Source organism: Bubalus kerabau, chromosome 21, assembly GCF_029407905.1.
Source record: "Bubalus kerabau isolate K-KA32 ecotype Philippines breed swamp buffalo chromosome 21, PCC_UOA_SB_1v2, whole genome shotgun sequence".
Classification (NCBI taxonomy): domain Eukaryota; kingdom Metazoa; phylum Chordata; class Mammalia; order Artiodactyla; family Bovidae; genus Bubalus; species Bubalus kerabau.
This window is the reverse complement of record NC_073644.1, coordinates 62,001,685-62,290,042: the sequence shown is the minus strand read 5'-3', so window position 1 is coordinate 62,290,042 and position 288,358 is coordinate 62,001,685. Positions and strand designations below refer to the sequence as shown.

General features: G+C 41.8%; 1 protein-coding gene and 1 long non-coding RNA gene across 32 annotated transcripts; one reads left to right on the top strand and one right to left on the bottom strand.

Moving 5' to 3' along the window:
* Positions 1 to 89,255: 89,255 nt before the first annotated feature.
* On the bottom strand, positions 89,256 to 99,163 carry LOC129636046 (AFG3-like protein 1; the record flags this gene model as incomplete). Its single annotated transcript, XM_055559315.1, has 4 exons — positions 99,124 to 99,163; positions 94,920 to 95,327; positions 92,878 to 93,634; positions 89,256 to 89,277 (listed from the first exon to the last, which is right to left on the bottom strand). Coding segments are annotated over exons 1-4 (1,227 nt in total), but the record flags the coding sequence as incomplete, so codon positions are not given.
* Positions 99,164 to 106,049: 6,886 nt separating this feature from the next.
* On the top strand, positions 106,050 to 275,355 carry LOC129636186 (uncharacterized). 31 transcript variants are annotated; one of them, XR_008706749.1, is made up of 14 exons: positions 106,050 to 106,209; positions 110,284 to 110,404; positions 110,610 to 110,762; positions 123,844 to 123,934; positions 124,429 to 124,483; positions 124,573 to 124,682; positions 124,918 to 125,665; positions 136,451 to 136,562; positions 156,574 to 156,701; positions 212,446 to 212,845; positions 217,830 to 218,004; positions 238,163 to 238,283; positions 238,444 to 238,528; positions 239,343 to 239,818. It is a non-coding gene; the product is annotated as an uncharacterized LOC129636186 (long non-coding RNA). The 31 variants fall into 31 exon arrangements; XR_008706751.1 differs by lacking the exon at positions 156,574 to 156,701 and having other exon boundaries at positions 106,051 to 106,209; positions 239,343 to 239,817; XR_008706748.1 differs by lacking the exon at positions 212,446 to 212,845 and having other exon boundaries at positions 106,052 to 106,209; positions 239,343 to 239,814.
* The last annotated feature ends 13,003 nt before the right edge of the window (positions 275,356 to 288,358 follow it).

Here is a 288,358-nt window from a genome sequence, read left to right as displayed (position 1 = left end):
ACGTACCGCTACCACGGATACCACGCATCCACTTTACTGGCTGGAAAGCAGACGCTAGTGGGGAGCTGCTGTGCGGAAAAGGAAGACTGGGGCGCGTCGCCATTTCCTTCTGCAGTGATGACTAGACGGGTGGGATGGGGGAAGGGAGGTTCAAGAGGGAGGGATATACGTGTACATGTGCTCATATTGGCGTATTCATGTTGCTGAACAGCAGAAACTAACACACCATTGTAAAGCAATTATCCTCCAACAACAACAATAAAACAATCCACACTCATTTCCTATCATACCATTCTGGAGGTCAGGGCACACTGTGGCTCAAGTCCGTGCTCAGGGTCTCACTGAGCTAAAATCAGCCAGGACCATAATTCTGGGTCCTGGGACTATAGCTGGGATTTTTGAAGTTATTTCCAAGCTAATTAAAAGTTTATGCCATCACATGCTCTAATAGTTTGAAAACGTAGAGAGGAATATCAGCATACAAGTCAACATAAGAAAGAAGGGACTGAGGAATTACAAAAAGTGAAAGAAGGAAGAAGAAAAGCAAAGAGGAAAAGGAGAGAAGATAAAAAAGAAAGAATATAACAAAAAGTGGTGTCCCAGGGTGGTTGATGACAAAATGCCACACATTAGATTTCCTTAACAGCCATTTAGTAACGCTACTGGCTACCCCTATTAAGGGCTTCCCTGGTGGCTCAGAGGTTAAAGCGTCTGCCTGCAATGCGGGAGACCTGGGTTCAATCCCTGGGTCGAGAAGATTCCCCTGGAGAAGGAAATGGCAACCCACTCCAGTATTGCCTGGAGAATCCCATGGACGGAGGAACCTGGTGGGCTATAGTCCACGGGGTCGCAAAGAGTTGGACACGACTGAGAGACTTCACTTTCACTTTCACGCCTATTAAGCCTGGAGATGGGCACGGCTGCTGTAACTCAGACACATTAGATTTTCTGTCCTGGAAACTGAAAATGCTGCTGCTGCTGCTAAGTTGCTTCAGTCGTGTCCGACTCTGTGTGACCCCATAGACGGCAGCCCACCAGGCTCCCCCGTCCCTGGGATTCTCCAGGCAAGAACACTGGAGTGGGTTGCCATTTCCTTCTCCAATGCATGAAAGTGAAAAGTGAAAGTGAAGTCGCTCAGTTGTGTCCGACTCTTAGCGGCCCCATGGACTGCAGCCGACCAGGTTCCTCCGCCCATGGGATTCTCCAGGCAAGAGTACTGGAGTGGGGTGCCATTGCCTTCTCCAAACCTGAAAATGGACTCGGCCATACAGGACCAGAAGTCATGAAGCCTGATTACCTTAATAATGGCCCTGGGGCAGAAGTCTATGCTTTTCTGTCTCCTTGGGGCCAATTATTTATCTCTTCCTTTGAACTTGTGACCAATGGTCTTAATAAATCCAAATTTTTATTCAGTTGACCAAATTCTTTCCCTATTCATTACCACTCTCAAAATCATTTTTTTTTCTTTTTTTTTATACGGCAGCTTTAGGAACTGAAGACAGAACACTGGGAACCAACTTACAAAATGTATTTTGCCTGGAGGAATAGAAACTATAGGAAAGGAAACACTTGAAGATAATAAGAAAATATGGTCAGCATCTTGGGGAAATTAAAGTGTGATAGTCCCACTGGGCTGCTATTCCTGGAGAGAACAGGTTGTGTGCTTCCGTGTTTCACAGGCACAGTACCTGCCCAGACTTCTCTTCATTGTAGGAAGTCCAAGAAAGTTCTATAATTTTTCCCATGAAGTTTCAAATGAGGTCATTGGTTTAATTTAAAGGCAGTTGGAATTCAACCGTAGTCAGTCTAATTTTCTTTTCTACCACACATAGATGTGAATGTTCTAACTCCAAGGAAGAAGCTAATATTACAGAATCCAGGTTTTCTGAGTTTAACTGTGTTGTAAAAATGTCTGTATATTGAATTTGGTGCAAGTTGCATCTTTATTCATCTTCACGAGTCACACAGTCTGAAATTTCAAATGATCCACTAACTGCCGTACACCGAAATGAAGATTCCTCATTACGGCACTTCTAAATTAGTTTGTTACAGGAAGATGACTAAGCTATGGGAGCAGCAGACTATCAGCTGGGTTTAGTGTAGTGCAACATATACTTGATCTCAACACAATGTGATCTAAGTTTTTATAATACACACAATATGTATGTTGCATGGCAATTACACAATTAACAGAATGCAATTCAAATAAACCCTTATACATAGCAATTGTTAAACAAAACTAAGTTTAGTAAGAGCCTCAAGGTAAAATGAAATCAAAATTTGCTGAAAGTAGGCTTGAAGTTCTCTAAATATTCTGAATTTATAACCAAGAGGTTGTAGATTTCTGCCTTTCCCACAGTGATTTCCCACTATTTGGAAATCTTATCCTGAGAGCTTACAATGGAAGATTGTACGGTTATCATAGTAATTCATTCCCCAACATCCATTTCATTCCAAAATATCGGTCTAAGCAAGTTACAGGAATTGCATTCTCTCATCAAAGACTAATAGAGACAAATGATCCTGTCCTGATGAACAGGAATCTCCTCACTATTAAAATGACAGGCACAAAGTCACAAGGGTCCTTCATTTTACTGTTGATGTATTTTTGTCTGAACATATGCCTTGAACAGTTAGACTCATTTTGCAATAACTAGGTTAGTCAGTGTGAGAGAAACCACTGATACCTTAAAGATGACAGATCCTAGAGATGGAAAGAAACAGGTCCTTGGTGACACCCCTGGACCACAGAACTAACTTGTCTGGAGGCTGAACAACCCACTGCTCTCCTTGTAAAATGGAGAAAATTATAATGCTTGCCTTAATCTTATCAAGAATGAGTCAGAATATGTAAAGTATTTAGAATACTATCTGGCATACAACATGAACTCAATAAAGAATACCTATTACTATCACCCTAATTATATAACAACAGTTCTGTGAGATAATGTTGCTGTTCCCTTGTTCAGTCACTCAGTCATGTCAGACTCTTCGTAAGCCCATGGACAGCAGCACGCCAGGCTTCCCTGTCCTTCACCATCTCCCAGAGCTGCTCACACTCATGTGCACCGAGTCAGGGATGCCATCCAACCCCTTCTCTTCCTGCCCTCAATCTTTCCCAGCATCAGGGTCTTTTCAAATGAGTCGGCTCTTTGCATCAGGTGGCCAGAGTACTGGAGCTTCAGCTTCAGCATCAGTCCTTCCAATGAATATTCAGGACTGATTTCCTTTAGGATGGGCTGGTTGGATCTCCTTGCTGTCCAAGGGACTCTCAAGAGTCTTCTCCAACACCACAGTTCAAAAGCATCAGTTCTTCGGCACTCATCAATTCTTCGGTGTGAGATAGTATGTTCATCACTTAATAAGCATTAGCAGTCAGGACTTTTTAGTAGTCAGGACTTTTCTTTTAACCAAAGAAAGTCCTGTTGGTTACAGCAGAGAGTGTCTTACCTATACGGTATATTTATTCCCAAGTAAACAAGGCTGAAAAAGAGAATAAACTTCCAAGTCATACTTATTTTCCTCTGGACAGCTCTTAGGCTCTTCCGCTTTAATTAGCATCTGAGAAAGGCTAAGGCAGCCTTGAGGAGACGGGGAAGTAAGGACAGCGCTTTCCGAAGATTGCCATCGTGACTTGGCGCTCTCAGTGTCAACGCCAAATATTAGCTGAAAACTAAGCAGTGTCACTTAAAGGCTTCCATCCCAAGCTTTCTCTCTACCCAAAATTCTGTTTATAATTATATTTTATTGGAGATAAACCTTTTGAAGACAGAACATCTAAGTAAATGATGTGCCATTCACATTTCATTTTAAAATTAATTTAATAAGAACAATTTTCTAATATCTAGCTTAAGAACAATTTTCTAATATCTAGCTTACTCACAGCTCAGAAAGAAAGAAAGAGAGAAAAGGAGAATAAGAGAGGGAGAGGGAGGGAAGGAAGGAAGGAAGGAAAGAAAACACTGCTTTGAAAGGAAAGTGAGATGCAGGTTTGAATAAGAGCATTTTAAGGGATGACCTATCCAACCAAAAGGCATTCCAGGTTAAGGATGACAGACTCCTGGACAAAGCAGAATGAAAAAACAAAAAGTATGCAAGTAGTATAAGTGATAAGTGGATTTTGCAGTCATAGGAGAGAATTAAGAATCAATGCCTGAAAGTTGATGTTAATACTGCAGAGGCAAATATATTGGAACTGTGTTCGGACTCAATGTTACTGGATGGGTCTCTTCTCATTCTATGATATCCTAAATAGAATGAGAAGAGAGTTAACATTTTATGTTTATAATTCTTTTTAGTATTTTAAGCACAGATGACAGAAGCTTTAGAAATTCTTATTCAGTCAGAGTGATAAAAGCCATTCAAATATATGTACTCTAGTTGAAAGCCATATCCTATTTTTTCTATACTCTTTTTCCTGATGCAGCTTTCACAAATAATGAAACGATCTTTAAAATATGATGTTTGCTTTTCACTTCACATTTTGTTTCAACCCAGCTGAGGTCGTGTTTTAGGAGTATGCATTCCATTTTTGATCACTAAAATAAACTATGTAGGTCAGAGCACTACCTACCCCGAAAACGTAGTTATTTCATTCATTTTTTATTTTACTTATGATAAACCACTTATACATGAGAAAACAAATTCACTTTATGAGCTTGAACTGGAATTCCTAAGATCTTTTCCAGCTTTAAGTACACTGACAAATCATTTATCTACTTTCTTTTCATCAAGTCTATAATACTGGACTTTCTCATTTTTTCCTCAAAGAGATTAGGGGCAGATTTAGAAATCTAAGCTTTAGGAAGTCAAAGAAAAAATGAATTCTATAATTGTAACCAACTGAACTTTCATTCAAGCCTAAATGTGTCAAACTGGAATGCTCTGGCATCTGAAAGAAAACAAATTGCTGAAAAGTTCTTAGGCTCTGGGTTCTAGCAAAACTCTTGTCATCAGAAGAAATGTTATCAGGGTTAACCACTAAAATTGTTTTAACAATACCTTTATCAGGCTTTGACAGCATAACCCTAACAAAGGAAACAGGGAAACAGAGGAAAGAAGTTTTAAGCTACAAAGTACAGTCTCGAAATTGGAACTACCTTGGAAAATCCATCATGTGTGGTAGTCAAACAACCCAAGGTCTGTAGCGATGACTGACTTTTTCTTGAAAATTCTGAGTACTGGGTTTTAAGCTCTTTAAACTTTCAAGTTGCTCTTTCCTGCTAGCACCTCCAAGGGCTAAGCCCAAGAGGCCAAACTAGAATCTTTGGCTTAAGATGAACTTGGAAAAGCAGTGATGAGATAAAAGTGAAGAAAAAGAAATTTTGTACTCACAGAGTTCTGAAGTTGAGGTTGATAAAAAGGTAGTTTCCAAGGAAAATGAAAATCAGTGAACTAAAATTCTGTAGAAGTCCTTGAAATCCCCAGGTCCTATTATTTAATTTTGACTTTTCTTGGCTTTTATATAATTAGTACTTGTTGGATTTACCTAAATTTGCATATGTAAATATTGAGGGTCTTCTCAATGTGTTCTTTTAGAAGAGAATATTATGTCCACAGTTCTGTTGAGTAAGGTATAGGGATACAAATGCTCTGAGACCCTAGTTAAATAAAAGCCAGTGTTTGCTCACTCTACCTTTGGTTATAGTGAAGCACTCAAAGGTAATTTTCTACCTATAAATCCAGAATGCTTCTATCAGGTATGGGATAAGCCTTGGCGGTACAAATTTGAGTTTACCTAGAGTCCCACAAACAATACAAAGATGTTATTATATTTTATATGTTGGAGAGTCCATCCTACCAACAAAAACTTCTGGAGACTTAAAAATTGGTTCCTCCAATGCCAGTGGTTACCAAATTATGAGCTGCCTTAGTCAGCTCAGGATGCCATAACAAAACACCAAAAGCTATGTAATTTATGAACAACAACAACTTATTCCTCACAAACATTCAATCCACAATAAAGTCAGTTTAGGGAAAGTTACTATACTGAATCTGATACTTTAACCTTGTAGGAGCACCTAGAATTCGAGACTCTTGGCTACTGCCCTAAGGCTATTTTGTGCCTCTCTATTTATGTCAGCACATTGCTTACTGATTATGCATTCATTTGATTAAAATGGTGGTTCAAATGTGCATGAAAAATGTGCATGACCTTTGAAAAATTTTGTTATGGTATTTTTCTTCACAGACATTGTCTTATATGCCCCCTCTGCTGGAGAAAAAAATTAAGCCATCTTAGCTTGCATACATATTTTAAGGTCAAAATACCTTTTGAGCAATAGTTTACAATTTGAGTTAACTTACTGAAATTTAAAAGTTGTTACTATGCCAAAGCCTTTGACTGTGTGGATCACAATAAACTGGAAAATTCTGAAAGAGATGGGAATACCAGACCACCTGACCTGCCTCTGAGAAACCTATATGCAGGTCAGGAAGCAACAGTTAGAACTGGACATGGAACAACAGACTGGTTCCAAATAGGAAAAGGAGTACGTCAAGGCTGTATATTGTCAGCCTGCTTATTTAACTTATACACAGAATACATCATGAGAAACACTGGGCTGGAAGAAGCACAAGCTGGAATCAAGATTGCCAGGAGAAATAACAATAACCTCAGATATGCAGATGACACCACCCTTATGGCAGAAAATGAAGAAGAACTCAAAAGCTTCTTGATGAAAGTGAAAGTGGAGAGTGAAAAAGTTGGCTTAAAGCCCAACATTCAGAAAACAAAGATCATGGCATCTGGTCCAATTACTTCATGGGAAATAGATGGGGAAACAGTGGAAACAGTGTCAGACTTTATTTTGGGAGCTCCAAAATCACTGCAGATGGTGATTGCAGCCATGAAATTAAAAGACACTTACTCCTTGGAAGAAAAGTTATGACCAACCTAGATAGCATATTCAAAAGCAGAGACATTACTTTGCCAACAAAGCTCCGTTTGGTCAAGGCTATGGTTTTTCCTGTGGTCATGTATGGATGTGAGAGTTGGACTGTGAAGAAAGCTGAGCACCAAAGAATTGATGCTTTTGAAATGTGGAGTTGGAGAAGACTCTTGTGAGTCTCTTGGACTGCAAGGAGATCCAACCAGTCCATTCTGAAGGAGATCAGCCCTGGGATTTCTTTGGAAGGAATGATGCTAAAGCTGAAACTCCATACTTTGGCCACCTCATGTGAGGAGTTGACTCATTGGAAAAGACTCTGATGCTGGGAGGGATTGGGGGCAGGAGGAGAAGGGGACGACAGAGGATGAGATGGCTGGATGGCATCACTGACTCGATGGACGTGAGTCTGGGTGAACTCCGGGAGGTGGTGATGGACAGGGACCTGGCATGCTGCGATTCATGGGGTCGCAAAGAGTCGGACATGACTGAGCGACTGAACTGAACTGAACTTAGTAAAAAACAAAAGTGTCTTACACACAAGACAGGACAGCACGAATATTTGTTTTCAGTGGTAATTATGATTGTAAGATTCAGACATTGAATTTATATGATAATTGATTCCACTTCTATTCAGTAACAGAATTGTATGTTGGTTCTTCCAAATCAAGGAAAACAAATAAATGTGAAATAATCAAAGACATCACAGGATAGGACCCAGAGGAGCAAAGCATTGTCCTCATCAGTAGCATCACTGAGTGTGATCTATAACGTTTAGTGTCAAGAGATCCAAAGAATATGCCTTCATTAAGCTTATGGTCTACTTCCATATACAGTTCATACCTTTTTAAATTTTTAATTGTTTTGCTTTCCTTTGGAGAGCTAAAAGTTCCAAAGAAATGACAAAGTCATAAATTTTACATCCCAGAAAATGAGAGCCTAGAATGGAAGAGGTACTTGAATGCGGTCATAAACACATCATTATCGCTCGGTTTTCATGGGGAATTGGTTCCAGGACCCAAGTGAAAGTTGCTCCGTCATGTCCGACTCTTTGCGACCCCATGGACTATACAGTCCATGGAATTCTCTAGGCCAGAATACTGGTGTGGGTAGCCTTTCCCTTCTCTGGGAGATCTTTCCAACCCAGGAATTGAACCGAGGTCCCCTGTATTGCCAGCAGATTCTTTACCAACTGCACTATCAATACCAAAATCCACTGGTGCTCAAGTCCCTTATATAAAATGGCGGAGTACAATTCATTTGCAATTGGTTGAATATGCGGATGTGGAAACCAGGGGATATGATGGCCTGATTGTACGCATGACTTTAATGATGATTACAGTAATAATTTTGAAAATGCCAAAAATCTGCTGAGCACTTCTGGTGACTTTAAGACAGCATAAAGCACTCAATGATTGAGCTAATAGAATCCTCATACTTTCCCTGAGATAAATATTTTCTCCAAACATTTTCCAAAGGATGAACATTGGCAATAAGGAGTGTGGATAGCCTAGTTTACATAGCTGGAAAAAGGTAGATAGAGCCCAACAGTATGAAAATCTCTAAAATATCTTGCCTCAACAAAAGTGATGTTAGAAACCCCAGATTATTTCCATTATCAAATTTATAAGTTTCTCAGTTTGCATGGTGGCCTCCAAAAAACAAAGAAATTACTGGTGGCAGAATTGGTGTTTTCTTTCTTTCCAAAGAGCAAAATGGATTAACTCACCCTAACACTTCTGCCTTCCAGGAAATATGCCTTCCTTAGTTGAGGTTGGTAATTGTATCTCTTCCTGGAGTTCCAGGATATCTTTCCTTGAGTGCGTGTTAAGTCACTTCAGTCGTGTCTGACACTTTGCAACCCTAACTGTAGCCCACCAGGCTCCTCTGTCCATGGGATTCTCCAGGCAAGAATACTGGAGTGGGTTCCCATGCCCTCCTCCAGGGGATCTTCCCAACCCAGAGGTCAAACCCATGTCTCCTGCACTGCAGGAGGATTCTTTACCACTGAGCCACCAGGGAAGCCCCAATCTTTCCTTAGGCATCATAAATACAATCATTAATCCCTCTGCCTGGTTTGCCATGAAACATTCATCATAAGCAACCCATTATCCTGTCTGTGTGATGTTTAAATTATAATTAAATAAGGAACATTCAAAGGTCATTTGGGGTGTTAAAGTTCTTCACAAGCATATTGGGGTATACAATTCAGAAAGTAAATAATATGAAAATGTTAAAAATTCATAATGTTTTATTCTGTTCAGCTGAACAAAGCAATGCCAGACATGACACATTAAGCATAGAACATATTGTCAGCAGGAAAAAAAGAAAGTGATGATTCAGTTTGGTGTAAGTGGATGGTGTAACAATGGTATAACAATGTTTTGGCACCTACTGGATAGGTTTTAAACATCCACGGCATGTGGGTTTTAATTATATTTGTAGTGTTCAGGCTGTCTAACTTTTACCAAGCTGTGATTTCAGTGTAAAATTTCCCTGTCTACCCCCTTGATGCTCTTTCTGAATTGCAAACAGGTGCGGACAACTACAGCCTGCAGTGCTTTTGGTTTTAGTCTTTTTATACAAATTTAACCATCCATTTTGTTTAATCTACCTCTTCTCTAATGCTTAAATCCACCATCAAGCATGTACGTGATTAGGTTTAGTTTTCCTACATATTCATAAAACAAGTGAGATGCATTGTCACAATTCCCTTGGAAAGGGGAGTCAAGAATCTTCTGATCTTTTGCTTGGGCTCCAAAAGCACATACCAAGGTGTCTGCTGCTGCTGCTGCTAAGTCGCTTCAGTCATGTCCGATTCTGTGCGACCCCATGGACTGCAGCCTACCAGGCTCCTCCATCCGTGGGATTCTCCAGGCAAGAACACTGGAGTGGGTTGCCATTTCCTTCTCCAATGCATGAACGTGGGAAGTGAAATTGAAGTCACTCAGTCATGTCCGACTCTTAGCGACCCCATGGACTGCAGCCTACCAGGCTCCCCCATCCATGGGATTTTCCAGGCAAGAGTACTGGAGTGGGGTGCCATTGCCTTCTCCGACCGAGGTGTCTGAGTAGATGCTAAATTTTCCTTGGAAACAGTGCAGGCCAAATTTGCTTCAGTGTTGGCCTCTCCACATCTTCTGAACAGATAACTAACTGAGTTGCAAGGCAGTGTTTAAAAGCTATTTCTATTCAGTGCTGACTTTCTCTTCACTCATGCGCCAGGGTCTAGCGTCCTGATTCATGTAGCTCCCTCCTTCTGCCATCCCTTTCACATGCTTGTACAGCCCACATGTAGAACCAGCTGCATCCCAGGTTTGCGGACAAGCCTCAGCTCAGGCAAGAGGGCTTCAGAAAGCCATTCTGAAACCCTCTGTCAAATCGCTGTTGTTGATGAGCGACTCTTTTTTTGCATCCCAGTTCTCAGCACTGATAACTCAACTTCTGGCTTGCCTCCTGCCCTTTTTATCTGCCATGTGAGCCTTCAGGATTTAGGGCAACAGTCCAACTGTCATCTGATGGCACAGCATGCTGCCTACTCACAGACCGCCCTGAAATTCCTCCCTGTCTCAGAGAAACCGCAAGACAGTGTGAGCATCCCCGATTCTATGCTCGCCATCGAGGAAGGGAAGGTCCTAACACCCTTCCGTCGAGCTGGCTCTACTGGTCACCTGCCTTGTGACGTGGTCCACACCCTGGGCCCAACTCAAACTGATTATTCTGGCCTCCCATTTTAGTGTTCTTCTGCCGGCTGAATCACACCTCTTCCTGGCCCTGCCCCCCTGTGTGTTGACCCTAGCAGCGGCCCCAGCCTCTCAGTGACAGGATTCTGGGTTCTGGCCTCTACCATCCGCACTGTCCCGATGCAGTCATCAGATCATATCTAATTGACTCAGGCTCTCTTAGAAAAATCCTCACTTTTTTTGCTCACAGGCTCTGTGGCCCTAAGTAAGTTACTTTAGCTCTTAAAGCCTCAGTTTCCTTATCTATAAAGGGGAAATAATAAACTTTAGTCACTGGTTTACATTTATACAACTCAGTTATTCAATTATACAATTATTCAATTGTATAACTGTACAATTATAATAATTATACAATTATACAATTCATACAAAAAATTAAAACAGTTTTTGGCAAATAATATATACCCTCAAATATTACTTTTCTACTCATCTTGGGTATGACATTGTTGAAATGTTATGGAAGCTAAATTGAAACCAAAAGAAGGCAAAGTAAAATTCTACTTAAGCCATTTTTTTTCTTTCCCCTCCAGATAGACATCCTAAAACCCACTCAGTGCAAAATGAAAACAAAATCAAAGAAGGGGGGCCCAGGAAACTCAGCAGGTATGATTGGAACTGTGGCTCCTTATTATAAAGGAAACAAACAAATAAAAATTACTTAGTAGTTAGCATTGTGTGTGTTAGTCACTCAGTTGCGTCCAAATTTTTGTGACCCCAGAGACTGTAGCCCACCAGGCTCCTCCATTCATGGGATTCTCCAGCAAGAATACTGGAGTGGATTACCATTTCCTTCTCCAGGGAAGCTTCCCGACCCAGGGATCAAACCAGGGTCTCCTGCACTACAGGCAGATGCTTTCATATCCGAGCCACCAGGGCCCTAGTAGTTTCGGTTACAGCAAACAAATCATTATAATTACTGCTATCACTCAAAATTATAATATGGTAACTTAATTTATACAGAAATCTATGTAGCTTTGGTTCAGTTCAGTTCAGTCACTCAGTTCATGTCCGACTCTTTGTGACCCCATGAACCGAAGCATGCCAGGCCTCCCTGTCCATCACCAACTCCAGGGTCCACCCAAACCCATGTCCATAGAGTTGGTGATGCCATCCAACCATCTCATCCTCTGTCATCCCCTTCTCCTCCTGCCCTCAATCTTTCCCAGCATCAGGGTCTTTTCAAATGAGTCAGCTCTTCACATCAGGTGACCAAAGTACTGGAGCTTCAGTTTCAGCATCAGTCCTTCTACTGAATATTCAGGGTGGATTTCCTTTAAGATGGACCAGTTGGATCTCCTTGCAGTCCAAGGGTAGTTTTTTTTTTTAATTTTACATGGATTTAAATACTACTGGTTCTATTACTGGGAATGATCTGGCTAAAAGTTCACTTTGTTTTCGAGATTTTTTTTTTTTTTTAATGTGTACCAACCAGTCCATCCTAAAGGAGATCAGTCCTGGGTGTTCACTGGAAAGACTGATGCTGAAGCTGAAACTCCAATACTTTGGCCACCTCAAGCGAAGAGTTGACTCATTGGAAAAGACCCTGATGCTGGGAGGGATTGGGGGCAGGAGGAGAAGGGGACGACAGAGGATGAGATGGCTGGATGGCATCACTGACTCGATGGACATGAGTTTGAGTGAACTCCAGGAGATAGTGATGGACAGGGAGGCCTGGCGTGCTGTGATTCATGGGGTCACAAAGAGTCGGACACAACTGTGCGATTGAACTGAACTGAGCTGAATCTTTTAAGTCTTTATTGACTTTGCTACAATATTGCTTCTGTTTTATGTTTTGGTTTTTTGGCCTTGAGGTATGTGAAATCATAGCTCCCAACCAGGGACCGAACCTGCAGCCCCTTAACCGCTGGATGCCAGGGAAGGCCCTGCACCTCCTTAACCGCTGGATGCCAGGGAAGGCCCTGCACTCCCTTAACCGCTAGACACCAAGGAAGTTCCAAATTTTACTTTCTCAATGACCAGAGAGAATCATAATCTGAACTAACAAGGCTAGGAAATCTTAAAATGGGTTGAATTTAGGAGCTTTCCCACCCCTGCTTTGGTCAAGATTGAAACACTCTTGTCTTTGTGAAACATACTGGGGAGGCTAAGTCATCCCACGGCAAGGCCAAGTTTATAAGCCCAAGAGATTTTCCAAGATGAAGGAAGCAGAGAGTTGGGCTGAGTAACAATTTCCCTTAGATTTAAGGAAGTAGATACTCTGTTGGAAATGGGAGGCAAACCTCGGTTGGGGGGGCGGGGCAGGGTGGGGTGAGGCAGGGGTGGGTGGTGGTTTATATTCTATGGTGTCTGAATGAGAAATTTTCCTCTTAACTCTTGAGATCTCATCTGAAGTGTACTATTTGAAGCTCTCATATCCTCACAGCTTGAATCAAAGTGAGTGAAATGTGATACTCTCCAAACCTAGCATTTCTAATGTTTGAGGTGGAAAACAGGATTAAAGCTGAGAGGATAAATCTTTCTTCAAAAAAAAAATTTTTTTTTTTTCCAAAAGAGGTGAATAAAATATTGTACTTGAACAGTCACAAATTCCAGAAAATGTTGACTTATTTTATTACTATAAATAAAAATGCCCATTAAAAGCCAAAAATAATTATATTTTGGATTATCCACATCATTACTTCCCTCTACAGGGAAAAGTAACTAAGAACTGACTATATGGCACAAATGTCAGCTTAAAACAAGTCAACAACACCATTAAATGCCAAGCATATACCCTCCCCATCTGCATACACTATTTCAGGCTCTAATTTTCAAGTCAACAGAATCTGCATCTGGAACATGTTGAAGCCACACCATGTGAATATTATACTTGATTCCAGGATATATAACTGATAACCTCGCATTCCCTTTAAAGTTTACCTGACCCCCTCCTTCTCAATCTTGGCAAGTTTCCCTCCATTTTACACTCTTAGTTTCTTAGCTTCTAAATCATCTTGACTATTTGAAGTCTTCTCTCTTTTTTTTTTTTCTTTTTTCCTCAGACACTTAAAAGAAGTGATAATATTCATATTACCAGATGAATAGGGAAAACATGCTCTAGGTTTCTAACTAGAAATGAGTTGGTCCCACACTTTCTTGATTATAGCTCTGAAGTAAAAGCAGTGAATGTTCCACAGATTAAACAGGGAATTCTGCTAACTATGATAAATGAAAGGTCTAAGCAGATACTTCGAATGTATGAAGTTTTAGCTTATTTGCTTTGATAGAAAGTGGCATTGTGTAACTTTCCTACTGAATGAGCTTACATAAGGCAATCCTGAGATTAAATGCTTAACTGTGATAAAATTCACATTTAAAAGTGAGATCTGTGACAACAGAGTCCTATGAGAAAAGAATAAACACAGTAGCCAAAGCATCTCATCTGAAAATCAAGACTTGGGTCCTGTAAGCCTCCAGCAAGTGAAACACAATGGAAGGACATTTTTCCTTTTATGTTAGGCAGTGTGAGAAGCTGTATAATTAAAGTCAGGCAAAAATGTATGAGTTGAGTTAGAGAAAAATGAAATAGGCAATGAAATAATGGAAATAATGGGATGCTATACTTCCAAAATAGGCTTGACAGGTATGGATATCAGACATGAAGAGTGATCTCCAACTAAAGAAAAACTTGGTCTTCTTTTATAAATTATACATATAAAATAAAAGCATGTATTGCCATTGATTCTTAGTATCGTTTCAATTATGTGTCCGAAAGAAAAGGCATATAGTAATAAAAAGAAAATCCTCCTAATGAAAGATAATATTGATTTGAAGGGAAAATCTCCTTTAGGAAATGTGTGACTGATTGCATTTACTTTCCTAACAGAATATCTTTACAAAATAGGGAAATTTTGCAGCATTTACTACAGATCCATTCATGCTTTAACAAATGCCTCATCCCTTTAACATACGAAAGAAGCCATCAGTTCACATATATTATCTATTGATGTTTAATGTTTATGTGTATAGAGTTTTTCATGAGTTTCAAAATATGTCCCTAGATGCTAACTTCCAGATATTTAGCAGTGACATCAATCCCGAAACTAGCTCCCCCAAATCAGAACAATTTCGTGTTCTTGCCTATGATTTCATGATTTTTCCATTCTGAAAAATCTGAAATTGTGGTCAATCATGTCCTGTTCTTAATAAATGACTTACAAAGACTGATTAATACATTATTTGAAGTGTAACTCATCACTCATCATTATTTGCCATCCTAATTGTCATTAGTAATTTGGCCCAGTGGTAAAGAATCTAACTGCCAATGTCTGCAATGTAGGAGATGTGGGTTCGCTCCCTGGGTCAGGAATATCTCTCAGAGAAGGGAATGGCAACCCACTCCAGTATTCTTGCCTGGAGGATCCCAAGGACAGAGCAACCTGGCGGGCTACAGTCCATGGGGTCGCAAAGAGGCGGACGTGACTTAACAACTAAACAACAATGACAATACTCAGAATGAGGTAAGTAATAGCAGTTAGAGGACTTGTGCGGGTTCAGTATCTGAAATGAGTACTGCGAACGTTCTCTAGGTCAATGGATTTCATGACCAAAATGGCGGGGAGAGTTAGGAAGAGAGCACATTGACCAGAGAAGTCATTTTGTTACAGTGAGTGAAGATAATTGCTTCAGTCTCAGAAACAGCATAAACTTCCTGGAGGAAAAATTAGTAAACAGTCAGGGTGCTTCCAACCTTAAAATCTAAAGATTCTGCGAATAATCGAAAAGCAGGGGTTTGTGTTTTGTTTTGTTTTGCTCGGTCTGTAGTTCTGAGTTTGCCTTTAGCTTACTTGAATTATCTCACTGATTTTGGATATAAGAAATTGTAGACTTTTGAAAGTTAAAGACAATACACAATCATGAAAATTAATGGTTGAAAAACCACAAGAGTTCCAGTGCATTTTCTTGCTCAGTTCAGGCAGAGATTTTGATAAACTTTGTTCAAATTTTGGTTATTTACCTCTGATTAATTAGTCTTTCAATTGTTTTCTTTTTATTCTTTGTTTATCAGCTGCTGAGCAGACTGAGAACAACTTAGATTCAAGATATTGCTTTCATCAGAAAGGGAAAATGAAATGAGAATAATCTCAGCAAGCTGGAAAATTTTACAATCACACAGCAACAATGACTTTTTTTTACTATTTTTTTTTTCAATTGGAAAGAATGCCACAACGTTGGCTTAGAAATTATAAATGAACTTATTTCTTTGCATATCTGTGAAAGACTCAACTGTCAAAAAAAAAATCCTTTTTAAAAAAAATTCTCACACTTATTTAGGAAGAAGAGGAGATTTCCAGCCTGAATCTACCGTCATTTGTAATATGACATCTTGGCCAATGGTCGCTTCTCCACAGTGTGGTCTTTCTCTCTTCTCCCTCCTCCACCTTTTATTATTCTCCTAATTTCTTCTTTAATTAACATTATTTCCTTACTCTTTTGCCCTCTCTATATTCCTTTTTTATGTTTAAGATTAAGAACTACATCACTTTGCTGAGAAAGTTCCAAATAGTCAAAGCAATGGTTTTAAAGAAGGTTGAGGGCCAAAGAACTGATGCTTTCGAATTGTGACACTGGATAAGATTCTTGAGAGTCCCTTGGACTGCAAGGAGATCCAACCAGTCCATCCTAAAGGAAATCAACCCTGAATATTCATTAGGAGGATGGATGCTGAAGCTCCAATAGTTTGGCCACCTGATATGAAGAGCTGACTCTTTGGAAAAGACCCTGATGCTGGGAAAGATTGAGGGCAGGAGGAGAAAGGGATGACAGAGGATGAGATGGTTGGATGGCATCACTGACTCGATGAACATGAGTTTAAATAAACTCTGGGAGATAGTGAAGGACAAGGAAGCCTGATGTGCTGCAGTCCATGGGGTCACGAAGAGTTGGATATGACTTAGAGATTGAACAACAATAAAGAACTACCAGCAGTTTCATTTCACTGGTGGCAAAAAAGATTTTCATTTTCTGAATGGACTGATTCAAGAAGGTCCCTCAAACTTAGCTGAAGAGCACAGAGTGTATGAAGGAGTGCCCAGGAAGAAACGTCTCCAAGCTCAGCTTAGAACAAAGCTCTCACCCAAGTGGCTGTAGCTGAGAATCTGTTCCCACAGCTTCCCATGGTGGTTCTTTCTCATCATTCAGCTCTCAGCTCAAATGTCACATCCTCAGAGAGACTGTCCTGTACTGTAAAGAAGATCAGAGTTCTAAAATAAGAAGAAGCAAGCTTGAGTGTGGAGCTTGGAAGAGGGTTCCCCAGACACAGACACACCACAAGCATAAATAAAATTGAAAGACAGGTGGGCAGGCAGCTGGGGGCTGAAGCCATGGGCCTTAGGCTCCTAGGCATCCTGGCTCACCTGAGTGAGCAGACATCTCCCAGCCACGATGGAGCCTTCTTGCCCACTTCTGCCCACAAGCCAATGATGCGTGGTGATATGGATCATAAATGAAACAGAAGGTCCCCAGGAGGAAGTAGGAGTCAAAAGAATATGGTGTGCTAACATAATGAAGAGGAAAAACACGGGCATCTCAACTAATGCAGGAAAAGCATTTCACAAAATCCAACAACTCTTGTAAGCATTCAACAAACTAGTGATAGAACAAAAGCTCCTCAGTTGGATTAAGGGCCATTGAGCAGGGCCCAAACTAGCATGGGTGGGGAAGTGTAGTTCACACATGTAAACAACTCTACTGAGAGATCTTGCTGTGTGTGCCTGCTAAGTCACTTAAGTTACGTCTGACTCTTTGCAACCCTATGGACTGCAGCCCGCCAGGCTCCTCTGTCCATGGGGTTCTGCAGGCAAGAATACTGGCGTGGGTTGCCATGCCCTCCTCCAGGGGATCTTCCCAACCCAGGGATCTAACCTGTGTCTCGTGTCTCCTGCATTGATAGGCAGGCTGTTTACCACTAGCAGCCATGTCTGCAAGTAGACCTGGGGTGAATGCAGATATGCTTGTAGATATTTTCTTTGTTTAAGCAGGAGAGATTTTAGAGAGTATTTTCATGCTGAGTCCAGCATGTAACCCTGGTCCTGCAGGAGAAAAAGGAGAGAGTATAGGGGCAAAAGGCCTTGAGAAGATGAGGGGAGGTGAGTTTCAGAACATACATTTAAAGACTGGCCTTTGAAACAAGAGGGTCAATTCCTCAGTTGTATCAGAAGATAAAGAAGGAACATAGTTGTAAATACAAATAATTTTGAAGATAAGTGGGAAAATAGAGGAGATTTCATATGATGATGAATCACCTTTTCGTTAGTACATGAGTAAACCATAAGTATGAGTATGACAGTGTCCCGGTAGATGGCAATAGGAGGTTAAGGAGAGAGGAGAATGCTTGCAATACTTGGCTTGGGATGTGAGAAAACTTAGCTTATAAGGGACAGAATATTGGATTATCTGACAGTGCTGAGAGTCCAACTAATACTTCACTTCCAACACTTGAAATTAAACCAGTGAATGCCACTGAACAAGCATGGGCATAAAAATATCATGTGACTGAGTTCATCTACGGAGGGGTGTTCCAAGGCAAATATGACCGTCAGAATTCCGGAGGAGTGAATTGTGAGTTTTCTCAAGGGAAGGATTATAGTGATGGATCAACATATGGAGTGGTACCCAAAACAGAAATACAAAACAAACAACAACAACAACAAAAACTAAAAAGGTAAAGGGCTATAAAAATTGAGAGTGAAAAAGTCTGAAGAATCACAGAATTGTAGGTCAGGTTGTAGTTTGAGTTAATGATTGCGTACGTGGGCTGGAAATGTGAGAATTTGGAGTCAAAGAGAAAAAGAAAGCTTGCATTTGAGATTTGAGAGGTGTAAATTTTTTATTAAAAAGAAAAAGCCCAGTGCATGACCATGAGAAAGGGTGGGTGATATAATATGCACAGAAATTCACTGGAGTTGAGGTTAACAAACTGGATGAACAAAAATGTAAGATTGGCATCATCATGGATGTTGACAGGAAATAGGTTGGAGGTGCAGACAGAACCAACCGCCAAAGTCTTCAATGAATGAATAGAGATACCCAGAGGGTCACAGGATGACCAAAGTGAGAAGGTGGGCACTGGGATGTGTGGGGAAGGCATGACCTGTGAATGTATGAGCAAGGGTGTGTGAAATAGGTTGAAATAGCAATGACCTGGAGATGATGATGGATGACAGTGGGAGATGAAGAGAGAAAAAAGACCATCCACCAGTTTCTGGACCTAAAGAACATAAAATAGAAGAGAAAGAAGATCAGGACTTCCCTGGCAGTTGAGTGATTAAGATTCCATGCTTCCTTTGCAGAGGGTGCAGGTCTGATTCCGGGTCAAGAAACTAAGATCCCACATGCTGTGTGATGTGCAAAAAAAGAAAAAGATCATCAACTTGATTTGTCTGAAAAGGGACCAGTGAGTCTAGGGAACAATCAAATCTAATTAAAGTGAAGAGGTTAAGAGATCAAGATTCAGGGAAATCTGCTGTTCAGATACCAGTTTCATCCCTTTTGTGTTCCTCCAGCTACAATGACTGGTTCTTTTCCCCTCATATTTATTTACAGCAGAAAAGTACATGGGAGGATAGAACAACCAAAGCAAAAGGCAAAGAAAGCTAGATTATAGAAACAAAATCCAAGCCAGAAAGTTTACTTCAGCCAACAAAGGAACTCATGACTCAAGCATCCTGGAAACCAGTCCTTCTTTGTCAGATAAATTGTCACACAAGGTGAATCACTTGTGTGAAAGTCTAATCCCAGGAAAAAATATGTGTGAGGAGCCAGGACAAATGTATTCTTGTTGTCTGTGAATTAAATGAGGCCACTATCATTTAATGGCCCTGTTAACATTTCACAGAGGAAAACAACCACAAATCACACACCTCTCCACTGTGTAATCTCATGCCATTGCTCACAAGGTAGGAGAGGTGAGAGGAGAGATGGATCAAGGCAAACTGTATCACTTATGATGGAGAAGCTATTTAGAGCTCATGACGTAATCAGAAATTTTTGGCAACCATTTCATATCCCCAGTGACGCTCCCAGCCAAGGCTTTGCTATAAATTTAAACCTAGCATTTATAAAATCGTGGATGCAACAGAGCTTCATCCTGCATTTAGTGCAGTAGATTTAACAATGAAAATAACATGGGATGGGATTATTATGTAGGGTTGATCTCTCTATATCTTATCTATAGAGATCAAAACTCCTCTATCAGTAACAATGATTTTTTTTCACTCCCTTCCCGATCTACTGAGGATTTCTGAACCAATACCAGAATGAAATAACTTTGTACATAGGCATATGATCAGATCAGATCAGATTCAGATCAGTCACTCAGTCGTGTCCAATTCTTTGCAACGCCATGAATCGCAGCACGCCAGGCCTCCCTGTCCATCACCAGCTCCCGGAGTTCACCCAGACTCACGTCCATCGAGTCAGTGATGCCATCCAGCCATCTCATCCTCTGGCATCCCCTTCTCCTCCTGCCCCCAATCCCTCCCAGCATCAGAGTCTTTTCCAATAAGTCAACTCTTTGCATGAGGTGGCCAAAGTACTGGAGTTTCAGCTTTAGCATCATTCCTTCCAAAAAAATCCCAGGGCTGATCTCCTTCAGAATGGACTGGTTGCATCTCCTTGCAGTCCAAGGGACTCTCAAGAGTCTTCTCCAATACACAGTCCAAAAGCATCAATTCTTAGGTGCCCAGCCTTCTTCACAGTCCAACTCTCTCATCCATACATGACCACAGGAAAAGCCATAGCCTTGACTAGACGAAACTTTGTTGGCAAAGTAATGTCTCTGCTTTTGAATATGCTATCTAGGTTGGTCATAACTTTCCTTCCAAGGAGTAAGCGTCTTTTAATTTCATGGCTGCAGTCACCATCTGCAGTGATTTTGGAGCCCAGAAAAATAAAGTCTGACACTGTTTCCACTGTTTCCCCATCTATTTGCCATGAAGTGATGGGACCAGATGCCATGATGTTCATTTTCTGAATGTTGAGCTTTAAGCCAACTTTTTCACTCTCCACTTTCACTTTCATCAAGAGGCTCTTTAGTTCTTCTTCACTTTCTGCCATAAGGGTGGTGTCATCTGCATATCTGAGGTGATTGATATTTCTCCCAGCAATCTTGATTCCAGCTTGTGTTTCTTCCAGTCCAGCGTTTCTCATGATGTACTCTGCATAGAAGTTAAATAAACAGGGTGACAATATACAGCCTTGACGAGCTCCTTTTCCTATTTGGAACCAGTCTGTCGTTCCATGTCCAATTCCAACTGTTGCTTCCTGACCTGCATACAAATTTCTCAAGAGGCAGGTCAGGTGGTCTGGTATTCCCATCTCTTTCAGAATTTTCCACAGTTTATTGTGATCCACACAGTCAAAGGCTTTGGCATAGTCAATAAGGCATAAATAGATGTTTTTCTGGAATTCTCTTACTTTTCCCATGATCCAGCGGATGCTGGCAATTTGATCTCTGGTTCCTCTGCCTTTTCTAAAACCAGCTTGAACATCAGGAAGTTCACAGTTCACATATTGCTGAAGCCTGGCTTGGAGAATTTTGAGCATGACTTTACTAGCGTGTGAGATGAGTGCAATTGTGCGGTAGTTTGAGAATTCTTTGGCATTGCCTTTCTTTGGGATTGGAATGAAAACTGACCTTTCCCAGGCCTGTGGCCACTGCTGAGTTTTCCACATTTGCTGGCATATTGAATGCAGCACTTTCACAGCATCATCTTTCAGGATTTGGAATAGCTCCACTGGAATTCTATCACCTCCACTAGCTTTGTTCGTAGTGATGCTTTCTAAGGCCCACTTGACTTCACATTCCAGGATGTCTGGCTCTAGGTCAGTGATCACACCATTGTGATTATCTGGGTCGTGAAGATCTTTTTTGTACAGTTCTTCTGTGTATTCTTGCCATCTCTTCTTAATATCTTCTGCTTCTGTTAGGTCCACGCCATTTCTGTCCTTTATCGAGCTCATCTTTGCATGAAATGTTCCTTTGGTATCTCTGATTTTCTTTAAGAAATCTCTAGTCTTTCCCATTCTGTTGTTTTCCTCTATTTCTTTGCATTGATCACTGAAGAAGGCTTTCTTATCTCTTCTTGCTATTCTTTGGAACTCTGCATTCAGATGTTTATATCTTTCCTTTTCTCCTTTGCTTTCCACTTCTCTTCTTTTCACAGCTATTTGTAAGGCCTCCCCAGACAGCCATTTTGCTTTTTTGCATTTCTTTTCCATGGGGATGATCTTGATCCCTGTCTCCTATACAATGTCACGAACCTCATTCCATGGTTCATCAGGCACTCTATCTATCAGATCTAGGCCCTTAAATATATTTCTCACTTCCACTGTATAATCATAAGGGATTTGATTTAGGTCATACCTGAATGGTCTAGTGGGTTTCCCTACTTTCTTCAATTTAAGTCTGAATTTGGCAATAAGGAGTTCGTGATCTGAGCCACAGTCAGCTCCTGGTCTTGTTTTTGCTGACTGTATAGAGCTTCTCCATTTGGCTGCAAAGAATATAATCAATCTGATTTTGGTGTTGACCATCTGGTGATGTCCATGTGTAGAGTCTTCTCTTGTGTTGTTGGAAGAGGGTGTTTGTTATGACCAGTGCATTTTCTTGGCAAAACTCTTTGCCCTGCTTCATTCCGTATTCCAAGGCCAAATTTGCCTGTTACTCCAGGTGTTTCTTGACTTCCTACTTTTGCATTCCAGTCCCCTATAATGAAAAGGACATCTTTTTTGGGTGTTAGTTCTAAAAGGTCTTGTAGGTCTTCATAGAACCGTTCAACTTCAGCGTCTTCAGCGTTACTGGTTGGTGCATAGACTTGGATTACTGTGATATTGAATGGTTTGCCTTGGAAACGAACAGAGATCATTCTGTCATTTTTAAGATTGCATCCAAGTACTGCATTTCGGACTCTTTTGTTGACCATTATGGCTACTCCATTTCTTCTGAGGGATTCCTGCCCGTAGTAGTAGATATAATGGTCATCTGAGTTAAATTCACCCATTCCGGTCCATTTTAGTTCACTGATTCCTAGAATGTCGACATTCACTCTTGCCATCTCTTGTTTGACCACTTCCCATTTGCCTTGATTCATGGACCTGACATTCCAGGTTCCTATGCAATATTTCTCTTTACAGCATTGGACCTTGCTTCTATCACCAGTCACATCCACAGCTGGGTATTGTTTTTGCTTTGGCTCCATCCCTTCATTCTTTCTGGAGTTATTTCTCCACTGATCTCCAGTAGCATATTGGGCACCTACTGACCTGGGGAGTTTCTCTTTCAGTATCCTATCATTTTGTCTTTTCATGCTGTTCATGGGGTTCTCAAGGCAAGAATACTGAAGTGGTTTGCCATTCCCTTCTCCAGTGGACCGCATTCTGTCAGATCTCTCCACCATGACCCACCCATCTTGGGTTGCCCCATGGGCATGGCTTAGTTTCATTGAGTTAGACAAGGCCGTGGTCCTAGTGTGATTAGATTGACTAGTTTTCTGTGAGTATGGTTTCAGTGTGTCTGCCCTCTGATGCCCTCTTGCAACGATAGTTAATAATAATTGAATACTTAACAGTGTGTCTATTACTATGCTAAGTGCTTTACATGAACTGTCTCAAGTCACACTTCCAGCAACATTAGGATGGATGAGCTTTCTACTATCCTTAATTTGTCATTGTTCGGTCCCTAAGTTGGGTCCGACTCTTGGCGATCCCATGAACTGCAGCACGCGAGGCCTCCCTGTCCTTCACTATCTCCCAGTTTGTCTCACTATCTCCCAAACTCATGTCCATTGAGTAGGTGATGCCATCCAAGCATCTCAGGTCACCTTGTGAAACTCAATGAAGCCACAAGCCATGGTGTGCAGGGCCACCCAAGACAGATGGGTCATGGTGGAGAGTTCTGACAAAACGTGGTCCCCTGGAGAAGGGAATGGCAAACCACCTCAGATATTCTTGCCTTGAGAATCACATGAACAGTATCCTTACTTTGCCATTACAGAAAATAGATGAATTAATAAAATCAGAATACGAGAACCTGAAAAATAAAATCTCTCAAGTATGCCTCTTTGAGTCAGGAGAAAATGTGTCGGTTCCTGGTGGCAAGATAATGCTTTTGTGCACTTACTCTAAAATGCTTTCTCAAGTTGTCTTTCACAAAGAGAATGGTTAGTAGCTTCAGCAATCCCCCCAGAGTAAATCCATCAGCAGGTTTTGTGAAGCTATTTCTTGTAGGATTCTTTAATGCATGTTTAGGAGTAAAATACAAAAGCTCAACTTTTGTGAGATGACAAAGAAACTCCCTTAATTGAAGCCACCTGGGGAAGTATACTCATCGAATTGGTGAATCCACTGACTCTATTTCCATTCTTGGTGCACTGGACCCTCGGTAACATAATCATTCTTTATCACTCCCTTTCTATTAAGTCTTAAATCCTCCACAACTTTAGCATCTGTGTGTGGCTTCGTAGCCCTTCCACATTTGTGTTCTCCAGGGTCCTGGATCGGACTTTTCTCATTCTCCGCACTCTCCTTGCATGTCTGCCTAGGCCGTCTTGTTCACTGCCAACCACAGGCTCACAATATCTGGTTCTGCACCCCTAAACCACCAGCTGCCCTCTCTCTCCACACATGTACACACAGCAGTCCCCTCTTCTCAGATCCCTGGGCTAACTCCATCCCTGCTTCTTCTAGAATTCACACTCTCATTGGAGCTTAGAGACTCTTCCATTCATTCTCTGAACAAGGCTGAGTGAGTGGGAACATACGTGATGCTCATGTGCGTGATTCCAGGTCCTGCCCCAGCTAGTCTTCCATTTCCAGACAACACAGAACACCATAATGAGCATGGAGCCGTATGAAACACGGGACTTCTCTAGGAAGTCATACCCCGAGAAATTGTTCACCAACAGCAATGCCATGTATTTCTCATATCCAATCTGGATGCTTCTTTTCCACTTCTCCCCTAGAAGTTTTGATTCTTGAGTAAGAATTGGGATACCTTTAGGTGATTTATGACCCCTTGTTTGTTCAATTTATCTTTCAGGCTATTCCTTCCTGGACAGGAAAACTTTCTTTTCCGGTGCAGCAAAAACTTCTCTCATGTAACATCCTCATCTTATCTACTCCATAGTTTTCTCTATGCTTATTTATTTGAATTGACATATGAAAATCAATTAAGAGAAATCTTTTTTCCCCTCTTGTAATCTAGGCTGTCAAGGTGACTGCCCTACTATAGACTTTACAAAATTGCTTTTAAACTCAACACTGAGCAGCTATTTCCATGTCCTAGACAGTTTGTGCTGTTCCTTTCTTGAGGCAATAAATTTGGACCTAATGGCAAAAGAGCTACAAGTGATGAAAAAAAAAATCCTCCATCCATGGAGAATCTTCATGGTTTATCAGGACAATTTGTTGATATCCACAGAACTGGCTCAGTGGTAAAGAATCCATCTACAATGCAGGAGCTGCAGGAGACACGAGGTTGATCCCTGGGTCAGAAAGATCCCCTGGATTAGGGCATGGCAACCCACTCCAGTATTCCTGCTGGGATAATCCCATGGACAGAGAAGCCTGGTGGGCTATAGTCCATAGGGTAACAAAGAGTCAGACATGACTAAAGCAACTTAGCATATGCACATGCAGACCTAGTAAATCTACTAAACCTACAGGAATAAACGAACAATATTCCCTTCATCCAAGTCTCCTTACATATAACTCCTTTCAACTGTTTTTTTTTTTTTTAGAATATAATATAATTTTAATTAACCACTTCATTTGTAGCTACAACTTCTACTTCTGTTAAAAGTGGTTGAAATTGGTTAGAAGAAGGTAAAACAATGGTAACCTGAGCTAGGCCATGGTCTCCTAATAAGAGCATGGGCTTCCCAAGTGGCTCAGCGGTAAAGAATCCACCTGCCAATGCAGAAGACGCAGGAGACACAGATCCAATCCCTGGGTCAGGAAGATTCTCTGGAGGAGGAAATGGCAACCCACCCCAGTATTCTTGCCTGGATAAGCCCATGGACAGAGGAGCCTGGCGGGTGACAGTCCATGGGGTGGCAAAAGACTCAGACACAAGTGAGCACGCATGCACTGCTAATGAGAGCTTGGTCCTGTTTAAAATTTTTTATTCTTTTTAAAAAGCTTTTCCCATTTAGATTATTACCAAACATTGAGGACAGGTCCCTCTGCTATACAGTAGGTCCTCGTTGGTTACCTATTTTAAACACACCAATGAGTACATGTCATCCCCAACTCCCAACCTATCCCTCCCCAACTTTCCCACCAGTTAACAATAACTTCATTTCTTTCAACTATTTTTTTATAGCTTTGCTGCAAGCAATGTAAGGTTGTTTTTTCTTTTTTTTTTTTTAATTTAAGCAATTTTCTAGCCAGGTTCTCATGCGCATGTCTTTTATGTAAGGAATAGGTTATTTGATCAACTACATTTGTGATCAGGTGAGCATTTCCCCAAGCAAACAAGTCTGGAATACTGCCAGAATGTCTAACCAAAGCAGAAATGGGGTTCTGTGAATTTCCAAACTACACATTTGTAGGACCACTCATGGTCTACAAAGTTCCTGTAAATATATCAGCACCACATGTAACACAAGCTTCCTTCCTCAGAAAACAAGAAGGGACACCCATTCCACCATCCCCGTATTTCCATTATTAATATGATATAACCATGACTCTATTAAGAAACAGTGGTTGAACATTTCTTATGTATAAGCCACTGAAATGAGTGCTGTGTGTTAAACACTGGAATCAACCTTCCCAGTTACCCCGTTGGGATGCTGGCTGTCTCTGGAAACATGAAAAGCCTGAAGCCTTAACAGATCAAATGTCATGCCCAGGGTCACTGAGGGTTGACCCTGTATCTGAATCCAGACCCACCTCCAGAGGTCTCACTCTGAGCAATATGACTATAGTTTTCCTGTCTGGAGAATCTCAGGGATAGGGGAGCCTCGCAGGCTACAGTCCACAGGGTCACAGCGAGTCGGACACGACCGAGGTGACCACGGCAGACCGTGAAAGATTGTGCCCGATTCCTTACTTGAGACAGTTTACACATTAATTTATTTCAGATTATAATATATTGTACTCCACTTATACACGCCTGTAGGGATTCATTTTACCACTTGAAATGTATTTGATACTCCCAGGTTGCTGTGTTATCACCTTCCCTGACTCTGAAAACAAAGCCAAGTATTGGAGTCGGGGGGGAGATGTGTTTTGTGTGTTTGTGTACAGTATAGCTAAGTGTATTTTTTTCTGTCATTTGCAATTCATATAGAGACAATTTGTAGAGACAATCTTACCTTCAGTTCAGTCACTCAGTTGGGTTCAACACTTTGTGAGCCCACGGACTGAAGCATGCCAGGCTTCCCTGTCCATCACCAACTCCCGGAGCTTGCTCAAACTCATGTCCATTGAGTCGGTGATGCCATCTAGCCATCTCATCCTCTGTCACCCCCTTCTCCTCCCGCCCTCAATCTTTCCCGTCATGAGGGTCTTTTCAAATGAGTCAGCTCTCTGCATCAGGTGGCCAAAGTATTGGAGTTTCAGCTTCAGCATCAGTCCTTCCAATGAATATTCAAGACTGATTTCCTTTGGGATGGACTGATTTGATCTCATTGCAGTAGAAGGGACTCTCAAGAGTCTTATCTTATTTTGCAGCTATTTTTAGCTTTTGGTAAATCTTTTTTTTAAAAATCTTAGTCCTTTAACATGACTTTAATTCACTTTGATTTCATATTGACTTAATTAGATTGAATTTCCCTTTAAGAAGCTTCCCTCATGGCTCACATGGTAAAGAATCCACCTGCAATTCAGGAAACCTAGGTTCGATCCCTGGGTTGGGAAGATCCTCTAGAGGAGGGCATGGCAACCCACTCCAGTATTCTTGCCTGGAGAGTCCCATGGACAGAGGAGTCTGACAGGCTATGGTCCATGAGGGTCACAAAGAGTCAAACAGGACTGAGTGACTAAGACTTTCAGTTTCATCTAAAACTGAAGAATTCCACTGGCAACTGAATTGCCCTAGACAACATCTACCTTCTTACTTATTTTAGAATTATCAAAAAATTATTTGCCATGTCTTAAGCATAATAGTCAGAGAAGGCGATGGCACCCCACTCCAGTACTCTTGCCTGGAAAATCCTATGGATGGAGGAGCCTGGTGGGCTGCAGTCCATGGGGTTGTGAAGAGTCAGACACGACTGAGCAACTTCACTTTCACTTTTCACTTTCATGCATTGGAGAAGGAAATGGCAACCCACTCCAGTGTTCTTGCCTGGAGAATCCCAGGGATTGGGGAGCCTGATGGGCTGCCATCTATGGGGTCGCACAGAGTCGGACACGACTGAAGCGACTTAGCAGCAGCAGCAGCAAGCATAATAGTATTGATAAAAATTAACTCCGTTTAAAAAAATTTCACCACTTTTCTTAAATATTTGTGGGGAAAAAAATCTTGTAATAATGCCTGCTTCTTAAATATGCATTAATGTCTGATTCTATGGGATGAAAAGAATGTACAGGAAAGTTAGAAGTAAAAAAGAAAAACAATGAAAAGAAAAAGAAAAGAAGAAGGAAGGAAGGAAAAGGTTTATACCCTTGAGTGTGAAGAGGAACAACTGAACATTTCTATTAGCTACAAATTAATTGGTTGGCTTTTGTACTTTCCATAACGAGATCAATTTTTCATACTAAGAAGGATGGCACCAAGCGTCAGTACAAAGGGATACTCTAAAAGAAATATAAAGTAGTAAGACAAGGATTAGAAGATGTTCATTGTCCCTGATGGAGGATGAGTATTTTTCCTAATAAAATGGTAAATTGGAGCCACTTTTCTAGAAGCAATTTGAAGGCATGCATATAGAAGCATTCTCATTGCTGAATCACTTCTGGAAGGAAAGATTGAAAAGTTCCTCAGTATTTAATAATAGAGAAAGTAGGCTACAAATAAATTTCTATATACACATAAATTTATATATATATAAATACACACAAATTTATATATATAAATTTATATATACAAATAAATATATATATATAGGCTATAAATTTATATATACACCATGAATATTAATAATTACTAATCTTGCCAATATTTTGATTATGTATATTTCTTCAAATATTTACAGTGGTTACCATATTTAGTCAACTCTGAGATAACGTCTTTTTATAATTTAATATAACTGAAATCCAGAAACAGTTTATAACCACCGCCAGCCAGGGCCACCCTGTATGTATGTATGTATGTATATATATATGTTTACATTGTCTGCCTACAATGTGAAAGACCCGGGTTCAATCCCTGGGTTGGGAAGATCTCCTGGAGAAGGAAATGGCAACCCACTCCAGTATTCTAGACTGGAAAATCCCATGGATGGAGGAGCCTGGTAGGCTATACAGTCCATGGGGTTGCAAAGAGTCAGATACGACTGAGCAACTTCCCTTTCAATGACACAGTTTTATTGCCTGTGCAGGCCTATCAAAAGTCAAAGTCTTAGAAATATGTTTCATCACCAATGTCCTCAACTGCACAAAGAATGCATTATATGAAAAAAATAAAGCTATTTTAAACATGGGACTAGGCATTTGAAGACGTTTTAAAACTGTTTTACCAAATTTATTTCTCTTATATTTTCCGTATTGTAAAAGCACAAAAAGGTTAAATCATAAAATGATATCTACTAGTTGTGTCCAACTAATAAGCTCTTTCAATAAAGGTATAAAATAAAACATTTAAGTGATTTTAAAAGCGCTGTAAAATAGTTTAATGGTAATGTTTTCTTTCTCTGTAGTACATGAAAAAGTGTGTATCTAATATTTGATCATGTCTTGAATTCAATGGTTTAAAAGAATCTTATTTTTTCTCTAAAAATAAATTATGTAGGTATCTTTAAGAAAGGATTGCAAATAAAAGGGCAAAACAAGGCGAGAAATGATCCTCTCTGGACCATATGACCATCGGCGATTTTTAGTTTCCTGATTTATGTTTCTATAAAGAAGTATGTCTATTCTCGTATTAAAAAAGAACCCAATGTACTTTGATAAGGTAGACACTAGTTACTTTAAATGAATTCAAGCTTTTATGAACAAACTACTTCCCAGAGTGTAAAAGAATTAGGGAAATACTCTGCAATTTGTTGCCAAAATAAGATGACCAGTTTAGACATAGATTTTGATAAAGGTTTGAAATGGCGACATATAGAAAGACTACAGAAAGATAGCAGGCCAAAGGTATTACAGAACGGGCTATTAGAGCTAAAGATTGAGTCCTAGGAACTTTGTTTAAATGTTTATTTCCTTATTTGACTGAGCTGGGTCCTTGCAGCCCATGGGACCCCTGCTGTGGCATCCAGGACCCAGCTCCCCGATCAGGGGTTGAACCCGAGCCCCTTCACTGGGGGCACAGAGCCCCAGCCATGGGACCGCCAGCAAAATCCCAATTTCTAGGAACTTTTGAGGGCAAAGGAATACAGGGATGGAAGTATTATTTATAGTATTCCTTTCTATAAAAATAAAGAGTGATCTATGAATGCTAAAATGTCAACATCCATATGTAAATATTTCCATTATTTATCAATAATTGTTAAAGTTGAATAGCTCATTTAAATGTTGGATTAAAACAAGTTTAAATAAGTTGCTGACTAGTCGCCTAGACTTTTTTTTTTTTTAAAGAAAATGCATTCCATATGCCAGATAGCCACTGAAGAGCTGTTTGACAGCATCCAGTTTACAGGAGAGGTGTTTTCTAAGGAAGAATAATCCTGCTCCCCGTTAAGTTGCCAAGAATTTCTCTTGTGGAGCAACAAAAAGACTCTGAGGGCATCTTCTCCAACTACTTTCTGTAAATAAAGGAAATAAGCAAATATGTTTCATGACATTCTAATTTAATTTAACATAAACAATATTGCTAGCATCAGCTATCGTGATGGATATTTCTATTAAATAAATGCATCATTAAAATATTGCTGCCAATAACTTGCTCTGGTCTTATTTTTTACAGTATTTATTTTATGCATTAAATATGAAGTGTTTCATAGTGTTTTCATTTGTTCTCCTTTTAAAATATATTCCTCCCAATATTTTACTACGTGAGGTTTCTGAGGATAACTTGTAGAAGGAAAGATAATAAACTGTGGAATACACGGCTCAGTCATCTGATGGCAAATTGGTACATTATTATAGCATCTCTGACAGAGGTGGCTGGGGTTCACCCTTAATCTCAAAGAAAGAGACGTAATATTTTCTTAAAGACCACGTTACATTTGTTTTACAAAAATTAATATATTTAATGGCACAGTTTCAAAGTCCTCAGCTGATGGATTTGAGGCTGTTAGATCCGACACATCTGCAGTATGAATGTTTCTACCAGAAAAACAAATAGCTCTTGGAAAAACTTACCGATTGACTAATCTGAGGTAATCAGTGATTCATGTAAAAGCAAGTGGAACGGACTGAGTCAAATTTCAGTGACTTCTGAAAGTCATCCCCAAAGAAGCAAAAGGGAAGGAACAAACCGGGTCAAAGCATTAGTAAAGGCCGCTTGAGAGACTGACGCAAGCATTGGAGCTGTTCATCTCAACGCGCACACACAGACAACAACTATTTCTGTCAGACGTGTCATTCCACAGAAGGGAGACGGTATTTGCCAAACTGATGCTTCTCTCAGCTTTCATTTTCATGATAAAACAAGCCATTTTTTGTAACAGAAAGAGAAAAAAATCCAAATTAGAACAAAACTTTAATTCTGAAAGGTCAAGTTCTAAATGAAGGTTGCTATGACTTTGGATTGAGTAAAAACTCAAAACTATACAGGTAACTGTGATGTGGCACATATATGACATATTAAAGAAAAAAAATAATTGATAGCAGCTTGTTTTGTTAACATGGCATGTATGCTATCTTAAGTCACTTCAGCCGTGTTCGGCTCTTTGGGACTCTACAGCCTGTCGGTCTCCTCTGTCCATGGGATTCTCCAGGCAAGAATACATGGCCCACAAGGAAGCCCAATGTGATTCAGAATATTTCAAGTTGAAAATACATTACATCACTTCCTTTGTTTTCATGGCAATAAAGTCATCTCTGACTAAGATCTTTATCATTAATGTGAAAGAGAGAAAGAGAGAGAAAGGAAGAAAGAAACGAAGGAAAGAGATACACAGCTTAATTGAACAATAGGACCTCCAAATAAATGTTTTAAATACTTTTCAGACTTATCCCTGCAGTGAAACTAAAATTTTAATACTCAAAAAGCTTCATCATGTTGAAAAGTTTTTATACATACTTTCTTGCTAATCTCCTCAAGAACAATGGCATCTTAGCTAAAATAGCAGTTTTTCAAGAGAATTTATAAGGAGATTGTAGGACCTTGAACTATTGCTATTGTTTTTTCCTGCAAACATATGGCATTCGGCCAAATCATCACCTGAAAATGGTTCTGAGCAGGCTCTATTTTTCTCTTTAAAAAATTACAAAAAAAGAAATCCCCTCTGACAGAAACGTGGTACTTCTTTTTCTGGGAAAGCTAGAACATTTGTACCACAAATGTAAACAGATTTCATATTTTGCTCTCATTTCTTCACAAAACTTCTCAAATATGGGCAACTCAAATCCTGTTTCTGATAAAATGCCACTTTCTTAGCAGCACACAGATATTTAAGGACTGAGGACAAGGGGTTAACCGCATCCAAGCCAGAGTAGGAGGAAGAGTGTCAGAGACCAGGGAACATTTTCCTTTACAAAGCACAAAAACCAAGAGTGTTTCAAACCTACGAAATTACCACCTGTTAAAGTACTAAATTTTTCTTTCAGGTGAAACTCTAGTTGGAAGAGACACATTTTTACCATTACAGAGTAGTCTATGCACTTGTATTAGCTATCTACTGTTACGTAACAAATTACCCAAGGAGTAGTAGCTTTAAAACAACAATCATTTATCACCTCAAAGCATTTGCTGATGGGGAGTTTGGGAGCACTTTAGCTGAGCGGCTCAGTATCTGCTGAGGTCACTGTCAGGACATAAATCAAATTAGTAATCATCTGGAGACTGGACTGGAGTTGAAGGGTCTACTTGCTATGGCTCAATCACATGGCTATAGGCAGGAGGCCTCAGCTTCTTGCTGGATGTTGGCTAAAGCCTTCAGTTTCTCACCGCATGAGCCTGCCTAAGGCCACCTGAGACACGGCACCTGGCTTCTCCCAAAGCAAGTGATATGAAAGAAGGCCAGGACAAAGCCCAATGCCTTTGATGACCTAGTCTCAGAATTCACACACCATCACTTCTGCTTTAGTTTACTTGTTATAAGCAAGTCAATGGGCTTCCCTGGTGGCTCAAATGGTAAAGAATCTGCCTGCAATGAAAGAGACCAGGGTTCGGTCCCTGGGTCGGGAAGATTCCCGACCAGGAGGAGGGCATAGCAGCCCACTTCAGTATTCTTGCCTGGAGAATTCCATGGACAGAGGAGCCTGGCGGGCTACAGTCCATGGGGTCGCAAAGAGTTGGACACGACTGGGAGACTTTTCACTTCACTATTTCACTTCAAGCAAGTCATTAATTCTAGTGATACTTAAGAGAGAGGAATTAGGTTCCATTTCTTGTGTGAGGAGTATCAGTACCTTTATGGATATATTTTTAAGCATCACTGGCTTTGCAGTTTCCTAAAGGACCACTAAATTATGCAGTCTTTTAAGAATAACAGTGTGTAAACAGCTTATGAAAACTAGGAATAAATTGCACAGCGGCTGCTGCTGCTAAGTCACTTCAGTCGTGTCCGACTCTGTGCGACCCCATAGATGGCAGCCCACCAGGCTCCCCCGTCCCTGGGATTCTCCAGGCAAGAACACTGGAGTGGGTTGCCATTTCCTTCTCCAATGCATGAACGTGAAAAGTGCAAGTGAAGTCGATCAGTCATGTCCGACTCTTCGCGACCCCATGGACTGCAGCCTACCAGGCTCCTCCATCCATGGGATTTTCCAGGCAGGAGTACTGGAGTGGGGTGCCATTGCCTTCTCCGATAAATTGCACTAGAAAATATCAATTATTTCATCCTGCCACTTGCTGAAGAGAAATTAGATAACTCAGTTCTTCCAAGAGGATCTTAAAATTTTTAAAGAAAATATCTAAAATACATTTTAGAGCGGATAAAATCATTTGATACAGATGTTGCTACTGTTTTCTGTTCCATGGCCCTACATTTTAATTTGAACTCATAGTAATTTAAGAATTTCTCCTCACTGTGTTATGTGGAGATGTTAGATTTCCAGTCTAGCACTGACCGTGCAAACTGTTACAAGAAAGAGCTTCTATGAAAGAGTGTCTGAACTGACCACTTCCAAAGCACTCAGAACCAAGAAACGGCAGTATTCAAGCCTACAGCTGAGCCGTCTAAATTTTTTGAAGCCAAATAAATGGCCAAAGATATCTGAGGGATGAAAGCAGAAATGATTGCTTCACCTAGTATAAACCAGAAGCTTGGTCTATTATGATCAGTTGAAGAACTGAAGAGAATCAACATCAAAGAAAACCTAAGAAACCAAAAGAATATTCCAGAGGTCTCCCAGGTTCTATAACAACTGTGGGCTACTTCTTTAGAGCCTTATGCCTAAATTCAAAATAATTCTTCCTTTTCCTCTTTTACTAAAATTACTACTGTTCATTGTGTGATACTGTTAGCTCTGTAATTATCTGTAGCTTAGCCAACTTCAGTTCACAGTGCTTCACTTTATTCTGACTTAAATAAGTGCACCATAAACTTACAATCAATTTCCAATACGAATACTGAATTTGGATCCTAAGGAAGGCAAACACTAATATAAATCACTGAAAGGAACTTCCCTGGTAGTCCAGTAGCTAAGACACCGTGCTCCCCAGGCAAGGGGGCCAGGTTCAATCTCTGGCCAGGGAGCCCGAGGCCACACACCACACCTAAAGTCTCATGTGCCATAACTAAAGATCCCACGTGCACAGCTGAGACCTAGAACAGCCAAGTACACAATTTAGAAAAAAAACCAGAAGGTTTTCAAATCAGAAGTGGGTTTCTACTTCATTTTAACATGAAGAGACCATATTTGCAGATTTACCTTGCCAACTATGGAATTGGGGTTTTTAATCTGGTTTGGTTTACATATCCCAATACACAAAATTTGAATGAAGAAAAGCATTAAAAAGCACCTCTCTTGGAAAAAGATATAAATTGCTGATTTAACATTTCTGATAGCTATCCATATAGAACATAATTAATACTTTATTCAGTTCAGTTCAGTTCAGTCACTCAGTCATGTCCGACTCTTTGCGACCCCATGAATCACAGCACGCCAGGCCTCCCTGTCCATCACCAACTCCTGGAGTTCACCCAGACTCACATCCATCGAGTCAGTGATGCCATCCAGCCATCTCATCCTCTGTCGTCCCCTTCTCCTCCTGCCCCCAATCCCTCCCAGCATCAGAGTCTTTTCCAGTGAGTCAACTCTTCGCATGAGGTGGCCAAAGTACTGGAGTTTCAGCTTTAGCATCATTCCTTCCAAAGAAATCCCAGGGCTGATCTCCTTCAGAATGGACTGGTTGGATCTCCTTGCAGTCCAAGGGACTCTCAAGAGTCTTCTCCAACACCAATTGTCCACTGTTAACTACCTAGGCTTAAGGCATACGAATCATGGGTTTAAGGTATACGAATCATGGGTTAACTTTGATTGTATCTTTCTTTTCCTTTGTTCAGACTAGTTTCAGAGAATTTGGGGAGGTGGATTTAAGCACATACACTTAGGGTATATAAGATTTTCACAAAAACTGATCAGGGTCCTTGGCTAAGAGGAGACTGTGCCCTGGGCCTGCCGGTGTAATAAACTGCACTCCACTCTCAAAAAAAAAAAAAAAAAAAAGCTCAATTCTTCAGCACTCAGCTTTCTTCACAGTCCAACTCTCATATCCGTACATGACCACTGGAAAAACCATAGCCTTGACTAGACAGACCTCTGTTGGCAAAGTAATGTCTCTGCTTTTTTTTTTTTTAATTAATTTTATTTTATTTTTAAACCTGAAACACTGTATTAGTTTTGCCAAACATCAAAACGAATCCACCACAGGTATACATACGCTCCCCATCCTGAACCCTCCTCCCTCCTCCCTCCCCATACCATCCCTCTGGGCCATCCCAGTGCACTAGCCCCAAGCATCCAGTATCATGCATCGAACCTGGACTGGCAACTCGTTTCATACATGATATTACACATGTTTCAATGCCATTCTCCCAAATCATCCCACCCTCTCCCTCTCCAACAGAGTCCATAAGACTGTTCTATACATCAGTGTCTCTTTTGCTGTCTCGTACACAGGGTTATTGTTACCATCTTTCTAAATTCCATATATATGCGTTAGTATACTGTATTGGTGTTTTTCTTTCTGGCTTACTTCACTCTGTATAATAGGCTTCAGTTTCATCCACCTCATCAGAACTCAAATGTATTCTTTTTAATGGCTGAGTAATACTCCACTGTGTATATGTACCACAGCTTTCTTATCCATTCATCTGCTGATGGACATCTAGGTTGCTTCCATGTCCTGGCTATTATAAACAGTGCTGCGATGAACATTGGGGTACACGTGTCTCTTTCCCTTCTGGTTTCCTCAGTGTGTATGCCCAGCAGTGGGATTGCTGGATCATAAGGCAGTTCTATTTCCAGTTTTTTAAGGAATCTCCACAATGCTCTCCATAGTGGCTGTACTAGTTTGCATTCCCACCAACAGTGTAAGAGGGTTCCCTTTTCTCCACACCCTCTCCAGCATTTATTACTTGTAGACTTTTGGATCGCAGCCATTCTGACTGGTGTGAAATGGTACCTCATAGGGGTTTTGATTTGCATTTCTCTGATAATGAGTGATGTTGAGCATCTTTTCATGTGTTTGTTAGCCATCTGTATGTCTTCTTTGGAGAAATGTCTATTTAGTTCTTTGGCCCATTTTTTGATTGGGTCATTTATTTTTCTGGAGTTGAGCTGTAGGAGTTGCTTGTATATTTTTGAGATTAGTTGTTTGTCAGTTGCTATTATTTTCTCCCATTCTGAAGGCTGTCGTTTCACCTTGCTAATAGTTTCCTTTGATGTGCAGAAGCTTTTAAGGTTAATTAGGTCCCATTTGTTTATTTTTGCTTTTATTTCCAATATTCTGGGAGGTGGGTCATAGAGGATCCTGCTGCGATGTATGTCAGAGAGTGTTTTGCCTATGTTCTCCTCTAGGAGTTTTATAGTTTCTGGTCTTACGTTTAGATCTTTAATCCATTTTGAGTTTATTTTTGTGTATGGTGTTAGAAAGTGTTCTAGTTTCATTCTTTTACAAGTGGTTGACCAGATTTCCCAGCACCACTTGTTAAAGAGATTGTCTTTAATCCATTGTATATTCTTGCCTCCTTTGTCAAAGATAAGGTGTCCATATGTGCATGGATTTATCTCTGAGCTTTCTATTTTGTTCCATTGATCTGTATTTCTGTCTTTGTGCCAGTACCATACTGTCCTGATAACTGTGGCTTTGTAGTACAGCCTGAAGTCAGGTAGGTTGATTCCTCCAGTTCCATTCTTCTTTCTCAAGATCGCTTTGGCTATTCAAGGTTTTTTGTATTTCCATACAAATTGTGAAATTATTTGTTCGAGCTCTGTGAAGAATGCTGTTGGTAGCTTGATAGGGATTGCATTGAATCTATAAATTGCTTTGGGTAGTATACTCATTTTCACTATATTGATTCTTCCAATCCATGAACATGGTATATTTCTCCATCTGTTAGTGTCCTCTTTGATTTCTTTCACCAGTGTTTTATAGTTTTCTATATATAGGTCTTTAGTTTCTTTAGGTAGATATATTCCTAAGTATTTTATTCTTTCCGTTGCAATGGTGAATGGAATTGTTTCCTTAATTTCTCTTTCTGTTTTCTCATTATTAGTGTATAAGAATGCAAGGGATTTCTGGGTGTTGATTTTATATCCTGCAACTTTACTATAGTCATTGATTAGTTCTAGTAATTTTCTGGTGGAGTCTTTAGGGTTTTCAATGTAGAGGATCATGTCATCTGCAAATAGTGAGAGTTTTACTTCTTCTTTTCCAATTTGGATTCCTTTTATTTCTTTTTCTGCTCTGATTGCTGTGGCTAAAACTTCCAAAACTATGTTGAATAGTAATGGTGAAAGTGGGCACCCTTGTCTTGTTCCTGACTTTAGAGGAAATGCTTTCAATTTTTCACCATTGAGGATAATGTTTGCTGTGGGTTTGTCATATATAGCTTTTATTATGTTGAGGTATGTTCCTTCTATTCCTGCTTTCTGGAGAGTTTTTATCATAAATGGATGTTGAATTTTGTCAAAGGCTTTCTCTGCACATAACTTTTCTTCCAAGGAGTAAGCGTCTTTTAATTTCATGGCTGCAGTCACCATCTGCAGTGATTTTGGAGCCCAAAAAAATAAAGTCTGACAATGTTTCCACTGTTTCCCCATCTATTTCCCATGAAGTGATGGGACCAGATGCAATATTCATTTTATAAACCTTTAGTTCTGAGTAAGTGGGTATGCTTGGAATAGTCTGGCCTTAAATGCTCTGGTTGTATGTATATGGTGGGAGAAATGTATCATAAGAAATATGGTAAGGAAAGACACATACACACAGCCCCAAGCATTTCAATGTATTTGGAATTTAAATGGTGCTTTGCATCTAAGAATGTAGTGGAAGAGGCAGTGGCTAAGAGACACCAAGATGTCAGTTCCAGTTCTCTTAGTGTAGCTTTTTATGAAAGCAACCATGGATAAGTATTTTACTCAAACTTGTGTTTCTTAAGGAACAAAAGTAAAGAGTTGTAATTATACCAGCTTTATAGGATTCAAAGGGTTTCCCCCATAGCTCAGTTGGTAAAGAGTCTGCCTACAGTGCAGGAGACCTAGGTTCGATTCCTGGGTTGGGAAGATCCCCTGGAGAAGGAAATGGCAACCCATTCCAGTATTCTTTCCTGGAGAATCCCATGGACAGAAGGGCCTGGTGGGCTACAGTCCATGGGGTTGCAAGAGTCGGACATGACTTACTGACTAAACTACCACCACATAGATATCCATACAAGAATAACTGCTGCTGCTGCTGCTAAGTCGCTTCAGTCGTGTCCGACTCTGTGCGACCCCATAGACGGCAGCCCACCAGGTTCCCCCATCCCTGGGATTCTCCAGGCAAGAACACTGGAGTGGGTTGCCATTTCCTTCTCCAATGCATGAAAGTGAAAAGTGAAAGTGAAGTCGCTCAGTCGTGTCTGACTCTTAGCGACCCCATGGACTGCAGCCCACCAGGCTCCTCTGTCCATGGGATCTTCCAGGCAAGAGTACTGGAGTGGGATGCCAAAGAATAACTGAGGTACTATATAAATCAAACTCTATTATTAATATTTTTATCTGTGAATGACAGAAAAAGTTTGCTCAACTTCAAAATATCAGCTTTGTAAGCAGTCTTTTTGTTTAAGGGCAAATACATACCAGTTCAGACTTAGATGGCTTTCCAGGAGGCTCAGTGGTAAAGAATCTGCCTGTGAATGCAGGAGACACAGGCTCGAACCCTGGCCTGGGAAGATCCCCTAGAGAAGGGAATGGCAATCCACTCCAGTACTCTTGCCTGGGAAATTCCAAGGACAGAGGAACCTGGCGGACTATAGTCCATGGGGTTGCAAAGAGTCAGACTCGACTTAATAACAACAGACTTAGAAAACTGCCCTGAAAAGTTACCAAAATATTTTTTTTTTAATCCTGAATTTAACACTGCATATATTTGCTTCTAAACAAAGTGGATTCCTAGGCATAATGAAATTTATTTCACTGCAGTAGGAAAGATAAGAGGTGTGGCTGATAACCAAAAAGTCTACCTGGGAATGTGTGCTTCAGATCTGAGTACTAGGCAGTGCTATTGGTAAAGTCTTCATAGAAAAGAAGTAAAAGAAACTCTGAAATAATAGCACATGGAAAAGCCATCAATCACACTCAGTTATCAGAAGGTACTGAACTGCCCACGGATTTACTTTGAGTAAAGTAAGCCAAAAAGTTCTTTAATTCAAGTCAAACTCTCTACACGGTGTCATGCTTCAGTACGAGGCATGAATAAGAATATTGCAGGGTCCTCAAACCTTACTGAACAACTGTCTGTAGTACAGAGCTCTTAGCCACTATAGCGATATGCAAGAAAAAGGAACACAGTCTCTCTTGAGAAAACCAACTCTCAGGGATTAGTAAATGTCAGTAGAGTGATTGTTTAAAATGAAATCAGTTCCAGTGAAACTGCTCATTGCTACCTGAAAAGCAAACCTTCCTTTCCTCATTTTTTCCCACACCCTTCATCAAGTCAACAAGGCTGAATGTCAACTCAGCAGGATTGAAGAGTCGACTCAGTAGAACTGTCACTGACTACTATTCCTCCGTGCTGCCTTTGCTGAGGCCCGACCCCCAGTCACTCCTCCCTGAGAACTGCCATCAAATGATGATGCAGCAGTCATCCAAAGTGAGGCACCTGCAGGAACCTGCCAGGAACTCAAGCGAGGAAAGTCAGTTAGATGGATAAACAATCATGAATGGTGGGCATGCGTGCTTGCTCAGTCATGTCTGACTTCTTGCAAACTCACAGGTTCGCACCATAAACCCCGCCAGGCTCTTCTGTCCATGGGGTTTCCCAGGCAAGAATACTGGAGTGGGTTCCCATTTCCTTCTCCAGGGGATCTTCCAACCCAGGGATCGAACCCTGGGTTCAATCTGGGTCTTCTGCATGGCAGGCGGATTCTTTACCACTGAGCCACCTGGGATGCCATTGGAGAGGTGGCACTCAAATTGTCCTGAGTAGGCACAGGAACATGAGATCCAGATAAAACGTGAAGGGATTGACTCTTGGAGTAGAACAAAATGCCTCTGGTTTGCACTTGGGGCTTAACTGATAACGGTGACCTAGAGATGACTCCGAGAGGTCAACACTATTGAAATGAAAGATTAATGTTGCAATTCCCCTAGGACCAGAGGCACAACTTACCACGCCAGGCCACAGGAAGAACATCAGGTTTTGGTCAGGAGGCAAAAGACGGGAGTGTGGGTAGCACTTTGGTCAGGACCTTTATTGGGGTTTCTGAAAAAAAGGCAAGGGAGAGCGGAGTAAATGGTTTAGGACTGGCTGGCTGGAATAATTTCAGTGGGCTTTGGGCCATGAGGGTGGTGTCAAGTTGCTTGGTACCTGACCCTGGGCTGAGTAAGGCAGAATATCTGTCTCTGGGGTGTACCAGCCAGGCAGAGGACACACGGCCCTGCCCTGGTTCACTTGCGGATCAAAAGCATGCTCAGAGCAGAGTCCTTTGCCTGGTCCAAGAATTGGCTAGCTCTACCAGGGGCAGGCTGCCCCAGCCAGAAAAGCTTTTTGAGGATGTTAAAACACCATTTTTAAATTTATTTTATTTTTTTAATTTAATTTTATTTTATTTTTAAACCTGAAACACTGTATTAGTTTTGCCAAACATCAAAACGAATCCACCACAGGTATACATACGCTCCCCATCCTGAACCCTCCTCCCTCCTCCCTCCCCACACCATCTCTCTGGGTCGTCCCAGTGCACCAGCCCCAAGCATCCAGTATCGTGCATCGAACCTGGACTGGCAACTCGTTTCATACATGATATTACACATGTTTCAATGCCATTTTCCCAAATCTTCCCACCCTCTCCCTCTCCCACAGAGTCCATAAGACTGTTCTATACATCAGTGTCTCTTTTGCTGTCTCGTATACAGGGTTATTGTTACCATTTTTCTAAATTCCATATATATGCGTTAGTATACTGTATTGGTGTTTTTCTTTCTGGCTTACTTCACTCTGTATAATAGGCTCCAGTTTCATCCACCTCATTAGAACTGATTCAAATGTATTCTTTTTAATGGCTGAGTAGTACTCCATTGTGTATATGTACCACAGCTTTCTTATCTGTTCATCTGTTGATGGACATCTAGGTGGCTTCCATGTCCTTGCTATTATAAACAGTGCTGCGATGAACATTGGGGTACACGTGTCTCTTTCCCTTCTGGTTTCCTCAGTGTGTATGCCCAGCAGTGGGATTGCTGGATCATAAGGCAGTTCTATTTTCAGTTTTTTAAGGAATCTCCACACTGTTCTCCATAGTGGCTGTACTAGTTTGCATTCCCACCAACAGTGAAATTTTTTTTATTTCTTTATTTTTGGGGCGCTCCAAAATCACTGCAAATGGTGACTGCAGCCATGAAATTAAAAGACGCTTGCTCCTTGGAAGAAAAGCTATGACCAACCTAGACAGCATATTAAAAAGCAGAGACATTACTTTGCCAACAAAGGTCCATCTAGTCAAGCTATGGTTTTTCCAGTAGTCCTGTATGGATGTGAGAGTTGGACCATAAAGAAAGCTGAGTGCCGAAGAATTGATTCTTTTGAACTGTAGTGTTGGAGAAGACTCTTGAGAGTCCCTTGGACTGCAAGGAGATCCAACCAGTCCATCCGAAAGGAAATCAGTCCTGAATATTCACTGGAAAGACTGATGCTGAAGCTGAAACTCCAGTACTTTGGCCACCTGATGTGAAGAGCTGACTCATTTGAAAAGACCCTGATGCTGGGAAAGATTGAAGAAGGCAGGAGGAGAAGGAGATGGCAGAGGATGAGATGGTTGGATGGCATCACCGACTCAATGGACATGAGTTTGATTAAGCTCCTGGAGTTGATGAAGGACAGGGAAGCCTGGAGTGCTGCAGTCCATGGGGTCGCAAAGAGTCGGACACAACTGAAAGACTGAACTGAACTGCAAATACCATAATATACAGAAAATTAAAAATGCAATTACTACACTCTTAAATTATATCATGGGAAAGAGGAAAAGAGCAAGTGGGAAGAATCAAGTTCTAATGTCTAGAAGGAAATCTGAGTAGCTCAATGTTTGGGGCTCTATAATCTCTATAAAGTTGGAAAGCAAGTCAGCCGCTGAGAGACAGCTTGACTGCCCCTCAAGGAGATTTGGCAGTAGCGAAGATTGTTTTGAAAAGGAGCTCTGGAGATTAGGGGAAAGAGCTGTTGGTAAGAGAAATGTAGTAGGGTTGCTGGGCGATCGGTGACAAACTTTCTGCTCCCTGGTTATTTACTTTCTCCACGTCTCGCAAAGAGCAGGGAGTTTTGTAGGTCACAGCAAGTGTTTTCAACTTGTTTGTGTGGGCATGTGTTCCCCATCCCTCACCCCATGATTATTTTAATACATGAACATGAAACAACACTCCAAGGCAAATCTGCCTCATGAAATCTGAAAGGAAATTTAAGTTTAAGAAACGGGTTTATAATGTTGCTTGAGTTCACAGAATTACAGTTGCAGCAAGGGACAGTGGAGCTTGGCCAATTCAATTGTCCTTCCATTGCCATCTCAAAGAGATGGTCATCAATATAAGGTGCCTCATAAAGTGCATCCAAGAGGCTGAATTTCTGAAAGACCAAAATGTCTTACCAAAGGAGAGTTCAATATAAATGTCCCATGGCAAAAAAAAAAAAATCTCATGAGAGTTTCTTCATAAAGTGAAGAGTTTTTACTTAGTAAATCAACACCAATTCTAGTAGACAGTATAATTTCAAACTTCTCAACTATGTCTTTCACCAAAATGATGCCATGTACAAGTGGAATTATAAATAAATGAATCAAGGAATATAACTATCTATGTCTCATGAAAAACTATTATCGAAAAAAATCTGAATTTGTAAAACAAATGACTTAGAAGATCATTATTTATCCTCTGAAATGAAAGCTTGCCTTTTTACAGATCTCCCACAGGAGCATATTCTTTTAGTAAAAATGTGAACAGCTTGGATCTAATAGAATCTCTTGAGGGAAATTTTAGCCTCAAGCAGCCCTTCTCTTGCATCTTTCACTCCTCTTGCTCTTGCCCTGATCTGGCTGTGTTCCTTTCTATAAAAAATTCACACACACAGACAGTTCAATTATGACCCTTATTAAAGTAAAACCAACAAACAAAAATGTTTGACTTCTAAAAATTTGACTTCTATGTAGATGGATAGAGAGGTAGGTAGGTAGGTAGAGGGGGCTTTCCAGGTGGCGCAGTGATAAATAATCCACCTGCCAATGCAGGAGATTTAGGAGACATGGGTTTGAGCCCTGGGTTGGGAAGATCCCGTGGAATAGGAAATGGCAACCCACTCCAGTATTTTCTCCTGGAAAATCCCATAAACAGAGGAGCCTGGGGAGCTATAGTCCATGGAGTCGCGAAGAATCATATACATCTGAGCAACTGAGCATGGGTAGGTAGAGAGATGAAAGGATAAGCAGAATGAGGGATAGATAGACAGACAAACAGATTTTCATACTGCCTTTCATTTACTCACAAGCTACTTTAAAAAAATTTTTTCTGCCAATTTCCTACTGCCCACCAAATTTCCTCTCTAGATTGTTACTGGCCTCCAGGTTGTCAAATCTAATACTTTCCCATCTTTATCCTCAACTGACAAAGTTTATTATCATTTCAACAGCCTTTCTTCCCACTTTCAAGACTTTTTTCAGAGATCAGGGGACCAGATGCTTCTTGATGGCCTCACCCTGTTTCGAAAATCCCATTTCCCCCAACAGTGAGTACTCTAGACATGGGTATCTGATGCACTTCTGGCAAATGAAATGTGTGCTAATTTTCTATGGTTACTTGAACACATTATCACAAACTTGGTGGCTTAACACAGTACAAACATTATCTTGTAGTCTGGAAAGTCACAAGTTCAAAATGGGTCTCCCTGGGCTAAAATAAAGATATCAACAGGGCTCTATTCTTCCCAGAGGCTGCAGAGGAAGAGTCTGCCTCCTGGCCTTTCCAGCACTGAGGTGCTACCTGCATTTTTTGGCTCACGCCCCAATCCTCCGTCTTCAAAGCCAGCAGCACTGGTCCAGGGCTCTCACATGCCCATCTCTCTGCTTCTCCCAATTCTTTCTCCCATGTCCACAAGTAAGGTTCTCTGTGAGTAAGCTGGGTCCACCCGGATAATGTAGGATAATATTTACATCTCAAGATCAGCTGATTAGCAACCTTAATTCTATCCACAACTTTAGTTCCCCTTTGCTCAAAACCAACTCATTTACGTGGTCTGGGGAGTAAGACGTGGACATCTCAGGGGGCCATTATTCTTCCTACAACAAAACGTGGAAGCTGTTGGATGCTTTCTATAAAGATTTCTTTTCCTGATGTAAGAAACATAGGGGAAGAAACACTCCTTCTTCTACCACTGAAAGTTGATGTTTGCATGGTCTATCTAGAATTGTGGACATCATTTTAGGAATATAAGATGACCTGGTCTATATGATAAACATTTACCATGACAATAGCATATGACACATAGATAGATTCAGTGGTTCGTTCATTTCATGAACACATGAATATTTATGAAATGGATGAACACAGTAAATCAACCCAAGGGCAATTCTAACTCTATTTCTTGTTCAGTTCAATTCAGTAGCTCAGTCATGTCCAACTCTTTGCGACCCCATGGACTGCAGCACACCAGGCCTCCCTGTCCATCACCAACTCCCAGAGCTTACTCAAACTCATGTCCATTGAGTCAGTGATGCCATCCAACCATCTCATCCTCTGTCATCCCCTTCTCCTCCTGCCTTCAATCTTTCCCAGCATCAGGGTCTTTTCCAGTGAGTCAGTTCTTCTCATCAGGTGGCCAAAGTATTGGAGTTTCAGCTTCAGCATCAATCCTTCCAATGAATATTCAGGACTGATTTCCTGTAAGATGGACTGGTTGGATCTCCTTGCAGTCCAAGGGATTCTCAAGAGTCTTCTCCATGAAATTTGATTTTGCAAACTTATTTTGACTTGTGTTTTCTGTTTATTGTACCCCAAACATCTTAAGTAGCTGATATTTTACCTTACTACACTCTGTTGAGTATCTGACAGGCCTCCTTTCTCCTTTTGGAAGTGGTTGCCACACTTCGGTGGGATTGCTGGCTTCTGGCTTCCTCCTACGTCTACAGCCTTTTCTTCTCCGTTTCATTCAAAGAATCTTCTTTGCTTACACTTTTGAAAGTTGGTTTCACACATGGCTCCATCTCCAGATCTTTTCATTGCTCTAAACTCCATAAGGGAACACATTCTCTTCCATGCTTTAATTATCCTTTCCACCTGTATTCATATTTCTTATATATATTCTAGAAACTTCTGCTGACTCAGAGTTGTGTTTCCAACTATCTGTGGCACATATCTGCATGAATATCCCATGGCCTCCCCTAAACTCACAGCGTGTCTCTATCTTTCGTTCCCCCTTGAACTTTCTGATGTGAAGTGAAAAGTGCTCAGCCCGACTCTTTGTGACCCCATGGACGGTATCCCACCAGGCTCCTCTGCCCATGGAATTTTCCAGGCAAGAGTACTGGAGTGGGTTGCCATTTCCTTCTCCAAGAGATCTTCCTGACCCAGGGATTGAACCTGCATCTCTGGTGTCTCCTGCACTGACAGTCAGATTCTTTATCACTAGCACCACGTTCTGGTGGACCCCCACATTAATGAATGATTTTAAACTTAATTAAGTCAACAAAGTCAAACGCACAGAAGATCGTTTCCACTCCTCTTTCTCACCCAGGCACTCTCCATATTACATTAATTATTAAAACTGTTCTTAAAATCCCTTTATCCTTCCCTTCCTTTCCTTATCTAGAGTCAAGAGTCTGATCCGATATTTCTTACCCTCCAAAAATCATCTCACCAGTTCTCCCTGTATTCAAACTCTGCAACCCCTTCCCCAAAGCCCCGTATCTGTACTGGTCATCCAGTGACTCTTCCATGGTTGAGGAAGAGTCACAACCCCCTCAGTTTAATATCCTTCCATGGAGTCCTATCATTTTTTTGTTTTGTTGTTGTTGTTCAGTCGCTAAGTTGTGTCCAAACATTTTGGCTGATATAGACATGCAACAAATGATAGCAACAGTCATGTAATGTTGACTGGTCATACCACTTATCTCATTTGCCTTTCCAACCACCCTGTGACTGAAATAGTATTATTATCCTTATTTAACTACAATTTAGAGAGTGTTTTATAACTTCCAAATGTCTTGCTGGGATGTGTGAGAGCTGGATTTCATTCTAATCATTCTAACTCCAAAACCTGTGTTTACATGCTGCTTCTATCAAGATTTGTTTTTCCTTTTCATTTTCTTAATTGATACAGAAGTCTTCCACACTCAAGTATTTTCTCTTCCTTAAAGGTTTCCATGGTCTCCCTCTAATTTACAAGTTTCCCTCTTCAGTGTGGCATCCTGTACACACCACCAAAAATAATAATGACGACTATCATTTCTTACCAATCTTGCTATGTACAAATATAACAAAATGCTTTAGATTCATAAATCTACTCAATTCCCATGGAAAGCTATTAAGATATTTGCAACTTACAGATGGAAGGAAAAAAAAAATGCCCGAGGTTAGATACTGCCATCGACACTCTGCTCTGTAGTCTGTGTTTGCCATGAACTGAATGTTTGTGTCTCCCCAGAGTTCATATGTTGACACCCCAGTGTGATGGTACTTAAAGAAGGTGTCCTTGGGAGGTGACTAGGTCATGAAGGCATAGTCCTCGTGAATGGGATGAATGTCTTTTAAAAAGTCCCCATTCAGCACCCTCTCCCTTTCTTCCATGTGAGGACACAAAGAAGAGACATGTATCCATCAGCCGGGAAGCAGGTTTCCAAGAGACACCTGAGAGGGTAACAGGCAGGAAGGCCAGGGGTCTCCAAATGGAAGAAATAGCCTGCAAGTGTCAGACATTTTTATCTCTCTTAAGCGGCAGGAGGAAACAAACTAGCAATATTTTTTTCCTTCTCCATACAAATTTAAAGAGAGGTTTCTCTTAAAATGCTGTGTTGCCATAATGACACCTGGTTTCACCTAAAGTTAGCTATTCTTGAGCCTAGAGATAACCAATGCCTTTTTCTTATGAAAATGTTTGACTTAAGCTATGCTGATGTACTACGCCTTTACCCCAAACTGTCTCCAAGTCGGTTCCGCCTCTTGGCCCAAAACCTACTTGACAAACCAGTATGTTATACTCAGATATTGTTCCCCTAATCTATGTAAATGAAACTATTTGTATGGTGGTCTGCCCTTCTTTAAGATTCAAGTTAATTATTTTATGGCCCAGGATAAACCATTTGGTGCCATTCTGAATTATAAGACATTCCTTTCTTTCATTAACAGACTGCTAGTGACTATATAACATCCAGCTGAAGACTAGCAGGGGGGTACTCTTTCTGCCCCCTTCTGATGCCTATGTCAGAAGCTTTCTCTATCTCCTTTATACTTTAATAAAACTTTATTACACAAAAGCTCTGAGCGATCAAGCCTTGTCTCTGGCCCCGGATTGAATTCTTCTCCTCCAGGGGCCAAAAATCCCGGTGTATTCGAGTGATTCAACAACAACCTTTCACACCTAACCTGTCAGTGTCTTTACCTTGGACTTCCAGCCTCAAGAACTATGAGAAATCAATTTCTGTTATTTATAAATTATTCAGTCTATGATATTTTTCATAGCCCAAATAGACTAGGGCAATATTCTACTTGCTTTTTTCCTTTGGAATATTTCGAGCAAAGGAATCCTGCCTTATATGATTTTGAATACCAGGACCTAGACAAAAGCAAGCTTATTTCCTCAATGTTTGATAACTGAATGGACCACCTATTAAGTGATCTGTGACAGTACAGAAGTATATAAATATAACAAATATGATTTTGATATTTTATGCTCTGTTTTGGAAGACAGAATGAAAATTTGATACAATGATATAGTCATTCCCACTCTCCACTTTTCTGTGAACTCCCTAGTGCCATGAACCATGCCATAGGCACCCTGGATTCCATGCATCTAGCGAAGGTACTCAACAAACAAACTCAAAATTTAAGTGACTCAGCAGAAATCACAGTTGATTTTCCTTCTCCAGTTCAGTTCAGGTCAGTTCAGTTGCTCAGTCGTGTCTGACTCTTTCTGACCCCATGGATTGCAGCACACCAGGCTTCCCTGTCCATCACCAACTCCCAGAGTTTACCCAAACTCATGTCCATTGAGTCGGTGATGCCATCCAACCATCTCATCCTCTGTCGTCCCCTTCTCCTGCCTTCTTCAATCTTTCCCAGCATCAGGGTCTTTTCAAATGAGTCAGCTCTTCACATCAGGTGACCAAAGTACTGGAGTTTCAGCTTCAGCATCAGTCTTTCCAGTGAATATTCAGGACTGATTTCCTTTCGGATGGACTGGTTGGATCTCCTTGCAGTCCATGGGACTCTCAAGAGTCTTCTCCAACACCACAGTTCAAAAGCATCAATTCTTTGGCGCTCAGCTTTATTTACAGTCCAACTCTCACATCCATACATTACTACTGGAAAAACTATAGCTTTGAGTAGACAGATCTTAGTTGGCAAACTAATGTCTCTTCTTTTTAATATGCTGTCTAGGTTGGTCATAACTTTTCTTCCAAGGAGCAAGCGTCTTTTAATTTCATGGCTGCAGTCACCATCTGCAGTGATTTTGGAGCCCAAAAAATTAAAGTCTGTCACTGTTTCCACTGTTTCCCCATCTATTTCCCATGAAATGATGGGACCAGATGCCATGATCTTAGTCTTCTGAATGCTGAGTTTTAAGCCTACTTTTTCACTCTCCTCTTTCACTTTCATGAAGAGGCTCTTTAGTTCTTCTTTGCTTTCTGCTATAAGAGTGGTGTCATCTGCATATCTGAGGTTATTGATATTTCTCTCAGCAATCTTGATTCCAGCTTGTGCTTCATCCAGCCCAGTGTTTCTCATAATGTACTCTGCATATAAGTTAAATAAGCAGGGTGAAAAAATACAGCCCTGATGTACTCCTTTCCTGATTTGGAACCAGTCTGCTATTCCATGTCCAGTTCTAACTGTTGTTTCCTGACCATATACAGATTTCTCAGGAGGCAGGTCAGGTGGGCTGGTATTCCCATCTCTTGAAGAATTTTCCACAGTTTGTTGTGATCCACACAGTCAAAGACTTTGGTATACTCAATAAAGCAGATGTAGATGTTTTTCTGGAACTCTCTTTTTCAATGATCCAATGGATGTTGGCAATTTTATCTCTGGTTCCTCAACCTTTTCTAAATCCAGCTTGAACATCTGGAAGTTCACAGTTCACATACTGTTGAAGCCTGGCTTGGAGCATTTTGAGCATAACTTTGCTAGCATGTGAGATGAGTGAAATTGTGTGGTAGTTTGAGCATCTTTGGCATTGCCTTTCTTTGGGATTGGAGTTAAAACTGACCTTTTCCAGTCCTGTGGCCACTGCTGAGTTTTCCAAATTTTCTGGCATATTAAGTGCAGCACTTTCACAGCATCATCTTCCAGGATTTGAAATAGCTCAACAGGAATTCGATCACTTCCACTAGCTTTGCTCATAGTGATGTTTCCTAAAGCCCACTTGACTTCGCATTCCAGGATGTTTGGTTCTGGGTGACTGATCACACCATCGTGGTTATCTGGGTCATGAAGATATTTTTTGTACAGTTCTTCTGTGTATTCTTGCCACCTCTTCTTAATATCTTCTGCTTCTGTTAGGTCAATACCATTTCTGTCCTTTATCGTGCCCATCTTTGCATGAAATGTTCCCCTGGTATCTCTAATTTTCTTGAAGAGACCTCTAGTCTTTCCCATTCTATCGTTCTCCTCTATTTCTTTGCACTGATCCCTGAGGAAGGCTTTCTTGTCTCTCCTTACTATTCTTTGGAACTCTGCATTCAAATGGGTATATCTTTCCTTTTCTCTTTTGCCTTTCACGTCTCTTCTTTTCTCAGGTATTTGTAAGGCCTCCTCAGACAACCATTTTGCCTTTTTACATTTCTTTCTCTTGGGGATGGTCTTGATCACTGCCTCCTGTACAATGTCACAAACCTCCATCCATAGTTCTTCAGGCACTCTATCAGATCTAATCCCTTAAATCTGTTTGTTACTTTCATTCTATAATCATAAGGGATTTGATTTAGGTCATACTTGAATGGTCTAGTGGTTTTCCCTACTTTCTTCAATTTAAGTCTGAATTTGGCAATAAGGAATTCATGATCTGAGCCACAGTCAGCTCTCAGTCTTGCTTTTGCTGACTGTATAGAGCTTCTCCACCTTTGGCTGCAAAAAATATAATCAATCTGAGTTCGGTATTGACTTTCTGGTGATGTCCATGTGTAGAGTCTTCTCTTATGTTGTTGGAAGAGGGTGTTTGCTATGACCAGTACCTTCTCTTGGCAAAACTCTGTCAGCCTTTGCCCTGCTTCATTCTGTACTCCAAGGCCAAATTTGCCTGTTACTCCAGGTATTTCTTGACTTCCCACTCTTGCATTCCAGTCCTGTGGCTCAGCTGGTAAAGAATCCACCTGCAATGTGGGATACCTGGGTTTGATCCCTGGGTTGGGAAGATCCCCTGGAGAAGGGAAAGGCTACCCACTCCAGTATTCTGGCCTAGAGAATTCCATGGACTGTATAGTCCATGAGATCATAAAGAGTCGGACATGACTGAGCAACTTTCACTTTCAATTATACCCCTATAAGGAAAAGGACATCTTTTGGGGGTGTTAGTTCTAGAAGGTCTTGTAGGTCTTCACAGAACCTACAAGTTCAACTTCAACTTCTTCAGCATTACTGGTCAGAGCATAGACTTGGATTCCTGTGATAGTGTCCATTTTGGTTCGCTGATTCCTATAATGTCAATGTTCACTCTTGCCATCTCATATTTACCACTTCCAATTTGCCTTGATTCATGGGTGTAACATTCCAGGTTCCTATGCATATTGCTCTTTACAGCATCGGACTTTACTTCCATCACCAGTCACATCCACAACTGGGTGTTGTTTTTGCTTTGGCTCCGTCTCTTCATTCTTTCTGGAGTTATTTCTCCACTAATCTCCAGTAGCATATTGGACACCTACTGACCTGGGAGTTCATCTTTCAGAGTCCTATCTTTTTGCCTTTTCATCCTGTTCATCGGGTTCTCAAGGCAAGAATAGTGAAGTGGTTTGCCATTCCCTTCTCCAGTGGGCCACATTTTGTCAGAACTCTCCACCATGACCCATCTGTCTTGGGTGGCCGTACATGGCATGGTTCATAGATACATTGAGTTAGACAAGGCTGTGGGGCATGTGATCAGATTGGTTAGTTTTCTGTGATTGTGGTTTTCAGTCTGTCTTCACTCTGATGGAGAAGGATAAGAGGCTTATGGAAGCTTCCTGATGGGAGAGACTGACTGATGGGGAAACTGGGTCTTGCTCTGATAAGCGAGGCCATGCTCAGTAAATCTTTAGTCCTATTTTCTGTTGATGGGCAGGGCTGTGTTCCCTCCCTGTTATCTGACCTGGGGCCAAACTATGGTGGAGGTAATGAAGATAATGGCGACCTCCTTCTAAAGGTCCCATGCAGGCACCGCTACACTCAGTGCCCCCAGCCCTGCAGCAGGCCACCACCGACCCACGCCTCCGCCAGAGACTCCTGGACATTCCTGGGCAAGTCTGGCTCAGTCTCCTGTGGGGTTGCTGCTCCTTTCTCCTGGGTCCTGGTGCACAAGGTTCTGTTGTGCCCTCCAAGAGTCTATTTCCCACTCCTGTGCAAGTTCTGGCGGCTCTATGGTGGGTTAATGGTGACCTTCTCCAAGAGGGCTTATGCCATGCCCGGGTCTGCTGCACCCAGAGCCCCTGCCCCTGCGGGAGGCCACTGCCGGCCCAGACCTCCACAGGAGACGCTCACACACAGTTCTGTCTCAGTCTCTGTGGGGTCCCTGGGTCCTGGTGCCCTTGTTTGAGCACTCTGAGCATCTCTGGCAGGAATGGGGTTTGATTCTAAAAGTGAATTCACCCCCCTACCATCTTGCTGGTGCTTCTCCTTTGCCCTTGGACATGGGGTATCTTCTCACAGTCACTCCAGTGCCATGCAGCCACCACATAAATGCCCAAGACAGTAAGAAATCTTCATTAAATCTCCAGTACAGGCAGCACAACAGAAACTGGAATTACTACTTGGCTAAGTTTGTTGTAATTCATTACCACCCACCACAGTTCATCTGGTTTTTCAGCGGCAATACAAGTGAATTGAATGAAGATATGAAGTAAGCGTCACTCAGTTATCCCAAGTCAAATAAAATGACAATATCAGCACCTTTGCTCCAGTTTGAAAAAGCAAGATAAGAGTTCCACTTTAAAAACTATATTTCAGGATGGGGAACACATGTATACCTGTGGTGGATTCATTTTGATATTTGGCAAAACTAAGACAATTATGTAAAGTTTAAAAATAAAATAAAATTTAAAAAAAAATAAATAAAAACTATATTTCCCATAATGCTATTCTGCAGCATTTATTTTTTTCTTATACTGGCATGCCATTATGATATTGATTTGTAAATTTAAATATCATACTTTACCAAAAAGGTTATCAATTCTTTGACAAAGATTACATCTCATTATGAATTCTTTGTACATAGAAATGCTGTAAAATTTTTACAGAATCTCTGAGATATTCTAAATGTATTTTGGAAACTGGGATTGCCTCTTCAAGTGGAATCTCTAAAAGGCATCCAAGCTAGAGACATTCTGGGCATTTCAAAACTAATAAATATTAATTGGGTATCTGGGTATTGTATACTGCTGCTGCTGCTGCAAAGTCACTTCAGTCATGTCCGACTCTGTGCTACCCCATAGACGGCAGCCCACCAGGCTCTCCCGTCCCTGGGATTCTCCAGGCAAGAACACTGGAGTAGGTTGCCATTTCCTTCTCCAATGCATGAAAGTGAAAAGTGAAAGTGAAGTTGCTCAGTTGTGTCCGACCCTCAGCAACCCCATGGACTGCAGCCTTCCAGGCTCCTCTGTCCATGGGATTCTCCAGGCAAGAGTACTGGAGTGGGCTGCCATTGCCTTCTCCAATTGTATACTAAGCAGCTCTTAAGAATCCAGTCCCTAAGGTAGCAGAGTTGGGAAGCAAAACTAACAGCCCTTGAAGAAAAAAAAAAAAACACTGCTAAGAAAAGAGGCACCAGTTACTGATTTACAGTTAACTAAATTTTCCCTTTACTCCAAAGGAGGCCACAAGAGTAACAGAGACAGAGAATGACTCTGTTCCCAAAATCATGCTGGAGAAACCATCCAAGAAATAATGTGATTAGACCTGAAGTCCAGCGTCTAGAAAGGTTGAAAGCTTTGACACTGAGGAAGTGTGCATTATCACCTGGAGGTGCAAGGTTACACAGGAGCAAGTTCCAAGGGAGCTTAACAGAGAAAAGTGGCTGTAACCTCTAAGGTCAACAAACTGGTCCCAAGAAATATCTGTCAACTGAAATAGCATGAATTGAGGAAACGACACAGGTTTGGCACTTGATGGCTTTTTGCTCTAGTTTTTCCTTACGGGGAAAGGTCTCTTCTTCTTCCTTCTGATCTCTGCTCTTTTTCTTTGCTTCTCTGTTGTTTTCTGCCTCTCCCATTCTGCCTTCTCTCTCTCCCTTGTCTGTCACTCTCCATCTCTTTTCCAATCGCCATCCTTTTATCTGAACAGTCACAATACACAACTTTAATGATTTTTAAATAAATTAGTAGTTAAGTTAAAAAGTTATACATACATAAAACAGAGCTGTAATTAAATGAAGAATTGCAAATAACCAAAGTTGCACTCATTTAAGTTTTTTAACTTTTTATATAAGGAGCAGGTGAAATTAATATATATTAATTATTAATACATTTTCTACCACTGTAAAAAAATCTACAGCAATTTTCAAGTAAAGAATAATCCTTGTCTACTTCAATTTAGGTACGAAGGCTCTTTTTTTCTTTGACAGATCTAAGAAAATTGATTTTTCTGCTTGCAGACCTTCAGGGGAAATTGCTGTGAATTATTCTGTGTTTTAGTACATCTTCTATAACAAAGATGACCATTAATCAACACTGTTTCTGTCTTTCTTTGCTCTTTATTTCCAACATGATTGTCCTGTTTTCAGTTTGCATTTTCTCCTTCAACAGAGGGAACTAAGTTTTGAGTTATTAATCAATCAAAATTTTTAATTTATTTAAAATATATTAAGTTGAGCTGTTAGAGAGTTGATTCAAATTCAACTTAGGCATTGACTAAACTTGAAAAACAGCCAAAAAATTGCATAAAATATACGTAACATTTGGCCTAACTTTTTCGTGCAGTGCGTGAAGTTCAAAACCTAACTGCCATTCTTCATATATGTGTGTTTGTCAATGAGCCCACTCATTCAGAGTTACTATTTGCTGAACTGTTTAATAGGCACAAACACGAGCTTTCTGCTCCTTACTGCCGCTCCTAGTCTGTAAGGTATTCTGACGTGATGGCAATCCTGAAAATACACAATTCCATCCCCAAATTGGGAGAAAAGAAAATTATACACTTTCTCTATCAATTTTTCCCCTTCAGCCTGGGGAATAGTGTAAATGGTGGTGAGAGAGGAAAGTGAGAATGTCAGAAAGTAAAAGATGAGGTGACTTTCTCTGAAGGAAACAACAGCTTAGGTCATCTATGCTGTATGCGTGGTACATCTATCATAGAAATGGGGCACACTTCATACCTGAAAGTGTGAATTCTGGTATCCAAAATTTTTAAAGATTCAGAAAAGAGCATCGCTAGAGCTCCTAAAATATAAATAAAATGAAAGCAAGTGGCATGGCAATTATGAAAACATACCAAAACAATAAGAAAAAAAAAAACAAAAGAGATTTTAAAAAATAAAATAACTAGAAGAAAACTGAATGATATGCAAGACTGACTCCCAAAAGAAGAAAGAAAAAAAGAAAAAAATATTTGGAAACTTGATTTCCTTAAAATAGACAATTCAACAAATGTAAAAGAATGTACATATATTTGAGAACATGATACAAGAAGATATATCTGAAATAAAATAAAATCTGCATTTAAAAATTAAAAGAGGGCTTTGTGACCTACAAGGTTTAGTACAAAATGCTCCACGTAACACATGTCCTACTTGTACTGACAAACTTGGAAGAGGAACAAAACATGCTTTAGGTACAAATATCAAACCTATATGAGGAAAAAAATCTTCCTTCTTGGGGAGACTGCTTTTCTAAACACTACCTGCTGAAGACGATGGAAAGTAAATGTAGCTGTGGGCATGCAGAGAAATGGTTCAATAATTCATCTTGATTTTACAGTTAGAGAAAATAATATGAAACAAAGTTTTGAAAATTTTTGATCTTTCACTAACATAATTTAAACTGGCATGAAAGCACAAATTGGGAGTCAATCCAGAATAATCCAAGCAATAGACTTATAACTAAAAGGTTTTTGGTTTTTTTTCCCACACTAAAAATAGAGTTGCCATATGCTTCAGCAATCCCACTCTTGGGCATATATCCAGCAAAACTATAATTCAAAAAGATACATTTACCGCTGTGCTCATAGCTGCATTATTGACAATAGCCAAGACAGGGAAACAACCTAAATGTCCATCAGTTGGTGAGTGGTTAAAGATGTGGTCCACATATACAATGAAGTATTACTCAGCCTTTAAAAAAAAATGAAATAGTGCCATTTGCAGCAATATGGATGGACCTAGAGATGATCGTATTAAGTGAAGTTGGGGCTTCCGAGGTGGCGTTAGTGGGGAAGAATCCACCTGCCATTGCAGAGGACACAAGAGACGTGGGAGGGCTTGACCCCTGGGTCAGGAAGAGTCCCTGGAGTAGGAAACCACAACCCGCTCCAGTATTCTTTCCTGGAAAATTGCATGGACTGAGGAGTCTGGCAAGGGCTACAGTCCATGGGGTTGCAAAGAGTCGGACACGACTAAGACACACGCACACACAAGTGAAGATAAGTCATAAAAAGAAGCAAATACCGTGTGATGTCACTTATATGTGGAATCTAAAATATGACGCAACTGAGCTCACCTACAAAATAGAAGCAGACTCAGACACAGAGAACAGAGCTGTCGTTGCCAAGGGCGAGGGCACTGGGGGAAGGATGGAGTCAGAGTTTGGGACTGGAGAGGCAAACTACTGTGTAAGGAACAGATAAACAGCAAGGTCCTCCTGCCCAGCACAGGGAGCTACACGCAGTGCCCTGTGTAAACCGTAATGGAAGAGAACACGAACAAGAATGTGCGTGTGTGTGTGTGTGTGTGTGTGTATTGTTGTTCAGTTGCTAAGTCATGTCTGACTCTTTGTGACGCCATGACCTGCAGCACGCCAGGCTTCCCTGTCCTTCACCATCTCCGGCCGCTTGCTCAAACTCATGTCCATTGAGTCTGTAATGCTGTCCAACCATCTCATCTTCTGTCACCCCCTTCTCCTCCTGCCCTCAATTTTTCCCAGCATCAAAGTCTTTTCTAATGAGTTGGCTCTTTGGATCAGGTGGCCAAATTATTGGAGCTTTAGCTCCAGCATCAGTCCTTCCAATAAATATTCAGGGTTGATTTCCTTTAGGATTGACTCGTTTGATCTCCTTGCAGTCCAAGGGACTCTCAAGCGTCTTCTCCTGATATATATATATATATATATATATATATATATATATATACACACACACACACATATACACACACACACACACACATATATACATGTGCGGGTGTATGAATCATTTTGCTATACAGCATAAATTAATACAGCATTGTAAATCAACTATACTTCAAAAAATAAAAAAATTTAAAAAGGCTTTTTAAAAGAATTTTTTAATTACACCATTATATTATAAAGAAGGCTTTGCTTTCAGGGGTAACACATGAGGGTGATGTGATCTGACCGATTGCACATAGCTAGCTGCTAATGTCAACAGCAGCCTGATTCATGAGCTATTCAGCACTAAAAATAATAGATGGGTCTTCCAGCCACATTTAAAAATTTAATATTCTTATAAAGTCTGTGCTACTAACCTCACTCCCAAGTAGAACATATTTCAGATATACAGTCAGAAATGGAAATTGGAGAGAAAAAGTCATCAAAAGCAAACACATATCAGTGTTGGATCTTTACACAAATGAGCTATTACATCAACATTTACTTCATTTTCTAAAGATGCTGTCCCGAAAATTCTTTTGATAAATGACTTAGCAATCATTCTGTCTGTAAAACAAGATAGAATTATCAGTATATAAAAGGGCAATATATTAATATTAGCAAAACTCTTCACCATTTTTAAAGAAACTAGTATGCTTTTTACCTTGTCATTTTTCTTAAAAAAAAATCAGTAAGTAAAATACCTTTGTTTCCTGAAATATGTAAAGATTTATATAATTATTTTCCATTTCATGTAAACTCAGGTATTCTTAGCTGACAGCCAAGGAGGGTATATTTACATTCTATAATTGACATCTAGGATGTGTACAGTAATTTGATTGAGCAAGCATGATCATGGAATAACTGACAATGAAACTTTCTTTTCATCTCTCATTGTCTCTTAAGATTAATTTCATGCAGGTAGATTTTTCATGCTATCTCATTGAAATTTAACACAGGGTCCATGAATTCATTACTTTTAAGAAAAGTGGTACATTTGCTTCTACTCTAAAAAGAGTTTAGTTCAATAATTTTTGCATCCAGTATAGTGCAAGAGTCAAAATATTCCAAATTCATTTAAGTGAGGCATCTCCCTTCTGATTCCAGCCCGCCTGCTGTAAATAAGGAGGACGGGGTCGGTTTCTCTTGTCTCTTTCCCCTGGTAATTTTTCTCTCCTTTTCCATTTGCTGTTGCATTGTCTGCTACCTGTAGGGTCAGAGAAGGCAAGGGAAGGAAAAGAAGCAGAACAGTTGCTGCTTATAAACGTGGCTGTGAAATGAAGCGAGTCCACGTCAGTCTTCACTAGAGTTTGTGTGCGAAGTCGCTTCAGTCATGTCTGACGCTTTTCGACCCCATGGCCAGTAGCCCACCGGCCCCTCTGTCCACGGGATTTTCAGGCAAGAATACTGGAGCGGGTTGTCATTCTCTGTTCCAGGGGATCCTCCCAACCCAGGGATCGAACACACGCCTCTTCTGTTTCCTGCATTGTCAGAAAAATTCTTGAGCCACCTGGTTAGTCTCTCAAATCTCATGCTCTATCTATCGCCTGAGCTAGCCGGGCCTGGGTTAGAACTTAAAGTAGTCTAATACGGCACTGTTTTAAGGTTTTCCCTCCCTTCCTGCTTTGCTATGGTTCCTTTATGTCCAGTTTCTCAATGCAAGAAATTACCCCTTTCAAAATTCTGGTGAATTTTGCCTCTTATATCAACCATGGTAACCCTCTCCATGTATAGATAAAATTTATAACTGGAGAAAAATACTATGGGGCTTTTGACATGGTGGTGTTGAAAAATCTGCAGTTTATTTACACACATCTACTCTCCTGATATAATAGATCATCAAAAGCATGGAATTATCCCAATTATCTTTTCATTTATAATCTCAAGAAAACATAAGATTGAATTATTTATGTGGTAAAGAATTTGCCTGCCTATTCTGGAGATGCAGGATAGATCCCTGGCTCTGGAAGTTCCTCTGGAGTGGGAAATGAAAACCCAGTAATCTTGCCTAGAGAATCCCATGGACAGAGGAGCCAGGCAAGCAATAGCCCATGGGGTTTCAAGAGTAAGACATGCTTAGTGACTAAACAACAACAACAGCAATGATCAAAATAAAAGAGGCAGAATAAAATGTACTGACAATGAGCTGGTTTCCTGGAAAACTGACTTATAACATTTACTTCACAAGAAATCCTCACTCTTCCCAGGAGTTCCCAAGAGAATAAAGACATCAAATTCTTAGGCCTGTGCTCTTCAAGTTGACTTCAAAAACTGGAACTCTTACTAGCTTCCAGTTTGTAAAGTCATATTCTAATAGACGCTTACTTATTCTAAGAAACACATGGAATTCTCCATCTATTGCTCTGTCTATGCATTGCTGGTGGGGTACAAAATGGTATAGCCATTTTGGAAGACTGTTTATTATAAAACTGAACATGCTCTTAACATACAGTCCTGCAATCTGGCTTCTTGGTATTTATCCAAGAAGACAAAAACTTGTGTCTGTACAAAAACTGGTACATGGATATTTCTGAGTACTCAGTTGTGTCCAACTCTTCTGTGACCCCATGGACTACAGCCCATCAGGCTCCTCTGTCCATGGGATTTTCTAGGCAAGAATACTGGAGTGGGTTGCCATTTCCTTCTCTAGGGGATCTTCCTGACTCAGGGATCAAACCCAGGTCCTGAATCTCCTGCATTAGCACACAGAATCCTTACCACTGAGCCACTTAGGAAGCCCACACGGATATTTATAGCAGCTTTATTCACAAACGTCAAAAGTTGGAAGCAGTCACAGTGTAACTGGGTTGTTTTGTTCAGTCGCTCAGTCGTGTCCAACTCTTTGGGACCCCATGGACTGCTGCACACCAGGCTTCCTTGTCCATCACCATCTCCCGGAGATTGCTCAGACTCATGTCCATTGAGTTGGTGATGCCATCCAACCATCTCATCTGCTGTCATCCACTTCTCCTCCCACCTTCAAACTTTCCCAGCATCAGGGTCTTTTCAAATGAGTTGGCTCATCAGGTGGCCAAAGTATTGGAGTTTCAGCTTCAGCATCAGTCCTTCCAATGAATATTCAGGACTGATTTCCTGTAGGATGGACTGGTTGGATCTCCTTGCAGTCCAAGGGACTCTCAAGCGTCTTCTGCAACACTACAGTTCAAAAGCATCAATTCTTTGGTGCTCAGCTTTCTTTATAATCCAAGTCTCACAGCCATACATGACTACTGGAAAAACCATAGCTTTGACTAGATGGACTTTTGTTGGCAAAGTAATGTCTCTGCTTTTTAATGTGCTGTCTAGGTTGGTCATAGCTTTTCTTCCAAGGAGCAAGCGTCTTTTAATTTCATGGCTGCAGTCACCATCTTCAGTGATTTTAGAGCCCAAGAAAATTTAATCTGTCACTGTTTCCTAGGTTTCCCCATCTATTTTCCATGAAGTGATGGGACCAGATGCCATGATCTTAGTTTTTTGAATGTTGAGTTTTAAGCCAACTTTTTCACTCTCCTCTTTCCCTTTCATGAAGAGGCGCTTTAGTTCTTCTTTGCTTTCTGCCATAAGAGTGGCATCATCTGCATATCTGAGGTTGCTGACGTTTCTCCCACCTCTGTTGATTCCAGTCTGTAACTCATCCAGCCCAGCATTTCTCACGATGTGCTCAGCAAACAGGTTAGACAAACAGTGGCAGCACACAGCCCTGCCATACTCCTTGCTCAATCTTGAACCAATCAGTTGTTCCGGGTTCTAACTCTTGCTTCATGACCCACATACAGCTCTTTCAGGAGACAGGTAAGATGGTCTGGGATTCCCATCTCTTTAACAGCTTTCCACAGTCTGTTATGATCCACACCATCAAAGGCTTTAGCGCAGTCGATGAAACAGAGGTAGATGTTTTTCTGGAATTCCCTTGCTTTCTCTACAACCCAGCAAATGTTGGCAATTTGATCTCTGGTTCCTCTGCCTTTTCTAAACCCAGCTTGGACATTTGAAAGTTCTTGTTTCACATGCTGTGAAGCCTAGCATGCAAGATTTTAACCAGGACCTTCCTAACGTGGGAGGTGAGTGCAGTTGGCCAGTGGTTAGCACACTCTGCAGTGCTATACTTCTTGGGAATTGGGATGAGGATTTTCCTTTTCCAGATGAATATTATTCAGCACTGAAATAGAGCTACTGAACCATAAAAGACACAGAGGAAACCTAAATGCATACTTCTAATTGAAAGAAGCCAATCTGAAAAGGCTTTGTGCTGTATGAGTACTATTACATGACATTCTGGATAAAGCAAAACTACAGAGAGAGTGAAAAACAAAAAAAAGAAATCGGTGGTCCGGCAGGAGGTGAGGATGGGAGCAGGAGAGGATGAACAGGCTGAGCACAGAGGATTCTTAGGATAGTGAAGACACTGTATGATTCTGTGAGGAGTATATGCCATTACGCATTTGTTCAAACCCATGGAGAAGGCGATGGCACCCCACTCCAGTACTCTTGCCTGGAGAATCCCATGGATGGGGGAGCCTGGTGGGCTGCAGTCTGTGGGGTTGCAAAGAGTTGAACACAACTGAGCGACTTCACTTTCACTTTTCACTCTCATGCACTGGAGAAGGAAATGGCAACCCACTCCAATGTTCTTGCCTGGAGAATCCCAGGGACCTCGGAGCCTGGTGGGCTGCCGTCTTCAGGGTCGCACAGAGTCAGACACAACTGAAGTGACTTAGCAGCAGTATAAAATGGACAACACTGAGAATGAGCTCTAAGGTGAAGTATGGACTTTGTGTGGTTTGGATGTGTCAGTGCAGGCTCATCACTTGGAACAAAGGTGCCGCTGTGTTAGGGGAGGCTGATGGGCAAGGCTGTGCGTGCGTGGGGGCGAGGCTGTGTGTGGATGGGGGCGAGGCTGTGCGTGAGTGGGGGCGAGGCTGTGCGTGGGTGGGGGCAAGGCTGTGTGTGGGTGAGGGTGAGGCTGTGCGTGGGTGGGGGCGAGGGACAGGAAGGAAACAAGAAACCTCTGTGCTTCCTCTCAGTTTTACTGTGAATCTAAAACTTCTCTAAAAAAAAAGTCTTTACAAATAGCTTGTCAGTTATAACACATAGAAATAAAAATGATAATAACTTTAGAGTAAAAGCTATAAAAACATTTGCTTATGTTTACTTATAAAGTTGAATAGCATTATTTACAAAATGATACTGATTGTACCCCGAGACTTTTATGATGATGCTTGAATTCAAAGTGACAACTTTATTTTTGCTAATAATCACAAACTTGTAAAGTTTTATTTGATGTAGGTAGGCAGGTTAATTTATTCATGAAAATTGTAAGGTGAAAAATCTTAGATGATGTAATGTATGTAATATTATAGCTGATATTTTCAGGCTGTGGAAAGCTACATCTACAAATAAAACCATTAATCAAGCTGTCCTTGAAAATGTCAACTTTCATAGCTATAACAAGATTTTCACTCTATTAAATCAGTCAAATGTGATCTTTCTTAAAACTATCAAAATACATTGCAAGGAATACAGTTGATTTAGTAACTGCTTTGTATCATTTTTCTGTTACCATTTTAGTAAGCCTATTTACCACAACATTTTAAAAGTTAACTTGAGTGAACAACACACTGGACCCAAAAGAAAAAAAAAATTTTTTTTAATGGTAGGGTTTGTAATTTACATGTCATCTTTGAAGAAGGATCCATTAGGCTACAGTCTTTCCAAAAAACAAAGGAAAAGAAGGAAGGATGAAAGGGAAGAAGGGAAAGGGAAGAGGAAAGAAGGGAGGAAGGGAGGGGAGGAAGGGGTAAAGGGAAGGAGAGAGGGAGGAAAATGTAATAATCCCATGAAATAATCTCCATATGATCATGTCCACATCACAAAGTACAAGGAAAGTCAGGCATGACCTGAAGACTCCCATCATTTTTTTGTCTGTGGGGAAATGCACTCAGTGATTTAATTTACAGAATATCTCAGTAACTAAAATGTTATTAAAATAAAAACCTTAACCTGAGAATTCACAAAGAGAAAAGGCAGTCACAAAGAGCTCCACAGTTGTCTCTTAGACAGCAGAGCTTTTCCAGTTGTATCAGTACCCTTGCTGAATATTTGTATGCCACCCTCTACTCCTCCCCGACGAGAACTAAAAGCACTCGGGAAAATAGAAGAAAGAAAAGAGGGAGAAAGCAGAAGGGATCTGGGACCTCCCTGGTGGCCCAGTGGCCAAGACTCTGCACTCCCAAGGAACAAGATGGATTCATTGAACCCAATGAATGGGTGCGATCCCTGGTCAGGAAACTAAATCCCACCTGCTGCAACAACAAGCCCCGGGCAACCTAAATAAATAAGAAAGTAGGAGGGATTTAAATGAAGAAGGTAGAGGGAGAATCTTAGGATAGGAAAGGAGAAAAGGAGGAAGGAAACAAAGAAGGGAGAGAGGAAGGAAATGACTCTCAAGAAGGAAAGAAGAGGCATCCTTCTGGTGTATTCTTTATAACTCAGAACTTAGCGAAAAACTTCATGGATTGCAAGAAAGGGAGAGAGGAAGGAAAGAAGGAAATACTAGAAAATCTCTCTATCTGGCAAGTTATGTCTTACAGAGAATTTAAAACATAGCTAAAACTTTATGAAATATTTGAAAGGTCTTAGATTAAAACTAAAATAAAGTGGTAGCACAAGGGTTATAAATCAGAATTTTAAATCAATAGAAATTGCTCTTGGGAATGTTATCTGTTGCTCTAGAAAGTAATTATAGCTCTGCATCATCTTGTTTTATGAAGTACCTTGGAGGATGGAGTCTAAATAAACTATTGTGGTTTTTTTTTAATAAAATATACTTAAAGGAAAATTTTATAAAATATGCTTAAAGGAAAATTTTAAAGTAAAGTAAATTTTTACTTTATTCTAGAGCTCTTAGAAAAATTTTTATTCCCACAGCCAATATGCAATCAGCAAATACAAATGCAAACATGTACATAATTATTGACAATTCATTTCCTACCCATCTTCCCAGCTTTCGAGCCATTCAAACACATTAAGAGAGCTCAGATCCTTTGCAGTTAAGCCAGACCATGGCTTATGCTGCAAAATATCTATCTTCCCAACCCCAACAGCATAGACACTTAGAATTTAATTTCAGAAACTTAGTAAAAGAGAAATTAACCTAAATGTTTGAGAGATAAGACACTGGTATTGATTGTGCGAGCAGGCTTGGAGTTATGTCTGACTCTTTGTGACCCCATGGACTGTAGCCCGCCAGGCTCATCTGTCCATGGGATTCTCCAGGCAAGAATACTGGAGTGCGTTGCCATGAGCTCCTTCAGGAGATCTTCCCAACCCAGGGATCGAACCCACATCTCTTATGTCTCCTGCAATCGTAGGGAGGTTCTTTCCAAATAACTTAGTAGTTACTCAGAAAGTCCTATTTTAATCCAATTCTGTAATTGAAAATCTTCCAAATGTGATGCAATATCAGGGAAGCACACTGCAAGATTTTGCTGTGGAAGTTAAGAGTGTTAGAAAATTTTATGAATTCTATTTAGGACACATTTGCTTTTATTCCCATCTCTATTAGTTCTTTACATTCTTTGCCCTGTCTATGCCATTGAGTCTAAGGGTAACTGAACCTTTACTCAATGAGTGGAAAGAAAGTACTCTACAGAAGGGATTCAGATCAGTTCAGTTCAGTTCAAGTCGCTCAGTCGTGTCCGACTCTTTGCGACCCCATGAATCGCAGCACAACAGGCCTCCCTGTCCATCACCAAACTCCCGGAGTTCACTCAGACTCACGTCCATCAAGTCAGTAATGCCATCCAGCCATCTCATCCTCTGTCGTCCCCTTCTCCTCTTGCCCCCAATCCTTCCCAGCATCAGAGTCTTTTCCAATGAGTCAACTCTTCGCATGAGGTACCCAAAGTACTGGAGTTTCAGCTTTAGCATCATTCCTTCCAAAGAAATCCCAGGGCTGATCTCCTTCAGAATGGACTGGTTGGATCTCCTTGCAGTCCAAGGGACTCTCAAGAGTCTTCTCCAACACCACAGTTCAAAAGCATCAATTCTTTGGTGCTCAGCTTTCTTCACAGTCCAACTCTCACATCCATACATGACCACAGGAAAAACCATAGCCTTGACTAGATGGACCTTTGTTGGCAAAGTAATGTCTCTGCTTTTCAATATGTTATCTAGGTTGGTCATAACTTTTCTTCCAAGGAGTAAGCATCTTTTAATTTCATGGCTGCAGTCACCATCTGCAGTGATTTTGGAGCCCCCCAAAATAAAGTCTGACACTGTTTCCACTGTTTCCCCATCTATTTTCCATGAAGTGATGGGACCAGATGCCACGATCTTCGTCTTCTGAATGTTGAGCTTTAAGCCAATTTTTTCACTCTCCACTTTCACTTTCATCAAGAGGCTTTTGAGTTCCTCCTCACTTTCTGCCATAAGGGTGGTGTCATCTGCATATCTGAAGTTATTGATCTTTCTCCCGGCAATCTTGATTCCAGCTTGTGCTTCTTCCAGCCCAGCGTTTCTCATGATGTACTCTGCATATAAGTTAAATAAACAGGGTGATAATATACAGCCTTGACGTACTCCTTTTCCTATTTGGAACCAGTCTGTTGTTCCATGTCCAGAAGAGGTTAGCAGAGTACAAAAAAGGGGGGCTAGGACTGCATTTGCTTGCGATTAAAGAGAATTGAATTGCTCCCATTTATCAGATGTTATAATATAGTATGCATATAATACAGCCCTCTTCTCAAAAATGAAGAAATTGAGGAGCAAAGAGGAAGATGACTTTTCCAGGTCACTGCTAATGAAGAGCTCGGGGCTTTCCTTCCTGTTCTTTCTGCACTCACGTGCATCAGTCACGTTCACCTCTTTGCAGCCCCGTGGACGGCAGCCCACCAGGGACCCTCTATGGAATTCCCCAGGCAAGAATACTGGAGGAGGTTGCCATTTCCTTCTCCAGGGGATCTTCCCAATCTAGGGACTGAACCTGCATCTCTTGCATCTCCTGCATTTGCAGGCAAGGTCTTTGCCTCTGCACCACTTAGGAAGCCCTCCCTGTTCTTTCTACGTGTTCAAAAAGTAAGCACTTTAGCCACAATTGAAATCAAAGTCATAGCCTTTCAAAAAGTTTTTTAATAGTAATGTTAATACCTCAAATTGTGTCTGTATTCATTAAATTTATTCATCATTTTTAATTTTCATTATTTGCATAAAATATAGTTCCTGGATTTAAACTGTGTGAAGGGAAAGGTTTCCACCAGCAACAACAAGCAATGCTGTATAATCTAGTCTGTAGGCATCCTACAACTAGGTGTCCTACAACTCAGTTCAACTCTTTCTGACACTGTCCACCCAGAGAAAATATCAGATCTCACAATTTAAGGGTTCAACCCTACAAGGCTGCATGCCTCACTCAGGTGCCAACTGCAAGCTCAGATTATTGCCTGTGCTTCTGACCAACTACTCATCAGAGGTTCCTACTACCTGTTCCTGTTCTTCAGACACAAGTCGCCAAATTCAGGTTACCTGTACTTCTGGTCAACTGGCTATAAACCAAGGGCTCCCTTGAGCTCTCCTTGGGTTTGATTAAGTTTCTCACAGAACTCAGAGAAACATTAAATTTTGCTAACTACATCCCTGGTTTATTATAAAGGTATATAACTGAAGTGATAACTTTGGTAATGGACAGGGAAGCCTGGTATGCTGCAGTCCATGGGGTTGCAAAGAGTCTGACATGACTGAGTGACTGAACTGAACAACTGATGTGACTCAAGAACAGACAGATAGAAAAGATGCATGGACCAAACTACGGGGAACGGGGCATGGAGCTTCTCCGCACGTAGGAGCTCCTTCCTATACCACTTTCCCAGGACTTCTGTGTGAACACCAGTCCAGAGGCTGGCCAAGCTCCATCCTTTGGGGCTCTTGTGGAGGCATAATTGACTAAATCACTGGCCGTCTGCAATTGCTGCAACCTCAGCCTCTCCCCTCCTGGGATGTCATGGGGTGAGTCTAAAAGTTCCAGTCTAATTAGGAGATTAGTTCTAAAGGTAACCAATCCCTTCCTTAGGTAGGATCCAAAAGTGACCTCTTTAACATAACCAACTATGATGCTCTCTTCTGAAATTCTAAAGGTTTCTGTAGCTCTGTGCCAGAAATGGGGGCAAAAACCAAATACATATTTCTTATAAATGACAATATCACAATGGTGAATATCGTATCTTTTTTTCAGCAAGCACACCATAAACAATTAAAGAATTCAGAAGTAAAGTTTTTTCTTTTCTTGAAAGTTTCAAAAGTGTATAAATGATTACAAGTTTACTCGCTTTCATACAAGTTATTTAATTTGATCCATTGATATTGTGGTAAAGTAGGCAGGGTACTCAGAGAGGGCAATGGCACCCCACTCCAGTACTCTTGCCTGGAAAATCCCATGGATGGAGGAGCCTGGTGGGCTGCAGTCCATGGGGTCGCTAAGAGTCGGACACGACTGAGCGACTTCACTGTCACTTTTCACTTTCATGCATTGGAGAAGGAAATGGCAACCTACTCCAGTGTTCTTGCCTGGAGAATCCCAGGGACGGGGGAGCCTGGTGGGCTGCCGTCTATGGGGTCGCACAGAGTCAGACATGACTGAAGCAACTTAGCAGTGGCAGCAGGCAGGGTACTGTTACTATTTTGTTTTACAGATAATGAGACTAAGGGTCATAGGGTTTCCATTTACTTCCCAAAGTCTCAGAAAATTAGGTCATGAAACCAAGACATAAAACCAGTCCTTCTGACTCCACATTCAGTGCTCATTCTAATCAATCTGATTCCCATGTAATTAATGTGACACTCATTTCCATGAGAATGAACACTGAAACATTTTAAAAATATTTTAAATGCTTCAGAAACAAGGTAGAGCACAAAAGTTTCCCTAAGAAACTTTTCTTAAGATTTTATGCACAATTTATTTCAGTTTTAAGAGGCTAAATTTGAGGTTTAAGAGACTAGTTTTCTCCAAATATTTGCAAGTAGTATCAATTTATTGGAAAAGATCAATAAACATACTGGGGCAAAAAGATCAACAAAAGTATAACCTTCAACATTTATTCTTTTCAAAGTATTTGATTTGCTACTTGCCAATCCTTGTTAAGTGAACAGTTCCTTTGAGTTAAGTGAGGTTTTATGATAGAAATGCACACAAATCTGTCTGAAGTCAAAAGTCAAGCTCAATACCAAAGAAAAGTAGGTACTTTCACTCTGCAAAACTGTGGTGAGAGATGTAAATCTAGCGATAAGCAGTCCAAAGCTATCAAATTCTGTAAATCCTATTGAAAAGATGCAACACCTGGCATTAGAAATCTGGCAAAGCTTCAAAGAGAAAGAAATAGTAAAAACTCGATCTGCATTCATGCTCCAGTGGAATCCACCTCAGACTAACTTAACTTCAACACTCTTCATTGAGATCCAGAATTCCTCAAATCAGCTGAGGGCAGAGTAGAATGGCCTGAGCTCACCTCCCAGCATGACCACACCAAAATCACAACTATCTGCAGAACAACCGTGGAAGGAAAAAAAAAAAACAAAAACTGACACCCCCCCCCCCCGGAAAAGATCTTGTACAACTAAAGACCTAAAGAAAGAACCAGGAGGTGGGGAGGAGGGGCGCATGTGTTTGCCTGCTAAGTTGCTTAGTCGTGTCCGATTCTTTGTGGCCCCGTGGACTGTAGCCCCCCAGGCTCCTCTGTCCATGGGATTCTCCAGGCAAGAAGACTGGGGTGGGTTGCTATGCCCTCACTCTCCATTAAATCAAATCCCATAACTCCAGGGTGGGCGACCCACACACCGGAGAATAATTATAGTGCAAAGTTTCTCCTGTAGAAGTGGGAGTTCCGAGCCCCAAGTTAGGTTTCCCAGCCCAGGGGTCCGGCACCAGGAAGACCAGCCCTCTGACCCTTTGGTTTTGAAGGCCAGCGGTGCCTTTCTGCAGGAGCCCAGGGGACAGGGGAAATAGGGGCTTCACTCTTAAAGGGCGCCCTCAGAATCTCAGGCACGCCCAAGACCAAAGGCAAGAGCAGTGATTTGATGCAAGACCTACCTGCTGGTCTTGGGGTGTCTCCTGGGAAGGTGGGAACGGCGAAAGGGTGAGGAGGAACGCATGCTGCTGCTGCTCACCCTGGGGATGGAGACGCGGGAGTAGACATACTGAGGAAGATTCACCAAAAACACTCCTGGCCGCTGAGCGATTGCCTCATTAGCATCAAGATCCGGCTCCACCAACAGCCTGCGAGCTGCGACGCGTGAGCTCCGACACAGGAAGGTGTGCGAGCGTGCTGACTTGCTCGGTCCTGTGCAACTCTTTGCAACCCATGGACTGACCGAACCCCACCAGGCTCCTCTGTCCACGGGATTCTCCAGGCAAGAATACTGGAGTGGGCTGCCATGCCTTCCTCCGGGGGATCTTCCCGACCCAGGAATCGAAGCTGTGTCTCCTGCATTGGCAGGTAGGTTCTTCACCACTAAGCCACCTGGGAAGCTTGCTGGGATGCCTCAGGACAAACACCTAACTGGGAGGGGACACAGCCCCACCCATCAGGACACAGGCTGTCTATAGACTAGGACATGCCACCTCCGGACACTCCCCTAGACAGGGCCTGGGGCCAAGACCCAGCTCCACCTATGAGTGGACGGGCACAGGCCCCTCCCGCCAGGAGGACTGCACCAGCGTCTAGCAGAGCCGCACACACCAGGAGGTGCCACCAGAGTCATGGAATCAACAGGGCCCCGTCCCCACCCACTAGCAGACCAATGTCAGGACACACCAGACCCCATACCCAAGAGTGTAGGAACCTGCCCCCACCATCAGCAATCTGAAACAGGCTCAGGGATCCCTGAACCCTGAAAATCAGCCTCCAGGACCCAGCTCTGCCTACCAGTTTTGTTGTTGCTTTTTAGTTGCTCAGTCGTGTCCAACTCTTTGGGACCCCATGGACTGTAGCCCACCAGGCTCCTCTGTCCATGGGATTTGGCAGGCAAGAATACTGGAGTGAGTAGCCATTTCCTCCTCCCGGGGATCTTCCTGACCCAGGAATCAAACCTGTGTCTACTGCATTGCAGGGGAATTCTTTACCACCGAGCCACCTGGGAAGCACCCTGCCTGCCAGTAGCCAGCACTAATTCCAGGATCTGGTTTCACCTGCCAGCGAGTGGGCAACAGAGTCTTCAGGACAGTAACTCTGCCCTCCAGTGAGCTGGTGCTGGTCCCTGGGTCCCCTAGGATTCTGCAGCCAGCCACCTGTGACCAGGTCCCGCCAAACAGCAGCCTCCACACAAGGCAGAGTCTGCAAACCACCTAACTAGGGGCCAACCAGCTCACCCACATAGTCAACCCGCCTGCCACAAAAGAAGGACCTCACATAAACTACATTTTAGTGTTACAAAGGCCAGAGATTTAGCAAGGGGCAGATGAGACGTTCATGAAGTGCTCGCCTCTTCAAAAAAGAACAAGAACGCTCTGTCACAAATGATTGAAACCTGTAACAAAAGAGGTCAGTGCATTAGAAAGAACCCAGAATGTCTGTTTAGTTATACTAGGTGTGTGGATGCCCATCAGACTTTCATTCATAATATAATGCTGCTACTGCTAAGTGGCTTCAGTCGTGTCCGACTCTGTGCGACCCCATAGGTGGCAGCCCATCAGGCTCCCCTGGCCCTGGGATTCTCCAGGCAAGGACACTGGAGTGGGTTGCCATTTCCTTCTCCAATATCATAATATAATATAGTGCCACAAATAACTTTGTGGACCTACTCTAAATATGCGTGCTGACAACAGTCATACAATGAAAATTATGAGGCAAAAACAATATTTGTCGTCATCTAGCTCATTTTCTAACGTTTTACGTTCCACAACTAACCCCCATCTTACAATTTAATATATAAGGAATTGTGAACCAGTAAATATTCTCTTAAAAATAGCATTGTTCACTATATTTCTTTAATCAAAGTAAATTTTATTTTCAATGCTTTAAAATTTAGATAAACCTAAGAAAACGTACATATCGTTAAATAAGCTTAAAATAAAGAATGCTTTCTCAACAGAAAAGCTAAGTGATGTTTTAAGAAATAAAAAGTTATTAAATTTGCTTTGAATAAATTCTTGATTTATATTTGTATCTCTGTTTGGACATTTTTCAAAACTTTGGTTAACTTTTGAGCATAATTCGTATTTAGCAACTATCCCAGATAAAACTTTATATTCTGTAGAGTAGGCATTCTTATTAATCTGAGGATTCATAGACATAAAATACATACATATTTGTGTATGTTCACCTGTTCTTGCGACCAAATATATTTTTCTGGCAAAAAAGACTGCAGAGAGTTTAATAGACTTTTAAGAATTAACAAGTGTTAAAAACTCCAGGTGAAAATATTGGTATTTTGAAAATTTACTTTTGTCTCTAATGTAGGAGACCCTGGTTCGATTCTTGGATCATGAAGATCCCCTGGAGAAGGGATAGGCTACCCATTCCAGTGTTCTTGAGCTTCCCTTGTGGCTCAGCTGGTAAAGAATCTGCCTGCAATGAAGGAGACCTGGGTTCAATCCCTGGGTTTGGAAGATCTCCTGGAGAAGGGAAAGGCTACCCACTCCAGTATTCTGGCCTGGAGAGTTCCATGGACAGAACACGACTGAGCAACTTTCACTTTCACTTTCTCTTTCTTTCACTAGACGTCTGTCTTCAAGAGTGCCTTTAAACTATAAAAATAAATTGGAATATGCTCCAATTTGAAGTAAAATGTAAAATATTTAAGTGCAATTGCCTGATAAATTTCTTTATGACAATGAATAATACCTAATATAAGCTAACGTGTGGCTAGATTTTATGGCTTTGCCAAAATAAACAGGAGATAATGGCTTCCTATTTTTTTTAAATTGCAGATACTCTAACAAATCACATTTTAACTATCCCTTTAGTCTAATTGCTGATAATGATAAATACAAATTAAACTCATACATTCCAACTACATGGTATTATTACCTTATGTTGTATGTTAATAACATGTTGTATGTTAATTTGGGTAAAATTCCAATGGTGGAGTCAATGACATTTTTAATTAAAATGCCCCATCAACAAATAAAAGTGCTGCATGCCTTTCACAGTAATATATATGCTGAAAAATCCATTTTCACTAATTGGAGATGATTTTAAATGGATTAAAATGGTTTCCTTTAGTAATTCTTTGGGGCATTTGAATTTTTTTCTTTTCAAAACTATCTTGCATTGATTGAGATGATGTGGCAGACAAATAATTTAGTTCCAAATGACACCATTTAAAACAGTAATATAACAAATCCTGGCTTATGAAAATTGCAGCCTAAACCACCACAACAGAAAGGTGAGAAGAATCAGACATTGTAACTTCAAGTAACTCTTCTGTCTCAGAGCCGTTCTTGGCCACGGCTTATCTTAATTTTATTTTGTTATTGTAAAAATGTGGCATTAAGTGGTTTTCAAATTATTCTGGAGACTGAATCAATCTCAAGTGTTACTGACTGGTTAGTAAGACAGAAAACCTCTTATTCCAATTATCTGCAGATTCTAGCTAAAAGACATTGCTAATGAAATGCAATTGGAAATTTCTGAAAACCACTTGTGTGTAGAGAAAGAACAGGGAAGGAAAGAGGATGCTGGAATGATCCTATTGAGCAAAAGGAACCGCATCCCAAACAGCACGACACGGGAGGCCAGAGGGAGAGCAATGAGGAGGCTCTGAAAACGTCAGACTTCAGCGCCCCCTGTCCCTTCAGCTGGGGGTGTTCACAGAGGCAAGGAGACATAAGCAGCAGACACAGGTGAAATGCCAAGTGCATCAGCTGAATAAGATGCAAGCAATCTGGCATGATTGATACCAACCAGGGTAAAGCACAACCTTCAAAAGGAACTTCGTTTCTGGAAAAGCAGGTAGAAAAATCGAACTTGATTTTGAACACATAAGAATCCTTACTCCATCCAGAAAGCATAAAACATACTTGCTCCGGGACTGGACCATTCATTTGAGCAGTTCATCTTTTCTGGTTTTGTTTGTTTGTTTGTTTGTAAGTGGGGATATAAGCACCAACCTAATTCAGATTTACTGTAGACAAAAATACATACAGATACAGTGGTAAAACGTTTTGAAAATAGGGGGAATATTCATGTCCTTTTCTGTATTTTCTAAGTGTTAATAATCAAAAGCTTTCCTTCTTCAAATATTTCCAATAAATATTAATCAGCCAGCATTGGTAGTACATCTTATAGGTTTTATGTTACGCTTGGTGAATGCTAAGGCACGGAAGTTGGAAAACATAAAAATGTCCCTCTCTTTCTTTAAGGCTTGAAGTACATGGCAAAGTCCCTTGCACGGGTTAGTTACTCCATAAATATTTGCTGAATTTCTTCAATTTTAGTAGGAGAAGATTAAAGGGCAACTATAAGGCATCCTATTCAGAGAAGGCAATGGCACCCCACTCCAGTACTCTTGCCTGGAAAATCCCAGGGCGGAGGAGCCTGGTGGGCTGCGGTCCATGGGGTCGCACAGAGTAGGACACGACTGAAGCGACTTAGCAGCAGCAGCAGCATAAGGCACCCTATTAAGAAATAAAGGCAAAATCATGTATTTCAAACTGAAAGCAAGGAAGCACTTCATTGATTTTTCCACATAGAAGGTACAATAAAATAAAAGAAAGATTCAAAGAGTGTTTTTCCTATACCCCAAGGAGCAAGATACTGACCAGGATAAAGCACAACCTTCAAAAGGAACTTTGTTTCTGGAAAAGTAGGCAGAAAAATCAAACTTGATTTTCAACACCAAAAAGAATCACAAAATTACAAATGAAATTGACCTTCAAGAGGAAAATATTTCCTATAAGAAATATTCCAGCAGGAATTAGAATCCAACTCTGCATGATTAAACAAACAAAATTATATAGATTCTCCTTTGAAAATTAAATGTGCTTTATCATTTGGGAGCTATGACGCCCCACTTCTTCATTCAACTTGATAAATTGCCGATTAAAAAGTAATCACATAATGGGTCATAATTGAAGCCCCACGAGGTGATTTTTCATATTTATTACCATAGTACTGAGCGCATTCTTCTATAGGGAGCTAATTAACCATAAACTGCCTGAGCAGTAGGAGTAGTTGTCGCTCAGTTGTGTCCACATAGGATCTTTGTGACCCCATGGACTGTAGCCCGCCAGGCTCCTCTGTCTATGGGACTCTCCAGGCAAGAAGACTGGAGTGGGGTGCCATTGCTTTCTCCAAGGGATCTTCCCGACACAGGGATTGAACCTGAGTCTCCCCCATCTTGCAGGCAGATTCTTTACTGTCTGAGTCACCAGGGAAGCCCAATAAACTACCTAAAGGGCTAGGGCTATTATAAAGATGAAGTTCCCACAATAGTTGACTGTTTGTTGTCGGGGCCTGGGTGTGTTGCTCTGTGCTGGGGTTGAGAGCATCCGGAGTATGTCAAAGAGTTAGTTGTACAGCAAGTTGCTTGAGTGACTGGAGTATGACCTTTTTATAGAGCCTGACAACATAACTGTGAGCTGAGATGCAGATAATAAATGGAGTCAAAGCCAGGTTATCGGTGAGAGAGGGTAAGCCTTGCCTGACCAGAAGGTGTCACAGGACAAGCTAGGAAAAACAGCAACCAAAAAAAAAGCTGGCCCTAGCATTTAATAATCTAGGATAGTTTAGATAGCCCCAAGTCAGCTACTGATGAAGCAATCTATCAACTGCTTTAAGTGGAAGCAAGACTCTGTCAGGCGGGGAGAAGGCAATGGCACCCCACTCCAGTACTCTTGCCTGGAAAATCCCATGGATGGAGGAGCCTGGTAGGCTGCAGTCCATGGGGTCGCTGAGGGTCAGACGTGACTGAGCGACTTCACTTTCACTTTTCACTTTCATGCATTGGAGAAGGAAATGGCAACCCACTCCAGTGTTCTTGCCTGGAGAATCCCAGGGACGGGGGAGTCTGGTGGGCTGCCATCTATGGGGTCGAACAGAGTTGGACACGACTGAAGCGACTTAGCAGCAGCAGCAGCAGCAGACTCTGTCAGGACCCATGGGCCTTGTCCCCGGCTGTGACTGGGAGCTCGGCCACATGGTGAGAAGGTGTAATTCTCCACATGGTCTGGGTGTATTGTTTCAACTCTTGGCATCTTATTTGCTCATCAGAAGCCCTGACAGACCCAAGGACTACTGTCAGGACTTGAAAGACCCTGAAAGCTGGATATCTCCCCAGGAAATTGAATCTTTGCTTCTCACATCCCCTCACACTCCCAACAGACATCCCCATATGCCATCAAAGCAGGTTGACAACCCTATTATGTGTGGGTCTCAATCAATCCAATCAGTTGTAGACCTGAATAGAACAACAGCAACAACAACAACAGCAACAAATGCCAAGTAAGGGGGAGCTCTTCTTGCCTGAGCTGGTGGCGTTAGCTTTTGCTGCCTTTGAACTTGAGTTGAAACATCAGCCCTTCTTGGGTTTGGAGTCTTTGGGCTTTCAGGCTAGAATTTACACCATCTGTTTGTTGGAGAAGGTAGACAAGAGAATGTGACCACCGACTGCCTCTCAAGCTGATCTCGGGCCGCTGAAGGCACTTCACCCCGTCCTGTACTTGGAATGGCTGAATGGAAAGAGTTCAGCTTTGGATGGAATTTCAAGTTCAAAGTTTATCACTGATAAGCCTTCTGACATCGGGTAATTTGTTTTTTGTGTGTTTTTAATTGAGGTGTAGTCGACTGACAGTACTGTGTTAATGTCTGCTGTGCGGCAAAATGACTGAATCGTATGTGCTGCCACTGCTCAGACCCTCAGTCGTGTCCAACTCTGTGACTCTATGGATTGTAGCCCACCAAGCTCCTCTGTCCCTGGGGTTCTCTTGGAAAGAATGCTGGAGTGGGGTGCCATTTCCTGGGTGCATGTCAGGATTGAATGTCTCCTGCACTGGGTACTGCCACCTGGGAAGCACTCAGTTAACATCTATGTAAACTGATCACTTCAGGTCTTTACTTGTTTTCACTTGGAAAACTGTGATGATGATGATGCAATAATTCTTGCTCCAAATATCACACTAGGCTCTTACAGAAATTAAATGGAACAAAGAATGTGAAATTGGATAGGCATTCTTGAAAGTTTAGCTCAGCTGCCATTTTCCACAATAAAACCTTTCTGATCCCTTTGTTTCCTTTTCCTGTCCCCCTTCTTGCTCTCGCTTTTCTGATCCCTGAGTTGTTGTTGTTGTTGTTTCTATCACTACTTCCTAATGGCAACTTTATTCCTTCCTGTTAAAATAATTAGATTGTAAATTTCTGAAGATAGAATTCCATGTGTAAGTCATCCTTTGGCAGTGCAAGATATTTCTAGAAAATTTCTTATGTGTCATAAATGTTCACAAAGACCAACTGAGGGATTAAGCAAACCTGATTCCTGATGAATTTAACAAACAAGCAATTCATTGATTCATTAGATGTTTATTTCTTAATCAGTAATAACCTATTTATAAAAAATTTTTGGATGAGATGATTTCCACATTCTTTTTTGAAAAAGTGTGGACTTGGATAATGTGCATTTGGAGTTATCTGATATTGTCAATGAAAAGACAAACGGTAGCCTCTAAGGCTAGTTTGCTTTTTGAAGGAATCCTTGGAAATTTGGGCAATGTTGTGCATTGTGTTAGCTACTCAGTCATGTCCAACTCTTTACAACTCCATGGACTGTAGCTTGCCAGACTCCTCTGTCCATGGGCTGTGCAATGTTGGGGTCTAGGGAAAGGATCCCTTGAAAGACTGAAATGGTGTTTCTCTACCTAAAGAAGTTGAAGCACTGGAGAGAATCCTAATTTTTTTTTAAAGAAACTAAAGTTATAAGTGGTCTACTGGAGAAGAGAATGCCAAACCACTTCAGTATTCTTGCCTTGAGAACCCCATGAACAGTATGAAAAGGCAAAAAGACAGGACACTGAAAGATTAACTTCCCAGTTTGGTAGGTGCCCAATATGCTACTGGAGATCAGTGGAGAAATAACTCCATAAAGAATGAAGGGATGGAGCTAAAGCAAAAACAACACCCAGTTGTGGGTGTGACTGGTGATGGAAGTAAAGTCCGATGCTATAAAGAGCAATGTTGCATAGCAATGTGGAATGTTAGGTCCATGAATCAAGGCAAATTGGAAGTGGTAAACAGGAGATGGCAAGAGTGAATATAGAAATTTTAGGAGTCAGGGAACTAAAATGGACTGGGATGGGTGAATTTAACTCAGATGACCATTATATCTACTACTGTGGGCAAGAATCCCTTAGAAGAAGAGAAGTAATCATCATAGTCAACAAAAGAGTCTGAAATGCAGTACTTGAATGCAATCTCAAAAACAACAGAATGATCTCTGTTCATTTCCAAGGCAAACCATTCAATATCACAGCAATCCAAGTCCATGCCCCAACCAGTAATGCTGAAGAAGCTGAAGTTGAATGGTTCTACGAAGACCTTCTAGAACTAACACCCAAAAAAGATGTCCTTTTCATTATAGGGGACTGGAATGCAAATGTAGGAAGGCAAGAAATACCTGGACTAACAGGCAGATTTGGTCTTGGAACAAAATGAAGCAGGTCAAAGGCTGACAGAGTTTTTCCAAGAGAATGCACTGGTCATAGCAAATACCCTCTTCCAACAACACAAGAGAAGACTCTACACATGGACATCACCAGATGGTCAACACCGAAATCAGGTTGATTATATTCTTTGCAGCCAAAAATGGAGAAGCTCTATACAGTCAGCAAAAAACAAGACTGGGAGCTGACTGTGGCTCAGATCATGAACTCCTTATTGCCAAATTCAGACTTAAATTGAAGAAAGTAGGGAAAACCACTAGACCATTCAAGTATGACCTAAATTAAATCCCTTATGATTATACAATGGAAGAAATAAACAGATTCAAGGGACTAGATCTGATAGACAGAGTGCCTAAATAACTATGGACAGAGGTTTGTGACATTGTACAGGAGGCAGGGATCAAGACCATCCCCAAGAAAAAGAAATGCAAAAAGGCAAAATGGTTGTCTGAGGAGGCCTTACAAATAGCTGAGAAAAGAAGAGAAACTAAAGGTAAAGGAGAAAAGGAAAGATATACCCATTTGAAAGCAGAGTTCCAAAGAATAGTAAGGAGAGATAAGAAAGCCTTCCTCGGTGATCAAGGCAAAGAAATAGAGGAAAACAGTAGAATGGGAAAGACTAGAGATCTCTTCAAGAAAACTAGAGATACCAAGGGAACATCTCATCAAAGATGGGCTCAATAAAGGACAGAAATGGAAATGTATAGAAGAACTACACAAAAAAGATCTTCATGACCCAGATAATCATGATAGTGTGATCACTCACCTAGAGCCAGACATCCTGAAATGTGAAGTCAAGTGGGCCTTAGGAAGCATCACTATGAACAAAGCTAGTGGAGGTGATGGAATCCCAGTTGAGGTATTTCAATCCTAAAAGATGATGTTGTGAAAGTGCTGCACTCAATATGCCAGCAAATTTGGAAAACTCAGCAGTGGCCACAGGACTGGAAAAGATCAGTTTTCATTCCAATCCCAAAGAAAGGCAATGCCAAAGAATGCTCAAATACTTGCGCTCATCTCACATGCTAGCAAAGTAATGCTCAAAATGCTCCAAGCCAGGCTTCAACAGTATGTGAACCTTGAACTTCCAGATGTTCAAGCTGGATTTAGAAAAGGGAGAGGAACCAGAGATCAAATTTCCAACATTCACTGGATCATTGAAAAAGCAAGAGAATACCAGAAAAACATGTACTTCTGCTTTACTGACTATGCCAAAGCCTTGGACTGTGTGGATCACAATAAACCATGGAAAATTCTTCAAGAGATGGAAATAACAGACCACCTGACCTGCCTCCTGAGAAATCTGTATGCAGGTCAAGAAGCAACAGTTAAAACTGGACATATAACAACAGACTGGTTCCAAATCAGGAAAGGAGTATGCTAAGGCTGTATATTGTCACCCTGCTTATTTAACTTCTATGCAGTGTATGTCATGAGAAACGCTGGACTGGATAAAGCACAAGCTGGAATCAAATTGCCAGGAGAAATACCAATAACCTCAAATATGCAGATGACACCACCCTTGTGGCAGAAAACAAAGAACTAAAGAGCCTGTTGATGAAAGTGAAAGAGAAGAGTGAAAAAGCTGGCTTAAAACTCAACATTCAGAAAACTAAGATCATGGCATCCAGTCCCATCACTTTATAGCAAATGGATGGGAAAACAGTGACAGACTTTATTTTGGGGGGCTCCAAACTGTGGAAAATTCTTCAAGAGATGGGAATACCAGACCACCTGACCTGCCTCTTGAGAAACCTATATGCAGGTCAGAAAGCAACAGTTAGAACTGGACATGGAACAACAGACTGGTTCCAAATTGGAAAAGGAGTATGTCAAGGCTGTATATTGTCACCCTGCTTATTTAACTTATATGCAGAGTACATCATGAGACACGCTGGGCTGGAGGAAGCACAAGCTGGAATCAAGATTGCCGGGAGAAATATCAATAACCTCAGATATGCAGATGACACCACCCTTATGGCAGAAAGTGAAGAGGAACTAAAAAGCCTCTTGATGAAAGTGAAAGTGGAGAGTGAAAAAGTTGGCTTAAAGCTCAACACTCAGAAGACGAAGATCATGGCATCTGGTCCCATCACTTCATGGCAAATAGATGGGGAAACAGTGGAAACAGTGGCTGACTTTATTTTTGGGGGCTCCACACTGCAGATGGTGACTGCAGCCATGAAATTAAAAGACGCTTACTCCTTAGAAGGAACGTTCTGACCAACCTAGATAGCATATTGAAAAGCAGAGACATTACTTTGCCAACAAAGGTCCATCTAGTCAAAGGTATGGTTTTTCCTGTGGTCATGTATGGATTTGAGAGTTGAACTATAAAGAACCCTGAGCACTGAAGAATTGATGCCTTTGAATTATGGTGTTAGAGGAGACTCTTGAGAGTCCCTTGGACTGCAAGGAGATCCAACCAGTCAATCCTAAAGGAAATGAGTCCTGAATATTCCTTGGAAGGACTGATGTTGTTGCTGAAACTACAATAGTTTGGCCAACTCATGAGAAGGACTGACTCATTGGAAAAGACCCTGATGCTGGGTAAAGGTAGAAGGCAGGAGGAGAAGGGGATGACAGAGGATGAAATGGTTGGATGGCATCACTGACTCTATGGACATGAGTTTGAGTAAACTCTGGGAGTTGGCGTGGCATGCTGCAGTCCATGGGGTCCCAAACTGAACTGAACTGAACTGAAAGTAATGAGATGTTTCTTGTTCTCATAAATTTCTTGGACGCTGGAGTTGTCAATTCAGAGCTGCTGCTTATGGCGTTTAAGCCTTGGTAATCAAAGGACTGTGAACCTGTCCACCAAGCTGAGGTAGGGCCGCCCTGTAAGCTCAGCCGCAGCACGGCTGTCCCAAACAAGATGGTCACCTAGCCACTTGGACAACCCGTTCCAGGCTGCCTGACCGCAGAGGACACTGAACAGCCTGCAGGGGCAATGGATTCCTGAAACAGCCAGAGCTGTGCTTTTGAAATTTTATGGCACATTAAAATGGCCGGGGGGACTTAAAAACTCTGGAGGCCCTTGGGATCACCACATACCAGTGAGATCGGAATGCTTGGGGGCATAGGAGCCAGGTGATTCCAATGTCCAGCAAAGCCTGGGGACTATCCGTTGCCTTTGATCACGCCCCTGTTTCTGAGCCTCATTCCACTTTGTATGGTTTTTGTGTTCTTCCTCCAGTTACTGTGCATAGACCTCGTTTCAGCTTCTGGAATTGCTTGCTCTATAATCCCTCCTGCCAACTCTATTTCTTAATACCTATTTTCCTTGATAGCTGATGAGCCAACCTAATGTCAATTCCTCCTGTAAATGGTAACCTCCTTCCCTGAGGAGTGAAGGTTGCCGACAAGCCCTGCCTGCTGCCATCAGCTAGACAAGGTGAAGTGTTGCTCCCGGACAGGATATTTTGCTGCAGAACTGTAAGACCCCTGCCCAATAAACCCCTGATGTCTCTAAATAATAATAATAATAATTTCAGACCATGCTTCTTCTTGGGCTTCCCTGGTGGCTCACACCATAAAGAATCTGCTTGCAATGCAGAAGACCTGGGTTCAGTCCCTGGGTTGAACAGATCTCCTAGGGAAGAAAATGGCAACTCACTCCAGAATTCTAGCCTGGAGAATTCCATGGATAAAGGAGCCTAGCAGACCACAGTCCACGGGGTCGCGATGAGTTGGGCACTAACAACAAAGCAACTAACACACAGACTTTATGCTTCTTCTTAGGCCTCCTGCCTGTTTGGACGTGCATTAACTAATTGATTAAAACTTGGTCATATGGAGACATTTTCTGAAATGTAGGACTTGAGGATGATTATATTTACTGAAGCAGGAAGTTTAAATTTTGGCCAAGGAACACCTGGTCCTCCATTATTTCACCAATGCAGTATTTTCTTTGAACAGTGGTTCTTAAACTCGTCTGTACTTTGGAATCACCTGGAGGGTTTAAAAAACTAATGAAGCCATTGTTCTGTCCTCAGGCATTGTGATTTAGCTGGTCTAGGCTGTGGCCTGGACTTTGGGATCTTATAAATATCCTCAGGCAATTCTAATGTGCAGAGAAGTTGAGACCACTGACTGAAGAGGGATGACCTGGCTTTTCATTTTAGTTGCAAAAATGCACTGCAATATAAAATCTTTTAGGATGTTCAAACAATGAAAAAAATGTAAATGCTACAAAAATCGAATTCTGTTACTCTATATGATTTATATGTAAGTCTTTTATTTTTTATTTGGTATAGTTGACTTACTGTATTAGTTTCAGGTATATAATATGGTAATTAGATATTTTTATAGAATTACTCTATACAAAGTTATTATAAAATATTGACTGTGTTCCCTGTGGTATACATTGTATCCTGTAACTTATTTTATGCCTAGTAGATATTTAAGTCTCTATTACATCTTTAAACAGGACTGTGTTTTGGGAGGAGGGGGGGTTGCTTTCCCATTTTGTGTATCTGGTTTGACATATCTGGGTTTGTCTTTTGTCTTTGATATACTTATCTTCCCCATTCATTTTTATGTTCTTCAATTCCTCTGTCCTCACCTTTATTTTATAGGTCTCACATTTATGAATCTTCCTGCTTTAAATTTCTATGATATATAATTTAGCATCCTTTATTACTGGTTTTTATAAACATTAAACCTGGAGAAGGGAATGGCAACCCACTCCAGTATTCTTTCCTGGGAAATCCCATGTACAGAGGAGCCTGGTGGGCTTACAGTCCTTGGGGTCACAAAGGGTCGGACACGACTGAGTGAGCACATAAATGTTAAATGTTTAAAAAAAATAATTTTAAAATGAAAAAATAAACCCCACAGGGTTGGGGACTTTTGGTTTCACACTGACGTGTCTTTATGACAAAGAAACTGAAGATGAGTAATTCTCCTTAAACTAGTCAACAGTGTATATGAGTTCATTGTTGTAACAAAGTACCACCAATTTAGTACCTCAGGCAATAGAAATGTATTGATTCACACAATTCTGAAGGGTAAAAACCCAAGACCACAATGTTGGCAAGACTCGCTCCTTCTCAGGGCTCTTCCAGAACAGAATCTATCTCACGCCTCCCCCATGTGACTGGTGGTTGCTGGCAATGTTAGAACTGTTCAGCACATAGCAACTTCACTGGCTCCTGCCTTCATCTCCACACGGCATTCTCCCTGCAGACATGTCTGTCTCAGTCTATTTGGACTGCTGTTAACAAAATGCCACAGACAGGGCAGCCTGTAAACAACAGGAATGTATTTCTCACAGTTTGGGAGGCTGCAAGTCCAAGACCACGGTGCCAGGCTGGTCAGGGTCTAGTTACAGATTGCTGACTTCTCGCTGTGTTCTCCCATGGTGGGAGGGGGGCGGGAGCTCTGTGGGGCTGCTTTTATTAAGGCCATAATCCCCCCCATGGGGGCTCTGTATGCCTCACCACCTCCCAGGGATCCCCTGCTACTCCCATCACCTTAGAGGCTAAGATGTCAACAGATGAACTTTAGGGGGACACAAACATTCAAACCATAGCAGGGGCTGTGCCCACATGTCCCTTTTTTTTAGCAAGGACTGGGGATATGGCCAAAGCCCCTGCTCCCATAATTTTACACTGCACAGCAGTTGAGGAGGCAGATCATAAAGGAGGAATGCAGACATGTGCTCGGCAGCAGGGAGTAAATCCAGACACGTAGGACAGATGATAACAATGGCAGAGGCTGCTGCTGTGCACGGGACGGCCAGGGAGGCCTTCCTCTTAAAAGTGACAGGTTCTTATGGGAACTGAGAGAGCAGCCATACGATGTCTGTGTGGAGAGATTTCCAAGGAAAACACATTGCAAGTGGAAAGGTCCTCAGATGTGCCTGTGTCTGGCGTGTGTCTGGCGTACTGGAGAAACAGCAAGAAGGCCTCCAGGACACACTGGAGGGCGTGGGAATGGACGGAGGGGCGTCCGTAGGGGCAGCATGGAGAGATGATTTAGGGCCACTTGTTAAGGCTTTGGATTTGACTCTGAGTAAGAAGGCAAGCCAATGACTGGATGGGAGGGGAGATGTGAGGTGATTTGCTGTTTTAAAGAGTTGCTCTGGGGCTTCCCAGGTGGTGCTAGTGGTAATGAACCTGCATGCCAAGGCGGGAGAAGCAAGTTTGATCCCTGGGTTGGGAAGATCCCCCGGAGGAGGGAATGGCAACCCACTCCAGTGTTCTTGTCTGGAGAATCCCATGGACAGTGGAGGCCGGCGGGCTACAATCCGTAGGATCACACAAAGTTGAACATGACTGAAGGGACTTAGCACACATCTCAAAGAGCTTCTCTAACATGGGAAGAATAGATTTTTTAAAATAACGAAGCCAAAAAATCTTGCTGGTCTCACTTTTGTAATTTCCTATTTTCCTAAAATAAAACCTTAAACTACACTTGACAGAAATTGATTTTCATCTTGCAGAGCAAATAAAACAATAAAATTTCATTTTAGAACCAATCAATTTTAATTTCCCTATCTGCATTACATAACACCACATTTGAAATAACTTCCTTTTCTATCAAATGTGGTGCAGATACGTTAGCATTATATTCAAGTGTACAGGTATTGTTTTCAGCAGAATTCAAAGCTGCTCTTACTGGTGAAACTGCCATAAAACAGGACTTTAACAGACATATGTTGATTCATTAGAATAGAAGTTGACATTGAAAAAAGGAAAGTAGCAGATAAAACAAGTAATTGCTTTTGTTTCTATGGCCACATGAATCATTTTTTATTAAACTAAAATGTTAGGGCTTTATTGAATTGATGTCAGCTATTAATGTACATCAGTTCAGTTCAGTTCAGTCACTCTGTTGTGTCCGACTCTTTGCGACCCCATGAATCGAAGCACGCCAGGCCTCCCTGTCCATCACCAACTCCTGGAGTTCACTCAGACTCACGTCCATCGAGTCAGTGATGCCATCCAGCTGTCTCATCCTCTGTCATCCCCTTCTCCTCCTGCCCCCAATCCCTCCCAGCATCAGAGTCTTTTCCAATGAGTCAACTCTTCACATCACGTGGCCAAAGTACTGGAGCTTCAGCTTTAGCATCATTACCTCCAAAGAAATCCCAGGGCTGATCTCCTTCAGAATGGACTGGTTGGATCTCCTTGCAGTCCAAGGGACTCTCAAGAGTCTTCCCCCACACCACTGTTCAAAAGCATCAATTCTTCTGCACTGAGCCTTCTTCACAGTCCAACTCTCACATCCATACATGACCACTGGAAAAACCATAGTCTTGACTAGACAGACCTTTGTTGGCAAAGTAATGTCTCTGCTTTTCAATATGCTATCTAGGTTGGTCATAACTTTTCTTCCAAGGAGTAAGCATCTTTTAATTTCATGGCTGCAGTCACCATGTACACATTCATACTTTTAATGTAAATAACAATACTAATTAATTAGTGCTGGTTATTTTGCAGGAGACATAGGAAAGAAGGGTTTGATCCCTGGTGGGGAAGATCCCCTGGAGAAGGAAATGGCAACCCACTCCAGTTTTCTTGCCTGGAAAATTCCATGGACAGAGGAGACTGGTGGGCTACAGTGCATGGTGTTGCAAAAAGTCAACAGGACTGAGCACACATGCACACACATTTTCTGCATGGCTACTAGCAAGTCATATAGGATTCCTAAACTTTTGGCTCCTCACTTACAAATAGGGAACTAATAATTACAAATTTCTCAATGAATTAAAAATAATGTTTGTTGATGTTTGATACAAGTTTAGCACACAAATGACATGATTTGTAACTGTTATTAACAGCTGGTTGATATAGGAATTGGTAACCACTGCTGATTAATTTTAGCATTTTAAATGTTCAAGACAAATACTTAAAAGTTGCCTTGTTTATAAAAGAAAAAAGTCAATTGCAAATAAATTCTCAAGATCTTCTCAGGTTAATAATTTTTCTTTGTGATTAACTAGAGTCTGAATTGGCTTCACTAATTAGCAAATATTTTCTAGTTTTATAAACATAAATTATTACAAGTCCTTTTTTCTCTGAAGGAAATGTGTATTGAGATATTTTTTCTTGTGCATGGAGATCACAGATTTGGGGAAACGTTTCTGAGAGGTAGTATTTTAGATTCTATGGTTTCTTAGATGTACTGTACGTAAACAGCTTTCTTTCTCTATTGTGCATCCTGTATTGGGTTTCTGTGGGCAGCAGTCAGGCCTTCTGTATTTTATGGACTCAGTAACTGCACCCTTCAGTGTGCTATGGATTAAGAATTAGAAAGTCAGACTGGAGGAGAGTATCTGTTGTTCTATCCACTCTGTAGTCCCCAATAAACACCTCTTGAAGGACTTTCAAATCTTCTGGTATAAGGCACCTCTGCATAGAACGGATTCACTCTGTTCCTCAAACCTTGGTAAATAGATGACCTCTCAAAGATTGCAGTTTTCTAATTTATATTTTTATTTGATAACAAGTTTATAAAATTTTCTCCTACTTGAAGTCTCATATTTAATTAAATCTGCTTTTCTATCATTTTTACTGACAGATACTAATTCTGCTGGGCTTCTCCGATAGCTTGGCTGATAAAGAATCCGCCTGCAATGCAGGAGACCCTGGTTCAATTCTAGGGTCGAGAAAGTCTGCTGAAGAAGGGATAGGTTACCCACTCCAATATTCATAGGCTTCCCTGGTGGCTCAGATAGTGAAGAATCCGCCTGCAATGTGGGAGACCTGGGTTCAATCCCTGGGTTGGGAAGATTTCCCTGGAGGTGGGCATGGCAACCCACTCCAGTATTCTTGCCTGGAGAATCCACTTGGTCAGAGGCGCCTGATGGGTAGTCCATGGGGTTGCAAAGAGTCAGACATGACTGAGCAACTAAGTACAGCATTAATCCTGCTCCTCCATACTTAATTTGGTCCAATTTTTGTCCAATTATGCACATAGTCTTTTTCAAACTAAACATCTCCATTTTCTTCAGTGTTTACCATAAGACTGGTAAAAATGATGAAGAATTTTGAAGATATCACTCACCAAAATTAACTCAAAATGGATTAAAGACTTAAATGCAAGATCTGAAACCATAAAACTCCTGAAAGAAAACAGAAAAAGCTCTTTTAATGGATCTTGGCAATAGCCATTGAAATGGAGAAGCAAGCTAAGGAGAAGGAGACAACATTTACGGATGACTTAACTGTATAGGGTTGATATCCCAAATATATAAGGAATGCATATAATTCAGTATCAGAAGCAAAACAAAACAAAAACAAATAATCTAATTATAAATAGGCAAAGCAACTTGGATGGACCCAAAGAGTGTCGTACAGAGTGAAGTTAGTTGGACAGAGAAGAAGAAATGTTGTGTGACATCCCTTATATATGCAATCTAAAAAGAAATGATACAAATGAACTTACAAAAAAGAAACAGACTCACAGACTTCAAGAAAAAGTTTATGGTGGTTGGGAGAAAGGATACAGGGAGGGATAATTAGGGAGTTTGGGATGGACATGTACACACGGCTATATTCAAAATGGATCACCAACAAGGACTGACTGTAGCACCTGGAACTCTGTTCCAATGGTATGTGGCAGCCTGGATGGGAGGGGAGTTTGGGGGAGAATGGGTACATGCACAGGTATGGCCGAGTCTCTTCCCTGTTCACCTGAAACTGTCACAATATTGTTTGTTAATTACACCCTATACCCTAATACATAAAGACAAATTTTTAAATTTTTTTAAACTGAGCAAAAGAACTGAATAGACATTTTTATAAAGAAGATCTACAAATGACCAATAGATCTATAAAATGGTGTTGAATATCACTAATCATCAGGGAAATATAAATCAAAACCACAGGGATATCACCTCACACTAGACAGAATTATCAAAAAGATGACAGATAACACATACTGGCAAGGATGTGGAGAAAAGGGAATACTTATACACTATTGGTGGGATTATAAATTGGTGCAGTCTCTAAGAAAAATAGTATGGAGGTTCCTCAAAAAAATTATGAAATAGAGCTACTATATAATCCAGAAATCCCACTTCTAGTTGTGTATGCAAAGGAAATGAAATTACTATCTTGAAGAGATACATCCTGTTCTGTTTAGCTGATATAGATGCTCGTCTTTTTGGTGTAATTTGAACTGGAAAAAAAAAAGGCTACTTGCTTCCACACATTTATCCCACTTATTTATCCCAGGCTTATCCAGCCCCTAAAACTCTCAATCTTGATCATTTCTTTACTTTCAATCATTTCAGCCAGAGGTTCTCTTTTGCAACGAGTAACCTACAACCACAGCATTAGAGCCAGTAGCTCCATTTACAAAGACTAAAGCAAATTGCACGCATGCTGAGTTGCCAAGTCATGTCTGACTCTTTGTGTTCCCAAGGATCGTACCCCACCAGGCTCCTCTGTCCATGGGATTTCCCAGGAGAGAACACTGGAGTGGGTTGCTATTTTCTTCTTCAGAGGATCTTCCCAACCCTGGGATTGGACCCAAGTTTCCTGCTTCTCCTGCATTGCTGGCAGATCTTTACCCACTGAGCCATCAGGGAAGCCTCATGAAACAGATTCATCAGCAACTAATAATGATAACTATGATGATTGAATATTTATTATGTTTCAGGCACCTAGCTAAGTGGTTTTCATTTCATTTATTCCTCATAAAAATTGAAGAGTTGCTAGCACATTACACATATGAGGAACTGAGATGCATGAATGTAAGCAACCTGACCAGACTTCACTGACTGTATTAAATGGTGGAGAAATCACTAAAATTCAAGTTGGCTGACTCTAAAACCCAGGGCCATCATCATTTTCTGATTGTGCTGTCCTGGCTGTGAGAAAAAGCTTGACAGACAGAAGGCAAGTCAGGATAGGTATTTTTAGACCAGAAGGATATTGAACAGTTTAGGATGCAGGATTCTAGCCAAGACCTTCTGAGGTAGACAATGATAAGAATCCTGTAAGGTTGGGATCCAGCAGGAACAAGCCCAAATCACACAAGTAGTCAGAACTCCAAGAAACAGGCCTCTGGATACTTAGATGGTTTCTCTGAGGTGTAAACAATTAATTTCAAAATTAAGCATTAAGGGCACTTCTCTGATAGTCCAGTGGTTAGGAGTCCAGCTTCTAGTGTGAGGGATGCAGTTTGGTCCTGGGTCAGGGGACTAGGATCCCACTTGCTGCAGGGCAGCTGGGTGTGCGTGCCACAACTACTCAGCCTGTGTGCTGCAACTGAGACCCAGTGCAACAAAATAAATATTTTTTTTAATTAAGCATTCAGATCAGATCAGTCGCTCAGTCATGTCCGACTCTTTGCGACCCCATGAATCACAGCACGCCAGGCCTCCCTGTCCATCACCAACTCCTGGAGTTCACCCAGACTCACGTCCATCGAATCAGTGATGCCATCCAGCCATCTCATCCTCTGTTGTCCCCTTCTCCTCTTGCCCCCAATCCCTCCCAGCATCAGGGTCTTTTCCAATGAATCAACTCTTCGCATGAGGTGGCCAAAGTACTGGAGTTTCAGCTTTAGCATCATTCCTTCCAAAGAAATCCCAGGGCTGATCTCCTTCAGAATGGACTGGTTGGATCTCCTTGCAGTCCAAGGGACTCTCAAGAGTCTTTTCCAACACCACAGTTCAAAAGCATCAATTCTTCAGCACTCAGCCTTCTTCACAGTCCAACTTTCACATCCATACATGACCACAGGAAAAACCATAGCCTTGACTAGACGGACCTTTAAGCATTAGGGACATTAATATTTCAATGCTGGAAAGCTTGATATTGTGTTTATCTGTTCATTTTCTACAGCTAAGAAGGAAGACTGTTTGACAACATTTTGGTTTTAATGATACGGATGACATGATTAACAGAGCTAATATGTGCTAGGTAATTACAGTGTTAGTGTGAGAGAGTAGTGAATTTTAATGCACTGAAGAATAAAGAAGTCTAAAAGGACACTGCCTAGGCAATTAATTATAATCAGTTTTATGCAAGATATGTAACTGCATTAATAGGGTGTGGTTTACAAGTCAAGGTTCATCCAAGAGTGTCTGAAAGATACAGTGAGAAAGCAAATCCTGTTTATTAGTCTGTTTGGGCTGTTGTAACAAAATACCATAGGCTGGGTGGCTTAAACAACAGACATTTATTTCTCACAGTCTGGAACCTGTTGACACGGCCTCGTCTCTCTGCACAGGGAGAGGGAGAGCTCTGAACGCTCCTCCTCTTTTTTTTTTTTTTTTTTTTTTGGCTGCCTAGCCTGCAATGGCACCCCACTCCAGTACTCTTGCCTGGAAAATCCCATGGACAGAGGAGCCTGGTGGGCTGCAGTCTATGGGGTCGCTCAGAGTCAGACACGACTAAGCGACTTCCCTTTCCCTTTTCACTTTCATGCACTGGAGAAGGAAATGGCAACCCACTCCAATGTTCTTGCCTGGAGAATCCCAGGGATGGGGGATCCTGGTGGACTGCCGTCTATGGGGTCGCACAGAGTCGGACACGACTGAAGCGACTTAGCAGCAGCAGCAGTAGCAGCAGCCTGCAGGATCTTAGTTCCCCAACCGGGAATCGAACCCTTGCACCCTGTGGTGGAAGCGCAGAGTCTTAACCACCGGACCACCGGGGACGTCCCTCCGTCTCCTCTTTTCATAAGGACACCAGTCCTATTGGATTAAGGCCCCATCCTTACGATCTCATTTAAACTTAATTACCTCCCTAAAGGGCTATCTCCAAAAAGAGTCATGGGAGGGGTTAAGCTTCACCATACTAATTTCAGGGGGAAAACAATTTAGCCCATAACACGCCGATGCCCACACTGAAATCGACTTGCCCTGGGACTGGTGAGTCAGGAACCAGTGCCCTAGGGGTGGTTTAGTCACTAAATCGTGCCCGACTCCTGTGACCCCATGAACTGTAGCCCACCAGGCTCCTCTGTCCTCTGCCCATGGGATTTCCCAAGCAAGAATACTGACGCGGGTTGCCATTTCTTTCTTCAGGTGATTTTTCCTGACCCAGGGATCAAACCCAGGTCTCCTGCATTGCAGGTGGATTCTTTACCAACTGAGCCACTGGGGAAGCCCACTGAGCTTAATTCCTAGTTCCTAGGAGAGAGAGCTCCTGACCATTTCCTTCTTAAAACACTCTTCTTGTGGCTTCTAAAAGGGAGTGCTAATGACCAGCACCTTTCTCACAGGATTGCTATGAAGAGTAAATGAAACAAAAGATAAACAGCACAGAGCACAGTGCCCAGCTGGCCGAGAAATGTTAGTTATTACTGTTGTTGCTCTTGATAGCTTTTGGCAAACATCAAGTTTGAGTTACATACTAGAATTTGAAAAAAATCACACAGTGTTACAAGAAAGTAGAATTGATGTTAGAGATATCAGAAAGATCTTATGGGACAAAGAACTTATTTAAAGCATAAGGCCAACTTGTTTACTTCTGTGTTCCCCAAAAGTAAGAACAAATTGTTAAAAAAAAAATAATGTAAGAAAAAATTCATTTTGCTAATAGCTACTTGTTTGAGAAATGCCAGTTTTATAAACAATTTGCAAGAATACAGTGATAATGCATTAATTATATCATGAAAAATGCAAATAGAGGTCAATATTTAAAGGTGTGAAATTCTAGATGAAATGAACATTTCTCTTGAAAGTGGCAAATTGTTAGTTATCATTTTTCAAGAAAGCTATAAAAATACAAGATGTAAAAGCAAAGCTTTAGAAAAACTAAAGGCATGGTATGATAAAATGACTTCTGGCTTTGTTCAGATCACAGTAGTCTTCTGCAATAAGCTAACCCCCTGTAAATGAAGTAGCTCATAAGGATGCCACTGGGAATGAGTTAAGTGGTTTATTGAAAAGAATAGTAATCATCAGAGTTCAGGATTCAGACTATAAGAAACACACTATTTTATATACATGAGTATATAGCAATATAGAGAGTAACAGATTGTCCCCAACATTTAGCAACTGTAAACAATGATATATATTTATTATCTCACACACATGGGTCAGGAAGCTGGTTATGGATTAGTTGGGTGGTTCTGTCTTGAAAAGTTTCACGAAGTTTCAGGCAACAGGCAGTCATCTGAAGCTTTGGCTAGGCCTGGGGGATTTCCAAGACAGCTCACTCCCAGTACTCTGCCCAGGAGCTCTCAGTTGCTGGCTAGTTGCAGGAGGCCTCAGTTCTCTGCCTCATGGACCCAACCCAGGGATGCTTGAGCATCCATATGATGTAGCAGTTACATGTTCAGATTGACTAGAATAAGGTGGAAGCTCCATTGTATTCATGACCTTACCTTGAAAGTCATATGCCATTACTACCCCTATGCTCAATCAGTCCATATAATGTTTGTATAGGAAGTAGATTCCAGGAAGAAGGAAGCTGGTGAAATCAGAATTCCTAGAGTTCAACAAGAAAAGTTTGTGTGGGGTCGGAGGAGGCAGGTTTGGAGTAGTGGGGAAGGGCCTTTGGTGGGAATTGCATGAAGTTAATAAACCACCAAGACTGCATGCCCCGCTTTTTTTCTAATCACCTTACTCTTAATTACCAAATCAGATCAGAGTTAAATCCTCTGAGTTTTAGGGTCTTAACTCTTTTTAGTTTTGCACCAGGCCCACAGTAAACAACAGTTTACTGTTGTTCCATACAGGCCCTGACTTACGGCTGAAATATACTCCCAGCTAAAATCTATGCTGCTAAATCACTTCAGTCGTGTCCGACTCTATGTGACCCCATAGACGGCAGCCCACCAGGCTCCCCAGTCCGTGGGATTCTCCAGGCAAGAACACTGGAGTGGCTTGCCATTTCCTTCTCCAATGTGTGAAAGTGAAAAGTGAAAGTGAAGTCGCTCAGTCGTGTCCGACTCTTAGCGACCCCATGGATTGCAGCCCACCAGGCTCCTCCATCTGTGGGATTTTCCAGGCAAGAGTACTGGAGTGGAGTGCCATTGCTTCGGGTTACATGTGCTTTAATTTGCTTCCTGGGGGTCCCAGAGGCTGCTTTCCAGGCAGAGGCGCTAGGCTGGGCTCTCCTGCAGCAGGCCCCCCACACCAGCCCTGCAGACCCTCGGGAAGGGCCGTGTCCTCCTCCAGGCCACCCATGCCCTCCACGAGCTCCTCGTAGGTGATCTCGGCGAACGGCCGTGGCCAGAGCAGCTCCACCATGTCGGCCAGCTCCAGCACCTCCTTCTCCAGCAGCCGCCCGCCCACCTTGTCCACCTGCTCGCCGCAGCGCGTGAGCAGGTCCAGGGTGCGCGCATGCGCGGAGCCAATGAGCCACCGCACCTCCTCGTCTATGAGCTGGGCCGTGGCCTCGCTGAACGGTTTCTCCACCAGCGCCTTGCCTGGCCACAGGAGATCAAAGGACACCTGGCCCAGCTTCTCGCTCATCCCAAACTGCACATTCTGGGCATAGGCGCTCTGGGTGACCTTCCTCAGGTCGTCCTGGGCCCCCATGGTGACCCGCCCGAAGAACAGCTGCTCAGCCACGCGGCCGCCCAGCATGGCGCACATGCAGTCAAAGAGCTGCTCCCGTGTGTACAGGTACTGCTCCCTGGACAGACACTGGGCATAGCCGAGCCCCTTGCCCTGGGGGACGATGGACACCTTGAGCAGGGGGTCTGCGTGTTCCAGGAAACAGCCCACCACCGCACGGCCAGCCTCATGGTAGGCCACCGTCATCTTCTCACCGGGCTGCAGGACATGGGTCTTCTTCTCAAGGCCTCCAGTGACCCTTTCAATGGCCTGCTCAAAGTGCTTCTCCCCAACAGAGGGGTTTAGGTTGCCGGGAGCCGGCGAGAGACATTCCACTCGTGACAAAGGTCATGAGGAAGGAGGCTCAGCATATGCAAAGGCGGGATTGGGCCTCGGGAGTCCCCCCGGATATTCTCGAGCATCTACCCCCAAAAAACCAAAGTCTGCCTACTTTATTGCTTTGTGCTCTCACCTCTGACTTTACTAGGGGCTGTCCCCCACCACTATCTTGCTCTCTCTGTCAAAGAGCTAACTTACAGCTCCAATTAATAAAGTTCCTGGGCAATTAGGAGTGTTTAAATCCAAACCCCTCAGATGGCTCTCTAACTCGCCTGACAAGTTTACCGCTATGCATACGATTGTTTACAGTCTCCCAGCCTCGAGAGGCACGGGAAGCTTAAGATATTCAAATAGCTTAGAGCCTCTCAGAGAGTTAGAAACTGTCAGAATAAAACTAGTAAAAGATTTCATTGACGAGCCAATGCTTGTTGCCAAGTTTCCACATCCCCTGTATTGTATCCTTGAATGTGTATTAATTAATATAGTTGCGATGTAGAAAAAATAAGTAGTGGCCTTGGTGTTAGTAACTTTAGACCCTTAAGGTAATAAATTCTTTCCTTTGTAAACCCATTACACATCCGCCCTATAGGAATGCAATTTTATCTTCAGAAGATGGTGCCAAACCTTAAAATAATTACTCTTAGAGAAAATAAGTCTTTGTTGATAAGTCCTTGTCAAGAGTCATAAAATGTTAATAGGCCTTCTGGCCAGAAGATGATGTAAATCACCTAAACCATTTGTATACGATAAATTTGCAGGAAAGAAACTCTGGTTTTTGATAAGGATCAAAGACTGCTGACTTTGCATTCCCTATTATCCTCTATGTGTAACTTAGGGTATAAAAACCCCTGTTGAAAATAAAGCTACGGGCCTTGCTCACCAACGCTTGGTCTCCACATGTCATTCTTCCCCTTAACCTCCAGCTGAGTATCCATCTGGAGCGCGGATATCCTCTGCGACCATTTATTTGCCTGGGTTTCTAAGACCCACTCGAGAAGGTGTCTAAGGTGGGGCACCTTCCGCTATTCAAGAGGGTGCCTGTGGCCTCCGTGGTCAGAGCTAACCTGGTGTCACGGGTTATATTGATTTTTTGTGTAAACCAAGCTACTCAGCTTCTTTTCTCCACTGAATTTTCCTACTGAGGTATCCTCATTCTATTACTCTTTATATCTTTGATAAATAAATAAATAGGTCGCCTACTCCGTCTCCCCTTCAAATACCGTGGATCAGCCGGGGCTGGACCTCGGCATTAGGTGGCAGGCGGCAATCAGGGCGGCTTGCTGCAAACATTAGAAATATCAGCACCTGTGAAGCCTGGAGTGAGGGCCGCAAGCTTCCTCGCCAGGGCATCCTTGCTGAGGCTCTCGTCCAACTTGAGTGGATGCAGGTGGACCTTGAAGATAGACGACCTGCCTTTGATGTCCTGGGGCCCAATGTAAATCTGACAGTCGAAGCAGCCCGGCCGCATCAGAGCTGGGTCAAGGACATCAGGGCGGTTGGTGCCGGCCAGCATGCTGACGTTCGTGGTAGAGTTGAATCCGTCCATCTCCACGAGCAGCTGGTCCAGGGTGTTCTCCTGCTCACTCTGGCCTCCAAAATGCCCACGGCCACGCTTCCGGCCAATTTGTTGGATCAGAGAAGAAAATGAATGAAAATTCCATTTAGTAACAGAAGGGTAAAAATGTGCTTCTGTTTGTGAAATAGCCGTTTTATTGAGAAAAAGGTAACTTTGGGGGAAGGTTAGTTAGCACTCTCAAGTCAGACATGCATTTTTATTGTGTTGTAAGGCTTATGTGTGTGCTCAGTCACTCAGTTGTGTCTGACTCTTTGCAACCCCATGGACTGTAGCCCACCAGGCTCCTCTGTCCTTGGGATTCTCTAGACAAGAATACTGGAGTGGGTTGCCATTTCCCTCTTGAGGGGATCTTCCCAACCCAGGGATCGAACTGGTGTCTCCTGCATCTCCTGCATTGACAGGTTTCTTTTACCAATGAGCCACCTGTAAAGCTTGTTGTTGTTGGTCTGACTCTTTGTGATCCCATGGACTGCAGCATGCCTGCCCTCCCTGTCCTTTACTAGGCAGGGCAAAAAAAAAAAGGGCTTAGATTGTCATGGGCAGTTATGAACTCAAATTTTCTCTCTTGCCGTCAGGAGCTCAACTGAGCTGGAGCAAGACAATGTCCTAGGTGATGGAGTAGTGGTTTAGAAAAGAAGCCAAAATGATTTTATTAATAACAGTCAAGACTTTGATCACTTACTGCAATCGTATAAACAAGAGGCTAAACCAGAGATAGCATCAGTGCCCTTGTTCCATTTCCCCAAAAACCTGTGAAGAGTCAGATGGATCAGCCTAGTTGTCAGGGAAGAGTGGGGAGATTTGCCAGATAAAGCCTTGGTAAAGGCTTGCAGTCTGCCCTGAAATATCAAACAGGCTTAAGCCAAGAGCTGTATTCCTCCATTGTTCTTAGTTACAAACCTATCAGATTTTATTTGTCTAGTTTTGATTTGGAAAGTACAGTCCCTGCAAATCTGGCTTTCTAATTGGGTTCGTTTTATTGCATCTCTGCAAATTTTTAGCTTACTTGTTGTTCAGTCACTAAGTCATGTCTGACTTTTTGCGACCCTGTGGACTGCAACACACCAGTCCTTCACTGTCCTTCCTGTCCTTCACTGTCTCCTGGGGTTTGCTCAAACTCATGTTTATTGAGTTGGTGATGCCATCCCACTGTCTCATCCTCAGTTGTCCCCTTCTTCTCCTGCCTTCATAATCTAAAATTGTTAAAGGCTTTCCAATGAAGCATATATAATGAAAACACATATTAATTAAGGGCTTATTAACAAATATAAAAAATAAATACTTGAAATGGCAACCCACTCCAGTGTTCTTGCCTGGAGAATCCCAGGGATGAGGGAGCCTGGTGGGCTGCCGTCTATGGGGTCGCACAGAGTCAGACACGACTGAAGCGACTTAGCAGCAGCAGTAGCAAAATGTACTGAACTTACTTTCCTGGTGGCTGAGATGGTAGAGTCTCCATCTGCAATGCAGGAAACCTGGGTTCAGGTAGATCCCCTGAAGAAGGAAATGGCAGCCCACTCCAGTATTCTTGCCTGGAGAATCCCATGGACAGAGGAGCCCGGCGGGCTACAATCCATGGAGTCGCAAAGAGTCAGACACGACTGAGCGACTAGCACACACTGAACTTATGCTGATGTCTGCTCTTCTGGAGCAGTATTTCCTCACTGGCATGGTAGAACAGCACACGCCCGTGGCAACATCTGTTAACATTTTGACTCCATGTTTGTTTTCTTGTGTGTCTGTGTCTTCCCTGACCTTCTAGAATCGCAGTGACCTCATCCTGCCCTCTAGACTTTCAAACCTCACGTTTCATTTTTCCCCATCAAACTGCTTATTACCTAAGTACCACAGGATCTCAAATGTTTCTTTTTAGTCTGTCACCTGGGCATCATCACTTCCTTCAACATGGACTTATAGGTTGATGTGAGAAGGAAAACAACTTGGCTAGATCAATTCATACCATGATATATATGACTAACAGTCTGTCGAGTCTCGTCAGTGCATTTGCAACAAAACAAGTTGACCCCAAGTAATCTCTAGATGATAGAGTGCAGACTTTCAGGGAAAAAAAATAAAGAAAAATAACAGGAGTCATATAGAAGAAATGGTTAGGGTGAAAGGGGCCAAGTAGAAAGAATTTTTACATTTCTAAGTTCCTTAGCTTAGATTCATTCCTACTCTATTCAATTGACTGACCTATTCTTTTTCTCAAAGACAGACTGAAAAGATAGAATGAGAGAAATGAAGTAAATGGTCCCATCATTTACCTAACTGCTCAGATCAAAATCCTCGATGGCGCATCTTTGATTCCTCACTTTATCTCACAACGCACGCCTAATGCATCACCAGTCCAGGCAGACACTTCCTTCACAAAGTGTCCAGATAAGACCCCCGCTTCCCCTCCTCATGTGCACACTCCGTGTCCAGGGTGCCATCTGTGTCAGCATGCTACAGCCCGAGCCTTCTGGGCTCACCAGCAGTCTCTCAACAGGGGCCAGCACCTTCCTCTCCAAATGAGCATCATGTCAACAGCATCATTCTCCTCTGCCCGTGCCCCACCGGGTTCCCATCACACCAAGAGGAAAACCCGAAGGCCCTCCTGTGCCCTAGCCTCGGCCACCTCTTAGACCTCATCTCCTACCACTCTCTCTTTTGCTCATCACGTTCCAACCGCGTCAGCCTGCCTGCTGGGCCTCGAACAAGCCAGTCATTTCCTGTGTCAAGATGCTTTGTTTTGCCATCTCCTCCTTCCTCTTCCTTTTGGGGGAAACGTCTCTGGGATGTGTGTATATTTCTTATCTCAGTGGAGTCAGGTCTTTCTTCAAATCGCAGCTTGTCAGAGACTCTATCCTCAACACTTTATCTAATAAAGCTTTCTCCTTAGTCTCTGTTTTCTTACCCAGACTTAGTTTTTCATATCAATATATATGCAGTATTAGTCAATATTAGTCTCTACAGAAACAGAACCAGTAAACCTATCTATGGGCTTCCCTGATGGCTCAGCAGTTACAAATCCATCTGCCAGTGCAGGAGACGCAGGTTTGGTTCCCGGGTCCGGAAGATCCCCTGGAGAAGGAAGTGGCAACCCACTCCTGTGTGTTTGCCTGGGAAATCCTCTGGACAGAGCAGACCACAGTCCATAGGCTTGCTAAAAGCTGGACACAGTTGAGCGACCAAGCACATATGCAGGCAAACACACATGCACAAACCTGTCCTCCTTTCTGCCTATTCTCTGTCCCATGATCTGACATCTGCAAGCTGAAACCTATGGTGTAATTCAGCCTGAGTCCAAAGGCCTGAGAACCAGGAGTTCCAAGGGCAGAAGATTGACCTCTCCACTGAAGCAATCACGGAGGAAGGGCTGCATTCTATTCAGGCATTCAATGCACTGGATGATGTTCATACACATTGTGGAGGGCAAAGCAGTTTGCTGAGTCTATCAATCAAATGCTAACTTCATTTGGAAACACTCCCAGACGCATAATAATATTTGCCCAGTATCTTGGCACCCTGTGATCTAGTCAAATTGACAGAATCAATACATATATATATATATATATATATATATATTTACATATACATATTTGGGGCTTCCCAGGTAGCTCAGCTGGTAAAGAATCCACCTGTAATGCAGGACACCCAGTTCAATTCCTGGAGAAGGGATAGGCTCCCCACTCTAGTATTCTTGGACTTTCCTTGTGGCTCAGATGGTAAAGAATCCACCTGCAATGCAGGAGACCTGAGTTCCATTCCTCGGTTGGAAAGATCCCCTGGACAAGGGCATGGAAACCCACTCCAGTATTCTTGCCTGGAGAATCCCCGTGGACAGAGGAGCCTGGTGAGCTACAGTCCATGGGGTCACAAAGAGCCGGACACAATTGAGCGACTAAGCACAAGCACAGCACATACCTACTTTACTGTTGACCTCACTAGGATATATGCTCCGCATGGTCAAAGACAGTGCTTTGTTCATTACTATATCTCTAGGGACTAGAACTGGGGAAGGCAACGGCACCACACTCCAGTACTCTTGCCTGGAAAATCCTACAGACGGAGGAGCCTGGTAGGCTGCAGTCCATGGGGTTGCTAAGAGTCGGATATGACTGAGTGCCTTGACTTTCACTTTTCACTTTCATGCACTGGAGAGGGAAATGGCAACCCACTCCAGTGTTCTTGCCTGGAGAATCCCAGGGACGGGGGAGCCTGGTGGGCTGCCGTCCATGGGGTTGCACAGAGTCGGACACGACTGAAGTGACTTAGCAGCAGCAGCAGCAGGGCCTAGAACATTGCTCGATATGTAATAGCTATGGAATTAATAAATATTTGTTGAATAAATGAAAGGCCTTTTAAACGTAATCATATTTTATAATTATATATTTTTGATAGAGAATAATAAAATAAATCAGTCATTAGATTAGATTATTATATTCTTTGAGGTGATAATCAGGATCTTGGAACCTAGGTATTCCAGAAAAGTAAGAAATGACAAAGATCTATTGTTAAAGAGTGGACAGAAAAAGCACTGTTGATTCTTAGAATGACAAATGTCAATGCCTTATTTTTTAATTTTTAAAATACTTAAATTTTTTTGGAGTACAGTTGATTTACGGTGTTGTGTTAGTTTCAGGTGTACAGAAAAGTTGATTCACTCGTACATATACGTGTATTCACTCTTTTTTACATTCTTTTCTCATACAGGTTATCACAGAATATCAGGTAGAGTGCCATGTACTATAGAGTAGGTCTTTGTTACTTATCTATTTTATATATAGTGGGGCACATGTGTTCACCCCAAACTCCTGATTTATCCTTCCCTTCCACTTTTCCCCTCTGGTAACAATGTTTGTTTTTGCTATCTGTAAGTCTGTTTTGATTTTATAAATAAGTTGATTTGTATATTTTTAAATTAGATTCCACATATGAGTGATATCATATGATATTTATCTCTGTCTTACTGCACTTTAGTATGAAAATCTCTAGGTTCATTCATGTTGCTACACATGGCACTATTTCATTCTTTTTTATGGCTTTTTTCCAATGGAGTAATACTCCATAGTATGTGTGTACCATCTTCTTTATCCATTTCTTTGTTGACAGGCATTTCAGATGAGATCAGATCAGTTCAGTCGCTCAGTCGTGTCTGACTCTTTGCAACCCCATGAATCGCAGCACGCCAGGCCTCCCTGTCCATCACCAACTCCCAGAGTTCACTGAAACTCACGTCCATCGAGTCAATGATGCCATCCAGCCATCTCATCCTCTGTCGTCCCCTTCTCCTCCTGCCCCCAATCCCTCCCAGCATCAGAGTCTTTTCCAATGAGTTAGCTCTTCGCATCACGTGGCCAAAGTACTGGAGTTTCAACTTTAGCATCATTCCCTCCAAAGAAATCCCAGGGCTGACCTCCTTCAGAATGGACTGGTTGGATCTCCTTGCAGCCCAAGGGACTCTCAAGAGTCTTCTCCAACACCACAGTTCAAAAGCATCAATTCTTTGGCACTCAGCCTTCTTCACAGTCCAACTCTCACATCCATACATGACCACAGGAAAAACCATAGCCTTGACTAGACGAACCTTTGTTGGCAAAGTAATGCCTCTGCTTTTGAATATGCTATCTAGGCATTTAGGTCGCTTCAATGTCTTAGCTACTGTAAATAGTGCTTCAATGAACATTGGGCTGCATGCATCCTTTCTGAATCACATGGTAACTGCATTTTAAGTTTTTTAAGGAACCTCTATGCTGTTCTCCACAGTGGTTTTACCAATTTACATTCCCAACAACAGTGTAGGAAGGTTCCCTTTTCTTCAGATCTTCTCCAGTATTGATTGTCTATAGACTTTCTGATGATCTTCCTTGGGTCAGGAAGATCCCCTGGAGAAAGGAATGGCAGCCCACTCCAGTATTCTTGCCTAGAGAATCGCATGGACAGAGGAGCCTGAAGGGCTACAGTCCATGGGGTCATGAAGAGTCGGACATGACTGAACCGACTTAGGACACAAAGAGAATGGCAGCCCACTCCAGTATTCTTGTCTGGAGAATTCCATAGACAGAGGATCCTGGAAGGCTACAGTCCATGGGGTCACAAAAAATCAGACATGACTGAGCGACTTTACACTTATTCTGACCCATGGGAGATTGTACCTCATTATAGTTTTGATTTGCATTTCTATGATAATTAGTGATGTTAAGCATCTTTTCATGTGCTTTTGGGTCATCTGTATGTCTTGTTGGAGAACCGTCCACTTAGATCACTGCCCATTTTTTGATTGGGTCATTTTTTTGACATAGAGCTGCAGAACTGTTTGTATATTTGGAAGATTAATCACGTGTCGGTTGCATTCACAGACATTTTTCCCCATTCTGTGGGTTGTCTTTTTGTTTTGTGACGGCTTTCATTGCTGCACATAAGCTTTTAAGTTTAATTAGATCTCATTTGTTTATTGTTATTTTCATTGTTCTAGGAGGTGCCAATGCCTTTTTAAAACATTAAAATCCAGGATTCTCACACAATAGACTAACTTTTTTAAAAAGTAATATAAGGCCAAAGAAACTAATGAAAAACTAAACAGTGATTGGATACAGCTGCTGCAGCTGCTAAGTCGCTTCAGTCGTGTCCGACTGTGCGACCCCATAGACGGCAGCCCAAAAGGCTCCCCTGTCCCTGGGTTTCTCCAGGCAAGAATACTGGAGTGGGTTGCCATTTCCTTCTCCAATGCTTGAAAATGAAAGTGAAGTCGTTCAGTCGTGTCTGACTCCTAGCGACCCCATGGACTGCAGCCCACCAGGCTCCTCCATCCATGGGATTTCCCAGCCAAGAGTACTGGAGTGGGGTGCCATTGCCTTCTCCTTGGATACACATTCCAATTTTATTCAGAGTTCTTTAATTGATATTTTAAACTCATGTAACCATTTTTTGTCTGGGTAGAAAATGTAGTGCCAAATTTACTGAAACATTATCTCACCACGGTTTCACTCATTTTTCTCAGCACAGTACTTATTTTTCTCAGCACATAGAATTATTTTTCCTCTTTGGGCTGTATTATTTCTCCCTGCAGTGCTGTACCTCTTGTGGTCTGGCTGTTAGAAATGCTAGTGGAGCATGACCATGTTGAATATTTTAGGTCGGGGAGCTCATTAAAGCTGTCCTCAGAAGGTTGATCACTGTAAAGTAACAAATGAAGGTAATGGCTAATTTCCTAGGAATCCAAGAAGACGGCGGAGCCAGGAGAGAAGAGGATCCTGACATGGAGCCCTCCAGGAAGCCGCATTTCCCCTGAGCTATGGCATGAGTGATTTTAAGAGGGAACCACGCAGTCCTTAAACACAGGACCCATTATTCCACTGGGCTGAGGCTCCAGGCTCCAGGTAGAAATACTTTCTGATAATCATAGCTATTGACAGGCCCAGAAGAATCTGTTCCATTCTGGATGAAGCTCTTAAGAGGATCCTGGAGCCGTTTCAGAAAGAATTCCTCTTCCCATAAAATTCCCCCATTTTAGTAGAAAAAAATTGTTTAATTAAAAACATATTTTACCTACTTTTACCCAGCCAATACTTATGACAAAAATCATATCATTGCACCGCTGATGACATTTATGTTTTCTGTTTGAATGATTTCGAAGTTATTTCAAAGTGCCAGCAGTTTTGTACATATTCGTTTAAGTATCTCTGCCACTTCTTTGTTACTTCAACAAAGTGCAGATGGAACATCAAAACCAGCCTTGAAAATGATATTATATTTGTTCCTTTATCTATCTCAGCTTCTCTCTGTTTGAATTTTCAGCATCTCTGTTTTATTATCATTAAATTCAAAAGTAGAATTTCATATTCCATTGCTATTTCATGAGTATTTGAATGTCTATTCTTTGTCTAGGATTTCTGTCATTATAAAGGGAGTCTAGGTACCATTTTCCTGGGTAGTCTAGAATATTACATGCTTATAAGAAAGGATCAGAGGAAAAATAAGAAAGTAGGTAGATTTAAGACAAAATAACCACCATGATTAACAGATTTCATCACGTAAGACAAGACTGTGAGATAAATATGGACTGACATAGTGCAGTAATGTTTATTAAAATTTTGGAACTTAAGAAAGACATTGAAATACAGCTCAAAAGTTAGTAAAGAATCCGCCTGCAATGCAGGGGACCCCAGTTGATTCCTGGGTTGGGAAGATCCCCTGGAGAAGGGATAGGCTACCCACTCCTGTATTCTTGGGCTTCCCTTGTGCCTCAGCTGGTAAAGAGTCCGCCTACAATGCGGGAGACCTGGGTTCGATTCCTGGGTTGGGAAGATTCCCCTGGAGAAGGGAAAGGCTGTGCACTCCAGTATTCTGGCCTGGAGAATCCCATGCACTATACAGAGTCGGACACAACTGAGCGACTTTCACTTATGATTTTATATACATTATCTCATTTGATCCTCACTAATTCTTAAGTGATGATTAAAGATAGTCATAGTTATTTTTAATATGGTCTTTCAAGAAAGTTAAGTAATTTGCCCGAGTTAGTAAATAACAGAACTGGAATCCAAACCTTGCCCCTTTATATCCAAATGCTGAATTCTTTCCATTGTACCAAAGTGAAAAGTAGAGAGAAGTTCAGTGCTGCATGTTAGAGAGCCAGCAGGGAGAAATGATCATCACAAACCCACTGCAAAGTGACTCTATCAGAGTACTAAGCTGGCACTAGGGAATAATGATATCAGTAATGATGGCATCGATGATATTTTTAAAATGAGTATTCAAAACACTCTGTAATAAATGACCATTTATCCAGAATGAGCTGCTTTAGATTGGCAGTATTTCCAGAATTAGGCTGGGGTGTTGTCTGCATAGATGATTTAAGTCCAATGCTTAAAATTCTTCTTGATTTTCAAACTACTACTATCCCCGAAATTACGCCTTAACAGCAAAACCATGATGATGTTTTTGCAAAACCATGTTGATGCCAAGTGATTTTCCCCTGGCCCATCATCTTCATTTACTCTAAAATGTGGGTTACCATGTACTTTTCCAGTTCTTTGGAGAAAGAGCTGAGAATAATCATTTAAAGCATCACCTGCCTTTTCATGCTCTACTCTTCACTACCTGCCTCTTTCTAAGTCCTTGCCTACCTCATCTGCTGTTGCCGTAAGTCAGGATAAAGGCTGCGAAAGAAAATGCTTAATTAAAAGCAAGAATATGAACACACACAAATAAACCTAGGTCTTTTGTATGTGTGTGTGTGTGCGTGCACGCTCAGTTGTGTTCAACTCTTTGTGATCCCATGGACTGCAGCCCACCAGGCTCCATGGAACTTTTCAGACAAGAAAACTGGAGTGGGTTGCCATTTCCTCCTCCAGGGGATCGTCCCAACCCAGGGATCTAACCTGGGTCTCTTGCATCTTCTGCATTGGCAGGCAGATTCTTTACCACTGCGCCACCTGGGAAGCCCTTCGAGTCTTTTGAATTGTCCTTATAACTCCTTTTCAGTTGTTTCCTCTTACTCCTTATAGCTTTTTTCTTGCCCTACGTATGTTGGGGTTTACTAGTTCGTCTGAAGTTAGTAGTTTGAAATTCTGATGGTAGCTTCAGGCTAGCATCAGTGTTTCTCTTGGCTAAGTGTGAGCTCTCCATGGTGTCCACTGAGCTGTTACAGCAGGTCGGGACCCTTCTTGCGGGAGAGGATGTCCTGTTAGGAGTGTTGCCTTCTGCTGGATTTCTCAGATGCTAGTTTGGGGGGTTGCCATGTTGCAAGCTGGTGTCCTAGCTGTGGTTCTGGGCTGTGCCTGAAGTGGGTGAGAAGGCACAGGGGAGAGGGAGGTCATGGGAGCTGGGCCAGGGAGGGAGTGTGGAAAGTCTGGCCCATAACATACATTATAGAATTGAACTCATTATGTCTATTTAACATGGATAATACTGTCTACATTTTAACAATAAAGAAACTGTGTCTCGTGGGCTTAGTCAACAGAGGTCATGCACTGGATTCACGTTCAGGCTTGTCCAACTCCAGAATCCTTCACCACCAGACTAGGTAATTAAGGGCTTCCTTGGTAGCTCAGTGGGTAAGAAATCTGCCTGCAATGCAGGGACCTGGGTTCCATCCCTGGGTCAGGAGGATCCCCTGGAGAAGGAAGTGGCAACCAACTCCAGGCGGACTATAGCCCATGGGGTCACAATGAGTTGGATATGACTTAGCAACCAAGACACCAAACCACCACGATGTAATTGCCTCCAGCTGGTGAGTCTTACTTGGTCTTGAACTCTGATTGTTAACCCCGACCTGCGGGTTCAGATTCTTAGCCTGGCTAATCTGTCTCATTTTGGATGCTGGACTCTGCTTCTCTTCTTACCACTTCACTCAGGATGCTACAAAATGATAGCTTCTGTTAATGACTGTCCTGTCTGCCCTCGACCAAACTGCTCACTAGAGAGGGAGCGCCTGCCTTATATTCACACAAACACACGAAAGAGGTCAGCGACAGCCCAGATGACCGCTCAGTTGTACTGGCACTAAGGTGTATCTCTCTCACTTCATAATGAATTAGGGCAAGGGATTTCCAAGTGGAAACAGAAATGAAAAGCTGCTCCCCCTAAAGGTCCTCTTCTGCCTTCATCATGCGATGAAAACATCCCAGGGAGAACACTTCACCTGGAAAAGACCGTGGCTCTCACAGTGGTTTCAGTAATTAAGGACCGAGACTGCCTAAACGTATTTCCAGGACCAGGCCTGTCCTCTGGATCTGACACGGGGTTGCAGACATGCTACAACCCCAAACCTTGCTGAGTCATTAGCGTGGGGGCCGGGCCTCCGGCTAGAGCTTAACTGAAGGGCGGGGCCTCGGGCTAGCGCTTAACAAGGCTCCCAGGGGATGCCAATGATGTTAAGCAGGAGCCTGCCGAGCTTGTAAAGCTCAGTTAAGTTTAATGTTGGCCGGGACGTGAGCGTTTCCTGGAGCAGTTCTGTCTACAGGAACAGCGTTAAGAAATTTGAAATCATCTTTGCCATCATGCCAGGTAAGTGACCATCTCTGGATACCTTATCCTTGGTGACGTTGCTGGAAAGGAAATGTTTCTTTGTGCTTTGGGGAAAGTCAGATTCAGTGTTAGTTCCCGCCAGGCCTGCTCCCAAACTTTGGCCTCCCCTGGTAGTGGCTTCCTCGAGCTGTTGTAATGAAGTCACAAACTGGGTGACTTCAAATAGCAAATTTATTATCTCACAGTTCTGGAGACTGGAAGTTTAAGGTCAGGGTGTTGGCAGGGTTGTTTGCTGCTTAGGGCTTGAGGAAAAACTGTTCCACGTTCCTCTCCTGGCTCCTGCTTGTTTGCCGGCTGTTTTCTGCTTTCCAAGGCCTGTGGGTGTTCCACCCTGATTTTTGCATCTTCACATAACGTTCTTCCTCCTGTGTGTATGCCTATGTCCAAATTTCCCCTTTTTTGTGAAGACACTGGTCTTATTGAATTATAGGTCACCCTAGTAACTTCATTTTAATTTGACTGACTCTATGAAAATATTGGAGAAGGCAATGGCAACCCACTCCAGTACTCTTGCCTGGAAAACCCCATGGACAGAGGAGCCTGGTAGGCTGCAGTCCATGGGGTCGCGAAGAGTCGGACACGACTGAGCGACTTCACTTTCACTTTTCACTTTCATGCATTGGAGAAGGAAATGGCAACCCACTCCAGTGTTCTTAAATGGAGATGGGGGAGCCTGGTGGGCTGCCGTCTGTGGGGTTACACAGAGTTGGACACGACTGAAGCAACTTAGTAGTAGTAGTAGTATGAAAATATTATTTCCTAAGAAGGCCATATTTTGAGGTATATGGGGTTAGGACTTCATATTAATAGCTTTATGGGAGAACATTCAACTCAAAATGCCTGCCCAACTGAATAAAGTGACAGGATTTTGTGAGCTTTGACTCATGGTGTCCACAGAGAAGCTAAAGGATGCTAGAGGCATTTCCTTAAAGAGGTGATCCTAGAATTGTACTTGCTGTGCTTAGTCACTCAGTCGTGTCCAACTCTGTGCGACCCCAGGGACTATAGCCCGCCAGGCTCCTCTGTCCATGGAATTCTCCAGGCAAGAGCACTGGAGTGGGTTGCCATGCCCTCCTCCAGGGGATCTTCTCAACCCAGGCATCAAACCCGGGCCTCCCACACTGCAGGCAGATTCTTTAGCACTGAGCTATCCAGGAAGCCCTGATCCTAGAATTAGGCAACAATAATTAGGAATCACGTTGCACTAATAAGTAGAACCAGGCTGATGACCAGCATGCCATCACCCAACGGTAAGAGGCAAGATTGAGAAAGTCTTTGAGAAACGCACCTGGGAGTCCTGCTCTGCATTTTCCGGCAACATTTGCAGGTAAGGGGTCCTGTGTGGGAACATGGGTTCCATGTGGGGCCTGCGCCGATCTCTTGGCAGTGGATTACTAGAGTCCAGTCTCGGAGAATGTCTATGACTCCTCCCAAGCTCCAGGTGTAAGACCGCTGAGAAACGGTAGTGTAGCTGAGGGAGGTGAGAGGGCCCAGGGTCACAGACTCCCCCACCCCGTGTAAGAATGGGCGTAGTTTTCCATACACACAGTCTGAGTCAGAGATCCTTTCTGTGGCCCCTGGAGGAATCCTGACAGTGGCAATTCAGGTTAATAAATGTTTGTCTGCAAGGACCTCTGAGAGGCCGTTGTGAATGCCAGGTCTCTTCAGTGGCTTTTTATGGTTGCATTTTCTTAGTTGGCGAGCTTAACTTGCGACAAAGCCGCCTTCTCCCATCAGGAGAGTCCCGTCTCAGCCCTCAAAGGATGGCCGTTTCCCGGGGTTTGTTCTCAGTACCCTATTTCTTCTCGAATTGGAACCTGAGCCCTGCTCAGGAGACGCTGGCTCTCGAGCTCCGGGGTCGGGTCTCTGGGACCTCCTGCCGCTGTCTCTCCATGCCCCTCTCGCCTTTTTCCAAGACCCTGCCCGCCCGAGACCACAGCCCTGACTGTGATGTGGGTTTCCTGTCCGCTGAACCTCCTCATTTCGCTTGTTCGGGCAGCCTCCTTGGCCTTTCTGCCTACCTCCAGTAGTTCTGCTTCTCTTGCCCCGATAGTTCATTTTTTTTGCCAAGCCTGCGCCCAGATAAACCCCTGCTCTCACACCTGACCATTGGAGAAACTGGAGGCTAAACGTTCCCGACTTTCTTCAGCAAGATTAGATAGCAGTTGCTCCCAATCTCACATCAAATGCTGCAGCAAGTCCTGACCTAACAGAGATCTTGTGGAGTAAGGGTAAAGGCTGGAGAGAAAGGTCCAAGGGAATTATGTCAGGAGAACAGATGAGGGCAGAAGGCCTTGGGAGAGTTTGGAGGCTGTCAGTCTGTAGGAGGCCAATTAGACAAGCAAGTGAATTTTGAGAAGTAGACCTTATTAGCAGTTGTGAGTCATACAGAATCTGTGAGGTTCCTGTGTGAGTTTTTAACACTTACACCAGCTCTAGAACTTTCAGTTTAGACGAATGAAAGTTAACTTCCTGTTCTCATACACTGTCCACCATCTCTTTAGCATACTGAATATTGCACATTCGTTCCTCTCTTTCTTTGCTGAAAGAAAAATGGGATGCTTTTCTACTGTGCTCTAGCCAGTATTGGCAGCAGTGGAAAGAACTTACTAAAAATTGTAAAATGCTGTATTGCATCAATGCAGGGTCTTAAATAGAACTTTTTTTTTTTTTCTGGTATCTTAGCCACATTTTACTGCCAGATATTTCAGGATAAAGATTCTCTATTTACCCTTACAGGATTACTGTGTTTAGATCATTAAAAGTGAGTGTATACATGGATAAATAAATATCTTAATGTTTGAACTATATTCTTCTTATTGGGCAGCATGGTGTTTTTAATAGTTTCTAAGATGTAGTAGTGAACAAGTGATTGACTGTTATCCTCAGAAACTATCCGAAAGGCTGTAATTCTAGGCGTCTGTTGAAGATATGCTTAGTGTATCCCAGCTATTTGGGACCATAAGTGGAATATAAGAACATAGACTTGTTTCAGAAAGTTGGATATAATAGAATAAGCCTAATGAACCATCATATGAGAAACTCAGGGATTTTGTGTCTTAGAAAAAAATCTTCTCTAAAGGAAAAACAGAACAGATTCTCAGTCTGTCAAGTGCCTAAGTGTGTAAAAATGAAGCCAAAACAATCTCAAAGAAGCCTACATCCAGAAGAGGGGCTAATTAGTTTCCATTAGAATGGCTCTAAAGCAGGAGTAATTTTTTTAAAGCTTAGTTTAAACTCAGGGTTTGATCTATATATTTTGCTTGTAATCAGTTTTAATAGCAAGTATAATTTAAAATAAATAAATTCTTGCATGTATTCTTTGGCATTTTGAATTGAAAAATATTTTGTTATTTTCCCTCCATAATAACAATGTTGATGTATGAAAAGCATAATTATTTCCATTATAAAAACAAAACAGACTAGACTGTTCTAGGGCTTCCTTGGTGGCTCAGGCAGTAAAGAATCTGCCCACAATGCAGGAGACCTGGATTTGATCCCCTGGAGAAGGGAATGGCAACCAACTCAAGTATTCTTTCCTGGAGAATCCCATGGACAGAGGAGCCTGGTAGGCCACAGCCCCTGAGGCAGATAAACAAGGCAGACACGACTGAGCGACTGACCCACACGCAGACTGTTCTGGCTTGTTTTTATCGGTGTTTTTATGGGTCTCTGCTCCACCATCTGGTCTTGGCTTCTCCTGAGTGACCCAGGCTGGGAAAGCCACCTGAGGACAATAAAGAGTGTGTGATTAACAAAATCCATTAAGAAGTCACAAAACGCGGCTTGATTAAAATTGGCTTCTAGCAAGTAGGCCCAATGCACAGCTGATTGGAGATTAGAGCCCTGCGTAGATGAGCAGGGCTGTGCTCTTGAGCCAGTGTCCTTATTCAGAAACAGCGCAAGGGGTCTGCTTCCAGTTTCTGACTAAAGTGATGCCAAAAGCCGTTTTACCAAAAAGTCAGTACTGTCTTTTCTAGCATATTTTATTCTTGATATTACTCATTCGTTTCATTCATTCCCCTGAGGTCTAATGTCAAAATAACATTCCAGGGGTGACAGATGAAACACTAACCTGGCATCAACTGCAATGCCTTGGCTTGAATTACCATCAACCTCAGGAGCAAATTAGTTGATCTCATTATTCAGTCACTGATAGAGAATGGGACATGAGGTAAGTACACGTGGGAAAGGAACAGGAAGAAAGCCAAAACTTGGGAGAAAGGGACATGAGAGTCTCTTGGGGGGTTTAGGCAGCTTCTGGCATGTCAGTTAAAAAGTGCTAAGAAAATTATCTGAAATCTCATTTTTAAAAAACCAACAAAAATTTCCATGGTTCTGCCCAGAATCTCTAATTCCATTTGTGCTTTTCTCAAAAGCTATCATCTTCTTCCATCTGCTGGGCAAGATAAAAAGGAAATAAGTTTATAGTGAAGTGAAGTCGCTCAGTCGTGTCCGACTCTTTGCAACCCCGTGGACTGTAGCCTACCAGGCTCTTCCATCCGTGGGATTCTCCAGGCAAGAGTACTGAAGTGGGTTGCCATTTCCTTCTCCAGGGGATCTTCCCAACCCAGGGATTGAACCCAGGTTTCCTGCATTTTAGGCAGACACTTTACCATCTGAGCCACCAGGGAAGTTCTGTATCAGTAGGTAAAGTCTAAGACTCACTTGACAATTTTCAGGAGAATGTTTGGTGGTGGTGTACTTGTGACATTGAAATAACTTGTTTAATTATAACGATGTGTTATTAAATAATCAAAGATTTAGAAGTATAAACACTTATGAAGGATAAAGTATTACTTTGGTATTTAATGATTACATTGCTGCTTATTTGTTTGATCAAACTTTAAATAATATCACAAAAAAGCAACCATATAACACCATATGTATTATACATTTCTTAAAATGTCCCACCAGCAAATTTAAAATTAGTGTATGGACCATTGAAAGAGCAATTTAATTTTGTTACTATAGAATTAAAGTATTTCTGAGATATCAGAGTGCCTTCCTATGCTTGGATCATTACATGATTCCAGAAATGTATTGATTTTTTAAAAATTTTTTAAGTTTTATTGAAGTATAGTTGACTTATAAGGCTGTGTTACTTTCTGCTGTACAGCAAAGTGATTCAGTTATACATCTATTCTTTTAATATACTTTTGCATTATGGTTTATCATAGCAGAAATGTCTTCATTATGGAGAAGGCACTTTCCATTTGTGTCAATAAACAGAAATTGAGTCTATGATTTCCAGAATTCCTCCTTTGCTCTAATTGCAGGGCAGAGAACACCCACAGTGTGAAACCCACGAATCTCTGTCCGGACCAATGGAAGTGTTTCTCACCAGTTGTTAGGGCTGATTCTACCTATGTGAATTCTGGCTGAGTTAGCACTTAGACTGAATCAAACTGAGTCTCTGATCCTTGGCAGCTGGCAGTGAAACCCTTTGATGGGATTCTGCTGTTACACCCTCCTTTGACGCCTCTCTGAGGTCTGCCTCATACTTGGACTGTGCGTTTCACTTGTTTTCAAGCACGTGGCCTCCTCTGTCAGACTGCTTTCAAGCTCATGGTTTCCTGCCTGAGATGCCACCATTTCTACTCCTTTGTTCATTTCATTTCCTTCCACTTAGGAAAGTTCTAGAACTTTATTTTTGAATTCTATAAGAAAGTATTTACCATAGTGGCTGTACTAGTTTGCATTCCCACCAACAGTGTAAGAGGGTTCCCTTTTCTCCACACCCTCTCCAGCATTTATTACTTGTAGACTTTTGGATCGCAGCCATTCTGACTGGTGTGAAATGGTACCTCATAGTGGTTTTGATTTGCATTTCTCTGATAATGAGTGATGTTGAGCATCTTTTCATGTGTTTGTTAGCCATCTGTATGTCTTCTTTGGAGAAATGTCTATTTAGTTCTTTGGCCCATTTTTTGATTGGGTCATTTATTTTTCTGGAGTTGAGCTATAGGAGTTGCTTGTATATTTTTGAGATTAGTTGTTTGTCAGTTGCTTCATTTGCTATTATCTTCTCCCATTCTGAAGGCTGTCTTTTCACCTTGCTAATAGTTTCCTTTGATGTGCAGAAGCTTTTAAGGTTAATTAGGTCCCATTTGTTTATTTTTGCTTTTATTTCCAATATTCTGGGAGGTGGGTCATAGAGGATCCTGCTGTGATGTATGTCAGAGAGTGTTTTGCCTATGTTCTCCTCTAGGAGTTTTATAGTTTCTGGTCTTACGTTTAGATCTTTAATCCATTTTGGAGATTCCTTAAAAAACTGGAAATAGACCTGCCTTATGATCCAGCAATCCCACTGCTGGGCATACACACTGAGGAAACCAGAAGGGAAAGAGACACGTGTACCCCAATGTTCATCGCAGCACTGTTTATAATAGCCAGGACATGGAAGCAACCTAGATGTCCATCAGCAGATGAATGGATAAGAAAGCTGTGGTACATATACACAGTGGAGTATTACTCAGCCATTAAAAAGAATACATTTGAATCAGTTCTAATGAGGTGGATGAAACTGGAGCCTATTATACAGAGTGAAGTAAGCCAGAAAGAAAAACACCAATACAGTATACTAATGCATATATATGGAATTTAGAAAGATGGTAACAATAACCCTGTGTACGAGACAGCAAAAGAGACACTGATGTATAGAACAGTCTTATGGACTCTGTGGGAGAGGGAGAGGGTGGGAAGATTTGGGAGAATGGCATTGAAACATGTAAAATATCATGTATGAAATGAGTTGCCAGTCCAGGTTCAATGCACGATACTGGATACTTGGGGCTGGTGCACTGGGATGACCCAGAGGGATGGAATGGGGAGGGAGGAGGGAGGAGGGTTCAGGATGGGGAACACATGTATACCTGTGGTGGATTCATTTTGATATTTGGCAAAACTAATACAGTTATGTAAAGTTTAAAAATAAAATAAAATTAAAAAAAAAAAGTATTTACCAAATAGTTAATCATTTTGATTAAAGCCATTCATTCGCTAGCAACAAGGAAATCATACCTACTCTTTAATTTCAACGCTTGTCATCCAGCTTCAACCTTACTCCACGGCCTTGTCCTTTGTGTAGGTTCATTTTGCTTCAAGATCTGTCGTTATCCCTGAGAATATATATATGTACAATGATCACAGTTTATTTGCTCCTGATTTCTGGTGCCTAGGACAATTCCTGGGAAATAAGAAGGAAATAGATCCTGGTGGATAAGAGCTGTTGGAATCAAATATTTTTTTTTTTGCCTCTCACTCAGCATCTGCTTTTCCTTGTCTAAGCTGCACCCCAGTATTTCCACATGGGAACTGCTGTTGCCCCAACTGGACATGACCCAGCAGGATTGTCATTCATGGTGCCAAGAATGTGCGTATAGGACCCTAACTAGGTCAATCATACCCTCCTTCTCTGTATTTCAGAGATTAAAAAAAATATATATATATACGCTGAAATTTGTTAGCGGTGATTGGTGACAAAGGCAGCATCCTTGCAGAGACAGATATCTCTCAGTTATTTAAAAAAAATTGAGGTGAAATTTACAAACTTAGCCACTTTAAAGTGTGTGTGTCTGTGGCACCTGGTACACTCAAAATGCTGTACAACCACCGCCTCTGTCTAGTGTTGAAGCTCCTTCATCGCCCAAACCCCATTAGTCACTCACCATTATTCCACCGGTTCTAGTCGCCAAGATGCGTGTTGTTTCAAGTCTGTTGTGCTCCATCTGTGTGTGTGTGTGTGTTAGTCGCTCAGGTGTGTCTGACTCTTTGCAACCCCATGGACTATAGTCCGCCAGGCTCCTCTGTCCATGGGATTCTCCAGGCAAGAATACTGGTGTGGGTTGCCATGCCCTTCTCCAGGTGGAATAATGGTGAGTGATTAATGGGTTTAGGGTTATCTTCCGGGTGCTGAAAAAGCTTTGACACTAAATAGAGGTGGTGGTTGTACAGCATTGTGAGTTTACCAATTGTCACTGATGTGTACACTTTAAAGTGGTTAATTAAATATTATGTAAATTTTATCTTGATAATTTTCTTTAAAAAGGAAAATACATAATACACAGAAAAGTATCGGAGAGTGTAGGACGTTTTTGCCCTCTATTCCCAGATGTATTTTTCCAAGTTAAGGAATATCAGTTACTATACCCCTGCTGGCTTCTCTTCACCCCCTCATTATTTGATGGATGAATTTAGGAACAGAAGGTTCCTAAATTGGCATGTGACTCTCTGCCTCTTACTCTTTTTCTTGGAAGTGAGATTCCTGCAGGAAGTAAGGCAAAGGCCCTGCTCTGATGTGAAGAGTGAGATTTAGGGATGTAGGAAGGCCTACCATGGTCCAGAGCTGTGTCGATTGGTGGGTGATTTCCTTACTCATTCCTGGATTCCTTCAGATTTCTTATGGTGTAACTTTTTGCTTTCTTGTCCCTTGGGAGGAAAAAATGATCTGTGTCTTAATCAGTAACTAAAGAAAGAAAACACTAGTAAGACAGAGTAGAGATTGCAAAATTGGGAGATGAGATGAATAGGAGTGGATGACGAGAAAGCTAGCTTTTGTCAAATTGTTGGGTGTTTGTGTGTTTATTTACTGGAGGATTGATTGATGTGAAAGGCACACCCAGGTGAACCAGAAAAAACATACCTTTCTATAATTGAGAGGAGCTAGGTGAAGGAGCAATTCACTTGCTTTGTTTGAAATTACTTGAGTTAATAATGAAGCTATTGTTAACTAGAGTGTGAAGCTTAACTCTTTTTTGAAAGCTTAATTTAAAGCCCTCGGTTTAATTCTTCTGCATAATTAAATAAAGCCAGCACAGCTCTGGGCTGTGATTTCTCAAGCTATTCTATTTTCTTAGCTGAGACAATCATTTGTTAAGCTAATGGAAAATAATTGCCCAAGTACATTAAAAGAGATGTGATTTCTTCCAGAATTAATACTTTGCCCAGGATTAAGTTTTCTTTGGCAAACCCAACTATCAAGAACTAAGTAGGGGAAAGGTCAGAAGAGGATGCAATTCACTAGAAACAGTGGATTTTGCAAAATAGAAATTTTGCAATACAGTTATGATAACAGTATCAGTGTAATGATACTTGGCAGATTCACCAAACCTTCTCCAAAAAGAATTCTTTGGCTTGGGTTATGCTTCAAGTAGAAAACAAACATTCTTTTTGGAAAGGAGTCTCCTTTCTTAGATGTATTTTTAATTGGAAGATGATTGCTTTACAGTGTTGTGTTGGTTTCTGCAGTACGGCACCATGAATCGGCTATAAGTAAACGTACACCCCTTCCCTCTTCAACCTCCCTCCCACGACCCCCATCCCACCCCCACGGTCATCACAGAGCACGGGGCTGAGCTCTGCTGTGCAGCGAGTTCCCACTAGCTGTCTGGTTCGCTGTGGTGGCATATATATGTCAAGGCTCCTCTCTGTTTGTCCCACACTCTCCTTCCCCTGCTGGGTCCACAAGTTCTTTCTCTGGCTGTGTCTTTTTGTAACTCAACACACATGCAGGTTAGAGTAGGTGGGTAGGCAAGGGCTGGAGAAAGAAGATCCTAAGTTACTCAGGTAACAGAGTTGAAATATGGTATGAAAATTGACATGCAACTCAGCCAATCAATGCACTCTTCTGTTGGGTCAATAAGTACTTAAAACATGATTGTGTATTGAATAATATGTTGACTATGCTTTAGACTAAAGTCATAAATATGGCTTTTCTCCCCATAACTAATGCACCAGGTACTCTTTCCACTAATTCTATGTAGATACAAAGTATGTCATGGTTGCACAAAGAGAAAATTGGTCCTTACAAGAACAGTATGAAATTTATTTATATTTTTTGGTGTATCTCCAGACTATATTCCATTCCATTGATCTATTTGTCTATCTTGACAGAAATAGTACACTATCTTGTTTACGGTAACTTTATAAGAAGTCTTAAAGTCAAGTAGTTTAAGTCCTCCAGCTCTGATCTTCTCTTTAAAAACTGGGCTATTCTTAAAAAAAAAAAAAAAAAAAAAGGAATATAATTGCTTACAATGTTGTGTTAGTTTCTGCTGTGCAATGAAGCGTGTCCACTATTGTTGTTCAGTCGCCCAGTCGTGTCCGACTCTTTGCAACCCCATGGACTATAGCACGCCAGGCCTCCCTGTCCCTCACCATCTCCCAGAGTTTGCCCAAGTTTGTGTTCATTCCATCAGTGATACCATCCAGCCATCTCATCCTCTGGTGCCCTCTTCTCCTTCTGCCCTCAATCTTTCCCAGCACTGGGGACTTTTCTAATGAGCTGTCTGTTTGCATCAGATGACCAAGGTACTAGAGCCTCAGCATCAGTCCTTCCAGCAAATATTCAGGGTTGATCTCTCTTAAGATTGACTGGTTTGATCTCCTTGCTGTCCAAGGGACTTTTGAGAGTCTTTTCCAGCACCACAGTTCGAAGGTGTCAATTCTTTGGTGTTCTGCCTTCTTGACGGTCCAGCTCTCGCTATGTACGTGACCACTGGGAAGACCACAGCCTTAACCATAAGGACCTTTGTTGGCAGAGTAACGTCTGTGCTTCTCGGCTCACTGTTGAGCTTTGTCATTGCTTTCCTCCCAGGAAGCAATCGTCTTCTGATTTCCTGGCTACAGTCCATAGTGATTTTAGAACCCAAGAGGAGGAAATCTGTCACTGCTTCCACCTTTTGGAAATATGTATTTCCTCCTCCTCAGACCTCACCCCCACCACCCCTTCACCTAGGTCATCACAGAGCCCTGAGCTGAGCCCCTGTGCTATACAGCAGCTTCCCACTTGCTATCTAGTTTACACATGGTAATGTATAGATGTCAATCTAATTTTAATGTATGTATGCATTTTAGTGAAGCAGAAGAAATGAATGATGTAGTATGAGTGGGAAAGGACCACACAAAAGGGAGTCAGACTCTCAGGTTGATCGTCCAGAGCTTTCTTGGATCCGGGAAGCCTCGGATCAATCTTTAACACATTCCAGTTCCAGGCTTGCTGTTGCACACACACATTGTTTGCCTTTCCCACACTTTCAGTTTATGATCTTCGCTATGCCTGGGAGATTCTGATCACTCAATAGGTTAAAAATCCAGGCCCGCTTTTACGAAAGGGATTAAAGGCTGCTTTTTTCACAACATCTCCCTTGAGTACCATGGAAGTACTCGAGCAAAATAATGCTCAGAATTCTCCAAACCAGGTTTCAACAGTACGTGAACTGTGAACTTCCAGATGTTCAAGCTGGATTTAGAAAAGGCAGAGGAACCAGAGATCAAATTGCCAACATCCGCTGGATCGTCAAAAAAGCAAGAGAGTTCCAGAAAAGCATCTACTTCTGCTTTATTGACTATGCCAAAGCCTTTGACTGTGTGGATCACAATAAACTGTGGAAAATTCTGAAAGAGATAGAACACCAGACCACTTGACCTGACTCCTGATAAATCTGTATGCAGGTCAAGAAGCAACAGTTAGAACTGGACATGGAACAACAGACTGGTTCCAAATCGGGAAAGGAGTATACCAAGGCTGTATTTTCTCACCCTGCTTATTTAAGTTGTATGCAGAGTACATCTGAAATGCTGGGCTGGATGAAGCACAAGCTGGAATCAAGATTGCTGGGAGAACTATCCATGACCTCAGATATGCAGATGACAGGACCCTTATGGCAGAAAGCAAGGAAGAACTAAAGAGCCTCTTGATGAAAATTAAAAGAGGAGAGTGAAAAAACTGGCTTAAAACTCAACATTCAGAAAACTAAGATCATGGTATCTGGTCCTATCACTTCATGGCAAATAGATGGGGAAACAGTGGAAACAATGACAGACTTTGTTTTGGGGCTTCAAAATCACTGCAGATGGTGACTACAGCCATGAAATTAAGACACTTGCTCCTTGGAAGAAAAGCTATGACCAACCTAGACATCTTTTAAAAAGCAGAGACATTACTTTGCCAATTAAGGTCCATCTAGTCAAAACCATGGTTTTTTCAGTAGTCATGTATGGATGTGACAGTTGGACTATAAAGAAGGCCGAGTGCTGAAGAATTGATGCTTTTGAACTGTGGTGTTGGAAAAGACTCTTGAGAGTCCCTTGGACTGCAAGGAGATCCAACCAGACCATCCTAAAGGAAACCAGTCCTGAATATTCATTGGAAGGACTGATGCTGAAGCTGAAACTCCAATACTTTGGCCACCTGATGTTAAGAGCTGACTCATTTGAAAAGACCCTGATGCTGGGAATGATTGAAGGCGGGAGCAGAAGGGGATGACAGAGGATAAGACGGTTGGATGGCATCACAGACTCAATGGACATGGGTTTGAGCAAGCACCAGGAGTTGGTGAAGAACAGCAAAGTATGTGCTGCAGTCCATGGGGTTGCAAAGAGTCGGACATGACTGAGTGACTGAATAAGGTTCTGGCCTGAGTGGTTAGCCTCATTTATAAGAGAATAAGAACTTGTCTTTGCAAATTAAAAAATAAGTTGATATTACTCAGTGTTGGAAAAGATATGGAGGACCATACACGGTCCTAGGATGTTGGTGATAACTTACTGCCTCCTTTCCAAAAAGTGATTTTGCCTTAGTCATTGAAGTTTTAGCATGTATCCACTTTGATCCAGAATCTTAGCTTGTTATGTATAAGAAGTGCAGTGGCTATCAGAACATGCACGCACATGAGACCCTTTCTTCCTATAGTGTTTGTAAGTAACAAAGCCCAGCTAACCAACAAACAAAAGACTCAAGGAACCAAGCCTCGTTAGGATGCATGAATAGAATTTGAACTTCCTATGTGTATTTTGTGCAATTTCTTTTTTTTTTTTTTTACAATGAACATGTATTTTCCTCAAATAACTTCTGTTCTCCTTTGAAAAGGGTTATACCTGAGCAGGGGTGCATCTGCTTCCTGTTTTATCTCCTCACTCTGTTTTGACAGAGAGGGTAAGAATAATCTCAGAATCTGGTTTGACATGTTTTCCTAAGTACTGTTACCCATTTATATATTTTGCAACAGTTACTCTAATCTTGGAAGTTGTTAATGGCTCCTTATTTCCAACGGGATAAGATCTGTACAAAGACCCTCGTGGTCGTTTCCCAGTTACCCTTCCCTCTCTGCCCCCAGCCCTTCTCTCGAGCTTCTCTACTTCTGAAACTCACCTTCTGTGTCGGGTTTTCTTATCTTGGCTCTCCAGTCCCTTCTTTTACAATGCCACTGCCCATATGGGAGCCTTCTGCTTCCCTTCTGTGAAGTCTCTGCTCACATGTTCTGTTCTGTGATCATCTCTCATCAGGTCTAAGGAAATCCTCCATTCATGGCACTCTATCCCCTTCATCTCACCCCAAGGCCGTCACATGTTAGGTGTGTTTTCCCTACCTGAAGAATGCCCACTGGGGACAGATCCAGACATCTTTGTAGATGTTCACTTGAGTTTTATGGATGGAGACATGGTATTAGTGGAAATTACATTTCACTTCAAAATTACTAGAAACTGATGATCATGGGTTATGGTCTTATTAAAGAATGTTTTTGCTCTGCCATGACTTTGACCACTTGCTACCAAGGCAGAGGCTCCTTTCTCCCTTTTCTTACAAAGTTGATTCTTTGTATTTAGCTATGTGTCCTGCGCTTTTTCTTTGAAGTTCATGCTTTCCTCACCCAATGATTTCAAGACATGTAGCGAATCCTGTTCTAGCTCTGTTCCATGAGGACTTTTTCTGGCCAGTCTCTAGACAATCTCTTCTTTCATGCTCTCACAGATCATTTATTTCCACTTGTTCCTCCCCCAGGCAGGCCCTTTATAAAGTTCCAGCCCTCAACCAGCCCCATGGTATTCAGGACTGCATTAAAATCTTTACAACCTGAAACCTGAAAAGATGGTGGTACCTCTATCATTATGTCAGCTCCAAAGTTACTACATGGTGAAACACAAACTTATGTATATGCTACAATTAAATATACCTCTCCAGAATTTTCTCATTCTAAATTCTTCAAAGAGACCGGGGTTCGATCTCTGGATCAAGAAAATTCCCTGGATAAAGGAATGGCAACCCACTCCAGTATTCTTGCCTGAAGAATCCCATGGACAGAAAAGCCTTGCAGGCTACAGTCCATGGGATCGCAAAAAGTCGAACACAACTGAGCGACTAACACTTTCACTACTAACTTTTCTTCCAGCCTTTGTTTTGCTGTGTCCTAACTCACATTTTGGTCTCCCCACACGGTGGTCTTTTGTTCTGGTACCCTACTGCAGCAAAGGATTTCGTGAGATATGCTTTCGTGTTGCATATCCAAATACTTGGAGTTCCCACATTGCACTGGTGCTCAAGAACCTGCATGCTGCTGCAGGAAATGGAAGAGACACCGGTTCAGTCCCTGGGTCGGAAAGCTCCTCTGGAGTGGATGCTGAGTCCAATCACGTGGTGTCTTCTTTAATTTCCTCCCTGCCACTGGCAAGTCTTTCCTGATTTTAGTAAGTATTCTTTAGTAAGAATACTTAAAGTATTCTTAAAGTATTCTTAGTATTAAGAATTCTTAGTATTCTTGAATTCTTAGTATTAAGAATTCTTAGTATTCTTGAATTCTTAGTATTCTTAAAGTATTCTTAGTAAGTATTCTTTAGTAAGAATACTAAAGTATTCTTTAGTAAGTATTCTTCAATCCCCACCAGCCTGAGCCAACAAAAGCTAAGTCATGTTGGCCAGAATGGTAGGAAAAAAATTGTTCTCACATCTTTATTTCGGGACATTTTTTGGAGTGGATATCGCCTCTTCTTTCGTTTTCTTCTTTTCCCTGCTTTTTGGGTGGTGAAGAGTCCTCCCTGTGGTTCTTTGTACCATACTTTCTTTTTCTGATTGCCCACTGCTCAGGTGACCTCCAAGAACTTCATCTCATCCCCCTCTAACAATTTGGTGAAGTATGTGTCTGGAATGTCATTTCTGCCCTTTGCAGACACTGAGACTAGGCTTAGCCTTCAGACTTCTCCAGGTCTCTCTTTCTCTGTGTTGACTTGAACCATGGACGGAAAGACTTCTTCCCTAGGAAACTTGCTTCTGACCCCACAGCATCCGTTTACAGCTCCCACCATGGTGCTGTCCATGTTTGGGATGCTTCCAGGGGGTAATCAATTCTGTCCCCTGTGATTTGGTTTTCAGGGACTGTTCTTCCTCTAAAAGTCACAGGAGCTTAGGCTGAAACCCTTAACTTTTACCCAGTCCTGTGGAAAACAGTACCTTCTGCTCCATTTTAATCAAAGTTAAACTCTTAAGCATGTATCTTTGCCTATGCTTTTGAAGTGTGTGTTCTCCTAGAGCAGGCTCACTGGAGATGGCCCTGATGCTGGGAAAGATTAAAGGCAAAAGGAGAAGGAGGCAGCAGAGGAAGAGGAGGTTAGATAGCATCACCGACTCAGTGGATGTGAGCTTGAGCAAACTCCGGGAGTTGGTGATGGACAGGGAAGCCTGGCGTGCTACAGTCCATGGGGTAGCGGAGAGTCAGACACGACTTACAACAGCAATTCTCCTAGTTCTCATGAGACTCTCAATCCCGAAGTTTTCAGTTTTGGAGCTTCTTGAGGATCATCCTACCTTTGGCATAAAGTACTAGTTTTCCACTTTCCTTTTATCCTACAGGGAAGGCAAATTCTGATTCCTAAGGCCTTAAAACATTGTTCTCCAAAGGCCCTGCAATCGGAGAGGTATAGAATTTGGAAAACAGCCCTTTTTTTTTTTTTTTTTTAAATTTTAGAGGGCATTAAAGTGTAAAGCAGGAGAATAGAGTGTTATGCAAGTGATTGATTTCAAGTGTGTACCCAATGAATTACATCTTTATTTCCTCTCCCACAAAGCATTTTCATTTGAATTGAGTTTTTCAGCTAAATCATCACTTCATGGACTGGCAATTAGGATTAGTTTCTTCTTTTCTAATCAAGTCCTTCCAACTACAGAAGATATTGTGCATACTGTCTAAATTATAGATTTCTCTCATTGTTACATTTGGAGTAGAATGGTCCATTCACCAAATGTTTACTCAGTACCCACTGAGCACTCTGCTTGATCTGGGGTGTTTGACAAATGGGAAAGCTCTTTGAGCTTTTTGAAATGATTTAGGAGTGATGTGCAGAATAAAACTTAAAGTGAGAGCAAGCTGAGTTCGTCCCGGGTCTGGAGATGTTCACCATCAGATTAAAGCAGCCTAGCATGCCGTCACCCATCACAGGAGACTGCGTGGGCAGAACCAGACCTGACCCTGGTACCAGTGGAAACACTCGGGACCACTCAGATTCACAGAGTCGTTAGACTTCACTTGGAGGAGATTTAAAATCGCTTTATCAGAACTACACTCTCAGGAGGTGGGGAACAGAACTTCACAGGCCGGCATGAGCTGGAGGGGAAGTCAGAGCCAGATTGAGGTTTCGTGCCGGAACTTGAAGTGTTTTCTGGTCATTGATTTCTCCAGTACTTTTCTGTTCAAATGTTTAGTGACCAACACTTGCTGCTTCCTTATGTCTGTGCCCGACTTTGGACTCACAGGGATGCAGAAACCCAATCCTTGCCTTTTCCCTCCCCGCTCAATGGTTAGAATTTGGTTTTGTAATTAGATTGGTTGTATTAAAGAGATAGGCAAGGAACTTTTGGTCAAGTAAGATGACCAAAGTACTTACTTACAAATAAAATAAGTATTTGACTTTCAAAATAATTTCTTTGAAACTGTTTATCTCATATCTACTTTTAATACAGTAATTAGTCCCATTAATCCTAATACCTCAGGTTAATTTATTCATGATCACCTATAGTATCAAGTCATTTTTTTTTAAGTGTGCTTAATATCTGGGTTATTTTGAATGATCCTAAAAAATTCTTTTGAACTTCAACAGAGCTGATCTGACTGCTTGAAACATACTGGAAAATGGATAGTTTCTGAACATGGGACATATATTTAATTTGTACAATGTGCAATTAAAATTACAATTTAAAAAAAGTGATTACAAATAAAATAGCCAAATGAAGGTGAACTTTGGAGTAACTGCATGTTTGTAACACTTAGTGCAATATTTACCAAGCGTTTATTGAATTCTTCCAAATGATAAATGACATAAAGCCCTCGTAAGGAAAAGCCATGAGATAAGAGAACATTTCCCAAAGTTCATTTCTTACTTTCATTCTGCCAGGTGTTAATAAATCTTGCTGGTTAAGTACACTTGAACGATGCTGAGATTAACAGATGTGTGGTTTTCCTGTGAGGAGCCTTCGTGTGTTTTAAAATAGTCTCATCTGTGTGTGTGTTGGTATATCTCTCTGGACCAGGATTGTGTAGCACACACTAACGCAAACATGAAAAAGATGATGGAGTCACTGGGCGAGGGAAAGGGGGCGACGGGCAGAGGAAGAAGCAGAGTCACACTGATGGGGAGCCGTCGAATGATGGTCTGTGGGGGCTGGGACCACACGGGCATCCAGTCCCGCTGCCTGTGAAACAAGCCCCGTTATTTGCTGCTATAGGGCCCGGGCTCCCTACTGTCATAGTATATATGTATTATATAATTATCTATTATACGTAATTAAATATAATTCCCCTTCCCAACCACGCATAGACATGCTTTGCTCTTGTCTTTGTTCAGTCGCTGAGTCATGTCCTAGTCTTTGCAACCCAGTGGACTACAGCCTGCCAGGGTCCTTCATGCATGGGATTCTCCAGGCAAGAATACTGGAGTGAGTTGCCATTTCCTTCTCTAGGGGATTTTCCCGACCCAGGGATCAAACTCCTGTCTCTCCTGCATTGACAGGCGAATTCTTTACCACTGAGCCACCAGGGAAGCCTGTCTTGCTCTACCCTACTGTTATCAGGGCTAGCCAGGTGGGAATTGTTTCCTCGGAATCCAGTGTACTTAACACTGAATAATAATAAATTATATCACTTAAATAGATTTATTATTGAAATGTTCTAATTTATTACTATTTTCAAATTCATAACATCATCTTTTATTTCTCCCAACAGTCCCTAAAATTAAGTAGGTATTGTTTTTATTATCCTGTTACTGATGAAGATAGTATGTTTCTTATTCTCTTGAGGGAAATGATTGACATTTTAGGCAGAACAAGTCTTCATTTTGAGGGTATTGCAGCTGGTTAGAAGCTCTGGTCCCTCGGCACTTAATGTCCGAGTTTAATCAAAACCACTTTTATTGAGTTTTTTCCTTCTCAAGTGCTCCCAAGAGCGGTGAATACAGGCCCCAGGTGAGAGTCCAGGATCTGCAGATGGTATGTAACTGAGCTGAATTCCAGTCTGTGTTCTGACTACATAGCCCATTGCTTTTCTACGAGCATGCTAATGTGCTTCTTCCTACCAGACAGTCTCATAAAGATAACAACTGGAGCTGGACTGTGCCTGAAGCTTACTGTTGAACGAACGAATGACTGGATGGTTGAATAAGCATAAATAAGCAGCCATAAGGGCCAGGTACCAATTTAAATAACCAAAATTGAAAGAGTATTAGTTAAAATTCCTTTTATAAAGGTCATTTAAAGTTGATTTTGGATTCAGGATACCCTTTTAAAAATCTTATCTATTGCAGAGACTGTACTTTGAATTAAAAACTGCAGATTCCACTCATTTAATATTAATGTCTTACTCTTTTAAACTTTTCTATTTCATATTGGAGTACAGCTGACTAACACTGCCGTGATCATTTCAGGTGGACGACGCGGCCGGGCATGCACACGCACCCTTCCCCAGCCCCTCCCATCCAGGCTGCCGCATAGCACTGAGCTCCCGGTGCCTACAGTGAGGTCTCGTTGGTTATCCATTTTAAATACAGCAGTGTGTACATGTTCCTCCCAACTCCCTAACTGTCCCTTCCCCCATTCTTCCCTCCTGGGAACCATGAGTTTTTCTCTAAGTCTGTGAGTCTGTGTTTTGTAAATAAATTCATCTGTGTCATGTCTTTTTAGATTCTTAAAAGGGATTACCCTAAGATATTTCTCCTTTTCTGTCTGACTTCACTCAGTATGACAATACTTTTGTATGAGTAGATGGGAAAGTATAGAAATCAGATCTGTTATTTTCTCCTTTCTCTCTCTCTCTTTCTTCAAATAACATCTGTCTTGTATTTTCTATGTACTAGTTATTGAGAAGCATGAAAATACATTGAGAGTGAAATGTAGTTGAGAACTATTAAAGATTCTGAAAAATTATCCTGAGTCACATTAAAGATTTAGAAACAGTCATGAGCATCGTTTTAAAATCTTCCATTTTCTAGTCGTTTCATTTCTATGAGTTGTTTGAAAAATCACAAACGTACTATTTGAATTTATGTAAATTACAGCACTCTGTCTTCTCTCCTTCAGTAGCACCGCAGAAAGCTTTGTATGTACTGTGAGCCGTACTGCCGCCCCCCCATCCTCCTACCCATCTAAAGACATCGGCTGTCCTGCATATCTTTGGTATGTGTAGCTATTGAAGACAGCTCTCCTGGCCAAGAATACAGATCATTTGCAGACTAGGAGCAAATTGATACATGATATCATGGCATAGGAGCAGATTTCACACACACAAAAAAAACCTTCCAACAGGGAAAGAAATTTTATGGAGGAAAGCTAGTAGACAGAGCTGGAGCAAAGCAGCTGGGTACGTCTGTACGCAGCATCTTAATGTTGGCTTTTTATTTTCAGGACAGTTACTCTAATACAGACTTGTCAGGTATAAAGTTCTGTTTCATCTTACTATTCAAATTACATTTTAAATTCTAGTTCCTCATGAAATGGTTCTTTTTGGCATTAATCTCAGTCATGGATTTGAACAGTGTTGACTCAGCAACCTTTAGAGAACACTGACTTTACAGTACATCTTGTTTTTTTCCCTTTTTTATCGAGGTAATATTGATTTGTAACATTATGTAAGTTCCATGTGTACAGCATTTTATTTCTGCTTCTATAGTGTAGAAGGCTGCTCACACCCCAACCCTGGTCTCCATCACCGTGCAGTTGATCCCTTTGCCCTTTCTCCTCTGGTAACCCCTACTCTGTTCTCTGTGTATTTGTCTGGTTTGGTTTGTTCATTTATTTTGGTTTATTGTTTCTTTCCTATATTCTACATATGAGTAAAATCACATGGTATTTGTCTCTGACTTACAGCATAACACCCTCAAGTTCTACCCATGTTGTTGCAAATGGCAAGATTTAATCACTTTTATGACTAGGCCGTATTCCTGTGTGTGTGTGTGGTGTGTATCTTCTTGATCTCAAGGTTTTGCGTACTTTTGCCAGAAGAGCTCCTGCCTCTTGTGAGGCAGGCCTGGTGTTCATGTGATGGCTCAGCTTCTGCTCATCTGAGAGGGTCTGATTCTCCTTTGTATCTGAGCGAAACTGCGCTGGATAGGGTATTCCCGGGTGATGGTGTTTATCTTTCAGTATTTTCACAATGTCATTTCACATCCTCCTGGCCTGTAGAGTTTCAGGTGAGAAATCTGCTGATAGTCTAATGGGCTTCCTTTGTAGATAACTGACCTTTTTCCCAGGATGCCTTTCAGATGATTTCTTTGTCATTGACTTTTGAGCATTTTAATATGTGTATTGGAGAAAGTCTTCTTGAATTGAGGTAATTAGCTGTTCTTGTAGCTCCATGGTCTTATATGTTCAATTTCTAATTCTCAGCTATTATTTCTTTAAATTCTCTGCTTCCTTCTCTCACTCTTCTTTTGGAATACCCATTACCCTTATGGACCACTCCATTTCCAGTGCTTTCTAATGCATTTTTCATCTCATTTATTGAGTTCTTCAGCTCCGGACATTACTTTGCCAACAAAGGTTTGTCTGGTCAAGGCTATGGTTTTTCCTGTGGTCATGTATGGATGTGAGAGTTGGACTGTGAAGAAGGCTGAGCGCCGAAGAATTGATGCTTTTGAACTGTGGTGTTGGAGAAGACTCTTGAGAGTCCCTTGGACTGCAAGGAGATCCAACCAGTCCATTCTGAAGGAGATCAGCCCTGGGATTTCTTTGGAAGGAATGATGCTAAAGCTGAAACTCCAGTACTTTGGCCACGTGATGTGAAGAGTTGACTCATTGGAAAAGACTCTGATGCTGGGAGGGATTGGGGGCAGGAGGAGAAGGGGACGACAGAGGATGAGATGGCTGGATGGCATCACTGACTCGATGGACGTGAGTCTGGGTGAACTCCTGGAGTTGGTGATGGACAGGGAGGCCTGGCGTGCTGCGATTCATGGGGTCGCAAAGAGTCGGACACGACTGAGCGACCGATCTGATCTGATCAGCTCTGGAATTTCTGTTTGCTTCTTTCTTAGAACTTCTTTCTCTTTGGTAAGCTATTTCTTTTATTCATCAGTTTTACTCCTGAGCTTGTTAAGCTGCCCTACTGAGTTTTCTTGTAGCTCATTGAATTTCTTCATGATGGCTACTTTTGCATTCTCTGTCAGTTGGGTCACCATATTCCATGACTTCGAGTTTGGTTTCTGGAGACTTGTCGTTGTCTTCTGCGGTGGTGTTACTGTGGTTCTTCAGGCTTCCTGATGGCCTGTCCCTCTGTGGGCGCAGAAGTCTCGACAGGCTGGACATCAGAGGCCTTTCTTTTGTTCTCCAGTAGGTGGCGGCACAGCACGAGTTTTGGGTTTCTTTTGTTTCCCTACTCGCCTTCCCTCTGGTTGTGTTTGCAGTAGACACTTCATTCTCTACCTTCTTGGTAAGAGGTGTGGCTTGGACGGCAAGGAGATCCAACCAGTCCATCCTAAAGGAAATCAGTCCTGAATATTCATTGGAAGGACTGAGGCTGAAGCTGAAACTCCAATACTTTGACCACCTGATGCGAAGAACTGACTCATTAAAAGACCCTGATGCTGGGAAAGACTGAAGGCAGGAGGAGAAGGGGACAACCGAGGATGAGATGGTTGGATGGCATCACTGGACTCAATGGACATGAGTTTGAGCAAGATCTGGGAGTTGGTGATGGACAGGGAGGCCTGGTGTGCTGCAGTCCATGGGGCTGCAAAGAGTCGGACACGACTGAGCGACTGAACTGAACTGATGGGCAGACGTACAGGGTCTTAAATTAATGCATAAAAGTTTAACCTAATTTTTATTCTTATTGTCTCAGCCAAAGTTATTGACATAAGAATTCTGAGACTGAGATAGTAGACTAAACAATACTTATTAACTACCAGCTTGCTTTGCATTGAAACAGTGTGTTTAAATCCTGATTAGAAGTCTAAGATTCAGTAATAACATAATCCTCAGACACCGCGATGCAGACTGGATTTTCAGCCTGTTGTGCTGTGAAAGTTGAGTGTCATTTCTAATGTTCTCCCGAGTTCTTCAGGGCTCAGTAATCTGAAACAACAGAAGCAAGATTACAACATGAACTGTGTAAATTCAGAGATACTTAAAGTATTCTGTCCAGAGTATTCTCTACCAGTAATTTCTATTCTAAAAATTCAGAATTCAAAAATGTAAATTTTATTGCATGCTCTGTATCTGAATTCATAGTTGAAAAAAAATGACTTAGTGATGTCTATCCATGTTGCAAATTAAAATGCTGTGACTGGGGATTGTCATTAAACCCAGTTTGCAAAGTAGAGCCTAGGATATAATGTGACAAATTAGGATATGATCACAGAACCAGCATACAGGTAAAAAAAAAAAAAAAGAAAGTGGTACCTGGAAGACCAAGGTACCAGAGAAGAGAAGAGCTTGGAGAGTCCTGAGGAGATGCAGTTCTCCATGCAGCTGGGTGAGAGTCCACACTCTCATGACTCAGCAGGCTGCCGGGTTCCCTCTCCACGCCAGCGTCTGACACTGCCTCGTCCGCCACGCTGGGCAGCAGGAGCAGGTTTTCTCCTCGGCTCAGAGGCCCTCGGCCTTTCATCCTTGCTGTCTCCATTTCCTGGAATGCTCGCCCTCAGATCTTCGATGACCAGCTCCTCCCCCCAGTTCACTGTTGGCACTGTTTAGTCGCGAAGTCATGTCTGACTCTTGTGACCCCATGGACTGTAGCCCGCCAGGCTCCTCTGTCTGTGAGATTTGGCAGGCAAGAGTACTAGAGTGGGTTGCCGTTTCCATATTTCAATTCAAGCATCACTTGCTCAGGGACACCTGCCCTGATCCCCTGTGTAAAGTGGTCACACTCCCATCTGTTGTATCATTTTCTGGACTGTACCTGTTTGATTACCTTATGGCACCTACTGGTTTCCTAATCACACTCACTCATTAGTTTAGTTTCTTTTCTTTTAATCAAGTCTGGGTTGGTCAAAACATAATCTCCATGAAGACAGAGATTTGTCTTGTGTATAAGGTATCCTCCGTGTCTAGACAGTGAAGGTACTTAATAAATACCTGTTAAATAAATAAATGTTCTAACATGAAAAATATTAGTGATAAAAGTATTAGCAAGAGGATGTGTTTTGTATTTCCATCATTTAAAAAACAGCCGACATAAGCTTTCAAAGATGTCTCTATTAATGTTTGCATAGGAAAAAGTCAGGAGTAAAATAAACATGCCAAAATATTTATAGGTTTTTTCTTATAGAATGGAAATTTTATTATAGTCTATATATTTATAGGATCAATAATAATTAGCCAGTTATATAACAAGCATTAATTATATGGTAAAATGAAAATTAAAGAGAATATAGATGTTCTAAAGAGTCTTTGGTAGAAATTGTACAAATACCTGCCCAGATGAAGTAGATATGGTTAGTAAACTGCTCTTCCTTTGATTGTGATTCAGAGTCTGAGAGTAAGTTTTTCTTTGTGATTTGATTAAGTGGAGAAAACAAAAGAACAGTACCTTGCATATGGAACCAGAAAACTGTCTGGCTAATAAGTAGTCTTGAACACCAATAGCGAAAGAGAAAACTTGTATTTGTCCTGCTGTTTAACTAGGGAGAGTGGTTTACAGGGGATAATGGAGCACGCATTTCCAAAAGTCAGAAGAGGGAGGCTGAGAAACACCTGAAAGAGCATTTGGCTGTGACCTTGCCTGCCGTCCCGCAGGACGCTCAGGGGCCGTACAAGGCTCAGCAGGTGCTCAGGGCCTTTGGATCAAGCCTGTCTTTGGGCCTTTGTTCTTTCATCCCAGACGTGGCTCCCGCCCGCTTCCTCTTGCTCTGTTTGCCCCTCTCTGGTGACACGTCTTGTTCCTGTGGTTTCTCCTGACGGGTTTCTCTGAGGGCTGTTTGCGTGACACACTTCTGCAGACCCCACCACACCAGTTCAGTGCTTGCCCTACGATAGACAGCACATGAATATTCATTACCTAAGTGAATTTTTCATCAGGTATGCAGATTTGAGCCAAATGGCACTGACTGTGCATGACAAACGATGAGTGTGTATTAGTGATACAAATGCCTCGTCACATGTAAGTATTTCTCGAGACCTGCATTTTTTATTAACTTTTATTGGAATGTAGGGTTAATTCACAGTGTTGTGTTCATTTCTGCTTTACAGAAAGGTGAATCCATATTTTTCATTTTACACTGTCAGTTTTAATAAAAACAATATATTCCAGACATTTTCCAGTTTTTCTTCTTGAGAAAAAACCACCTCAATTCCTTTTAAATCCTTGATTTTTCTAATTCTTAGACCAATGACCATAGAATTCTCTGTCACTGAGGATTTTCAGGTCAGTGAAAAATTGAGACATAGGTAATGAGCATACAGATTTTTTTTGAAAGATTTTTTTTGGGGGAAATGTATGTGAATACTTAAATGGAAAGACTTTGGCATACCTATAATATAGGTTTCCTAAGCTCAGCAGGTAGGAAGTTATAGAACTTTTTAACGTCAAAACCCTATTGTATAGGGTTCTGTAATTTAATAGGCGTGGTCATATCAAAGAAACATAAAATAAGAGTGGCCAGGTTCACTTGCATTCCTAGGTCATTATTCTCAGACATGATTATTATTAATAGTAGATCTGATAAAACTTCAGAAAGGAAAATATAAAAAATCAAAATTTTATTAAGAGCCTAATTCATGGGCATCTAAGTTCTGTGGTCTATTGTCTACACATAGATAAGTTAGAGGAGGGTATAAAAATTCTGTATAGTAACTCACAAGACTTCCTTAAAGAAAAATGAAGAAACACTGAAAAGCTTAAATTGCATAATTGCTACAGTAGACTTTCTTAGAGTTCTTGATTTTATAGTCTAATATAGCCTTTTCCTGAATCTTAGTTATGATCAATATATTGTTCTCAGTGAATGTTTTGATCTTTAAGTTATAAAATGCTAAAACATGAGAAGTTATAGGCAACTATATCATCTGTAAGTAACAAATTATTTTATCACTATTTAAACAATACTTATATTTCTTCCTGCTGTTTCTTGAATCATATACATTGGCTGAAACTGCAGGTATAATGTTGAATAGATGGGGTAGAAGTAGGCATTTTTTTTCCTGTTTTTTTTTTTTTTTTCTTTTAAGGCAATTGTTTCTAATGCTTTAACAACAGTTTGGCTTTAGAAGTTTATTTCAATTCCCAGTTTTCTAGGATACTGAGTCATAAATGATTATTTAATTTTATCACATTTTTCTTCATCTATTGAAAAATCATTTGGGCTTTGCTACTTTATTCTGTTAATGTGGTAAATTAAACTAACAGTCATTAAAATCTCTTTGGTTTTAAGATAAATCCTACCCTCTGTAACTGTGTTTTCTGTGTATTGTTAAATTTGGTTTGTAAATATTTTGCATCAATATTTATAAGGTTAATGGGCCTGTAAATTTTCTTTCCAGTGTCTCAGAAAAGAAACCCCTGGCTCTACGCACAAGCTCTCAGTGAGGACAGGGTGATGGCCATGCACAGCCCTCTTCCTGTAGGTCTCTTTCCTTAAGGAAAGGAATCCCCACCCCAGCACCAGATCCTTCTTGCTGCTTCCTGGGCGGCACACAGAGGGGAGGGAGAAGCATGACTCAGTGCCCAGGACATTCCGCCATCCAGGCCGAACCAGGGCGGGCTCATCACAGGGGAAACCTGCGCTCGTTCACACGCCGCAGGCACGTCCTCTGGCCGAGCTGTCAGCGTCTATCACACGCATTTCCCCAGGAAGGAGGAACAGCAGTTAATACTCTCACAGGACTCAATACGTATCAATATTCATTCTAAGTGATTTAGATACATTAACTCACTTTAGTCCTTGTAATAATCCAGTACAAATCTAGAAAATGAAATACCTGGGTATCTGGCTAGCAATTGGATTTTTAAATTGAAAATGAACTTGAGGTGAGCAAGACCAACCTCCGAAGTGGTAGCACGACACAGTGTCCCAGAGAAGTCAAGCCCCGGGCAAGCAGCAGTCCTCTCTCCAAGGTCTGGGGAAGAACGCTGTCCGTCAGGCGGCTTCCCAGGGATCAAGCCTTTGGTCCCTGGATAGTGGCTCATCCATTTAAGACACGGAGATGGATGCCTTGCCCTTGTATAATTTTGAACTCAAGAGGAATAAACGGAATAATCTGACCTTTGGTGAGTGAGACGGGCACTAGTGTAGCTGCGAGCGGTAGCCTGGGTTTATCTACATCCTGGTTTCGTGTGTGCACACCTGATCAGCGTGCAGAAAGGGGACATGGAGATGGAGCTGCTGCTACAATCTCAGCCAGCCTCACCCGGTCTTCCTGCCATCTCAGAGCCAAACTGTCCCCTTTCTGCACGCTGCTAGTCGGGTAGGCACCCGTGAAACCAGGGTGTAGATAAACCCAGGCTACCGCTCACCGGCTACACTAGTGCCCGTCTCACTCACTAAACGTGAGATTATTCCATTTACTCCTCTTGAGTCCCAAATTATACTTTACAAGGCAAGACATTAGCTGAAGCCGATGATTCCTAACTAGGGTTTTTAAGATGCAACATAAAAGCATAAGATAATGCCATAATGCAGCCTCTTCTTCTAACCCTCTCTCAAGTTTTTCCTTGGATTCTTACCCTAATTCAAGAGTTAAAAATGCTACAGTTGTGTGTAAATCAAGTCAAGGAACAATTTAATTTCCTGCCTTCCTGAAAAAAAAAAGATTATAAAATATTACTTGAGAGGTTGGTCTTGCTCACCTCAAGTTTATCTTCCAAGTGAAAAATCTGATTTCCAGTTTTATATACAGTTATTTCATCTTCTAGAATTCGTTCCTAATTGTTAAAAGGATGAAATAAGCCAATATATAAAAATCACTTGGACTGAATATTGACACTTATTGAGTCCTATTAAAGTATTCAGTTCAGTTGCTCAGTCGTGTCTGACTCTTTAAAACCCCATGAACCGTAGCACGCCAGGCCTCCCTTTCCATCGCCAACTCCCAGAGTCCACCCAAACCATGTCCATTGTGTCGGTGATGCCATCCAACCTTCTCATCCTCTGTCATCACCTTCTCCTCCTGCCCTCAATCATTCCCAGCATCAGGGACTTTTCAAATGAGTCAGCTCTCTGCATCAGGTGGCCAAAGTATTGGAGTTTCAGCCTCAACATCAGTCCTTCCAATGAACACCCAGGACTGATCTCATTTAGGGTGGACTGGTTGGAACTCCTTGCAGTCCAAGGGACTCTCAAGAGTCTTTTCCAACACCACAGTTCAAAAGCATCAATTCTTCGGTGCTCAGCTTTCTTTATAGTCCAACTTTCACATCCATACATAACTACTGGAAAAACCATCAGATACAGATCAAATCAGTCGTTCAGTCATGTCCGACTCTTTGCGACCCCATGAATCGCAGCATGCCAGGCCTCCCTGTCCATCACCAACTCCCACAGTTCACTCAGACTCATGTCCATCAAGTCAGTGATGCCATCCAGCCATCTCATCCTCTGTCATCCCCTTCTCCTCCTGCCCCCAATCCCTCCCAGCATCAGAGTCTTTTCCAATGAGTCAACTCTTCCCATGAGGTGGCCAAAGTACTGGAGTTTCAGCTTTAGCACCATTCCTTCCAAAGAAATCCCAGGGCTGATCTCCTTCAGAATGGACTGGTTGGATCTCCTTGCAGTCCAAGGGACTCTCAAGAGTCCTCTCCATAGCCTTGACTAAACAGACGTTTGTTAGCAAAGTAATGTCTCTGCTTTTTAATATGCTATCTAGGTTGGTCATAACCTTCCTTCCAAGGAGCAAGCATCTTGGCTGCAATCACCATCTGCAGTGATTTTGGAGCCCAGAAAAATAAAGTCAGCCACTGTTTCCTCATCTATTTGCCATGAACTGATGGGGCTGGATGCCATGATCTTAGTTTTCTGAATGTGGAGCTTTAAGCCAACTTTTTCACTTTCCTCTCTCACTTTCATCAAGAGGCTCTTTAGTTCTTCACTTTCTGCCATAAGGGTCTACATGGACATCACCAGATGGTCAACACTGAAATCAGATTGATTATATTCTTTGCAGCCAAAGATGGAGAAGCTCTATACAGTCAGCACAAACAAAACCGGGAGCTGACTGTGGCTCAGATCATGGACTCCTTATTGCCAAATTCAGACTTAAATGGAAGAAAGTGGGGAAAACCACTAGACCATTCAGGTATGACCTAAATCAAATCCCTTATGATTATACAGTGGAAGTGAGAAATAGATTTAAGGGACTAGATCTGATAGAGTTCCTGATGAACTATGGATGGAGGTTCGTGACATTGTACAGGAGACAGGGATCAAGACCATCCCCATGGAAAAGAAATGCAAAAAAGCCAAATGGCTGTCTGGGGAGACCTTACAAATAGCTGAGAAAAGAAGAGAAGCGAAAAGGAAAGATATAAGCATCTGAATGCAGAGTTCCAAAGAATAGCAAGGAGAGATAAGAAAGCCTTCTTCAGCAATCAATGCAAAGAAATAGAGGAAAACAACAGAATGGGAAAGACTAGAGATTTCTTCAAGAAAATTAGAGATACCAAAGGAACATTTCATGCAAAGATGGGCTCGATAAAGGACAGAAATAGTATGGACCTAAAAGAAGCAGAAGATATTAAGAAGAGGTGGCAAGAATACACAGAAGAACTGTACAAAAAAGAGCTTCATGACCCAGATAATCACAATGGTGTGATCACTCACACTCACCTAGAGCCGGACATCCTGAAATGTGAAGTCAGGTGGGCCTTAGAAAGCATCACTACAAACAAAGCTAGTGGAGGTGATAGAATTCCAGTTGAGCTATTTCAAACCCTAAAAGATGATATTGTGAAAGTGCTACACTCAATATGCCAGCAAATTTGGAAGACTCAGCAGTGGCCACAGGACTGGAAAAGGACAGTGTTCATTCCAATCCCAAAGAAAGGCAATGCCAAAGAATGCTCAAACTACCACATAATTGCACTCATCTCACACGCTAGTAAAGTCATGCTCAAAATTCTCCAAGCCAGGCTTCACCAATATGTGAACTGTGAACTTCCAGATGTTCAAGCTGGTTTTAGAAAAGGCAGAGGAACCAGAGATCAAATTGCCAACATCCGCTGGATTATGGAAAATGCAAGAGCATTCAAGAAAAACATCTATTTCTGCTTTATTGACTATGCCAAAGCCTTTGTGTGGATCACAATAAACTGTGGAAAATTCTGAAAGAGATGGGAATCCCAGACCACCTGACCTGCCTCTAGAGAAACCTGTATGCAGGTCAGGAAGCAACAGTTAGAACTGGACATGAAACAACAGACTGGTTCCAAATGGGAAAAGGAGTATGTCAAGGCTGTATATTGTCACCCTGCTTATTTAACTTATATTAAAGTATTACTGTTGTTATTATCCAGAGAATGTGGGGAAAAAACTAAGGTGGTATTTTTGGAGGTCAGCAAATCAATATAGTGATTGCAGTGGACACAGTGTGGTCAAAATTCTTTGAAAGTATTTAGTGTTAGGGAAATTATGCATTGTTACTGTCTGTAATTGATTTCATCTTGTAGTTCAGAGGGTGAGGTATACTAATGCTTTGATTCATAAAAGAGTTTCCTCATTTGGGCTCTAAACAGAACTACACATTTGGAGTCTATCAATTTTTCTTTTTCTTTTTTTTCTTTTTCTATATGGTCATGACTTCCTTCTTCCTTTCTTGGGACTTTTAGGATCATGTGAGCATTTTTTCCTCTTTTAGATGGCACATTTAAAAAAATATGAAGAAAGCAGAAATCATAAAATCTCCAGCCTGAAAGAAAGGATTTCTTAACTTTTGAGACAAATTTTTATAGTTTGAAAGTTTAAGAAATGCTTTGCAAAGAAGCATCCAAGATTTTATAACTGATTTCATCCTCTTCACTTACTATAACAACAGTCAGGAAAAAAACAAATGCAAGACTCGCCGAGCAGGATCATCAGAACTCGGTCCTCTGCCTTCAGTGAATCTTAAGCCGCAACAGCGCAGCTTCGTTACTGCCGCCCAGCAGGTGAGTCCTCTGCTCAATGAGATGATAAACAAAGAATGAAAATGAATCAGTCTTATTTTTCTTGACATCAGCATTTTCCGTGGAAAAAAATTAGCAGTTTATGATACAGTGTTCCAATGCTTTCAAAGTCAGCAGCTTCTAGATTTTGGGGAAATGAACCATCTTGGGAAATTACTTAATAATTATGTAAACTTGGACACCTATAAAAATTGAAATTTGTAAATCTGAACTTGGGGGCTGGGCTGTAGATTAGAAATGCTGGCAAAGTAGATGGTTGTTGGTATATTTTTTTTTCTACCTTTTCTTAGGTATTTCATACTGTTTTGTTGTAATATAGAGCCAAGTCAGGTGTTAACCACCAGGCTGTGCCAGTCACTTTGTCTTTGATTTAAGTGAAAATGACTCAGCTCACATTTTACCAAAAAACCAGAAACCAGAGTCTCTTTCAGAAGTCTTGGATATTTTGAAACTGTTGACCTTTTTTTTTCTTTCTCCTTTTTTAATTGAAATATATTTGATCTACAATGTTGTGTACGTTTCTGGCACAGCTAAGTGATTCACGTGTAGTTCAGTTCAGTCACTCAGTCGTGTCTGACTCTTTGTGACCCCATGAATTGCAGCACACCAGGCCTCCCTGTCCATCACCAACTCCCGGAGTTCACTCAAACTCATGACAGAAACATAGATGTATTCTTTTTCAAACTCTTTTCCATTATAGGTTATTATTACAAGATGAGGAGCATAGTTCCTTGTGCTACATAGTCCTTGCTGTTTATCTGCGTGTATGTGGTAGTGTGTATGTGTTAAACCCAAGCTCCACCTTTTTTTCCTCATTATCTTGGCCATGCTTTCTCTTTGCCTGAGGTCTTGTGTATTGTAGAAGTTTTCCTCTTTAGTCCCACCCAGGACTCAGATTCTCCCATCATCTAAAAGAGAACACATGCTAAACTCTGCCATGGTTTTTAATAACATTTAGGGCTAAGGTGGGTGATGCAGACACAGAACATTACGCAACAAACAAGTCACCGTTGGGTAGGAGACGCACAGCTAGTGAGGTCGTCTGGCCACCTCCCCAGATCATCTCGGTAGGCAGGGCCCCGGTTTCTGCCCGTCTTGCTAGGTTCTTCCTTTTCTTCTCCCCCTTCCCTCCATCCCTTCATATCTTCCTCTGAAGCTCCTGAAAGAAGCTCGTTATCGTCCATCAGTTTTCCTTGTGTTCATTTGTTTCCCTTCTAGATGGCTCATTTTTACCTTTCTTTTTCAAACTTGAAAAATCATTCATGGTCTCATTTAAATAAAGAGCCATTCATCTTAGAGATAAGTAACACCACTTACTTCTCTAGTTGGTTTCAGCTCTGAGTGACAGTTTAGTTCTCTTCCACAGAAAATTTAGAGTAAAATTTACATTCATTCAAAATGACTAATTTTACATTCATCAGTCTGAGTTTCAGCAATCCTGACCAATGTGAGGCCTGTTTGGGTGATAAAATCTTCCCAGTTTTAAAGATGAGAAAATTCAGGGACGTGGACGTTGTCATTTGTGCAGAATCGCAAGGCCGCGAACGAAGGAACCGGACTTTCGTCTCGGGTCTTTGGCTTCATAACTTCACACCAATTGACACTGATATACAGTAATAGGAAGGCTGTGTGTAGAAACTCCAAAGTAATAATTGGAAATTGTAGACTTGTTATAAAGTCTGAAGTATTGGCTTTAAGTAGGGCAATGGGAAATTTTACAGAAAGGTCAGAGAAAAACCAGACAACTATTAACCCACTGGATATTGGAACCCATAGAAACCAGAAGATGTGATCAGATTAGTAAGTGGCTAAGCTATGATTATGCTTCTGACAGCAGGTGCAAGGCACCTTTGTACAAGGTGTACCATGGCATTAACTTTGAAAGGTTGTGATTGTAGCTGAAAAAAATTACAGCTCCCCGTGGTTCATTTGTGGAACCACCATTAATTCAACTAAACTCTCAAAGGACCTGTTTTTGTCTTTTTCTTGTCTGCAATACCTTTAGGTTTCACAACTATATAAAAATATTGCTTCATATAATATGGCTCCTAAAAATACTCTTTAAAAATTTAGTGTTGGGATGAAAATATCCTGTCATTGTGATTATTTAGTGCCAACTTAATACATACATGTTGAGTCAAAATTTACACAGTATAGTCAGGCAGGAAATACATACTGTCTGTCTGATCTTATTCCTGCTTAGGAGCTTCCATTTATACAGAAGCAGGAGTGGGCGTATCCAGCAGTAGAGAGAAACTCTCGAGTAAAGGTAGCTCAGTTCTTCCGCTTGAGGTCTCTTTCAGAGTGCGCTGGCGCGGTGCTCAGTCACGTCCAGCTCTTTGCATCTATCTTCATGAACTGCAGCCCAGCAGGCTTCTCTGTCCGTGGGACCTTCCAGGCAGGAATACTGGAGTGGGTTAGCATTTCCTTCTCTACTCTTTCACATTAATTCAGTGCTACTTGAATAAACAGGTCATTCACATTCTCGTTCAGGTCAGTTTCTTCCCTCTCTTCTCCTTCCTTCCCAGGGAGGTCATGCGTCTCCTCATGGCATTGCTGGGAATGAGGGCGCTTCTCCAGGGGAGCACTCTTACTCTGCTTGTCTCTGCTCAGGCCTCGGACCTCACCGTCGGAGGTGGCTGGTCCCGGGCTCTGTTCTCAGAGCCTGAGTGGAGCGTGACCGTTGTTCTGGAGATTCAAACCAGGCCCACCTCAGCTCTCAGCAACAGTGCAGAGCCGCTCGGGCTGTGGGAGACTCCCAGAGGACTCCTGGATTGACTGACCATCACCACCTCACCGGGCTGGGGGCTCACTCCACCCTGTTGGGACATCATTCTCCACGGGCGTCTGGTATTTCTGTGCGTCTTGGAGCAAGGCGCTGACCCTCTGGGTGCTGCAAGAGCATTTCCAGAGCGTCTGTGAACTGACCTGCCTCAGCCAGCTAAGCTACTGTCATCCTCGGAGCAAAGAGCAGCCGGCAGACCCCCAGTTATGAAAGGGTCGGCTCCCCTGCATTGTGTGCTGTTGTTAGGTTTGCTCTGTGTTGCCCTGTGGGACTGGGGCTTGGAGAATAAGAAATACTGAAACTTGCGTTACTTCTGTAACTGTGACTCAGAAACTGCCTTCAGCCCCGTCCCAGGCATCCAGGGTATTCTTCTGGTGTCTGGGAAGCAGTGGGCATCGAACTTACTGGCTCTCAAGTAAGGAAGAATCTCGGCACCTTCTGAGTTCTGAGCACACCCCTCATGGAGGAGACCCCTTGGCAGACACACAGCCAGGACCTTCAACTTCCTTCTGAATTTAACCTGGGAAGGGACACCGGGGACGTTGGTTACCTTTTCTACATCACCAGGCTTGGAGGAACTGCCTCCAGCTCCCTCCTTGCCTGAAGATGCCACACCATCATTTCCAATCCACCATGAGTGTCTTCCCTGGGTTGGCACGGGGCACCAGTGAGAGTCTCACCTGAAGATCCACTGAGAAGAGGACTTTCTGGCTCATTCATTAATCTCGATTCTTGATTTATTAAAAGGGAAGCTTTTGTCACTTGGAAACACCCTTTTTCCTTTCCATAAAGTCTGTTTTATCAAGACAGCCGCGTAACTTTGCCTCCCGATGCCATGTTGTAAGTCAGAATCTATAGCTGACTTGTGCTGTGTGCATTCTTGTTCAAAGGATTCCAGTTCTCCTTGAGGCTGTGAGTAACCCTTGCTGGCTAGGGAAAAGAAACCTTGATAATATTTCAAAAATATTTTTCCTGTAGCATGTATACCTGTTTGCAAAGACAGATTAAACACATGCAGGCTTTCTTAACAAGGCTTGGCCCATGAGAAAGAGTAACCAACAAATCAAAAGTGCACATTTATTACAATCCCTTCAAGTTGTCGTGACTTTAGTTCTGCTGATATAAATAAGTTATATATAGGTTAACGGACTCAGAAAACCTATTAGTTCACTGGTATTGAAAATAAATATCACTAATCTTATCATTAAAATCAACAAAACCAAACAGAACCATTGTGGAACAAGAATTGCCATTATTTCCCCAGAAAAGAAAAATCTTGGTAGTGAGCTATTATATTTTTTCACGTAGAGGTTCACTTTAAGAGGAAACAGATGTAACTGTGGTCTAACCGCAGCATACGTAAGGTGGGTTTGTCTTAGAGCAGCTTGAAATCAGAGATTAACCCTCATGGTGTTCTCAGCATCTGGAGAGGTTAGTACAAGGAGGGACTCGAGAAGTGAAGAAAAGCGTCTCCGCAGTTTGGACATTGAAACCTACTTAAAGGACCTTGCGGAATGTTTCGCCTGGAAATCTCTCTGTCTGTGTTTATGTCTGTCTGTGTATCTGTATTATTCACTAGGCTGATATAGTAAACATTTTACAGTTTATCTTGAAATTAGATAATCATTTTGATTTGAGTGAAGATAAATTAACAGATTAAAAATCATTTTATTTTTTTACATTTTTAATTGAAGTATAGTTGATTTACAATGTTGTGTTAATTTCAGGCATTTGGCAAAGTGATTATGTTATATGTGTATATATATACATGTATGTATCATTTAGATTTTTTTCATTATTAGCTATCGCAAGATATTGAATGTAGTTACTTGTTTTATGCTGTAAGTAGGTCCTTATTGTTTATTTTATATACAGTAGTGAGTATCTGTTAATCCCTAGCTCCTAATTTAGCCCTTCCTCCCCCCTTTCCTCTTTGGTAATGATTAGTTTGTTTTCAATGTTTGTGAATCTATTTCTGTTTCGTAAATTGTGTCATTTTCATAGATTCCACATATGAGCAATATCATGATATTTGTCTTTGTCTGACTTAGTATGATAGACTCTAGGTCCATCCGTGTTGCTGCAAATGGCATTATTTCATTCTTCTATGGCCAAGTAATATTCCATTGTGTGTGTGTGTGTATACACATGTATGTATATCTATATATATATATATACACACACACAAACACATATATACACCACATCTTTATCCATCCCTCTGCCAGTGGTCATTTAGGTTACTATAAATAGTGCTGCTATGTAAATCAGGATGCATGTATCCTTTCAAATTAGACTTTTCATCTATCCCAGAAAAAGTCAATCATTTTAAACAATAAGGTTTACCCCTATGTATACTCTAATATAATCTTAATACTTAAGTAAACAAGAATTATCTTACAATGATCTGAAAGCATTATTTTTAGTAAATTAAAATCTAACAAGTGTATAAACATAGTAAATGAGAGGGTTGAGGCAATTGCAGTTTTCCTCAAGCTCTGATAAGCTATGAATTCGTGGCACTGCAGAATAGAAACAATTTTTGTATCTTCCCTGTTGGATAAAATTAGTTTTAAATGCCACTGGTAATTAATTTTATCTAGAACTTGGTGCCCCTACTTTTAGAATTTTGTCCAAATATTTGGACTAAAGATCCCTTTGGAATTTTTTCTTATTATGTAGATGCTGTTAAATTCATTTTGAAATAGCATATTGACCTGAAATTTGAAAGGTTCTAAGTATCTATGATTTACATAGAGTGTACCTTTCAACCCAAGAATAGAACTGTTGGTCCGTCTGTCAGTAAAGCCGAGGTCTAACATTGGGAAACTGCCTTTTTCTCGATTGTTCACCTCATGTCCTGGCCTTTCTCTATCTTTTCCGTTTCCTGTTCTCGGAAGCTAGAGACGTGTTTGTGTTTTCTGGGTTCCCAGGGTTTCCCATTGGATTAGTCTGCTTGCCTTAACAAGATGCCACAGGCTGTGGTTTGGACAGCAGCTGTTCCTTTTCTCACGGTTCTGGATGCTGCTGATCCGGGACCCAGGTGCTGCAGGCTGCTTTCTAGTGAGAACTCTTCCTGGCTTGCAGATGGCCACCTTCTCCCTGTGCTCTCATGTGGCCTTTCCTCACGTCTCCCCTTCCCAGAAGAGAAAGAGAGAACACGTGCAAGCAAGGAAGTGAGCAAGCACTCTGGCATCTTTTCCTCTTCTCATAAGAACCAGTCCTATTATATGAGGGTCTCACTCTTAGAACCTCATTTAATCTTCAGTTCAGTCGCTCAGTCGTGTCCGACTCTTTGTGACCCCATGGACTGCAGCATGCCAGGCCTCCCTGTCCATCACCAACTCCCAGAGCTTGCTCAAACTCACAGCCATCAAGTCAGTGATGCCATCCAACCATCTCATCTTCTTTCGTACCCTTCTCCTCCCACCTTCAATTTTTCCCAGCATCAAGGTCTTTTCCAATGAGTCAGTTCCTTGCATCAGGTGACTAAAGTATTGGAGTTTCAGCTTCAATATCAGTCCTTCCAATGACTATTCAGGACTGATTTCCTTTAGGATTGACTAGTTGGATCTTCTTGCAGGCCAAGGGACTCGCAAGAGTCTTCTCCAACACCACAGTTAAAAAGCATCAATTCTTCAGTGCTCAGCTTTCTTTATAGTCTACCTCTCACATCCATACATGACTACTGGAAAAACCATAGGTTTGACTAGACGGACCTTTATTGGCAAAGTAATGTCTCTGCTTTTTAATGTGCTGTCTAGGTTGGTCATAACTTTTCTTCCAAGGAGCAAGGGTCTTTTAATTTCATGGCTGCAAACACCATCTGCAGTGATTTTGGAGCCCCCCAAAATAAATTCTCTCACTGTTTCCCATCTATTTGCCATGAAGTGATGGGACTGGATGCCATGATCTTAGTTTTCTGAATGTTGAGCTTTAAGCCAACTTTTTCACTGTCCTCTTTCACTTTCATCAAGAGGATCTTTAGTTCCTCTTCACTTTCTGCCATAAGGTAGTCTCATCTGCATATCTGAGGTTATTGATGTTTCTCCTGGCAATCTTGATTCCAGCTCTGCTTCATCCAACCCAGCATTTTGCAAGATATACTCTGTATTTAATCTTAATTATCCCCAAAATGCCCCATCTCCAAACACAGTCACACTGAGGAGTAGGGCTTCAACATAGGAATTTTGTGGAATACGATTCAGGCCTGAACGTCCGTCATTCACCCTGCTCATGCTCTAATCCACCCCTTTGGCCTCCATCCCGCCTCAAAAACCTGTCTGTCATCCTTCTCAGGACTCTTCTTTTTGCTCATGGAATGAGCAAGGTTTTAGTGACAACTAGTGGGTCAAAACACTGCAGCCTGAGATCATATATTTGTATTTAAAAAGGAATTTCTGCAAACACTACTTTATTCCAAGTTAAGCAAGGTCCGCATTGCTGTAGGTGGTGGTTCTAGTGAAACACACACACTTGCAGTACCGCCCCGTCTGTGTGAGTGTTGCTCTCTTGGAGCCTGCCTAACGGGGGTTGGCTGCCCGCAAGTCAGTACGCCCACGTTCAAAAGAGGAATTGCAAACAGAACATCTCCAGTTAATCAATCCTTAATGAAAAGCAGACAGCACCTCAGTTATTCTAATACAGCCTCAAGAAATTTCCAAAGATGTTGTCAAGATAGTGGAATCAGAAGATTTAAACATAAAGTTTCAAAGCCACGTGAAGGAAGACGTTTCTTGACCCAGTGACCTGGATGAGGGGAACTTGAAAAGTTGCTCCCATTGGACTAAGAATCGGTTTTCATTGAAATGGAGGATCTTGGAATTTTCTGGCATCTGACATCAAAGGATGCTTTGAACCTTTGTTCTTCTCACTACTGATTCGAAGAGAGCATCTTTGAAACGGCAGTGTCCTGGTTTCCTTGAAATTGTACAACACCAATACTACTGTTAGGGAGAAAAAATTTTCTCTATCCATCTAGGTTTTTCTGGCTGAGCTAACAATTTTTAAACTGACACGAGCCAGTTTAACAGGAGAAAATCAAATTTTTATTTTGTGTGTTTGGGAAACCCAAAGTGATGGGGCTCAGAGAAGTGACCAAAGCAGGCAGCTTTTACCTTTTAGACAAAAAAAAGAATATATTTGTGAAGAACTGACAAGACAAAGAAGTTAGGGTTTATGGTAATAAATCAGGGAAGAAGCACCAAGATTTGTTTATACAGTCTTTGGGACAACTAGGTTTTCTGTGTCTGTGATAAGGATACCTTCTACCGCCTTGATACAGGCAGGGTGCCTTTCCCGTGGGAGATTTGCTTCCTGCTTTCAGAGACAAAGAACAGTCAGCGTGTCCTTCTTGCGCAGCTGTTACTTCAGGAGCTTTAATTAAAAATAAACAATATGCTACCTTGGTGTATTTAGGGGCAGCCTGCCCTGAGCCCCAACACTACTAATTCTCTGATTAGGCTTTGTTAAAAATTAATCATCAGCTTTCGACTCTGTCCGTGGATTGATGCAGAATTGTCATCTTCGCCCTTGGAAAAGTATTGTATTGAGCTTAGAATTATGAAGTCCCACATTTGTCAAAAGGGCTCCCTTTCCCCTCAGAATCCAGAAACACATTCACCACAGAGGAATCTTTTTGTTCAACTTACAAACAATTTGGCTAGCAGGTAACAATACCTGTGATTCGAGACACAGCGTATTTCTTACAATGAAAGCCAACAGGGAACGTCTTATTTGGAAGAAGAACATGGTGACTGCTACTTGCCAGCGTCAGAGGGTCTGTCTGTGCCCCTGTGTATCCACGCACCATCATCACGTTGCTGTCTCCTGTGCAGGCCCTTGTCCTTGTCCCGGGAGCCCTGCGGTTACTGCTGCACGTTATGAATCCCAGGAACCACATGGAAACAGATAATTCCAAAACAAAAGGAAAATTTCCGTGTAATCGATACATTATCTGAGACACTCAGGAAGAACTTGATGACTTGGCTTAGGTCACTGGGGAGATTTTAAGGAGACAGTATTTACCTAGGGACTTTCAGAGCTGGATTATGTTGGGGTCAAAGGAGAGCAAGGGAAGGTTCTCTCTGACTTAGAACACTTAGGAGATTCTGTCCTACGCCACGTCTATAGGGGACCATCCTTGCTGCTTTAGAAAATTCACATCAGTCATCACAAGAATATATTCAGGTTAAGTCTGTATCTTTGATATGGAAAAAAAGCTCAAGTTAACAGCTTTGATGAGAACTTTCTTGTTTACGGACATAAAGGTCAGTATCACTCATTTGCTAAGTATCACTAATATCTACCAACTCTTTCTCCACCCACAGGTCACTCTTTGCTAATCTTGTAGATCAGAGGAATAAAGGGAATTTGGGGGAATGAAAAGCAACGTCCCTAGGCACCCTTGCAAATGGCAGACTCCTCCCATTGCTCCAGCAGAGTCTTAACAGTGTGGCGAGATGCCTGTTCCAGGCAGTGTTTACCTGGAGGACTCCTGCCTGAGAAAGGCTTCGGCTCTAATAACGTTCTTCTGCTGGAGTTCTCTCTACATTCACTTTAATCCTGACCCAATGGTTTCATTTGCTGCGGTCCGCAAGGGCATTCGTATAGAGGGGCGTGCTGCTAATCAGTGCAAGGCGCTGCATCTGGACATTTTAAAAACACAAAAACCTGGCTTCCGACCTCAGCTGGGACACTGGAGGGGTGTGTGCGGGGTGAGGGGTTTGTTTGCACATCTTAATCTGTTCTCCTGACACGATGGTCTCCTCCTGTGTTGAAACTCAACCACAGATACGGCGCAGAGCTTATTTATTTGTTGACTTGCATCCCAGCTCTTTCCCAGATTTTCCTGGAACCATTCCTCTTACGTTTCTGCAGGCGTGATGGGTACTCCGGGCTGTATGCTTCAGCTGCCTTTCTCAAAATAGGCATTTCCATTGTAGTAGGAAAATATAGTAAAAGAGCATACATGTTGGACAGTTTTTTACACAGTAATGATTTTTTTCAAAGGTAACTTTACATCGTTCCTGTTCAGAGAAAGGAGATTTATTCCATTTATGTCTAAATAACATCATCTGAGCCCTTGAGTATATAGGGTATATCAGTTAGGATGCTCTTGGCTATAATTCACAGAATATCTGACTGCATTGACTTACACTGTGTGGGTTGATGATTTTCTCACATAACAAGTCCAGAGGTGAGTGATTTTTAGTATTTTTTAGTGTTTTTTATTGTTGTTCGGTGGCCAAGTTGTGTCTGACTATTTTTCGTGTCTGGTCTGTTTTAGACTCTTTTTTAGTCTGTTTCAGGCATTCAGTAATGTCATCTAGGACCCGGTTTCCTTTGGTCTGGAGGCTGTGTCGTCCCCCGTAAGTCAGGCTAAAGGACAAGGGTTCAAAGGCCAGAGTGGGAAGTCATATCAAGGAGGGACTCACAGGCGTGCCTTTTCCTCTCTGCACAGAGGGAAGTCTCTTGGGAAAGCCCCCTTTCATCATGTCCCGTACGTTTTGTTGACCATCATTGGATCATCGTCTATCGCTTGCTGAAGACAAGGGCAGGTATTCTCACCTTTCTCTGGTTCTGACCCTGGTGCTGGGGGGCGCCCTGCTCTGGCTCCTGGCGGCCCGTCTCTCACTGATGGCGCGTCCTCCTCCGCCTGGTGTTTTGCGCAGTGAGACCCAGGCTGCGGTCCGCGGTCCAGAGGAAAGAAGGGCATTCTTTGGAGCTACTCTGTTTACGAAAAGCAAGATCATCCACACAAGACTCATATTCTCTGTGTGTTCAGTCCTCTTCGGGAAGACGATCTAATTCTTTGTATCTCTGAAAATGCCATGGGATTCACCACTGTTGATTGATTACCCCTTTGTTCCAGGAAGTCAAGAGGGAAAGAGCTTCTTGGCAACATACGCGTTGGGTTTCCTTCTGATTTCTTGTGCTGTTTGTTCATTAAAGTTTCTCAGCCCCTTCTTTCCTGTCTGTGCTTTAAATATGACTGGCCTGTGGGATTCTTTGTCCTGTGACATAACTTCTCACGTTGCTCATCGACCCTGTGCGATCTCATCTGGTCTCTTGGCTACAGTCATAGCCTCAATGAATTGATGACTTCCAAATCTTGCTGTCAAGTTTTCACTCCTCTACTGAGCTCCAAATCCATATATCCAGTTATATGCTGGCTGGGCTTTGTTGTTGTTGTTAGAAAGGAAAGTTGCTTTTAATCAAATGCTAGTGAACGGGGGCGATGGTGGACTCACTGCCCCCACAAAGTCAATTCCCAGGATTCTGCTCTGGCTGAGCATTTTTATTGGTGGTCTGGTGGATTTTTCAAACTCAGATGTTCAAAGACGGAACTAATCTTTTCTCCTCCTCACACCAACCTTCCCCTAGTTGGCTTCGTTTCCTTTGTTTCTCTTTAGTCTTCTTATTTATTTGTTTTTGGCCGTGCTAGGACTCCGTTGCAGCATGCAGGCTTGCTCGAGTTGTGAGGAGCTGGGGCTACTCTCCCTCAGAGTGTGCAGGCTTCCTTCTCGTGCGTGGCTTCTCTCGCTGCGGAGCACAGGCTCTAGGCAGGCAGGGCTTCGGTGGTTGTAGCGTGTGGGCTCAGTAGTGGGGCTCGCGGGCTCTTAGAGCACAGGCTCAGTAGCTGTGTTACCCGGGCTCAGCTGCTTCAGGGCACAAGGGCTCCTCCCAGACCAGGGATCTTACCCGCGTTCCTGCATTGGCAGGCAGACTCATCCACAGAACTACTAGGGGAGTCCCTCCTTTCCTTTACTTCTGAACCTCAAATCTACCCGTCTGTGCAGGTCTTCTTTTTCGTCTTTCAGGTCTAATCCGCCCCCCCCCCCCCATGTCCTCACTGTGCCTCCTGGATATTTCTGTAACCACCCTCTTTCTATCCATTCCTCTGACACTGCCTACGTTCAGCCATTCCTCACGTTTTGTCTTGACTGTTCATTGCCGATTCCTCTTAAAAGACTTCAAGCTGCCGACATCCTCCCTTCCGACCACATTCTTCCCTGCTGTAGCCCAAAGGCAAGCTAACTGTTCAGTTCAGTTGAAACTCATGTCCGATTAATAGGTTTCCCATCTTTAAAATTCTCACACAGCATCCCATAACCTTCAAGATAAAAATCCAAACTCTTGGCAGGTTAGCATGAGACCTTCAGGGGGGTTACCTTTTTCTGGTTCCAGAACCCCCTTAAGTCTCTGAGGAGAGCTGTGGAAACTTTCTGCTGGCTTGAACCTCTAATGTTATATGCTGATTTTCTGTGCACAGGCCTCTTTTTACTTTTTTTTGTAAGAACTTTGAAGACATGGTCTAATCCTCTGCAGCTGCAGTACATAATATGTCTGATACATAATAATCATTTAAAAAGTGTTTGCGGAATTACTAATAATGTCTTTCTTCTTCTGATGTCTGTGTTTTGGGCCAATATAGTATGTGATCTTAATATATGGGTTACTTTAGAGACCATGTCTGTATCTGTACTTCAGTGGTACCCCACTGTCACCACACAGTGGGGGTCTCAGGATCTCATTTCCCTTTCGGTTAAAGTGTTCCTCTGATGGGATTGCCTCCTGACCTCAGTACCCAGAGTTTCCAAAACTGAATAATAATTACAAGTCATTGGCATACACTAAGTATATGCCAATCCCAGATCACTCATGCTTCCAGTTCTTTCTTGATAATGCTGCATAAAAGGGAGCAAGTTTGCCTCCATCCCAGTTCTTTTTTTTTTTTTAAGATATTGAAGTGTGAAAGCACCGTAGGTTATGTATTGTCTCCAGTAGTCCCTCTTCCTCTTGACAACGCAGTCATTGATTATACATTTCACTTTGTGAAAGCAAATCCATGGTTTAAATCATGTTAAGCTATCAGGAAAATTGCACTAAGAAATTTTCTTAACATTCAGTGTCAAGCTGAGCTAGATACTTAGATAAAAGGAATCTGAATTACATTCAGAGAACATCCTTTGTAAACAATCAAATGGCAGATACAAATTTAAAGAAGATCTTAAGTCCACTGTATTTAAATAATTACATGGAAATATGTGTGTACCTAATACAACAGAATAAAACATGACTGGATAGATATTCATAAGAAAAAGGCAGATGCACAGACCTTTTCTAAACTTGAGTCCTTTCATTTCCTTTGTATAAGTCACAGTTCTAATTTCCTTAGAATCTTACCATGCGTATTGATTTAAGCTAATAGTGCAGGTATATTTCTTCTGCATATGAGAGATTGATCTGATTTTAACAATGCCACATGAATGGCTAACGTGAAATTACACAGAGCTTGCATTCTTGAGCTTGATTACCTAGATCCAGATTCCAGCTCTGCAATTTATTAGCTGAGTCTGGGCAAGTTACACAGTCTTTCTGTGCCCCAGTTTCTTCTATGTAGATGGAGTATAATACAAATATTTACTTGAAAGGAGTGATATGAGGAGTCAATGAGTCAAGTTCATTGAGTGTGTAGAACTGTCCCTGGCACAATGCAAGTGGCCGGAGGTGGTCATTGTTTTCAGGAACAGCTAAAGCTCACTGCACACATTCAGGTTGCCAGCACCTATTGTATATGCGTTGTATTATTTAATCCCCAAATACCTCTTCAAAAAGTAGCTTTGTTTTTAACCTGCATTTGACAGATGTGAAAACTGAGGTTTAATGGTTAAATGACTTGCTGCAGCTTACAAAATGGCCAGGCTAGAATCCGACCCACTCTCCTGGTATATTTGGCTTCCCTTGTGGGTCAGCTGGTAAAGAATCTGCCCACAATGCGGGAGACCTGCGTTCATTCCCTGGGTGGGGAAGATCCCCTGGAGAAGGGCTAGGCTACCCATTCCAGTACTCTGGCTTAGAGAATTCCACAGACTGTTATTGGAACTCTGAGGGATTTGCACAAGAAAACAACCCAGTTTCAGCCTCTGAAACTTTTATTTTGAGAAATAAAATCATCCATGTGATCATACAGTAACTTCTGCTGTGAGATATTTTCAGAAATCGTGGTAAGAGGAGGTATGTACTTGTATCCACATGCCTTTCTTCTGTTGTCACCTGTCCTGATTCATGAAACCGTCAATACGACAAAAAAGGTACATGTCAGAATTTAATTACAAAGTGCCCTTTCACTTTGCAATCAGCTCATACAGTTTTCTGAGTCTAATAAAAGGGACTAGAAAGGTTTATTGTGAGGCAACACAGCAGTGACCTTTAACAGATGCTACTGTACAATGGAAGAATGAGTCATTATTCCTGAACTTAAACAGTGAAAGATAAACATAGCTTAAAGTTTAACCTCTTAGAGAAATTCTGTACTAGATATATTTTTAACATCTGTTTCATATTTTAACATATATGAAAGTCCTTCATAGTGAAAATATGCCTCTAATTGGAGTTGATAATTCCGTGACAAGCACTGTCGAGGGTTGGTTCTGTCTTCCCATTTTAGAAGTTATGTTCATAGCACCAGTGGTTTATGCTCGATTCCTGTATTTATCCAGCCACCATGTGTGAAGGCCTACTGTGCGCTGGTCCCTGTGATGTGTGGCCTGAAGGGAGCATGGAGAATCAGACACCTTAGCGCTCACCTATGTAGGATTTACAGCGTAATGAAGAAGAACTACTCAACGAGTAAAGGAATACATGCTCCCCCTCCCTCCCCCTTTGTTGAGGGGAGAGGATGTGAATTGGGAGATTGGGATTGACATCCATACGCTGTCAGCACTGTGTGTGAATTGGATAACTAATAGGAACCTACTCTGCTCAGGGAACTCTGCTCAGTGCTGCCTGTGTGACCCCGTGCACTGCAGCCTGCCAGGCTCCTCCATGCATGGGATTCTCCAGGCAAGGATACTGGAGTGGGTTGCCATGCCCTTCTCTAGGGGATCTTCCCGACCCAGGGATCCAACCCAGCTCTCCTGCACTGCAGGCGGATTCTTTACCATCTGAGCCACCAGGGAGGCCTTTACTCAGTGTTCTCTGGTGACCTAAATGGGAAGGAAATCCAAAAAAGAGGATATATTTATATTATAGCTGATTCACCTTGCTGTACAGTACATAACACAACACCATAAAGCAACTATATGACAATAAAAATTAATTTGAAAAATAGACAAACTTGTAAACTAAATATATTATCTTTGGGGAAAATGTAGCATCAATACTTGAGTCAATAAATAATGATCATTAATATGTTAACAAAAAAACACGTGTTCACTTGAATCATCTGCTTTTTGCTTAATGATGACCTCACAGTTTCCCCCTGGAGTGTGTGAATACTGACTTTGTTCCCCTAAATAATTTACTTGGGTTATAGTTCTTAATTCTGAGAATATCTGACTCAAAGGTAAACTTAGTTCTTTCTCTGAAAACAACTACATTCTACTTTCAAGACAGAATTTCTTCAAATTCCCCTCCTAGCTCTGAGGTCAAGCATAAGTAACCTGTTCCATAAGGATATGGGTTTGTTTTGCTCTGTTATGTCATGGTCTTAGACTTCCCAGGTGACTCAGTGGTAAAGAATCCACCTACCAATGCAGGAGATGCGGGTTTGAGCCCAGGGTCAGAAAGATCCCCTGGAGAAGGAAGTGGCAGCCCACTCCAATACTCTTGGGGAATCCCATGGACAGAGGAGCCTGGTGGATTACAGTGCACAGGGTCGCAGAGAGCCAGACACGACTGGGCACGAACGCGTCGTCTTATTAACCTACATCACAGGTTTCTGCAGTTCCTCGGTGGACTCCATTTCTTTGTAAGAACTTGAATTTTTAACTTGCTTACATTTGTATGCAGGTTGCATCCCCCTTCTCATCAGTTCTGCCCTCCCTTAAGGCACCATTATGCTTCCCTGTTTTCCACCCGAGCTGACTTGTGGCTCAGGGGGATGGCAGCTGGAGTGGTTTTGCATACTGACTCACCCTCTGCTGCCTTGATTGCTTCACCCTTAATGAGGAGGGAGGTGGGTGCTAGAGGTAGCTGAGCGGAGACAGTGGGCGTGAACGGAGGCAGGGGCAGGTAGCATGCAGTGACTCCAGCGGCCTGATGCTATGCGCATGGCCGCATCTTGTTTCCTGGATACGAGGCTGCACACAGGTCTTGGAGATGTCGCTCCCTTTACACTGCTTATCAGGGTACTTAGCACACCTCTATATGTGCTGGTTGTACCAGTCTCCGTTTCTTCCTCTTCCTCCAAGCTGGCAGGATCACTGAGGACATTTCCCCAAGCTTTTTTATCAGGGAGCTTTTTATTTTACTCTTTTACAATTTATTTATTTGGGGCTGTACTGGGCCTTTGCTCCTGGGCGGACTTTTCTCTAGTTGCAACAGCGAGAGCGACTTGCAGTGCACGGGCTTCTCGCTGTGGCGGCTGCCCGGGTGGCAGGGCGTGGGCTGCAGGGTAGGCACCCTGTGCTCAGTAGTCGCAGCTCCGGGGCTCTGCGGCACAGGCTGGATAGTTGTTGGACACGGGCCTAGCTGCTCCGCAGCATGCAGAATCCTCCCGGGCGGGGATCGGACTCGGGTCTCCTGCATTGGTAGGCAGATTCTTTATCACTGAGCCTCCAGGGAAGTCCTGACCAGGGAGCATTTTGTAAGTTATAACAAGTCAAGAAGACACCAATCATAGCTGCAGAGCTACCATGCACGATTGCGGTGCGGTTAAGGGCAAGAAACATCAAGTAATATTAAAACTATACATTGTAATTTGAAAGAAAAAAAAGCACATTCACCAAAAGTAATCATGCAGATGTCTTGCTCTTTAATGGATTCTTGGTTAGTAGTATTGTTTATAAATTAATATTCAGATCAAACATCTTAAGTTTGTGCAATTTTCAGGCATTTGGTTACATGCCATACCATTTCCAGAAGGCAGTTTGTCATTAAAAAAAAAAAAGAACCATTGAATACAGGAGTGACATAATTGTTCTACAAATACATACATGTTTAGTATTTTTTACATATACATTCCCATGCACTTACAAATATAAAATATGTGCTTAATATTTATAAATGATTGCAGCACTAATTTTTCAAGAAATTCCCATTAGCCTGTAGTACAACACATGTTTTTCATGAGACACACTTTGAATTTTGTTAATATAAGGAAATGGGCATTGTGTTTATGATATTTTCCTGTCTTTAAGATATTAGCTTACTTAATAGTTGAATGAAAATTTCATTTTTTATGTAATTTTGGAAAATTTCCTGGTTTAAGATGGCCTGAGTTCTAGACATGATCCTTTCAGAGATCAGCAACAATATTCGAAGGGTCATGTCCATGAACTGACCTCTCTTCCCCACTCTTCTTGGTGTAAATTTCCCCAGCAGCATTCCCTGCTCATAGAGGTGGTCCCAGGCTGTTCTTTGCCTAGGAATGGCTTACTACGTGGACTTGATATGGCCTCATGACCTGAGAATGGACCATAACATGTGGTCTCACACAGAAGGGACGAGGCATTCATCAACCCATCAACTCTTAAGCTTGATAAGGCAAATTAGAATTTCAGGAAGATTCTCCATTGGTCATAGATCAGAAAACATTTGACATGCAGAATGTATCCATGCCTGATAATAAGGTTTACTTGGAGTGAATTTTTACTGCATTCCTTTTAGGAATATCATCTTTGAATTAAAATTTTAACATAAATTAAATGCTCCTCCAGTAAAGAATCTGCTTGCAATGAGGGAGACCCAGGTTCGATCCCTGAGTCAGGAAGATGCCCTGGAGAAGGGAATGGCAGCCCACTCCAGCATTCTTGCTTGGAGAATCCCATGGACAGAGAAGCCTGGCAGGCTCCAGTCCATGGGGTCGCAAAAGAGTCTGACTTGTCTGAGGGACTAAGCAACAACAAGCCTTAATGACTTCCTAATTACCTCCAGATAACAGTCACCCTGGGGTTAGGGCTTCAGCAGGTGAATGTGGGCAAGGAGACACACCATTCAGTCCATAGCATCTACCGACTTTTCTCTTGATTCCAGAAATGTTTCAAGAAGTTATTTTGTAGACCAGCTTTTTTTTTTTATTGCCATTTAAAAGAAATGGAGACCATCCATCAACCACCCATCTCTCCCACTGACCCTTTAAAGAGGCCTTTCTGTCATCATGTAATTCCCTTGAGGGAGGAAAAATCCAGAGGAGGGTGAGAGAAAAATAAAGCAAAAGGTCAGGCAGGCATTTAAGAGAAGAGCTATCCAGCAGCTGCTTTTTCTCCCTTTTTTCTTTTTCTTCCTTTTTTTTTTTTTCTTAAATACAAAAATGATTGATTCACAGTTAGCCTGCCCCAATGCTGTTTTATTGAGTTTCCAACTGCCAAGTCCTGTCTGAGCTGACAATCTGCGTTTCAGACTTTTAGAGAAAGAACTGCTCCATGTTGAGCCATTCATACTTGTTTGATTTCATATAAAGAATCTGCCTTAACAGTTCTGGGGCCAGAAGGCACCTGAGTTTGAGGGTCCAGACCCCTTGACTTGACGTCCTACTGTGTTGTCCATCAAAATATCTGAGTGGGGAAAAATAATTTCACAAGGGCATCAGAAGCTTCTAAAGAACTGAGCAGATGTGGGGTTCAGACAGGACTTTTATGAACAGCAATGCAGAAAACAGGGAAATAAGAGACGGCATCAGCCAGTCTCCTGAAGCTCTGGTCCCTGGAGGGGCGTGGCAAGCTTTGATGCTCTGTGTGACTCTCTGCTGTAGGACTTTAAAAGTCTGGAAAATCCTTAATATCTTTCATACCTTAAACCTTGGCATGCATCTGAATCACCTGGAGGGCATTTGTGGTTTTTATTTATTTTTTATTGAAGTGTAGTTGGTTTAAATGTTGTGTTAGTTTCTGGTATATAGCAAATTTGTTCAGATATATATGTATGTGTATGCTTTTTCATATTATTTATCATATGGTGTATTACAAGATAATATAGTTCCCTGTGCTAAAGGGTAGGACCTTTTTTATCTTTTACATATAGTAATTTGTATCTGCTCATTGCAAATGGAAGGCGTTTAAGACACATATGTTTGAGTCCTACTCCCTGTGTTTCTGATGTCTTGGGGTGAGGTCTCAAAATTAGCTTCTAACAAGTTCCCCAAAAAACGCTTGTGCTGCTGGTTTGGAAACTAAATTTTACTGCATTACAGGGTTCTTCTCCTCCATGGCAGCGGAGTTGAAATTAAACAAAAGTGGGGAGCAACCCAAGGTCAATGTTCTCAACCTTGGCTATTTGCCTCCCCTGAGGAACACTGAAAAATAGCAATCTCAGAATCTCTGGGCTTGCCAGCTGGGACCAAGGTGTCAGTCTTTTGTTTTTTAAAGCTCTGCAGGAGTCTCCACTGTGCACACAGGTTTAAGATTCTTTGTCCTTTTCTGATTAGATGTCAAGGATGGTCAATTGCTCCAAGTGGCTAGAGATGATAGTGCCTAAACCAAGCTCTGAAAGGCAGAGAGGAGGCTTAGTGTAATCCTTCCAATGCAGCATCTAATCAGGGCTTGAGTAGACATAGCACTGATAAATCATGTGGCTCTGACATAATTCCTTTGTCCTCCAAATTGGACACCAGTGAAAGATATTTTTCACCCTACGGGACATCCGTGGGAATCTTTTCCTACCTAGAGTGTGGTTGTGGGACCATGTACCTCAGAGAAAATAAAATTTTTCTAAGGTCTTCTATTTTTGGGGGGGAAGGTGCAGAACATTTTAAGTTACAGAATATGCTGAGCATGGAGCAGCAAAGTGCATGTCTCTGTGAGCAGGCTAATTTGTGAACTCTTGCGGTTATCCTAACGCTAAGCCTGGCTAAATTGCATTCTTCTCATGGGTGAGTCAATGGGGAAAATCAGATCAAAGCTCATAAAACTGTCTGCAACCCAAGAGAAGAACATTTCTCTACGTGTTCAATAGAACCTCAGGCCCTCCAAATAGGATTACTACATGGCAAAGGATAAAAAAAAAAAAAGGAAACATTTAAAATACCTGCCTGAGAACCCAGTTTGTTTTAGAACATCATGTGTAATGACAAATGGGTTGAGAAAAGTAGGGACCAGTTTATGTTAAGAAAAAGTCGGAAAGAATCTAACAGTCCCAGAAGCAATAAAATGGAAGACACGGTAAACAGGAGATGGAAGCATCGACACTGTGTTTTAATCTCAGGTTTAAAATTGGCACAATTAAAGCAATGCAAATAAGGTAGGTGAAGTGTTTTTTTTCTTCTAGGGAAAGAGGATCCGTTTTTTAAGGATCCATTTCTTCCTGAATAAAAATAGGAATCGACGTTCCATGTAATGCAGTGATAGTTGGTCCCGGCAAATGTTCTGAAGAGGATTCGCTGTTACCTGTGGTCTGTAAGTACTGTACACAGTGTATCTCCACAGTCACACAGTGCCGCGCACGGATGCTGGGAGCTTAATGGGCAACGCAGTGGTCAGGCTGCTTCTCTCAGTCCCCACCTTCCTGTCTACCCTGTTGGCGGGATAAACGTGCAACAAGATCCGGATGGGCGGGGCCTGTGGGGCTGCTTAGGGGTGGGGAATACCTAGGGTGTGGGTGGCCTTTTCCCTGTCACTTTGATTTTTCAGTCCATGGCATGGCACAAGTTCTTTAAAATGCACTGAATGGCTGTTTGTTACAACGTTAAATATTAACTTTAGTGAGTACTATCAAAGGGATAATTTCCACAAAATTGTTACATGAAACAGTATAATTCATGAGATCATTGCAGGAGTAAGGGCTCTTAGCTCATGAAACAGTCATTCCGTTCTTTAACTTAGAGCCTAAGCTCGGGCTAATTTTTCGCAGGGACAGAGGAATCAGTAAGGTTTCAACATACCTGCTGCTGTTCGAGCACATGCTTGAACCTCTCAAACGTGTTTGCCTGATTTAAGATCTAGTTTTGTGCATGTACACAATTCACTTTCTACTGGAGGAAAGGGATTTCAGAATATGGAGATGGTAGCCTAATAAAAGCTGTATTATTGTCAGTTAGAGTATATTGTAATAAGACAAATGCATGCGATCGGTGACCTGGTTCTAGTGTTTCCACCACGACTTCTCCCTTTGATAGTTGGACTAGTGTAATATGTGACTAGAAAAGAACAACAGTATCTTCCCTGCTGGAAAGATTTTTTGAATCTCTCCAAGCCCTTTCAGCTCTGTGATCACATTGTCATGGTAACTGGGAAGAAATTCTTAAATAATAGTGAATGTTCTGCTCAAAATTCTATATCTAATATGATCACTTTTGTTCAAAAAGGTATGTAGCAGGCAGTTAGTTTTGAGATCAACAAATGAATCACCAGTGTGGTATGAACTCTGAAAAGAAAATTAATATCTTCACCAAAGAAGCATGTTATCCAAATTCTAAAAATCTAGTTTGTGTTAAAAAAAAATTTTTCACAGAGCAGATAAACAAGGTCACTGTGACTTCTTTTACACAGAAGCGTTTCACAGCTAAAATTTATTATTATTCCATTAAACTAAATGCCCATGAATTGTCTGAGTCACATCTATGTATGACTTCAGTGTGACTGTCCTGTGTGAATTTCAGTGTGGCAGATGGAAGTAAGAGTCACATATTTGCTTATAAATTCTCCTTGCACTTACTCATATTATGAAAATTGTGGAGGCCCAGCGTGGACTTAATTTATATATTTCATTCCCTGGATATTCCAACTTGTCTCATACTTCCAATTAACTACTGGGAGACCTTACAACAAACATAATATGCATAAGATATAGCACACGTTGATATGTGCTGCCTTTATTAGTCCATATTTCAACTGGCTGGGTACCTACTTGCAAAATAATGCATTGCATCCTTACCTCATACCATATGTAAAAATTCACTCAATGGATCAGAGACCTGATTTTAGAGCTAAAACTATATAAAACTCTTAGAAGAAAATATGTAGGAGTGAATCTTTACAACCTTGGATGTGGCAATGGTTCAGAAGCACAAGAAACAGAAACAAAAATGGACTCCATCAAAATTTAAAACTTGTATGTCCAAAGACACTATCAAGAAATGGAAAATAATTCACAGACTGGGAGAAAATATTTTCAAACCACGTACCTGATAAAGATCTGGTATCTTGACTATACAAAGAACCTGCACAACTCAATAACAGAAACAGCCTAATCCAAAAATGGACCAAGGGCTTGAATAGACACTTCCTCAAAGAACATATTCAAGTGGCTGACAAGTACAGGAAAAGACACTCAACATCATTCATCATTAGGCAAATTAAAACCACAGTGAGGATGAGAGGGTTGGATGGCATCGCTGACTCGATGGACGTGAGTCTCAGTAAACTCCGGGACTTGGTGTTGGACAGGGAGGCCTGGTGTGCTGCGATTCATGGGGTGGCAAAGAGTCGGACACGACTGAGCGACTGATCTGATCTGATCTGATCTGAAATACCACTTCATGCCAGTAGGAGAGCTGTAACCAAAAAAGGAAAAGTAAGTGTTGACAAGGATATGGAGAAATTGAAATCTTTGTGCATTAATGGTAGGCTAAACAGAACTACATAAGACCCAGCAATCCTGCCTCTAGGTAATATTTACCCCCAAAGAATTGAAAACAGGTGTTCAAACAAAAAATTGTGCGTGAACCTAGTAGCAATGGAATATCATTCAGCCATCAGAGGAATGAAATACTGATATGTTTTACAACATGGATGAGCCTTAAAAACATTATGCTAAGTGAAAGAAGCCAGGCACGAGAGACCACAGCCATATGAATATTTATATACAATATCCATGAAAGGTAAACCCATAGGTATATACACATTGGCAGGTAACAGGGGTTGGGAGGAGGGGAATTAGTGTTGACTGCTAGTGGGTGTAATTGTTTTTGAGAACATTTTGAAAATGTTCTGGAAATTGGTGGTGATTGCACGTAACATTTCGAAATACACTAAAACCCACTAAATTATATAGTTTAAAACGATTTATGAAATATACAGAAAGGCAAATACATAGAGATAAAATACACTTTGCTTGGTGTCAAGGGGTAGGGGTGGGGGAAAGAAGGAATGGGGAATGGTTGTTTAATGACTTTTCTTTTGGGGCAACTAAAAGGTTCCGGAACCAGGTAGAAGTACAGGATGGAAAATGTACTAAATGCAGGACTTTAATAAGGTTAAAGTGGTAAGTTTTATGTTATGTGAATAAAACTAAAATAAAATTTAAAAAGTAAGGGAAGAACTGTTCTAAATAATAAAGTTTAACACATTTTTTTTAAATGACCAAGTTAAAACTCTGAAATTTGAGTTGCAGCTTTTAAAAAAAATCTCTCTTATTTTGTGCAAAATTTGCACATAAATCTCATTTATCCAATTTTTGCTTATTTGAGTTTTTTGGTTTGCTCAGATTTTAAGCAATTAAAAAGGATCCAAGATCCATTGGCTGTATATGAAGAAGGAACTAAATCTTTTCATTGCACCCAGGAGGGTCAGATATGATGTTCCACTATGTAAAAATACCCTCTTGCTGAATTATAAAAAGTCATGATCTCAGCTGCATTTTTTACAACTTTTTTTAATTAAAGTATCGTTGATTTTCAATATTATGTTAAACATCATGGTGATTCAGTACTTTTGCAGATTGCATTGCATTGTGGGTTAATGTCAGATAATGGGTGTAATTCCCTGTGCTGTACAGTATATTCTAGTTGCTTATCTATTTTATATATAGTAGTTTGTATCTATTAATCAGTTCAGTTCAGTCGCTCAGTCGTGTCCGACTCTTTGGGACCCCATGGACTGCAGCACGCCCAGGCTTCCCTATCCATCACCAACTCCCAGAGCTTGCTCAAACTCATGTCCATCGAGCTGGTGATTCCATCCAACCACCTCATCCTGTGTCATCCCCTTCTCCTCCTGCCCTCAGGATCAGGGTCTTTTCAAATGAGTCAGCTCTTCGCATCAGGTGGCCAAAGTATTGGAGTTTCAGCTTCAGCATCAGTCCTTCCAATGAATATTCAGGACTGATCTCCTTTAGGATGGACTGGTTGGATATCCTTGCTGTCCAAGGGACTCTCAAGAGTCTTCTCTAACACTACAGTTCAAAAGCATCAATTCTTCAGCACCAGCTTTCTTTATGGTCCAACTCTCACATCCATACTTGACTACTGGAAAAACTATAGCTTTGACTAGATGGACCTTTGTTGGCAAAGTAATGTCTCTGCTTTTTAATATGCTGTCTAGGTTAGTCATAGCTTTTCTTCCAAGGAGCAAGCATCTTTTAATTTTATGGCTGCGTTCACCATCTGCAGTGATTTTGGAGCCCCCAAAAAATAAAGTCTCTCACTGTTTTCATTGTTTCCCCATCTATTTGCCATGAAGTGATGGGAGTGGATGCCATGATCTTCATTTTCTGACCGTTGAGTTTTAAGCCAGCTTTTTCATTCTCTTCTTTTCACTTTCATCAAGAGGCTCTTTAGTTTTCTTCACTTTCTGCCATAAGGGTGGTGTCATCTCCACATCTGAGGTTATTGATATTTTCTATTAATCTATTATTCCCATACCTTTAATTTGTCCCTCCCTGCTTCCCTCTCCCCTTTGGTAGTCCACTGCATGAATTTTCTTGTGAATTTCAGGAGAAGAATTTCAGAAGCTTAGAATTTTATTTTGTTTGTTTAGAAGAGTTTTCCTCAGTTTATGTAAGGAACCTGGAACTTTGCCTAACTATTTGTAGATAAAAGACTAGGAAGAATGAGGCTATTTCCCGTGTTGTTTGAATTATCAAGATGACCTTGTTGCCCTGAATATAATTTGGAAATTATCTTACTTCATTTAACCTTTGATTAGTTTAATAGGGCACATTGTAGAAATACAAAAGTTCCAGAAACCATCCTATAATAGACATTCTTTCTCCCCACACTGGCTCTCAGTGGCTCAGTTCTCTTCCTCAGGTTGTTGGGAATCCCCGGAGATTTCAGTGCACATCTGAGCAAATAAGTTACCTTTTACGTTAATAGTATATATTATGTAGCACTCTTATGCACTTGAAAAACTTTTATTACATACTTTTACAGATTGTTACATACCTGATTTTATTGGCTTGCCTCACCAAAAAAGGCAGGGGTGAGGGGCGTGGGGGGGGTGGTTGGGGAGGGGGTGTGGACAACATTGTATTTGATTATTTAAATTTCAGCTCACTTGAATTGATTTCAAATGTAGCTTCTGCCTGGGAATTGTCCAAGATGAATAACGCTGCGCTATCCTGGTAAAGTTATCTGACATTTTGGGTACCTTTTGTTCTCAGACTAGCTGTTTGAGTTTCTGAATAACTTAGTGTCAATTTATGACAGCTGTTTCCTCTAACTCATGTTGATTATATAGTCTTTGCATAAAGATTATGCAATTCTGGCTTGAGACTCAAGCTCTGTCTATATGAAGTCAAAATAAGCACTCAGTTGACAAATTCTTTTGTTTCGATGGTACTTGCTAACCAACGGAGTTTTGTTGTTGTTGTTAAAATTTATTTGTTTATTTGGCTGCACTGGGTCTTAGTTTGAGAAGGCAATGGCACCCCACTCCAGTACTCTTGCCTGGAAAATCCCATGGATGGAGGAGCCTGGTGGGCTGCAGTCCATGGGGTCACTGAGGGTCGAACATGACTGAGCGACTTCACTTTCACTTTTCACTTTCATGCATTGGAGAAGGAAATGGCAGCCCACTGCAGTGTTTTTGCCTGGAGAATCCCAGGGACGGGGGAGCCTGGTGGGCTGCCGTCTATGGGGTCGCACAGAGTCAGACACGACTGAAGCGACTTAGCAGCAGCAGCAGGGTCTTAGTTGCAGCACATGGGATCTAGTTCCCTCCCCAGGGATCAAACCCAGGCCCCCTGCACTGGGAACACAGAGTCTTAACCACTGGACCACCAGGGAAGTCACTGCCCAGCTGCCTTTTATCTTACATGAAGGGCTTTGGCGCTGTGTCGCTCTAGCCGTCTTACAAATTCACAGAGACTGAAACAAGACGGCAACAGCAAGAGGAGAAGAACAGAAATGTTTTTAAACTTTTTAGTCAGATTTTTTAAAACAATGTTAGAAGCCTTTTTCAAAATACATATGATTCAAACACATTTTTTAAAGCTTTCATCCCTCAAAGTAAACATTATTCTGTACTAAACAAATAATCATTTTTTTAATTTTTGAAAGTTTCATTATAAATGGAATGCTCATCTAGAATACTAATACTTTGATCCAAGTATTTAATTTTACTGTTTGAAATATTAGCTAATAAAAAAAAAAGAAAGAAATATTAGCTAATAGCCAAAACCTGTGAAATAAAAAAGTAACAAAACCCTAAGCCATTTTTCTGTAAAGAAACAATGCTCTGAAGTCAAGGATAACTGCAATTCCTCATAAAACTCAACACATCGTGGCTTTATTTGCATGTACAGGGGAAAAGAATCAGAATTATATTTGTAAAAAATAAATAGAATGCCTCAGATAAATATAATAAAGTGATGTATATTAGTATACAAGGGTTTGCAGTACTTCAGGGCATAAGTTGATTTCCATAAATGAGATCTTAAGAGTTGTCTTGAGGCTCTTTTGTTGGTTTTAACATTAATCATCTTATAACTGAATGCATTTTAGTTTATCATGCTTTTCATTTAAAAATATATGTAAAAAATGGTATAATTTATAACTAAATGATAATTTGATGAAATGTTTTATAGCCATTGATATAATTCCATGACAGTTTTTAAATGCAGAAATCATTTAGTCTTGGTAAAATGTGCCAACTTCCTAATTACAGTTTAGTTTTTCCCATTTATTGTAGTCCCTGGTGCTGTATGTGTGTGTCCGTGGGCACTTAGTCGTGTCCAACTCTTTGCAACCCCATGGACTGTAGCCAGCCAGGCTCCTCTGTCCATGGAATTTTCCAAGCAAGTGCTGCTGCTGCTGCTGCTGCTGCTAAGTCGCTCAGTCATGTCTGACTTTGACCCTATGGACAGCAGCCCACCAGGCTCCTCTGGCCACGGGATTCTCTAGGCAAGAAGACTGGAGTGGGTAAGTGCTACATAGAATTATGCAAATAAAAACACAAATGAAAGAGTTCTAATTTTACAGAACAGTGGGTAACTTCTTTTACTGAACACTTGGCATGTACAAGATACAGCTCACCATGCTTTCCAGGTCATGACTCTTAATACTTGAATTACGTGCTAGGACTTCCATGTAATGAAGCACTGCAAGCCGGGTGAATAAGAAGTTCATTGTCTCACAGTCCTGGAGGCTGGAAGTCCAAGACCAGGGTGTCAGCAGCGTAGGTGCCTTCTGACTGCATTGAGGAAGAATCTGTTCCATGCCTCTCCCAGCCTCCAGTGATTTGCTGGCCATCTTTGGCACTCCTCGCCTTGCAGAAGCATCCTCCTAATCTCTGCCTTCGTCTCCGCATGATGTTCCCTTTCTGTGTATCTGTCTGCCAACTTCTCCTTTTATAACCACACCAACCATACGGGAGCAGGGCAGGGCATCTGAATTAGTTGCATTTGCAGCAACCCTATTTCCAAACAAGATACGTTCTGAGGTTCTAAGGGTTAGGACCTCGACACATGAATATGGGTGGGGACGCGAGTCACGGCAGGAGTCACCCAGCCCTCCAAGGCAGGCAGCACTGCTCTCTCCAGCAGCCGTATGAGAAAACTGGGACAGACAGCTTCAGTTACCTGCCCGGTCTGACGCAGAGAGGAAGTAACAGCTGGGATTTCAGTGCAGGCATCTGAGCTTCAGTCTACAGACATTTTTTTTTTTTAGCTTAATTTTCCTTTAATGGGCTTCAGGATATATTTTATTGATATTTTGTATTTTTATGTCAATATTCAAATATGTATGTGTTCTATCTAAGGCCAATTTTCCCAGCTGAGCACTGGATTTTTTACTTCAGTGACTTTCAGAGTCTATTCGTTACTACTAACCACCATCATCTCTCTTAACATTATCAATTCCTGGCAGGCTGATTATCCTTATGATCTGGGTAATAATTTAGGGCCCTATTTAGATGCCTAATCTACTAAACTACCTAACATATCTATAGTGGAGTTAATAAAATATATTCAAGTTTATGAAGCTATATCTAATCCATATTCTGGTCACGTTGTACTTGTGTTGTCCCTGAATAACAAGTTTGAAAAGAAACAAAGGAGAAATACTATACCCCTTCTGCTGTTCCTTTAACCATGATCTGTGAGGGAGAATTCACAGTATTTTTCCACAAAGGAGAAAACTGCTGAGTCAGAGGCAAGCAGGTAAGCCTCCCATATACCCTTAGAGACAGGAGACTTCTGTGGTGTGTATTTCAACTTAAAATTTGTCAGAAGTACAGAGAGGCAATCACTGAAGGAGCTGCTGTTTCAAACACCAGGGAAATGCTCTTAGTGATGAGTGATTTCAGTGGGAAAAGATGTTCCTCCTGTCCCCTCTGTCCACACGGTCCTTACTCGCTCACCACAACATCTGCATCCCATCCTTCTTTCAGGAGGATGGAAAGGCTAGGTCCAACCCAGAAGTTGCACAGGTCACGTGTGCCTGCATTTTTAGTAGCAAAATCTTATCATGTGGCCAGATGCAAGGGAAGCTAGGAGAACTCTAGCTGAAAGTTTTATGACTAAGAAGAGAAAACGAATATTAAGGGATGCATAGTAGTCTCTGCCGCAAACAGGTAAATAGGCTCAGTGTTAAATTGCTCTGCAGTGCGACTAAAAAAGGAGTATTTTACACTGAATAGTAGGAAACTGAAGCAGTCAATCTGTCATTTACAATAAAGAACAAGACATAGTAAAAGTTTCAAGTACGCATGAAAATGCAGAAAATGGTTTAATAAACCTATGTCTCCATCACCTAATACAAATGGAAATAAGGATTCTGCACTGACAACTTAGAAAGGAATAAACCAAGTGTCCCAAGGACAAGAAAAATGCTGCAAATGGCATTATTTCATTTTGATGGCTGAGTAATATTCCATTGCGCGTGTGTGTATACACTACATCTTCTTCATCCATTCATCTGTCGGTGGATGTGTATGTGCTTCCATGTCTTGGCTGTTGTAAACAATGCTGCTATGAACATAAGGGCGCAAGTTTCTAATTATTTTCCATCTTTTCCAGATATCTGCTGAGAAGTGTGATTGTTGGGTCATTTGGCAACTCTCAGTCTAGTTTTTGAAGGAAATTTATACTGTTTTCCTTAGTAGCTGCACAACGTAGGAGGTTCCTTTTTCTCCACACCCTCTCCAGCACTTATTATCTGTAGACTTTTTGATGGCCGTTCCGATTGGTGTCAAGTGATACTTCATTATAGTTCTGATCTGCTTTTCTCTAAGAAGTAGCGATGTTGAGCATCGTTTCCTGTCCCTGTTGATGGCCTTCTCTTGTCTTCTTCAGAGATATGTCTGTTTAGGTCTTCTGCCTATTTTTTCATTGGGTTGTCTCTGGGTTATTTTTTTTATGTTGAGCTATATATAAGTCATTTGGATAGTTTGGAAATTCATCTCTTGATTGGTCACATAGTTTGCACAAACATTTTTTGCCATTCTGTAGGTTATCTTTTTGTTTAAGCAAAATGTACATATTTTGCACAATTTTTTAATACATATTGCCAAATTGTTTTTCCAGAATATTATGTTAATTTGCATTTCAACCAATGTTTTAGTCTATTTTCTTGCATTATATGGATGATATTTGTTTAAAAGTTGTAGCAAATTTGATAGATTAAAATGTTTATTCCTTTTATTACTAATCAAAATGCATACACCTTTATAGGTTTTTGAGTGTTTGATTGATTCTTCTCTGAGTTGTCAGCGCATAACCTTTGCTTCCATTTACACTGTGTTATTCTGTTCTATAATTTTATAGAAGCCCTTAACATGTTAACTCATGCTCAGTATTATAGTTTGTTAACAGTTTTCTGTTTCTCATTTGACTTATTTTTCATAGTTTGTGATCCAAATAGTTTTAAATATTGATATTCATATTATCAGTTTTTACTTTCGTTGTTTTTGCCTTTTACTTCCAGCTTAAAAAGACCTTCTTAGCCTAGCTCAATTCTTGATAAATGAACCACTTCCTTCAAACTGATACACTTTCAGTGGCCTTTACCTTACATTGTTAATGCTTGAAAGCAACTGTGTTATTTTTCCTTTATACAGTATACCACAAATACAGGGTCTTTTACTACAATTCAGAGTAATCACCACTTACTATTGATATGTTACTCAGGTATTTTATGAACAGAAAAGGAAAGTTTTCTACCCATAAAGAAAAAAGTTACTAAAAGTGTACTAAGGAAACTTTCAAGGCATGGAAAATCACCGAGTGTCAGTTTCCCTTACTTTTTTTTTCTCCTGGAATATTCCTGAGGGCAGAAGCCAGTGATTAATTTTCCCCAGGATAAGTGGCAGCAGAGCCTAAGGCAGCTAAAACAGCAAGCGATTCTTTGCGATTTTATTTTAAAGCTTAACATTTATGCAGCATTTCCCTTCCACTGCCGAAGATACCCATTTGGTCTTCTTCGTTGCTCAGTCGCACAGCTGGGTCCACGTCTTTGCAACAGCCAGGCTCCTCTGGCTCAGTTATGTGCCCCTCTTTGCAACCCTATGGACTGTACCCTGCCAGGCTCCTCTGTCCATGGGATTTTCCAGGCAAGAATCCCAGAGTGGGTTACCATTTCCTACTCCAGGAGATCTTCCCAACCCAGGGACTGAACCTGAGTCTCTTGCATCTCCTGCATTGGCAGGCTGATTCTTTACCACTGCACCAGTTGGGAAACCCTGGTTTTCTTTCAGCCGGATTTATTGAGGTGTTAATTTATATACAGGACAAATTACTCTTTAAAGTTGTATCAGTTCAGTTCAGTTCAGTTGAGTCGCTCAGTCGTGTCCAACTCTTCACGACCTCATGAATCGCAGCACGCCAGGCCTCCCTGTCCATCACCAACTCCCGGAGTTCACTCAGACTCACATCCATCAAGTCGGTGATACCATCCAGCCATCTCATCCTCTGTCGTCCCCTTCTCCTCCTGCCCCCAATCCCTCCCAGCATCAGAGTCTTTTCCAATGAGTCAACTCTTCCCATGAGGTGGCCAAAGTACTGGAGTTTCAGCTTTAGCATCATTCCTTCCAAAGAACACCCAGGACTGATCTCTTTCAGAATGGACTGGTTAGATCTCCTTGCAGTCCAAGGGACTCTCAAGAGTCTTCTCCAACACCACAGTTCAAAAACACCAATTCTTTGGTGCTCAGCCTTCTTCACAGTCCAACTCTCACATCCATACATGACCACAGGAAAAACCATAGCCTTGACTAGACGGACCTTTGTTGGCAAAGTAATGTCTCTGCTTTTGCATATGCTATCTAGGTTGGTCATAACTTTCCTTCCAAGGAGTAAGCATCTTTTAATTTCATGGCTGCAGTCACCATCTGCGGTGATTTTGGAGCCCAGAAAAATAAAGTCTAACACTGTTTCCACTGTTTCCCCATCTGTTTGCCATGAAGTGATGGGACCAGATGCCATGATCTTCGTCTTCTGAATGTTGAGCTTTAAGCCAACTTTTTCACTCTCCACTTTCACTTTCATCAAGAGGGTTTTTAGTTCCTCTTCACTTTCTGCCATGAGGGTGGTGTCATCTGCATATCTGAGGTGATTGATATTTCTCCCAGCAATCTTGATTCCAGCTTGTGCTTGTTCCAGCCCAGCGTTTCTCATGATGTAGTCTGCATGTAAGTTAAATAAGCAGGGTGACAATATACAGCCTTGACGTACTCCTTTTCCTATTTGGAACCAGTCTGTTGTTCCATGTCCAGTTCTAACTGTTGCTTCCTGACCTGCATACAGATTTCTCAAGAGGCAAGTCAGGTGGTCTGGGATTCCCATCTCTTTCAGAATTTTCCACAGTTTATTGTGATCCACACAGTCAAAGGCTTTGGCATAGTCAATAAAGCAGAAATAGATGTTTCTCTGGAACTCTCTTGCTTTTTCCATGATCCAGCAGATGTTGGCAATTTGATCTCTGGTTCCTCTGCCTTTTCTAAAACCAGCTTGAACATCTGGAAGTTCACGGTTCATATATTGCTGAAGCCTGGCTTGAAGAATTTTGAGCATTACTTTACTAGCATGTGAGATGAGTGCAATTGTGTGGTAGTTTGAGCATTCTTTGGCATTGCCTTTCTTTGGGATTGGAATGGAAACTGACCTTTTCCAGTCCTGTGGCCACTGCTGAGTTTTCCAAATTTGCTGGCATATTGAGTGCAGCACTTTCACAGCATCATCTTTCAGGATTTGGAATAGCTCAACTGGAATTCCATCACCTCCACTAGCTTTGTTCGTAATGATGCTTTCTAAGGCCCACTTGACTTCACATTCCAGGATGTCTGGCTCTAGGTCAGTGATCACATCATCGTGATTATCTGGGTCGTGAAGATCTTTTTTGTACAGTTCTTCTGTGTATTCTTGCCACCTCTTCTTAATATCTTCTGCTTCTGTTAGGTCCATACCATTTCTGTCCTTTATCGAGCCCATCTTTGCACGAAATGTTCCCTTGGTATCTCTGATTTTCTTGAAGAGATCTCTAGTCTTTCCCATTCTGTTGTTTTCCTCTATGTCTTTGCATTGATCGCTGAGGAAGGCTTTCTTATCTCTCCTTGCTATTCTTTGGAACTCTGCATTCAGATGGTTATATCTTTCCTTTTCTCCTTTGCTTTTCGCTTCTCTTCTTTTCACAGCTATTTGTAAGGCCTCCCCAGACAGCCATTTTGGTTTTTTGCGTTTCTTTTCCATGGGGATGGTCTTGATCCCTGTCTCCTGTATAATGTCACGAACCTCATTCCATAGTTCATCAGGTCAAGTTGTATAGTTATGTCAATTTTGATAAATGTATATAGCTGTGACTCATAACCACAATCAAGATACAGAGTGTTTCCATCATCCCAACAATTTCCTTTGTATCCACTGCAATTGACACCCTGTCCTCACCTGCAGCCCTTGGGAACCACTGCCCTGACCTCTGTCCCTGTAGCATTGCCTTTTGGTAAATGTCATATAAATGAAACTGTAGGTTTTGTATTAGATTTTTTCATCAGCATAAATGATTTGGAGATTCATCATTGCTGCATTTGTCAGTAGTTTACTCATGTTGATTGCGGATAGTGCCCCATTATGTAATTTTATATGTGTTCATTCTTCGTTAACACTTGAATTGTTTCCTTTTTTGGCTGTTATGAATAAGTGAAGTGAAAGTCACTCAGTCGTGTCCCACTTTGCGACCCCATGGACTGTAGCCCGCCAGGCTCCTCTGTCCATGGGATTCTCCAGGCAAGAGTACTGGAGTGGGTTGCCATTTCCTTCTCCAGGGGATCTTCCCAATCCAGGGATCAAACCCAGGTCTCCCACGTTGCAGGCAGACGTTTTACCTTCTGAGCCACCAGGGAAGCCCTAGCTATGTAAAGGAGTAGGACAATTATCAGAAAAAGAATCAATAAATAAGAGAAGCCTGGAAATGACAGATAATTTGTAATTATCTCACAAGTTTCAAGCAATGTGTTCGGCATGCAGAAAGTTTTAATCATGTGAAGAGAGAATTCAAGATTTAAAAACATCATGAAATGGAATCTTTAGAGATAGAAAGCATAACATCTAATTCAAAGTATCAGTTGATTAAGAGCAGATTAGATATGGCACAGGAAAAGATCTGTAAACTTGAAGACATAACAATATAAATTATGCAAAGTGAAACTCAGAGAAAATTGACAGAAATAAATGAAGAGAATTTAAGTGATAGTGACATCATGTAATTGAAGTCTCAAAGGAGGGGAGATGAAAGGGATACAGAAAATACTTGGAGAAAAAAATGGCCCTCAAATTTATAAATCTTCTGAAAACTATAAATCCATGGGTTCAAGAAACTTCAAATAACCCCAAACAGAACGAATCTAACGAAAACCATGCCAAACTAAATCAAATTGCTGACAACTTCTGAGAAAAAGAAAGTCTTCCAAGAGGCAGCCCAAGAAAAGAGGTTACCTTACCTAGAAGAACAAAGCTAAGCATTATTAGAAACATCTTCAGAGACTATTCCAGCCAGAAGACAACAGAACGACATCTGAAAGAAAATGTTCATGGCAACTCTATACCCAAATAGAAAAGAAATTTCCAAATCAAAGGCAAAATACACCATTTTCACCAAAATGAGTTCTGAGAGCATTTGTTGCCAGTTCTCTGTACAAACTGAAAGAAGTTCTTGAGGCAAAAAGAGATCCAAACCAAGCCTGGAGTTCAGTTAGTAATAATGTCCAAGGCTGGTTTCCTAGTTTGACAACCATATCACGATAGTGGATGGCAAAGCAGGAGAAGCGGCATGAGGAGTATGCGGGAACTTCCTGCGTTAACCTTTGCAACTGTTTCTGTAAATCTGAACCTATTCTAAAATTAAACATTTACTGAAAAGAAAAAGAAACATTTGACCTTTGAATGATATTATTAAGGGAATAAAAATACAAGTCAAAGAATGGAATAATTATTTGCAAAACATATATAATAAAGGGCTTGTATCTAAAATTTAAGTTAACTCACAAGTCAATAATAGGAAAAGCAACTCAATAAAAATGGACAAGGGAATTCCCTGGTGGTCCAGTGTTAGGACTCTGCTTTCACAGCCATGAGCCCTCATTCAATTCCTGGTCAGGGAGCTATTGATAGGATCCCACAAGCTTCTTGGCTGGCAAAAAAAAAAAAAAATTAAAAAAGACAAGATATTTGAACAAAGAAGAGACACAGATGATGTAGCACTTAAAGCCAGTACTCATATCAATAGTTATTGGGAAAATGCAAATTAAAACCACTGCTAGGTATATAGGCACTATACACCTAGCAGAACAGCTGAAACTTTAAAACCTGACAGGCAAGGATCTGGAATGACTGGAACTTTCAGAGTGCTCAAAGGAATGCAAAAGGGTATGACTACTTTGGAAAACAAGTTGGCAATTTCTTTTAAAGTTAAACATACAGTGATCATACTAGTCACAATCTCATCCCTCAGTATTTGAACAAGACAAATGAAACTCTATCTCCAGAGACCTGTACACAAGACTTCACGGTATCTTTGCTTCCCTGGTGTCTCAGATGAGAATCCACCTGCAATGTGGGGAACCTGGGTTCGATCCCTGGGTTGGGAAGATCCCCTGGAGAAGGGAAAGGCTACGCACTCCAATATTCTGACCTGGAGAATTCCATGGACTGTGTATAGTCCACGGGGTTGCAGAGTCAGACACGACAGAGCGACTCTCACTCCCTCAGTCACTCCCCACTCTGGCTTTTGAAAGCTCAGTAGCTCAGTCTATCCACAGCCCATTCTCCTGCCTACAGGTCTCCCTGCAGTAATTGCTGTTTCTTGGGATTTGTACTTCCCCAGTCTTGTGAGGTTTTACTCTATACGTACTTAGATTGGTATTTAGCTGAAAACTTGGGGGACTCCTATGTAGATTTTTGGGACTCCTTCACGTCATAATTGCTTCTTCTCTAGAACTCTGTCCTACAAAGTCTGGCTGCCTAGGCGGCCTTGAACTCCTTATTCTGGAGTTGTCGAGTGGTTTTAGTTATCAGTTCAGCTCATCAAGACCTTGCTGGGCGCTGCTTGGGTTTCTCCTTCATGCCTTAGGAATTATCTCAGTGCAAAAAAACAAGACTACCGTAGGGTCCATCTGGCTCACTTACCTTATCCCAGGGACCATGGCCCCACGCTGTCTGTTGTCTAACTTTAGAAATCAATTACTACATGTATTCTTTCCTGTTTTCTGGTGGTTTAGGATGGGAAATATGTTGTTACTCTTTCGAGGCCAGAAGCACCATATTCACTTTTCTTTTAAAGTCAGTTTTTTTTTTTAATGAAATCAACAAACCTCACTAATTCAAATTAAATTGTTTTGAATGGTTTCTCAATTATATTTAAACATGTTTAAAACCACTTCACTAAACTGATTGGTGGGCTTGATTTGCTGGCCTTCATTACCATTGTATCATGATTTTTATTTATAAGGTCATTTGTTTATTTGGTTGGTTTTTTTTCCAGTCACTAAATGAATATTTATTCAGATTGTATTTGTATAGAAATTCTGGCCTAGTTATGGAGAATGCAGAAGAAAGTCACAACTAAATGAATTGTTTAGTAATGAAAATACTTTCATTTTTATTATAAAGATCATGCATAAATAAACATTTAGAAACAACTTTCCCTTCTTTTCAAATGATACTTACTCATTCACTATATACATATCAACTGTTTGTTTTCAAAATTCAGTTTCTCAGTTGTGTGATATCTTCTAGTATATCTTTCAAGTCAACAGATTTGAGTTTTCTATAGTTAAGATTTAATTTCAAAAGTGGTATGGATTTACTTGAAATCAATTTTGATGATAGTAACTTTTCTCTGGATTAAAAAAAATTTTTTTTAACTGTTCTAGATTTGTCACTTAGAATTTTAAGTTTTGAATATATATATATATATATATATATATATATATTTTTTTTTTTGCAGGAGAAAAAAGGGGTCTTTTAACAATATTTATCCAGGAAAGCATATTTATTCTTTTTACTAATATTTCTTTTATGAAGAATTTCCAATTAAAAATGAATAGAAATTGTTTTGATTTCACATCTTTTTCAAACATCCATTTGACTTTGGGATTTAAAGAGAAATTTATCAGAGTACAAGTAGTGAGAATGAAAAGCATCTATAGAACGTGTAGGAATTTGATCCGTAGGAAGTGAAATGGAAGTGGTGCAACCAAATTTACATGTTTTAGTTTTCCCTTCCCAGTGAGTAGATGTCGTTAGAGATTGTTTGTTGCTTATAAGGTCAAAACAGCCATGTTTTCAACTTTATTAGAGAACATAAGAAAAACTGATGGCCAGGCCTTCTTGGACAGGGAGGGGTGGCAATGACGCAGCAGCTCAGATGTAAACTTCAAGTCTCTGATTTGCCGTGTAAGCGAGGATCTTGCCAAGAACAATTATGATTCGGCTGTTACGGGAAAAGATGAAGAGAGAAGGTCCTAAAGAAGCTCAATTCATTCTACTAAGAACAACAGTTTTTCTTCAAACATGTTTTGTTTGGCTCTTTAAGGAAGAATAGGGGAAAATTGTATTTTATTCATTGTTCTGAGGGGGCCATTTGTAATTAATAAAAAATAACACAGGTAGCTCAGTGGTAGAGAATCTGCCCGCCAGTGCAGGAGACACAGGAGACGTGGGTTCAACTCCTGGGTCAGGAAGGTCCCCTGGAGAAGGAAGTGGCAACCCACTCCAGTATTTTTGAGAATCCCATGGACAGAGGAGCTGGGCGGGCTACAGTCCAGCAGGCCGCAAAGAGTCGGACGTGACTGAAGCAACAGAGCGTGTGCACACGTGACAGAAGAAACAGAAAGAACACTTTGGCATAGAGCAGTAGGCTGCCCGTGACTCACAAGTAAGTGAAAACCAGAAACTGAAAGAAGATACTTTTAAAATCTTAATTTTTTTTTTTTTTTTTACCTTGGCTTGAGATGATATCCATTAAATGTTATCTTAAAATAGCCACCTGCCTAAAGGCATAGGAAGCACTCTCATACTTTGGTAAAGAAACAAGTGCGTGTATGTGTCCATGAACTTGCCAGGAAAGGAGTCCGGAGCTATTACGGTATTACTCTCGATCACTCTGGGTTATTTAGACAAGCGGGACTGCAGTGATTGGGGATATCCTGCAGATGTATTTCTCCACTGTTGCAAAAACTAACAAGGGCTTTTAAAGCATCGCTTAGCACAATTGACATCTTATGGTTACAGCTTCATTTCTTTTGAAATCCTGCCACTTGGGGTTTTTTTGGCAGTTATGGTTCATCCTTCTCCAATTTCCGGAACTACTCAAGGCTCAAAAATTGTCAAGAGCAGTCTTTTGAAATTAGGAAACATCGAAAATCCGTAGCTAGTTCTGTTTTTTGTCTTGAGCCCACAAAGCCCACCTGTATCTGGACAGCATCGCGTGGGGGTTTTGTCCCTAATTATTTCCTGTTGTGCCACGTGTGCGGTGAGTGGAGGTCACCCTTCGCTGCGGTGCACGGGCTCCTCTTGTCGGGGACCACGAGCTCAGTGCAGGTGGCTCTCAGTACTGGTGTCGCGGTGACGGTTGCCCCGGGGTGCCCAGGATCTTCCCCGACCAGGGTTGAACCCGTGTCCCCTGTTTTGGAAGACAGATTCTTATCCACAATACCACCAGGGAAGTCCTTTTTTTTTTTTTTGTCCCATGTGGTTTTGGGTCATCAAGCACCTCACCTCAACCCCGTAAGTAGAGGCAGCTCTGCTGAACGCTCTGGAGGACGTGGGTGGCCAGGTCCATGCCGCTCCCTAATTCCTCTCTTTCTTCCAAATTGGCTGTTCCATTTTTCTGCTGAACACAAACAGGACTGGCAGGAGAGGCAGACCCTGCTTCTGAGAAGGCTTCACTGTATAAGGTACCCATCTTTGGGAGATGGCCAGGGTAGAACAGATGAGGCTAGATTAAAGAGTGTTTTCATGCTGTTCCCTCAAACCGTCACTCCAGCGGCTTCCAGATGAAGCTGAATAGATGCCAACAGATGTTTGGTTGAAGATGAAGATGTCATCTGCCAGGTGCAAAAAGTGGCTACCTAAGTGAAGTGGCATGTAATACCCCCAGGTTGACTTCAAATGCTTTGGAGTGACCAGCTAACTCATGGGAACCAGATAAGAGGAATCTAATTTATAATAATATGTGTTTGTAGAGGATGACATCTGATCTTTTTTTTATTAATTTCACTAGCACTAGAAGTTTTCTCCTATTTATTGCAAGTTATAGAATACTAAAAGCTTGAGTTTAGTAATTGAAGGAAAAATCATTTCAAAGTAATGATTATTGGAGGTAATATCAATCTATTATAGAAAATTAAAAGTAGTGGCTCTGGGATTATTAAACTGTGGATAACAAATTATTGTTGTCCACTTTGTGTCCATTCTGTAGGTTTTACCCTTAATATGGGGCTTTCCTGGTGGCTCAGATGGTAAAGCATCTTCCTGCAATGCAGGAGACCCAGGTTCAATCCCCAGGTCGGGAAGATGCCCTGGAGAAGGAAATGGCACCCCTCTGTAGTACTCTTGCCTGGAAAATTCCATGGATGGAGGAGCCTGGTGGGCTACAGCCTTTACTATGAGGACCTTTTGTCTTTCTGAGGGTTGTCAACGAAACAGACTTAAGTTAAAGCAGGTATTTTAGCTTTTGGCCTTAAGCTATTCTGTGATTTTCCACAGGTTTGGTTTTAAAAAAGAAAAAGAAACTTAGCTGATGCATGACATTCATCACCAAAATTTTATTTCTGTGATAATATAATCAAGTTAGGTTCAATTTAGCCATTTATGTTATTTACCAGAAGCTCCACATTAATTTGTAAATCTGATGTTTGAATCATACTCAGAAAAACGCTGGTGAATTTTGTCATATTCGTGTTTTAAGCTCATTTTGTCGGTGTACACTCTGGAGGTTGTCGCAGATTTCTCCTTTAGGGAGCATTTCTTCTGTTCCCTAGGAGCTACTGCAGCGTGGCTTCTCCTTGATTGCTCTTCTGCATGCTAGGAGTCTAACAATCATCTCTGCAAGGTTGTCTCAGTAAGGATCAGTTCAGTGCGTGACTTCAGCAGCTGTTTTTAAATGGAAATCATGGCAGCTCATAGTTATAGGGCATTAGTTACAACAACTCAAGAAATGAAGAAAATGCTATGTAGAGTTTTAATTCCCCATAATTTTGTTGTCTGAGTAATAATAGGTAGCTGTAAGTGAGAACAATAATGTCTTTACTACATATTTATTCATTCACTAATTTTTACCATTTTGATGTGCTCACCACAATGAGAAATAATAAGACACACATAAGATAATACCACTGCCTTTCAAAGTGCTTATAGTCTTGTTTTTACTTACTTTTTATTGGCGCATAGTTGATTTACAGTGTGTTAGTTTCAGGTGTAGAGCAGAGTGAGTCACACACGTATCCACTCTTTTTTAGATTATTTTCCCGTATAGGTCATCACAGAGCACTGAGTAGAGTTTCCTGTGCTGTACAGTAGGCCCTTATTATCTATTTTACTAATTTATGTAGTAATGTATGTATGTGGGCTTGCCAGGTGGCTCAGTAGTAAGGAATCCGCCTGCCAATGCAGGAGACCCAGGAGTTGTGGTTTCCATCCCTGGGTCAAGAAGATCCCCTGGAGAGGGCAATGGCACTCCACTCCAGTGCTCTTGCCTGGAAAATTCCATGGACAGAGGAGCTGGCAGGTGAGGAGCTGGCGGGTAAGCCGATGGGGCCACAGAGTCGGACCCGACCAAGCGACTGAGCCCCGCGCAGCAGGGCATGTGCCAGCCCAGTCTCTGCCCCTCCGCCCCTTCCCCCCTTGGTAACCGTAGGTTTATTTTCTACGTCCGTAACTCTGTTTCTGTTCTGTAAGTTCATCTGTACCGCTTTTTTAGATTCCACGTATAAGCGATATCATGGCTTTGTCTCTGACTTAACTTTCCTCAGTATGAGAATCTCTAGGTCCATTCCTGTCACTGCAAATGGCGTTATTTCATTATTTTTATGGCTGAGTAATATTCCATTGTGTATAGGTACCGCATCTTTTTTATTGGAGTGTAGTTGATTTACAATGTTGTATTAGTTTCTACTGTTAAAAAACAAAACAAAAACCCTCAAAATTCTTTTATTCTCTCTCTGTCTCAGTAGCTCTAAAAGCATGGAAACCTCTTCCAGAATGTCCCTGACCCTGCCTCATCAAATTCAACCCCAGTTCTCCCCAGACTGCTTCCCCACTGGTCTGGGCATTCCACACTCCCTTTTAGAATGCCATTTTCTTTTCCTGACCCTTTCTCCCTTTACTTGTCTAGAGAAATCTAGCCTTTCTGGGCTTGTTCCAATTCTCCTGCCTATTGATTCTCCAGACAAATGTACCCAAAATACCAAGCCCAGTAGCCTCCAAAACAACAAATGCTCGTTCCTTTTTGAAGATGAGGAGGAGAGAAGGCTATGAATATGCACACGTTGGTATCTTTGCCTACTTAGCACAATATCATGGATGTGACTACTCTGTTTTCACAGAAACCTGCTTCTTAGAGCTGGATAGAGTCTCAGGTCCTTAGCTGGTCCTTCAAGTCATTGAGCTGTTTATACTCTGTATTACTCTGAGACTTGACAAATTGGTTTGATACGCTACGGGGCATGGATTTAGGGAAAAGAACATGGATAACCCCCAGTCATTGACATTTTGATAGTGCTTTTCCAACCATACTATACTACTTGAATTTTTTTCCTTTTGGCTATTCCATATAGTTCATCTCTAAGAGTTCAATTTCAGTATATTTCAATTTAATATCTAAATGTTGAACAATCCACCAAATTTTGAACCCTCTACTCAGTGCTGGAGATTTTAAAAGTTACTTTTTACATCGCCCCAGCTTCCAGGTGTTCACAGTCCAGTGGAGAGGCAAATGCTCACTCTTCTACAATCTAGGCAGTGGCGGACAGGCAGAATAAACACAGTGGAATGAGACGGGAATGGAGCGTAGAGGACAAAATGCTGTCTGAACATTGAGAAGGGGCCACAAAGGTGATCTTTAGTACTTTTGATATGTACAAACAGAACTCCTGGCATAGCAATTAGAAGATATAGTTTTAATGCACAATAAATATTGAATCTTGTTTTATAAATGCTCTCTCCCTTTCTCTTCCTTGTTTCTATAAATGTTGTTCAGTCGTGTCCAACTTTTTGCGACCCCATGGACTGCAGCACAGCAGGCTTCCCTGTCCTTTACCATCTCCCAGAGTTCACCCAAACTCATGTCCATAGCGCCGGTGATGCCATCCAACCATTTCATCCTCTGTCGTCCCCTTCTCCTGCCCTAAGTTTTTCCCAGCATCAGGGTCTTTTCCAAAGAGTCAGTTCATCACATCAGGCGGCCAAATATTGGAGCTTCAGCATCAGTCATTCCAATGACTTTTCATTTGAAAATGAATTTTGACATTTTCATTTTGGCTATTCTGTATAGTTAATCTCAAAATGTCAATTCCTAAAGGAAAAAAGTTTCCTTTAGGATGGACTGATCTGATCTTGCAATCCCAGGGACTCTCCAAAGTCTTCTCCAGCACCACAGTTCAAAAGCATCAATAAATAAATATAAATGGGTCATCTCTAATTTGTCACCGAGTCATTTTCATTCCTCTGGTCTGCCTTATTTCTAGCCCATTTTCTCAGAAGATAAGCAGGTTACTCAGCCAAACAGTCACTGGGGAATGACTTCAAATTGTTTTCTTGGAAATGAGAAGGTTGGTTTGGGAAACAAAGTCGTCTCTGGGAATCATCCAGCCCTCCTACCTTTCTCCCTGTCTCCTCTTGCTTCCCTGCTCCTCCTCTCTTCCTCTCCTCCCCCTCCAAGCTGCTGGTGGCTTAGCCATCTTTGACTTCCCGAGGGCACCCCAGCTGACTGGAGTAAGGACCTACTGGGTGCTCTCTTGTTCTGAGCCCATGGGAGAATCCTTAAATTTCTCCTTGTAATGATCTCATATTGGAACTAGGGGATAAGAAAAACACAAATGCATGTTAACCTGTGTAAGGAAAATTCCACAGTTTGTTGTATATGGCGACGAATGGGTTTAGGTATCAACCAGACTTTATTTTAAATGGTAAACAAATGAGAAATGATGCTATGCTGGCCAGCAAGTCTTGGTTCCAAGAAGACTTTTGATTTCTAAATGTTCTGCTTCTCTTTAAGATAAAATGTTTGAACTACTGGCCATTGGAATGTCACTTCTCTGACCGTGTCTTCGGAACCAAAGGTAGATCTCAGTTCTGCATTGAGGAGGAGATGCGGCTAGGGGCTGGCCCTGTTCCCTGGGGAGGGAGGTGCAGGAGAATGGGAGGCAGCAGGGGTAGGGTGGGTGCGGGGCCCTGAAAGCTCTGAGACCCTTTAGACATGCTGGTGGGGGAGGCGGTTGCCATTGATAGAACACCCCCTCTCAGATGCTGGCCTGAATATTCTTCCTCATTGCCTCTGAAGAGCAGTACTGATGGGGAGACCTGGTGGTCTCAAAGGAGTGTTCCCATCACACTTACAGAGAGCTGCACCCATCTCAAGGGAAAGAACGCCAGGACTCTCGAACAGCTGTGCTCCGGCCACATTCCTTGTGTTCACCACACAAGTAGAAAGGACTCATTTCCTCTTCAAGTGCCTCGTGTGGAAAGTGTTCGATTTGGTATTTAGATATAGTGGAGTTGTTGTTTGGTCGCTCAGTCGTGTCTGACTCTCGAGACCCGTGAACTGTAGCCCACCAGGCTCCTCAGGATTTTCCAGGCAAGAACACTGGAGTGGGTTACCAGTTCCTCCTCCAGGGAATCTTCCCAACCCCAGGATCTAACCCATGTCTCCTGCATTGGCAGGTGGGTTCTTTACCACTGAGCCACCAGTGAAGCTGGTGAGTTATAAAGTAAAACTTTGGCAAAACTAAAGTTATTGAGCTATTTAGCAAAGCTGTATTTAACTTATAATTGAGTTAAAAAGCAAAACAAACGCTTTGGCCGTGTCGTTATTTAAGATAGTGTTTTCCATTTAGTTTAGTGCTTTACGTTCTTCAGTACTGAACAGCAGTCAAGCCTCACCCGGCACACACCTCTCTCTCTTGTTCTGAAGCTTCTGAAAGAAAATCACAGAGACCAGGAGAAGCCGGCCCTTGGGGGCCACGCACACACAGCGCTGAGGGGAGGCCGCGTGGCTCACGTGCTGCGTTTCGACTCTGAAGTCACATGAGTTTCTCCAGCTTTCTGAGTTAATGGGGGAAATCAGTGTCCGTTTGTTTCAAACGTGCACCAAAACCTCCCCCTTTCCCCACCCTGTGTGTCTCAGGGAACTAATGGCACCAGGAGACAGAGGACGCTGTGTTGGTATTGAAATAAAATTGGATGACAAAAACTTGACCCAAGCTCTAAAGCCTTTGAAGGTGCCCTAAGCTTTCTTGAAGTGTCTTCACCCATAATCTCTATCAGCTCTGTCTCCTCTAACTGGGTAGCGTTTGAATTTTAAGAGAGACTCATTCGATCGTACGGTCCTGTTCAGGTGTGTCTTAGGTATGGCACTATAGCAAGAACCCGAACACTTTCTGTTAAAGGTCACGTTTGTGTTCATTTGAGAAGTATCACAGTGGGCAAGGATCCCAGCTGCTTTTTCCTTGATGGGTTGGGTAGGTCTGTGTGATGGTCACAGACTCACCTGTAACACAGACTGTCATTTCTGTAGGAAGTTGTGAGTCATGTTTCTAACGTTGACCTCCTGGAAAACTTAAGATACCAAATAAATACTGACTACTGAAGGATGAGCGTTTTCATTTTTCTCTTTCCTCCCTCCCCCCGTCTCTTTTTCTCTCCCTCCCTGCCCCCACCCCATATTGCTACCTGGCTATCATCATCTATTAAGTATTTTCCTAGAGTTCTCTCTTTCCCCTGTATTCTAAGTATTCTTCCCTATTTTCTGAGGCAGATTGTTTCCATGTATCTTTTTTAAACATCTGACAAAAGACTGTGACCTGAAACAAATAGATATTTCTCCAACAAAGATGGATTTACTTGAGATCATCATTAAATTGCAGTTTGGGGTCTGTAGTTATAACGAGCAAATCCCTGCAGGGCAAGGGAAGGGCACAGTTTTTACAGAGGGAAAAGGGAAGCTGGGAGAGTTAGAGGAAACAGAATCTCTGCTTTCATTGGCTGAGTTCTTAGGAGAGAAGAGTCCTCTTCCATTGATCTCTGCTTTCTTTCTTTGCAGGGCGAAAGAGCTCCCCCTGACGGTTTCCCAAGTCTGTTTAATTGAGGTTTCTGTTTTTTGGTTGTTCAGTCACCAAGTCATGTCTGACTTTTTGTGACCCCATGGACTATAGCCCACCAGGCTCCTCTGTCCATGGGATTTCCCAGGCGAGAATACTGGAGTGGGTTGTCATTTCCTTCTCCAGGGGATCTTCCTGACCCAGGGATTGAACCGAGGTCTCCAGGATTGCAGGCCGATTCTTTACTTCTACACCACCATAATTTCTTTTGTATCTTTTAAATCTGAATTTCTTAACCACTGCCTTCTTTATTTTTGCCATTCCTGCCTTCAATAACTTTAGAAAAAAGGCCATCTCCCGTTATTCTTTACATTTATTTGATATACAATATTTATCACTTCCTTCTTCTTTAAGGATTAACTTTTCTGTCCACTTCTTTTGGAAATTTAAAGCATTATCCAATATATTTTCTTGTCTCTGGTGATAGTCTTTCCTTGGCGACTCTTCTCATTCCTCTTTTTCTCCCCATCCCTTAACTCTGGCTGTAAACCGAGTGCCTTCATTTATAAGATAAGACAAGCTGTGCAGTAGCTTCATAGTAAAAACCACAGGCTGTAGGATCAAAAAGGCTGATGTTGGAATCCTGGATATTTGACCTTGAGCAAGTTATTTAACCTCTGCAGTCTTAGTTTTCCTCTCTATGAAAAGGACACAGTAATATTTATAGGAGAAAGTAGTTGTAAGGCTTAAAACATATCTTTTATATTTAAATGCTGGGCACAGGGCCTGACGTGCAGTGAGCACTCGATGACTGAGATATTAGTGTCCTTTGCGACATTTCTTCTTTGTTTCAAATATCATCATCTCAGTTAATAATTCCCAGACCTGTTCCCAGATATCAGCCCTGAAGTGTCCCTCTCAGCTCAGTCCTGGATCTTCCATACCCACAGCAACATCCGTACAGATGATGTCCAAAATTGGCTTGCCCCAAACTGGTTGGATTAAGAACATCCTGGAGAACACTGATACGGTGTCTTCGTAAGAATTCCTGTGACAGTGTCCTTTTGGGAGCTGATGCTGTCAAGCAAACAACACTCTACAGTAAGATGGTTTTTCTTTGGTCTTTGGCATGTCCACACATGCTCAGTCACGTCCAATTCTTTGTGACCCTATGGACTGCGGCCCACCAGGCTTTTCAGTCCATGAGATTTTCCTGGCAAATATTCTGGACTGGGTTACCATTTCCTTCTCCAGCTTTGGTCTTTGGACTATTCCCTAAATACATGGAAACCTGTATGCCTTAAATACAAAGCCGACTGTTGGAACTTGAATATAATGTAGTGGTCTGAGTAGGTGTCTAGGCTACATTTGAAAATTAAATGTAGCCATATGATCATTTTAAAGGACTTTGGGGTTGTTTATGCTTGATTGCACTCCCATCTCCACCCACACACACGTATCTCCTATTTATTTCAGGGAATTGGCTCATGTCATATGTGATTGTGGGAGCTGACAGGTTTGAAATGTGTAGGGTAGGCTGGAAATTCTGATAGAAATTGCTGCTGCAACATTGAGGCAGAAGGTTTTCCTTCTCTGGGAAACTGTAGTTTGGATTTTAAGGCCTTCCGACTGAGTGAATGAGGCCTGTTCACATTACTGAGAATAATCTTACCAGTCAGCTGATTACAGATGTTACCACATGTACAAAACACCTTCACAGCAACACCTCGATTAAGGCTTGATTGAATCAATGCATATGGTCAACTTGGCTCAACTATAATTTAATGATTTAATGAACCATTAAAACTGACCATTACAGACACTAACAAATTATCCCCAGGAACCAACTCTAACCTTCTAATTTTTACATTTCAAAACTTTGATGTAAGATTCTATGTTAAGTAAGCCATTGAATGCTCTAAGGCTCTTGTTTTTTGCCCCATGTCTCTGGATTGTATTCACTATAATAGGCAGTATTGTCCATGATGTACTAGGCACTGGCCAGGTACATGTGTGCTCAGTCACATCTGACTCTTTGCAGCCTCATAGACCGTAGCTGGCCAGGCTCCTCCATCCATGGGAATCTCCAGGCAAAAATACTGGTGTGGGGTGCTATTTCCTGCCCCAGGGAATCTTCCCAACCAGGGATGGAACCTGCGTCTCCTGCACGGGCAGGCAGATTCTTTACCACCAGGCCGCCTGGGGAGCCCAGCCAGGTGTGGGGGTGCGCGTGTGCCTGCATCTGCCCCGGGGTGCTCTGCCATCCCTGTGCAGGTCTCAGCACGCAATACTAGAATCACTGCAATAAAACCATTCAATTTGATGTTACCTCTCTCTTGCTCTCTTCCTGTTATTGTTCTGGGAATTGACTGCATACTTGAATAGGCTGTCAAGGCTCAGCATTAGTTTGTATATGATTGATCTGAACCTTCATTCCTGTTTCAGCATGACAGATTTTTCTGTGTGAGTGACTCAAGTTGCACGTACATAGGTATACATATGCTCACATTTACTTAGCTGTTTAAATGCATTCATATTCAAAGCATTTATTCATACTGGATTTGTGTTCAATTTGTATTCAAGTGTGTCAACGTATTATTGAAACAAAAAGCAAATTTGCCTAAACCCATTTAACAGCAAGCATAAATTTCCATTGTCGTGTTGCTCTCCTAGCTTTCCTTCAGCTCCAAAGGATCTACCAGATCAAAAGATCTACCACGAAGCCATACCCTGAATGTGAAGGAATTGATTTTTAAATGAAAGGATGTGATTCCTCATCTGGATATCTTCTCAGTAGTAGTTTTCCACTGGGTAGTTTTCCACTGTCATTTTTAAGTCCAGACAGCAGTGTCTTCCTGAGGGGCTAATTTGTGAGGGGATGAATGAGGAACAGCAGGACTATTACCAACTGCCAAGGCAATTTACCGACCTAACTATTGCTAAGGACAGGAGGAGAGCCAAGCCAAAACTGTGTGTGCTTTGGCATAGCAACATGTCAATTAGAACATGGGCCTGGCACCCCAATCTAAAACCTGAGGAAGAAATAACATGGTAAAAAGACAAGTAAAGGAAAAACTGAAATGTAGTAAGCATCTTTAAGACAAGATCAGGATAGAATAGCTCTTGACTCGGCAAGTTGCTATTCCATTCCTTGCTTTTCCTTTTAAAACAACTTTGCTGCTGTGATTAAATAATGTAACATTTTCCCCTCTCTTTAATTCCTAGCTCCTTGGTAATATAGACTGTCTTAAGTGGAAGTGTTAATTAAAAATAAATTCTCATATAGCAGGTGCTGTTCCTTTTTTGTCCATTTTTCTGCTAAAGGATGTTAATTCCACTAATCTGACATCTAGGAATGGTATAATTAAGAGTATTTGTGAGGGAAATGGCAACCCACTCCAGTGTTCTTGCCTGGAGAATCCCATGGATGGAGAAGCCTGGTAGGCTGCAGTCCATGGGGTTGCACAGAGTCGGACACGACTGAAGTGACTTGGCAGCAGCAGCAGTGAGGGCTTGCACACACAAATTTAGTGTTTATTGATGTAATACTCTTCATCTTATATGACTATCAAGTGTTTATTATCTACATATCGTGGGAAACAACCCGACATTAACTTCTCCTTTGAGTAGTTACAATAATTTTTTCATAATAAATAATCCTGGGCAATAAATCTTTTTCTAGGCCCTGTGCATGTAGCAGCTATAGACTGTTTATTATTATTTGAGTTCGTGGCAACCTTAATCAAGATGGAACATCTCACAGCTGTTTGTTTATGTCTCTAAGCGACAAGGTTTAAATTTCTTAACCCTTCATTTCAGATAACTCAGCCATCCATCAAAGCTGCATTGTTATTAACCTAAAAATCAATGCTTCATCAAAGAAAGAGGATAGAAATCATATGTAAAAGACAGCCTTTGGCTCTCTACTGGCAAGTTTACATATCCGCATTGTTACTATTATTTTGTTAACTTTTAAGTTCTGCCTCAGCTTCTAAGTTCTTTCAGCTGGGCGTATATTTTTTTTTAATATACTCATCACTATAAAATTAGACTTAAGAAAAGCTATTCAGAGGCCATAATAATAGAGTTGCAGTGAGTACAAGTCTCAGTCCACAAGCTCAGCTGGAAGAAGCGTTAGTCAGTCACTCAGTTGTATCCAACTCCTTGTGACCCCAAGGACTGTAGCCCATCCATGGGATTCTCCAAACCAGAATACTGCAGTGGGTTGCCATTCCCTTCTCCAGGGGAATCTTCCCAACCCAGGAATCGAACCCAGGTCTCCTGCATGGCAAGCCGATTCTCCACCATCTGAGCCACCAGGGAAGCCCTCAGTTGGAACAGCACACTTTAAAAATCTCCTTTGAATGATCCCTGTTCTGCCTCTGGGCCCTCGCTGGTAGAGGTTCCTTTTGGTAGGGCCTCCCTAAGGTCCTGGGGCTTGGGAAGGGCCGTAACTTCAAAGAGGGGTCTCAAGGCCCTCCTGATCATGGATGAGACACCCCCATTTTCTTGCCTGTTGGGTCTCTGAGTTTTGTGGTCATCTTTGGCATGTCTCTGAACCTGGGGGTTTTATGCCGATTCTCAAATAGGTGCCCCACAGGCCCCCAGCACAGAGGTGCTAGCACGTGGGGCGTGCAGGGCCAGACAGCACTGGGTCACTTCCGCCGCCTCTGGAGCCTCAGACCTGATTCATCTGGGGCCTCCAGGAGCCTCTCCTCATGTCTCCTGTTGCTTCAGAGACACCATTCTCTGCAAAGGACTGAAATTTTAAAAAGGACTTATGCTTAAAAAAAAAAAAAAAAAAAAAAAAAACCTGTGCATTCCAAAACCCTGAATATAAGAAATTAAAGACTTGAGCTACCCTGAGATGGGTGAGGATGCAAGGGAAAGATAATTCATTAACAAGAAATGAATTGGCATTTAGGTATTAGCGTTAGTCGCTCAGTTGTGTCCGACTCTTTGCAACCCCATGGCCTGTAGTCTGCCAGGCTCCTCTGTCCCTGGATTCTCCCGGCAAGGATACTAGAGTGGGTAGCCATTCCCTTCTCCAGGGGATCTTCCCAAGCCCATTTAGGTATTAATACATCATCAGATTAATAGGTCAGCAACTTATCCTGCCACAAGATTTTTTTCTCTGTACATAAAACGTGCAGAGTGCGATTTGTAAGTTTTCAGCACTTCTAATGCCTCTCTCCTCCGGTTCCAATTTTTTTCTTTTCCTTCACGGGTCCAGTCACATGAACTTGAATTGACGGTAAAACAAGAGGAAGCACCTTTTAGTACGTTGAACAGATGATTCTATTCAAATTAAGAATCAAGGAAAAGCAAGCATGAATAAAGAAATGCGGTAGATATAGACACTATAGAGCTTACTTGATAAGAATTGTTAAGATCCTTGAGCCATAGATCGCAGAGAAGATAAAATGTATTGATTGTCCTGACGCTGAGCCGGAAGGGCCCCTGGAATAGGATAACACATGCAACAGCTGAGTGTGGAGGCGTGCTTGGTTCCAGACTACACTTGATGTTGTGGTTCCATGGCTTGAAATGTTCGTACTTCTGTATCTTACCTACTCTTATCCATTCTTTTCATTGATTCATACACCTGTCACTTAGTACATCCTTATGTATTTTTCAATGATGAGAGGCACTCTCCATATATTTTCTTTCACATTTTGCTTTTCAGGGAAATTCAAGAGTATTAGCATTTAGTGAGCTTTGCTCTATCAGGGGCGTTCGCTAGTAACTTCAAATAAGTTGTGTTATCTTCCCAACCACCATGTGTGAATATTTCCATGTTACAAAAATGGTACCCACGGCTAAGGTGGGTTTAATAGCTTGCTGAGCTGGTACTGATTTGTACTCCACTCTTCTTTGATGCTCAGAATCAAAACATTTTGACTTCATTGTCTAAGTTTGAAGTTACACAGGCCTTCAATTCTGTTGATTCATTTGCGAAGTGAAAATTTTAATCTTAAGAGAGTGTTATGTATTTTATTTAGATGTTCCCCATACTCTATTGATGTACAGTCCTAGGACTAGACCAATATTCCCAGTACATACCCAGTTGTCAATATCAATTGGCAAAAATACAGATATTTGGGGAAGACCTCCTGAATGAGGATCCCCAGGTGATTCTGTGACCGCAGTGGTCAGACTAGTTTGCAGATGCTGTTGGCCAGGCTTAGTGGTGCCAGGCAAGGACCATGTGTGTCTGTCTGGTCACCTCAGCAGTGACCCCTGTCGTGCCCCTCTGGTCTCTCCGCGTTCGTCCTGGGCCAGGAAGAAGCCTCGGAGTCTGTCTTAACTCACTGAGTCTGCTAAGCTTTGTGCCCTGTGTTGCTCTGCTCAGTCGAGTCTGACTCTGCAACCCCGTGGACTGCAGCCCGCCAGGCTCCTGTACCCATGGCATTCTCCAGGCAAGAACACCCGGAGCGGGTTGCCCTGCCCTCCTCCAGGGGATCTGCCCGACCCAGGGATCAAACTTGAGTCTCCTGCCCTGGCAGGCGAGTTCTTTACCACTAGCGCCACCTGGACTATGACGAATCACAAACTCTCTAGCCCCTGATGTTTAGTGTGAGAGAGCAGTTCTAGGTAAGCACAGCTTGGTGCTTAGCTTCCCTTCGGGTTCGTTTATTTCGGTGACCTCTGACCTTCCCGCATGGCGGGCTGTCGTGCTGCTGGCGCTCCAGACCCTCTCGTGGAGACCGTGGCTGCCAGAGCCGCGGTCGCTGGCGCTTGTGTCTGCTTTTACAATGAAGCCAGAGCTCTTTTTCTGCTAGTCAGAGGCCTTCCTAACCTGGCCCCTCTCTAGACCACTTCTCTCTCTCATGCCGATGTTTGAGCCCTCGCAAACTCTTTTTCATTCTCCGCACACACCAGGCACGTGTTCTTCCCTTTCCCCAGAGTGCACGTCTCTCTCCTATCTGTTTGGAAAATCTCTGCTGATCATTAAAGCCCTGCGCAGGCATTAACTTTCACATGAAGTGCTCTGTATCCTCCGTACTGTGTTACTTGCTTTTTCTGTGGTACCTCCTACGTTCTTATATGGAATTTGCTCTTTTGTGCATGACATAGCGCAGTTTTATTTGTGGACGAGTTTGTCGTCACCAGACTTCATCTGTGAACGTGCCAGCAAGGTGGAGCCTGGTGCCAGGCAGACAGTAGACCCTGAAGTCAACCTCAGTACCTGGGGTGGACTGAGTCAGATTCTCAAGCAGAGAGCCTTGGGCACTGGACAAGACTCTTCTCCACTGTGACCTCAAGACCTGACCTACCCCACAGTCAGACCTGAGGGGTGTTGACTGGCATTCCTTTATATCTGGCTGTGCTGGGTCTTAGATGTGGCACTCAGAATCTTTAGTTGCAGCATGTAGGATCCAGTTCCCTGACCAGGGATCGAACCCAGGCCCCCTGCATCGGGAGCACAGAGTCTTAGCCACGGGACCACCTGGGAAGTCCCTTTGATTGACACTTCTAATCCTAATCCACCTCCTCCCCTCTTGCCAGTGATACGCTGGCAGAGGACAGGGATTGACCATCTCTCCTCAAAATTCCTTGGATGCTGGGCACTCAAGCTATTGGAAAATCAGATGCTTCTGCCCCTTCCCTCACTTGCTGATAATGCCCTAAAAGGTGGCATTAGTGGTAAAGAACCCTCCTGCCAGTGCAGGTTAGACGTAAGAGATGCGGGTTTGATCCCTGGGTTGGAAAGATCCCCTGGAGGGGAGCATGGCAGCCCACTCCAGTTTTCTTGCCTGGAGAATCCCGTGGAGAGAGGAGCCTGGTGGGCTACCGCCCATGGGGTCGCACAGAGTCGGACACGACTGAACGACTTACCACACTCAGTGCTCTAAAGTGACTGGCAACACTTCAGAGAAGCTTCGGCATTATCTTCACGCAGCTGTTGTCAAAAGTTATTATTTTCATGGAGATTCTAGCCTGCTCTTGTATATAAAATTTCTCTGGCAGTTTTTGGGCAGAGACAGCGGGCTTCAGAAGGTGGCTTGTGTTGTAAATCTAGTGCTCATTTATGAAAAGTGTCTGGGAGAGCTGGTCGCAGGCTCAAGTGCGTCACCCCGAGCATGCCTTCCCCAGGCCCGTAGACCACATCCGCTCAGGACGGAAGACCAGCTGTGACCTACGGGTGACTGTCCCTTTCTTCCTCTAGGGAGTGTTCTTCCCAGACTGTGTTCTATCCTTACCTTTTCCTCCAAACTCCCAGAAACTCTATCAGGCTGCCCTATGACCCGCCAGATCACCCCGTTTGTTCCTTTTTTTTATGTCCTCTAGAGCATCGTAGACTTCTGGTCTTACCTTTTAGCCATCGTTTTATCTTCTAATTTCCCAGCACGTTTATAGAAGTCTGTTTGATATACCCAAGAAACTGGCATAACTACTCAGGGTGTAAGCACTTCTAGATAATACATGTAATCTCAAAACAGCCCTCATACCTAACCCGGAAGAGTGTCACAATGGGAATATCTGGTGGGATAAGTAGATGTTGGGTAGCAGTTTTTGCCCTTTTCATAGGAAGTGAACTTCTAATTATTTTAATAGCATGCGAAATAGACCGCTTTCCCCCAAACATGTTTATATCATGGCACCAACAGGAAAGGATGTTATTTGCACATCACAAAGGGTACAAACTGCCTGTGGACAGAAACAAACAGCCCGGGGCTCTGACTGTGTAGCCCTCCTTGGGTGTATGGTGGTAAAGGAAAAGATTCAATGTCTTAGCTCACCAGTAACCACGCCATTAGAAGGCTCTGTATCAATAACTAGCTACCCAACTATGTCTAGGCCACTCATTATCTGAACAATTAATGTTGCTTATTTTTAAGTAATAGGGAGAAAGCTATAATATTTACCATTATTGAAAATTTTGCTGTGATGCAAAGCTTCCTGAAAATGGCCTCATGTGCTTTAAGGAAGTTAATCTGATCCTGTGATCAAAGTCTTCTTTATCATCCACTGTCTACTTTTCATAGCTTTGTAATTTGGGGTTTTGGCCATTTTAAGTATATTCATGTTCTTTGAAATGTGGGTTGCCATGATATTCCATTTGTGTATTTTCAGGAAAAAGTTTTAAAATATGTCTTATGGAAAGTACCTAAATATGACCAACCTCGAAAAGAGAAAAGTCTGGAGCAAGCTTTTATTACGGAGCAAGACTATCTCTGAAAGGCTGTATGTAATAGGAGCACCAAATTTTTATGACTTGTTTCAGAAAGCTGAGTTGGGACCAATAGTATGAAGCTATGGAGAGAAATAATTTAGGTTCAATATTTTTTTTTAAGGACAGAAAACAATTGGGAAGTAAAGTAGGCTTTCTTAAAAGGAGTGGGCATGCCTTTATCTGGAGGATAAAAGTGGCTGAAAGGTGATTAAGGATTCTGAAGATGAGCTTGCCCAGAGCATGCGTTTTGTTAGTGTTTATGATGTTTGATTCCATCACTGGTCATCTTAGTTTCAGTTCAGTTGCTCAGTCGTGTCCAACTCTTTGCAACCCTATGGACTACAGCACGCCAGGCTTCCCTGTCCTTCACTATCTCCCAGAGCTTGCTCAAACTCATGTCCATTGATTGAATCAATGATGCCATCCAACCGTCTCATCTTGTCATCCCCTTCTCCTCCTGCCATCAATCTTTCCCAGCATCAGGGTCTTTTCCAATGAGTCAGTTCTTTGCATCAGGTGGCCAAAGTATTGGAGTTTCAGCATCATTCCTCCAATGAATATTCAGGGTTGATTGCCTTTAGGATGGACTGGTTTGATCTCCTTGCTGAGCCGCTAGGGAAGCCTAACGTGTTTTACTGGCTGCTGATTAATAGCGAGTTGTCTTTGGTTCTATTTCCTGAAGTGTTTAAGATATTCAGGAAGTCTGTTAGTGTCCCTGAAGCTCAAGGGCTCAAGATTTATTGAGAGGAAGAGGCTAACTGGTGGTGACCAGATGCTGGTGACCTGAGAAGAATGAGCCACAGCAAAGATACTTTTAAAAATGAGCAAAAAGCAATGTTTTGCTCATTATATATTGGCCAGAGGGAATGATGAGAAGGAAAACATTTTTATTGCAAAATTGTATTTGCACTAATTTTTCAGATGTCAGAAAATGTCAGATGTCCTCTTTAGCAGGATTGCTGCTCTCTGCTCAGCAATATGCGTCTGTACTATTATCACAAGGTATGCATAAAGGGACCTCAGTTAGATACCCCACCACGTACATGCCAAGTAAATGGAAAGTCAGAATCTATAAACAGATTTCTCTTTCTCGCTTCTCTTTTCAATTCTGTGGTTTTTCTCTCTGAAAAAGAATGCTCATTTGGTTGAGAAGTTGGGTCCACATTTTCTTTCAAATGTGGATTTTCAAAATATCTTTTTACTGGACATTTTACTATGAGCAACACTTCAATGAGTCCCTAAATTTGGACTAAATACTAGATTGTATAAGAGATTTTACCCCTTTAAGTATGTTAATTAATTTGATCCTTTTCTTCTGAGAACTAGATAGACCATATCAAGGACAAATCTGCAATATCATCAGAATTTGATTAAACTAATTACGTACTCTTTAATTCATGCTATTTTTTACTGAGCCATTGTAATTAATATTGGGATAAAAGAACATATACTTAAGATGTGGGAAAGTAAACTGATAATGACATGAGAGAGGGGTTGCTGCTTCTGAATTTGGGCGAGTGTTCACTGAAGTTTGAATATTAAGGCTGAGCTGATTAGAAGATCTGCTAATAAATTTTATAGTGGGATTTCCTGTGCAGCTTAGGAGCAGAAAGCTCCCTGATACATCCCTCTGTTGTTTCTCTGTTTATCTTAAACACTTCATTTTAATGTTTTTAACCCCAAATTAACTAAATTTTCACGAATGTTCTTTAAAAAATAAAACCTCACCAAAGAAAATAGACAGATGGGTATTAGCATGTGAAAAGATGCCCCACATTCTATGTCATTAGAGTCACGCAAATTAAAACAAGGAGATACCGCTACACACCTATTAGAACGGCCCAAATCTGGAACACCCAGCACCAGATGCTGGTGAGAACGCGGAGCGACAGGAGCTCTCATCACTGCCGGTGGGAATGTGAAAGGGAACAGCCACTTTGGAAGACAGTGCGGCAGTTTTCTGCAAAACTAAATGCAGTGTTAACCACATGATCCATTAATCATGCTCCTTGGTATTTAGTCAAAGGCGTTGAAAAATGTATGTCCACACAAAAACCTGCATATGAATATTTACTGCATCTTCATTCATAATTGACAAAACTTGGAAGCAACCAAAATATTCTTCAAGAGGTGAATGGATAAATAATCTGTGGTACATCCAGACATTGGGATATTTCTCAGCACTAAAAACAAATAAGCTGTCAAGCTATGAAAACATGCAGGAATCTTAAATGCATATCACTTAAGTGAAAGAAGCCAGTCGGAAAAGCCTCCACACTATAGGATTCCAGCCATGTGACATTCTGGAAAAGGCAAAGCTATGATGACGTAGAAAGCTCAGTAGATGCCAAGGGTTGAGGGGAGGGAGGGATGAAAAGGCAGAGTCCAGAGGATGTTTAGGGTAGTAAAACGGCTCTGTACAACACTGTAGAGCTAGACACAGGCTGTTATAGATTTGTCCAAACCTGAAAAATACACAAAGCAAAGAATGAAACATAATGTAACTATGGACTTTGGCTGATTATAATCTGTCAACATGGTTTCATCAGTTGAACACGCCCCCCCCACTCTGATGGAGGATGTTGATAATGGGGGAGATAAAGCATGTGTGCAAGTCAGGGGCATATGAGAAATTCTGTCCCTTCTGCTCAGTTTTGTTGTATACCTAAAACAGATCTAAAACATAGAATATTTTTTAAAAGTAATGAGTATATTCAAAGAACATGGTATACTAAAAAAAAATACAGTATTCAAAACAGAAACATAAAACCCATCTAACATAGAAGAATTTCAGTTTGCTAATTATTTTGAAAATACTTTAAGCTGTGCAGAAATTAACAGACATAAAAATGGTTTCATTGATTACCACTATCAAAGACACTGGCAACACCTATTTTCAACTTTGACCTAGCTATACCAGCCTAAAAATGAAATATGGATAAATCATGATACATAAAAGTGTAGTTGTGTTATCTCCTTTTGGTATCTGGGGCTGGTTTATTTTTTCAATTTGTTAATCAGATGTATAAACACAACCTATTTGAGTCAGTTGGGGAGTGTTGCATGGAAATATCACCACGTGGCTTCATGGTTATGTATGTTTAATATCTGTAATTTGGGAAAATAATGAACACAGACGAGACTGTTTCTTTGGCCCGGAGGTATTCATCTGGTGGAAATAGCCATTGGAATAACATCGGCATAAAATTAAAGTCTCAGACCTGAGAGACTTGACTGATAGAAATATAATCATTAAGAGTTTAGAATACAAATTATCTGGTTTATTTTTCAACTATCTGTAAATATAAACTATTGTACAAAAAGGTATTCTTTGAAAGGTAAATCTAAATGCCCCAGAGGCTAACCGGTCTTTCAGAGTCCTGAAATGACTGAGCATTCATAAGTAAACCACCATTTTCTAAATAAAATGATTATTATACACACACAGACATACACAAATATATTTTTATATGTATGTGATATGTATATTCCTTATCAGCTGATGTAGTAAGACCTACCATAGCTATCTATTTTAGTGTGTATATATAATATGCATGTACATATTATACGTATACCCACAATTATAAATTCATACATGTTCTAATACAGTTTTTAAAACATATACGTATATTGACATTTTAAAAGTATAAGAGAAAAAATTTTAAACCTAATATCTAACTTCTTTTTTGTTCATTTATGGTATTGGTATAGAATCATTTTTCTCCCACTATAATCTTATTAATGGTGTTCTAGTGGCTTACTTTTTAAATATCATGCTCATCGTGACAACCTCATGCTACCATAGAATGTTAGTTGAAGGTCGAATATGTATTTAGTGTGGAGCTTATCATTAGTTATACCAGATGCAAATTCATGCCTTAAATAGTCTTGTTGATGTTAGTTTTGGGCTCTTGTCTGATCTCATCAGATTATTATTACTTTAACCCTCAAGTGGAGGGAGAAGAGCTTGCTTTAGCAGGAGGCAAAGGTTTAGTCTGGCATTTTCTCCTCCTCCTCATGTACCTTCATTATAAATATTATCGATCACATATGGTTTCCACGTAGGCATATTTTTTCACGTTTTTATTTTGTATTGGGATATAGCGATTAGCACACGCTGTTGTGGCAGTTTCCGTGAACAGTGTAGGGACCCAGCCGTGCACACGCATGTGTCCGCTCTTCCCCAAAGCCCCCTCCCACCCAGGCTGCCACACGATGCTGAGCAGAGCTCCCTGTGCTACGGTAGGCCCTTGTTATACATTTGTAGGATATCTTTAGGCTAAGTGTCCATGTTGTAAAGAGTGTTTGAGTTGAAGTAGTTGAGATAATACATCCTATAAACACATTTAACCAGAAGCCCGCCTTGTAATATAGAGTCCGCATCTTTATCGCCTTCTACTGGTAGAACTCCCACTCTGCCCTGATTTCCGTCCTTGACACTTAACTAAGAGACATTTGTCAATCCACTAGAAAATATTAGTAAAGCCTACGTTCTTTCTTAACTTTAGATAAATATGCAAATAAAGCATTCGTTTTCCCTACGCCCCAGTGGATTGTCTTGACAAATCCTGGTGTGAACACAAGCGTGCCACTTTGGAGGCCCCTGACCCCCATGCATAATGGCAGGTGAATCAGCTCGCCACAAGAATACAGTTCTTTGGGCTGCCTATGTGCAAATAGCATCTTCAGTTTGCAAACTGTTTTCTAAACAGAGGCACAATTAAACATTTGTAACTTACTGAGTCTGGGCTAAAGTAAGCGTAGTACATTGAACACATGACTGAGCAGGGCTCAGATGAATGGCTCCATAATGATACAGGCAGGACAAGGAAAGAAGGTCGTGATTGCTTGGCTGCATTTATGCTTGGTGCTGTGTGCTTTTCCACTGCTGTATTAGTTCCATTCCTTCTTTGGCTTTCCCAAGTATTTATATAGTCCAATAAACTCTATACTTGTTGGATTCCAAAGGTACATGAAATCTCAAAGTTTAAAGGCCCCTAATGGCAACCCACTCCAGTACTCTTGCCTGGAAAATCCCATGGATGGAGGAGCCTGGTAGGCTGCAGTCCATGGGGTCGCTAAGAATCGGACACGACTGAACAACTTCACTTTCACTTTTCGCTTTCATGCATTGGAGGAAGAAATGGCAACCCACTCCAGTGTTCTTGCCTGGAGAATCCCAGGGACAGTGGGGCCTGGTGGGCTGCCATCTATAGGGTCGCACAGAGTTGGACACGACTGAAGCGACTTAGCAGCAGAATATATCTAATTTAACTCCTCCGCAAGGCATAAATCCTCTCTACGAAGGCCTCAGAGGTGGAAGTCCAGCTTCTGGCTTTCCACTTGTAGAACGGACTGATTATTTCCTCAGTAGGTCAGATGTAATGGCTCCCATAATAGCTCCTAATCTTTTTAAGGTCAAACATCCACAGATCTTCAGCTGTAATAAACATGACAAAGAATTTCCAACATACTGATGAATTCCGTCTAGGATCCTGTGGTTTACTTTGCCAGCCTTTTTCTAAGATATGAAATATATATGCAATAAACATGAAACAGCAGTTCAGAATACTGCAAGTGGTTTGGTGCAGCATAAAAGTGATTCTGATAAGTCCTCTGATTTGGCCCTCACACTCTTAATGTCATACAATCACTTTTTGAAGCAGATAAAATTTGATGATTCTTCATAATGCACGAGTCCACCAAACAGACCTACTGTTTTTAAAAATTTTTGTAAGCATTTCTGCTAAGAGCCATCTCTCATCATTTTTTTTTGACCATCTGACCTTTGAAAAGAATTAAATCCTAGAGGTTCTTTTTTCTGCTTGTCTATTTGTGTTCCTAATAAGAGCTCTATTGGTATGTTTTGATTTTGCATCCCTGGTTTTATCTGATGAACTAGTGCTAAGCTTTGTATCATATTTATTGCTTTGCCCCCACACCCTGCTCCACTGACTTGACTTGAGTTTTTTTCACAGATTCAGAACCTAAACTATGCATCATTTTATTTGCCAAGGCATGTGATATACCTTTTATAACATCAGATGTTTGATTTGATTGGATTCCCTGTTGGCTCAGATGGTAAAGAATCCATTTGCAACGTGAGAGACCTGGGTTTGATCCTTGGGTCGGGAAGATCCCCTGGAGAATGGAATGGCAACCCACTCCAGTGTTCTTGCCTGGAAAATCCCATGGACAGAGGAGCCTGGCGGGCTACAGTCCATGGGGTCGCAAAGAGTCGGACACGACTGAGCAACTAACACACTTGATTTGATTGTCAAAGTAATAAAAAAATCATGTTGCAGAGCTATTGTGTTTTTTTGTTTTTATGTATTCATTTATGTATTGGCTTCGCTGGGTCTTGCTGCTGTGTGCAGGCTTCTCTAGGTGCAGGGAGTGGGCGCTCTCCTCTAGGTGTGGTGTGCGGGCTTCTCATTGTGGTGGCTTCTCTTGTTACCAGGCACGGGCTCTAGGGCTCGAGGGCTTCCGTAGTTGTACACAGGCTTATTGCCTCGTGGCACGTGGGGTCTTCCCGGATCTGGGACTGAACCCATATGCCTTGCATTGGCAGGTGGATTCTTAACCACTGGACCACCATGGAAGCCCTGAAACTATGTGTTTTTTTAAATAAGTTGGAGTGAAGTGAGGCTAGGAATGCATCACTAATGAAAGAAGGAAAAGGTGTTGAAAGACGGGACAGGGGAAGAAATGCAGGGTGGCAGCACAGAAATGTGAAGCGTTGGAGTCCAGGCTGTAAGGAGAAGCCCAGCCATGAGCGGCTGGTTTCCGTGGCCGGGCGTGTTCTGACTTCAGGGTTGGGAAGGGCTTTTCTACATGAGCCTTGTGTGCTCAGTCGCTCAGTCGTGTCTGACTCTGTGCAACCCCATGGACTGTGGCCCGCCAGGCTCCTCTGTCCACGGGATCCTCCAGGCAAGAACACTGGAGTGGGTTGCCGTGCCCTCCTCCAAGGGGTCTTCCCAACCCAGGGATCAAACCTAGTCTTCTGTGTCTCCTTTGTTCCACGTGTATTCTTTATGTGCTGAGCCACTGGGGAAACCCGTGATCCTTAGAGATTAATTGAATATTAGGATTAATATTAGCATCTCCAACCCTAAGATGAACTTGTGCAGGTACCACTTATCATGTTTGTAATTAAGATGAGGACAGTCCCCCGACTCTTCTGCCCCGTATATATGCACAACTCCTCCATGTCCCCATTGACATCTGTCAGGCGTATGCCACTCCGTGGGCCTGATGACAAAGTGGGCTTCATTGGCAGCTTCTCCCTTAGAGTGAATGAAGTTATTCAGTCCTTTTCTGAAGCAGGTTTTCATCTGCATATCTCTCACTTTCCATGAAGAAAGGATATGTTGCAGGACCATGAGGCCTCTATAAAACAGATCTTATGAAACTAACCTTTATGTCTAGGGCTATCCTGCCTATAAGTGCTTCCAGACTTTCAGTTAGGACCCCTGGTTGATGAGGAGCCTGGCTCAGCTTCAGAAAGAGCCTTGATGATTTAAAACAATGGAAATTGGCAAACTGTATCAGAAATAGGGACATAAATCTTTCCCGGATGCTTCAAATAAACTGAAAAGATAACCAAAAAAAAGCAACATTGCTCTGCTAAAGGAACAGCTTTCAAAAAGGTGAGTGTAGCTTTGCCCCTTCCTGTCTGGCTTGTCAGGAGGCTCTGGGTGGCAGGGAACTGTGGAAGTTGAGGGCCACATGGGCTACTTAGGGATTTGCTATAGGGAGATCAAATAATATAAGAGGGGAGGAATTGGGAATTCAGTCTGTCAGATCACAGCAGAGGGCAATCAGGACTTGTGGGTACTCCACCCTTTTGTCACTGCTAGATATTAACAGGCAGCCTTGGAGAGCTGCCTCTGCTGCTAGGAAATCTACCTTGTGGCTTAGAATCTCAAAAATTTGCCGATTTTCTATTTGGAGGCAATTTTAGCACTCCAGATTTGGTCAGTAAGGATTTTTCTGTAATTTCATATTTGTTTAATGTTTCTACAGCCTAGGGTTGTTGTTGAGTAGCTAAGTCATATCCAACTCTTTTGTGACCCCATGGACCATAGCCCACCAGGCTCCTCTGGCCATGGGACTTCCCAGGCAAGAGCTGGAAAGGGTTGCCATGCCCTCCTCCAGGGGATCTTCCCGACCCAGGGATCGAACCCATGTCTCCTGCTTGGCAGGTGGATTCTTTACTGCTGAACCCGCAGGGAAGCCAGGGTAGGTGCGTTGGGAACAGTTGTTAAAGAAGTTGAGGTCACAGGGTAGGACTCATCCATCTCCTTCAAGGCTTAGCTTAAGCCCCGTTCCTTTGGTTGGTGATGATGCCACTCCCTGATTTGTGTCATGGCCCTTACTGTTTACAGCATCATTCTTAAAAGGTGTAGTATTTGTTGAGCTCTTACCATATGTCAAGCATTATCCTGACACTAATAGATTATTTTACCTAAGACCTTTAAGGAGCCCATGAGGTAGGGAGTAGTCTTGTCTTTACTTCATTATCACCAATATTCTCATTCTCTGAAGCTATGTCAGTCCAGTGATGTTTTCACTCCTCCAAGCTCTTAGATTATGTGGCAGAGCCAACGAAGAACTGAAACTCTTGAGCCCATGCTCTGTGTGCCATTATGTTTCTAAAAAGTGGTTTATAGGGCTTAGCTGGGAGTGGGGGGGGGAATCACGACTATAAACGTATTTTCTTCTAAAATGCGTTTCAAAATTTAGTTTGTCTTGATTGTTGTCAGACCACCACAATTACCCATCTGCCTTTAAGAAATGGTGTGGCTTCCCCACCTGCTGGTCCCAAGTCCCAGTAAGAAGTTTGGGAGTAAGTCGGGGACGTTAGGTTTGACACTGAGAATCCATGCAGAGGCTGTGTTGACTGTATAATCTTAGAGATGATGTATTCCTGTACTGATAATACTTCTCAATGTTCTGTATATTGTCCTATGAATTAATATTTGGGTCTTTTAAATTAAGCTGTTTCCTCTGTCTACTCTCATAAACTCGTTTTTGTTTTTTTTAATTAATTTATTTATTTTAATTGGAGGCTAATTACTTTACAATATTGTGGTGGTTTTCACCAATCATTGACATGAATCAGCCATGGGTGTACACGTGTTCCCCATCCTGAACCCCCCTCCCACTTCCCTCCCCTTCCCATCCCTCAGGGTCATCCCAGTGCACCAGCCCTGAGCACCCTGTCTCATGCATCAAACCTGGACTGGCGATCTGTTTCACATGTGATAATATACATGTTTCAATGCTGTTCTCTCAAATCATCTCACCCTCACCTTCTCCCAGAGAGTCCAAAAGACTGTTCTATACATCTGTGTCTCTTTTGCTGTCTTGCATACAGGGTCATCGTTACCATCTTTCTAAATTTCCATACATATGCGTTAGTATACTGTATTGGTGTTTTTCTTTCTAACTTACTTCACTCTGTATAACAGGCTCCAGTTTCATGCACCTCATTAGAACTGATTCGAATAAATGGCTGAGTAATACTCCATTGTGTATATGTACCACAGCTTTCTTACCCATTCGTCTGCCAATGGACATCTAGGTTGCTTCCATGTCCTGGCTATTGTAAACAGTGCTGCGATGAACATTGGGGTACACGTGTCTCTTTCCCTTCTGGTTTCCTTGGTGTGTATCCCCAGCAGTGGGATTGCTGGATCATAAGGCAGTTCTATTTCCATTTTTTTAAGGAATCTCCACACTGTTCTCCATAGTGGCTGTACTAGTTTGCATTCCCACCAACAGTGTAAGAGGGTTCCCTTTTCTCCACACCCTCTCCAGCATTTATTGTTTATAGACTTTTGGATCGCAGCCATTCTGACTGGCATGAGATGGTACCTCATTGTGGTTTTGATTTGCATTTCTCTGATAATGAGTGATGTTGAGCATCTTTTCATGTATTTGTTAGCCATCTGTATGTCTTATTTGGAGAAATGTCTGTTCAGTTCTTTGGCCCATTTTTTGCTTGGGTCATTTATTTTTCTGGAATTGAGCTGCAAAAGCTGCCTGTATATTTTTGAGGTTAATTCTTTGTCAATTGCTTTGTTTGCTATTATTTTCTCCCATTCTGAAGGCTGTCTTTTCACCTTGCTTATAGTTTCCTTCGTTGTGCAAAAGCTTGTAAGTTTAATTATGCCCCATTTGTTTATTTTTGCTTTTATTTCCATTACTCTGGGAGGTGGGTCATAAAGGATCCTGCTGTGATTTATGTCAGAAAATGTTTTGCCTATGTTTTCCTCTAGGAGTTTTATAGTTTCTGGTCTTAGGTTTAGATCTTTAATCCATTTTGAGTTTATTTTTTTGTATGGTGTTAGAAAGTGTTCTAGTTTCATTCTTTTACAAGTGGTTGACCAGTTTTCCCAGCACCACTTATTAAAGAGATTGTCTTTTCTCCATTGTATATTCTTGTGTCCTTTGTCAAAGATAAGGTGTCCATAGGTGCGTGGATTTATCTCTGGGCTTTCTATTTTGTTCCATTAAACTCTTTTCGGATCAGCATACTGAAATTTTTACCATGCACTGCACAGTCAAATTGGGTGCTTCCCAGGCGGCTCAGTGGTAAAGAATCCACAGGCCAGTGCAGGCGACGCAGGAGACATGGATTTGATCCCTGGGTCCAGAAGATCCCCTAGAGGAGGAAATGGCAACTCACTCCAGTGTTCTTGCCTGGAAGATTCCATAGACAGAGGATTCTGGTGAGCTACAGTCCATGGGGTCGCAAAGGAGGTAGATGTGACTTAGCGACTGAGCACACGCATATGCCGTCATAGCCACACTGGGCTCAGAAGCCTAGAAGATTCTCTTTGCTGGGAGCTGCAAAAACTGTCCTCCACCGGTCTTTTACCCATATACTTTTCTTCCTTCTTTTAGTGTAAGAAAGCTATCTTCTACTGATTTATTATATATTCCCTACCAATGGCGAGCACAGTGTTAGGGATACAAAGAACATTCACAAATATCTTCATCCTAACAAAGAGCAGAGATAAAAAGAAACCCACCCATCAGCTTTTTTACATTTCCAATCATTTATTCAGCTTGACTATGCAAGTGAATTTTCAGCCACATTGAAGCATTTTTAATTAAAGCTGTGCCCTCACTCCAGCCAGGTTGGTAGTTCTGCCTAAATTAACTGATCCCTGTTAATAATGGGGAGCCACAGTGGGTGGCATTTTAATTTAGAATTATTTTCTAGAATTTGAATGGTGTCTCACCACGACTCACATACCAACTGCTTATCACTTTCTGCTGCTACCATGTCTCTTTCCGCAGCAGATAATGGGGATTTTAAAAATAAACTACCTGCAGTTTGCTTTTCACATTGCTGATTATGCCCCAAGTCATTTTCAGTACTGATGAATTCCATAGGGTGGTTTTCACTCTTTCTTGCCAAATGATATATAACTACAGCTTAATGATCCCTTCTTCAAGTGTCAGGGTGCCACGCTATAGTGCTAAAAGAGACTAATAGTAGGAGTGAACATTGAGGGCTGGAGAGAACAGAGTTGGCTTCCCAAACAGTTCCAAGCTAGTCACTGGAATAGGCTTCCTGTTAAATTGACCTCCCTAACAGACGAAAAACAGGGTTTGTGGAGTAAAAGAACTAATTTAAATAAGGCAACTTATGTTGGTTTAAGTACGTCTGTTGGATCTAAACAATGAAAAGAGGTCATCACCAAAGCAAATTCAATTTTGTATCATGGGTCCTTGAGTGTTAGTCAAGGTTATTTTAGTTCTAGGCAACAAATGCTGACTCTGGCTGAAAAAAAAAAGCACAAACAAATTTCACAAAAGGATGCTGGTTAGTGCTAAATATAGGGAGAACTGAAGTGAAATGATAGTCACTCAATCGTATCCAACTCTTTGCGACCCCATGGACTATATAGTCCATGAATACTGGACCAGAATACTGGAGTGGGTAGCCTTTCCTTCTTCAGGGGGTCCTTCCAACCCAAGGATCGAACCCAGGTCTCCTTTATTGCGGACGGGCTGTTTACCAGATGAGAGGTTCGTGTCAATATCAGTGCCTCTGCTGTGGGAGCCAGACGTAGACAGATGGCCACAGCAAAGTTTCCCAGAGAAAGTAATGCTGGCTCTGAGATCTGAAGGATGAGAAGGAATCAGATAAACAAAGAGAAAAGCAAAGAGCTTCCAAGGCACAAGGAACAGCATGGAGCATGGCAAGTAGGTCAGTCAATTCAGTTCAGTCGCTCAGTCGTGTCCGACTCTTTGCGACCCCATGAATCACAGCACACCAGGCCTCCCTGTCCATCACCAACTCCCGGAGTTCACTCAAACTCATGTCCATCCAGTCGGTGATGCCATCCAGCCACCTCATCCTCTGTCATCCCCTTCTCCTCCTGCCCACCAGTCCCTCCCAGCATCAGAGTCTTTTCCAATGAGTCAACTTTTCACATGAGATGGCCAAAGTATTGGAATTTCAGCTTTAGCGTCATTCCTTCCAAAGAACATCCAGGACTGATCTCCTTTAGAATGCACTGGTTGGATCTCCTTGCAGTCTCTCAAGAGTCTTCTCCAACACCACAGTTCAAAAGCATCAATTCTTCAACGCTCAGCTTTCTTCACAGTCCAACTCTCACACCCATATGTGACCACTGGAAAAACCATAACCTTGACTAGACGGACCTTTGTTGGCAAAGTAATGTCTCTGCTTTTTATATGCTATCTAGGTTGGTCATAACTTTCCTTCCAAGGAGTAAGCGTCTTTTAATTTCACGGCTGCAGTTACCACCTGCAGTGATTTTGGAGCCCCAAAAAATAAAGTCTGACACTGTTTCCACTGTTTCCCCATCTATTTGCCATGAAGTGATGGGACCAGATGCCATGATCTTCGTTTTCTGAATGTTGAGCTTTAAGCCAACTTTTTCACTCTCCTCTTTCACTTTCATCAAGAGGCTTTTTAGTTCCTCTTCACTTTCTGCCATAAGGGTGGTATCATCTGCATATCTGAGGTTATTGATATTTCTCCCAGCAATCTTGATTCTAGCTTGTGCTTCTTCCAGCCCAGTGTTTCTCATGATGTACTCTGCATGTAAGTTAAATAAGCAGGCTGACAATATACAGCCTTGACATACTCCTTTTCCTATTTGGAACCATTCTGTTGTTCCATGTCCAGTTCTAACTGTTGCTTCCTGACCTGCATGTAGGTTTCTAAGGGGCAAGTCAGATGCTGTGGTATTCCCATCTCTTTCAGAATTTTCCACAGTTTATTGTGATCCACACAGTCAAAGGCTTTGGTATAGTCAGTAAAGCAGAAATAGATGTTTTTCTGGAACTCGCTTGCTTTTTCCATGATCCAGCAGATGTTGGCAATTTGATCTCTGGTTCCTCTGCCTTTTCTAAAACCAGCTTGAACATCTGGAAGTTCACGGTTCACATATTGCTGAAGCCTGGCTTGGAGAATTTTGAGCATTACTTTACTAGTGTGTGAGATGAGTACAATTGTGCGGTAGTTTGAGCATTCTTTGGCATTGCCTTTCTTTGGGATTGGAATGGAAACTGACCTTTTCCAGTCCCGTGGCCACTGCTGAGTTTTCCAAATTTGCTGGCATATTGAGTGCAGCACTTTCACAGCATCATCTTTGAGGATTTGAAATAGCTCAACTGGAATTCCATCACCTCCACTAGCTTTGTTCGTAGTGATGCTTTCTAAGGCCCACTTGACTTCACATTCCAGGATGTCTGGCTCTAGGTCAGTGATCACACCATCGTGATTATCTGGGTCGTGAAGATCTTTTTTGTACAGTTCTTCTGTGTATTCTTGCCACCTCTTCATAATATCTTCTGCTTCTGTTAGGTCCATACCATTTCTGTCCTTTATCGAGCCCATCTTTGCATGAAATGTCCCCTTGGTATCTCTAATTTTCTTGAAGAGATCTCTAGTCTTTCCCATTCTGTTGTTTTCCTCGCATTGATCACTAAGGAAGGCTTTCTTATCTCTCCTTGCTATTCTTTGGAACTCTGCATTCAGATGCTTATATCTTTCCTTTTCTCCTTTGCTTTTCTCTTCTCTTCTTTTCATAGCTATTTGTAAGGCCTCCCCAGACAACCATTCTGCTTTTTTGCGTTTCTTTTCCATGGGGATGGTCTTGATCCCTGTCTCCTGTACAATGTCATGAACCTCATTCCATAGTTCATCAGGCACTCTGTCTATCAGATCTAGGCCCTTAAATCTGTTTTTCACTTCCACTGTATAATCATAGGGATTTATTTGATTTAGGTCATACCTGAATGGTCTAGTGGTTTTCCCTACTTTCTTCAATTTAAGTCTGAATTTGGCAATAAGGAGTTTATGATCTGAGCCACAGTCAGCTCCCGGTCTTGCTTTTGCTGACTGTATAGAGCTTCTCCATCTTTGGCTGCAAAGAATATAATCAATCTGATTTTGGTGTTGACCATCTGGTGATGTCCATGTGTAGAGTCTTCTCTTGTGGTGTTGGAAGAGGGTGTTTGTTATGACCAGTGCATTTTCTTGGCAAAACTCTCTCAGTCTTTGCCCTGCTTCATTCCGTATTCCAAGGTCAAATTTGCCTGTTACCCCAGGTGTTTCTTGACTTCCTACTTTTGCATTCCAGTACCCTATAATGAAAAGAACATCTTTTTTGGGTGTTAATTCTAAAAGGTCTTGTAGGTCTTCATAGAGTCGTTCAAGCTTCCTCAGCGTTACTGATTGGGGCATAGACTTGGATTACTGTGATATTGAATGGTTTGCCTTGGAAACGAACAGAGATCATTCTGCCGTTTTTGAGACTGCATCCAAGTACTGCATTTCAAAATGTTTTGTTGACCATGATGGCTACTCCATGTCTTCTAAGGGATTCCTGCCCACAGTAGTAGATATAATGGTCATCTGAGTTAAATTCACCCATTCCAGTCCATTTTAGTTTGCTGATTCCTAGAATGTCGACGTTTACTCTTGCCATCTCCTGTTTGACCACTTCCAATTTGCCTTGATTCATGGACCTGACATTCCAGGTTTCTATGCAATATTGCTCTTTACATCATCGGACCTTGCTTGTATCACCAGTCACATCCACAACTGGGTATTGTTTTTGCTTTGGCTCCATCCCTTCATTCTTTCTGGAGTTATTTCTCCACTGATCTCCAGTAGCATATTGGGCACCTACTGACCTGGGGAGTTCCTCTTTCAGTATCCTATCATTTTGCCTTTTCATACTGTTCATGGGGTTCTCAAGGCAAGAATACTGAAGTGGTTTGCCATTCCCTTCTCCAGTGGACCACATTCTGTCAGACCTCTCCACCATGACCTGCCTGTCTTGGGTGGCCCCACACGACATGGCAGGTAGGTCAGGAAGCTGAGATAATAAAGAGAGTTACGATGTCATCTGAGGCTGAGAAATTGCTTTCAAAAGACTGTCAGTGTGTAAAGAGTTTGGGAGCAAAAAGGCTCTTTACGAAGTGATGCAATTTGCTGCACTGAGAGTTGTAAGCCAAGTGCACAAAGAATGAGGAATTAGACGGGCTGACATTTTACATGGCTCTGTCTCTGCCAGTCAGTCACATTAAGTGTTTGCACTGATTCTGCAGGACCTTTCTTATTCACTGAGCCATATGATGGATGTGTTTGGTCCTGAAGCACATGGATGGCTTTTCCCATGTGTTGAAGTATTATTTTCCACTTCTACACAGCTTCAAAAAGACCACCACAGGTTTGAAAGCAGTTTAACACACTTTGGTTCTGTTAATGATATTGATGACCAGCTGTTGTAATATTAACAACACTGACTATTATCATGGCAGAGATCCAAATGAACAGAAGAGATTTGTTATATAGATCGCTGAATTATAGATTAAGTACTTCATACAAATGAAAATCCTTTACAACGAGACTTATAAGCAGCATGAATTGGTTTCTTGCTGCCAGCTACTCTGAGTAGGCAAGTGTGATGAAAAGGTATAGAAAATGAATCATCTCTATGAAAACGGAGCTTTGAATCCACTTTTATTTTTCTTGAAGATTACCTTCTTGCTTTGTACTCATACATAATGTCCACTCACACAAACACACAAAAGTATTTTTCATCAGGCTTCTTTCAAATCGGTGGCATGATACAGCTTTTGGAAAGTTCAACTTGGAAAATACTCAGCCATGTATCACAAGTCAATTTTTTTTTCTTAAATATTTATTTCCTTTGGAAAAAATGGAATAGCTAAAAGGAAAGCAGAAGGTATTTCTTTAAAATACCTTCAGTTCTATTTTTGTTGTTGGTCAGTCACTCAGTCGTGTCTGATTCTTTGTGACCCCATGGACTGCAGCACGCCAGGCCTCCCTGTCCATCACCAGCTCCCAGAGTTTACTCAAACTCATGTCCATTGAGTCGGTGATGCCATCCAACCATCTCATCCTCTGTCGTCCTCTTCTGCTCCTGCCCTCAATCTTTCCCAGCGTCAGGGTCTTTTCAGTTCTATAGTCATTCTATTTTTCATTTATTGTAGTATAGTTGATGTATTAGGGAAGTTACAGGTGTATAATATAGTGATTCACAATTTTAAAGGTTATATTCCACTTGGTTATTTTAAAATATTGTCTGTTTTCTCCATGTTACACAGTATATCCTTGTAGCTTATTTTATACAACAGTTTGTACCTCTTAATTCCTACCCTTGTATCGCCCCTCCTACCTTCCCTGTCCCCACTGTAACCACTGGTTTGTTCTCTCTGTGAGTCTGCTTCACTTTTGTTATACTCACTAGTTTGTTATTTTTTAGATTCCGCGTATGAGTGGTATCTTATGGTTTTGTCTTTCTCTTTCTGACTTGCTTCACTTAGTATGATAATCTCTAAGTCCATCCATTTGCTGCAAATGGCATTATTTCATTCTTATTTATGGCTGTATAGTATTCCTTAGATGGAGAGAGAGGCACACCTTTATCCATTTATCTGTTGATGGACACAAGTTGCCTCTGTATCTTGGCAGTTGTAAATAATGCTGCTGTGAATATTGGGGGGTGTATTTCTTTTTAATTAGTGTTTCGGGGATTTTTGGATACATACCCAGGAATGGAATTTCTGGAATGTATGGGAGTTCTATTTTTAGTTTGTTGAGAGCCCACCATACTGTTTCTACAGTGGTTACACCTCTTTATGGAGAAGGCAGTGGCACCCACTCCAGTGCTCTTGCCTGGAGAATCCCAGGGACGGGCGAGCCTGGTGGGCTGCAGTCTATGGGGTAGCACAGAGTTGGACACGTCTGAAGCAACTTAGCAGCAGCAGCATACCTCTTTATACTCCCAGCAACAGTTTATGAGGGCTCTCTTTTCTCCTTGTCCTGGCCAGCATTTGTTAGTTTTGCTCTTTTTGACGATGGCCATTCTGATGGGTATCTTGCTGTCGTTCTGATTTGCATTTCCCTGATGCTGGTGATGTTGAGCATCTTTTCCTGCGCCTATTCGCCATCTGCATTTCCTTTTTTGGGAAAATGTCTATTCAGTTTCTGTGCCAGTTTTTTAATTGGTTGTGTCTGTGTTCTCCATGTTTTGTTTGTTTTTTTGATGTGTTTTTTTTTTTATGTTGAGCTGTATGAGCTATCTATATATGTAGTATATTAACCCTTTATCTGTCATATCATTTACAAGTATTTTCTCCCATTCAGTAGGTTCCATTCACTTTGTTTATGGTTTCCTTTTCTGTGTAAAAGCTTGTGGGTTTAATTGGTCCCATTTGTTTATTTTTTGCTTTTAGTTCCTTTGTTTAGGAGATGGATCCAAAAACATACCGCTCTAACTTATGTCAAAGAGTGTTCTACTTATGTTTTCCTCAGAGTTTTCTGGTATCCAACCTTACATTTAGGTCTTTAATCCATTTTGAGTTTATTTCTGTATATGGTGCTAGAGAGTGATGTACTTGCATTTTTCGCATGCAGCTGGCCAGTCTTCCCAGCACCACTTGTTGAAGAGACTGTCTTTTCTCCATTGTATGTTTGCCTTCTTTGTTGTCAATTAATTGGCATAAATGCGTGGGTTTATTTCTGGACTTTCTATTCTGTCCCATTTGATACTCAGTGTTGTGCTTAATAAAATGAGATTTCACGTGTTTCATTATTACAGGCTCATTATTCATTATTAAAGGTTAGAAATTATTTCAGTTCTGGCTTTGTTTTGTTGAGGGGAGGGGTGCATCTCAAACACTGAAATTAAAAGTGATGAGAGACTTAAGGACCTTATTTCTGATGTTTAGGTTAAAAAAAATTGTTTGCATGTTTGAATCCTTCATTTCAACTCCTTTATCTTTTACTGTATAGTAGATGCTTACACAGTGTTTCCTTAGCTAATTCTTTTCAGCAGAATTCACCATGTAAATGTTTATTGTTATCTAAGCTTTTTTAATGACTATTAAAATTTTGGAAAATAAATAAAATCACAGAAAAAAACGATGAGAGAAGCCACTGAGGATTTAACTGGTGTGACAGCCATTCGTGTGAACAAAGCGCTAGGGTGTTTTCCTGCAGTGCTCCTCGTTGCAAACTCAGCATTTTGGTGAGCTTATCTTAATGCATGGCTCCTCTAAGCTGGGTTGGAGAGCGACCTCCCCTCTTCTTCCATGTCTCTCAGAGGACTCTGTGACTGACCACAGAGCTGCAGTGGGGCTTGAAATGGATCCACTGAACTATAAGGCCCGTGGCCAACGTTAAGCTGAGTTCTGTGTGTTTCATGTCCTGGATATATAAAGCTTTCTTCCTTTCCCACTTTGTATTCCTCCTAATACTATTTATATATATTTGTCTTTTTTAGTACATGATAAGAATATATCATTGTCTCCTTGCAGAGCAGAAACTGTTTCTATTCCCACAGTGCCAACTTACCACATTGATTTCAAAGAGAACATATGATCCAACCACCAAAAGCTGACCTAAAAATAGACTTTGCAAACAAACCATTTCCAAGTCAATGGCCTCTAAGGAGTGTGTCTGTGCCCACATGTACACACACCTACGTGGCATCACATAGTATGGTCAGTCTGCATTCCATATAAATACAAGTGTGTATAGTTGATTTTTATAAATAAAATGTATTATTTCTAAAACATCTGTATTCATGTGTGGGCAAAGACAAGACATTTAACCAGTGCTTTGTTAGTTTGATTTTTTTACTTTACCATTCATCCTCTTCATTTTCCTGAGTTCCTTTAAGAAATACATATATTCTTTTATCTGTAGTGTATTGACCTGAGATAGACTGGCAGATGTTTCTCCAACAAAGATGAGTTTACTCAGGATCAGCAGAGAATTGTAACTTGGGGTCTGTAACCATGGCAAGCCATATGCCATGCAGGTCCCAAGATGACAGAGAAAGGGGAACGCTTTCATAGAGGGGAAATGGAAGTGGGGAGGACTGTGGCAAATGAAGAGTCCATGGCTTTTCACTGGCTGAGACCTTGCCAGGAAAGAAGACTTTCTCCTTCCTGTTGGGCTCAGCCATGTCCCAGGGTGTGAGGGCTCCCCCTGCTGGTCTCCTAACTCTATTTGAGATTTCCGTTTATTAATTTTTTTACAAGAAACACAAAGGAAATAAAGCTTTAGAGCACTGGTAAGAGTTCTGATAAGAGTGAAGAGCTGACTCATTTGAAAAGACCCTGATTCTGGGAAAGATTGAAGGCAGGAGGAGAAGGGGACGACAGAGGATGAGATGGTTGGATGGCATCACTGACTTGATGGACATGAGTTTGAGCAAGCTCTGGGAGTTGGTGATGGACAGGGAGGCCTGGTGTGCTGCAGTCCATGGGGTTGCAAACAGTCGGACACGCCTGAGCGACTGAACTGAAGAGGTTGTTTGGCTCAGAGTAAGTGTAAGTGAAATGTAGATAAACGCTCTCCTAATGATAACTTAGTTTGCTGTTGTTTAGAGTTGATTTCATTTCCTTTTTTTTTAATTTTATTTTATTTTTAAACTTTACATAATTGTATTAGTTTTGCCAAATATCAAAATGAGATTTCATTTCCTGATAGATTTGAAGGGATATGTAACTTTGATTTGGGGGTTTTAAGAAGGTGGTGGTAGGAGTTCTAGTTTTCACTAGAACTTGACTTTAGGAACAAAGTTATCAGTGGTTCCCTTGTCCTGGAAACGGCTATGTAATAAATTGTACTCATGCATTTCCTGACATTTATCTTAAATAGAAATTCCTGCATTAAAGGAATGTGGATATGCCTTCAGTAGTTACTTCATTCAGAATTTTACTGAGCACCAACTTTATCCAAACACTGTCTCAGACTCTGAGAACACAGGATGAATGGACTGTAGTTCCTCCTCTCAGGAAACTGTCTTTGCTGAAGAGCCTATTCCTACAGGTTAAGCTGCGGGTGCTGTTGGCGCTGGTGTGGGCATGCACGCTGTGTTCTACCTGCCTTATTTAATTATGAGGATTCTTGTAGCATTTTTCAATGCAAATAGATCCTAGGGAAAAAGAGTTCTGAAAAGTGAAGAGTCCCAGTACTACTCCCAAGGCACCATAAGGGAGGCAGTCTTGGAGAACAGAAAGTACCCGGGGCTTTAAAGCCATTCAGACCTCGGCTGAAACCTCCAGCCTAGCATGTTTCAACTCTCAAGCTCTGGGCTTTGCCAGTGACCTGAAGATGATAAAAACTGCCTCTCAGTGGTGTGCTAAAGATCTGAGATCTTTTGGGTAAAGTGTCTGGCTTCTGGTCAGCACTTACTACTTGCCTGGGTTCGTTTGAATATGGTCGTAAATTAATGTTATCAACAGTTTAGTATGGGAGAGCCAGCCTGCCATTGTGTTCAAGAGCCCTTTTCTGGAACCCACCTGCCTGGGTTCCACTTCTGGTCCTGCCATGCTCTACTTTATTTAATTGTGGGGAATCTCTCTGGGCCACTGCTTTCCCATTGGCAATTTAAATAAAGGGTCAGTTCAGTTTAGTCACTCAGTCAAGTACGACTCTTTGTGACCCCATGGACTGCAGCACGCCAAGCTTCCCTATCTGTCACCAACTCCCAGAGCTTACTCGAATTCATGTCCATTGAGTCAGTGATGCCATCCAACCATCTCATCCTCTGTCATCCCCTTCTCCTCCTGCCTTCAATCTTTCCCAGCATCAGGGTCTTTTCAAATGAGTCAGCCCTTCACATCAGGTGGCCAAAGTATTGGAGCTTCAGCTTCAGCATCAGTCCTTCGAATGAATATTCAGGACTGATTTCCTTTAGGATGGACTGGTTGGAACTCCTTGCAGTCCAAGGGACTCTCAAGAGTCTTCTCCAACACCACAGTTCAAAAGCATCAGTGCTTCGGCGCTCAGCTTTGTTTATAGTCCAACTCTCACATCCACATAAGACCACTGGAAAAACCATAGCTTTGACTAGATGAACCTTGTGGGAAAAGTAATATCTCTGCTTTTTAATATGCTGTCTAGGTTGATCATAACTTTTCTTCCAAGGAACAAGCATCTTTTAAATTCATGGCTGCAGTCACCATCCGCAGTGATTTTGGAGCCCAGAAAAATAAATTCTGTAACTGTTTCCATTGTTTCCCCATCTATTTGCCATGAAGTGATGGGACCAGATGCCGTGATCTTAGTTTTCTGAATGTTGAGCTTTAAGCCAACTTTTTCACTCTCCACTTTCACTTTCATCAAGAGGCTTTTGAGTTCCTCTTCACTTTCTGCCATAAGGGTGGTGTCATCTGCATATCTGAGGTTATTGATATTTCTCCTGGAAATCTTGTTTCCAGTTTGTGCTTCATCCAGCCCAGTGTTTCTCATGATATACTCTGCATATAAGTTAAATAAGTAGGGTGACAATATACAGCTTTGACATACTCCTTTCCCGATTTGGAACCAGTCTGTTGTTCCATGTCTAGTTCTAACTGTTGCTTCCTGACCTAAATACAGATTTCTGAGGAGGTAGATCAGGTGGTCTGGTATTCCCATCTCTTTCAGAATTTTCCACAGTTTATTGTGATCCACACAGTCAAAGGCTTTGGCATAGTCAATAAAGCAGAAGTATGTTTTTCTGGTATTCTCTTTTTCAGTGATCCAGCGGATGTTGGCAATTTGATCTCTGGTTCCTACACCTTTTCTAAAACCACCTTGAACATCTGGAAGTTCACAGTTCATGTATTGCTGAAGCCTGGCTTGGAGAATTTTGAGCATTACTTTGCTGGCATGTAAGATGAGTGCAATTGTGCGGTAGTTTGAGCATTTTTTGGCATTGCCTTTCTTTGGGATTGGAATGAAAACTGACCTTTTCCAGTCCTGTGGCCACTGCTGAGTTTTCCAAATTTGCTGGCATATTGAGTGCAGCACTTTCACAGCATCATCTTTCAGGATTTGAAATAACTCAACTGGAATTCCATCACCTCCACTAGATTTGTTCGTAATGATGCTTTCTAAGGCCCACCTGACTTCCCATTCCAGGATGTCTGGCTCTAGGTGAGTGATCTCACCATCGTGGTTATCTGGGTCATGAAGATCTTTTTTGTATAGTTCTTCCGTGTATTCTTGCCACCTCTTCTTAATATCTTCTATTTCTTTTAGGTCCATACCATTTCTGCCTTTATTTAAATAAAGAGTAAGTTAGTGTTAATAATACAATGTTAAGAATAGTTCCTGGTATGTACTAATTACTATATGAGTTTTGTTAAAATTAGATAACACTAGCTTTGATTCTATGGAATCTACACTTATTAAATTAGACAAAAGCTTTCAAGATTTGGGAGACATTTTTATCCATTTTTCAATAATGAGATGACAGTGATAATATTAAAGCAAACTGCTAACTAGATTATCTCCAGCCATGTGTTTGATGTGTCTCAGTAAAAAAGATCACTAAGTGGACTAAGAAGATTTTGTGAAATAATTTTACTTTCATTCGTGTTTTGGGTGCTGTTCTTTGTTTATTTTTTTGTTGCTAAATAACTTTAAGCTTGCATGTACATTGTATGCGTGCTTAGTCGCTCAGTCATGTCTGACTCTTTGCAACCCCATGGACTATAGCCAGCCAGGCTCCTCTGTCCATGGAATTTTCCTGACGAGAATAGTGGAGTGGGTTGCCATTTCCTTCTGCAGGGGGTCTTTCTGGCCCAGGGATCGAACCCCGTTCTGCCTTGTAGCCCAGACACATTAGGGGAACACCAAATCAGGCTTGCCTAGCCTCCCTTCTCCCTGGGGTCAGCAAGGCCTCGGGTGGGAGGGCTGTGTATCTGGGAAGTACAGATTTTCGGCATTTAGAGATGATTTATTTCAACCATCACATTTCATTGCTAGGGTAATAAAATCCCAGGGTGATTAATTCTCTCGTTTGCCACCTTGGAAATGTCTGAAGGTGAGAGATGTTGGAATTAATGGTTAAAATGTAACTTTTAAAATTACCATGGTGTGAGTCAGGATTTCCATAACCTGTTTTGCTCATTATTACCAATACTGTCAGGCTGAACGTAGTTTCACAAGCAGACTCACCAACATGAGTCATGTGGAATCAGCAGTGACATTTCTAGCAACGGAGTCTCAGCTGCCATCATGGTCAGAGAGCCAGATGTCACCATTGCTACATTGCTAAAGTTATGTGGGAGTGTAGTGGCGCCCACTCAGTACTCCTGCCTGGAAAACCCCATGGACGGAGGAGCCTGGTGGGCTGCAGTCCATGGGGTCATGAAGAGTTGGACACGACTGAGCGACTTCACTTTGACTTTTCACTTTCATGCATTGGAGAAGGAAATGGCAACCCACTCCAGTGTTCTTGCCTGGAGAATCCCAGGGATGGGGGAGCCTGGTGGGCTGCCGTCTATGGGGTTGCACAGAGTCAGACACGACTGAAGCGACTTAGCAGCAGCAGCAGCAGTGAGATTGTCTGGATGTTATTCAGGCCAAGGAGAGTCTTATCTTACTAGTGTCAGTACTGCAGATGTCAAAAGCCAAATTTATGTGATTTTTCCTCCCAAGATTTTAGAAATATTATTTAAAACATCAGTAAATTACCATATATTCTAAGAAACATTTGGAAAAGATAGTATTTGTGATACACATTGTCTACTCTTAAAATTTTGTCTGTTTTCTAACAGTGACTATTTGATATTTCATTTTGTTATATATCATTAAACAAGGTAACATTAAATAACTATCTTTTGATATTTAACTAATTTCATCTCTCTCACACTACTCTTTAAATGATCAGATCAGATCAGTCACTCAGTTGTGTCCGATTCTTGGCGACCCCATGAATCGCAGCACGCCAGGCCTCCCTGTCCATCACCAACTCCCAGAGTTCACTCAGACTCACGTCCATCGAGTCAGAGATGCCATCCAGCCATCTCATCCTCTGTCATCCCCTTCTCCTCTTGCCCCCAATCCCTCCCAGCATCAGTCTTTTCCAATGAGTCAACTCTTCACATGAGGTGGCCAAAGTACTGGAGTTTCAGCTTTAGCATCATTCCTTCCAAAGAAATCCCAGGGCTGATCTCCTTCAGAATGGACTGGTTGGATCTCCTTGCAGTCCAAGGGACTCTCAAGAGTCTTCTCCAACACCACAGTTCAAAAGCATCAATTCTTTGGCGCTCAGCCTTCTTCACAGTCCAACTCTCAAATCCATACATGACCACAGGAAAAACCATAGCCTTGACTAGACGAACCTTTGTTGGCAAAGTAATGTCTCTGCTTTTGAATATGCTATCTAGGTTGGTCATAACTTTCCTTCCAAGGAGTAAGCGTCTTTTAATTTCATGGCTGCATGATACTGATAAATAATTAGGGTTGCCAGAAAAAAATACAGTTGTTCAGTCAATTTAATTTCATATTAACAAAAAGAATATTTATACTATAAAATGATTCACTGTTTATCTGAATATCAAATTGAACTGGGAGTTAAATGTTTTTATTTGCTAACTCAGACAATCCTGTAAGTGTTGTCCCAAGTCCAAGAAGACAACTGAAATCTGTAGTTTAAAAGTCTAACACCCATTTCAGGACAGAGTTAATAATCATTATTTTTGTGAAATATCCTTGATCCCTTCAGGAAGATTCGGGCCTGTCTTTAGCATCCATGTATCTTTAATATACCCAATCCAGAGCATGTATCAGTGTGCTACCATTTGTCTTTACATCTCTCATATTCTAACCTATGAGAGTAGGGGTCTGTTTTCCTCAACCTCGAGTCACCAGAGTCTAGCTCTGTGCCTGACAGGTTAAAGCAGATAACTCATGAATAATGAAGGCTCTTTGGTGCCCAGCCCGCAACCTCCTACTGAGCTCCAGAGCCACGGACATCCAAGGAACCTTAGGTCGTCCATCGGCTCTTCCAGTTCAGCATATCCAAAACGTACCTTGTCATCTTTTTGTGAGATCTGATCCCATCCCTCCAGCTTCTACCCTGGTCAGTGGCAGCGCTGTTCAGGCCGTCAGCCAGGCAGCCACCCTGGAAGCCCGGTGAGGTGTGCCCCTTGCCACTCCTGTTCCTTCATCTGTTCAGTGAGTAAGATCTTAAAGGTTCTCCTTTAAGATGTCTCGTACTCAGCTTTCCTTTCCAACCTCATTGTGAAATAACGGGGAAGAATAGCAGCATCAAAGACCAAGTGGAACTGGAATTCAGAAATAATAAATTACTTCTGAATATAAGCGTTCTGACTTCAGTATCTATATGTAGTTCTAAAACAAACAACCCCCAAATATCGGATGCCCAGTTTCAAAAGAGAAGAACCTTTTACAGGGCTTCCCCAGTGGCTTAGCAGTAAAGAATCCCCCGGCAATGCAAGAGATGGGGGTTCAATCCCAGGGTCAGGAAGATCCCCTGGAGAAGGAAATGGCAACTCTCTCCAGTGTTCTTGCCTGGAGAATCCCATGGACAGAGGAGCCCGGTGGGCTACAGTCCATGGGGGTTGCAAGAGAGTCGGACACAACTGAGCGATTAAACAACAAATTTATTATGTAAAAAATAGTAGAATTTTTGGTTAAAGTCTAAAATACTCTATAGAGGAATATAATTTTATTTATAGACAGTGGTTGTACCTACAGAGTAACCGGATGTAAGGGATCTGACTTCTGTCCTGTTTCCATAACTATTTTGAGTAGTTATTGTCCTTACAGAGGATCACGGGACTTGTTCTCAGCCACACAGGAGTGGCAGAGTACAAGTATGGTGGGGTCTTCTATAGCCTAAGCTAGTGCTTTGCCAAATATGTGTCTGATGTTGCCCTTTTTTTTTTTTTAATTCTGAGTTTGTTTACTGTTCCACAAATAACCTTGTTAAGAAGGAGATTATCATCTCTGTTTTTAAAATCAGTTTTATAATCACATAATCTTAAGTACACACACGCAATGTCTCCTCTAATATCATCTGAAAAATGCCATAAGAACTGTCTACGTTTTTTTCTGCTTATTAACTAGCTGTCTCCCAGGAAGAAAGGTATGGGATTTAGAATGAAGAGGCATGGAATTCATACTCCAATCTGGCTCCTTTCTGGCTGTTTGGCATTACATAACTTCTCTGACCTAATGCTCAGTTTATTTATAATGTGACAGAATAAGACCTATTTCTTATGCCTACTCTGTACCCAGCAATGTTGGTTTAGCTTCCTTTTTGTTATTGTGGCTTAGTAGCTAAGTCATGTCTGACTCTTTGCAACCCATGGGCTGTAGCCCACCAGACTCCTCTGTCCATGGGATTCTCCAGGCAAGAATACTGGGGTGGGTTGCCATGCCTTCCTCCAGGAGATCTTTTCGACCCAGGGATCTCACCGCTGTCTCCTCCACTGGCAGTTGAATTCTTTACACTGAGCCACCTGGGAAGCCCACCTTCCTTTTACCATTCTTTAAATGTTAGATGAGTTACTCACATGAATAAAACTACTTTTTTCTCTCTGTTTAGCCTAAGTTATTTAATATTAGAATTATCTTTTTAAAAAGTAAATGGTCACTGCTGACCTTCCCAGGTTGCTCAGCTGGTAAAGAATCCATCTGCAATGCAGAAGAGAGACCCGTGTTCGATCCCTGGGTTGGGAAGATCCCCTGGAGAAAGAAATGGCAACCCACTCCAGTATTCTTGCCTGGAGAATCCCATGGACAGAGGAGCCTGGCGGGCTGCAGTCCAGAGGGTCTCAGAGCCAGACACGACGGAGCAGCTAAGCGCAGCACAGCACGTGGTCACTGCTCTCTGGTGATTTGATCTCGGACACCTGGGCGCACAGCACAGGCACTGCAACGCTGATCTGTGAGGCTTTTACTGCGCCCTAAGTAGAGTGTAAGTTTAAAAATGCTGTTTTAGTGAATCAACTGACTGTATCATCACATTACGTTACGCTCATGTGTTTCCTGAAAAAGTTGCGCAGATCCCGGCTCTGTGCTCGTCCCAGGCTAGGAATGCGCACTGGATTTGAATAATTACCTTCATGCCTAGAATTAATTGTTCTTTTTTCATGTCTGCTAGGTCTTTGCAAATTAAGATTCTTTGTGTCAGAAGCTTTGTGACCTGCCAGTGTGTGGATTCACTTCATCCGGCCTGAAATAGAAATGCCTCAAAAGAGAAGCGCTTCCACATCAATATTTTTTTTTCTGGGAAATTAAATCTTCTGTAATATTTGCACTTCTGTAATTGAGTGAAGGTAGGAATCTTTTCTAAAATTACTGTGATGAATTCAGTACATACAGAGAAGGTTTAAATACATTACGGCGAGTACTTTGTACTATGCAGCTCGAGAAATGGAACAGTACTAATGACTTCGAGCGCCAGGTGCCCCCTGCTCTGTCAGGCTCCTCGGCCCTTTCACAGTCCAGAATCTGGCATTTATCATGCCCTATGTTCTTTCTTGGGCTTTCCAGGTGACGCTCGTGATAAAGAAACTGCCTGCCAATGCAGGAGACCTGGGTTCAGTCCCTGGGTCAGGAAGATCCCCTGGAGGAGGTCATGGCAACCCACTCCAGTGTTCTTGCCTGGAGAATCCCGTGGACGGAGGAGCCTGGCTGGCTACAGTCCATGGGGTCGCAAAGAGTTGGGCATGACTGAAGCGACTTAGCACGCACACTCGCACGCATGCACATGTTCTTTCTTACGTAGGTTTTTACTATATAGGTTTGCATTCTTAGGTGACTCATGCAGCTTGGATTTGCACGTTTTTAAACTTTATGCAAATAATATCATGTTCTGCTCTTATGCTCCTTCTCTTCCTGCTCAGTTTAGTGAGACCCGTCTGTGCTAACGCATGGATCTCCAGTCCACTTACTTTCACTGGTATTATAAGTTTGTCATTATTCACTTGAGGGATAATTAGGTTGTTTGGGGATTTGTTTTTTCAATCCCAGAAATGACTGCCTTGAACACACCTTGTTTATCTCTTTGTACACAGGTGTGAATTGTGTTTGTATACATACAAGTGGAATTTCTGGGGCATGGAGTCTTCAACCTCCATGATACATTGCAAAACTACTCACCAGTAGCAGTTTACACTGGCCAGCAGAGGAGGAGAATTCCCTTTGCTGCACATCCTCTCCCATCTGTGATTTTATATGGCTTTTGAATGTGTAGTAGGATCATCTAGTGGCTTTATTTGCATTTCTTAGATTCTTTACCATCCGGGCCACCAGGGAAGCCCTCTTAGATTACTAAGGACTTTAAAATATTTTACTTGTTTTTATCAGTCATTTCCAATTTCTCTTCTCAGAATGGCTTTCTCCCCCCAGATTACTCCTTGTGATGCCTGATGTTATGTTGGTTTGTCTGGGCTCAGGGAAGCCCAGACAGCTGATAAACGTTATTTCTGGCCGTGCCTGTAAGTGTGTTTGTGTAGTGAAAGTCGCTCAGCCGTGTCTGACTCTTTGCAACCCCATGGACTATACAGTCCATGGAATTCTCCAGACCAGAATCCTGGAGTGGATAGGCTTTCCCTTCTCCAGGGGATCTTCCCAACCCAGGGATCGGACCCAGGTCTCCCACATTGCAGGCGGATTCTTTACCAGCTTAGCCACAAGGGACTCAGAATGTGACTGTGTTTGGACATAAGGTCTTTAAAGAGGTAACTCAGTTAAAATTAGGTCATTACAGTGGGCCCTAATCCAGCTGATTGGTATCCTTATAAGAAGAGAAAACTTGGACACATGGAAAGACACCGGGGTTGGAAGCTCACAGAGACGGTGCCAGGACGCAGTGAGAGGGGCCCACCTGCAAGCCGAGAGAGAGACTCAGAAGGAACCAGTCCTCTTGACACTTTAATCTTGGACTTCTAGCCTCCAAACTGGGAGGAATAAATTTCTGCTGTCTAAGCTCCCTAGTCTGTTACAGTTTCTTATGGGCAGCCCCAGCAAACTAAGAGAGTCAGAAATGGTGTTTGTAATGATAGACACTTGTTGCGACCCATGGTGGGACAAGCAGATTCCATTCCTGGGTTTGAAAATGTCCTTAGAGTTGCATTGAGAGAACAACCAGGTGGAGGGGACTCGTTTGGCAGGGAGGTTGAGAGGAAAGTCCATCGTGTTGCTTTCTGAAAGTCATGAGCATTTTGTATTTCTGTCCTTGCCATGGGTTAGTTTTCCAGCTACTCTGTGAACAGGTACAGTAAAAATGTGTTTCCACTAAAAGTCTTTTGCTCAATGGAGAGTCAGAATCAGTTTCTTCCAACTGAACTGAAGACATACACTGAAGACGCCCAAGCAAAGTTTATTTAAAGATGATAAGCATGGGGAAATGTTTTGGTAAATAACTCTTCTTGAGTTGGACTTGAAATAGAAAATTTTCAAGTGGGACTGTTTAATAACAAATGTGTCATCAAAATCCTCCCTCTTTCTGAACAAGAAATCATTTCTGGCTATGTGGGGTTTAATTTGAATCCTCTTGTTGTTTAGACACTAAATCATGTCCAACTCATTGTGACCCTGTGGACTGTAGCACACCAGGCTCCCCTGTCCTTCACTATCTCCCAGAGTTCGCTCACATTTATGCCCATTGATTTGGTGATGCTATCTAATCATCTCATCCTCTGTCACCCCCTTCTCCTTTTGTCCTCAACTTTCTAACATCACGGTCTTTTTTAATGAGGCAGCTCTTCACATTAGGCAGCCAAAATGCTAGAGCTTCAGCTTCAGCATCAGTCTTTCCAGTGAATATTCAGGGTTGATTTCCTTTAGGATTGACTGGCTTGATCTCCTTGCTGTTCTCGGGACTCTCAAGAGTCTTCTCCAGCACCACAGTTCTAAAGCATCAGTTCTTCAGCGCTCAGCCTTCTTTTATGGTCCAACTCTCACATCCATACGTGACTACTGAAAAACCATAGTTTTGACTATACAGACCTTTGTCGGCAAAGTGATGTCTCTGCTTTTTCATACTCTTTCTAAGTTTGCCTTTAGCAGGACTTCTTTGTCACTAGAGTACGCCTTGCAGGGCATGGTAGCCATAAGTGATTCAACAGGTAGCTTCTTTGGAGAGTCCATCAGAAGAATGATGTGTTTAATTGTCCCCTGTGATCCCTATGAGTCCTCCACTTTCCTTCCCCCTTTTCTGTGTTTGGAATATCAATAAGTACATGAACTTGACCTAGGAACCATAAGTTCACATGCTTCTGCAATGAGGAGAGAGCTGGGTGAGGAGTTGGACTAAGGTCTGCAACTGCTGTTTTAACTCACTTGAAATAGAATCCTTTCTTGGCTTATATATCTCTTGTATTGTTCAGATATGCAGCTGTAACTGAGTTTCAGAGATGTATTATATATAAAAGCCTGTGCTTTCTCCAAAAAAACAATTTTTTTTGTTGACTTATGTGGACAGTTAGATAGATATTTCTAGACTGAGTCATTTTTATTTATAATACCAGGCATCATTTATAAAACTGGGACAAAAACTGATTATCACATCCCTATGGTTGTTCTTAGATTTTCTTCCTTTACAAGATCCACAGTTAGTTATCAATTTTCCTTAAAAAGTGATCTATGTAAGTATTACTTTAGAATTATATTTTTTTAGTAAGGCTCATGGGGGAGATTTTAACAAAGAGCGAAGCTTTATTTTAAATAAACATATAGACCTTGGTTAAGATATATTTTTAAAATTGCCCTTTGCTATCAGCTGACCAACATGGCCTCATGCTCCCTTCCTTTGACAAAATTAGCCAAGCTTCTTCTTGACTTTAGGCACCCGCCCTCTCTTTTCTTAGAGTATTTATTTAGGAAACATGTAGTCATAAATTCTTTCTCTGATCCATTTGAAATTAATAAATGTTTAAAAAAAAAAAAAAAACAACCTTTTGCCACAAGGAATGTCTTTCTTAGGCACCTGTGAACCATTCTTTTGAAATGTAATCTGGCCATGCTTCTCATTATAAAACCATGAAGACGGGAACATTTACTTTGCCTTTGTTGCCTGATTCTCTCACCTTTTCTCCAATTATCTTCTCCTTCACTTGAACAATCCGCTCCCATAGCCACACCTTGGATCTCGTCATCACAAATACTGTTCCACTTTCAAAATCACTGATTCAATCAGCTTTCCCCCTGACCACATCTCTTCTCTGGCTCCTTCCAGCTTGCTTGCCCCAATAACTCCCTTGTAATCATCCTCCACCCTTTCTGAGCCATCAGGCCACTGACCTGTTTCTTACCAATTCCCGTGTTACACTCCGTCATTTCTCACCTGATCTGATCAGAAGCCATGACCTCCAGTTGCAGCGTCACGCCTGTTGGAATCCTAAGCCTTTCTGTCGTCTCCTCACCCAGTCCTGCTGGATTAGCTCTTCACTCTCCTCCGTGCCCGAGCGCAGTTGTCATTTTCTGAATGCTTCTGGACAAAGTCCATGAAAAGGAGTATTAGTTCCAGTATTTTCAGCTTCCACTGGCTTGTAATGGACTTTTCACTCTCTTGACAACCCAACTGAAGTACTATTTAATGTATCCTCCGATCTCCAAAATGACTGTTTCTAACTTTCTTTATCCTCTGGAACATTCCAAATTCCACAGTCCATCCTACTCTGTATTCTTAGCAGTTTTATCTAGCTCTACTTTTCAGAAAAAAAATAGAAGGCATCAGATAGAAACTCCTTTATTCTCCACATCAAATATACGTACCTACTTAGACCTGATTTCACCCTCTCATTCCCTTCTACTGAAATATGTGAGTTAAAGTATGCAAATAATACCCTTGAACATTTTTAAGCACCTTTATTCTATACAAGAAGCTACAATACTTATACAGTTTGAGTTTAGCCTATGCATACACCCATGAACCGGTCACCACGGTCAAGGTGACAGGCACTTCCATCGCCTCCAAAGGTGCCCTCGTACACCCATGAACTGGTCACCGCGGTCAAGGTGACAGGCACGTCCATCGCCTCCAAAGGTGCCCTCATACACCCATGAACTGGTCACCGCGGTCAAGGTGACAGGCACTTCCATCGCCTCCAAAGGCGCCCTCGTACACCCATGAACCGGTCACCGCGGTCAAGGTGACAGGCACTTCCATTGCCTCCAAAGGTGCCCTCGTACACCCATGAACCGGTCACCGCCGTCAAGGTGACAGGCACTTCCATCGCCTCCAAAGGTGCCCTCGTACACCCATGAACCGGTCACCGCGGTCAAGGTGACAGGCACTTCCATCGCCTCCAAAGGTGCCCTCGTACACCCATGAACTGGTCACCGCGGTCAAGGCGACAGGCACTTCCATCGCCTCCAAAGGTGCCCTCTGCCATGTTGTGTGTGTGTGTGGCAATAACACAGCATGAGATCCATGCTCCTCACAAATTTAAGTACCCAATGCAGTATTGTTGGCTACAGGTACTGTGTCACACATTAGATCTCTAGAAATTATCCATCTTGCATAACTGAAGCTTCATAGCCGTTGAACAGCAACTCTGCATTCCCTCCTCCCCCAGTCCCTGGCAACCACCATTCTCTTCTTTGTGTCTATGAGTTTGAGTATTTTGATACTTCATATAAGTGGAACCATGCAGTATTTTTTCTGTGAGTGGCTTGTTTCACTTGGCATAATGCTCTCCATGTTCATCCTTGTTGTCACATACAGCAGGATTCCCTTCTTTTTGAAAGCTGGATCGCATTTCATTGTGCACACTTCTCCATCCATTCATCCCCCAAGCCTGTTCTCCACACCCATCCTCCTTCTCGGCCTCTCTGCCCCACTTCACTGGCTGCCTCCTGTTTTTTAAACACACCCCAGGCGTGCTCACAGCTCCACACGTCTGCATTCTCGGATCCATCTTCCTGGAGCATTCTTACCCCGTCTGTTTGCATGGTCCCGCTGCCTTGCTCCTTGGGGTCTGAGCTCAGGGAGCACCTCAGCAAAGTCTTCCCTGGCTGTCTTATTTAAAATTGCACCCCCTTCCATCATACACACCGTATTCCCCCACTTCACTTTTCTTTCTTCTGGCAAACTACATATTCTGGCCATTTATTTATTTACTATTTGCCTTTTTAAATGAGAAAGTTAGGCCAGTGGAGATGGGGGTATTTTTGCTCACTGCTGCTATACCTCTAGCACGTGAAGCGGGCTCAGTGAGCGCCGAGCCATTAAGTGAAAGAAGCACACCTGGCAGTTTCTTCTTATGTAAAAAAAAGAAATCCAAAGAGTCACATGACTGAGAAGAAAGTGAGGAAACCCAGGTATCAAATGTAGAACACTCCTTGTTCAGAAATGATGCTTTAGCCAACACTTTATTCAAATCGAAGTTGGCTTATAGATAAAACCTATAACTTTTGTAGGTAACTTAATAATCTAGCCTAAGAATCTATTAACTTATAGATAGTGCAAACATTAAAAAAGAAGTCTTAGCACTGTACACTCACTTATTTATCCCTAAGGCAACCCTGAGACAGTGAGTGATTTTGAAGATTTTTATTAATATTTCAAGTGATAAAAGAGAATGGTCAGAAATGCTTAGGGACTAAATGCAGTTTCATGCATCCTGATTCCTTAAAAACTAGCAATCCACATAGGATTCGTAATACAAATCTTAGTGAGTCAGAAAATTTGGTCTACCAGAACACTTGATGCCTGCATTCAGAATTATTTACCAAGTGCCTAAGAAATGCCAAAGTCTTAGGTAAGGGTGTTGTGATACAGAGGTGGTGGGCATGCTCTCTGCCTGGGAGGGGTGTGTGCGTGTGTTAGTCACTCAGTCGTGTCTGACTCTTTGCAACCCCATGGACTGTAGCCCACCAGGCTCCTCTGTCCATGGGATTCTCCAGGCAAGAATACTGGAGTGGGTTGCAATTTCCTTCTCCAGGGGATCTTCCTGACCCAGGGGTTGAACCCTTGTCTCTTGTGTCTCCTGCATTGGCAGGTGGATTTTTTTACCACTGCACCACTTGGAAGCCCTGTGAGGGGTGAGCCATCTGTAATTAAGAAAGTTTACTTTATTTTACTTGTTACCTCATCCTCTGTGTTGGAGATTGATAACCTTGTGTACCTGTCAAACAGACTCTTATATTTACGAAAAGCATGTATTTTCTCTTTCTCAAGAGCACTACTTCCTAGTAGAGGATATTCTCAACTAAAAAGTGACTGTTTCTAAACATGCAGCATTGTTGTTTAGCGCCTCAGTCGTGTCTGACTCCTTGTGGCCCCAGGGACTGTGACCCGCCAGGATCCTCTGTCCATGGGATTCTCCAGACAAGAATACTGGAGTGGGATATTCCTGACCATTTCCTTCTCCAGGGGATATTCCTAACCCAGGGGTCGAACCCATGTCTCCTGCACTGTAGCAGATTCTTTACCACTGACCCAATGAGGAAGCCCCAAATATGCAATACCCTCTGCTTATTTACATGTGGCCTCTGCAACTATGACTTTTCATCTGTGGCCTCTATATCTGCTTTTTTCCTGTATCTAACATTATTTCTTCTTTTTAAAAAATATAGCAATAATATTTCTTTGCTGTGGAACAGTGGCCCTGATTGGCATAGGTCATGTTGCTTAGAGCATCAAACTGGAGTGTTGATGAGATAATTTATCTGACAGGTTTCTTCCCAATGTGGGGTTTATCTTATGAACATAATTACATTAATTTCCTTTGTTAAGTCAATCTCAGTTTACATTTCCCCTTACTTCTTTATTACCAGCCGCTGGAGATATTGATTTCATCTGTGATACAATATAACTTGAAAAATTGAGGCCAACATTCTTGCTTTGGCTAAAGGCAGTGTTTTAAAATGTGTGGTTTCTTCTTCTATGTGTAAATAATACATCATGTCAAACCCTACTGAGTTTGGAATATAAAAAAAATGTTTGTTGACCTCACCCCAGTGGTTAATTCTTTCACACTACAAGTGTATGTGTGCCTGGTCTCGGCTTACCTCCCAGAATTATCAAACTGCTACAAGTAACAGGTGAACACTTGATTTCTTTAAAAGTATCAGGACAGATCAGATCAGAGCAGTCGCTCAGTCGTGTCTGACTCTTTGCGACCCCATGAATCGCAGCACGTCAGGCCTCCCTGTCCATCACCAACTCCTGCAGTTCACTCAGACTCACATCCATCGAGTCAGTGATGCCATCCAGCCATCTCATTCTCTGTCGTCCTCTTCTCCTCCTGCCCTCAATCCCTCCCAGCATCAGAGTCTTTTCCAATGAGTCAGCTCTTCACATGATGTGGCCAAAGTACTGGAGTTTCAGCTTTAGCATCATTCCTTCCAAAGAAATCCCAGGGCAGATCTCCTTCAGAATGCACTGGTTGGATCTCCTTGCAGTCCAAGCGACTCTCAAGAGTCTTCTCCAACACCACAGTTCAAAAGCATCAATTCTTCGGCGCTCAGCCTTCTTCACAGTCCAACTCTCACATCCATACATGACCACAGGAAAAACCATAGCCTTGACTAGATGGACCTTTGTTGGCAAAGTAATGTCTCTGCTTTTGACTATGCTATCTAGGTTGGTCATAACTTTCCTTCCAAGGAGTAAGCGTCTTTTAATTTCATGGCTGCAGTCACCATCTGTAGTGATTTTGGAGCCCCCAAAAATAAAGTCTGACACTGTTTCCACTGTTTCCCCATCTATTTCCCATGAAGTGATGGGACTGGATGCCATGATCTTGGTTTTCTGAATGTTGAGCTTTAAGCCAACTTTTTCACTCTCCACTTTCACTTTCATCAAGAGGCTTTTGAGTTCCTCTTCACTTTCTGCCATAAGGGTGGTGTCATCTGCATATCTGAGATTATTGATATTTCTCCCAGCAATCTTGATTCCAGCTTGTGTTTCTTCCAGTCCAGCGTTTCTCATGATGTACTCTGCATATAAGTTAAATAAACAGGGTGACAATATACAGCCTTGACGTACTCCTTTTCCTATTTGGAACCAGTCTGTTGTTCCATGTCCAGTTCTAACTGTTGCTTCCTGACCTGCATATAGGTTTCTCAAGAGGCAGGTCAGGTGGTCTGGTATTCCCATCTCTTTCAGAATTTTCCACAGTTCATTGTGATCCACACAGTCAAAGGCTTTGACATAGTAAAGCAGAAATAGATGTTTTTCTGGAACTCTCTTGCTTTTTCCATGATCCAACAGATGTTGGCAATTTGATCTCTGGTTCCTCTGCCTTTTCTAAAACCAGCTTGAACATCAGGAAGTTCACGGTTCACATATTGCTGAAGCCTAGCTTGGAGAATTTTGAGCATTACTTTACTAGCGTGTGAGATGAGTGCAATTGTGCGGTAGTTTGAGCATTCGTTGGCATTGCCTTTCTTTGGGATTGGAATGAAAACTAACCTTTCCCAGTCCTGTGGCCACTGCTGAGTTTTCAAAATTTGCTGGCATATTGCGTGCAGCACTTTCACAGCATCATCTTTCAGGATTTGGAATAGCTCAACTGGAATTCCATCACCTCCACTAGCTTTGTTCATAGTGATGCTTTCTAAGGCCCACTTGACTTCACATTCCAGGATGTCTGGCTCTAGGTCAGTGATCACACCATTGTGATTATCTGGGTCGTGAAGATCTTTTTTGTACAGTTCTTCTGTGTATTCTTGCCACCTCTTCTTAATGTCTTCTGCTTCTGTTAGGTCCATACCATTTCTGTCCTTTATTGAGCTCATCTTTGCATGAAATGTTCCTTTGGTAACTCTGATTTTCTTTAAGAGATCCCTAGTCTTTCCCATTCTGTTGTTTTCCTCTATTTCTTTGCACTGATCACTGAAGAAGGCTTTCTTATCTCTTCTTGCTATTCTTTGGAATTCTGCATTCAGATGTTTATATCTTTCCTTTTCTCCTTTGCTTTTTGCTTCTCTTCTTTTCACAGCTATTTGTAAGGCCTCCCTAGGCAGCCATTTTGCTTTTTTGCATTTCTTTTCCATGGGGATGGTCTTGATCCCTGTGTCCTGTACAATGTCATGAACCTCATTCCATAGTTCATCAGGCACTCTGTCTATCAGATCTAGGCCCTTAAATCTATTTCTCACTTCCACTGTGTAATCGTAAGGGATTTGATTTAGGTCATAGCTGAATGGTCTAGTGGTTTTCCCTACTTTCTTCAATTTAAGTCTGAATTTGGCAATAAGGAGTTTATGATCTGAGCCACAGTCAGCTCCCGGTCTTGTTTTTGCTGACTGTATAGAGCTTCTCCATCTTTGGCTGCAAAGAATATAATCAATCTGATTTCGGTGTTGACCATCTGGTGATGTCCATGTGTAGAGTCTTCTCTTGTGTTGTTGGAAGAGGGTGTTTGTTATGACCAGTGCATTTTCTTGGCAAAACTCTATTAGTCTTTGCCCTGCTTCATTCCATATTCCAAGGCCAAATTTGCCTGTTACTCCAGGTGTTTCTTGACTTCCTACTTTTGCATTCCAGTCCCCTATAATGAAAAGGACATCTTTTTTGAGTGTTAGTTCTAAAAGGTCTTGTAGGTCTTCATAGAACCATTCAACTTCAGCTTCTAGTATAATTAATTCCAATTTCTGAGTGATCAGATTAAGTATTAGGCATGATCTTTTATGCAGGGGACTCTATAAACCTGGGGATTATTATAGACACAAGAGAGGCATTTTGAGATACTAGCAAGAGGTCTGGATTAGAAGGAATTGGGAGATAAACTCAGTCCGTGGTTTGTAGTCTCCAGCCAGCCTTTTAATCTCTATAACTTTGTTTCCTCTCTTGAAAAATGGAGCTGTCACTTGCACAACAAACGTATCTTGCAAGGAGCTTGAGATAATGTAATGAGTTGCTGTTGTTCAGTCACTAAGTTGTGTCCAACTCTTTGCAATCCCGTGGACTGCAGCACACCAGGCTTTCCTGTCCTTCACCATCTCCTGGAGCTTGCTCAAGCCCGTGTCCATTGAGCTGGTGATGCCATCCAAGGGATCTCACTCTCTGTAATCCCCTTCTCCTCCTGCCATCAGTCTTTCCCAGCAGCAGGGTCTTTTCCAATGAGTCAGCCTTCAAGCAGCATAAAAACTGTATCTATGCAAATACTTTAAAAATTGTTAAAGGTGATATTTTGTAAATGTAAGACATTTCTTAACATTTGTAAGACCAACCTAGACAGCATATTTAAAAGCAGAAACATTACTTTGCCAACAAAGGTCCATCTAGTCAAGGCTATGGTTTTTCCAGTGGTCATGTATGGATGGGAGAGTTGGACTATAAAGAAAGCTGAGCACCGAAGATTTGATGCTTTTGAACTGTGGTGTTGGAGAAGACTCTTGAGAGTCCCTTGGACTGCAAGGAAATCCAACCAGTCCATCCTAAAGGAGATCAGTCCTGAGTGTTCATTGGAAGGACTGATGCTGAAGATGAAACTCCAATATTTTGGCCACCTGATGCGAAGAGCTGGCTCACTGGAAAAGACCCTTATGCTGGAAAGATTGAAGCAGGAGAAGAAGGGGACAACAGAGGATGAGATGGTTGGATGGCATCACTGACTCAATGGACATGAGTTTGAGCAAGCTCCGGGAGTTGGTGATGGACAGGGAGGCCTGGAGTGCTGCGGTCCGTGGGATTGCAAAGATTCAGACACGACTGAGTGACTGAACTGAACTGAAGACATTTCTTATTCTATTTATGTTTTTGTTACTTTTAACATTAGAAGGGCATTTAAAATTTTGTAGATTAATAAAAAGTCAATATCTGCTGTGATTGTGAGTCAATTAAACAAGATATTTGTAGTTAAACAGTCTTTGGGTACATGCTCAGTCATCTCTGACTCTTTGTCACCCTTTGGACTGTAGCCCACCAGCCTCCTCCGTCCGTGGGATTCTTTGGGCAAGAATACTGGAGTGGTTGCCACTTCAGCCTCTAGAGGATCTTCCCAGTACAGGAATCAAACCTGCATCTCCTGCATTGCAGGCGGATTCTTTACTCCTGAGACATCAAGGAAGCCCCAAACAGTCTATAAATGATGCTTACTAATGATAAATTTTTATGGGATTAAAATGTGCTAGCTCATTTCTGATTGCTAATTGGGAACTGAAAATAACTGTTCCTGTTTTCATTCTCAAGCAGAAATCTCTCTTGCCGTGCATCTGTGAAGCCTTAGTGTAATTTGTTCTAATCTATTCAGGAAGTCCCCAGTTTATAAATGGATTAGGTTCCAAACGTACATTTTAAGTAAGTTTTTTGGAACAGAGAAAAACCTTTTCTGTTTCCAATTAAAAAAGAAGAAACATTTCATGCTTGGGGATTTTCCACCTTCTTGCCTTTGTTCTTTCCTACCTGCCTGAACGAGCTTGAATTCTACTCATTCATCAAAACCCAGAACTCTGAGTTCTTTGAGAGCAGAGAATATATCATATTCGTTTATGGGAACTGAAGTGTTCCTGGTTTTCCAGGTCGTTGGCCCATCCTTTCCTTTAATGTGCAAATATAATAGCAAGACTCCCCCGTCGCCTCTCGCAAGACCACGAGATCAGGGATGCTCTGTCACTCAGAGCATCCCAGGGAAGCACCCCTGGTCCAGGTTGCCGCTTGTCCTTCTCTGGTCTGCCACTCCAGATCACTGTGCAAGTTTCCCCTCAACACTGGCCCAATGCTTCCAGTTACCCAACAAGAGGCTGCAGAGACTGAGCAAGTGTTAGAGACTCTAACGCTGCATCACACTCGTGGTAAAGAACCCGCTGGCCAATGCAGGAGACAGAAGAGATGCAGGTTGGATCCCTGGGTCGGGAAGATCCCCTGGAGGAGGAAACAGCAACCCAGTCTAGTGTTCTTCTTGCCTGGAGAATCCCATGGACAGAGGAGCCTGGCGGGCTACAGTACAAAGTGTCGCAAAGAGCCAGACTCGACTGAGCACTCCTAACAGTGCAGGAGAGGAATGCTGGAGTCGGGGTCGGAGAGCGAGTTCCTAGAGGCGCCTGTGGGGAGGTGCTCGGCCCAGGCTTTGCATGTCGGTCTGTATCACCTTCTCCTCTCTATGACCACTTTTATTTTCCCATCAGGAATCCCCATCAATCCTGCCCTCGGTTCTCAAAGCACAAGTCTGTTATTCCCCCTTTGTCCTTTTTCGAGCACACTGATAAATAAACCAACAGGAAAAAAAAAAAAAATCAGTTGACATAATCTGTCAGAAATCTGCCATCTCTACCCCCACTGACTGACACCAGGAAGAGAACCTTTACAGAATATGGTTAGCCTGTACATCAGAAGCTTTGGTTTATTTTACCAGTGTTTAGGGCTGCCTGGAAAATCCCATGGACGGAGGAGCCTGGTGGGCTGCAGTCCATGGGGTCGATAAGAGTCGGACACGACTGAGCGCCTTCACTTTCACTTTTCACTTTCATGCATTGGAGAAGGAAATGGCAACCCACTCCAACGTTCTTGCCTGGAGAATCCCAGGGACGGGGGAGCCTGGTGGGCTGCCGTCTATGGGGTCGCACAGAGTTGGACACAACTGAAGTGACGCAGCAGCAGCAGGGCTGCCTTAAAACTGCAGAGAGGACTCATAGCTGCAACACTGCAAGCACTCACTAAAGTGGTTCCTGAGAGCAGAGAGGAAATTGGCTTTTCTTTTTTCTTCCTGTTATTCAGCTTTATTTTGAAATTGACTTTTCCAGCCTTAGAAGTCACAAGAAATTAATTGCTTTCTAGCCACTTAGAAATAGTAATTTTGTCTTGTCTTTAACAATCAAGGGTTCAGAAATTTGCTACATTTTATCTCCAGCATATACCAGTTGATACTGTGCAGTGGATTCATGTTTGTTGATGAATAATTGAGTGAAGCAGCCGTAAGTGGCATCAAGCCTTTCCTAATTGTCCTTGTTGGAAGTAGCTTCAATCTGACTGTTAGCATTTTACATATACCTTTCTAATTTATTTTATCACTTTCTAACTTCCGTTATGATTCTGTGTGTCCATTTCATGTTCCCTACTCTAAGTGCATTACAAAGATGAAGCATATATTTTCATTATCGTATATTTCATCCTATTTTATACGTTTGTACATATCCTATATGTTTCAGCGATTATGTTCCCAGGGAGACCTGTTTGTCCATCCTCCTTTGCATCCATCCATTTCTTAGAGGAGCATAACAAGTGAGACATTCTGGAATGTTGCTTAAGGATGCCAGCATTGGAACATCGCTTCCCCCATAGATGAACTGAAAATAATAAATATACCTGTATCATAAGGTTCTTGTTCAGAGCTGAATGAGTAGATGCATGCAACATGCTTAGCTCAGAGATGGATCTGTAGTCAACCCAAAAAGAACTTCAGATATGATTTGTTGTTGTTACTAATTCAAGGGGGGAAAAGGAAAGTGTCTACTTGTCAGGACCTGTTGGGTGTTGAGGACAGGAAAGGGTTCATCTTTGGCCTAAAGGGGTGCACCGTCTGATGGGAGAGACAGACAAGCGCGGCCGAATAAAGACACTGAGAGTGAAGAGCACAGAGGCGGGCAGGCTTTCCACCCAGCCTGGGGAGACAGGCTGGGCCAGAAAGGCTCCTCTGATTCCTGAGTTGCACAGTCACGTCTAAGCTAAAGTGTAGTTACCTATAGTAATCACTGGAAAAGTACTTATTTGGTATGAATAACTGAGCAAAATGGGGGAAAAAAATGCTGAAACTGATTCAACAATCATCTTTCAAGGCAGATTTAAAGTTGGCAATTGAGGAGGTAATAATTATACAGAGCATTCTTGGTGTTTTGTATAATTCGCCCTAAAACTTGGGGTTCCAGGGAAATGCAGAACCCCAGGCGTGGCACAGCCCAGAGGAGGCACCTGAGGTGAGTGAGGTACTCAGGCAGGTTTGGTCAGAATCCGTACTCAACATGTTCGTTCGTGGCTGGACCCGCCCCAGCTCCATGGAGAGGGGACTGAAAACCAGCTGCTTGACGCTAGCCCACAGTGGAGAGGGCTCAGTGTGGAGACCTGGGCTTTCTGTGCACCTGGTCACATCAGTTCAGGGGATGGACAGACTCCTGGTACAAAGAAAAGCTGTAAATGGACAAGCCCTGGCAGACCCCAGCCTGCAGGTGACAAGATTTTATAACTGAGAGAGGGACAACAAAGATAGGCACCTGTGGTCAGTAATTCCTGATTCAGCTGGTATGCAAAGAATAAAAGGTAAAAAAGATGCCTCCACAAAGACTCTGCATTTACCATGTACAGAATTAAATTCATCTTCTTCCTTTTCCTTAATCTGCCCTTCTTCCTGCCATCTTTAATTTGGCTTTGTCTGTCTACACATTCGTGATGTGAAAGTTGCTCAGTCATGTCTGACTCTTTGCGACCTCGTGGACTATACAGTCCATGGAATTCTCCAGGCCAGAACACTGGAGTGGGTAGCCTTTCCCTCCTCCAGGGGATCTTCCCAACCCAGCAATCAAACCCAGGTCTCCCGCACTGCAGGCAGATTCTTTACCAGCTGGGCCACAAGGGAAATATGCATTTGTGATCCATGTAATATCTATCTATGCATCCTCTGTCACCATAGAGTCAGCTCGTTCCCTCATCTTTTTGATCAGTCCATCGAGAGCCTGATGACTGTGCTCCTTGGAAGCTTCTCAAGTACATGTTTCCTCCCGCTCACCTTGATTGACCCTTCCTCCCGCTCACCTTGACGCTTCCTCCCGCTCACCTTGACACTTGCCCTGTTACAGGCTCCAGTTACCATAAACATCTCAGTAAGGCTTTCTTACAACACTCTTCCTGAGTTCGGTTTCTTCTCTGCCTTGTGTCAGCCTGTATCCTTTTATACAAGGCCAAATGATAAATCTCTTAGGCTTTGTGGCTATACAGTCTCTGTCATAACTACTCAACCCTGCAGTGTAACATGAGAGCAGATATAGACAGTGTGTGAACACACGGGCATGGCTGTTTTCCAGTAACCTGTTCATTACAGGCACTGGAATTAAATCTCACATGACATAAAATATTACTCTTCTTCCCATTTTAAAACCCCTTTAAAGGCATATAAGCTGTTCTTAGCTCACAGATTGCAGAGAAACAGGTGGTGGGCCAGATTTGACCTGCAGACTGCGGTATTCTATTTTGTACTGTCACGAATGACCTTTCCAACCACTGCAGAAAGAACCAACATCGAGTTGCTCATCAGAGACACTGGCCCCTTCACTGAATAAGTGCCTGCAACCTGTATTTCCACTCTCATCGCCAACCTTTTTCCCTGACTCAGATGCTCCCTGTGTTTCTGTCATACTATTATGACACCGTCATTTATGATTCTAAATCCTTGACGTAAAAATACATCAAGGATTTTAATGCCTTTGTGCCCTTTGACATGTTATTCTGTTAGAAAAACTCTTTTTATTCATCTAATCAGCAGATATCACAGGACACACATCAGATGTCATATCTTTATTATCATTTTCTCAGAATCTGCAATTCATCAGAATTCATTTCTCTTTTATTTGTATTCCCATTGTACTTCATACATATATTTTTTTCCATAGAGATTATCATATGGTTAAAGTTTCTTTTTAAAAAAATTGCTTAGCTTTATTCATCATGGTCATTAGAGTCATTTTTTTAAGTTTTTTTCACCTTAAATTTCGGTTTTATTTTTTTAAGGGTGATTTGATATTTTTTATTTTATTGGAGTATAGTTGGTTTACAATGTTTAGTTTTAAGTGTACAGCCAAGTGATTCAGTTATGTGTGTGTATATATATGTGTACACACACACACACACAGACATATATTAGGTCATGAACTTCTTAGGAAAGTGTCCATTAAGTCTCTGTTAAGCAAATGGATATGTATTCCTATATGGCCAATGGGAATTTGCTGTATGACTCAGGGAACTCAGGAGTTCCTAAAAATGCTCTTTGGTGCATTTTCGTACATCCATATTCCTTGATTCTTTCAAGATACTATATATCTTACTGGTTATATTTGCAGTCGCTGGAGTCAGACTGCCCGTGTTACTAGCTCTGCACTTACCAGCTTTATGGTCATGGCTGAGCTTCCTAACCTTTTTCTGCCTCATTTTATTCATCCATAAAATAGGATAATAATAGTATGTCAGAGGGTTATTTCAAGGACTAAGTAGATAAAAGTACTTAAAACAGTACCTGATAATAGGAAAAACTCAAATGATGATTATTTATTTGTGCTTATTATCTTCTCCTTAGCAAGCTTTTTCAGTAAGTTACTATACATAACATCCAACCAACTGGTCAAAAGTGTAAAAAGTATGTAAAGACATTTATTTGATATTGTAGAAATAAAAATCTCATATTTGTTTTATTGCTGTTCTAAATTTTCAACTTGTTTTTCTGAGCCATAGGTTATATTTATTTCTAGATCATGACTTCTGCCCTGGGTTTTCTGTTTAAATTTTTTTCTTCTTATATTTCCAAATCCATTTAAATTTCTATATTATTGCCTATCAACAGACTTATACTTTATTTGCATGTATTCCATAAGCATAGCTCATCTTAAATTAATGGGGCTTAGGCAGCAGAAAGAACACCATGAAAATGTTATGACTGAAACAGGCTGAGGCTAACTTCAAAAGAAACAAATGCAGTTGGAATAATCTGTTTAAATCAGCTATTTGTCATGTAAGGGAAAAGAGAAGCGTTCTTTTCATCTGGTTATTTTCTCCTTTGGTATAAAAAGTGTAGGCACCTAAATTTAAGGTCACTGTGGAACCAAACTGTGGAAGTTTTTAGATGTCATTTCTTTGAATATTTTTCAGCCCAATCTTTCTCCCCACTTTCTGCATTTCCAGTGACGTGAATATTAGATGTTTCTTAGAGTCCATCAAGTCCCAAGAGTTCTGTTCATTCACTTTTTCGTGTGTTTTTTCTCTGTTTTTCAGATGGGCTATATCCTTCTGCCCTTCATGATCATTAATTCTTTCTTTTGTCTTAGTCTACTCTTGAGCCCATCCAATGTGTTTGTAAATTTTCAGTTTTATTTTTCACTTCTCAAATATCCCATGGGGTTCTTCTTTATATTTCCAAATTCTCTACTGTTTTTCACATGTTTCCAGTGTGTTTGTAATTGCTTTTTGAAGCACTTCCATAACACTTGGTCTGCAGTTTTTATCAAAGAACTCAGCTCTCCTTCATCTTGGCATTGTTGCTTGTTGACGCTCTCATGCTCATCTAAGTTGTGACTTTCCTGATTCTCTGTAAGGGTGTTATGTATGGAACTCCAGATCTTATTTCATCTTCTCTTTGGTCTGGCCTCCTATGACACCCCTCCATCAGGGGACTGGGGGAGGAAGGGGAGGGCTTACTGCCAGTGAGGGTGGAGGTCCAGATCCCCCGCCTTGGCCTCCATGGCCCAGGGGGTTTGGAGTGGGGTGGGAAGAGGGCTGATGGTTCTGGCTCCTCACTAGACCTCAGCCGATGACTGGCAAGGGGTGGTACTTCTTTCTTTCTTTCTTTCTTTTTTTAACCTAGGGTTGAGGCTTGGTAAAAAAAAAAAAAAAGGGAGGGATATTGGAGAGGGACTGGTTTTGTTAGTGTTGGACAGTGGTGAAATTCCTGCTTCTCCATGAGGCTTTGTTGACCACACCCAACAGTGGGGAGGAGGTAGGCTCTCTGTTGCTCATCACCACTGGGTGCTGTGGAGGTAGGAAGGGTGATTGCTTACAAGTTCTCTCTCTCTCTAGGCTGTCCCTTCTGTGGTGTGTTGGCTTGAGAGAGCAGGCTTTTCTTGGAGCTTTTCAAATATCTCATCTCATCCATGTTTCTGAGTTGCTTCTCCAGCTCCAGATCTACATTTAGTTCAGTTCAGTCGCTCAGTCGTGTCCAACTCTTTGCGAACCCATGCACACCAGGCCTCCCTGTCCATCACCAACTCCCGGAGTTCACTCAGACTCATGTCCATCGAGTCAGTGATGCCATCCAACCATCTCATCCTCTGTCGTCCCCTTCTCCTCCTGCCCCCAATCCTTCCCAGCATCAGAGTCTTTTCCAATGAGTCAACTCTTCACATGACGTGGCCAAAGTATTGGAGTTTAAGCCTCAGCATCAGTCCTTCCAATGAACACCCAGGACTGATTTCCTTTAGAATGGACTGGCTGGATCTTCTTGCAGTCCAAGGGACTCTCAAGAGTCTTCTCCAACACCACAGTTCAAAAGCATCAATTCTTCAGCGCTCAGCTTTCTTCACAGTCCAACTCTCACATCCATACATGAACACTGGAAGAACCATAGCCTTGACTAGACAGACCGTGTTGGCAAAGTAATGTCTCTGCTTTTGAATATGCTCTCTAGGTTGGTCATAACCTTCCTTCCAAGGAGTAAGCGTCTTTTAATTTCATGGCTGCAATCACCATCTGCAGTGATTTTGGAGCCCCCAAAAATAAAGTCTGACACTGTTTCCACTGTTTCCCCATCTATTTCCCTTGAAGTGATGGGACCAGATGCCATGATCTTCGTTTTCTGAATGTTGAGCTTTAAGCCAACTTTTTGACTCTCCTCTTTCACTTTCATCAAGAGGCTTTTGAGTTCCTCTTCACTTTCTGCCATAAGGGTGGTGTCATCTGCATATCTGAGGTTATTGATATTTCTCCTGGCAATCTTGATTCCAGCTTGTGCTTCTTCCAGCCCAGCGTTTCTCATGATGTACTCTGCATATAAGTTAAATAAGCAGGATGACAATATACAGCCTTGACGTACTCCTTTTCCTATTTGGAACCAGTCTGTTGTTCCATGTCCAGTTCTAACTGTTGCTTCCTGACCTGCATACAGATTTCTCAAGAGGCAGGTCAGGTGGTCTGGTATTCCCATCTCTTGAAGAATTTTCCACAGTTTATTGTGATCCACACAGTCAAAGGCTTTGGCATAGTCAATAAAGCAGAAATAGATGTTTTTCTGGAATTCTCTTGCTTTTTTGATGATCCAGCGAATGTTGACAATTTGATCTCTGGTTCCTCTGCCTTTTCTAAAACCAGCTTGAACATATGGAAGTTTGCAGTTCATGTTGATCTAGCTTACACAAGACCAAAACCCCAAGAAGCTCACCATTGTGTCATTTCTTGGGACCCAAGACTCCTAGGTGATCTGATTTCCCTCCACCTCTCAAAGTCTTCTTGTGCTTGTGAAACAAAACGTCTAGAGTTTCTAGTTGTCCTTAGGCGGAACAATGGGAGATGGCACTTCTGTTAGAAGTCTGGCATCTCAGATTTCTAACTAAAGTGAAACACTTCTTAACCTTTGAGGCTGCGCACGTTTCCAGAAAGACAGACCAAATCACTCAAATAAATTTAGTAGAACTCTTGTTCTTCTAGCCTGTGATAAATATGCATTATATGACAGAGGTAAGAAAATATCTCCCAAATTTCTCATCTAAAGAATTGACACTATCTTAAGAATAATCTTTATTATTCTATCATCACATCTTATAAAACACTTTCCATGTTTTATTTCCCAGCTGGATATAAAGTATACCTTGGAGACAGTCTATATATCAGTGGGGCTGACTCAGCCATACTAAAAGTGAATTTGAATTTCGATGCCTACATTTTTGTAATACCAAAGGAGAAAATAACCAGGTAGGCTCTTTTGTCTTTCCACCATAGCTCAAGAATAAACCCAGACAGAACTTCCATACAAATGAATGAGCAAAACACAACATATAAACTAGAGTGAAGACTGGGCGTGACAGGTTTTCTGCATATTTCACATCATAGTATTTTTTTATCTTAAATTCAGATATAGGCACCACAAGCTAGCTACTAAATATTTACCAAGCAATCACAAATTGCCTACGACTCTATTGGAACTTGTCCGATATCAGGTAAGCATGTGTCATATCTATTCTATCCAGCCTTTGTGTCATCCTTTTATTGGGTCTGTGGCATGTCAGGGTTTGGGACACTGTCTGTAGCTGTGGAATAATTCTTAGAGTGCTAAATGACCCAATCTCCCATTTGGGTGAAGTGTCAAAACATCATTGTCTAAAACTAAAGCAGATTGTTTTCTGGAGCAGGTCTTGAGGACTCACACAAGCATGCCTCTGGGAGGTTTTGATGATATGAGTAGTTACACCAAATTGCTCAAGGCCACAGCTCTCTTGGGTACTCCAGTGAGAATGTTAGAAATTAATTCAGTGGGTCAAACTGAATTGCTGTTTATGAGTCTCAGAATGTGAAAGAAAAAGAACTAAGAAAGAAAAGAGAATACCTTCCTGGGTAAATTCCCTCAGATCCTTGTCAACAAGGTGTTGAATTTTTTTTTTAAATTAGTCCCTCATCAGCTCTATAGATGTGGTCCATGAGTTTCAGAAGAGATGTTTTCATGTCTTCTTTTAAAAGCAAAATAAAGTTAGTGCCTTTGGCCACTGTTAATTTCCACTGAGAGGCTATAAAAGCACAAGCAACTACCGATGCTTTCTTAAGAATGTGCACCGACTAAAACCCCCAGGAACAGCAAGCACTTACTTTATGAGGCTCTCCCTGATGCTGCGTGTCCCCTGCAAATGAACAGGAGCCTTTGCTTGGTGTAGATTCATTTCAAGTCTGTACTGGGGGGAATAAAAAGATACCATTCGAAAATGCATTGAGGAAGTCAGCTGAGAATAATATAATCATATTTATCATTTCTCTTTTCAGTACTATTCAGCATACTGACGCATATTGTTCATGTCGTAGAAGAGTAGGTTGGTAAGGGGAACGAATTAAAAGACATTTATATAGGTCTCCTATTTTATCACTGGTAGATTATCTTTTTAAAGTCATATGATTTCAAGACACAGATTGCGTTTTTTAGGCTCCTTTTTTGTTATTTTTGAGATATAATTGACATATAACATTGTATTCATTTTAGGCGTACAACTTAATGATTTGATGTAAATACATGTTGCAAAATGATTATCATTGCAAAATAAGTTTCATTTGTGTCTGTGCATGCATATTAAAAAGCAGAGACATTACTTTGCCAACACGGTCTGTCTAGTCAAGGCTATTGTTTTTCCTGTGGTCATGTATGGATGTGAGAGTTGGACTGTGAAGAAAGCTGAGCACCGAAGAATTGATGCTTTTGAACTGTGGTGTTGGAGAAGGTTCTTGAGAGTCCCTTGGACTGCAAGGAGACCCAACCAGTCCATTCTGAAGATCAGTCCTGGGTGTTCTTTGGAAGGATTGATGCTAAAGCTGAAACTCCAGTACTTTGGCCACCTCATGCGAAGAGTTGACTCATTGGAAAAGACCCTGATGCTGGGAGGGATTGGGGGCAGGAAGAAAAGGGGACGACGGAGGATGAGATGCTGGATGGCATCACCGACTCGATGGACGTGGGTTTGGGTGAACTCCGGGAGTTGGTGATGGACAGGGAGGCCTGGTGTGCTGCGATTCATGGGTCGAAAAGAGTCGGACACGACTGAGCAGCTGAACTGAACTGATGCATGCTAAGTCGCTCAGTCATGCCCAACCCTTTGCAACCCCATGGACCGTATGTAGCCTGCCACCACACAGTAAGTGACAAATTGTTTTTTCTTGGGATAAGATCTGTTAAAATGTACTCCTTTAGGCATAACTGCTTCAAAACAAATGTATCAAATTGGTATTGTTCCCTATGAAAAGAATGCTTGAAGATGCTGCCATTACAGAAATACTTGGGGACTTTCTTGTTCCTAATAGCTTTTATAATAAATGTACATTGAAATATACATCATCTGTTGCAAATCTTCAGGTTTTGAAGGTAAGTTACTAGGTCACCTGAAACAAAGTCTTTTTGAATTAAGTAGATACAATAATTGGAAATCAAATAGTTCAAATTAATCTAGGAGCTGGAGTACTCTCTTATCAGGGGAGCTGGAATACTTTCTTATCATGAAAACCAACCAGTGTCCTACCTGTGCATCACATTATGTAAAAGTTATTCAATTTTCTACATGAGGAAATTGACGGATTTTTTTGTGATAAGGATCAACCCTTTCACCTCAGGTGTACAGAATGCCCTCTAGAATCCCTTCTCTTATTTTCTTGGAAACACTTGCTGTCTTGTTCAGTCGCTACATCATGTCTGACTCTCTGCGACCCCATAGACTGCAACTCTCCTGGCTTCCTTGTCCTTCACTATCTCCCAGGGTTGTTCAAACTCATGTCCGTTGAGTTGGTGACACCATCTAACCATCTCATCCTCTGTCGCCCCTTCTCCTCCTGCCCTCAATCTTCCCAGCATCAAGGTCTTTTCCAATGTGTCAGCTCTTTGCATCAGGTGATAAAAATATTGCTCTTTTGGTCTGGGAAAAATTGTAATTTCTACTGATGGTGGGAACTCATATCCCCATCTCAGCACTACTCACTGCCTTCCTCAAGAATTTACTCTTTTATGATTTTTTCTTTTCTTTTTTAGTTTTCAGCAGTCAGAAATTCAAGTCCCAGTCTTTATGAACAATGTTTTAGTTTGTTATCTTAAAGAGTTGGTCTTGAGCCATCATTTTATGGATTTGAAAGTACCAAATCTCTGACCTTTTCAAGTTTTCCCTCTGTCTTCTGAGTAAGATTGTGATCACGTATCTACTTTTTTTTGGCCAAAGACTCTGGTCCCTGACATTATTTGATTTTTTGTAATCTTATTTCTATTATTCTAAATTCACCACTTGTGTATCTCACAAGTTTTCTCCTATAAATAATAGTGAATTTTGCATCACTATACAAAAAAGAACTTGATAATATTATGCCTCAAATGTTGCAATAATTTTCGTTTTTCTTCAAATAAAATAATTTGAGGCACACTTACCAAGTGCCAAAGTAAAAATGAGAGTTTTATAAAGAGATAGACAAGAGTTAGTATCTCTGTACTCATGACATGAAGTAACACGAATAGCTTTAATATGATTTAGGGGAAGCAGTGATAGAAAGCTGAACAGTACAGTGGAGTCAAAGAGGGAGGGAGCCACCCTGCCTCATGGGGTCGGGAAGAGTCACAGGGACGATGTCATTTAAAGTGACTTCCCCAACAGTGAGAAAATGGGGGAGAAAGAGACATTCTAAGAGACAGGAGAAGCAGTTGCAAAATCAGAGCAGACTGAAATTAAATAATTTTTTTGCATAATGAAAAAGTAACCTAAAGGGAATAAACTATGGTGGGGGGGAGGGGGTGTGTGTGAGTGAGTGATGGAACCGGCATACAGCTCAGGGCTGATGATGTTAAATTGACAGGAAATACAGCAAACGGAAGTTGATGATCTACTTTTTTCCCAGTAAAAAATTGGCAATACAGCAAATTAAATGGAATCACATGCACAGAGTTTACATCAGAATGGACATTACACCTTGAAGTCCCCTACCTGGCTCCGCTGACTGCCTTTCCCTTCCTCTAGCCCAGAGATGACCAGAATGCTAAATAATGTGTTCATCTCCCAAGTGCGTACCCCTAAATTCTGTGTTGCTTTTGCCTATTTGTGAAGCTCTATAAATGGAACTATTCTGTGTGGAGTCTTTTGTGACTTACCTTAATTGATAATGTTTTTGAAATTCCCTTGTAAGGATATACTCCGAGTAGAATTCTCCTGTAAGGATATACTGTTATTAGTTTCCTAATTTTACAGTTGATTACATTTGGCTTATTTCCACTTTTATGAATAATGCTTCTGTGCATGGTCTTCTCATGTATGTGCAAGAGTATAAAGTATCTGTGGAGCGGCTGGAGGAGGGAGGTTATACACACCTTCAGTTTTGCTAGGAAATTTTTTTTCCTAAGTGCTTAAGTCCATTTACACTCCCACCAGCAGCAGTGAGGACTTTTGTTGTTTCTTATGCAAATGGTACTTGGCACTAATTAACCTAAATTGTTTACTAATATGGGAAGTGTGAAATGGAATCTCTGTGGTTTGTCTCCCTAACTACCCATGAGATTGAATGTCTTTCATATGATTATTGGTCATTGATGGTCTTCTTGGAAATTCCTGGCCAATTCTTTTTATTTTTTCCTGTGAAGTTACTTTTTTCTTGTGGATATGCAGTTCTTTATGTGTCACAAACATTTCCTGACATTGTAGTTTACTTGTTTCACCTTCTACATGGTGATGTTTTAAAATCTAAGGTCCTTTTTACAATTTCAACTTTATTCTGATGCTAGATGTGGAACCATCCAGAGAAACTGGACCTAGAGATGGGACACCAGTTTAAAAGCAGTTGGAAAAAATGCAGATTATGAAGGCTTAAAAGTAAACAGTTGCAATAGAATATAACCCCTTAATGGGAGGAATCAAGCTTGAGTATTATTTTGGAGGTAGAATTGACAGCCATGAATGTCAGTTTGTAGGGATGAGTATGAGAACAGAATGTGGGGGACCTCTTCCTTTGTTAATAGTGCCATTAACTATAGGCACTATTAGAGTAGATATTTAAAATATGTTAATTTTGAAACAGTTGAATTAGAGGGTTTTCCAAGCACATAAAAGTATGGGTCTAGCTCTCAATAGTGGTTTGTGCAAGACTTGATATGTTAATCTAGGAATTATTAACTCATAGAAAATAACTAAAGCTATGGGAAATCACTTAGGAAGGGTTTAGAGTCTTAGAAGGTCTCATTTCCACAAGAATTGGGACAATGGTCTTGTTGCCAATATCCAGGAAAATGCATGATACACTGTAGGTGCTTATTAAATACGTGTTGAACTAGGGGATACTTTGGGCTATTATTTAAGAGCATGAGAAATAGACAGTAGGCAGCCAAGGAACAAACTCACAAGTCAGGAGAACTAGGAGAAAAGGGTGTGGAGACAAGAAAGAAAAGAACCTTCAACAGCATTAAGTGGCCCAGTGGGAGTAGTTTCCGTGTCCCAGGTGGAGCTGATGTCGAACGTCAGCGAGCTGAAGAGCGATAGGGTGAGGAAGCAGACATTGTGGAGAGTTTAGGGGACATGGTGATACAGGAGGAAGGCTGGGGCACCAGGTTCCCTCAGTGAGGGCAGACTTGTACGTTAGTGCAGCTCTGCCAGGGTTCAGTTCAGTTCAGTTGCTCAGTCGTGTCCGACTCTTTGTGACCCCATGAACCACAACACACCAGGCCTCCCTGTCCATCACCAACTCCTGGAGTTTACCCAAACTCGTGTCCATTGAGTTGGTGATGCCATCCAGCCATCTCATCCTCTGTCGTCCCCTTCTCCTCCCACATTCAATCTTTTCATTAAAAAGAGTAATTGCTACATATAAACATTGTCTAAAAGAATGAATTAGAGAGCGGCTGAAAAGATACTGATACAATGGAAGGGGCATGTGTGTGTTAGTCCCTCAGTCATGTCCAGTTCTTTGGGACCCACATGGACTACAGCCAGGCTCCTCTGTCCATGGAATTCTCCAAGTAAGAATACTGGAGTGAGTAGCCATTCCTTCTCCAGGGGATCTTCCCTGACCCAGGGATCAAACTCAGGTCCACCCAGATTGTGGGCAGATTCTTTACCTTCTGAGCCATCAGGGGATGGGAGGGAGCTGGGTTCTGACAAGCAGGAAACCAAGCAGTGAAAATCTGAGGAGCATTCCATGAGCTGGCCTGGAGAGGGCTTCTCTGTACCGAAACTGGAGACAGCTGTTTGTGTGTGTGATGAGGAAAGTTCTAGTGAACACTTCACTAACAGATGCATGGTGTTTTAAGGGGCCTCTTCAGGACTTCTAAGTGCATGCTTAAAGGACCTCTTCTATGAGCCCCTGACTCTTTGCTTAAGGTAGATGCTGGGTCAGAGGAGAGCTGTTTCTGAGTTAGAAGACATTCAAGTATAATGACTGTCCATGATGAATGATTTTGGCAAAGATTAAAATGCACCATTTAGAACTAGTGTATAACTTAACTCAAGGAAAAAAAAATCTTCCAGTAGCATCCTCTGAATTTAACTCAGTTTGGGAAGTATGAGTTAGCAGGTCTCACAGGGAGCCCTAGGGTTCAAAAAATTCCAATTAGTTGCTCCAGCGGTCTTACACTGGGGAAGAACAGTCACCCACAGGTCACTGGAGATTTGCTTTGACAATTACCTAAGATTTAGCAAGTAAATGCCCCAGAATTGACCTTAATGATTAGTTTTAACAGTTAAACTAGGGTTAACTTTTATAATTATGTAAAGAATTTTTTTAATAAAGAGATTGCAGAAAACTTTCTACAGTCATTTCCTGAACCAGTACTTTTCTTAACTATAAACACTGTCTCATTCTCTGTCCAGACCGTGTTGATTAGCTTTTTGTGGCCCCTTCCCAAACTAGAGTTAGATATACAAGATTTCAGTTCAGTCACTCAGTCGTGTCTGACTCTTTGCGACCCCATGAATTGCAGCATGCCAGGCCTCCCTGTCCGTCACCAACTCCCAGAGTTCACCCAGACTCACGTCCATCGAGTCAGTGATGCCATCCAGCCATCTCATCCTCTGCCGTCCCCTTCTCCTCCTGCCCCCAATCCCTCCCAGCATCAGAGTCTTTTCCAATGAGTCAACTCTTCGCATCAGGTAGCCAAAGTATTTACAACTGTTCAAATACTGAAAAAAAAAAAAAACCTATCTCAGATTTTCTCAATCATCTGTCAATATCCGGGATCACTCTTTTTAGATACTGTACTGGGTTTTTGTTCTTATTGGAATCTCAGAATATTTGGAAATAAGGTTATTGCAAGTGTAACTAGTTAAGATGAGACCATGCTAGAGTAGGGAGGACCCTTGGTGCAATATGACTGGTGTCTTTATGAGACGGGGAGAGGAGACGTGGGGAGAGACATCCAGCGACGTAGAGAAGCAGCGAGAGCTGTGTGTCTGCAAGCAAGGGCGTGCCCAAGAATGCCAGCGGTGCTGGAAGCAAGGAGAGGCACAGACGGGCTCTCCCCAGAGCCTTCAGAGAGGGCACAGCCCTACTGACATCTCGATTTCAGACTTCCAGCCAGAAAACTGCAAGAGAATTCTGTTGTGTTAAGCCACCCAGTTTGTGGTACACTCTGTTACAGAAGCTCTAGAAAACTACAGATGCCCTTGCCTTCTTCAGACAGTTTGGAACTAAAAGCTCCTTGATCCATTGCAGACGTCTTTAGACATTCAAGAGAGAAGTAAAAACAGAGCTGGGAAGGGTGGTGTTCGAGCTGAAGGAGAATGTAATCACAGTCTGCTTCCATTCATATGGCCATTTTAGATTGCTGACCCCCCCAGATTGGAAATCAAATAAATCAGTGTTCTCAATGCTTCTTCAGTTTGTTAACTGTGGGAGGTGGACTCCAGAGGGTTGACTTGGTCTGGCAAAATGTGGCCATTTGTATCTTGCTGTAGGATTATGTGGACTTGGAGACTCAGCCAGGGACACTGTCAAGGCTGAGCAGTTCTAGAAGGGACCGAGGTGGGGTTTGGACAACCGGTTGAATCTGGTGCAAGAGTCGGCAGTTTCCTAAGTGGGGTACTGAATTAGTTCCCCAGGGCTGCTGTAGGGAAAAATACCACAGTCAGAATGGCTAAGACAACAGAAATCTATTTTTCTCACAATTAGAAAGAGGCAATCAAGGAGACAGGAAGTTAGAGATGAAGGTACCATCAGCATTGGTTCCCCTTGAGGAGTCTCTCCTTGACTCATGGATGGACGTCCTCTTCCTGCCTGTTCTCACGGTCTTCCTTCTTTGCCTGTGGGCCCCTGGCGTCTCTCCATATGTCTAAATTCCCTCAACTTACAAGGACATGAGTCAGAATGGACTTGGGCCCACCCTCATGGCCTCATCTCAACTTAATCACCTCGTTGAAGGTCTTATCTCCAAAGATCGTCCCTTTCTGAGGTACTGGTGGTTATGGCTTCAACATAGGAACTTTGAGGAGGGGAGGCAATTAAGTTCACAACAAGAAGCTAGGAAGGGTAAATGATCAAGAGAGTTGAGAAGCATTTCGGGGCCCTGTAACTGGGAAGAATGGAAGTTGGAAGAGGAGTAGTCACAGAATGGAAACATGGATGACTACCGAGGGTGTCAACGGCACACGCTCCGGGGTCAGAGGAGCATTCCTGAGCTAATACAGAGAATGGAAAAGCCTACCGTTGGATTATGCAAGGGTAATTTTGTCAGGCATTCCCTCATAAATGAGACAGCAGAACAATAATTAAAGGTTTGAAATGAAGTCAGAGCCACTGACATTTACCTCAGAAAAAATTCAGCTTCTCTCTTAGCTTTACTGCTTTCTCTGAGTTCTCATCAGAATCGTTCTGTTCATCTGTACAAATGCTCAGTAAGAACAACGTAGACCTTATGTGTCTCGTCCCTATCTGGAAATATAAAAGCAGGGCACAGTGTCTGCCAATAAAGAACAAATGCTAGTAAAGCTTCTGAGAAGCAGAATAAAGTGCCAGCCCAGGGGTTGTGAAATGTGGACTCAACTATTTTCTTCATTATATGCATGTGGTAGGACTGATCCCTGACCCTTTTGTTTCCCATTGCTGAAAAACAGAGACTACCTTATAAATAAGATTTAGCATTATAGTAAATATATTCCTTATTTTTCGGCCCATGAGGTTTAGGCCATAAAAAATCATTAAAAAAATATTAGGCCGTCACAGAATAAATGTCACCTGAGGCCTTCAGCAGACATGGCAGGATGATGGGGCTAGAGGGGCAGTGATCAGATTTTGGCTTGGTAAAGAGATGTCTGAAGGATATTACCAGTCTAGAAAATAGGAGACCTTTTCTGGAAGAGTGATACTAGCTTATTGTTATAGATGTGACAGACATTGCTTTAAGTTCTTTATAAGCATCAACCTTGTAAGGTGGATCCCTTTTGTTTTTCTGATAGAAAGGAATAATAAGGAAATGGAATCAGAAGAGTCAAGTAAATTGCCCAAATCACACACCTGGTAAATGATAAAGCTGGATTTAAACACAGGCAAGCTAAGTCTGCCCTCCCAATAACCATGCGATACTGCCTCACATAAAAACAAGGCTAAAAGGCTCTTGTCACCTCTGTGAAATAGATCAAGGGAGCATCAAGTCCAAAGACAGGGAAAGAAGGATCAAGAGATCTCAAGTTACAATGATACAATGAGTTTGAAAGCTGGATAATCTTCAATAATGTGTTACTAACTTCAAAAAATCAAGCCAACAGGTACAGAAAATTCTCCATAGTAAGGAGGCTTGGAAAGGAATGTTCTCCTGGCTTCTCATCAGTGGCAGAACATATTCTCAGTCTGTGGAAGAGCTGAAACCTGAATATGATTCAATCTACCCGTTCAAATGCTAACTTCAACTAGAAACACCCTTGTAGTGTTTGTATGGGATGAAGTGTCTGGGCATCCCACGACCTGGTCAAATCAGCACATAAAAGTAACCATCTGCTGTTCATAGCAGCAATAGTTCAGACACAGAAACAATCTAAATGTCCGTCAACAGATGAATGGATAAAAAAGATGGGGTCTAACTCTACAATGGACACCACTCAGCTGTAAAATGATGAAATAACGCCACTTGAAGCAACGTGGATGGACCTAGAGATTACCATACTGATCTCTAGAAGACAAATACCATATGATATCACTTATATGGAATATAAACTATGACACAAATGAATTCAGCTGCCAAACGGACTCACAGACGTGAAGAGCGGACATGTGGTTGCCAAGGTGGAGGGGAGTAGAAGTTTGGGGTGAGCAGATGCAGACTACTGCGTGGAGAATGGATAAACGGCAGGCCCTACTGTACAGCACAGAACTACATCCAATATCCTCTGAGAAGCCGTAATGGAAGAGAATATTAAAAAGAACGTATATGTCTGTAGCGTCTGAATCACTTTGCTGTGCAGCAGAAATTAGACAATGTTGTAAATCTATACTTCAATAAAAATGATTGAAAAAAATGTTTTAACTGAACTGTGGTGTTGGAGAAGACTCTTGAGAGTCCCTTGGACTGCAAGGAGATCCAACCAGTCCATTCTAAAGGAGATCAGTCCTGAATATTCATTAGAAGGACTGATGCTGAAGCCGAAACTCCAATACTTTGGCCACCTGATGCGAAGAACTAACCTATTGGAAAAGACCCTGATGCTGGGAAAGATTGAAAGCAGGAGAAGGGGACGACAGAGGATGAGATGGTTGGATGGCATCACTGACTCAATGGACGTGAGTTTGGGTACACTCTGGGAGTTTGGTGATGGACAGGGAAGCCTGGTGTGCTGCAGTCCAAGGGGTCTCAAAGAGTTGGACATGACTGAGCAGCTGAACTGAACTGAATCACAAGGGATAGGACTCAATAAAATTAGAATTAAAAAAAAATACAATAGACACCACAGAAATACAAAGGATCATAAGAGACTTCAGTTCTACACCAATAAAATAGTCAGCCTATAAAAAAATGGAGAAATTCCTAGAAGAAACAAATTTCCAAGACTGAACCAAATAAACATAAAATATGAACAGATCAATCACAAGTACTAAAATTGAAACTGTGATTAAAAAATTTCCAACAAACAGAAGTCCAGGACCAGACAGTTTCACAGGCAAATTCTATCAAACATTTGGAGAAGAGTTAATACCTATCCTGCTGAAACTCTTCCAAAAATTGCAGAGGACACGAGGCAATCAACACCCTGATATCAAAACCAAACAAAGATATTACAAAACCAAAGAGAACATTACAGTCCTGTATCACTGATGAACATAGACACAAAAATCCTCAACAAGGAAGCAAAAAGACCTATACTCAGAAGATTATAAGATACTGATGAAAGAAATCAAAGATGACACAAACAGATGGAGAGATGATATAGACCATGTTCTTGGATTGGAAAAATAAATGTTGTTTAAATGACTATGCTACCAAAAGCAATCTACCCCACTTAAACTACCAATGGTGTTTTTCACAGAATTAGAACACAAAATTTTATAATTTGTATGGAAATACAAAAGACCATGAAGAGTCAAAGCAATCATGAGAAAGAAAAACAGAGCTGGAGGAATCAGGCTCCCTGACTCAGATTGTACTACAAACCTACAGTCATTAAAATAGTACAGGGCAGAGAAGGCAATGGCACCCCACTCCAGTACTCTTGCCTGGAAAATCCCATGGATGGAGGAGCCTGGTAGGCTACAGTCCATGGGGTTGCTAAGAGTCGGACACAACTGAGTGACTTCACTTTCACTTTTCACTTTCATGCATTGGAGAAAGAAAGGGCAACCCGCTCCAGTGTTCTTGCCTGGAGAATCCCAGGGACGGAGGAGCCTGGTGGGCTGCCGTCTATGGGGTCGCACAGAGTTGGACACGACTGAAGCGACTTAGCAACAGCAGCAGCACAAAATCAGAAATATCGGTCAATAGAACTAGAAAGAAAGCCCAGAGATAAACCCCTTGCACCTATGGTCACCTAATCTATGATAAAGAAGCAAGAATATATGATGTAGAAAAAACAGCCTCTTCAATAAGTGGTGCTGGGGAAACGGGACATATAAAAGAATGAAATTAGCACACTCGCTAACATCATACAGAAAAATAAATCAAAATGGATTACAGACCTAAATGTAGGCCAGACACTATAAAACTCAGAAGAAAACATTCATGCAGCAATATCTTTTTTAATCTACCTCCTGGGTGTTAGCCACTCAGTTGTGTCTGACTCTTTGTGACCCCATGGACTGTAGCCCACCAGGCTCCTCTGTCCGTGGAATTCTCCAGGCAAGAACACTGAAATGGGTTGCTATTTCCTTCTCTATCTACCTCCTAGAATAATGAAAATAAACACAAAAATAAGTGAGATTTAATTAAACTTAGAAGCTTTTGCATAGCAAAGAAAAGCATTAAAAAGGCAAAAAGACAACCTTCAGAATGGAAGAAATATTTGCAGAAGAAGCAACTGACAAGGGATTAATCTTCAAAATATACAAACAGCTCATGCAGTTCAATACCAGAAAAACAACCCAATCAAAAAACGAGCAGATCTAAACAGACATTTTTCCAAAGAAGACATACAGATGTCCAACCCCACATGAAAAGATGCTCAACATCACTAATTATTAGATCAATGCAAATCAAAACTGCAATGAGTATCACCTCATACTAGTCCAAATGGCCATTGTCAAAAAGTCTACAAACAGTAAATGCTGGAGAGGATGTGGGGAAATGGAACCCTCTTGTACAGTTGGTGGGAAGGTAAAGTGGTATAGCCACTATGGAGAACAGTATAGAGATTTCTTTAAAAATTAAAAATAGATCTACCATATGATCCTGCAATCCCACTCCTGGGCATATATATATATCTATATATATACATGCTCTCACCTTTGTGAGAGCTTTGTGCTCTCACCTCTGACTTTACTGGGGGCTGTCCCTCACCACCATCTCGCTCTCTCTGATAAAGAGTTAACTTTCAGCTCCAGTTAATAAAGTTCCTGGGCATTAGGAGTGTTTAAATCCAAACCCCTCAGATAGCTCTCTAACTCGCCTGACAAGTTTACCCGGACTCCTACAGCTATGCATATGATTGTTTACAGTCTCCCAGCCTCGAGAGGCATGGGAAGCTTAAGATATTCAAATAACTTAGAGCCTCTCAGAGAGTTAGAAACTGTCAGAATAAAACTAGTAAAGGATTTCATTGATGAGCCAATGTTTGCTGCCAAGTTTCCACATCCCCTGTATTGTATCCTTGAATGTGTATTAATTAATATACTTGGTATGTAGAAAAAATAAGTAGAGGCCTTGGTGTTAGCAACTTTAGACCCTTAAGGTAATAAATTCTTTCCTTTGTTGTAAACCCACTGCACCTCTGCCCTATAGGAATGCAACTTTATCTAACACATTCGGAGGATGGCGCCAAACCTTAAAATAATTACTCTTAGAGAAAATAAGTCTTACGGTTGACAAACCTTTGTCAAGAGTCGTAAAATGTTAATAGGCCTTCTGGCCAGAAGATGATGTACATCACCTAAACCATTTGTATATGATAAATTTGCAGGAAAGAAACCCTGGTTTTGATAAGGATCAAAGACTGCTGACTTTGCATGATTTCACGCCCCCTATTATCCTCTATGTACAACTTAGGGTATAAAAGCCCCTGTTGAAAATAAAGCTACGGGCCTTGCTCACCGAAGCTTGATCTCCCCATGTCATTCTTTCTTTCACATTTGGGCTGAGTCTCCATCTGGAGCGCAGAGGTCCACTGCGACCATTTATTTGGGCTTCTAAGACCCACTCAACAAGGTGCCCTTCCGCTATTCGAGAGGGCGCCTACGGCCTCCGTGGTCAGAGCTAACCTGATGTCACAGGTTATAGTGATTTTCCGTGTAAACCAAGCTACTCAGCCTCTTTTCTCCGCTGAATTTTCCTACTGAGCTATCCTCATTCTATTACTCTTTATATCTCTAACTAATATTTAAATAAAGCTATTGTATCCAGTGAACTCACCGAAGCCATCTCCCCTTCAAATACCCTGGATCAGCCAGGGCTGGACCTCGGCAGGAACCTAGAAAGATGTAGTACATAGACACGATGCAACATTATCCATATAAAAGAACAAAACAATGCCAGTTGCAGCAACATGGATGGGCCTAGAGATTCTCATAATGAGTAAAGTCAGACAAGTATCATATGATATCACTTATATATATATATATATATATATATATATGGAATCTAAAAAATGGTACAAATGAAGTTATTTACAAGATAGAAATAGTCACAGATGTGGAAAACAAAATTATGGTTAACAGGGAAAGTGGGTTGGGTGAGGGGATAAGTTTGGAGATTGGGATTGACATACACACACCACCATACGTAACTAATAAGGACCTACTGCATTTCACAGCACAGGGACATCTGCTCAATACTCTGTAATGACCTATCCAGGAAAAGAAAGAGTGGGTATATGTATAACGGATACTTTGCTGTGGAGCAGAAACTAATCCAATAGTATAAATAAACTATAATTTAATTAAAAAAATTTTAGAAAATAAGTATGGTACAGTTTTGAAAAAAATTAATCAGAAGGGCTCAAAGTGGAATTGACACAATGACCCTGATCTGACACCAGAGGCCCTACCTAGAGGATCAAAATTGGGCCCTGTTAGCTTTATCAAAATATGTGGGGGTTTTGTACTAAAGAACAGAGAACAAATTATGAGTGACGTTGTAGCTTGTCAGTTTTCATACAGTTCTTTCCTGATTTTAACCCTAAAAAGCATCGCGAGTTTCAAAGCTCGGATCAGGTAGTGACAATGTGGGCGGGCATCCGTAGACTGACGGGGACTCAGTGTCCCTTATTTGAATCCCACAGCAGCACTGCAGGGTCCTTGGACTCGCACGGACTTCATGCCCTGGGCGGCAAGTGCTCCAGCTCAAGCGCTGTCAACCAGCTTACTGGCGTCTTTGCCTAGGAAATTCCTTTATACAAAGCAAAAGGCACTCACCCTGAGCAGCGTCTGTGGCTCAGCACCAAAACAACAACCAATAAGCAGGACTATTTCTCTGTGCATTCTTCCGAGGTTTAGTTTATGTAATGGGAACAGATCGTTTCTGAAAAGTAAAATGTATTCCAGTAAGCAAACAACGATGACAAAGTGTGGCAGTCAAGGTTCCATGAGGGTCCTTATTGGCGTCTCAGCTTTCTTGTATACCCTGTTCACTTCACTGTAGATCTTTCGCTTTTTTTTAATAAAAACATGGCGCTGATGGGCCGAGTTGCAGGGAAGGAATAGAGAGGCTCAGATGTGGAGAATGGGCTTGTGGACACAGCAGGGGAGGAGAGGGTGGGACGAGTTGGGAGCACAGCACGACATGCGTGGACCGCCGTGTGTAACACAGATCGCTAGTGGGAAGTGCCCTAAAACCAGGGATCGAGCCCCGTGCTCTGTGATGACCTGGAGCGTGGGATGGAGGGGGAGGCGGGAGGGAGGGGGAGACGGGAGGCGGGAGGGAGGCTCAAGAGGAGGGGATATGTGTATACTTAGAGCTATTTCACATTGTGCAGCAGAAACTAACAACAGTGTAATTATCCTCCCATTAAAAACATTAAAAAAATTGTAGTACTAAAATTGAAAGTATATGACACATAGAGATAAGCCAATAAAGTGTATGTTTTAGTCAGCTTTTGCTTTCATCTCTTATTTTCTTTTGTTGTACTGTCTCTTATTAAAGAAGTGAATATGAGTTTCAGTTCTTGCCAGGTGATGGGAAAAAAATAATTTCCTTTCAATAAAGAAATATGAATACCCAGAAAATTGGAGATTTTTTTAATAACCAAAATGATAGCAGACAGCCAAGAAAATTCATTTAGCTTGTATTCTTGGGAACACAACCAAAAAATGAACTTCTCCTCCCCTTTCCAGTCGGAAAGAGCAATGGCTTGATGCAAAATGAAACAGCGTGTTTTGTGAAGAATCATAATGGCCATTGTTTTTCAGAGCCTCCTTCACATGAGGCACTGTGCAATTTCTTTAAATAGTCATTTAATCTTCACTGTGCAAAGTGCATATGTATTATTATCTCTACACATAGAAAGGAAAGCAAGAGAAATTACGATTTTTAGCTCATAAAGCTAGTAACTGGCAAAGCTAAGGTTTAAACCCTGATCCATTTGCACCCAAACTCGGTGTTTGCATCACCCTACTACATGAATATTTGTTATACATTTATCAGTACTTTAGGCTTCATTCTAAAGTCACATCTAAAACCTCAAAAATAAAATTGCAAATATAGAAAATTCAATATGAAGGGAACTTTGCATTAACAAATATTTGAAAAGAACCTATCACGGGTAAGGACATTTTCTCTAGACACTGTAGGAAATATAGAGTGGTAAGAGTCCTCAACTCTGCTGGGTGCTCTGTGATGGCCTGGAGGCTGGAACGAGGGGCTGGGACAAAGGCTGAGGGCGGGGGATATCGGTGTACACACAGCTGATCCGCACTGCTGTGCAATAGGAGCCCGCACAGCACTGTATGACAACCATCCTCCAAGTAAAAATTTAAAAATGTGTCCCAATATTCAAGGAAAGAATTAAGGCAAACACTGGATTTATTATGAACGGGAGAAGGCAATATTAGTAATAAGTCCTGTCAAACATAATGTGGCAAAAATGCATGAAGAATTCACATGGTCTAAACGGACTGAGACATATCTCAGAGCAGAAGGGGGACTTGTATGTGACTTGACTCATCTAGTGGATGGAAGTCAAATCCAGAGAGTCTTAACCAAGCGGCCGTGGGGACCAGGCAAACTTGAAGGAGCATAGAAAGACCCTGCAATTGTATGTGACTATTTGGTGCATCTGAACATGTTTCTAGGGAGGAACCCGTGGTCTTCAACAGATTTTCAACTCTGTCCATGACTCAGAAGGGGGTAAGAATCACTGTGGTAGAAAGGAAATAGAGGGGTGGGGAAAGTGAAGTGAAAGTGTTAGTCTCTCAGCCATGTCTGACTCTTGTGACCCCATTGACTGTAGCCCACCAGGCTCCTCTGTCCATGGGATCCTCCAGGCAAGACTACTGGAGTGGATTGCCCTTCCTTTCTCCAGGGGATCTTCCAGACCCAGTGATAGAACGCGGGTCTCCTGCACTGCAAGCAGATCTTTACGATCTGAGCCCCCAGGGAAGCCCCACAGGTGACGGAGGGGGGCGATAAATGAGGAGTTTAAAGTTAAAGTATACACACCACGATATATAAAACAGGTGAACAATAAGGACCTACTGGATAGCACAGGGAACTGTACTCAATATCCTATAATAACCTATAATGGAAAAGAATCTGAAAAATAGATACATAACAATCACTTTGCTGTACACTTGAAATTAACACAGCCTTGGAAAGTAACTACACTTCAGTTTTTAAAAAGAGGAAGAAAACACCGGCAGTAAGAAGGGAAGCATGGGAGGGAGACTTCTGGCTGTGGCAAGGTGAAAGCAAAAGCTGTGTTACTGAAAGTCAGCCCACAAGCCTGGCCAGGGTTGGGGGGGATGGGTCCTGCCTGCAGAGAAAGAAATGGAGGTAAATGGAGCCCAAGTCTTACCAGAACCCACATTCCAGATCAAGGACTTTGGAAATGAGACTTGGGCCAGGTGTTTGAGGAAGTTCATTCCATGAGCTCTGTGCTCAGGAACAATTCATTTTCTAGTGATTTCCAAGAAAAGGCGAGATGATCTACTTTAATGGGAAGTCTCCAAGCATAACTGTGTTTAAGTGTTTCAAATGTTCCGAGTTTAAACAGCAGCAACAAATGGCATGCATGTTTACGTTTCTATTAGATACTTCTCATTTGGTCATTGGAATAATCTTGTTTTACAAGTAGAGCAAACATTCTTGTTTTTTTGGCTGAAGCAAGTAAAAGATAATCCAATTTAAAGCATCAGTTCAGTTCAGTCCAGTTGCTCAGTCGTGTCCAACTCTTTGTGACCCGATGAACTGCATAGTATAAAGCCCAAGAGAAAAGCTTAGCATGTAAAAGATGTAGTTGAGTATGTGTGTGTGTGCTAAGCCACTTCAGTCATGTCTGATTCTTTGCTGCCCTATGGACTGTTGCTAGCCCACCAGGCTCCTCCATCCATGGGATTCTCCAGACAAGGATACTGGAGTGGGTTGCCAGGCCATCCCCCAGAGGACCTTCCTGACCCACAGATCAAACCAGAATCTCTTCTGTCTCCTGCGTTGGCAGGTGGATATTTTTCCACTAGTTCACCCCTGGGAAATCCTAAAGTTGAGTATAAACTGCATTAATCTTCTGTGAAGCAATATTTAACTTTGGATCATACAATAAATGTTCTTTGGAGAAATAGAAAAGTAATTATTAGTAAATAAGAATATAGAAATTATCCTTAATCCTGTGACTCAAAGGTAGCCACTATCTCCCTTTTGACATATTCCTTTCCATACTTATTTTTAAGTATCTTTGTATACATAGGGGCTTCCCTGGTGGCTCAGCTGGTAAAGAATCCACCTGCAATGTAGGAGACCTGTGTTCAATCCCTGGGTTGGGAAGATCCCCTGGAGAAGGGAATAGCTACCCACTTCAGTATTCTGGCCTGGAGAATTCCATGGACTATAGTCCATGGGGTCAGAAAGAGTCAGACATGACTGAGCAACTTTCACTTCACTTCACTTGTATACATGTATATTTTAAAAGAAATATATACTCTTTGATAACCTGCCTTTTGCACTCAAAGATATATCATTTCCATAACATGAAATATTGAATACATCTCTCTACCTTATTTTAATGATTACCTACTGCAGAGAGAAACTATCATTCCTGATTGTTCCTGACCTCATCAATGGTATATAAAGTGATCATTGTGTGAGAGCCACCAAAAAGGAATCCTGGTGATAAAAATAAGTAGGTGCTGGAGAAAAAAAAACTGCAGAAAACTCTTGACTGTTCTCAAATTCATATGTATTCCTTTCCTACAGCTGCTGCTGCTGCTAAGTTGCTTCAGTAGTGTCCGACTCTGTGCGACCCCATAGACGGCAGCCCACCAGGCTCCCCCGTCCATGGGATTCTCCAGGCAAGAACACTGGAGTGGGTTGCCATTTCCTTCTCCAATGCATGAAAGTGAAAAGTGAAAGTGAAGTCGCTCAGTCATGTCTGACTCTTAGCAACCCCATGGACTGCAGTCCAACAGGCTCCTCCGTCCATGGGATTTTCCAGGCAAGAGTACTGGAATGGGGTGCCATTGCCTTCTCCATTCCTACAGCTACCATAACAAATTACCACAAACTGTGCAGCTTGAAGCAACAGAAGCTTCTTCTCTCACGGTCTTGGAGGTAGACATCTGAGGTCAAGGTCCTGGCAAACCCGTGTTCTCTCTGCAGCTCTGGAGAAGGAGCCTTGCCTGTCTCCTCACTTCGATGGGTGCCAGCAATCCTCGGTGGACAGCTCCATCACTCCTTTTTCTGACACGTCTCTTCCCCCAGGAGGATTTCACTCACACACCTCGAGGTTTTATATGGAAGCTAGACCCATAAAATGCAAAGGGTTGCTAGGAGAACCAGCATCTTGATGGTCCAAACCTATGATTTTGCACTCAGCCAGCACATAGGAGAGAAAACCCTGAGCACATCAGCTGTATCTCCTAGCCTGCCCACATGGCCACCCCGGACACTTGACTTCCCTGTGAATGAATAGGCCAGCTGAGATGCGCTGAGCCTTGAATACAGCCCAGATTGCTAGTGCAGACCTGCCTAAACTAATTTATAGCTACCATTGACTCCAGATCCATGCCTTTCAGCTAACAAGGGCATTAGCTCACAGTGCTTGGAAGAGCTACATTGCTTTTTTTAACAGCAATTATAAGAGTGCTAACAAGAATCTAAGGATTTGGAGCATCAAGGAAGGTACTTCTTTTACTCTGGAATCATTGTATCTGATTTTCCTCACTGAATTCTGATCTTATGCCATGAATGCAAAAAAAAAAAAAAAATGCTTCCTTTTAGAGCACTAAGAAAGATATAGCTTTACAAATTCTGTGTTTTTTTAAAGAAAGATTGCTTTCATCTTTCTATTGAATGAACACAAAGAGGGAATAATTAAAGGGAAAGGTTTGCTGTAGGTGGCATATAAAAGACCTATTGCTTATAATTAAATAAACATTGAGGGGAAGTCATAAGAAAGGCCTAGGAATTTGCCTAGGAAAAATGCACATCGTCTTCCAAGTACAAATACAATTGACAGAGGATATTTTGGAATAGGAGCATGAAGTCACCTGTTTTTATTTCAACTGAAATCTTCAGCTCATACTGTCCTTGATTTGAGGGTCTATTGTTCAAATTACATCTGAAATAGATCTCCACTTAGTATCACCTGTGACTGTACTCAGGTTCGATCCCTGGGTTGGGAAGATCCCCAGGAGATCTTGTGGCTCTCCCAATATTCTTGCCTGGAGGATCCCATGGACAGAGGAGCCTGGTGGATTGCAGTCCGTGGAGCTGTAAAGAGTCAGATACGACTGAGTGACTAACACATTCACTTTCACTTTTTTCATGACTGTCCTACATAAATTACCAGTTAGGGCTGTTCTTGTGCAATGAACAGTTGACATACATAAAGAAGTCCCCTAGGAAAGCTGGGTGGCAGCATGTAAATCAACAAAGTTAGAACACACCCTCACACCATAAACAAACTCAGGATGGCTCAAAGGCTTAAATATAAGACATGACACCATAAAACTCCTGGGGCACAACAGAGGCAAAACATTCTCTGACAGCTGTCTTACCAATGCTTTCTTAGGTCTGTCTCTCAAGGCAATAAAAATAAAAGCAAAAATAAACCTAATGGACCTAATCAGACGTAAGATCTTGCACAGCAAAGGAAACCATAAACAAAATGAAAAGGCAACAGGTAGACAAAGTATGTGCAGTGAGGTGACCAACAAGGACAATTTCCAATATATACAAACAGCTCAGACAACTCAATAAAGAATCCCAATCAAAAAATGTTCAGAAGACCAAAATAGACATCTCTCCAAAGATGGCACAAAGACACATGAAAAGATGCTCAACACCACGGATTATTAGAGAAATGTAAATCAAGACTATAATGAGGTGCCATCTTTACCAGTCGGAATGGCCATTACCAAAAAGTCTACAGATAGTAAATGCTGGAGAGGGTGTGGAGAACAGGGAACCCGGTTGCACTGTTGGTCGGAACATAAGTTGGTACAGCCACTATGGAAAACAGCAAGGAGGTTCCTCATAAAACAGAGAGTTGCCACGCGTGCATGCTCTGTCATGTCTGACTCTTTGCGACCCCATGTACCCACCCCGCCCCTGCCCCACCTGGCTCCTCTCTCCATGGAATTTTCCCAGGAAGAGTACTGGAGTGGGTTGCCATTTCCTCCTCCAGGGCATCTTCCCCACCCAGGGAGCAAACCAGTGTTTCTTGCACCTCCTGCATTGGCAGGCGATTTCTTTACCACTGAGCCACCTGGGAAGCCCACATGATCCAGCATTCCCACTCCTGGGCGTCTGTCTAGACAAAATTCTAATTAAGATATGTCACGCCAATATTCATAGCAGCACTTTTTACAAAAGCCAAGACATGGAAGCAACCTAAATGTCACTGGCAGATATACATAGCACTTCCAGATATACAAGCTGGATTTAGAAAAGGCAGAGGAACGAGAGATCAAATTGCCAACATCCACTCAGCTCAGTTCAGTTCAGTCACTTAGTCGTGTCTGACTCTTTGAGACCCCATGGACTGCATCACGCCAGGCTTCCCTGTCCATCACCAACTCCTGGAGTTCACTCAAACTCACGTCTATTGAGTCGGTGATGCCATCCAGCCATCTCATCCTCTGTCATCCCCTTCTCCTCCTGCCTTCAATCTTTCTCAGCATTAGGGTCTTTTCCAATGAGTCAGCTCTTCACATCAGGTAGCCAAAGTATTGGAGTTTCAGCTTCAACATCACTCCTTCCAATGAATATTCAGGACTGATTTCCTTTAGGAGGGATTGGTTGGATCTTCTTGCAGTCCAAGGGACTCTCAAGAGTCTTCTCCAACACCACAGTTCAAAAGCATCAATTCTTCTGTGCTCAGCTTTCTTTATAGTCCAACTCTCACATCCATACATGACCACTGGAAAAACCATAGCCTTGACTAGACGGACCTTTGTTGACAAAGTAACATCTCTGCTTTTTAATATGCTGTCTAGGTTGGTCATAACTTTTCTTCCAAAGAGCAAGAATCTTTTAATTTCATAGCTGCAGTCACCATCTGCAGTGATTTTGGAGCCCAGAAAAATAAAGTTTCTCACTGTTTCCATTGTTTCCCCAACTACTCCTCAGTTCAGTTCAGTTCAGTCGCTCAGTCATGTCCGACTCTTTGTGACCCCATGAATTGCAGCACGCCAGGCCTCCCTGTCCATCACCAACTCCCGGAGTTCACTCAAACTCACGTCCATCTACTCCTAGAAGTCCCTTAATCTATAACCTTTGCAATGATTCTGTTTCCCTAAGTGACAGATACACTGGCCTGGGCAGGGTTAGCAATCCTAAGCATACGTCCTGGTAAGTTCCAGTATAGTGGCTGAGTGTTCAGGTAGGTAAGAATCAGAGAAGAAACTCCTAGTGAGTGGAGAAACAAGGAGACAAGAACGAACAAGGAACAGAGGACTGGCCGACAGGCAGAAAGGCCATGTGGGAGAGAAGCAATTCTTCAGGGCAAGTGGGAAAGTGTGGAGCACAGACACAGCTGCAGTGCCTGCTGGCACCGTGGCCGGGCCCTGCGCTGAACGCTGCTGCCAGAAGTCAGCTTGAAACACACAGTTGTCGTATAAACACTTGATTCGACCTGAAAGCGTCCTACTCGATCATAGTTCGAGTACTTCAGAGACTTCAGGAATTTAGTCCAAAGATGTCGATTTCTGGTGATCTAATTTAATGTTGAGTTTGAGCTCAGAAAATCCAAGTTCCTGGGCATGCTCCTTTTGGAGCACACTGACCCATTGAGAATGATCCTGATAACAAAAATCAAGTATTTAGGGGATTCTTACTCTGCGCCATGCCCTGTGCTAAGAGCTTTACATGTATCATTGCAGTTAAGCCTCACAGCACCCTATGAAAAAGCTCATTCCATAAATTTAAAAAACTGAGGCCTGATGGAGTTAAAGGATCCATGCAGATGACACAACCAGAGGCGTCTGGTGCTGAATCCCACCCGGCGCACGTCTGAACGAAGCCAGAACTCAGAGAGATGTGCACAGCCCTGTGTGCGCAGCAGCCAAGACTTAGAAACAAGCGTCCATCAACAGGCGAGTGGATGAAGAACGATGTGGCATGTATACACAGTGGAATACCACTCAGCCATAAAAAAGAATGATAAACGCTATTAGCAGCAACATGGATGGACCTAGACGTTATCATACCAAGTGAACCAAGTCAGAGACTGCTGCCGCTACTGCTAAGTCACTTCCGTCGTGTCCGACTCTGTGCAACCCCATAGACGGAAGGCCCAGGCTCCCCTGTCCCTGGGATTCTCCAGGAAAGAATACTGGAGTGGGTTGCCATTTCCTTCTCCGATGCATGAAAGTGAAAGTGAAGTTGCTCAGTCGTGTCTGACTCTTAGCGACCCCATGGACTGCAGCCTAGGCTCCTCCATCCATGGGATTTTCCAGGCAAGAGTACTGGAGCGGGGTGCCATTGCCTTCTCCAAGTCAGAAAAGAGAAAGATAAATGCCATGTGACCTCACTTATATGTGGAATCTAAAATAGGACACAAAGGAACGTATTTATGAAACAGTCACAGACGGACATAGAGGCCTGACCTGTGGTCGCCAAGGAAGGGGGTTGGGACAGGGAAGGATTGGGAGCTGAGGCTTAGCAGATGCACACGATTCAATACAGAACGGGGAAACAAGGTACTTCTGTATAGCACAGGGAACTATATTCAGTATCTTGTGATCAACCACAATGAAAAAGAATGTACGTGTATCATAACTGAATCACTTTGCCGTGCAGCAGAAACTAACACGACATTGTACATCCGCTTCCACGCTGAGATGCAGATGTTGATCTCACCTCCTCTGTAAAGAGCTCTCTCCTATACTTGGGCACGTGACTAATGGAATGCAAGTCCATGAAACCTTCTTGGCCTCTACTCTAAGCAGATGGGCGGCGTCCCACTTAACATCCTCTTGGAATGTAACTGCGCCGCAAGGAGAAGCTACAGGGAGGAGCAGCTTGCTGTCATGTGAGGGACCCATCTTAGGATTCCAGCCCAGGACACCCCTGAGAGGACCCCATGCCAGACAACGTATCACTTAGAGAAGAACCACCACCAGGGGAGACCAGCCCACATGTAAGAGTCAAGAAATAATTCAGTGCTGATTGTTTTAAGCTGCTAAGCTAGTAGATAAGCTTGATTTGAGAGAAGAAAAAAAAAGGTACCTGAAAGAGTTTAAAGGTTAGTATTTTACCTGTCACTGCTAATGATTAGGAATAAATCCATATACATTATGCAAACCACCAGATATCTAACTGGCAATGTTCATGTGTTAGTCACCCAGTCATGTCAGGCTCTGTAACCCTAGGGACTGTAGCCCACCAGGCTCCTCTGTCGATGGAATTCCCAGGCACGAGAGTGGGTAGCCATTCCCTTTTCCAGGGGATCTTCCCAACCCAGGGATCCAATCTGGGTATCTCGCATTGCAGGCAGATTCTTTACTGTCTTAGCCACCAGCCAAAGTTCATATAAAACCAAATAATTTGATTTGTTGTTTAAAATGAAAGGCCACTTCATTTGGGAATTAAGATGGACTGCTGGAGAAATAGACACAGGCGAACAAACATGTGGATGCCAAGGGGGCAAGGATGGGTGGCGTGAACTGGGAGTTTGGCACTGACATATCTGCTGTGTGAAGTAGGTGACTAATGGACCCTCCTGTGTAGCACAGAGAACTCTATCCAGCGCTCTGTGGTGACCTAACTGGGAAGGAAATGCAAAGAGGAGGAGGTGCGTTATGTGTATGTAGAGCTGATTCATTTTACTGCACAGCAGAAACAAGCACGACATTGTAAAGCAGCTATACGCCGATAAAAATTAATTTTAAAGAAAGATGAACTGCTGGAGAGCATGTAATAACAACATGCTGCTTTAAATCTTTTCCACTACTCAAAGTATGTACTTTAAAGCAATAGCCATTTGTTGTAATATGGCAAGGGACACACACTTGGTTCTTCTGAAAACTGGCCTGAGTTATGAAAACAAAAATGTTAAATAAGGAGATCCAAGACACAGCCCTGTCTATAGCACTTAGTTCTGGGATTTTATCTCCAGGGCTCTGTTCCTTGTCTTCCTGCCTGACATGGGAACTGCACAAAATAAGCTGCTCTGGTACACAGGCACCTGGAATACAAACCAGGGCCATCAGGGCGGGCACACAGGCCTCTGTCCAAACCATCAAAGTCCAAGGAATTAAAGACAAAAGATTCTAAATTTATTTCAATCAGAAATGTCTGAGTCAACAATCAATAAAGTCTATAATTAATCTTAAAATGGACTTTTCTCAATTAAGTGAAACAGAAATTAAAAACTGTAACAGCACAATATCTACCCAAATCAGCTTGGTCTTCATCTAGGATATTACATTGGGAGTCTCAGAGCTGCCATTTATTGAGAATAAAACCAGACCACAGCTGTGAGAGGACATGCAGAAGACTGATGAGTCTGTGATTTAGAAGCGAGACCATCGTTTATTCCTTGAATTTTACCTTTAGTATGCTTCTATTAAAGCACATTAGATTTCTATACTCGAAATTACTCTGTGTTCCACGACACCACAGAAATGGATAAGACTTCTAAAATAAAGTTTAAGCAGCTGAGAAAACCATTCTGGAAATCAAAAATTGTCCTAGCTGTTGACAATACTCAAATTTGGATAATCAACCATTCGTGAAATTTCTTCACTAACCCTTTATTTGTTTAACCAACAGACACTGAGCCATGATACAGAGTGAGGTTTCAGAAATAAGAGGTTCTCCTGAAGCAGATCTGAATTTGGCATGACTAAGGATTTAGCATATTGAAAAGCAGAGACATTCCTTTGCCAACAAAGGTCCATCTAGTCAAGGCTATGGTTTTTCCTGTGGTCATGTATGGATGTGAGAGTTGGACTGTGAAGAAGGCTGAGAGCCGAAGAATTGATGCTTTTGAACTGTGGTGTTGGAGAAGACTCAAGAGTCCCTTGGACTGCAAGGAGATGCAACCAGTCCATTCTGAAGGACATCAGCCCTGGGATTTCTTTGGAAGGAATGATGCTAAAGCTGAAACTCCAGTACTTTGGCCACCTCATGCGAAGAGTTGACTCATTGGAAAAGACTCTGATGCTGGGGGGGGATTGGGAGCAGGAGGAGAAGGGGACGACAGAGGATGAGATGGCTGGATGGCATCACCGACTCGATGGACGTGAGTTTGAGTGAACTCCAGGAGTTGGTGATGGACAGGGAGGCCTGGCGTGCTGCGATTCATGGGGTCGCAAAGAGTCGGACACGACTGAGTGACTGAACTGAACTGAACTGTACTGAACTGAAGGATTTATAGAGAAAGACACCCAGATATGGCAAAAGGTTGGCAGTGGACAGGCCAGGCGGGGAAGTCTTCATGGGGGAATAATTTTTTTTTTTTTTTTTGGTTCGATCTTACAGTCTGGGACTTACAATATTTCAACTTAGGATTTTTCACTTTCACAGTGGTGCATGAAAGCAATGTGCATCCAGAAGTCATACTTCAAATTCTGAATTTGATCTCTTCCTGGGCTCCGTCATGAAGCTCCTAGTCAGCCACATGGTCATGAGGGTAAACAACTGGTACATTTCCAACCATTCTGCACTCACACAGCCATCCTGGTTCTTACTCTCTGTATAAAATTTAAGAAGCTGCACGAGACAGTCAATGCTTTATTATAAAATAGGCTTTGTGTTCAATGATCTTGCCTGGCTGTAGGCTGACGGAAGTGTTCTGAGCTCATTTGAGAGAGGCAAGGCTAAGCAATGATGCTCAGTAGGCTTGGTGTATTCACTGCATAAATATAAACTTATGATATTTAGAATTTTACAATGGGTTTATTGGAAGATAACCCTATCATAAGTTGAGGAAGATCTGTATTCTTAAAGGATAAATAGCTTGGTCTTGAAAAGCTAAGACATTCTGAGGAAATAGAACACCACACACAAGGAAAATCACCTAAAGTAGCATGGGAAATGGAAGATGAACACAAAAGGGAGTGGAGTCGAGGTAGGAAGGGGAAAGAGAGAAACTGAGACAGAGGCAGAGAAACACGGGGCACGCAGCAGGCAGAAAAGCAGAGGACGTGAGAACACGCTTTCCAAGCACTAACTAGTGGAATCCTTGGAAGAATGGCTCTTCATTGATGGGTTATCTACCCCAGATTATCCTTACATCAGTTCAGCTCACTTCAGTCACTCAGTCATGTCCAACTCTGCAATCCCATGGAATGCAGCACGCCAGGCCTCCCTGTCCATCACCAACTCCCAGAGTTTACTCAAACTCTTGTCCATTGAGTCAGTGATGCCATCCAACCATCTCATCCTCTGTCGTCCCCTTCTCCTCCCACCTTCAATTTTTCCCAGCATCAGGGTCTTTTCAAATGAGTCAGTTCTTTGCATCAGGTGGTCAAAGTATTGGAGTTTCAGCTTCAGCATCAGTCCTTCCAATGAATATTCAGGACTGATTTCCTTTAGGATGGACTGGTTGGATCTCCTTGCAGTCCAAGGAACTCTCAAGAGTCTTCTCCAACAACACATTTCAAAAGCATTAATTCTTTGGCGCTCAGCTTTCTTTATGGTCCAACTTTCATATCCATACGTTAGAAAAACCATAGCTTTGACTAGACAGACCTTTGTTGGCAAAGTAATGTCTCTGCTTTCTAATAAGCTGTCTAGGGTCATAACTTTTCTTCCAAGGAGCAAGTGTTTTTTAATTTCATGGCTGAAGTCACCAGCTGCAGTGATTTTGGAGCCCAGAAAAATAAAGTTTCTGTTTCCCCATCTATTTGCCATGAAGTGATGGGACCAGATGCCATGATCTTCGTTTTCTGAATGTTGAGCTTTAAGCCAACTTTTTCACTCTCCACTTTCACTTTCATCAAGAGGCTTTTCAGTTCCTCTTCACTTTCTGCCATAAGGGTGGTGTCATCTGCATATCTGAGGTTATTGATATTTCTCCCGGCAATCTTGATTCCAGCTTGTGCTTCACCCAGTCCAGCATTTCTCATGATGTACTCTGCATATAAGTTAAATAAGCAGGGTGACAATATACAGCCTTGATGTACTCCTTTCCCGACTTAGAACCAGTCTGTTGTTCCACGTCCAGTTCTAACTGTTGCTTCTTGACCTGCATACAGATTTCTCTAGTTAGAAGATTCAAAAACAAGATTTGGTTACGGTTTGCTGAGACAATGGTGAACAGTTTTGCTAAAAACCCAAAGCCTTTATCCAGACTAGTTCAGTTGTGGGAAGAAATACACACCAAGACTTCTAATTAAATAGGAAAGACAAATTAATGACATTTATAATTTATTCTTGCAATATAGGGTTAGTACCAATGCCACAATTTTAAGTCTGAGACTGTGCCACTGTTTTCTTTTGCAAACTCCTTAAAATAAGAAATCACATTAGAATACCTGCCTTAGAAGTGCTACAAGATAAACCAGAACTTTATATTATTAGTTACTATATCATTTGAAAACCCATGGCACATAGAGACAAACTTTCCTCTAGAAAGTAGATCATATTTATTTGTTTTTGTCTGTTTTAATGTGCCATAAAGATCAGGAATTGGAGAGTTCTTTTTCCCAGCAGTCGTTAAGTGTTCGTGGATCACCTCAACACTCTGAAAAGGATGACACCCAATAAAAGTGTGGCAGTTAATAACCTTCTTTCTTTTCATGTTTTGGAAAGTACAAGATAATTCCAATGGCATAAATTAAAAAGTAATATTGAAACAGAGACAAGTCATAAAATGTATTCAATCAAAAGGCCTGGCTAGAACAACAGAAAGAGTAGCTTGCACTGTTTGTCAGTTGCGCTGAGCCAGGACGGAAGAACCGGGGTGTAAACAAGGCGGGGTGACATGCGGAGGGCGGCTGAACAGACAGACGTGAAGATGGAACTGCGATGGGTAGCATGGTCGTTTGGAAAAAGTGAGTTAAGGGAGAAGGAAGAGCCAAAGACCATTTCCAGAATTCCATCTGGATGACCGCCAAAGAGAAGTCACTTAAACTTCAAGTCAGATCTCGTTCCTTTCCTTCTTCAGTACCACGCTACTGGCCCTCAATTCTGACGCTATCTCCTAATACTGCCCTGGCACTCACTCTGCACCAGCCCGCTTGCTATTCCTAACACACTCCAAACATCCTCGGGCTTTGACACTGGCTCTTCTTCTTGCCGGGGGTGGTCCTTCCTCTAATATCTGGATGACTAGCTCCCTTCCCTCCTCCAGGTATCTACTTACATGTCAACTCCTCAGGACGATCTATATTCACTACTCTTTATAAACGGTATTAATGACTACCCCTCCCCCAACATTTTCAATCACCCTTTCCCTGCTTTATTTTTCATAGCCCTTATTTTACAATAGTATTTCATTTACTCTTCTATATTATACTTATTTTCTATTGTCTTTCTGAGACTGAGAATAGAAGAGCAGAGATTTGGAAGAGAAGATAATTCATTTTTAAATCAAATTGTGGTGTCCATAGGCATTTAGATAGAAATATTCAGTATGCAGGTGGGTATTCCGATCTGGAATGGAGCTCGGTAGAGATTTATGGAGCTATGAGTTAAAAGTCATCAACACACACACAGTAGTTTAAGTCACGGGTATAGATAAGATCAGGACTTCCCAGGTGGCTCAGGGCTAAAGAATCTGCCTGCCAATGCAGGAAATGTGGGTTAGATCCCTGAGTCAGGAAGATCCCCTGGAGGAGGAAATGGCAACCCACTCCAGTATTCTTGCCAAGATTATCCTATGGGCAGAGGAGCCTGGTGGGCTACAGTCCATGGGGTTGCAAAGAGTTGGACATGACTGTGCACACACGCACACATAGAAAAGATCACTCACAAGAGCGTGTGTTATTCCAGTAAGAGTTCTTGAGTGTAAGCAAAAAAACACTCAGTTACCTTAATAAGAAAGGGACTTTGCTTCTAGCAAGGACTCACAAACTTGTCACCACTCCTCCACCTTTATACCACTTAGTCAAAGACCAGAGGTAAATACCAAGTTTGCTAAGAGTCTGTCGTTCACCTATGTCCTGTCCATCAGTGTGTAATGAAGGGATATCCTCTTTACCCGGATGCTCCTCATCACTCATGGCATGGGGACGTCCCTAAGCAAGAAGGAGGTTTGAAGGCCGAAAGGCCACATGAGCCCCACACCTGTCCATCCCAAAGTATAGCATGAAGAGAGAAAAAACAGGGATGGCCAAGGATGAAAATGTAGTGCTCTCTACATTGTAAAATGTGGGTAGTAGCATAAAAGCCAATGATGAAATCTTAGAACGATCCACAGAATAGAAAGTGAAAGGGAAAAGGGGTTTACAGATAGCAAAAGAAATAACTAAGTAGCAGTCAGACAGCCAACAAACGCATGAAAGAATGCTCAGCATCACCAATTATTAGAGAAATGCAAATCAAAGCCACAATAGGGCCTCATCTCACACTGCTCATAATGGCCATTATCAAAAAATCTACAAATGATAAATGCTGGAGAGGGTGTGGAGAAAAGGGAGCCCTCCTGTACTGTTGGTGGAAATGTAAATTGGTACAGCCACTATGATAGAGATATGGAGAACAGTATAGGGGTTCCTTTAAAAGCTAAAAATACAGCTAGCATATGACCCAGCAATACCACTCCAGGTATATATCCTGAGAAAACTGGAATTCGAAAGGATGCATGCACCTCAGTGTTCATGGCAGCGCTATTTACAATAGCTAGGACGTGGAAGCAACCTGAATGTCCATAACAGCAGAATGGATAAAGAGGAAGTGGTCCACATACACAGTGGAATATTACTCAGCCGTAAAAGGGAACCAACCAGTGCCATTTGCAGAGATGTGTATAGACCTACAGATTGTTACACAGACTGAAATAATTCAGAAAGAGAAAGACAAATCATTAATATCATTTACATGTAGAATCTAGAAAACCGGTATGGATGAACTTATTTGCAAAGCAGAAAGAGAGTCACAGATGTAGAGAGCAAACTTCAGATACCAAAGGGGGAAAGGGGAGGGTGGAATGAACTGGGGCAGTGGGATTGACTTGTACACACGACTATATATAAAATAGCTAGCTAGTGAGAGCCTCCCGCACAGCATGGGGAGCTCTATGCAGCGCTCTGTGTGACCCATATGGGAATGAAATCCAAAACAGAGGGGATATATGTATGTGTGTAACTGGCTCACTTTGCTGCAGCAGAAACGAATATAATATCGTATAGCAGCAACTATACTCCAATAAACATCAATAAAATATAAAATGAACATCAAGGGCAGCCTTTAAAAGTTGTCCCAGAGACTCCCAAGGTAAAACAGCAGAATGAAGCCAGAACCCAGCCCCTTGCCCACTTCAAACCTAACAAAATGAATGGCAGACTGGTGTTAGGACCAGCACACTCGAGGGAAGGAACACAGCTTCAAAGCTACATTGGAAATAGTGACAGGACAAAGAGAAATAAAAGATTCTAGGAGCTGGGGTATGCGTCTGCCACCCGCTCTCTCACCCCCAGTTCCTCACCCCGCACCTCCAGGAACCAGTGGGACAAAGGTGAGATGACAGAGTCCTGGGCAAAGTTCACTAATGTCTTCAGAGAGGCGAGAGGTGAATGTACAGGGTGAGATAGCAGCCAGAGCAATATCCAGGGACGCCTTGTTACGAGAATCTTCTTCACCATAAGTTCACCGTTTTCTTCTTTCTAGCCAAAAGAGAGCAAGCAAATGAAGATTCTACTCAAAATATATAAATTGCATCAAAACAGCTTTTTAAGATAAATAATCCAATAGGAAAATGGGTAATACAAAAAAATGTCTCAAAAGAGAGGAAACAAAAATTATAAATACATAAAAGACGCTAAACTTCATTAATAATCAGTAAAATGCATTAACACCATGTGATGAAGAATCTTCCTGCAATGCAGGCGACGCAGGGGACCTGGTTCGATCCCTGGGTTGGGAAGATCCCCTGGAGAAGGGCATGGCAACCCACTCCAGTATTGTCACCTGGAAAATTCCACAGACAGAGGAGCCTGGAGAGATACAGTCCATAGAGTTGCAAAGAATTAGACAGGACTGAAGTGACTTAGCCTGGCACATATGAGTTAATAACATAAAGCACTTAAAGTAATGCAGAGTACATCATGAGCCTTCAGGTGAGCTGGGTTTATTTTATTTCAGTTTATTAACACCACAGTGAGAGTTTATTTTACACCCAACAAACTGGTAAACACTAAAGCGTGTGGCACATGCAGTACCTGAGAAGCGGATACAAAGGAGTTTATTCATAAAACAGAAACAGACCCACAGATTAAAAGACGGAATTGATGGCTGCCGGGCAGTGAAGGGGTAGGTAGGGAGTTTGGGATCATGATATGTACACACTGTTACATTTAAAATGGAAAACCAATAAGACCCTCCTGTAGAGCATGGGGAACTCTGCTCACTGTTGTTGGCAGCCTGGATGGGAGAGTGTCTGGGGGAGAGTGGACACATGCATATGTATGGATGAGCCCCTGTGCGGTCTACCAGAAACTACCACAGCATTATTCATCGCCTACACTCCAGTATAAAATAAAATGCTTTTAAAAATGCAGTTAATAAGCATGGGTAAGGATGTGAAGGAATGGGGGTTCTCATAAACTGCCAGTGGGGGCAGACATTATAAGCCCTGGAAAGCAATTCAGCTTTGCTGTGGGTTGGAGGAACTAACCCCACATTTGGGTGTGCTGCTCTGACCCTTTTACCAAATAATACTTAGGCTACTACTTTTGATGGGGGCCCAGAATGAAAGAAGTCTCTGCAGCAGCCATTGTGGAAAACTGGAGTTTCATCAAAAACAGAACTACAATATGATGCAGTAATTCCATTTCTGGATATTTATCCAGAGATAACAAAACACTAAAAGATTTATGCAACCCCACGTTCATTGCAGCATTATTCACAATAGCCAAGATATGGAAGCAACCCACGTGCCTATAGATACGTGAGTGAATAAAGAAGATGCGAGATATATATGCGTATACACAAAGATTATTCAGCCATAGAGAAAGAGTGAAACCTTGTTGATGACAACATGAATGAACTTTGAGTGCTAAATGAAATGTCAGACAGAAAAAGACAAATACTTCATGATCTCATTTATATGTGGAATCTAAAAATCAAGACAAAAGCAAAAATGAACTCAGATACATGCAGGTGGCTGTCAGAGGCAAGGGGAATTGGAGGAACAAGTTGCCAACTTTCAGTTTTAAAATAGTCCTGGAATGTAGTGACAGGATGGTGACTGCAGTTAAATAAAAAGGAAAAAAACATTTAAAAAAAGAAAAATAGTAGTCAGCAATTCAATTCCAAATGCCACAGTGAGTTCAAGTAAGATAAAAATGAGGACATAATTATTGTCTTAGAAATGATTCAGTGAAATAAACTCAGAGATCAAAATTCAGTGGTCCAAGAAATAAAAAGGATGTAACATGCAAACAGGGAATACAGGCAATCAAGAATCATTGCTCTAAGATCATAATTATATGCCTTAGCATTTCTACTTCTTGAAACAGATGCAAAGTAAATAAGCATGTATGCATGCAAAGAGCTAGCCACCTGAAGTACGTTTTATATGCTGTTTATATTAGTTAAAAAGATAATAATGTGACATATATTCAAAGTTAGGGGATTGATTATACATACATATTAAGGTAAATGGAATATTGCACAACCATTTAAATAATGGGTAAGAATAAACTTATTCATGCAGAAATCTGTGCCTGATTCACTTTTAGATTGATAAAGTCTGAAATATTACATATGTTAGGATTTTGGTTTTAGAAAAAATTAATTTATTAAAAGAAAGAGATATAGATAGTTTAAGATAGAGATATAGACAGTTTAAGATAGACATACAGACAGTTTAAGATGCTTTGGGCTATGAATAACAGAATAACAAATTCATAGAGGATTAAATATGACCATTTCTTATCCATATGGAGAGGGTCTTTCAATTGGGCAATAGCAGGCCGCTCAATGGTTAATTCAGTTGCTCAGAAATAGGGTCAAGGAGGTTTCTAGCTGTCACCTTGATCCTGAAGCTCATTATGATCAATTACAGCTTAAAATCTATCGACCCTTCTCTCTTCAAGGGTATTTCTGAAAGAAGGGTTTTGCCCACACTATGTCAAATCGACATCTCTCATCACTGTCATCAGTCTACCTCAGTGACTCTTTCCCTTAGATGTGTGAGATGGAGACACACTTCTCAGAAAAGATGAGCGGCCCGACTCTAGAGCATAGGTGCCTTGGGATGGAGCGAATGTCTGAGTCCTCCCAAACGTCTTGTGTTGAAGCCCTCGCACGCCCTCCGTATGATGGTACTCGCGCCAGGGCGGGGGGCGGTGGGGTGGAATAGGAGGTAATTAGGTTTAGATGAGGCATGAGAATGGCACTCCCATGATGGAATTAGTGTTCCTGTAAGAAAAAAAGAGAGACCACAGTCCTCTCTCCCCACTTACATGGCCCCACCATCCTCCAGGTTAGGACACACCAGGAAGGCCGCCGTCTGCAAGCCCTGGAGAGCGCCTTTACCAGGACCCGACTCTGCCAGCACCTTCATCGTGGACTTTTCACAGTTCTCACAGCCTCTAGAACTGCGAGAAATCAACGTTTATTGTTTCAACCACCCAGCCTATGGTATTTTGTTTTGGTAGCCTGAGATGACTAAAGATATGTCTAATTAACAACTCTTTTAATTATACGTCAGGATGTCACAAATTTCAGGAAATAGAATGCATAAAAACATACAATAATATATTTCAATAATATAAAAGCTTTAAATTTTACTTTAAATTTTTGCCTTCTCTACATTAAACTCTAAATGAATGATTCATGTTTCTTATAGCATGTCTCATTTTTATAAATCAAGAACTCATTAGCAGAATTTTGCATTAATTTAATTTCTGCTTTTATTTGACCGATAAAAATGCAAATTAATGTTCAAAATGTTCTTGGCTAGCTATAGAGAAACTAATTTATGTATACCTTAAATTACAAAGCAGCAGTGAATTAGAGGATCAAAAGAAAGAAAAACGGTGATAACATTTTCATGCAAAAGTTGAATACCCAAAGGCAAGTTGGAAAAATTAAAATATTGTATTTTATATTTATTTCCTTATTATTGACTAGATTATCATTATTTAAAAATACATCCTGTGTATAAGAAATAAAACCAGTAATACTGAGCATATACTTGCATATTTGCTGCTTATATTTCTCTTAACTCCACAAAAAGTTTGACGACAACTATTAAAGAATAACATTAAAATAATTTAGAAAAACGAGAGCCACTGATGAAAAGGTGGAGATAATGCTACTGAAAAAATTTCATTAAGGATAGTTTTTGAGACTGAGCAATAAGTGAAGCTCTGAGCTCAGCCAGGACACAACAGACGCCTATGAATTAAGACACCGTCTTTATCTAAGGCACTAAGTGTGTGGAGCAAGATTGCATAGAATTGAGTATTGTTGTCATGGAAAGAAAATGTTCTCTTGTCTGGGAGCTGCCCCCAGTTGGATAATTATGTTTTATGCCAATTTTTCAACAAACCAGGCAACCCTGGAATGAAACTATGGAGCTCTTAGGGTTTCTTTTTTCTCCAACTCCCTTTTGAACATCTTCATGAACTTAGGACTTGGTCCTCTCAAGTTAAACGTTTAATAAAGTTCCGCACATGATACAGTGGCTTTCAAACTGATTGAGGGCTTCGTATGGGGCCTCTGACAGCTCGGTTCTTTTCATATGTATTGATTATTTATTTGGCTGCACCAGGTCTTGCTTGCAACATGCAGGATCTTTTAGTTGCAGCACGTGGGGTCTAGTTCCCTGACCAGGGATCGAACCTGGGCCCCTGCATTAGGAGCACAGAGTCTAAAGAAAATGCATTTAAAACAAAAAAAAAGACCCCGTAGTTAATCCCACCACACAGAATTAACCCCTGTCAACATCAAATATCTTTCGTTTCATAATTTTTTTTCTGGACATGCATGAGGAAAGGGTAGGATTTAACATATAAATTTACAAAATTGAGATAGTGCTTTTTTCTACCTGTGTGTGGGGACATGCTCAGTTGTGTCTGACTCTTTGCAACCCCGTGGACTGTAGTCCGCCAGGCTCCTCTCTCCATGAAATTCTCTAGGCAAGAATGCTGGAGTGGGTTGCCATTTCCTACTCCTACGCTTGTGTCTCTTGCTTTTGCAGGAGGATTCTTTACCGCTGAGCCACTGAAGAAGATACTGGAGCATCTTAACGTCATACTCTTGGGAAATGAGATTATCAATGGCTGTAAAATGTTTCACTGGGTCATCCCTGACTTAAAAGATTTTTCAACTTTGTGAATGGTGCGGGAAGGACACACATTAAGTAGGAACCCTACTTCCGAATTTGAATGCTGATGTTCTCCTGATCGGCTGTCCAGTGCTGTCTGTGATGCGGGGCAGTGACAGGCAGCCACGGGTCCCCGTCAGCCGTGCCATCAGAAGTGTGCACAGCTGACACGCAACCTTTCTGAACCCATACTACCATTCTGTTTTTCCCTTTCACTGCGGCATTCAATAAATTACATGAGATCTTCAACACCTTACTATAAAATGCACTTTGTACTAGATTTTGTCCAACTACAAGTTTAAGGGAGTGTTCTGAGCTTGTTTAAGGTGGGCAAGGCTAAACTATGATAATCAGTAGGTCAAGTGTATTAGATACATTTTGACTTAATGAAATTTTCAATTTACACTAGTGGGTTTACAACTCATCCTTAAGTCAAGGAATGCCTATATGTGAATATGCTACACAATTTTATTTTTGCTGAAACTATCATTATTGAAATTTGGTTTGCTTTGGATGGAGGGAGATTTGTGTTTGTTAGTTAGATCAGGAAAGTCTTAAAAGGTTGGAGAGGGTGACCTATGTGTGAAAAAATAGATCAAGATAAGTCTGCCCATTACAGAGGTCTTAATGTAGGTGTGTGTGTTAGTCACTCAGACGTGTCCAACTCTCTGTGACCCCATGGACTCTAGCCCACCACACTCCTCTGTCCATGGGATCCTCCAGGCAAGAAGACTGGAGTGGGTTGCCATTCCCTTCTCCCTAATGTAGGCTCCAAAATCACTACAGATGGTGACTGCAGCCATGAAATTAAAAGACACTTACTCCTTGGAAGGAAGGTTATGACCAACCTAGATAGCATAGTCAAAAGCAGAGACATTACTTTGCCAACAAAGGTTCATCTAGTCAAGGCTATGGTTTTTCCTGTGGTCATGTATGGATGCGAGAGTTGGACTGTGAAGAAGGCTGAGCGCCGAAGAATTGATGCTTTTGAACTGTGGTGTTGGAGAAGACTCTTGAGAGTCCCTTGGACTGCAAGGAGATGCAACCAGTCCATTCTGAAGGAGATCAGCCCTGGGATTTCTTTGGAAGGAATGATGCTAAAGCTGAAACTCCAGTACTTTGGCCACCTCATGCGAAGAGTTGACTCATTGGAAAAGACTCTGATGCTGGGAGGGATTGGGGGCAGGAGGAGAAGGGGACGACAGAGGATGAGATGGCTGATGGCATCACTGACTCGATGGACGTGAGTCTGACTGAACTCAACGTGCATAAGCTGAGCACTGAAGTTGAGAGTTTTTGTTTCCTATGCAGAAAGGAGATTCTGAGGTTGGGTGGCACCTCGGATGACCTTTACAGGGCGCTGGGTTCGGGGAACCTTGGCTGAGGAAGTTGGGAGGGCGGCCGGGAAATGCATCAGTGGCAGGCACACCACCCTTGTCAGCATGACTCGGAGCTCTCGGGTCAGTCAGAGACTCTGAATTACAGGCTGGCATTTCCTCCATGCTGGGTTATTACAGTATTTGCTTTCCCAAAACAAGAAAACCGAGGAAACACCAAGGAAAGAAAATTGCAAACAAATTTTTCTAATCCCTTGGAAACATTTATTGAATACCACCTGGGCTAAACTGATCTTCAATATCAAGAAAAAACAAAGATAAAAGATTATCCTAGATAATATAAAAATTATCGAGTTTGCAGGGACAGGGGAGCCTGGTGGGCTGCCGCCTATGGGGTTGCACAGAATCGGACATGACTGAAGTAACTTAGCAGCAGCAGCAGCAGCAGACCACAGCTCCGTAACAACCTAGAGTGATGGGAAGGGGTGGGAAGTGGGAGGGAGGTTCAAGACGGAGGGGACAAATGTATGTCTGAGTCTTTGCAACGCGATGGACTGCAGCCTACCAGGCTCCTCTGCCCATGAAATTCTCCAGGCAAGAGTACCGGAATGGGCTGCCATGCCCTCCTCCAGGGGAATCTTCCCAGCCTGGGATCGAACCTGGGTCTTCTGCCTGCCTGGATTCTTTACCACTAGCGCCACCTAGGAATCCCAGGGACAGACGGATACCTATGGCTGATTCATGTTGATGTATGGCAGAAACCAACACAACATTGTGAAACAATTATCCTTCAGTTACAAGTAATTTTTTTTTTTAAGTCATCGAGTTTAAACCAATGAAAGGAATCAGGGAAAGGTGACATCAAATGAAGATGACAGTAAGCTGTTCCAGAAATCAGAGGGGAAGCAGGTAAAGGAGGTGGCAGACTCAGTGGGAACATGACCAGAGGGAGAGACTCAAGACAATTGCAGCGCTCCTCTTACAGGATACAGTAAATATTACATGCGGACTCCCTGTCCATGTGTTAAATGGAGTAGTCGTTATGCAATCTTAGCTGCAGTGCCCAATGGTGGGTGCAAGTCCCCCCACCTCATAAGCTCCTGTGATGAACCTGGCTCTCTCCACCCACTATTTATTCCTTTATGTGTATGATTGATACGAAGACATGGAAAAGCAGCTCATTCCTTACCTTTCTTAAATTTGCCAATAAATTACATCATGGAGCTAGGGAAATGGGATAAAGAGTTTCTGAAAGCAGTTTTTTGGTTTTTTTTTTAACTAAAGCAGCACCAGCTGAAAAAAATTAATAAATGATGAGATAAGTCTAACTAGAAGGAAAGGAGAACAGCATTCTAGGCTGGGAAATTAGGATGAATAAATTAACTTAGCCTAGAATAAACTTTCTTATGAGCTGGGGACATTGAGAATAAACATAATGATTGAAAGAAAGGCTCCACAGGGAGACACGGAAAACTGGTAGAAAATAAGTAACAGACACCATACACTTTAGAAACAGGAAGATTGAAATGTACCTTAAAGGCAATAAAGAGCTTTTCGCATGTTGTTGAGCAATAGAGAGGTTATGCTGGCAGTATTTTAGCCCAGGAAGTGTGTATAGGGAAGATTTGGAGAATCACCAGGAACCTTCAACAGGAGTGCAGCTGAGAACGGATATTGGTGTTATTTGGAAAACTGGCAGAGAGGAGATAGAAAAGAGAAAAAATAGTAAGTTACTTCAAAGTAGGAAAAGATAAAACTTTGATTACATTTTCAAAATCAAGATGCAAACCAAATTACTCCCCCGTTTCTAACCTAGGATATGACTAACGTGTTAACTGCCAGTAAGTGCGGGGAAAAACTGTCTTCCCATCACATACAACACAAAGTCGAACTTTCGGGGCCCAAATCCAACAGATCCCCTCACAGTGTATTATTCCAAAGATTCAACAGTATGTATTTAGCTGTTGCTCTGTGCTCAGCCTGTGCTCACTGCAGGTCTACAATATGGATTCAGGCTTGGTTTCAGTCTCAAATGTCCTACTCCTTGGTATTTGGTGTCCCGATTTATATACCAAGAGACAGTATACACTATTGTCACTGGTTTTTACCCCACCATATGTTCACCTTCCTCTGTCCATTCATAGCAAATCCATCAATATGCACTCTTTGCCACCCCTATGGATGGTAGCCTGTCAGGCTCCTCTGTCCAGGCAAGAATACTGGGTTGGGTTGTCATTCCCTTCTGCAGGGGATCTTCCCGACCCAGGGATCGAACCCAGGTCTGCATTGCACACGGATTCTTTACCATCTGAGCTGCCAGGGAAGCCCTAATATGCATCAAGTGAAAGTGAAGTGTTGCTAAGTCTTGTCCAGCTCTGTGACCCCATGAACTATCCAGTCCATGGAATTCTCCAGTCCAGAACACTGGAGTGGGGAGCCTTTCCCTTCTCCAGCAGATCTTCCCAACCCAGGGGTCAAACCCAGGTCTCCCACACTGCAGGTGGATACTTCACCAGCTGAGCCACCAGGGAAGCCCAATATGCACAGATCCCACCAATATTATGAAGGGCACCGTAAATGCTTTAGCTCCATGTCTCTCTCCTTTCTTATCCACAGCGTATCTGCTTTTCTCATCCTAGCACACAAACTAATACCTACACTGTCCCATAATATTCTAGTGTTAATAATTTCATCCTCCTCTTTCAATTGGATTGAGATGCCATTGAAGACAGAACTCTACATTCTCTTTTGAGACAGTCAGTGCTGGACAAACTAGATATACTACCTACTACTGATAAATTATTAGGGAAATGCATAGCCAAAAATAAATTCCAAAATTTGCTTTACTTTATTCTCTCATATCACAAAGAATGAGTGTTTGCAATATAATTGAAAATTAAAACAGCAAAATACCAAAACCAAAAAAAAATGTATTTGGGATTTTTCTAGTCTGGAAAGACATAAATCTTCTCAATCCTCTTTTAGAGTTTTCTTTAAAGCCATTAAATCTACAAAAGGACAGCTCATTTTAAAAGGATCAACTGTCATTAACACTAAAGCTTCCTGGAGTGACGTCAGCGGCATGGCGGAAGGAATTGTTCCCTCTGTTTGTCCCCTTCGGTCTACAACCAGTAAAGCATCCACAGCTCAGTAAAGGCGGCTCTGCCCAGGGCAGCAGGATGCTGGAGAACGTCACCCGCCTAAAGTTAGGCAGCGAAGCCCAGTGAGCGGCAGAGGCCCTGCCTGCCGAGCCCAGCCTTCCAGCCAGGGCAGCCCCCAGCCCAGAGACCCTCCGAGCACAGGGGAGCTGTCCTCCCGGGGCAGCGGTACCCCTTGTTAACTGGGCCGCGGAGGCAGTGGAGCCTGGGACTCTGTCCCTCCAGATGCGGAGGTGCTCGTGACTCGAGCCTCTCGTCCCCCACCCCAGCCTGCAGTGGCAGAGCCCATGAATCTCACAACGAGGGTCACGGCAGAGGCACCCGGGCGTGCCTGCCCTCCGCCTGCAAGATGCACAGCCTGCATGCACCTCACGGGATCCCGGGTGTGAGACCACGACCCAGGTGCCCCAGGAGGCCGCACCAGCGAGGCACCAGCAAAGCCCAAGAAGAGCTAACGGGACTTGGGAGATGCTGCGGACAGAGGCAGCAGAGGCCGGAAGGCGCCCACTCTCAAATGTAAGCAGAGGCAGCTCAGGTTGCTGTTTAGTCGCTCAGTCTGTCGGACTCTGAGACTCCTTGAACTACAGCCCATCAGACTCCTCTGTCCACGGGATTCTCCAGGCAGTGCTGGAGTGGGTTGCCATTTCCTGCTCCAGGGGATCTCCCCAACCCAGGGATTGAACCCTGTCTCCTGCATTGGCAGCTCAAGTTAAGAGAGACCAAAAGCCTGTAGAGCCACTTACTAGGAAACAAACGAAAGGTGTTTCATTCCTTACCTACTGAATCATTTTAAGCCAGTAGAACGGTGTTTGCTACTTCAGATGAACCAGCAGGGGAACAACCCATCAAGCAACTTGAACCACAGCAACGCTGTACCACAAAAAGGAAATGACAATCCCACAGAAACCAAACCTAAGTCGAAGAAATTCAACAACCTACAAGAAAACTCAGAAAAAATATTTAATGAGCTAGGAGTAAATTAATAAGCAGAAAGAATACTTTACCAAAGAGACTGAAATTCTTTAAAAAAAAAAAAAAAAAGCAGCAGGGGAGAAGAAGTTCTAAAAAAGAAGCAAGCAAATTCTGGAGCTGAAGAACTCAATAAACAAAATGAAGAATGCATTTGAAAACCTTGGAAATGAAGCAGACCATATAGAAGAATTGGTGAGGCTGAAGATAGAAAACTAGAAATGATACAAATAGAAGAAAGAGAGAGAAGATTTTAGAAATGAGGCAATATTATAAGAGCTATCCAACTCTTACAGGAAAACCAGCATTAGAGTCAAGGGTATCCCAGCAGGAGAAGAGAGCAGCGAGTTTATTTACAGAGAAACCAACACAACATTTAAATCAACTACACTTCAATTTTAAAAATCATCACTGAGAAATTCCCAAACTTACGAAAGGAATTAAAAGCTAAACACACACCTACACCTCAGTGCAAAAAAGGCCTTTTCCAAGATACATTATGTTAAAGACGTTGAAAGTCATATGACAAAGAATTTTAAAGGCAACCAGGAAAAAAACAAGGGCGACCTACAAAAGAAGCCCCATTAGGCCATCGGCGGGTTTCTCGGCTGAAACTCGACAGTCCAGGAAGCAGTGAAATGGCATTCTCAAAGTACCGAGACGAGCACTACCATCTGAGAATACTCTGTTCAGCAAAGGCGTCATCCAGACAGGAGGGAGAAGTAAAACCTTTCCCAGAAAAACGAAAGCTGAAGGAGTTCATCAACACTAGGCTTGCCCTGCAAGAGATGTTGAAAGGACCTCCAACCACTAGAAACAAAAACGCAGAAGCACACAAAACCAAGGAGAGAAATAGAATCAGAAGATTGAGACTCTTCTTCATCAGGATAGGTTTTTAAGGTTGGAGGTTAAGGGGAGAGTGTAGGAAAAGTGAATAGTTACTTTCATTAGTAACAAAACTATAATTCAAAAAGATACGTGCATCTCCATGTTCATAGCAGCACTATTCACAGTAGCCAAAACATGCACATGACCTCAACGTCTATCCACAGATGAATGGATACAGATGTGGTGCATGGAAACCACGAACTACTACGCAGCCATAAAGAAGGATGAAATAATGCCAGGTGCAGTAATATGGATATAATGAGATTATCACACTAAGTGAAGCAAGTCAGAAAAGAAGACAAATTATGGTACAAAGTAACCTATCTTCAAAGTAGAAATAGACTCACAGAGATCAGCCTGGGGTTGCCAAGGGGTGGGGGAGACGGGGGGACATAGACGTGGGTTAGGGGTTGTTAAATGCAGACTATTACATCTGGAATGGATAAGCTACAAGGTCCTACTGTATAGCACGGGGAACTATCGGATTGGATAGAATATGTCCAATCTCCTGGGATAAACCATAATGGAAAAGAATATTTTTAAAAAAGTATGTATAGTATGTGTATAACTGACTCACTTTGTTATACAACAGAGATTGGTACAACACTGTAAATCAAGTATCAGATCAGATCAGATCAGATCAGTCACTCAGTAGTGTCCGACTCTTTGCGACCCCATGAATCGCAGCACGCCAGGCCTCCCTGTCCATCACCAACTCCAGGAGTTCACTCAGACTCACGTCCATCGAGTCAGTGATGCCATCCAGCCATCTCATCCTCTGTCATCCCCTTCTCCTCTTGCCCCCAATCCCTCCCAGCATCAGAGTCTTTTCCAATGAGTCAACTCTTCGCATGAGGTGGCCAAAGTACTGGAGTTTCAGCTTTAGCATCATTCCTTCCAAAGAAATCCCAGGGCTGATCTCCTTCAGAATGGACTGGTTGCATCTCCTTGCAGTCCAAGGGACTCTCAAGAGTCTTCTCCAACACCACAGTTCAAAAGCATCAATTCTTCGGCGCTCAGCCTTCTTCACATTCCAACTCTCACATCCATACATGACCACAGGAAAAACCATAGCCTTGACTAGACAGACCTTTGTTGGCAAAGTAATGTCTCTGCTTTTGAATATGCTATCTAGGTTAGTCATAACTTTCCTTCCAAGGAGTAAGTGTCTTTTAATTTCATGGCTGCAGTCACCATCTGCAGTGATTTTGGAGCCCAGAAAAATAAAGTCTGACACTGTTTCCACTGTTTCCCCATCTATTTCCCATGAAGTGATGGGACCAGATGCCATGATCTTCGTTTTCTGAATGTTGAGCTTTAAGCCAACTTTTTCACTCTCCACTTTCACCTTCATCAAGAGGGTTTTTAGTTCCTCTTCACTTTCTGCCATAAGGGTGGTGTCATCTGCATATCTGAGGTTATTGATATTTCTCCCGGTAATCTTGATTCCAGCTTGTGCTTGTTCCAGTCCAGCGTTTCTCATGATGTACTCTGCATATAAGTTAAATAAGCAGGATGATGATATACAGCCTTGACATACTCCTTTTCCTATTTGGAACCAGTCTGTTGTTCCATGTCCAGTTCTAACTGTTGCTTCCTGACCTGCATACAGATTTCTCAAGAGGCAGGTCAGGTGGTCTGGGATTCCCATCTCTTTCAGAATTTTCCACAGTTTATTGTGATCCACACAGTCAAAGGCTTTGGCATAGTCAATAAAGCAGAAATAGATGTTTCTCTGGAACTCTCTTGCTTTTTCCATGATCCAGCAGATGTTGGCAATTTGATCTCTGGTTCCTCTGCCTTTTCTAAAGCCAGCTTGAACATCAGGAAGTTCACGGTTCACATATTGCTGAAGCCTGGCTTGGAGAATTGTGAGCATTACTTTACTAGGATGTGAGATGAGTGCAATTGTGCAGTAGTTTGAGCACTTCAATTAAAAATAATAAAGGTAAAGAGCAATAGGAAAAAGTTACCTAAGCACAAATAAAATCATATCAAAATCTATGCAGGGAATGCAGCAAAAGTGGTACTAAGAAGGAAGTTTACAGCCATGAAGGCTAAACCTCAAGAAACAAGGGAAATCTCAATCTAACCTTATACATCAAAGAACTAAAGAAAGAACAACAACATCTGAAGTCAGTAGAAGAAAGAATAAGACTCCAGACAGAAGTAAATGAAAAAGAGACTAAAAAGACTACAAAAGAAAAGATGACTGAAACTAAGAGCTGGTTCTTTAAAAAATAAATAAATAAAATTGACAAATCTTCAGCCACAGTTACTAAGAAAAAAGCAAGTACTCATAAACAAAATTAGAAATGAAAGGAGAAATAACAATACATGTCACAGAAATACAAAGGTTTATAAGAGAATATTATCAACAAGTTCATGCCAACAAATTGGACAAGCTGGAGGAAATGAACAAATTTCTTAAAATCTTACAACCTTCCAGGACTGAATCATGAAGAAATAGAAAATCTAAATAGCCTGATCATTAGGACAGAGTTTAAACAACAATCAAAAAGCTCCAAATGAAAGCCTTGAAAGGAAGGGTTCTTTACTTAGTTGGTTCCCTACCATCCTCCAAAGGCAATTAAAGAGGATTTTGCATTGTTGAAATATTTCACCAAAAAGTATTTTAATTAGTGAAAAGATAATAAATAGACATGTGGTGAATAAAAAAAAAAACCCTCTGAAGAATCTTTGGAAAGGTAGGAAGGCAGAAATCAAACAGTAATTTAAGGAACCATTATTAGCAGTGTTGAAGGGAGTGCTATCTTTTAGATAAGAAAAAAACAGAAATTGGTTTTACAAAAGTTGTTTCATTTGAAGTTTGTAATTCAAAATGGATCAAAAAATAAATATTTATCAGTTGTATTTATTAAGTGGAAAATTTGAAAAACAGAGAGGCAAATCAAATATCTGTTTACTGACTGACTTAGAGTAACTATGTCTTGCAAAGAAAGTGAAAGTGTTAGTCACTCAGTCGTGTCTGACTCTCTGCAGCCCCATGGACTGTAGCCCGCCAGGCTCCTCTGTCCATAGGATTCTCCAGCAAGAATACTGGAGTGGGTTTCCATTTCCTTCTCCAGAGGGATCTTCCCCACCCAGGGGTCGAACCCACACCTCCTGCGTTTCATGCATTGCAGGCAGGTTCTTTTCCACTGAGACACTGGGAAGGCCCTTCCATGAATGGGATTAGCGTCCTTACAAAAGAAACCTTGGAGAGATCCCTCCCCAGTTCCACCTTAAGACCTACCGACCTGAAGCAAACAGACTGCAGATACTTTTCTAACAAGGACGTGTCTATACAGGATCAGTAGAGGATTGTTAGTCCGGGTCTGCAACCACGTGTGTGCACATGTGACCACACAGGGAAGGAGGCCGCTTTTACAGGGAGGAAAAGGAAGCTGGGAGGACTGTAGAAAGCAGAGTCCATGGCTTTTCACCCGCCGAGTCCTTTCCAGGCAGGAAGAGGGCTCTCTCGTCACCTTGGCGCTGCCGTTCCGCTGTCCTCACTGGGTGTGAAAATGCCTCCTCCTGGCCTCTCAACTCAACTCAACTGAGATATATATATACACACACATATATATATATAATATATAAAACATGTATAAACATATATTATACAATAAATGCTCACACACATAATATGTAAAACATATATAAACATATATTATACATTTGCACTATATATATAATAAATGCTCACACACATATAATATAAAACATATATAAACATATATTATACATTTGTATTATATATATAATAAATGCTCACACACATATATAAAACATATAAACATATATTATACATTTGCATTATATATATAACAAATGCTCACACACACACACATATAAACACATATATACACACATATGTTTTCACAGATTACAGGGAAAAGACAGCCAGAAAGCCCTCTCCAGACACCAAACCTGTTGGCCCACGATCTTGCTTGGATTTCCCATTCTCCAGGACTCCGAGAAATAAATGTCTGTTGTTTATTCACCACCGAGTGTATGGTGCTCTATCACAGCTCTATTACCGAAGTCCAAACAGACTAAGACAGTCTCTTTCCATACTGTGCCCTTTGGAAGGAAGTCGCTATGCACATCCTGCACTGAAGCATGGGGGACTTAACGCTCCGCTTTCATGAAGAGCGTCTACATAAAGTCTTTGGAAATCTGCACCATTTTTCCCAGGACATGCCAGTGACAATCCAGTGTCCTCCTGGGGCTCAGCGTGTTTGCATTTCACTCTCTTTCTGTCTACTTCACGATTGATATCCTTGCCTTTTCCTCTCAGTCTCCTGCAGAATATGGCATCCACTTCGTAGCTGGTGTTAAGTTGTGGGTCTCAGACAGACATTATCAATATAACCTGAGAATTTGTTTGAAATGCAAATTCCCAGTCTCTACTCTACTTTAAAACCAGAAACTTCGGGCAAAGCCCAATAATCTGTGTTTTAACAAACCTTCCAGGTCATCCATGTGTGTCGTGCTGTTAGAAGTCAGGATAAATGCATTCTTTTTTCATGCCCAGGCTTCATGCCTCATCTCACAGCCGAAAACCCCACTGCCTCCTTCTATGACTGGTAGCAAGTCTCAGGTTCAATGATGCTTTAACTGACCAGCTAGCATTGAGACCTCAATCTCAGAATTCTCTTTTTTTTTTAAATTAAGTTACCCCACCGACATCTCTGGCAACCTGGAAAGTTCAGATATTACATCCTCTCATTTCACTACTGGGCTTCCCTGGTGGCTCAGATAGTAAAGAATCCGCCTGCAATGCGGGAGACCTGGGTTCGATCCCTGGGTTGGGAAGATGCCCTGGAGGAGGGCACGGCAACCCACTCCAGTATTCTTGCCTGGAGAATCCCATGGACAGAGGGGCCTGGTCACAGTCCAGGGAGTCACAAAGAGTCGGACACGACTGAGCGACTAAGCACAGCACACATTTCATCACTGACACACTCCCTCTTATAGCTTCCATCAAGCCTGTTCCTGTTCTTTCCCCATCTAAATTTCTCACTGAATTCCTAAAAGGAATTTATTTTTGATTGACACCCTCCTGTCTCCACCCTGTCCTTAAGCAATAGCCACAGGTTTCTCTGTAGATAGGAACATCTGTGTGATAAGACTTGCCGTGCCCTTACCTGAACTGGATCCCCAGAGTTAATCCTCTCCCTGAGAACCCCTGCCACTGTCCTGATTGTTGCAGATCCAGCTGCTTCCTGCTTCTCCTGTTTCCTGGGCCTCCATCTGGTACCTGGAAGCCTGTCCAGCCTCCTACGGGAGCCAGCACTGACGCTATAAAGCTTTTCAATTACTGCTCGTGCCGAGCTTCATTTACACAGCATGCTAAATGACAAATGCCTTGAGATGCTTTAAGAGCCGTTCAGCCACTCTAGAGAAGCTCTTAAAACGGAGGAGTAAAACAAAGTGCTCTAGTCCCCCCGCTATCCATTTTAACTTCACTCTATTATAAAACTACTATACATAAAATCCTCTGAACTATAAAATATTCATTTCCTTATTCGTCAGTTACTGATACACTTTATGAGGCGGCCTATTTATATCACAGTGGTTTCGTGGAAACTGCTTATGAGAGGATAACTTTTGGAAGAAATGCTAAATGTTCACTTTCATTGAAATATCATAAATCCAATCCATGAGGAGTTCACTGAAACCGTGATTCAGCCAGAACCTATTCTCTGATGTAGTCACTCACTCATTTGAAAAATATCTCTTGGCACATCCCAGTGCCTAACAGAACTCTTTACTGTCCTTTGCTGTAATTACATTGACACATCTTTACGATTTTATGATTTTTATAATTTTCCTCAATGGACATGTATCACTGTCATAAAAAGTGGAAGAAAAACATTTCAGAAAGACAATTTCATTTTCAAGTATAAGTTCCTCAAAATTCCACCATAAATTCAGTCAATAAAATAGTGAAATATCAATAGTCAATTTTTGAAACATTTGGTATAACTTATATGTTCCTTTAAAAAGATAAAATGACCTTTCTTCTGTATTCTTTGTCCATATTTCAGATGTTATCATTAGAATAGGTTTTTACAGTGGAATGACTGGCTTAAAGAGTTTGAAAAATTTTAAGACTTGATATATATTGCCAAAATCCATTGACTTTAATTCTTAAGCATATACACACATATTGACTTCTTTTGCAATCATTGAAGTAATATAAATTTAGTATCAAGTATAAGGAAAATGGGCTTCCCAGGTGATGCAGAAGTAAAGAATCCATCTGCCAATGCAGGAGATGCAGGTTTGATCCCTGGGTGGGGAAGATCCCCTAGAGGAGGAAATGGCAACCAACTCTAGTATTCTTGCCTGGAATATTCCGTAGACGGAGAAACCTCACAGGCTACAGTTCATGGGGACTCAAAGAGTTGGACAGAACTGAGCATGCACACACACATAATGAAAATGCAACAAGTTTTAAAGGAGGCCAAAAAGTCACCTAATCTCAGTCCTAGAAATAACCACCGGGTGTCTTCACTTCAGTCTTTTCTCTGTGAGTGAGTGAGTAAGTGAAAGTCGCTCAGTCGTGTCCGACTCTATGCGACCCCCATGGAATTCTCCAGGCCAGAATACTGCAGTGGGTAGCCTTTCCCTTCTCCAGGGGATCTTCCCAACCCAGGGATCAAACCCAAGTCTCCCGCATTGCAGGCAGATATTTACCAACTGAGCCACTAGGGAAGCCCCTTTTCTCTATTATTTTATCTTTTTTTAACACACTGGTTTAGAAGATAGTCATTCCATTTTCTTATTTTATGAATCTTTATATTTTGAAATTCTACTTTTTTCCCAAATCATATCAAGAAAAATTAGCTTTCATCTTATAAAATTATAAGTTAGCATATTTTTATTTCCCTAGCGCTTCCCTTTCCACAACTTCCTGCTCGCCACTTAAATAATTTGGAGATTCTTAAATTATCATTTAACAAGTAATAGTTACTTTCTAATTTTTGCATTATTTTATAACTATAATTGCAATGATAGTTTAGACCCAACTCTAAATTTTTTTCAGTTCTTACTGTCATTGCATTTATGAAATCTCCTCTTTCTTGAATAAGCTAGACAATTAAATCCTTGTGAATCTGAAGTACAACGTGGCATAAACTTTGCAGAACAAGTATATAGGTGCACACATTCTAAGTCTTTGCATATTTATTAATAACTTTCACTTTATTCAACTTTTTGTCTTCAATAAATATGTTTGAATTCATGCTGTT